Source organism: Diabrotica virgifera, chromosome 7, assembly GCF_917563875.1.
Source record: "Diabrotica virgifera virgifera chromosome 7, PGI_DIABVI_V3a".
NCBI lineage: Eukaryota > Metazoa > Arthropoda > Insecta > Coleoptera > Chrysomelidae > Diabrotica > Diabrotica virgifera.
This window is the reverse complement of record NC_065449.1, coordinates 46,124,798-46,401,219: the sequence shown is the minus strand read 5'-3', so window position 1 is coordinate 46,401,219 and position 276,422 is coordinate 46,124,798. Positions and strand designations below refer to the sequence as shown.

General features: G+C 32.8%; 2 protein-coding genes and 1 long non-coding RNA gene across 8 annotated transcripts; all 3 read left to right on the top strand.

The window, feature by feature from the left end:
* The first annotated feature begins 10,124 nt into the window (after positions 1-10,124).
* LOC126887999 (uncharacterized) lies at positions 10,125-80,391 on the top strand. The gene is made up of 9 exons (XM_050655986.1): positions 10,125-10,429; positions 30,023-30,097; positions 33,852-35,159; positions 50,232-50,625; positions 50,821-50,931; positions 52,508-52,942; positions 54,233-54,782; positions 59,407-59,518; positions 74,306-80,391. Exons 1-9 carry the CDS (start codon positions 10,276-10,278, stop codon positions 74,350-74,352), a joined length of 3,186 nt encoding a protein of 1,061 aa, XP_050511943.1. The 5' UTR covers positions 10,125-10,275; the 3' UTR covers positions 74,353-80,391.
* Positions 80,392-125,885: 45,494 nt separating this feature from the next.
* LOC126888004 (uncharacterized) lies at positions 125,886-126,844 on the top strand. The gene is made up of 2 exons (XR_007699339.1): positions 125,886-125,941; positions 126,672-126,844. It is a non-coding gene; the product is annotated as an uncharacterized LOC126888004 (long non-coding RNA).
* Positions 126,845-127,201: 357 nt separating this feature from the next.
* On the top strand, positions 127,202-276,131 carry LOC114337623 (fanconi-associated nuclease 1). 6 transcript variants are annotated; one of them, XM_028288117.2, is made up of 10 exons: positions 127,204-127,655; positions 165,774-165,848; positions 166,570-166,722; positions 178,954-179,913; positions 202,851-203,244; positions 216,369-216,479; positions 227,909-228,343; positions 253,572-254,157; positions 260,970-261,078; positions 265,108-276,131. In XM_028288117.2, the coding sequence occupies exons 1-10, from the start codon at positions 127,505-127,507 to the stop codon at positions 265,149-265,151; spliced, it is 3,018 nt and encodes a 1,005-aa protein (XP_028143918.1). In that variant the 5' UTR covers positions 127,204-127,504; the 3' UTR covers positions 265,152-276,131. The 6 variants fall into 6 exon arrangements, with proteins under 6 accessions (XP_028143919.1, XP_028143918.1, XP_028143920.1 ...); XM_028288119.2 differs by lacking the exon at positions 127,204-127,655 and adding an exon at positions 127,929-128,066; XM_050655987.1 differs by lacking the exon at positions 127,204-127,655 and adding an exon at positions 128,090-128,139.
* The last annotated feature ends 291 nt before the right edge of the window (positions 276,132-276,422 follow it).

Genomic DNA, 276,422 nt, shown 5'->3' with positions numbered 1-276,422 from the left:
GGCCCCAAATTTTTATTCCAGATTTGGATTCTTTATTTAAAAATAAGCAACTTTTATTCGAAACATTTTTTCGAATTATGGATATATGGTGCTATAATCTAAAAAAACGATTGTTGGGAATGGAAAATTAAATTAAAAATGGAAAGACCCCACTAAAATGGAAAACTTTACTTAATTTTTTTTTTTTTTTGGTTTTAGGACCTACTCTTCATAAGGTCCCCAAAGCGCTCGAGTGACTGCACATTTAGCATTCTTTGCTCCAATCTACAAGGGCTTTTCCCGCTCTTCATTGTTATTCTTCTTCTTCAGGTGCCGTCCTCGTTCCGAAGTTTGGCTATCATCAAGGCTATGCGTATTTTTGATACCGTAGATCTAAATAATTGGCAGCTGCTGCACTTGTACCAATCTCTTAAATTCTTCAACCATGAATGTTTTCTTCTGCCAATGGATCTTTTACCTATTATTTTTCCCTGAATAATTAATTGTAGTAGCTGGTACTTTTGTCCCCTCATTATATGTCCCAAGTATTGCAGTTTGCGCTTTTTAATAGTAAGCGCAAGTTCTTTTTCTTTCTGCATCCTTCGCAACACTTCCATGTTTGTCACTCTCTCTGTCCACGATATTCTCAGTATCCTGCGGTACATCCACATCTCGAATGCTTCTATTTTCCTTGTATCGATCTTTTTCAGTGTCCAAGCTTCCATTCCATAGAAAAGAACTGACAGCACGTAACATCTCATCAGGCGAATTTTAAGATTTAAACTTAGCTCTCTTCCGCATAAAACTGTTTTCATTTTGGTAAAAGTAGCTCTAGCTTTTGCTATTCTGGTCTTGATTTCTTCAGAGTTGTCGTTGTTTTCATTAATCACAGTTCCCAGGTAATTATATTTTCTAACACGCTCAATTCTTTGATCATGTACGGTTATGTCAGAAAAATTTTGTGGAGATTTCGACACCATCATTATTTTTGTTTTTTTGATGTTAAGTGATAAACCGAACTTTTCGCTGCACTCTACTATTCTGTTTATCAGTGTTTGGAGATCTTCCGGGGTTTCTGCTATTAATACTGTGTCATCAGCGTATCTCAAATTGTTTATTAAAGTGCCATTTATTTTAACTCCTATATCTTGGTCAGCAAGGGCTCTGTTTATAATATCTTCTGAATATAAGTTAAACAAGGTTGGTGAAAGTATGCATCCCTGCCTTACGCCTTTTTTGATCTCGAGTTCCTCGGTTGTTTCCCGTTCTACTCTTATATTCGCCTTCTGGTTATAGTAAATATTGAAAATAATTCTGAGGTCCCTTTTATCCAAGTTTTTCTCTACCAACAGTCTCATCAGGTGTTCGTGGCGAACTTTATCGAACGCCTTGTTGTAGTCAATAAAGCACATATATATATCCTGGTTAACATCCAGGCATCTTTGGCACATGATATTAAGTGCAAATAGTGCTTCCCTTGTTCCAAGCCCGTTTCGAAACCCGAACTGAGTATCACTGATGTCAGCGTCTAGTTTTTTGTGAATTCTTGTATGTATCACTTTAAGAAATACTTTTAGTGTGTGTCCCATTAAGCTTATTGTGCGATGGTCGGTGCACAGTTTTGCGTTTGTTTTCTTTGGAATAGTCACAAAAGTTGACAGAAGCCATTCCTTAGGTATTTCTCCCGTTTTATAAATGCAGTTAAAGAGGTCAACCAAAACATTTACTGTTTCATCTTCCACAAGCTTAAGAAGTTCCGATGGAAGTCCATCTGGACCCGGTGATCATTGTTATTAATGTGTGTACTATTAATTCTTCTTTCTTTTTTTTTTCTAATGACATCCTTAAAAACTACTTTTATTTTCAGTCTCCCTCTATTTAAAGTAGATTTTAGTTTTAATTTTGGATTACTTCATAAATTTAAATTATTAAAACAAAAGCCTAACATACTTATTTAACATTTATTTGAATAATTAAGTTATGAGCATTCGAAATCGATAAAATGAATAAAGCTATAATTTCAGTTCAGTGTCAAATTATATATAAATAAAAGCCATTATGTTGATAACCGTGAAATATATAACTTTAAAGCATATTCACGCGAAAAGGAACACGATCGAATCCGAACGACAAAATTGCGTGTAGAGATCTATGAAAACCAGAAAAGATAAAGATAAATACGGTAGCTATAGAGCTTCGATTACCCAAACTAATGGTAATAGCAATAATTTCGTTAAAATAAAGGAAAATTTGAATAATTATGTCTAGGTACCTATATTAATGAATATGCCTATTAAGTAGGGGAGAGTTGGACAAAACCGGGTACCCCTTAATTATTCTAACTGTCTGCTGCTATCTATTAGACAATGTTAAAATTAGTGTCCCTTTACCACCAACAGTCGTGTGTATTTATTTCTACCTCATTTGAGTAATCTGTGCCGGAGCAGTAAGACCTCGCCTGATTTTTGATGCAGGAAACTCGATTTTTAAGGTAAGCTGATAGCTGTTTTCTCCTCTAATGAATAACTAATGGCCATTTCAAAATTTAATACATGTAACCTAGTATATTACCTTTAATTTGGCCAAAAATGTTGAATATTATATCATAATTAAAAAATTTAAATAACATTTAATGTCTTGTTTACGAGTTTGACAAAACCGGGTAGTCCGAAAATCGACAAAACCGGGTACCCGATTTTATCAGACCTCTTGTTACTTCCAGTTTCTGCAGTGATTTTTTTGCTTTTAGTTAACTACAACGTGTGGCTTCTTCTGTTGAAGAAGCTAGTAAGAAAGCTAGTAGGAAAAATTTAAAAAAATCTCCAGTCGTAAAAAAATTAAAACTAAATGAACTGGACAAAAAAAAAAGAAAAAACGTGGTAAAAAGGGCTGCACCAAAAACAAAATTTTGGAGAGTTTGGAGGAAGAAGATAATAATGGCGATGCATGTCTATATTACAATTAACTATTTTCAAATTATAATGCGAAGGAAGGCTGGATAAAATGTGTGTCTTGCACCAAATGGGCTTATGACGCCTGCAGTGCCTATGATGATGTAAATGAAGTTTTTATTTGTGACTTCTGTTCATATATTTTCGATTTTTGTTCACATACTTTTAATAAATATTTTATTTTCGGCAAATTAGTATTTTTACATGGTAATTAAGTTACTACCCGGTTTTATCATACCGGTTGGACAAAACCGGGTATTTTGCAATATTTTCATAAAAATAGAAAAAATTAAAAATCTAAGAATATGTTTACGAATTGGCATTGGCATATCAAACTTAAGTCATTTGAGAATATTTCAATCTGCAGCAAACATTTGCTACTCTCACATAGCAAAAGATACAGACGGTTTTTGGAGTGGTACCCGGTTTTGTCCAACTCTCCCCTATTTCAGTATTTGTATGATCTTCAAACACTGTTATATTTGCGTCTTCACCAGAAGAACTGGAAGAAATTATGAATAGGCTAGGAACGGTGAGTACGGAATATGGTTTGAAAATAAATATACAGAAATCCAAAGTAATGATCATTGATAGAATCAGAAACAACCAACCGGAGATAAGAAACTTGGCAGGTTAAGAAATGGTCAAACAATTTAATTACTTAGGCTCCGTTATTGGAGGCGCATCATAATGGCCAGATTGGCAACAGCCAAACTCACAAAAATATGGAAGAATACTGACATTACAAAAAACACAAAATTACGCCTTGTTCGAGCGTTAATATTTCCTATCGCCACCTACGCTTCAGAGACTTGGACCATCAAGAAAGCAGATTCAAAACGTATAATGGCCAGTGGCGGCTCGTGGCTTTAGGGACAGGGTCGGCAAGGTTTTGTCTCCTCAGATAGGTATGCCATCTAATTAAAAGGCTTCAATTTCATAGAAGATTTTTGGTTTTTGTTATAGAATAGAATAGAAATATGCTTTATTGCCACTGAAAATTTTTACAATTTTATGGACAAAGCTTACATACAGTCAAAAGAAAAACATAATATAAATAACAAATAACAACTACAATTTACTAAAATTAGATAAATCGTCAACAATGTACAGTATAAGATATAAAAGCCAAGACAAAAACAATTTATTGCAAAACATATATAAATTGCAAATTGAACATACAACAAATAAAATAAAATAGGTACAACATAAGGAACTGACAAGTTTATACTACTGCGCATGGAACCCAATTTTCTTAGTTATTCATTAAGAAATTCTTCTATTGAATAATATGGTCTTTTGGATAGATAGGCTTTTGTCATTTTTCGGAACTTAGGAAAAGATGTTGCAGATTTAAGTTGTAACGGAAGATGATTGTACAGTTTCTTTGCGGAATATAATATAGATTTCTTTACTAACTCAGTGGATGGAATCGGTAAATAAATATCAAAGATTGAATTTCTGGTGGAGTAAAGATGATTGGGCCTTGATGGAAAGACATGAAGGTGTTTACGAATTAAACAAACCGTTTCTAGAATATATAAAGATGGAAGTGTTAAAATTTCGTGATCTCTGAAGTAACTTCTGCAATGTGTAGATCTTCTGAGGCCAAACAAATATCTTATTGCTCTTTTTTGCAATCTAAAAATGACATCAAATTGAGCAGCTGTACTAGAACCCCAAAAAGGAAGACCATATCGAAGATGAGACTCGAACAACGAAAAATATGTTATTTTAGAAGATGCTAAATTGAGTTCCCTTGAGACAGATCGTATTGCATAGCAAGCTGAGGCGAGTTTCTTACTTAACGAATCGATATGAAGGGACCATTTGAGGTTGCTGTCTAAAAAAATACCAAGAAATTTTACAGACTCAACGGTACTGATCTGGCTGTTATGAAGTGGCAAAGGTTGAAGAGCTCCTTTATAGGATAATGCTACTGTTTTATTTACGTTAAAAGAGAGTAAATTAGAGTCAGACCAGGTCTTTATCGTCAGTAGATCCGAAGTTATAGTTTCATGAAGAGATGCAATAGTTGAGTTGCTCCAAGTGATACTGGTATCATCAGCAAAAAGAAAAATTTTCCCATTGATTTTTAAATTAGTAATGTCATTTATAAAGATAAGGAACAGTATAGGACCCAATACTGAACCTTGTGGTACTCCACAGACGATGTTTTTGAGACTAGAGTCAGTATCATTTGCTCTAACTAGTTGTTTCCGATTATTCAAGTAGGATTGGAACCAATTCAAAGAAATACCTCGAATTCCATAGAAATTTAGTTTTGTAATCAAGATGTCGTGATTTACACAATCAAAAGCTTTGGCATAGTCGCAGAAAACAGTGGCAGTATAAAGATTATTGTTTAGTGCTTGGTAAACCTCATGTAGTACAGAAAACATGGCATCAGTGGTACATTTATTTGTTAAAAAGCCGAACTGATTTTGTGATAAAATGTTGTTATCAACGATAAAGGACATAAGTCGAGTTTTAATGAGTCTCTCAATAATTTTGGAGAGTACCGGTAGTAAGGCAATAGGTCTATAGTTGCAGGCATCAGATTTTTCGCCACCCTTATGAAGAGGAATAATAATGGCTGTCTTTAGGCACTCTGGAAATTTACCTTTTTCGAAGGAATCATTAATTAGTGAGAGGAGGATTTCCAACACATTTTCTGTGAGATTAGAGAAAATTTTTATAGATAGTCCATCAGTACTACAGGATGATTTGCTTTTGATACAATTGATTGTTTGGATAAGTTCAGAGTTATCGACTGGTCGTAAAAAGAATGAATTCGAGACCTGTCTTGAATTAGGAAGATAGGAAATAGGATCTTGTTGCGGCAAAATTGTTGATGTTATATTTTTACTCACATTAACGAAGTATTCGTTTAGACTTTCAGGATTTGGAAGGGAAAATGATTGAGCTGTGTGAGTTTTATTTCGAAGATCGTTTATTATAGACCAAGTCTCTTTTGCAACACTTTTAGAGCTTCCCAGACGATTTTGATAATAGGCTTTTTTAGCTGACCTGACAAGTTTTAGATATGTTGTCCTGTACTTCATGATATATTCAGTGACAGCAACATTGGTAGTAAATTTCTTGATGTATAGTAGTGAACGCATATTCTTAGCTGATATGCGAATACCTTTCGTAACCCAAGGTTTCCGATGTTTTGACTTAATAGGAATTAAAGGAAATGCCTTATTGAAGATGTGGAGAAGCTTATCTAGAAAAACACTGAAATTATAGTCCACGTCTATAGAAGGAAATTGCCACTCAGAAGTTAAGCATAAATTTTGGAATTTACGAAAATTCCGGGCGGAAAAAATCCTACCTAAACGTCGGGTTTTTGAGGAGGGTTTGCTGAAGATGTTAAACTTCGTATACACTGCTTCATGATCAGATAGTCCCGCATTAATAACTGTAGAGCAGACATCAAGGGGTGAGAAATCTGAGACAATATAATCGATTATGGTAGATGTAGTTTTTGTAATCCTTGTAGGAGAATGAACGTGCATTGAGAGACCATACGATTCAAATATGTTTGCCAGGGACACTTGGGTAGCACTAGCAGTAGCATAATTAATGTTAAAATCACCGCATAGAATTTTTCTGCTTTTATGAGGCAGGTCATCTAACAAATTTAGCAGGTTCTGAAAAAATAGTTCCACGGTAGAATCAGGTGATCTATAAATGCAAATAATGTAAAGATTAAGATTTTTATTATAAACTAACGAAAACTCAAAGAAGGATTCACTTAACAAAAAGTCATATTTTGTTACCAGAGAAAAATCATTATTTCTAGAGAGAATCAGGGTGCCTCCATGAGCCGAACTTGGACGATCATACCTGGCAATTGTGGTATATTTTTCTACAAAAAAAGGCTCGTTAACTTCAAGCCAGTGCTCTGTAACCGCAACTATCGGAGGAAATCCTAATTCCTCCAGAAACAAAAATAATTCATCAGTTTTATTTCTTATAGAACGAATATTAATCAGAACCATGCCAAAGTTGTCATCACTAAAATAATTTGAGGTTTCTCAATGTTTTTTTTTTATTTTTTTTTATTTTTTTTTTGTTTTTTTTTTATTTTTTTTATTTTATTTTTTTGTTTTTTTTTTGGTTTTTCCTATAAATTTAGAACCTAAACCTGTTTATAAATTAACTCTAGTCTATGTTGTTTCGAAGTAGCAAAATGGGTTATAACGTCATTGTAAAATTTATTACTGTTTTGGAGAGGTTTTAAAAGTTTTTTTCTATTGACATTTGAGACAAGTTTGACATTCTCTCTTGTTTCATGGTGTTTCGACAATACGTTTTGACTCTTTTGAGACAAGAGGAATCCCGTTCATTTGAGGCAGAAATTGCCCACATTTGAGCACAATAATTTATTAATTTCGGGAACAGTTTGTTATACCTAATGAATTGCAGTATATAAAATTAAACATATTTTGTAACTTATTCCACCTTCCGAAAATATTTAGATCAGCATATAAAACTGTTAATCAATTTTCTTATTTTATTTGATTAAAGAATGATGGATAATTTTTAATGAACTTGTCTAATAGATATTTGGAAAGTTCTTTGGAAATAATAATTGAGTTATCCTTCCACTCAAAAAGGTCTGAAACATTGTTTAAATAATCAAAATGTCAAAAAATGAAGAAAAACTTCGATTTTTTTCTTCGTTTTTTGATTTTAACTTTCAAAGTATTCACTTATGAGAAAAGTTACACTGACATAAAAGTTGCGTAATTAAATTTCCTATAATATAGGATTAGCTAAAGATTTTAAAAAGTGTCATCCTTGTTGTAAAACAGCAATAATTGCGAAAAAAACATAATAAATAAGTATTCGCATTTTACGTTTTTCAACCATTTATGCTACACTTACGGCCTTCATATTTTAACCAGAAAACGTTTATGATATAATAAAACAATACACTGTAAATTTCATTAAGATCGATTCAATACATTTTGTAAAATAAATTTTGCAATTTTAGCTTTTGCAAAAAAAATTAATTTTTTCAAAATGTTGCAGTACTGACTATAAAGCAGATAGCAAGTTAAATTTTTTTTACATATAGGAGAAAGGTACAGTATTCTTCTATACGTAAAAATAAATTCAACTTGCTGTCTGCTTTATTTTCAGTTCTGCAACATTTTGAAAAAATGAATTTTTTGCGAAAGCTGGATTGCAAAATCTATTGAACCGATCTTAATGAAATTCAGAGTATTGTTTTACTTATTGTTATTGTTTTACGGCTTACCGAAGCGGGCCTTGAATTTACTCAATCGCAATCGGGTGTATGGCTAGGATCATTAATTTGAAAAGTCTCTTACGCACAGCGCACAGGGATCACTTAACGTATCGGATCGATCGAATTCTTTTAAAAAACAATGAATAAAATTTAGTCTGTATTATCTCACAGATATTTTTTTTATTTCACAGGAACGAATATCATCAACTCTGAGTAACTTATATATTTAAAAAAATCTATAATGTGTCCATAAATGTGTGGGTCAGCACTGCCGACCCTGCCGACCCTGACCACCCGCCACTGATAATGGCATTTGAAATGTTGGTCTACCGGAGAATGTTGCGCATACCATGGACCGCACATCGCACAAATAATTCAATATTAGCCGAACTTAATATAGAAACTAGGCTCAGCACAACTATCAATCAAAATATACTGAGATATTTTGGACATAACTAGAAGAAGAGAAGGCATGGAACGAATGATAGTTGAAGGCAACGTAGAGGGCAGAAGATCCAGAGGAAGATCTCCGTTACGATGGTCGGACCAAATAAAGGACATGACTGGTTACTCATTCTCCGAAGTTTTCCTTGGAGAGAGTGTTGCTTGCAACACGCGCAGGAGAGAGAGAATTGGACAGAAATAGTCAAACTACTTGCATGACGCCACTACATCCTTACGAAGGAGAAAATCTAGAGGAGGAGGATGATCTTTAATAGCCAAGATAGGTGAAATGTGTTAAGGCCGCGTCTCACCATCAAATAATTTGATCAAACAGTTTGAGCAAACTGCGGAAGTACGTCAAAGTGACGTCACAATTGCAGTTTTTTTGAAATTCTAAAAATCTGTGCTCTCACTATCAGTCTAGTTTGATCAAATTTTTTGTATTGTTGTTGTCTAACTTGTTTGTACTTTATTTAAAATTAAAATTTTTCATTAATATCCACAATGAACACTCAGGATGTGACGTCACTAACTGTCACTTTGTGTCACTAACTGTCAAGTTTGATCAAATTATTTGATGGTGGGACGCGGTCTTTATAAAGACACGTATCCATTACGTTGGTGCTCCGTGTAACTGCTCCACATGAATACGTTGGTGCTCCCGGAGCTGCCCTTACCCTCGGCGATCCAATCAGCCGTATAATAAGTAGAGGAGCGCATACCGTATCTATTGGAGCAGCTACACGGAGCACCAACATAATAGATACGTGCCTTCAGAGTGATGCTGTGAGATGCAAAGTGGCCTAACCCACAACCCATTAATTTTACCAAAACGCTTTTATTACATTAAAGTTATCCATTATTTAAGTAGGTATTTTCAAATGCATAGTGGCTCAAGCTCTTGTTGCTTGAGCCACTCTGCACTCCTTTATATTAGAAATAGTTCAACGTGGCGGCGTGGCGGAAACTGTACAACACAATAATACCTCTAAATTTTCAAATATATTTTGCTAAATTTGTACCTATTTTTGCTTAAAATATCAATAAAAATATGATATCTTGTACAGTTATTTTGATATCCGCAATCCTTAATTCCAATGAATGTCTTATAATAAAAGTTAGATTTGAAATAAATTAAAACTGGCCAGTTTTTCTTGATTTGCCGAAATTTTAATTTTTGGACAAGTGTTGTTTTTCAAATAAACGCTTCAATTATAATAATAATCATAATTGCATTTTTTAAGTCTGTTATATATACAGACTTAATAAACCCGGGGTTTAATCGGGACCAGTGATGTGGGAGGGATCTCTCCCATATCACTGATCGGGACAGAAAGTACAGACCCCAAATCAAAGGTGCTGCATACGGCTGGCTGCATATCCGTGCAGCACAAACAGACAAATCAGATTGAATGACAGTGACAGAAAGAAGAGAAGGGGAGAATGCAAATTTTTGACGTTGACATTGACATTCTAATCTAATATTTTCCCGCCGCTGTTGATAAGGTTATATTTATTTTTGATAACTATTTTCTATTTTCACAGTTTAGAGTTTGCAATTTGCATCTGTAATTCACAACATGCACTTTGCTAGGAAATTGGAGATAACATAGCAGATAAGATTTACATTATGAAAAAATGAGGAAGTTAAAAAGTGCTACTCCAGATAAACTTAAACAATCATGTATTGTTGATTATTATTCTAAGCAAAAAACATTGAATAACATGGGTGATGAATCTAAAAATCAACCCCTAGAAGTGCCAAAAAGGAAATCTCTTCAGAAAATTGACAGTAAGTAAATAATTCCAAACTTTATTATGTGCTTGTTTCATTTCATAAGTTAGAGCAAATATTTTGTATAGTTAATGGTACTGTAAGGATTTTATCTTGAATTATCTGTGAAGTGCTTGGATCGTGTTAAAGTGGTGAGTCAAATGAGTGTACCTGGAAACAATTATGGGAATACCCTATTGTTATAAAATTTGAAGTGGATTGTAATTAACTTACAATTCACCTTATAATACATATTTCAAGTTAAGTTAATGTGAGTGTTTGTAGACTGTAAATATCAAATTTAGTAGAGGATTAAAGACAAATCATGAGCTAACTTGAATTACTTTTCTATATTGTATTGTTTTGGTGTGATGCATAGGCGCCCATACACACGGGCAGGGGGGGGGGGGCCGTGGCCCCCCTAGCTTTTCGGGAAAGAAAAAAATTAAATTTATATTACATAAACGTATTTTTGTCAAAACAATATTGGATAATTTTGAGAGATAAATTGGAAACAACATATTTATTAATAAAAAAAATTCACATATTGGGTAGTTATTAATAGTTTAACAGAAAATATTTGTGTCTGCAACAGTGGTCTGTATGGAATGTGCATAATATACATTTCCCACAATCATGGTATGCTACAACATTGAAAGAGATTAGAGGCGTGGGAAACATATACACTGTAATTGACACCCAAAATTACAAATTAAATGAATCATTTATAATACTGCAAAAAAACCATATCAGCAAGAAATCCGATCTCTGATCGATAATCACTAATGAGCCATTTGTCTTTAACAACTGGTATAAAATAGTAATTATATTTTATATTTTGAAAAAATTCATACTGAAAAATAATTTTTAAAATTTATTGAGCATAGTCAAATTTTAGTTTGCAAAAGTATTTTTTTAGTACATAAGTAGATTATTTTTAAAGTGTTCATTATGATGAACAGAACAATTTTATTTAAATTAAAAACAGGCCATCTTTCATGATGAATGAGTGTTATATACAGGGTGTCCCAAAAGTAGCAGAAAGGCCGAATAATTTGCGAAATGAACATCGGATCGAAAAACTGAAAAATACATGTTCAATAATTTTCAAAAATCTATGCGATGACACTAAACAAGTCCACCACTTCAACCCCTGGGTGTGGAGCGGGGGGTAAATTTTAAAATCTTAAATGGAACCCCTAATTTTTGTTGCAGATTTGGATTTTCCTTGTAAAAATAAGCAAATTTTATTCGAGCCATTTTGGGAATTGTGGATAGATAGCGCTATAATCGGAAAAAACGGTATATCGTGATACCACAGCAAAATTATAGAAACGGTCTAATATCTCGAGAAATATACTTCCAAATAAAAACTAAAAAACACGTGTTTAATATTTTTCTAAAATCTATAGAATGACACCAAACAGGATTTTTCATTCCACACTCCGGAGGTGGGGTGAAAGTTAACTTTAAAATCTTAAATAGGAACCCCCGTTTTTTCTTGCAGATTGAGTTTCCTCCTAAAAAAATAAGTAACATTTATTCGAACTTTTTTAGAATTGTTGACTTGACGGATGGCGCTATTTTCGTAAAATGCGATTTATTTGCGTCATCTATCAACAATTCTAAAAATGTTTGGAATATGTGTGCCTTATTTTTCATAAGGATTCTATATCTGCAAAAATAAAGGGGGCTCCTTTTTAAGATTTTAAAGTAAAAACTTGGTTCGACACATACTCATGGTTAGTCTGCTCGCCAAAGTTGAAGGGAAGGCTTTGCAAGCATTGTATTCTTTTCAAATGGGTTTTAAAGAGAGGCCCAACTTTTGTGGTACCCATGACATTTCCATTTAAAAACTTGGTCTAGTGTTTAAATGTATGAATAATTCCTCACAACAGGGTTCAAACTAGGTTTTTTAGGTGGTTTAAACTACAGTAGACTCCCTCTATAACGAGAACTGAAATGGTGAATTAATTATCTCGTTATAAGCGGATCTCGTTATATCAAACAATAATAATAATGAAATTTTTTGATGCCTCTTACGTAGTTTATTATGTGTCGATGGTCAACCTGAACAGTGAACAATGAGACTTCGCCGCCATAGATTGTAAATTTCCTATAGTATTCAGTATCGGTCGATAAACAGGCAGATGTTTATTACAGGTGGCCGAGTTTATTATAGCACTGGCCTCGATAATAAGACAGACGTTGGGCATTTCTATGTACAGGTAGTTGGGGCATTTATTTATTTATGACCATTACAACGCTAAAAACAGGTAAAGACAAGTATTCTTCGATTTAAATTTTCCTCGTTATAACCAAATATGCCTCGTTATAGAGCGTTATAGTTCAATAGGGATTTCATGGGACACCTAATGTACCTCGTTATAAGCGAAACCTCGTTATATCCGTGTTCATTATAGAGAGAGTCTACTGTATATATTGTCATCCGAAATATACAAAATGTAATGTGCAACATCTTCACGTTTGGCCCCCCCCTAAAAATTTTTATATGGGCGCCCTTGGTGTGATGAAGTATTTTTAAGATATTCCCAAGTTAGTGGTTTTCATCTAATAGGCATTGAATTGGTTTCTACAATAATGGCTAACTCTGATACAAGGTGGCTATATGGTATGAAGAAACAAGGTGGCTATAAATACATACACAGTATTTTTTGCAATATCTTACACTTTTTGGTAATGGCCATCAAACTCGCAAACTTTTTTTTTCGAAATATCACATTTTAAAATTAATTAATCACATAAAATTTCAAATAATTTTCCAAAAATATTGTATCGCTGGTCCGGAATAAGAATGACGTAACTGCAAAAAGCCAACTTTTCAGGAGAGCAAAAAAACGATTTTTAAATATTTAAAATGGGTATTAACCCATCAAAGACTGGCGTTGCCATATGGCAATGCAAAACACTGTTTAAAATATTAATTCATACACGAAAAGTTGAGACTGAAAAACAGAGATTGTGCTACTAGTTATTATGTTAACGTTATTAGATTGTTTGTCTAATTTAGGGTGTCACTAAAACGAAAATTAATTTGTCAAATCAGTTGTTTGTGAGAGCTTTTGTGAAATTGTTACTTCAAGATGGACGCCAGATTTGCGTAAGTAAAATAATAATACTAAAAATTCGTATACGTGTTTGATATTAATCAAATATAAAGTCAAAATAACGTGTTTAAAATACTCAATATTGTGAGACCAATTCTTTTAGTTTTTATTTGTTACATTATATCCCAAATATGAGTGTTGCCATAAGGCAACGCTAGGACGTGCTATTACCGACTTTTATAATATACTGTTTTTTTTTAGAAACGGCTTAACACTTGAAGAGGCATTACAAATTACTTACGATGATGAGCCTACAGAGGGTGAGCTGGCAGCTGAAGACTCAGGCGAGGAAGATGGTAATGGACGGTGGTCGATAATTTGTCAAAAGATCAACTTCGCTCACAGGTCGAGGTTGTTGTTTCTAACAAGAATAACACAGAAGAAGAGCGACTGGGGAGCAAAGATGGTCCATTTGAGGAAATAGATTTTGAAAGTGTTGGGGATGAAGAATATTTAAAAGTTGATTTGACAAAAGTCATTTGAGTTCGTGGCGATATTGAAGCAACAAGCAAACCTTTTCCACAACCTACTTGGATTGTGGAAGGTGTAACCCAAAGGTGGGCTGATAACACCATAGTGACCGTTACATCAACCTCAAATGGGGTTTCACCTGTGAATGAAGTAAAACGCTATTCTTAGGTTGATAAAAAGAACATACACATAGGCAGACCTCAATTTATTGTGAAATATAATTCTGCAATGGAAGGCACTGATCTTATGAACCAAAACATATCCAGATATCGTATAGGAATCCGTAAAAAAACTTTGTTTTTTTGTTATAAAGTGCTTTTTTACTTGGCTAATTGACTGTTCAGCGCAAAACAGTTGGAATTTAAAAAGAAAAAAGGGGTACTATGACGCAGCTTTAGCTCAAGCGAGATATTATGAAAACATTTGTCATGGGTACAGAATCCGGCAAACCAAGGGGTCGCCAGAGTTTAAGTATTTCCAGTAGATCCATTAGCAGAGTTTCTGGTGACATGCGTTTTGACAATATAGGACATTTCTTAACAAACACCCCTGATAGAAAAAAAAAGAGATGTGCAGCTGAAAACTGCAAATCCATCATGTGCAAAATGTGTAATAAATGGAAAGTTGGAGTATGTATAAGTAGCAACGTTAATTTTCACACATGATTTAATTTAATATTCACTTTTTTAACTAACTAAAAACAATTCATGTTTTTTAGCATGTGCTTATTTTTTGATCCTACAGGAGACTAGCGTTGCCATATGGCAACATACTATTTTGAGAAAAATAGATAACAAACATAATTATTTCTTGTTGTTTTAAGCATTACTAATAATTTACTTAATAATTTGTTTAAAATTATTCTAATTTAAAAAAAAATTAAAACTCAGTCCTTGATGGGTTAAATAAGGAATAATCGTTTAGGAGCATCGATATGGCATTTATTCTTACAATGATGACTGTTATTTTTATTCCTGTTGGTGCTAATTTCATTATCTTAATTTAATCCCCCCAGAGAGAGAGAGAGAGAGACATACTTTATTGATACAATGTACCAAAAGGCCATCGACCGAAGTCTTTCAGCCAATTTACACAATTAATATACATTATTACAATATATCGCTACTTCAATACAAAAGGGCCACAAATCAAAATCACATTTTTTACAGAGGAGCTACTCAAAGTTTTGACATTTATTTTTGGTTCATTTTTCTTTTATTTTTTATCATTTATATGCAAGTAATATATTGATAGAAAGGTAAATTTAAACTGTATTTGATATTGTATTTAGATACAGCGTAAGTATTTTCCTGAAAGAGATATTAGCAGATATGGCCCTTTTGTATAAAAAATATTTCTTATGTCATGATAGGAATTTGAAATAAACGGACACATACCAAAAAAACAAACATTTTAATCAATGTTTTTGTCACTAATTAATGTAGATTTTGAGTAAAATTATTACAAAAAGTCTTATCAAAAAAAATATTACAATGTCAGTCTACAAAAATAACAAAAGTTAATTCCAAAACTACTACTAAAAGGTACAATTTATAACTTACTGTCTTAACACTAGCTGGATAATAAAAAAAGGTATCAATGCTTTACAGCTGTTTAGTGTCTCCAATAAAAACAGTTTTTAACAATTCAACAAAATTCAATGTATCAATTGTCAACGGTTCCTAGAGATATAATAAATAAATTAGATATAATAAATAAATCTGGATCTCGGAGGTAAACTTCATAGTTACTGTTCAGCAATGTATTCTATTCAGAGTGTCAAGGGTTATCAGATTATTCCAAACATGGTGTACACAAAACTTGCTACAACTGAATATTGATAAAACATCGTATATACATTTTAGATGTAAACGAAATATGCCAGTTGTGTCTATTCCTGAAATTGTAAATATTCCAAACATAAAATTTTTAGGTGTATTCTTGGACCAGTTTATGAGTTGGGATGTTCACGTTGAATATGTTAATAAGAAACTAAATTGTTCATTCTATGCTTTAGTACAGTTGAAGAGAACACTCAGTATTAAAACTCTCATTAATGTATATTATTCTTTGGTTTATTGTCACCTTACTTATAATGTTACGTTATGGGGTAATTCCACAAAATCAGACACAGTGTTTATTAAACAGAAGAGAATTATTAGACTTATCTTCAATATTCCTTTTGGGCATACTTGTAAGCAAGTTTTCATTAATAACAATATCTTACCGTTGCCTTCCATATATATCTTGAAATCCATATTGTATATTAAGCATAATTTACATTCATTCAAGAGAAATTCTGATTTACATGCATACTCAACTAGGAATGCCAATCAGTTTGTTACTGTTGGTCACAAACTATCCAAATTTGAGAAGTCCACAGATTATGTGGGGGTCAGGCTATATAATCATCTTCCAAATGAAGTTAGATCTTTGCATCCGGTGAAATTCAAAAGAGTTGTGAAAAGTATACTATGTAAACATGCATTCTACAGTGTAGAAGAATACTTAGCAACTAGATTGCTGTTATGAGTTCTGTCTAATATTAATAATTTTCATATTTATCAATGTACATTATGTTAAATCTAAAATTTAAGTGTATGTATAGGTATTTGATTATGTGTCTGTGACTATATTGTGTTGTATATCTGACGTGTATATCCATCTTTATGATGGCAGCTGTAAAGCTATACCAATAAAGTATTCTATTCTATTCTATTCTATTTTTACCAGATTTATTTATGACTATCGGATGTAATAAACCTTACTCAACAATAATAACCCATAGAGAGACAAAAACAGTGCCGAAATGAAGTTTTTATTATTAAATGTGTAAATCTAGACGAGGTAAAAAAATTTGACCAATGTTTATAATTTTTTTACTGAATGGGTGTTTGTAATGTAATCAAACAAAGTGTATTAATCAGTTTACTACATCATAAAATATACAGGGTAAATTTTTTCTTACAATTTAAGCAAAACTGTTATTGGTTGAAAAAAATTAAACTTTTAGTACCCCATAAATAGATCTAATGGGTTAATGGTCGCTCATGTCAGAGCGTGTACAAAATTGCCAATAAGGCACGCTCTCGTATTAGAGCGTGTACATTAAGGGGTTAATAAACTGTTGAGATAATACCTATCACAACATGACAATAGGTCGTCATAAAGATCGTCCTAACAAAGAGAGAGAGACTGTACTACTAAAGAGGTGCTGGTTCTAAATGTAATGTATGAGGTTATCTACCTGTACCTGTAATAAAGGGGGTGCGAGAGGGATTTTTAAACACTAAGGTTTAAAGGAGCTTTTACCATGAGTACTAACATTTTATTAAGAGGAAATATATACAAAATAGAGTAAGAAAACCTAGGAGAGAAAGAAAACAAAACATACATAAAACATAAATGCGTGGATGCAACACTAGCGTTGATCCAGAGAAAACAAAATACCTACTACAAAACTACAAAAAGTACTTACGAGCTACCAATGAGTCTTTCAGTCCATGTACGCACTATATTGTCTGTCCAAAGTCACTTGTTCCAGTTCCACTATCCAGTCTGGAGACGATGTGGCGATGGTGTGGTTGAAGGCAACAGAGTGTTGCGTCTTACTTGGGCTTGAGAAACAGGTGAGTGATGCTACCTGACACTTTAAAGGTGCAAGAGATAGAGAACTGTTGCGTCGCTCTTAACTCTGTTGTCCCTGGAGGACGTATAACAGATCGAGAGAGAAGTTTTCACGATTCACACTTTACTTTATCCTTGACGGATTCACTTTTTAGCGTCGAGTCTGGCAACGGTGTGTTGCCCAGATCTCGTACTGATACACTTGAGTGGGGCGACGAGATGTTGCCCTGAGCTAGATTGATTTCACACTGCCCTTTTCTTTAACGGGCGAGTTACCCTCTTGGTACTTGGAGGGTGAGGGAGGTACCGGGATAGAAAGTTATTTTAAGGCACATGTCTTTTAGGCGCACACATTAAAAACTAACACTAAACTTGTCCTTTGTACATATTGGCACTGTTGACAGTGTTGCAATCAAAAATGGAGCTAGGATTGAAAATATTTCAAAATATTTTCCATGTTCGAATAATTATTCGAACATAAACTACATAAGAGGCATCAAAACATTTCAATATTATTGTTGTCTGATATAACGAGATCTGCTTATAACGAGGGTCTTGGTCCGCCATTTCAGTTCTCGTTATGGAGAGAGTCTACTGTGAAAGTAAATAAAACATCGGCATTTTACTTTCTAATAATAACATTTGACTGTCATAGAAAAATGCAAAACAGTCGTGTCCCAATATATGGTCCTTTTTTATTTTAAATGATATACTAACTAAGAGAATATCATAAGCAAAATGAATGTATTCTGTAATACATCATTTTTGATTGAGAAAAAAAAAATATATTATGCGATTATTTTGTATAAAATGGCCTCATTACGCATCACTTTTGATTAAGAAATAATAATGTACTTACGTGAATCTTCTGTGCAAAACGGACGTATTTCGGAATGTGGCACTTTCGTTTATAAAAACGGTAAAAATGACTAGGGTTTTTTGAAATGTGGCTCTTTAGCACAAAGGAAACGTGCGTTCCTTCGACTGCCAGGACACAACTAACAAAGTGGCAGTTTTGTCCATATTTTTTCTTTCAAACACAAAAATGCAAAAAGGGCGCAAGTGTTATTTCGATATTAAAAAACGTAAAATACATGGGGATTTCAGTGGTATATAAAAATATGACTGCTTAAGGTTAGATTTTTTTAATAAAAGCGATTTTCGTATTTTTGAATTGTGGCCCTTTTGTACTGAAGTAGCGATATGTTTTTTGTTAATATTAATACAATACAATAATTTAAAAAAAAATAAAAATATTTGTATGTGGCGGTAATCACAATATCACTGACAATTAGTTACAATACAGATGATGACTTGAATAAAGTTGTTTATTGTCTTGATGTGTAGCCGATTTCTTCAAAAAGAGTTCTTCCTGGACATCTACGGGCACTGTCCTCTGGTATCTTCACAATGTGGGGCTCAATCAAATTTTTGTTACTGTCATTAATAAAGAGATAATTAAACAGCTTATTGAGTCTCTCATTAATAGGTTCAATTCCAGTTTCCTCGTACAGCATTCTGTTGGATGGATTGTGAAGTGGATTATCAGGATGACGCATTCTAGTAATTTGTCGAAGGCTAGTTGTTTCAGCCACTTTTATATTATTTTTGGCAGGGCCTTTAGAATTATAGAAAATTGCAGAACCATACTCCAGCATGGGCCTGCAAATCATTTTATAAATATTGGCTGCTGTTTCAATCGTAATTCCCTCATTCTTGTATGTTAAACTTCTGAAGTGTTTTGCTCTAGTTATAATTTTCCTTTTTATAACTGCTGTGTGGTGGTTGAACGTCAATTTGTTATCTATTTCTATTCCCAAATACTTAACAGTTTGGGAGGGTTTAATAATATTGTCGCATATGTTTATAGTTGGTGAGTGATCTTGGATTCTATGGTTAAATATTATTAGTTTTGTTTTAGAAGGATTTATTGTTAATCTCCATTTATTCATCCAAGATATTGTGTCATCCACCTGCCTCTGCAATAAGTCCATTGTCTTTATTAAATTTTTTCCATATGATATCACTGCAGTGTCATCAGCAAATTGTAGCAAATTAGTGTTGGTTAGTCTATTGTCGCATATGTCACTGCAATAGAGATTATACAATAGAGGGGAGAGTGGTGAACCTTGTGGAACTCCTTGTTGCACTGAAAATGAATGGGGATATGTTTCATTGATCTTAACTATACACCTGCGTCTTCTAAGAAATTCGTCAATAATCCATATTAGAGAAGGGGAGCATTTCATTCTGTGAAGTTTATATAACAATCCTCTATGCCAAACGGAGTCAAAAGCCTTCTTGATGTCCAAGAAAACTCCAGCGGCCTTTAGTCCTTGCAATCTTGCTGCCTGTATATTGGATGTTACTATTGAAAGAGGAAGGATTGTAGATGATTTTTCTCTAAATCCAAACTGGTGTGCTGGAATATGTTGGTTTAATTCATTATATAATCTTCCTTGGATAATTTTCTCAAAATTTTTTCCAATTACTGGGAGAAGGGTGATTGGACGGTAATTTTGGGGTAGTTGATGGTTAGTATAAGGTTTAGGGATAACTATTACAATGCCTGTCTTCCACTCATCAGGGAAGAAATGATTCATGATACAATAGTTATATATGCTCATTATCTCCTTATGAATATCTGGATCTAGTTGTCTAAGGATTTTACGATTGATGGAATCTTTGCCTGGAGCTGTATTTTTTCCTTTATATAGAGCCTCGTCGTATTCATCTTCTGTGATGTCCTGAAAAGCATTCAGATTACGACTATCTTCATAAAAACTTCCAAACCAACTATCCACCTCCTCTAAGGTATCTCTATCAAAATTGTCATCCTCATCAAATTTGTAGGTTTCTTCAAAGTATCTAGCAAAAGCACTACATTTTTCTTCATCTGTACTATATGTCTGGCCATCATATATCAGTTCTGAAATCTGTTGTCTAAACGATTTATATTTAGACAGTTTTTTTATTTCATTCCAGTATGTTTTTCCTTTCATGGAGTTTATACTTTTACATGCTAGGATCCATTTATGTTGTTTAAATTGTGATATAAGTTTGTGAATATCTTGGTTTAGTTCATTAAATTGTGATTTTAATGCATGTGTCTCATTTTTTTGGATCTGCCTGAGTAACTGTCTCTTCAATTTAATCAGAGACAAAATGAAGGGTGGAAGATTGTAATTAAAGGGTGATTTCTTCTGTTTGGGCGAATTTTCTATTATTAATTTAGACAACATAGTGTTGAAATTTTTAATGTAATTTGGGCAAATGTCATGCCTTATATTCAAAAATTCTTTCATTCTACTATTTACATTTTGTACATTACATTTTGCTATATTGGGAAGATTAATTTCATTAATGTGGTCAGGATCATGATGTAGATTAAAATCAAATTGCAATGCCAAGTGATCACTTCCCAGATCTGGAGTTACAAGTATATTTGTGATATTATTTATAATATTTTTAGAACAAAATAATATATCTGGAGTTGTGCTTGGGTTACCTGCCATTATAAACGTAGGAGGAGTAGGTATTTGACAAAAATTAGAACTTTGAAGAAAACCTCTGATTTGCTTCATACGTGAGGGGCTTGATTTTGGGTTAAAATCGCCAATTATTATTGAATAATCATAAACGGATGCCTTAATGAAGATAGTTTCTTCAATTAGTGAGGAATTGTGAATATAGACTACGAAAATATGTAATTTGGAGTCTTTAAAAGGAAATGAGACATGAATGCAGTTATTAAGAGGGTTTTTTATTCGTGGAGGATTTTCTTTCCCCATCTTCCATGTTTTTCTGGATTGTATAAGACTGCCTCCTCTGAAGTTTTGGTTTAATATATTTCCTTTTTGTTGGATTATAGACCAGTCACAATATGGGTTAATAAAATCTTTATTTTTGCTTTCCACACACATAAAACTATCGATATTGTTAGCTTGTAAATAGTTGTATATTAAATATTTCTTTGGTTGAAAACTATTGATATTTGAATAAAGAAACCTCACCTTATGAGCCATTATCCTGAAATATTGCAAGGCCTTCCTGTGGCATAGTTGGTGAGTCATTGGTTGGTTTTTCCAGATCGAACATGAGTATAAATAGTCGATTTCCGCTAAATACTGGGGTAGTATCAATATTATATAGATGTACAAATCTCTTTTTTAGCTTAATTATGATTTCTTGACGATCTTTATTTTTAGGATTATTTAGTTTGTTAGTATATGTTTCAATAATATGATCATGATATGTCATTGGTGAATGTATTCTGCTCGTACCAGTAATTTCTGATGGCATTTCGGAGGATTTTTTGTTCATAGACTTAATTCGCGCATTAGGAATTCCTTCGATAGGTTTAGTTGGTCTGTTAGGACATTTAGGTGACCATGCTTGGTGGTCTTCGGCGTTGCACGACAAACACTTTTCTGGAAGAGGAGAGGTGCACATTTGTGTTGAATGTTTTCCTTGGCATTTCCTACAGCTTATTGATGTGGTGCAGTTCTCTGTAGTGTGGGTATATAGTAAGCATTTAGAACATGGGATAGGAGAAGGTTCGGGTGGTTGACTGGGATAAACAGGATAGTGGTAGTTCTTAAAGAACACTCCCTCGCTTAATAGTTTTTGAAATGATGAGTAATCTCCCGTAATTATTCTAATCAGAGGTGTCAGTTTTCCGGTTTTTCTTGATGTAATTCTTTTGCAGTATCTGTGTGTTATTCCGATATTGGTAAGGTGGTCTTTTATATGTGTATCCTCAATATCCAATTCTACTGATGATATAACACAGGCGAAAGTTGTGTTTTGTGATTTATGTGGTGTTGATGGATTTTGGTCAGAATTTGTTTCTTTGTATTCTTTGACCACACTTGACTGGACTAATGATTTCAGCTTTGTTTTTTAAATGTGTTTATTATCCTGATTACTTTTTAAAATAAAACCACTTCTAGTTTTTATTATAACATCGGAAGAGTTTGGATCTCCAACACTCCAATAATTAGCCAACTGTAACCTTGATAATTCTTGATGAGTTGTTAAAAAAAAAATTGTTTATAGTTTTTATTACTGATGGTTTTCATTTGAAGTGAATAGTTTTGTGTGTTGTTGTAAGTTACCTTTTTTTGATGACTTGGAGTGTTGATATCTTTTTGTGAGTTTTGCTGAGTTTGTTGTGTTATGTTTTCAGAAGATTGTGGTCCAATTATTATATCTTGCACTTGCTGTTGAGATAGTTGTGGTTGTGTGATTCTTTTTTTTTTTGCTGGATTATCCAAATGTTTTTTCCTTTTCCTTTTCACTTTTGTCCACTGTCCGGTATCATCCATTTCCATTTCTTCCTCTTCTTCTGTTTCGCTGCTCTCGGAAGCCATGATTCTTAACTATTTTTTTGTATAAATCAACTAGTTAACAACCTGCTCACTAATTGCTTTGTAATGAATGTAATCCCCCCATTTTCAATCCAATCCATAATTGCGGCATTCTTAATCTGAAAATGTTTCTGTACAAAAAAAAACTATTTTTGAATATTATTTAGTATGCCATTTATTCTTACAGCAATGGCTTTTATTTTCATCCCTATTGGTCCGAATTTCATTATCTTAATTTAGTCCCCCATTTTTAACCCTATTTACAGTTGTGTTATTATTCATCTGAAACAAGGTCTAAAATGGTGCTTATTTCAATAACGACGCAACTACCTTGTAGTGACTCAGCACATAGTTGCAGTTCTATTGCTTTTATATTATCTGTATACAGTAGTTAATTACGCAATAAATAGGAATTGACAAAATTTGCAGTCAAATCATTCTTATTCCAGCCAAGCGATATTATGTTGTGAAGAAAAATTCTGAGATTTAGTATTTACGTCAGAACTTTCAAAATTCAGTCTGAATTTGACTACATATTTTTACTTTGTCTTGTTTCCACATATTTTATATTAAAATGATGTTTTCTGTTGACAAATAAAGTAGTGTTCCTTATTTGAATATTGTTTAAAAGTGCTCAGCTAGAAATTCAATATTTTACATATGTACTTTAAAAATACTTTTCTTTTCATTCATTTATCTCCTAAAGGTGCCGGTGGGGGATGGCGTCTATGCGCAGTATTATAGTCATTGTACGAGAGAGAAAGTATTCGAAATAATGAAATAACAAATTTTATATTACAGTAAAACCTCGATATACCTACGGTGACCATATGTACTTATTTAAGTAGGACAGTACTTATTTTTAAATATTGTCCTAATGTACTTTAAAACCTTTCTAAGGACACGCGAATGTACTTATTTTTTCTAAAAAATGAACATTTTTATCTTTTACTACTTTTAAACAAATTTCTTTGTATACTGTTCAGGTATTGCAGCTTTTGGGTCTTGATAGTTTCCAATATTTCCATTCTTTTGTTGACTCTTCTCCTGACTTCGTTGTTTGTTACAGGCTCGGTCCATGCTATCTTGAGGTACCTTCACCCATAGTTCAAATGCTTCCAAATTTTTAGTAGTCGACGCGTTAATTAACCATGCTTCTATCCCGTAAACTAGAGTCGAGAAAATATAACACCTTGCCAGCCTAACTCTTAAGTCTTAATTATTTCAGTTCTCTTGCACAAACTACCTTTCTCATTTTATTGAAGTTGGTTCTTGCTTTCTCTATTCGAACTTTGATTTCTTTGGAGTAATCGCTTGTGTGATTAATTATTGTGCCAAGATAGTTATAGTTTTCAACTTGTTCTAAAGTTTTACCTTTAATTGTCAGGCTTTAATCATTATTTTGGGTTTTGATAGCCTCATAAATTTAGTTTTCTTGATGTTTACTGATAATCCATATTGTTCTCCATACTCAACTATCTTGTTCATTAGCTTTTGGAGGTCTTGGAGGTTGCCCGCTATTATGATAGTGTCGTCCGCATATCTAATGTTGTTAATTGGCGTTCCATTTAGGTACCTTTATTCCTGCTGTTTCTCCCTCAAGAACTTTTTTCATAATTTCTTCAGAGTATGCATTTAATAGTAGTAGTGACAATACACACCCCTGTCGCACTCCTCTTTTAATTTCGAACTCTTCTAATGTGTGTTCGTTAATGCGTATGTGTGCCTGCTGTTTATAATATAGATTTGTTATAATTCAAAGGTCATTGTCTTTGAGGACGTCCATTAGCTCTTTGTGGCGGACTTTATCGAAAGCCTTGTTGTAGTCTATGAAACGGACGTACATATCCTGGTTCACATCCAAGCATCTCTGGATTAGTAGTATAAATCCAAAGTGGGCTTCTTCAATATCCATATCAAGTGTTTGGTAAATGCGTTTATGAATGATCTTTAAAAACATTTTAAGTGTGTGAGACATCAGGATTATGGTGCGGTGGTCGCACACAAAACTTCACTGCGCAAGTGAAACATTTTTACAAAAAATATGTAACCTACCTAGAAAACTAGAGTACAAATTTTCATGAATTTAAACTATTCAAAAGCATATATGTAAAGCGGGCTCTACATTCTCGGCTAAGTTACTTCGCCAAAGTTGACCGAAGTTCGAAGTACCCTCTCTACACACTCGTTCTAGATCGCGAGGAAGTGCGATACCGACAAAGATCCCTTTGACCGGACCAACAGAGAATGGAAGTAGAACGAAGTGAGGCAAAGTTACACAAGGTGGCCGTCTACACTCTCGTACTTGTTGAACCTCGATCGACTTCGGCGAGAGTGTGGAGCTCGCATAAGAAGTGAAATAACATGGAACGATGTTTGTTATTCTCTCGAAGCTTTTAAATTGTAAGGCAACCATGTTAAACGAAGATCAACTCTTTGACGAACTGGGAATTTCGAAAGACGTGGCTACAAGTGAAAAAATTGCTGAATGGAACAGAGGAGAAAAAAATAGTCAGGATCGATGGCTTAAAGTTTTTAAGTGTGTAGATCAATTCAAACTGAAAAACTTGCAAATATTATGCGAATTTATTTTTTGTCTTCCGGGTACTAGTGCGGCTATCGAGAATTTATTTTCTGTAATAAATAATTATTATTGGACGTCGGAAAAGTCACAAATGTCCATATCCACTCTCAAGGCAGCGATGCTAGTGTACGCAAATTTTGATGAGACTTGTATGAAATGTTTCATTTACTTCAGTCGAAGCCGGACCTTCTTATATTAATTTTAAGTTCAGAAAAATATGAATGATGCAAAAAACCGGAAGAAGATGAGGCTATTCCAAGGTCCCTCATCTAAAAACTCTTAATTACAGGCTTGTAATTTTTTCAAAGTTAATGTAATGTGTTATGTTTAGTTTAATGGATATAATTTTTTATGTCTAGTTACATAGTTTATTTATTTTTAATGCCAAAAAGTTATACTTGTCCAATGATAAGATACATTTTGCGTTTTTAATACATTTTTGTTTTTTTGTACTTATTTTTCTTTAAAAAGATATGGTCACGGTAGATATACCGGACTAATTGGGGGACGGGATGGCTGTTAAAGCCAAAAGTCCATTATATAAAAATAGGTTTCAAATCAATCAATTTTTTTTGAAAATATGTATCTACTTTATTTATATACAGTGTACATATCTGTAATTTAAAACAAAGGAATCAAGATTGGTTTGCTACTTTTTTACTGTTCTACTTTACCTATAATATAAGAAAGAAGAATGAGCATATAGAAAACCAACTGAAAGAACTAGAGATGTGTTGATGTATAACACATAAATGCAAACGCGAAAATTCTACAAGAAGATTAACCAGACCAGAAAGCAATTCAAACCTAGACTATCAATAGTTAGAAACAGAACAGGAGAAATCATTGGTGATCAGGACGAGATACTAGAAACATTTGAGTTACTTGAGATTAAAGGTTCTCCATTTCGATATTCTTCGAAAATAACCATCCTTTAAAGAGCAATAACTCAGTCGTTATTGGGTTTACATAGGTCTTTCAGACGCAAATCTCTTTGTTTTTTTATTAGCTACAATTTTGTTTTCCAATGATTTTTTCTATAAAATTAATTTTTTTTTAAGTTATTCATTAAAAACGGTTATAAAACATGAGTTTTTTCAATGAAAAATGCATAGTTTCAATCGCAAATAACTTGAAAAGTATCAGTTTTGCAAAAAAAATTTATGGAACAAAATTTACTCAGAGTCGATCATTCTAATCGATTTCCATAGTTATTTTGATTAAAAAAATTTCATCCCCTAGATGGGGTTGTTTTCACCCCCAGGGCAAAAGCGCATTTCGGCATAGGGTAGATTTTGACAAAGGTTATAGTTACTACCTAAATCCAAATTTTCAAGGAAATCAAAATTGGTTCTCAAAATTCCACAGTTTTACAGCTTTTTACCGCTGATGAGTGGTCTAAAATAAATTTTTGAGAATATCTGTGATGAACCATGCCATATTAGAGATATAATATGAAACGAGCAGATGATGCATTATATCTTTAATAACTTATGGTTTACGAGATTTGCCAACAATAGGGAACTTGCTTAAAATTTTAAATTCGAAAAAAATGTTATAAATCACAACAGAACATAATTTAAAACATGTATCAAAGATAACAAAGTTTTGTTTGTTTTCGTTTGGCCCCTAAAGACGATTAAAAATTCAAATTATACCAGCCAGCCCAAAACGCGTCGTGACGTCATCGGGCTATATGTTTACATTTTGAACCAACAAAGTAAACAAAATTGTATATAATTTTAAATTAGACATTATAAACGTCAGTAGAAAATGCAGTTATGTGACGTTACAAGTGTTTTTGATCGTTTGAACTATTCATGGAAAATTTGTACTTTTACAAAATGGTTTTATTTTCCTTCCAAGGAAAGAAGTAAACCTTCTTTCCTTTCCTTCAATAACTATATCAAACTCCAATCTCAAAAAACTGGTATATATTATTACAATGATATACGATAAATGTCAGAATATAAATATTTTTCCTTAATTCCGCGACGACGAGCTGGCCAAATATCCAAGTAGGTGCAGGCCAATAAACTAAAGAAGAAGCAGAAGAATATACCTAAATATAACCATAACCGGAACCATATAGTTAAACTATGTGACGTCACGGGTCGTTTGAACTATTTTAAAATACAGAAGACTTTAAATTTGTACTTCTAAGTTATTATGAGTTTTTGAAGCGTGAAATTTTAGAAATCTCATTTTTATACAAAACTGAACATTATTATGTAATAAAAAAAATGTGCAAGTTCCCTACTATTGGGACTGTGCAAGTTCGGCAAAGCGACACCTGGTTTCTACGCTCAGCAACATTATTTGCACTTTTAATTACATTGGCCAATTATATTAGTCCTGGTTACTGAATAATTGTTAAGGCCGTAGTCAGAAAAAAATAATAAAAAATAAGATTCACGTTATGTTATCAAAACGTAAACAATTGTATGTAGTAAATAAAATTAGTTATTAAAATGCAGTACTGCAAGCAAAATACAATTAATTAAATTTACCTTTATATAAAAATTGCATATCATATCAATATTGTGGAGCAATATATAATTTTTCTTCTTCAGTGACAGTAGGTATGAAATATACGTCAATTTGACAATTTCAATTGACAATATGAATTATTTAAGAAAGTTGCAATATTTCTCCGCTATTCTCGCACGATCGTTTCTCATATCCTCTCCAAGTACTTGCACACCGCGAATAGCAACAGGACGTTATTGGATTAGAGACCAAGAGAAGAGTCGGTCGGCCGCCTACAAGATGCACTGTCGACTTAAGAAGGCTAAATAAAAACTGGATGAGAGTGGCGCAGAATGGACAGGGTTGGAGACAAGAGGAGGTGGCCTATGTTCATCAGTGGACTTTTGAGGCTGGCTGATGATTCTTCTTCTTCTTAAAGTTCCGCTCCTATCGGAGATTGGAAATCATTCTGGCAATTATAATTTTGTTGGTTACGCGCCGGAATAGTTCAATTGAGCTGCATCCAAACCATTCACGGAGATTGCGTAGCTACGAGATTTTACGTCTTCCTACGCTTCTTCTGCCTTTGATTTTGCCCTGCATTATATTCCTTAATAGTTCGTATTTTTCACCTCTCATGATGTGCCGCCAAGTATTCCAACTTCCTGATTTTTATGGAATTTAAAACTTCGCATGGTTTTCCTAGTTGTTCGAGCACTTGTGTGTTTGTTTTACGATCTGTCCATGATATTTTCAGAATACGTCTATAACACCACATTTCGAATCCTCTCAGGTTTTTAATGTTGGATTGTTTTAGTGTCCATGCCTCAACCCCATACACAAGGGTGGAGAAAATATAACAACGAAGCATTCTTATCCAGAGCGTTATATTCATATTGCGATTACAGAAAAGTTTCCTCATTCTGTTAAAAATGGATCGTGCAATTTCAATGCGGCATCTTATTTCTTTTGTCTGATCAGTATCTTCTGTGATCCATGCTCCAAGGTATTTGTACGAAGAAATTTGCTAAATTTCTGTATTATCCAGTACTAGTCTAACTCTGATGTTTTGTGCTTTTGTAAATACCATGAACTTGGTTTTCTTCAAATTTATTTTTAGTCTATAATCGTTGCAATGTATATTTAGTTGTTGAGCAAGGTGTTGCAATTCTTCCAGTGTTCCCGCTAGAAGTACGGTATCGTCAGCATATCTTATATTATTAAGTGGCTCACCGTTTATTATTAGGCCCTCGTTGACTTCGGCCAACGCTAATTCTGAGATGGCTTTACCATATAAATTAAATAACAATGGTGATAAAATACACCCTTGGCGCACCCCACGGTGAATCTGGATATCCTCAGTCAGTTCATTTTCAAAGATGATAGCAGCAGTCAATCCAAGCGATCCATTGATGTTAGCAGAAAGCAGTGCCGAGATCCTTTCCTTGCTGATTTTTCTTTAAGAATTCATTTTTCCATATTTTTTTGCATTCAATTTTTTTACATTTGTTCAGATTTTTTGTCTGTTGTATTCGAAGTCCATTAAATAGAGGTGCGTTCTATCGAGGTTTTACTGTATTTGTTATTACATTATTTCGAATACTTTTTTTCTCATCTACCGACTATAATACTGCACATAGGCGCCATCTCCCACCGGCACCTTTAGAATATTTGCACTGTACAAACAAATTCTTTATCAATAGGGCTTTTCATCAATTGTCATTTGTTTCCAGCATCTGTCATATGTCGCATAATCCGTGTATAATATTAATATACACGGATTATGCAACAATGCAATGACAGAAGCTCGAAACAAATGACTGTGAATGAAAAGCCCTATTATTAATTTTATAATTTTGATGGATGAAGTTCTGAAAGCCGTTTTTCATAGCCCTCTGCTTTTTGTTATTGAATTAGAAAACAGTGTTATTGAAATACTAATTATTATATTATTTTTTAAAAGGACCAAAAAGTTTACCGTCACCAACAATTAAACCAAAAAGACTACCCTTTGATCTTCCAGTTCATACATGGCCAGGTGAGTTAATGACAATTCAAAATATTTTTAATTTGGAAAACTGCAGCTAACATATTAAGCCGGCCACTCACTGTATTGCGGTGTCGTTCAACAAGATCGAACAATGACGTTTTGTGAAGAGTTTGGTAAATTGTAGTGATGTTGATTATAGTTACTTTCGAGTATTCGTTACAAATCGTTACTTTTGTATAAAGTAATCATTTACAGTATTCGTTACTTTGATTACTATGATTACTTTTGATACTTTTGTATTTGAGTGCCGGTAATCAAATCGAGAATCGTATTTCTCAGTAGGTAGGTATTTTGTATAAAGTAATCATTAACAGTATTCGTTACTTTGATTACTAATATTACTTTTGTATTTGAGTACCGGTAATCATATCTAGAATCGTATTTCTCAGTAGGTAGCTATTTTGTATAGGTGTTCCGATATAACAACGACATTCCCCAATCTGTTTAAGGGATAAAAATGATTTGATTACCATGATTACTTTTGTTACTTTTCTATTTGAGTACCGGTAATCATATCGAGAATCATATTTCTCAGTAGGTAGGTATTTTGTATAGGTATTCCGATATAATAACAACCTTCACGAAGTACGAAGTAATCAGAGTAACCAAAGTAATCAAAATAGATACAATAGTCGTTACTCGATCTGTTACGATTGGTACAAAGTAATCAAAGTAGATATAACAGCCGTTACTCGCTCTGATACGATTGGTACGAAGTAACGAAGTAATCAGAGTAATAAGGTAGTTACAATAGCCGTTACTCGCTCTAATACGATTGGTATGAAGTAACGAAGTAATCAAAGTAGATACAATAGTCGTTACTAGCTCTGATACGATTTGTACGAAGTAACGAAGTAATCAAAGTAACGATTTGCTTCTTTGTATACTAATCGTTACTTTCGGTATTCGTAAGTAACGAGTACTTTGTAACGAATAGTTACTTTTTCAACATCACTATGGTTTGTTTTTTAACCAAGAGGAGTGATTCAAATTTACCGGCTGTATTGCTTGTTTGTAATTGGTCCAACCGCAGGCAAGTTTACCCACTGTTATAAAATTTTGACACTAATGACATTTATCAAATTTTGACACTAGTGACATTTCATATGGTAATTAAGTTATATCGGGGATTTTTGTGTTTTCTGCGTTATTCCTTTAATCTTTAGATCGTTAGTCTGCTTTTATATAAAAAGCAGTTGTTTTTGGCGACGTATTAATTTAATATAATATTTATGGATTACCGTTGAGGGCCGACTAGATCAACCAAAAGAGAAGATGTATTTGGTTATTATTCTAGTGACTTTCTTGGGTGTGAATTTGTCCTTTTAGTTTACTCGTCCTGGTTAAAATATAAACATTAGTAAATTGTAGGCCTTAGCTTTTGTTGCCCCGAACCTGAAGAAATACTTGTTTTGAAAAAGTGTTTCGAACGTTAAAGTTCAACATCTGATGTTCATCAGTCTATATATCCCGAAACGCAACGCTATATTAATTTGTTATGTTTTTTAACTTTGAAACTATTTGACCTAAGCTTTTACGTCTTATGCAATGTTTTCGCATAATTTTTAACCTTGTGGGATCGGTACTCATCTGAGGGAACGCAGATGTTTGGATTCAATAACCGTCTCTTTGTAAAGACAGTGAAGTCGGCTTTACTAATCAACAAGACATTTACTCCACACACTCACTATACATTACTCCTATGAGCTAGTTATAAACTATCTTATCACAAACAATCTACATATAATGTAATTATGCGACTAAAGGTTCCAAACCAAGACCAAAAAACAAAAACAAAAAAAAAACACGCCTAATGTGTAGATTAAAAATTTAAGAGGCAACAGTAGCGATCAACAGGTAGCAACAAACGCGGGCCAAGATTGCGGCTGTAATTTTGAATATTTTGTCGAGATATTTGGCACACATATTCGTAATATAATAAAGAATGGCGGCACAGAGCCCAATTTGAGAAATATGTTAGTATGTGGAAATTACTCTATAACTAAATAAAATATTGCAAAAAGGAGCCTGTATTGCAATTAAGAAGAACAAAAAAAGAAACTTTCTTCAAATAAACTTTTTTATCCCATGCCTAGATTTTGTGTCATATTGGACCTAGTAAAAATTTTTTATCTCTAACAAGAAATGTAACATATTATAACTAAATAACTGATTAGTCAACATCGAGAAAGTATCACTGTCATTTTGACAAACCTGCGTCAGATTTCCGTTCCGTTATCTGCACTCGATACGATTCGTATCGAGTGTTCGTAATCCCTATTCAAATAATAGAACAGAAATCTGTCATAATTTTATCAAAATGGCAGTGACACTTTCTCTATGTTGACTAATCAGTTAGAGATAAAAAAATTTTACTAGATCCAATATAACACAAAATCTAGGCATGGGATAAAACAGTTTATTTGAAGAAAGTTTATTTTTTTGTTCTTCTTAAGGAGGGGGTATGGTTTGAAATATTTAAATTTTTTATTATTTCAAATAAAAGTGCATAGGTACTTTCAAGAATAATCTCTGAAAATTTCAGGTTGATCGGAGTAAAATTACCCGAGATACAGAGTGTTGAATATCCCTACCTTCGACCCGCTTTGCCGCGGCTTCGCGCCAGCACGCTTGAGCGTAGTGAGAAACGTTAAACAACTGTTCGCCTTCTCTTTTGTAGATTACTCCGCAATTTAAAAAACATATTCCAATGTTCATCACTTTACGATTTGGCAGACAAATAAGAAGATGAAGATGCAGTTGTCAAAACTTTAAACGCATTTTTCTCAAAACTGCTTTTTCAAATGCGGTGGACATTGTAACTGAAAAACTACTTGACCGATCTACCCGAAATTTTGCATAGATTTTCTTTAGACATTTCGTGAGGTAACAACGTCGAGATATTTTTCGTTTTGTGCTTATTTTTTTCAACAATATTAAATCTGTTGATTTTCACAAAATTTTTATCAAAAATTTCGTATTTTTGACTTCTGAGTGATACCAAAAATTCAAAAATCATTTAAAATAAAAAAAAACTCGACGATGTTACCTCGTGAAACTCATAAGCTAATTAAATCTTTTTGAATTTTTTGTTCCGTATGATCCAGTGATGAGTTCTGATGTCCACCGCAAAATCCATTTTTTTTGAGCTGCCTGTCAAAATTTGTCACCAATGGCTTATTTTTGAATATTTTGCATTGAGTTCTTTCTCAAATATTCTTTGAATTGTACTTAATATGTTTATTTAATTTAAAAATAAAATAATTCCACTATAGCTTTGAAAAAAGATTCACAAAAATGTGCTTGATATGTTGATTTCAAACCATACCCCCCCCCCTAATGGCAGTACAGGCTCGTTTTTTTTAATATTGTATTTAATTACAGAGTAATTTCTACGTACTAATATATTTCTTAAATTGGGCTCTGTACCGCCATTCTTTATTATATTACGAATATGTGTGCCAAATATCTTGACAAAACATTCAAAATTACAGCCGCAATCTTGGACCGCGTTTGTTGCTACCTGTTGATCGCTACTGTTACCTCTTAAATCAATTTATGTAATGTTTACAATAAACCCTTTATTATTGACGTTTTGACTTTAGATCAGAAGCAGTTTCTAAAAATTTTCATATTGAAGACAATAAAATGAAAAACTTAGATACTACATACAAACAATTTTTTAACAAAAATAATATATTAATTCAACGATATACGAATTAAAATTTGATTATATTTTTAGGAACAGAATCAACTTCCTCTGATCAGATTAACAAAGATTGTGCAAGCCATACAAATGGTACAACGTCTTATCCAACCGCCAACTCTTGTAAGAGTATAACTAAGGGAAGTCCCGCAAGCAAGAGATGTCCCGAAGACCAAAACAGACCTGCAGCAACGTCCCAACCGCCACGTAAAAAGAAAAGAGCGGTGGCCAAAACTGCAAATATCAGAAATGCTACTACGAGTAATCAGAATGATGAGAACCAAAATGAACCAACCCCATCAACGTCACGTACAGAAAGTATAGTAAGTCATACGAACGGTACAATGTCTCATCCAACCACAAACTCTTCTAAGAGTAAGGAAAGTCCCTCAAGCAAAAGTATTTCTGAAGATCAAAACAGAACTGAAGCAACATCCCAACCACTAACTAAAAAGAAAAAAGTGGCCAGGACAACAAATGTCAGAAATACTACCATGAGTAATCAGAATGGCGAGAACCAAAATGAACCAACGCCATCAACGTCACGCACAGAAAGTATAGTAAGTCATACGAACGGTACAATGTCTCATCCAACCGCAAACTCTTCTAAGAGTAAGGAAAGTCCCTCAAGCAAAAGTTTTTCTGAAGATCAAAACAGAACTGAAGCAACGTCCCAACCACTAACTAAAAAGAAAAAAGTGGCCGGTACAACAAATGTCAGAAATACTACCATGAGTAATCAGAATGGCGAGAACCAAAATGAACCAACGCCATCAACGTCACGTACAGAAAGTATAGTAAGTCATACGAACGGTACAATGTCTCATCCAACCGCAAACTCTTCTAAGAGCAAGGAAAGTCCCTCAAGCAAAAGTATTTCTGAAGATCAAAACAGAACTGAAGCAACATCCCAACCACTACCTAAAAAGAAAAAAGTGGCCGGTACAACAAATGTCAGAAATACTACCACGACTAATCAGAATGGCGAGAACCAAAATGAAGCAAGGCCATCATCACCACGCAAAAAGAGTGTAGTAAGCGCTAGTCCAAAAAAGGACGAAAACAAAATGAATGACAATTTTTTAAACATAATGAACGATGTATTTACAACAGTCTTACAAAACCGAAATCTTGTTCACGTTATTGACGAAAAAGCATTTGAGCTATCGGTTCTTTTACAATCTGCGAAAAAAGAATATCAGTTTATTTGTTACAAATTATATACCAGAGTGAACACATGGCGCAATATTTTCCGATTCTGTAAGGATTATATGCCCAATTTGACAGATCAAAACGTAATTCAGATTTTCAATTTTTTAAAGGAAAATAATTTTGTTGATACAGGTAAGTTCGAATATTTCATTTTATTTTATTTATCAACGGGCAAGCCCAAATACAATTAATGTTAAACTATAAATTCATAATACTGACTATATATACGGTTACAATACAAAAAGTTAATCTGTATTATTATACAATGCAATACAAAAGTTATCTATATCTATTACTCGAGCCAAGAGTACACAAAACCTGACGTAAGAATGAGCCAAAGGTTGCAAATAAATCTATGTTGTCATATTGATTGGCTAGTCTAGCAGTTCTTGTAATAAAGTTGTTAAAGCCATAGTTAGTGCGATGTATAGGGTAATGGAAACTAGCTATAGATCTGGTAGGTCTATATGGAACATGTATATAAATTTTATTGAGCAAAGAAGAAGCAGCAGCTCTACCATGCAAAATATTGTAAAAAGTAATAAAATCTCTCTTCTTATGACGTATAGAAATGGGTGGCATATTTAATGTAGCAAGTAAATATGCATCATTGTAGTTGTCCAAGATGTTTAATTTGAAAGCAATCTGTTTAAGAAATTTATGCTCAACACGACACAAGGTCTCAATATGCACACCATAAAAAGGTGACCATGCACAGTACGCATACTCAAGATGGGGGCGGACAAGAGAGCAATAAAGCGTTTTTAAGGCAGTAATCCCAGTAAAATCCTGTGTACTTCTTCTGACAAAGCCAAGCATCTGAAATGCCTTGTTGACTACATTATTTAAGTGATCACAAAGTTGTAGAGATGCATCCAAAGTAACACCAAGATCCTTGATGAAAGGTACAGTATCTAGGCAATGCTGTCTAATCTTGTATTCAAAATTGATTGGGGATCTAGATCGAGAAAACGTAATTGCTTTGCATTTAGTTGGATTCAGACTCATCCCATTTCTTGTACACCAGTCGGTGTACACCAGTCATTTGTCTCATCAACAAATTGATTAACTCATATTGAATTTTATCACAGTCATTGAGAGATTTAATCAGACAGCTCAATTTTAAGTCATCGGCAAACAGCAAAAAAAGGGAAGAAGAAAAACTTTCGTGAATATCGTTTATAAAAATGTTAAACAGAAGAGGCCCAAGATGTGATCCTTGAGGAACCCCTGAAGGAACAAGAATTGATTTGGAAAGAAAATTACCAATTTTTTACTATCTGTCTACGATTAGACAAATAGCTGCTAAACCAAGAAATGAAGCCTTGGAGAAATCAGTGTAAATTGTATTAACTTGTTACCCCCTCTCAAGCGAGTCAAATAAAAAATCTACATAAGTTAATAGGTTAAGCTCAGTAGATCTATGGGGTCTAAACCAAATGGGGTGTTGATCGATAAGTTTAGGCTCGAGTAAAGGAGTTAAAAAGTCACAAACCAGACTCTTAAACACTTTGGGTATTACACCAAGGACGCTAATAGTACGATAATTACTAACAAGAGATTTATCCCGATTAAATATAGGCTTAAGTAAACTTTCTTTCCAGTAATCTGGAAAAACACCAGTTTGAAGGGAACAATTAAATATGTAATACAATGGCCTGGAAAGGTTAAAGCTGCATTTCTTTAAGAACAAAGGAGGTATACCGTCAGTGCCTGGGCCCTTATTGATATTGTAACAAAAACGAGCGTTCGGGTATTTATTTATGACTTTATTATTTATTTATACAAGTTTACTTTACAAACTTTAGCTTAAGACTAAACTGTATTTACAAATATGCCCGTATTTATACCCAGTTGTTATTCTGGAACAATCGACGCCCATCTCTAGCTATCAGCGTGTTCCGCCTACGGGTCGTATGTTCGAGAAGTTCCTCCTCCTTTCCGCCGAGGCCTAGATCATTCGATGACGTCATTCTCGAGGTGTTTACTGTTATACGGCGGTCGTCCAAGATTTCTCTTTTGTTACACTGCTCCCCTCTTAAGATCTGAGCGTCCCGATCAGCAACTCTAGATGAAGGCCCAGGATGGCGGAATCTACACGACTCTCCAGCTCTGCATACACCTTTCAAGAAGAAATAGCAGTCTACTGTCTTTGAAGGGTATGACATCTTCGGGTTCATGCAACACACAGTAATTCGTACGCCAGTTTCTCTGAAGATCACTTCAAGCATGCTTCTCACAATCTTCCAATCCAGACTTTCTACTGCATGGCCTATTTTTGGTATAGCCAAATCTTTGATGTCATAATTACACACGATTTTCTTCAAATTAGTTAGAGCACGCCATATGTTCTCGTAGCTTGGCGTGTCCGTATAAGACTTCCTGGTCACTATATACAGCAAAGATCGAGGACCATCTTCCAATCGCAATACTCTTCCAATTTTAGGTTGTTGATTCCTTAACTCGTCCAGGCGGCCGAAATTTCTATTGAATACGGACGAGATTCCTTTAGTCATCTCGAGGTCTTGGGCAACACAGTGGGCTAGAGAGACGTTTTCTGGAACACCAAATAGATCTTGCTGAACTTCTGTGGTCACGCCGAATCTAGCACTCTTTCTTTCTGCGTAATTTGATATAAATTCCTTAAAACTTGGCTGTGGTGCATCTTTCATCTCCTGCTGGAGGACTCGGGCTTCCTCTGTCTGATTTGAGCCAGCATATGGTGCGAGACGATTTAGGTGAATAACTTTTGGTTTACCGTTTGGCAACTTCTTAATTCTGTATATTACGTCATTTATTTTCTTCTTAACTTCATACGGACCTTCCCATTGTCTTTGTAGTTTAGGACACAAGCCGCGACGACGTTGAGGATTATAAAGCCAGACAAGATCACCTATTTCGAAGCTTTCAATCTTGCATCGAGAATCATATTGATCTTTCATTCTGTCACTGGCTATCTGGATGTGTTGTCGGGCAAGTTCATGAATGTTGTTCATTCGTAACTTCAGGCGGTCGACGTATTCTTCACCTGCAACATGTTCCTCGGAAGGTCCGCAACCAAACTCTAGGTCGCAGGGCAAACGAACTTCACGACCCAACATCAGGCAGGTTGGTGTTTGACCTGTAGTTTCATTTACGGCCGAGCGGTAGGCCATCAGGAATAAATGAATGTGTTGGTCCCAATCTCGCTGATTTTCAGATACAACTTTGGACAAGTGTTTACCCATCGTTCGGTTCATCCTCTCGACCATCCCATCTGATTGAGGATGCAGGGGTGTTGTTCTGGTCTTATTGACACCAATCAATTTACAAACGTTTTGGAAAAGAGCTGACTCAAAGTTTCGCCCTTGGTCGGAGTGGATCTCCAAGGGAACACCAAATCGGCTGAAGAATTCTTTAACAAGTACCTCTGCAACGGTAGCAGCTTCTTGATTTGGTAATGCATAGGCCTCGGTCCATTTCGTAAAATAATCCATGGCTACCAGGATGTATTTATTTCCAGCATCAGTTTCTGGAAATGGACCTGCAATGTCGATTGCTACTCTTTCCATAGGACTGCCAACATTGTACTGTCTCATGGGTGCTCTCTTTTTACCAACGGGACCATTACCGGATGCACACAGTTCACATTTCTGGCACCATCTTCTTACATCATCTTTACAGTTCACCCAATAGAACCGTTCTCGAACCTTTTGCAGAGTCTTCGTAATACCAAAGTGTCCACCTGATGTACCGTCATGCAACTGACGCAATACTTCTGACACTTTACTTTTAGGTACAATCAACTGAAGCTTAGATTCTGTACCATCATCGTTCTCAAAGGTTCTGTACAGAAGATCATCTTTTAGTATCAGGCAATTCCATTGGCTCCAGTAGGCCTTGACTTCCGGACTACATGCACTAATGTTTTGCCAACTAGGTCTCTCACCTCGACGCATCCAATCCAATACTCTTTTTATACATGGATCGTCTTCTTGGGCTTCTTGTAACTGTTGTGGCTGCCATTGCTCATTAACGACGGTAGTTCGTCTCACAGGGCAAAGCTGTTCATCTACTTTAAGCCGGTGATTACAACTTTCACTGCATGGCCGTATCGAGGAAGCATCTGTATTTGAACCAACTCTTCCAGCCCTCTTCATGCGTCTCTTCGGCATCGTGTCACGAATCACCCTCCGTACAATTTCCACCAAACGTTCATCTTTTCTCTTATCGCCTTTTTCCACGGTTATTACTCGATTGTTTCGTGAAGCTTGGCTAGCTGCTTCGTGTTCCAAGGCAATAGCAAGTGCTTCATCTAAAACTTTCGGTCTTGCTAGTCGTAAAGCTTTTTGTAGTTCACTATCTTTCAGCCCATTGACGAAGGTATCTACCGCAATTTCTTCTAAAATACTGTCTGGCGCCTCCGGATAAGCCAACCGCACCACACGAGCAACATCTGCTTCAAATTCTTGCAGATTCTCACTTGCCCGTTGACTTCTACTTCGCAGTTGTGCTTTGTATACTTGTTGTAGATGGGCATCTCCATAGCGTTTTTCTAGACGAGTGAACAATGTCTGGTAACAATTTTCTTGACCCTTAGGAATTGATCTTAATATATCTGCAGCATCACCTCGCAAAGCAGCAGTCAAGGAAACAGCCTTTTCCTGTTCGGTCCAATGATTGGCGGTCGCAATAGCTTCAAATTGTCTAAGATATATGGACCAAGAGGACTTTCCATCGAATGGTGGTAATTTGAATCTCATATTATGCGACGTTTCGTCTCTCGGTAGTTCATCTTTCACTACAGGATCTAACGCTGCTGCATTAACTGATGGTTGTACTTTTGTATCGGTTATCATGCTCTCTAGTTGTTTGATCTTTTCTTCTACGGTCTCTACACTTTTCTGCATCTTATCGAATGTTCTAGAAACTTCTTCAAATTTCTCGTCATTCTGTCTACAAACGTCTTTAATTACTTGAGAAACACTTTCAAATTTCTCGTCGCTTTTTCTAGAAGTTTCATCGATCTTTTGAGAAACACTTTCAAATTTCTCGTTGTTCTGTCTACTAACTTCTTCAAGTTTCTCGTTGCTTCTTCTAGAAGTTTCATCGATCGTTTCAGAAACAGTTTTTAATTTCGATAAGATTACTTGTTCTGCTGACTGGAAGTGGAACGTCTTTGGGTCTTCTCCGTTCTTCGTGAGGACATCCTCGAGTCGTGCTTGTAGGACTATCTTGAGCCCACTGCTGTCCAGATCCCGTTCCTCTAGCTGTTCACGGAGCTGTTTTACTGTAAATTCTTGTAGCAACATCTTTGGTGGACACACACGTACTTTCCAAAATGTCTTTTAAAAGTCTTTCCGAATACCGAACAATCAACTCACTTTAACTATTCCCGACGAATAAAGTCCAAAAGTCTTTTGAAGTCTTTCCGAATACCGAACAATTAACGCACTCCGGTTATTCCCGACGAATAAAGTTCAAAAGTCTTTTAAAGTCTCTCTGTAATTCACTTATTTATATCGCACTAACTTTACCGAACACCGACACCAACTGTAACAAAAACGAGCGTTCGGGTATTTATTTATGACTTTATTATTTATTTATACAAGTTTACTTTACAAACTTTAGCTTAAGACTAAACTGTATTTACAAATATGCCCGTATTTATACCCAGTTGTTATTCTGGAACAATCGACGCCCATCTCTAGCTATCAGCGTGTTCCGCCTACGGGTCGTATGTTCGAGAAGTTCCTCCTCCTTTCCGCCGAGGCCTAGATCATTCGATGACGTCATTCTCGAGGTGTTTACTGTTATACGGCGGTCGTCCAAGATTTCTCTTTTGTTACAATATCAAGAGAAGAGAGCTTGGTGTATATTTCTGATATTAAAATTGTATGATTAGTGACATGAGTATTGGATGAAGATAGTTCATGATATTAAGATTACTCTGAGAATAAACTGTGGAAAAATAATCAGCAAACAAATTTGCAATATCTTTGCCCGAGCTACAATATTTGTCGAGATATTTAAGTCCATTAGGAAGAGCACTATTTTTTCTTTTATTATTACCAAAAGACCAGAATTTCTTGATATTTGAAGATATAGCTGTTTCAGTAGACTGAACTTATTGTGAGTAGCATTCCCGAGTCAGATCCTTGCACAATTGTCTAACCCTAGAAAACTCCCAATAGTCATTCAAACAACCAGTTGACTTTTCAATCCAGATTTAGCCATACGGTTCACACTCCCTCTAAGGGGAAAATTGACTCATCCCAGATACTTACGGTATCAAAAGGATTGAACTCTGGTGGAACTCTTTCCATGTTATCGAGCCCTAGGTGACTTGGTATGCAGGTGTATCTCCCAAAAATTTTCGTACACTTCTGGCCGTCGCGAGTAGTACAGCTTTCTGCATAGTATTATAAAGATGTTCATTCAGACCCAGCTTTTTGATGCTTTCGAGGAGGGTCTTCGGAATGACTCCAGTAGTAGACATAATAATCGGTATTGTCTGGGTACTTTGCATTCTCCATTGTCTCCGTATTTGAATTTCCAGATCTCTGTACTTGGCGATCTTTTCAGTAAATTTACTACGTAGATTATTGTTGTTAGGTATCGCCACATCACTTAGTGTTGTTTGTCTCGTTAATTTATTAACTAGTACGAGATCTGGTCTATTATGTGCCACTGTTTGGCCTGTGAGCACAGTGCAGTCCCAGTATAGCTTGTAGTTGCCATCCTCAAGCATACTCTCAGGAACGTATTGATAATATGGGAGATGGTCTGTTTGGAGAAGTCCCAGTTTGATAGCTATCTCGTGATAAAGGATCTTTCCAACTGAGTCATGTCGTTCCTTGTATTCAGTTGCAGCAAATGCCTGGCAGCCCCGGTAATATGTTGGATGGTTTCTTGGGCTTGACATCGGGCGCGTTCACCAGATGCAAACGTTGGCAATCAGTTTGCGCTTTATGGTTCTGAACGACTTGCTAACGTCAAACATGTTTGGAAAGCAGTCGCCATTTTTGCAAACATAAGATATTTAAGTTGAACTTTGCAAACGTGTTGAAGATTGAAAAAATATGGCGGGAATTTAAATTGTATATATTGTAGAATATATTGATAAGGGTTTTATATATAAAATAAAGGCTACTGAAGACATTCTGATACGTTATTATCTATTAAATAAATTCTTTTTTCCTTTAATAAAAAAAAAATAAATTCAAAAACGTATTTATTGAGAAAATTTATTTTAGGTTACGTTCAAACCAAGCAACCATAATGTAAAATTTTAACCTAAACAACCAACCGTTCAGCTCGCTGTCAACAAGTTTAGAATCAAAGCGCAAACATTTGTGAACGTGTTTGCATCTGGTGAACGCAGTCATCCATATCAGCATCTGTCGTTTTGAACCTGAGGGTCTTTGACGATATATTTCAGGTAATTTCTGGTTGGTATAACCTGATCCTGAATGGCCAGTATTGATCCCTCCGTTTCAGGGAACATCCTTCCTGATGTCAACCAATAGTTCGACGCTGTGTTGTCGACATAGTCTTGGCTGACCTCATTGGGATGTCGCCTGTGTAGAGGTTTACCCATCCAGGTGCGCATTTTTTTGTCTTTAGTGAGGTGGTTTATGCGCATTTCTGGTTCCCTCAATTTGATCGGTGTTGTGTCATCTACTGCGCAGATAGCACGATGTAGAGTAGATGATTCAGCCTGCATCTGAAAATAAGTTCTTAAGTTAGCAATTTGTTTGTCTAATTGCTCACCTATATCCATAAGTCCTCTTCCTACTAAATTCCGTGGTAGTGTCGTTCTTTCCACTGCACTTTTGGGATGGTGTTTTTGTGCCTTTGTGAGGTGCGTTCTTACTTTTCGCTGAAGATTTTCTATGTCCGTTTTTGTCCACTTAACAATGCCAAATGAGTAGCTAAGCGTGGAACATGCGTAGGTGTTTAGTGCCTTAAACAAATTTCTACTGTTAAGGTGTGAGCGAAACAGTTGTTTTATCCTTCGTATAAACTCTGTAGTTATCTCTGTTTTCATTTGTTTGTGGCCAATTTTCCGCGCTTGCTTTACTCCAAGATATTTATACATATCGTTTTCACCCATGGCCTCGATGTTCTGGCCATTTTGCATATCGAATCCTCCGGGCTGTACTTTTCACAATGTCAATTAAGCACAAACATTTAATTTAATTTTTAGACCACAAGTAAATAAATTACTGATAGTCGGAGCCTAATGTAAAAAACTAAATTAGAATCATTAAACGTTGTCTGCTGTATTAAAATGTCCACTGTAAACTATGTAATTCAGTTAAAACCCTTGCATTCAACACCTTTAAAGCGTAATAAATACATAATACTAGTTTAGTTAAAAGATCAAGTGTTTTATTGTAAATGATTGACATTTTATCAATTCGTTTAAAATTATTCCATATTTCAATAGAGTTCAGAAAAACATTAGATACAAATCATTTTTCCACTAAGAGCATTAATTACATTTTAGGAATTAAACCATAGTTAGTTAAGTAAAAGTTATAATTAAGTAAATAAACAAGGGGTTCCATTAATAAAATTTCTACAATTACAGGTTCTTCTACGCAATGTTGCCAGGTCATTAAAATTTATCAAAATAAAAATTCACTCGTATGGAGAACAATGTAATTTTTTTTTGGAAACGGTTAAACTTTAGGAGAAAATGTTATAGGACTTTTTTGTTCTAAATTGTGTATTATATCCACACCTTAAAGGAACGCACTATTTTCGGGGACACCCTGTATATAGCAGTTAATAATAGGGAACTTGCATAAAATTTTAAATTCGAAAAATTTTTTATAAATCACACCAAACATAATTTAAAACATGTATCAAAGATAAAAAAGTTTTGTTTGTCTTTCGTTTGGCCCCTAAAGACGATTAAAATTTCAAATTATACTTTCTTCTTCTTTGAGTGCCTCTCCTATCGGAGATTGGATATCATTAGGGCGATTCTAATTTTATTTACTGCTGTTTTGAACAATTCGTTAGTGGTACAGCCAAACCACTCTCTCAAATTTCTCATCCAGGACATTCTTCTACGGCCTGGATTTCTTCGTCCTTGGATTTTTCCTTGCATTATATTTTGTAGGAATGTGTACTTTTGTCCCCTCATCAGGTGGCCTAAGTATTCAAGTTTTTTCTTTTTTATATTCAGTAGAACTTCTGGCTCGTTATTTATTCTGCGTATTACTTCTTCATTTGTAATTTTATCCACCCAACTTATTCTTAGTATACGGCGGTAGCACCACATCTCAAAGATTTCAAGATTTTTAATATTCCTCTGTTTAAGAGTCCATGACTCAACACCGTAGAGCAAAGTACTGAATACATAGCATTTTAACATTCTAGTTCGTAGATGAATACTAATATCACGATTACAAAATAATTTTTTCATTTTTATAAAAGTAGACCTGGCAATTTCAATACGTCTTTTTATCTCGTGATTTTGGTCACCTGTTTCATTGATAAGGGTTCCCAAGTATTTGTATTCGTTTACTTTTTCAAGTTGGGTACCGTTTATTGTGATACTAGTATCATTTATTGGATTCTTACTGAAGGTCATATATTTGGTTTTTTGACGTTCATCCTTATGCCGTAGTTATTACATATCTCATTCATACTTTCAACTAGATGTTGTAGTTCTTGCGCTGTTCTTGCCATTATCACAGTATCATCAGCATATCGAATGTTATTGATAACTTCTCCATTGACTATTATCCCTTCGTTTGCATATGAGAGAGCTTCTTGGCATATTTGTTCGCTGTAGATATTAAACAAGAGCGGTGACAATATACAACCCTGTCGTACCCCTCTACGTATTTCTATTTCGTCCAATGTTTGGTCTTCTATTTTTATATTAGCTCGCTAATTCCAGTACAGATTTAATATTATTTGTATGTCTCTGGTGTCAATGTTCTTACTCTCCAGGATTTCTTTGAGTTTACTGTGGCGAACTTTGTCAAAGGCCTTTTCAAAGTCTATAAAGCAGGCGTGTACCTCTTGGTTAACTTCTAGGCATCTCTGTGTTAGAACGTTCAAGGCAAAGAGAGCATCCCTTGTACCTAATCCTTTTCTGAATCCCATCTGTGTATCGTTAATATCGATGTCTAGTTTTTGATAGATTCGGTTGTGGATGACTCTAAGAAATATTTTAAGCAGGTGACTCATCAAAGAGATTGTTCGATGATCTGAACATCGCATTGCCTTATTTTTCTTCGGTATGGTGACAAACGTAGACAGCAACCATTCTTGCGGTATTATACCAGTACTGTATATTGTATTGAATATATGCAATATTATGGTTACGGATTTATCATTCAAAAGCTTCAGCAGTTCTGTAGGGATTTCATCAGGTCCGTTTGCTTTTCCATTTTTAGCGTTTCTTATTGCGTATTCTAGTTCTTCTTTCAATATGTCTGGCCCAGTTGCATTGATTATCTGAGTTAAGTTGTTTCTATCGTCTTCAAATAATTCATTCAGGTATTCTGTCCATCTTTTTATTTTATTCTCTAGATCTACAATAAGATTTCCATCTTTGTCTTTAAGTTTACCTATTTGGCATTTCTTTATGCTTCCTGTTATCTCTTTTACTTTTTTGTGCATATTGAACGCATCGTACTTTTTCTCATAGGTTTCCATTTCTTCACACTGTTCTTTAATCCACGCCTCTTTGGCTTCTTTTATTCTCTTTTTTATGTGTTTGTTTATTTCTTTGTATTTGTCTAGGTAATTCTTCATCTTTCTTCTTTGTTCCATCAAGTCTAGTATGTCCTGTGTCATCCACCCCTTGTTCTTTGTTGTCGTTTTTGTCAGATGTTTCTTTCCTGCTGTTTGTATAGATGTATTTATGTACTTTAATTTTTGGTTAACGTTATCTGTATCGTTAATTTATTGTTGCACTGAACTGAGGTTTTCATTTATTTCTTCTCCTGTTTCTTGTCGTATATTTTTGTTTCTAAGTTTATCTAAATCTAGTGTCTTTCTGTGTGGCCTGCTAATCTTTTTTGGTCTCGCTCTATCACAGTAACTACCGGCTTATGATCTGAGCCTATATCAGCTCCTGGGTACGTCTTAGTACATTTAACAGCATTACGATACCTTCTTGCTATCAGAATGTAGTCTATTTGATTTCTCACTATTTTTTCTTTGGTATGTTGTGGAGATGTCCATGTATATAATCGCCGAGGAGGTAATTTGAAAAGGGTGTTTGTTATTACGAAGTCTTCGCTCTGGCAAAATTAAATCAATCGATCTCCTCTGTCGTTTCTGTTTCCAAGTCCATAGTTTCCTACATGTTCTCCTACCTTACCTTGACCGACCTTGGCATTAAGATCGCCCATTATTATGTTAATGTGTTGCTTTTTTATTGCTTTCAGCATTTCTTCTAAGTCGTTGTAGAATTGTTCTATTTCATCGTCATCTTTATCTGCTGTTGGTGCATAGACTTGAATAAGATTTATTAAGTTATGTCTTTCTTTAATTTGTATTAATATTAAGCGTTCTGAGTAAGGAGTACAGGTAATCAGAGAATTTTTCCATTTTTTTGAAATGATGATTCCAACTCCGTACCGATGGGTGTTGTTGTCGATTCCGGAGTAATCAAATACGCCATCATTTCGTGTTGAACATTTCCCAGATCCTGGCCATTGTGTATCGCTGATTCCTAAAAATTATACCAGCCAGCCCAAAACGCGTCGTGACGTCACCCGGTTATATGTTTACATTCTGAATCAACAAAGTAAACAAAATTGTATATAATTTTAAATTAGACATTTATAGACGTCAGTAGAAAATACAGTTATGTGACGTTACAAGTGTTTTTGATCGTTAGAACTATTCATAAAAAATTTGTACTTTTACAAAATGGATTTATTTTCCATAGTAAACCTTCTTTCCTTTCCTTCAATAACTATATGAAACTCCAATCTCAACAAACTGGTATATATTATTACAATGACATACGATAAATGCCATTAGAATATAAATATTTTTCCTTTATTCCGCGACAACGAGCTGGCCAAATACCCAAGTAGGTGGAGGCCAATAAACTCAAGAAGAAGAAGAAGAATATACCTAAATATAACTATAAACGGAACCATATAGTTAAACTATGTGATGTCACGGGTCGTTTGAACTATTTTAAAATACAGAAGACTTTAAATTTGTACTTCTAAGTTATTATGAGTTTTTTAAGCGTGAAATTTTGGAAATCTCATTTTTATACAAAACTGAACATTATTATATAGCCTAATAAAATAAAAAAAAATCAAAATGTAAATTCGTATAGGTTGGAACAAATTTTATATCAAACTTTAGGTGAGTATAAAAGATATTTTCAAGAAAGTATCCAAATCATATAAGGGGATCATTGTTTAAATAATTAAATAGGGGTAATTTTTGCACAATATTTACTTTTTTAATTGCTGAGGTAATTTACATTTTAATGAAGGTCTCTAGGGTTTTTTTCTACAAAGCTAAAGGATATATCTTTCACCTAAGACATAATAAATTAAATTTGACCCCCTATTTATTTAAATAATTATAGATAAAATTTAAAAATCAAATTTACAAAAAAATATTTTTTGCGTTATAAACAAGCACTATTAAATTTATTTTATTTAATAGGAGAAGTTGTGCTATATTACCAGTAAAAAAAAATTGGTTAAAAAATATTTAATAATTTATGAGATATTTCATTTGTTTATCAATTGTTACTATATTTTCAATTGCAAAAACGCGGTTGTTACCAAAAGAATATAAACCTGCTTAAAATCTTATTACTTTTATTTTTATGTATGATTTTGATAAATGTATTGATAAAATCAAATTTCAATTTAACTCCCCTCTAAAATGACATTTGAAAATTGTTCTAATTTGTTTATAATTTGTCTTTTTAATAACGTCGCGGGGATTAAACATTTTGAAATGCTGTTCCGATAATCGGGTTCCTGGGAATTTTTTACTAATTAACAAAATTTTTTTGTCGTTTTTTCTTCTTCTTTTTTTTCCTTATAGTATAAGATATAGCTTTGCTTATAGAGGGGGTTTCATTAAGAATGTCCAATCTCTGAGTTGTCGATTCTAGACCTCAAAATATTAAGATTTAACCAAAATCACTTCAATAAAATATGGCTGCTTATTGAGCTACAGGGTGTTTTATTTAAAAATTTAAAAATTATTTTTGCTCAGTATTTTAAAACTATTCGACATATCCTTTTAATACTTGGTAGAAAGTGTAGGTACTAAACATCCTATGAAATTATATTAAATACAGGTTTGCGGCTATTACCAGAGGCGTACGACAGGCGGACAGGGGAAAGCAAATGGTTGACCCTTGCCAAATTCTACGTCACTGGTGAAATTGCCATTTTAGCACAATTTTTAAATTCGCCAATACTGTATATGTAAATAACATCCTCTTTACTCGTAACGATAAAGTCATTAGTTTTCGAGATATTTGAAGTTAAACATGTAACGGCACAGTTATTTAATTATTTTGATTAATATATTGTGCCGCTTAATTTTCAGTTTCAAATATCTCAAAAACTAATGATTTTATCGTTAAGACTGAAGAGTATATTATTCCTTCCTAACATTAGCTTTCGAGATATTTGAAATTAAAAATTAAGCGGCACAAAACCTTAATCAAAATAAAATAACTGTGCCGTTTAACTACAAATATCTCGAAAACTAATGACTTTATCGTTACTAGTGAAAAGTAAGTTATTTACATTGAGCATATGGGAGAATCTAAAAATTGCGCTAAAATGGCAATTTCGCCAGTGACGTAGAATTTGGGAAGGGTCAACCATTTGCTTTCCCCTGTCCGCCTGTCGTACGCCTGTCGTACGCCTCTGGTACTAGCCGGAAACCTGTATTTAAAATAATTTCATAGGGTGTATAGTACCTACGCTTTCTACGAAGTATGAAAAGGATATGTCGAATAGTTTTAAAATACTGAGCAAAAATAATTTTTAAATAAAACACCCTGTAACTCAATAAGGAGCCATATTTTATTGAAGTGATTTTGGTTAAATCTTAATATTTTGAGGTCTAGAATCGACAACCCAGAGATTGGACATTCTTAATGAAACCCCCCATATAAGCAAAACTATATCTTTTACTATAAGGAAAAAAAAAGAAGAAGAAAAAACGACAAAAAAAATTGTTAATTAGTGAAAAATTCCCAGGAACCGAATTATCGAAACAGCATTTCGAAACGTTTAATCCCCGTGACGTTATTAAGAAAACAAATTATAAACAAATTAGAACCATTTTCAAATGTCATTTTAGAGGGGAGTTAAATTGAAATTTGAATTTATCAATACATTTTTTGAAAATACACATAAAAATAAAAGTAACGAGGTTTTACACAGTTTCATATTCTTTTGGTAACAACCGCGTTTTTGCAATTGAAAATATAGTAACATTTGATAAACAAATGAAATATCTCATAAATTATTAAATATTTTTTAATAATTTTTTTTTGCCTAATACTGGTAATATAGCGCAAGTTCTTCTATTAAATAAAATAATTATAGTGCATATTTAAATCGCAAAAAATACTTTTTTGCAAATTTGATTTTTATATTTTATAATTAATTATTTAAATAAATTGGGGGTCAAATTTAATTTAGTTAGTCTTAAATGAAAGATTTTTCCTTCAGTTTTGTAGAAAAAAACCCTAAAGACCTTCATTAAAATGTAAATTACCTCAGCAGTTAAAAAAGTGAATATTGTGCAAGAATGACCCCTTTTTAATTATTTAAACAATGATCCCCTTATATGATTTGGATACTTTCTTGAAAATATCTTTTGTACCCTCCTAAACTTTGATATAAAATTTGTTCCAACCTGTACGAATTTACATTTTGATTTACATGTAGTGTAATCTTATTTTACTAGACTAATATTCAAGTTCCCTATTATGTCCCGTCCATCAAGCCTGATTTGATTCATTTTATGGTAACTTTAAGTGTTCACGTGCCTTCCAGTAATCAATAAAAGAATCATAATTTTTCTTGCACTTCCAAAAATCTTTCCTCATTCTTTCCTCAAGCAACTTCAACTCCAAAATTGGTTCCCAAGTATCTGTTCCCTTTTAAAAAACTAATAATGATAAAATTGTTAATAATAAATACATATTTGTAAAAATAAATTAAATACTCTTGCATTTTACAGATTATAAAAATGATAGTATGGAATCACTGCTGGGAACACTTCCTGCAAAAGATGTTAAGGATATTTGTCTACACCTCAAAATTAAAACCACCACTACCAAAGAAAACATGATAGAAACTTTATTACAAAGGTGTAGAAGGCAGCCTACCCTCTTCGGTATTAAGTCTACGCATGATCTTATCTTTGACGAAATAATCAAAAAGATGGGGATATATGCTCTAAGGATTAACGACTCGTTTAAGAAACATATTAATCACGTTTACCTATTAGCAACATTCACTAATAACAGATTTCAAAATATTGATGATTTCTTACGAAGGGATTTAAAATGTGATTTTCCATATTTCGTACCTGAAAACTATAAAGTTTTTAGTGATAGACAAGAATTTTTGAGGTAAGGACATTTCGTTGCTTTAATTTTAGGGTTGAGTCTACTGAAATGGCAATGGTCAATATTCTCAAACTCTCGTTTCAATACTTCGAAACACGTGTAGAACAATGATAGAGCTTGAATTGAAAAGAAATGCAATCATCTACTTTTATTCAAACCATTGATATATAAATTGTTGATTTTTTCTAAAAATTTTAGGTATGCCGAGGCATGTGAGCTCAGACAAACTTTAGAAACGACCAAAAATCATGAAACTTTACAAGAAATTGGCAAGAAAGTTCATGAGACTTTAAAGACTTTGAAACGAACGTAAGTAATTGATTATTTAATTTTAAAAACAAAGTATTATTTACAATCTCTCACTCTTGCACCTGTCTTCACACTAGTTGTGCTTACACTAGTTTATTTACACTTTGTCATCATCAGCATCATCCTTGGCTCGACAATCCTTCGTAGATCCTTGGTCTGCTCTAAGATTCGTCGCCATTCTGTTGGTTTCTGAAAATCTGCTACCATTTTCTTATTTGTAATATCCCTAAGTCGGTCTCAATTCCATCTAACCACATAATTCGTGGTCAACCTGCGCTTCTTCGTATCTAGGGTCGGTGGTTAGTTTTTTAGTAATTGTGTTGTTTGGCATTCATATTCTGTCTAGGCCATCTTAAGTGTCTGTGTTTAAATGAACTTTACAAATTGAAATTTATATTTATAAACATCCAAATCCAAGCGTTTTGTACTAAATTCACAATCAAGATGCAGTAGAAATAAACAAACCAAGACACGTTAAATCCTACTAGAAGCACTCCCGAATCGTAATTTACAATGTACCAATATACATTGTAAATCCCAAATCATGATTTCCAAAGTTTATACATTGTAAATTATGATCCGGGAGTGCTCCTAGTAGCATTTAACGTGTCTTGGTTTGTTTATTTCTATTGCATCTTGATTGTAAATTTAGTATAAGTATCTACTTTTACGATTCACAGCGAACAGCTGTTCAGTCATCGGTAGCCGGTAGGTAGGTATACCAACTTCTCGTGATTCTCTTTCTCGCTCCAACTTGTACTGATTCTACATAAGGTTCTCTTTTAGACAACTTAATATTTTCTTCCGCCCGATAACGTCTGGGAAATAACTCATCTCATAACGGTGGATGATCCATCACACCGAGTTTTCATTTTATAGTTATGGAGATAGTTATATTTTATAGTTATGTTAACTTTAACGCAAACGTTAAAAATAACTTCGATTATTTCATTCATAGGAGATTCTGACCAATAGAAAGCTACAGAAATCTGAATTAAATCGATAATTTTTGATAATCTCCCGTCGTTAAGTATATTACGTCAGATGCCCTTCGTTGCTACGAAAAAATACATTCAGTGATATTAATGACAATTAATGTTTTAAAAATTATAAAAGTGATGACTTTCAATCGTCAAATATTTATAAAAACTGTGTGTTTAATGGTACTTACATAAATAAATTACAATAAAATTTTGGTTTTGAACAGTTTTATTCATGAAATAATCGCAACAAATTGCACTCGACCTCTGAAATTAATATAGAATTTTTGCTCTCGTGACTTTTTGACATAATTTCACTCGCCTTCGGCTCGTGAAATTAAAACTGTCAAAGTGTCACTCGGGAAAAATTCAATAATTTCAGAGATCTTGTGCAATTACTACTGATAATTCATCACACGACTGAATATCATGACATTCACATACGTTATAACGATGTTCGGAAACCACTCAATACGTTTCGGCGCCGGGTACATACAAATTTGAGGCATGTGAATTTCAGTACTGTTTATTTTGCCGCATACCGTATTTCTGCTTAATTTACTTAAAACTTTTTTACATTTTTTTTTTGTTTTCAGTAATGACGAAATGTATTTCAACGCACCACATCTAAAACGTTTTACTGCCGAATCAGTATATTGTGGAATTTTAACCAGTATTTGTGAAACATTAAAAACAAAATACGCCGACAAGGTTCAAGAATTTTTAGAGTATCTGATCGAAAATTTTCCACGATCACACAGAATTGGTATCTGGTACATGCTTTTATGTGACATATTTACTTCCCGCAATTTGTCAATAGAAGCTGTGAATGTTATTATAACAGCACTCAGTACTAAAAAAGAATATATTTTGGAGTATCAGATTTATGAATTTGCACATAAGGCGCAACAACTAAAAAAACGCAAAATCATTGATCAGTATTCCCATGATCAACTTGTTGGATTATTACCGGATCCTATTCATTTAGAACAGTTTCCTCAATCTGTTGTAGATGCCAAAACAATTAGGGAGTAAGTATATTAATATAATAAATATTCAGTAAAAAATTATTATATGTATTTAGTTTTGTAAGTAGTCTCTCTTTATAATGATTCCCTATATACAGTTGAGTCCCCGAGTCTTTACCCGTGCGTCATCATTTAAAGCATACGCAATAAGTCGGAAATTTACTAAACGCAACAGTAAGTGACAGAAAGTGGGTATTATTCCGATTACGGGTTATAGTATAAAATTTGACGTTATTTAATAAATAGAATGTCAAATTTAAGTTTTGCTTTAAAATTATGGTGCATAATTACAGCTACATTTGAAGTAGCTTAATAAATTATTTTATTATCATTGAATAATAAATAAATAAACAATTTATAAAAAAAAATCCATAACATATTTTCTTTTTGTTATTTTATTCACTTTGGCGGAACATTAAACACAAGCATTCCTTAACTGTGTCAACAATGAGGTTATTTATACGTTGTCAAAATTTATCGTAAAATAACATAAACTTATTATAAAATTTCTAACTCCAATATAAAATTAGTTGTGAAAACAACTGTTTGTATACTATAAAAAACTTCAAAATGCAAAAATTCCACAAAATAACAGCAAAAAATTCGACAAACTAACAGCCACAAAAGTAAACAAACAAAAACGTTAGAAATTGTACTTAAAATATGTGAAAACGTCCCCAATCGTCTTTCTTTGTACCTATCTCTTTTTAATGCACTAGATCGTTCTAGTGCATTATCTAAAATTATTTTCAAATTTATTGTTTACATCTGGGACTTCTCCTTTCATTATTTTTATTACTGCCTACAGATTTTGAAATTGTCTCAAAAATTATTAAAATTAATTACTCAAAAGAAATACTGACTAGATAGAACCTGGCCTCAGGACCTATTTTAAAACTTTAAACATAAATAGAATAAGATGAGACATCATTGGAAGTCTCTTCTTCATGACCAAAAACATGGAAAAAAATTTACTTAATACTCTTTTAATGATGTAGATTGTAAATAAACATAATTACATAAAAAAAAAAAAAAAAAAGAAATACTATGGACCGGATGACAAAAAAATGATGATAAAATAGAGAGTACACGGAATAATGATACAAGACGTCATAGACAACATAAAATTACGTAAACACTTTACACACATGAAAAAACAAAAAAGACCTTAACAGAATATTCAAATACCAAGAATTTGTAATACTACTGAAACTTGTGGTAAATAAATGAAACATAAGCTGCCTTTAATAATTAATAAAAATAATATTTTTATTCATTAATGTAATGTTTTAGTAACCAGTCTGGAAGAAAACGGCACTATGAAGTACACCATTCAGACGGAAGTAAATCCTATAAAACCGTAGAACAAGTTGCACAAGATTATTATGTTGAAACATGTGGTTATACCGACGGCATGCATTGTGAAGGCACGATTATAATGAATTCGTTTACGCTTTTCTTCTGGGATATTATTTATAGCCAAAATCCGATCATCCCGGGCACTTTTTTATCTAAATATCAAGAAGTGCCCCTTGATATGTACACCACTGATTTCTACAAAAATCGCAAAGAACTAATTGACAAAAGATTGAAGGATATAGCTGAAGGTTGGACAGATGAGGAAACTATTCAAAACGTTACAGAGTACTGGCATAAATATTCACACATATCAGGCTTGTGTGGTCCAGTAGGTGAGACTGTAGATATCAAATTCCTTAAATCGATTGTGGATTGTATCGGAAGAAAGGTACTGTCTAAAATCTATGAAAGATTGGCCAAGGATATACGTCAGTACCGAAGCGGAATGCCTGATTTATTTTTATGGAATGTAGACGAAAAAAAGGTGTGTATATCTCATTAATAGCCCAATAAATGACCGTTTTGGAGTGTAATTTCCAGGGGCAACTCCGAATTGCATGAAAATTTGGATTTAGGTTCTATTTACCCTCCACTTCAAAGTTGAATTTGTGCCGTTGGTTGCTTTTACTTGGGGGGTGACATTTACCCCTTCTCGGGGGGTGAAAAACGCGTGTTTAAAATAAGGCCGGAAATGGATAAATTGACTTATTTTAAGCACCTTTTGTTCCATAAAGTTTTTTACGTAAGTCAATACTTTATTCTCGATTTAAAATGTTGATTTTTCGACAAAAAAATACGTTTTCAGACCGTTTTTCCCAAATAACGCAAAAAGTAAATATTTTATCGAAAACAATATTTTTAGCAAAAGTGTAGCCTATAAAAAAGCGAAAAAAATGGTGTACCAGTAAAGTGTACCTACAAATTGAGTAGAAGCAAAATTGTAGCTCATGAAAAATACGTTCTTATTCGTCTAATTCCAAATCGAATAATTCAACGCGAAATCACCGAAGAAAGAAGCGTTTTTCGGGAAACATTTTTAAAGTATCAAAAAAAATCTTATTATTTGTTTTTTACAAAAGTTTACAGCATCAAAAATAAACGAGTTACACTGAAAAAAAAAGTTGGCCCCTTTTTTTGGTAACAAAAATCGTGAAAACCTCCCTCTACTTAGCACCCTAAATGAAATTAATCGTTTGGCTTTACCATCTATTTTAACTGTATGTGTATTGTTTATATGATCTGTAAGTTTGATTGGTTTGAAGTGCTTATTTTTGAAAACATTTGGTTTTATAGTAAAAAAAAAATTCTAAAAATTTTTGAAAAATTTCATGTTTTCAACTTAAAAACTTAATAACTTAAAAAGTATTAGTGATAAGAAAAATATTAATGAGTAAAAAAATGTAGGTTTTGCTATTTAAATATGCTAGTTTCACTTTGTTTCTCCGTAAGACAAAAATTGGTTAAGATATGGCTGTTCAAAATTTGCATACAATCGTGATTACTGACCCATTCAAGCTTTTTCAATTATAACTCTTTCAAAAATAAACACTTTAAACCGGTGAGACTGACAGACCATATAAAAAATAGATAGGTAAGTAAATTGTTTGTAAAGCGGTAGCGATTAATTTCATTTGGGGAGCTAAACACGGCGAGATTTTCATGATTTTTTACAAAAAAAAAAAGAGGGCCAACTTTATTTTGAGCGTAACTTGCTTATTTTTAACGCTAAAACTTTTGTTACTAATTAAAACAAAGCTTTTTATAAAAACTTTAAAAAAGTTTAAATGGGTTTTTCCCGAAAAGTACTTAATTTTTAGGTGATTTCACCTTGAAATATTCGATTTGAAATTAGACGAATAAGAACGTATTTTTCAAGAGCTACAACTTTGTTTTTATTTGATTGATAGTCTTTACTGAAACACCATTTTTTTGGGTTTTTTATAAGCTACACCTTTACTAAGAATATTTTTTTGGATAAAATATTTACTTTTTGAGTTATTTGCGAAAAACCGTCTGAAAACGTAGTTTTTTTTGTCGAAAAATCAACATTTTCAATGGCAAATAACTCGAAAAGTATTGACTTACGTAAAAAACTCTATGGAACAAAAGTTGCTTAAAATCAGTCAATTTATCCATTTCCAGTGTTATCTTGAATGTATGTTTTTTCACCCCCGAGAAGGGGTGACTGTCACCCCCTAAGTAAAAGCAACCAACGGCACAATTTCAACTTTGAAGTGGAGGGTAAGTAGAACCTAAATCCAAATTTTCATGCAATTCGGAGTTGCCCCTGAAAATTACACGGTATCGCCTAATTTCCCGTTCATTTACTGGGCTATAAGTATTTATTACTTATAGACTAAGAGCCGCTATAGGTGAAATTTCTTAATCATTTTAGGCACGATGGGACCCTATAACTTAAATATTAGAACCTAAAAGAAAACGTTTGAACACTGTGCCGTCACTTTTCAGTGGCACATGCGTCGACAGTGGCGCATCAAACTTTCCACTATGGACGGGATAAATAAATTAAAAGTTACCCTCCCTTACTAACAGAATTAATTTTTTTGTGATTAACACATAGGATTCAGCGTAATTTTAACCCACCACCCCCTTGGCCCTGCCCCTACCATCAAAAGCTTATTTTTCGTTTTTATTTTTTTTTGTGGGATGCAATCAATTTTAAAATTTCAAAAAATTCACACACATAGCTGAGGCTTTTATAAAACATGCCTATTTTTTATAGACCCATAGGTAGAGTGTACATAACCTCAAAAAATTAAAAGATTTTTTTTTTTTCAAAAAAGCGTATAAGTTTTTTTGAGGAATAGCTGCACCTCTAACTTTTTTCTTAATCTTGTGTGTTTTATCAAACACTATATTTTTAATTTTTTTCAGATTTTTCCGTAAGGCTCCCCACCTTAAAAAATCCGAAAAACTGTTTTTTGGGGGATTTTCCCTATTTTGTAGACTTCATAATATATCAAATCAATTTTGTTTTTATAGGTTATATGTAACTTGAAGTAACTGAGTCCTTTAGAATATTTAAAAATCAGAAAATCACTTTCAAACCCCCCAAACCCCCCTAAAAAACAGTTTTTTGGATTTTTGAAGGTGACCAACGTTACAGAAAAATCTGAAAAAAATTAGAAATATAGTGTTTAATAAAATACACAAGACTAAGAAAAAATTAGATCTGCAGCTATCCCCAAAAAAAAGTTATATACTTTTTTCCAAAAAAAAATGTTTTTGAGGTTATGTACACTCAACCTACAGGTCTATAAAAAATAGACGTGTTTTATAAAAGCATTAACTATGATTGTGAATTTTTTGAAATTTTAAAATTGATTGCATCCCACCAAAAAAAAAATAAAATCGAAAAATAGAGTTTTTGATGGTGGGGGCAGGGAGAAGGGGGTGGTGGGTTAAAATTACGATGAATCTTATGTCTTAATCACATGAAACTTAAAAAAAATTAAAAAAATTAAATTCTGGTAATGAGGGAGGGTATCTTTTAATTTATGTATCCCGTCCATAGTGGAAAGTTTGATGCGCCACTGTAGACGCATGTGCCACTGAAAAGGCACATGCCTTTTGGCATGTGTGAGCAGACGGCAGAATGTGAGAGTTGTATTAAGTTGGAATGCCATATTTTATTACAGAGCACGTGAAGTAATTTTATTCGGGTTTCTTCTGTGCCTTCGAGCAATTGATAGCATCAATGGACCTGGTGCGTTATACTTACTTGAGTTTACTGATCGCCATTTTATTTATCTCGCGGCTCTCAATTTCTTTACATATATTGTGATTGTATTGTTATTAATCATTGGCCTTGAAATTTCGAAATTTCTAAACTAAATATACTTACAAATTGGACTAAAAATTTCATTAATCCATTTTCATTATGTCCACACTGTGTGCCTTTTTGCGTGCGCTTAAACGTATGCCTCAGCGCATACCTTGTCACCAAAGTGCATGCGAACTGCAAGTTCCACCGCAGTTGGATTTCTTTGCGCTTTATATCAATCGCCGATATAGATTGCTTTGACACTCTAAAAAGGTACATTAACGATGAATAGTTGTCACCAGTTGCCAGGAACCACAAAGTTATCGCCAATCTTACTTCAACAGGTATTGCTTTTCTAAAGTTGCTGTCACATTGGTCTATTAATGGCCTAACCTTGTACCGAAGATTGTCAAAGTTTTTTTTGATATCCTTGTAAAATTTTTAAACAACACATTGAGCGCGTTCACCAGATGCAAACGTTGGCAATCAGTTTGCGCTTTATGCTTCTGAACGACTTCCTAACGTCAAACATGTTTGGAAAGCGGTCGCCATTTTTGCAAACATAAAATATTTAAGTTGAACTTTGCAAACGTGTTGAATATTGAAAAAATATGGCGGGAATTTAAATTGTATATATTGTACAATATATTTATAAGGGTTTTATATATAAAATAACGGCTACTGAAGACATTCTGCTACGTTATTATCTATTAAATAAATTTTCTTTTTTCCTTTAATAAAAAAATAATTTTAAAAACTTATTTAGTGAGAAAATTTATTTTAGGTTACGTTCAAACCAAGCAAGCAAAATGTCAAATTTTAACCTAAACAACCAACCGTTCAGCTCGCTGTCAACAAGTTTAAAAATCAAAGCGCAAACATTTGTGAACGTGTTTGCATCTGGTGAACGCAGTCATTGTCGTTGCCTTCTTAATCCTTTAGAATACAAAAATTACGAGTTTTAAAATAACTCTTCATCTAAGTTTTTCGGTTCAATATTTTACGTTTTTTTTTACACCAAATATGCAGTACAAGTTCTCCCAGCAAATTAGCCTCACTTTCATCCATCGTGAATAGATAATAGACAAGAAGCACTATATGTGGACAGGAAAAAGGCATGTGTTGACGCATGTTGAATTGAATGTTGAAACGCATGTTGAAAGTGGAAGCACACTAGTGTGGACATAGCAATATTGTTCTCTAAACGCAAGAAATCGACATGCTTCTTTTTTACCAAGCTCCACTATAATTATAAGTCATAATTATTAATAGTTTGATTTACTTTTTTAAAGCAGTATTTTTATAATTTGAATATAATTTTCAGGCCAAATTTGTTGAGGTTAAAGGAGAAAATGACAGACTCTCTATAAAGCAGCAATTGTGGTTGAAGTATTTATTGGAAATCGAAGCAAATGCAGAAGTTTGTCATGTACACTGTAAGTACTCCATTATAGTAACAGCTTTAGTTTGTAAAAATTTTAGTTTTGGCAGAATAAAAAATAATATAGAATTTCGTAAAATATACCAAATTTTTTTGCAAGATTACTTGGTCATTCCAATGATTATTTGAAGTTTGCTACATTTGAATATGCTTTTTGTATTTTTACGGTAGCGAAAGTTTTACCCTTAACTTTTTTTCCAATAACATAAAGAATGTTCTTTTTTAAAATCATTAGTTTCTTAAAAAATCGATTCTTTTGTGAACGATTCTTTCACACAGGGCTTTTCTATTGTCTTCCATTTTGAACCTAAGCCCAATCTGTTGTAAAAATCTCCAGAAACTTACCCTGAAAATTTCGAATGTATTTCTCTCTTCTAATTTTTTTAACACAGTCTCTATAAAACATGTTATTTTTTTTCACGCATTTTATATACAATATCTCGAATTTCAAAGTTACAGCCCTCAGGAATATCTTTAGTCGTAGGGCTTCTGTTTTTGAAAACTGACTTGAGTTTTGTCTCACTAATACACAATGCATACACACACGTTTATGTACAGATTGAACTGTTCGCAAAGAGCCTTCATTGGCTTGTTTAGCAGTAAAATAAGCGTGCAAATTAAATATTACTTGAGTTATATTATCTAAAACGCGTCTGGTTATTTTCGCTGTTAATACACAAAATCTTTCTAATCACAAGTACTACTATGACAAACTTAGTAGGGTAACATTAATTTGCAACCGGTTTTGGATTATTTCTAAATAATGTATCAATTTCTCCAAATGGTCAAAAACCCAAGTACAGATGAGGGGTTAACTTCTAAGCACTGGCGAAGCGTCCATGTAACCACTGTTACCATTGGTAACAGTTAAAAATCTTGCAAATAAATATTTTATGACGATGAATAATTCCATTTACCAATATTTTTACCAATAGAAATATATTAAAACAGGTGTACATTTGGTAAAATTTGATATTCAACTTGTCACTGTGTATCGTACCCCAGATGGTGATTTAAATCAATTCTTCAATACAATGTCAAAAGTTTTCAAAAAGTTAAATACAAATAAACCTCTTATTATAACAGGGGATTTCAATGTGCACTTCAATGAAAGGGATATTGCAGCCCTGGATCTGTGCAATTTCTTTAGATCCTATAACCTCAAAAAATCAATAAAATTTAACACCCGTTATAATAGATGTCTTGATAACATATTTACAAATATTAATAGTACCATGTTGCAATCCGAAGCTGTTGATCTTTCACACACTTCAGACCACAAAGGCATATTGTTTAAATGTGAAGTGTCCCAAACTACTTCTAAATCTAGAATAAGCTACAGGCCCATTACAGAGATGGGACTGGCCTCTTTAAATAACAATCTTTGCTTACAAAATTTTGAATTTATTGATAATGAATGTATTGATGTGGACTCAAGGTTTAAAATGTTTATCGATATTTTAACGCAGGCAATAAATATGTCTTTTCCTGAAAAATCTAGGCTTGTTGAGCAAGGTAAACAATGTAAAAAAAATTCTTGGTTTAATGATGATTTGAAACTTATGAGGGAGAAACTACAATTTTTGACATCTTTAAATAAAAGTGACCCCGTTTTAGTGACAAAGAAAACACTCTCGGAATATAGGAAAAAATACAGACATGCTATACATAAGGCAAAGATTAAATCTAATGATGATTTTATATTAAACTCTAACAACCGTCAACAGGCTATGTGGTCCCTAATAAACTCAAGATGTAAGAATTTACCAATAAAAAATTCATCACTCAATGCAAATAGTTTTAATGATTTCTTCTGTGGTATTGCTGAAAATGTAATAAATACACTTAATCATACTGACCAATCATTCAATACATACCTTAGTTTTATACCACATGCTCCTTCATTCGCCTCTAATCATTGCTCCTTCAGATTTGAGCCAACAAATTTGGAGGAAGTTGTAAAAGCAATTGAAGAATTAAAAAATAGCCAGAGCAAGGACCCGGATGGAATGAACACAAAAATAATCAAGGCAATTAAACACAACATTAGCTTACCTTTAACTAAACTAATAAACTACTCAATTTCATCCTGCATTTTTCCTTCAGTGTTTAAAACTGCGAAAGTCATACCTCTCTTTAAACGTAAAGGTTCGGCTGATGATCATAATAACTTTCGTCCAATTTCTCTTTTGCCAATTCTTTCCAAAGTGTTTGAGAGAATCCTAAAGAAGCAGATCAATGACTATTTTGAATCTAATCGGCTTTTTGCAGTGCAGCAATTTGGATTTAGAAAAAACAAAACAACAACACTTGCTATCGATCATTTTACAGGCAGTATTTTGGAAGGATTTGAAAACTTTCTTGATACCCTTGCCTCGTTCCTTGATCTTACTAAAGCTTTTGATTCTGTCACTCATAGTATTCTTCTTAAAAAATTACATGCCTATAATTTTCATCCTATGTCTATTCAATTGATTGAGTCTTATCTATCAGATAGATTTCAATATGTGTTTTTTAACCAGCTTAAATCTGATAAAAAACCTTTGATGTATGGAGTGCCTCAAGGGTCAGTTCTAGGTCCAATATTATTTCTCATTTATATAAATGACTTGGGATTTTCACAAGAGGGCCCGGTAAGCACAGTCCTATTTGCTGATGATACTACATGCTATCAAAGTTACCACCCTTCCCAAATCAGTGATATTGATCTTGAGACCACAGAGAGCAATTTGTTCCAATGGTTTTTGGCAAATCGTCTCTCTCTCAATAACTCAAAATCACAAACAGTGAACTTTACCGTAAGACATAACACCATTACACATCCCATTTTAACAGATTGTTCACAGGAAGCTAAATTTCTTGGTGTTTATCTTGATCAGGGACTCACTTGGGAACGGCACATACTGAAACTTTCCCAAAAGCTCTCAAGCCAACTCTTTTTATTTAGAAACCTATCTAAGGTTACCTCCCTTCAAACCCTTCTTACATCATATCACAGCAACTTTCACTCACGACTAACTTACGCAATCCTTTCCTGGGGACACTCTTGCCATATAGATAAGGTGTTTGGTCAGCAGAGAAAGTGTATTCGCATAATAACAGGTCAGGGTTATCGGGACGATTGTAGGCAGTCTTTCAGAAACCTGAGGATTCTCACACTACCTTCTGTGTACATTATGCAGTGCCTGTTGTATGTTCATCAAAATGTAGATCTGTATAAAACACAACAGCATACTTATCAGACTAGAAATCATGATGCCCTTGTACCAGACTTCAGTCGACTTGAGAGGACCAGAAATGGAACCAGATACCTAGCATTGAAATTTTATAACTGTATACCAATATCTATTAAAAGTCTTGATTTTAACCAATTTAAGAGACAAATTAAAAATTATCTTCTGATGGGTGCTTTCTACTCATTTGAGGAGTACTTCAGATCTAAATTTTGTTTTGTCCTGTAATTTAATTAGTGTTTAGTTTTTAAATTTTAGTAATAGGTTTTTTACTGAAGTACTGTCAACTTTTAATGTAATTTTAGACAATTTTAATTATTGCTGACCTGTAAAAGTACATTTGTACATTATTACCAATAAATACTCTACTCTACTCTACTCTACTCTACTCTACTCTATTATATTATGTGTTAATAGTACCTAATTCAGTAAATGTCCATAGACACACGAAAATATTGGCGAGTTTATGTGACTCAGTTGCACTTTATTATACTCTGTTTATACTGTATGCCAGTCTCGTTTGTGGTTACAGCGGTTATATCCTCGCTGTCGTTCGGGACCGGCTAGTATCTGAAAATTTTGAAGGAGCGACGGCGTAAGCGCGCTGTGTATATTAGTAGCCCTGTTACCAGATTTAAATTTGGTTACAGTACCTATAAAAAGTGTGCGTGCAGTTAGCCATGGATGAGTGTCGCTGCGCAATCGATCAACTACTTGAAAAGTAATTCTTGTATAATTTTGAAGAAAAAATGAGATTATTGAAAATGAAAGACCTATTTTAAACAATTTAAAAAAGCAATCAAAGAAAGTAGTTCGATATTTTAAATTTAGTTGGTACAGTGAAAATCCTTGGTTATGTGGTTCAAGAAAAATAGACTTTATTGTTGGCCATGTCTTCTGGTTTCTACAGAAAAATGGGTGGACCAGGTTCACGATTTAAATAGTTTTAGAGTTGTAAAAATGACACATGAAATTTCTCCGTTACCTACATGTAAGATGTATACCCAATTTGATTCAGTTTGGCAAAACAAGAATCGAAAGTTAGCATTTCCTCTTCATTTTGAGGGCGACGACTCTGACAATCGAGGCGATTAAAGGGAATTGTTAACATTAATTTTGATTAAAAAGATCAAAAATTTTGCCAACATCTAGAAACATCAACTGTTTTTTCGAGAGTTTCAAGTGATATACAAAATGAAATTATTGAAGCTATATATATACATTTAGCCATATCTTCATTTTTTTTTAAATAAGATTTTTTGCATCTGGTTTTGGTAACACTTTGGAAAAAGTCACGCGTTGCCACTTATTCTAAGTAACAACTAATTTGGTGGTTGTAACAAATATTTTGTTAGTAAATATAAAATAAAAACATGTTTCAAAAATCTAAATCTTTTCATAGCCTTGTTAACATGGAACTCTCTTTTTAGGGTGCTCGGTAAAAAGAGTATAAGTCAAGAATGGTCAAAATATTATTTCTGTCGAAAAGACGATATCTTTACCTTGGTATCAATAGAACAAGTTAATATAATATTAAATAAACAAAATTATTTGGTCGTAGATAAAATTGGTAATATAGGCCTGGATCCAGCGTACCAAAAAAAGGTTTATTAATAGCAAGCTGAAAATTTGTTAATAGCTTGCTTAACAGTGTCTAGTCGGACAAACTTTGATGTACGGGAACACTGGAACAGAGGAAGTTTTAATTGTGGAACAGGTTACAGGTTTCGAACGTCAGACTACGAAAACGTCCCATGTATTGGAAGTCGGACAGAAATTCCAATTGATTTGTTACCCTTTCATTAAACTCTCATGCAAAAATCAGGCTGCTATTTACCACCAACATAATTCCTATCATTTGACATGTTCTTCGTGTCGGACTTATTAAAATGCCCAATATATTTGTCGGACAACTTGTCAGGATAACACGTTTAACAATTAAAATCACGTTTCACAATTAATGAATCACTTATTTGAGAAATCCCATAAGTCACAAATCTAAAACTTTCGGGAAACAAGAAAAAACTGTGTGAGGGAAACACGAAGAGTTCTACATGTTAAAAACTGAACTAATTCCATTTATACACTGTTTCTTGACATATCATCTCCAATATTTTTTGAAAAAAAGATTGAGAATAAGCTCTATATATGCTCAAACTTGATTGACTTATGGGATTTTTCAAATAAATTTTTCAGCGTCACCTGAAACTAAACTTTATAAGGAATTAAATGAAACAAAATACACACGGTACTGTAATTTATATTAAACAGTACAAAAAATATTATTACAATTCAAAAAATCAACCAAAAGTGTGATCATTCATCTTCTTCGCGCATATTTATTGGTCGTTGTGGGCCAGTTGAACAATTCATTATAATAATCCTGAATATTTTCTACATCTGGTATATAACTATGTAGTTTTTGTATATCAACAAACTTCTTATAATTAATTGGAATTTTTCCACTGGGATATGCCAATGTTTCAGTCAATATTAGTATATTTTTATTATTATTGGCTGAAGGTGTGATTGGCTAATCCGTTAATAAAAGAGCGTGCTACAACCAAGTTTGAGTTCTCGTAGGAGTGGTGAAAATGCATGAATTGGCTTTTAGTTGAACCTTCTGAGTCTTTGGAATATTTTTGCCACTGGATTCCGCGGAGAACATAGTTTTCTTGTAGTACTCTGGCCACCAATTTTTGTAATCAATTACGTCTTCAAAATTAACCAATACCACATTAAAGCGGTTATTTTTACATGAAGTTTTTATCAGCTGTCCATATTCCTCCATGGTGTATATACGGTCAACTTTTTTATTGCATTATCCATATCAACGACATGCGCGCTGCATAGGAGAAACGCCTTAAGTCATGGACTTATGGTGTTTCTCGAATACATCTCCAAATCACACCGCTGTAGATAGGTTACGAATGCACTGACTGAACGCATTTCTTTACAAAAATGTGTATTTACACTTTAAATGTCCATTTTTAGTGAAAAGTCGATTTTGGTAAAATCATGACTTATGGGGTTTCTCAAATAAGTGATTCAATTAAAGTTTGTCCGACTAGACACCGTTACTAGGTATGATCGTCCAAGCTCAGCTTACGGAGGCAATCTAATTCTATCTACGAGCAATGATTTTTCTTCGGTAACAAAATATGACTTTCTGCTAAGTGAAGCCTTCTTTGAGTTTTCGTTAATTTACAATAAGAATCTTAATCTTTATATTATTTTCATTTATAGATCACCTAACTCTTCCGTGGAACTATTTTTTCAGAACCTGCTAAATTTGTTAGATGACCTGCCTCATAAAAGTAGAAAAATTTTATGCGGGGACTTTAACATTGATTATGCTGCTGCTAGTGCTACACAAATATCCTTGGTCAACATATTTGAATCGTATGGTCTAACAATGCACGTTGATTCTCCTACAAGGATTACAAAAACTTCATCTACCATAATTGATTATACTGTCTCAGATTTTTGACCCCTTGATGTCCACTCTACAATTATTAATGCTGGACTATCTGATCATGAAGCAGTTTATACGAAGTTTAATATCTTGAGCAAACCCTCCTCGATATCCCGACGTTTAGGCAGGATTGTTTCCACCCGGAACTTTCGTAATTTCCAAAATTTATGCTTAACCTCTGAGTGGCGCTTTCCTGCTATGGACGTGGATAATTTCAGTGCTTTTTGGATAAGCTTGTCGGTATCTTCAATAAAGCATTTCCTTTAATTGCAATTAAGCCAAAACATCGCAAACCCTGGACTACTAAAGGTATCCGAATATCTTCCAAGGATATGCGTTCTCTTCTCTATATCAGGAAATTTACTACCAACGTCTCTATCACTGAATATATCACCAAGTACAGGGCAACCTATCTTAAACTTACAAAATCAGCTAAAAAAGACTACTACCATAACCGTTTGGGAAGCTCAGTAAGTGTTGCAAAAGAAACTTGGTCCATAATAAACGATCTTCGAAATAAAACCCACACTGCTAAAACAATTTCCGTTCCAGACCCTGAAAATCTAAATGAATACTTTGTTAATGTGAGTAAAAATATTACATCAACTATTTTGCCACAACAAGATCCCATTGCTTATCTCCCTAATTCAAGAAAGGTCTCGAATTCATTCTTTATAAAACCAGTCGATAAATCTGAGCTGATCCAAACAATCAATAGTATCAAAAGCAAATCCTCCTGTAGTACTGATGGTCTATCGATAAAAAATTTTTCTAATCTCCCAGAAAATGTGTTAGAAGTCCTCATCTCACTAATTAATGATTCCTTTGAGAAAGGTAAATTTCCAGAGTGACTGAAGACAGCCATCATTATTCCTCTTCATAAGGGTGGTGAAATATCTAATACCTGCAATTATAGACCTATTGCACTACTACCGGTACTCTCCAAAATTATTGAGAGACTCATAAAAGCCCGACTTATGTCCTTTCTAGTTGAAAACAACATTTTATCACAAAATCAGTTCGGCTTTTTAAATAATAAATGCACCACTGATGCCATCTTTTCTGTACTACATGAGGTTTATCAAGCACTGAACAATAATATTTTAATCATCACACTGCCACCGTTTTTTGTGACTACGCCAAAGCTTTTGATTGTGTAAATCATAACATTTTGATAAAAAAACTAAATTTCTACGGAATTCGAGGTATTTCTTTAGATTGGTTCCAATCTTACTTGGATGATGGGAAACAACTGGATAGAGCAAATGATACAGACTCTAGTCTCAAAAACATTGTATGTGGGGTACCTCAAGGTTCAGTATTGGGTCCTCTTCTTTTCCTTATCTTTATTAATGACATCACTAGTTTAAAAATCGATGGAAAAATCTTTCTTTTTGCTGATGATACCAGTATCACTTGGAGCAACTCAAATATTGCAACTCTTCATGCTACTATAACTTCTGATCTACTTACAATAAAAACCTGATCTGACTCTAATTTACTCTCGTTTAACGTAGATAAAACAGTAACGTGGATAAAACTTATTAAGTCTTATAAAGGAGTCCTTCAACCCTTACCTCTTAATAACAGCCAGATCAGTACCGTTGATTCTGTAAAATTTCTTGGTATTTTTTTAGACAGCAACCTTAAATGGTCCCACCATATCGATTTGTTAAGGAAGAAACTATCCTCAGCTTTCTATGCTATAAGATCTGTTTCGAATGACCTCAATTTAGCAGCTTCCAAAATAACATATTTTTCTTTGTTCGAGTCACATCTTCGTCATGGTCTTCCTTTTTGGGGTTCTGGTACAGCTGCCCAATTCGATGTTATTTTCATATTACAAAAAAGAGCAATTAGATATCTGTTTGGCCTCAGAAGAACAACACATTGCAGAAGTTACTTCAAAGATCACAGAATTTTAACCCTTCCATCTTTGTATATTTTAGAAACTGTTTGCTTAATTCGTAAACATCTACATGTCTTTCCACCAAGACCTAATCAGGACTACTTCACGAGAAATTCTACGTTTGACGTCTATATGCCGACCCCGTCCTCTGAGTTAGTAAAGAAATCTATAATATATTCCGCAAAAAATCTTTACAACCATCTCCCTCTACAACTTAAATCTGCAGCATCTTCCCCAAATTCCGTAAACTGACAAAAGCCTACCTATCTGAAAGACCATATTATTCAGTAGAATATTTTCTTAATCAATAACTAAGAAATTACAGTACCCTTTGCACAAGTAGTATTTTTATTATCATTTTTTTTGTCTATATTTGGGTGTCATATGTAGCAGCTTAAGTTTTAAATTTATTAATTACTAGGTAGACTATGCATTTGCAATTTACTTAAATTTTGCAATTGATTACTTCTGTTTAACTTCATTATTATTGTTATTATTGTAAATATATTGACGATTTATGTAATTTTAGTAAATTGGATTGTTATTGTTTTGTTTTCTTGACTTTTTATAAGCTTTGTCGATAAAATTGTACAATTTTTCATGACAATAAAGCATATTTTTATTCTATTCTAAGCTATTAACAAATTTGCAGCTTGCCATTAATAAACTTTTTTTGGTACGTGGGATCCAAGCCTGTAGATATGCCAATTAATTATCGTTTTTGGCTTCTCCTGAAAAGTTGACTAAATTGACTTATCCTTCTTTTACCGAGCATTGTAGCTTTAATGGGACAAAAAAGATAAAACTGTTAGGCAGACAAACATTTCCGCGTAAAATGTGCAATGCTAATGAATTATATCACAAGGATTCATTGTAAATAACTCCATATTAATACTTTTAAAAAATCTTATCAACACTTTAAAAAAAGATTATAAAAGGATTTTTTTAATTCAATTTAAGTTGTCGATTTTTGTTCGTTTGTTGCCATATTAACCAGGGCTGATCCGTGGAAAAACGTCTATATTTGGATGTGAGAGGTGGTATTCGGATTTTTGCCGATAAAGTTAGGTGGCACCTTCAATAATAATAATTGACTTATGCTCCTTCTCAAAAATATGCCCGGAACATTAATAAAAAAATTAAAATATTTAAAAATTTCTAAAAACAATGATTTTTTCTACTTTCTTTGCTTATAACTTTAAAACGATTCGCTTTGGAACAAAGTCGTAGAGAAATAAAATTAAGATAATTGAATTTTGTATGATACACGACTTGTTAAAAATGTCTTAAAGTATTACCCTTTCTGCAATTTAGCAATACATACAAAATAAGGGGGCAAAATAAGCCTGTTGTTATTCAATGTTTTTTAACCACTCAGGTGGCACATATAACCTTAATAATTGGCTTAGAAAATTCTTATAGCATACTTAAACAGTCTACCAAATTTCATTAAAATCGACCTAATAGATTTTGCATAATAAATTTGCAATCTAATTTTTTTTTTTAAGTTCAAATTTTTAAGAACTTTTTGAACAAAAAGTAGACCATTAAGAAGTTGGCTAATTTTTTTAAATATAAAAAGGCGCTCTACCTATCTAATACACTTTACAGAATTAAAATCAGATTATTTAAGTGGCCTCAGCAATGTTTTAAAATTATAAACAATTTTTTAGCTTAGAAACAAATAGCTTTGTTTAAAAATAAAAAAAAATAATTTTTCGCAATGCAAACAATCGAAACCGGTATATTTGACTTAAACTTTCGAATGCTGTTAGCAGAATTGCTTTTTTATTTTTTAATCCAAAGTTTTCGGTTTCAAAAATTGCAATTTTTCGTTTTTTTTTTAAGTTTAACCGCGTTTATCGCGAGAACTATGCACCCTAATAAAAAAACTTGTAAGAACATTTTTTGCTTAGAATTATCCAAGAAATACAAAAAAAAATCTTTTATTTTGCGAAAAATCGCTGTTATCTAATTCCTCGAGTTCTTTATTTATAACAATCTTATCGACATCCGGATCAACTGTTACCCAAAAAATTCGTGTTCTACGGGTCAAAATACATAAAAAAAACTTGGGTAAGTCCATCTAAATACAGCAGGCCGTTACATCCCCTCCTGGCGACAAGTTAATTCTGTAAGGTGTTTTAGATAGGTATTCTTTTTCTCATGATCATCTTTCAGTGCGTCACAGTTTTTCGATTTCTTTCTAACGTATTAAATTGTATATGACAGAAAAAAGGGCACGTCGCTGATTACTTTGGTAATTATTTCTAGTTCGGTGATTATTCTAGTTGTCGATAGATGGCGCCATAATAAAAAAATATTTTTTTTAATTAGATAATAATATTACAAATATAATCTGTATAATTTATAAGACTATACAAATCAAAGAAAATACCATTTTATAAATGCAAGAAACACATTTGATTTGTTTTTATTCCAAATTGAAAATAAAATGTGACAACTGTCAGATTTAACTAAAATGTCATGTTAGAATAAATGTCATAAATGTGTATTATCACGGACTTACCCTTTTTCCTATTATTTGTTACGCACTGAAAAATGATCATGAAACGGACAATAATCTTGTTCTCATGATCATTTTTCAGTGCTAATTACTGTATTGGGTGTGTCGAGACTTATTTCATGTAATTATTGACGAATCTGACAGATGTCACAATCGTACTTAGCCATAGGTGAAAAGCTTGTGGAATTAAACTAATTAGTAATTTAGTAGATTTGATTTTTACACAATATGTTAACATGTAGGTATTTTTTATAAAGGGGAATAAAATTAAAAAGTAAACAATATTGTTAATTAAATTTATAAATATGGAAACATTAAAAAATGACACAAAACTGTCCATAAACTGTGTTTTTATCTTCTTCTCTAGGTGCTGTCTCCGCTTCAAAAGTTAGCAATCATCAGAGAGATCTTTATTTCTGAAACAGCGGCTCTAAATAATTCATTGTTATTACATCCAAACCAGTTCCTAAGGTTCTTCAGCTATGAGTTACATCTCCTTACTATGGATCTTTTTCTTGCATAATGACCTGGAGTATTAAATATACATCTCTCATCACATGTCCCATATATCTCAGTTTTCTTCTTATTTGTTAGTTCTCGTTCCTTATGCGTAAGTCTCATTACCTCCACGTTGGCTATTCTATCTACTCATGAGATATTTAGCACTCTTCGGTACAAATCGAATGTCTCTACTCTCCTCACGCCAATGACTAACTTTTAACGAACTAAATTCTAAATCAAAACACAAAATAATGCACAAAGACGTTGTAAAACACAAGTGAAGTCGAATTCGAAATTTCAAAATGACAGGTACACTTCGCGTCATATAAAACTGGTACACTTTTTTTTCCCAATGTAAACCTGTCTTCAGACTGACAATTATTGTTCGTGAATCACTTCGTTGTTGCCATCACAGATAACGGAATTGCAATAAACCTAAATACAAAAAAATAACGTTTAAAATCTATATTTCGAATTGTAATACATATATTTAAATTACACACTTGTTCACTGTAAAAGTTATTCATTTTGTATTAATTTCAAATTTAATTTTTAATTTTTCCAGTGTGTTTTATTTATTCTACACAACTTAATGCAGTTTTGTCCCACAATTTACGAGAAACCAATCACACCTCTCGATTTGACATTAAACATAATAATTTAAAGTCATGTCAAGATTGATTATCTATCATTATTATTGAATTGAAATATTTTCATAAATTATAATAAAACACGAATCAATGTATGGATACTTAATTGAGATGACGGAAAATTACAATTGTTTTAGTTTTTAATATATTAAAAAATGCGGTCTGTCGCACAGCCCCGTTTTTACCTAGTTTGATATAATATTTTCGTTGAACTGGCAACGTTGCCTAGAAATTAGAATGACACTTGTGACAAGATCAACTTACACAACTTGAAAAACACGATTTTCGGTTATAAGAGTTGTACCAGTTTTTTTTGACGCGAAGTGTACACAAAATACTGACCTGAATAATAACCGTCACTTGACTCTTTGACACTTCTAAAAAATGGCCAAAATGGACGAAGTTTTTGTCAAATGTTCGTAATACGTGTATTTGATTGGCTAGAAAAAACGCGCATTCTAAATATCAACGAATCAAAGGTAGGTTAGGAATGGACATCTTATGTATATAACCATTGTAATGCTGCATTATTTTTGTGTTTAATCACGGAGCTACCGCTTTTTCCGTCTCATCTAACTTAATGCATTAGAGAGAAATCGAAAAACTGTGACGTACTGAAAAATGATCATGAGAACAAGAATAGAGTGCCTGTTTATATGTAAAAAAATTAGCCAACTTTTAAAAGGTGTACTTATTGTTCAGAAAGTTTTTAAAAAATTTAAACCTTTTGTAAAAACATTTAGATTGCAAAATTGTTATGCAAAATCTATTAGGTCGATTTAAATGAAATTTGGTGGACGGTTTAAGTATGTTATAATAATTTTTTAAGCGAATTACGAAGGTTCTAAGTGCAACCAAAGTGGTTGAAAAACATTGAACAAAAATAGGCTTATTTTGCCCCCTTATTTTGTATTTATTGCTATTTTGCAGAAAGGGTAATAATTTAAGACATTTTTAACCAATCGTATATCATACAAAATTTAATTATCTTTATTTTATTTTTGTACGACTTTGTTCCAAAATAAATCGTTTTAGAGTTATAAGCAAAGAAAGTAGAAAAAATTCGATGTTTATCGAAATTTTTAAATATTTGCATTTTTTTATTAATATTCCGGGTATATTTTAGAAGGTGCATAAGTCAATTATAATTATTGAAGTTGTCACCTAACTTTATCTGCAAAAATCTGAATGCCACCTCTCACATCCACCTCAAAACAGATCCGTCCTGGTCTTTTCGCAAAATTAAATTCCGACAGAGGGCACTCAAAATTTCAAAGGTGGACGATAACTCTAGGAAAACAATTTATTTTGTCATTTGACCTCACAGTTCTAAAACGTTAAATCAAAATCATTTACACGAGTGTTTTGCCAAAGTAACCACTAAGTTTTGCCACTAATACATCTTATAGGTTAGAGACGACTCAAAATTATGTTTCATCTGTATGCATTCATTAAAATTTTAAGCTAACTACTGATTTGTTTTTACCTTTTTTTCATAAAAAATCTGGCCCCCTGATAATCACACAGCATTTTAAAAATTAATAATCTATCTTATAATTTCTAATTTTGTTTTTAATTTAGATAATAGGTACACCACAATTTATTTTAGACCAACAGATAACAATTTTTAATTAAATAAAAACTGGAAACTAAGTAGGTGAATTTATTTTAGAATAATTGTGTTCTGGAAATTATGAGGTGGTCAGAATCTTTTGCATAACAATGTACATTCTATGTACAGAATATATACTACATTTTATTTATTTATTTAATTTTGCAGTCGTTTAAATATTAGAAAATACTACGTTTAATACAAACGTTAAATTAACAAAATGTGTGATTTGGCATTGGTTAGTTTACGCCATTACGTAGAGTATAATAGGAATGAATACTGAGGAAAACTGCAGTAGTTTTTTTAAGTCGAAATCATCGTTTATTAAACATAAACTGACCGCAAATATGTACACAAATTAATGAAAAAGTCAATGTTTTCCTAGAGTTGATGCTTTTCAAATTCGCCACCAGGCATCGCCCACTTTGCAGTTCCTCGTCAATATAGAGATATGACAATGGCAGGTAGACGGGATTTGAGTTATACTCATAGATATAATAATACATAGATTAGGCAAGGTACGAAAAATAGCGTAACGCGGAGAAGTTCATCGGTGGTCTATCTATCTCTCTCTAGCATATGATCGCAGCTGCCGCTGTACTCTGTGTCTTTGTCGTTCCATTACTCCCACCTCTTGGTAGATACGCCCACACTCGTACGACAGACAAAGCTAGCTGGATATTGGCGGTACACCCCGATGCATTGAGCGCCATATACCTAGCCTGATCTATGGTTATACTAATCTTAAAAAAATACTTGTTCAATATAAAAACCTAACCCAACTTCATATAAGTAAACAATTCCACGGCCTCCTTAAAATTAAGTTTTATTCGTGACCATATTCCACATTAATGATATATATTATTTATTTTTAGCTAAAGGATCTAAGAGAAAAGTGACCAATAATACAGCCGACCAATAACAACAATAATTAAAGTAAGAAAAAAGAAGCATTTCGTGAGCATTTGGTCTTTGAAGGCAAAATAGTCCTAGTATTTAATGTTGCATGACATGTTTATTTTTTAACGATATGTACAAAATGGGTTTGAACATTAGAATCTTAAAGGTTTTGTATCATTCATGTGTAATATCGCAATATTTGCGATGGTATATCGCGATATTTGATAACATAATGATAGTGCTTCAACCCACAGGCTGTGACGTTAGCTATTTTTTATTAAGTATTCTAAATTTACATGTAAATATTACGTATAGTCGAACCGCGGAGAGAATATCCTAGCGTCATGCACATACATTATTTCCTCTTCTATCTCTTCCCTAAATTCTTAGTGTCACCCTTCTTCTTCTTAGCCTTCTATTGTCCACGTTTGGACAATGCCTCTCAAAACTGCCTCCATCGGTCTCTATCCTGAGCAACATATTTCCAATTTGTTTCAGCTACTCTTTTAATATCATCAACCCATCTCATCTGTGTTCCTCTCGGTCGTTTACTTTCGTAAGGTCTCCAGTGTTGTATTGTTGCATTCCAACGTTGATCTTTTTAACTAGCAGTGTGGCCTGCGAAGCTCCGTTTAAGATTGGCAACTTTTGTTATGTCATCGACTTTTGTTTTTGATCTTACCCAGTCGTTCCTCTTTTTATCTGACAGTCGTATACCTAACATTGCTCTTTCCATAGCTCTTTCTGTTGTGGCTACTTTATTCATATTTGCCTTGGTTAGGGTCCTGGTTTGACATCCATATGTCATGATAGAAAGGATGCACTGGTTGAATACTTTGCTCCTCATAGTCCAAGAGGCAGCGCTGAAAAATTTCTCTGAATTTACTAAAGCTAGATATTTCACAGTTGATTACTGTGATTGTGTGGAGATTGTATGCGATCGGTCAAGCGAAACGTAGAACAGGTTGTACTGACAGCTTGTCAAAGTTGGTTATCTGCGGAGGTAATTAAATCTATTTACTAAGGCTGAAAATCAGTACGCACATTCTAAATTGAATATAAAGAAAGGTTATTATAGTCGGTCAGCTGTATGACGGGACAGAGCCGGTCGGTCGGTCCCAATGAATGTAAAGGGTTATTCACTATATTTTGACCCCCTCTAAACTGCTTTATTTACAGAATTAGAAAAAATGTAAAATACAAAAGTTATTCGATTTTTTAATTATGATTTTTTGGCATATATAATATATCGTACTAGTGATGACGTAATCGACTATTTTTTTAAATGAGAATAGGGATCGTGTGCTAGTTCATTTGAAAGGTTATTCAATTCCCTATTCAGTAATATAAACATTAACATGATTGTTTATACAGGGTGTCCAAAAAATTTTTTTTAATTAAATTAATTGTTTAATAATTCAAAAAAAAAAATTTGGACACCCTGTATAAATAATGATCTTAATGTTTATATTACTGCATAGAGAATTGAATAAATACCCTTTCAAATGAGCTAGCACACGACCCCTATTCTCATTTAAAAAATAGTCGATTACGTCATCACGCCCAGATGGATGACGTCTTCTTCTTCTTCACGTGCCATCTCCGCAACGGAGGTTGGCAATCATCATGGCTATTCTGATCTTAGATGCTGCTGCTCTAAACAGTTCGGTTGATGTGCATCCGTACCATTCCCTCAAGTTACGCAACCACGAAATTCGTCTCCTTCCTACACTTCTCTTGCCCTGGATTTTCCCCTGTATAATCAACTGAAGTACGTTGTATCTCTCATTACGCATAACATGCCCCAGGTACTGCAGCTTTCGTGTCTTGATGGTTTCCAATATTTCCAGTCTTTTGTTGACTCTTCATGACTTCGTTGTTTGTTATATGATCGGTCCATGATATCTTCAGGATTCTTTTATACACCTACAGTTCAAATGCTTCCAACTTTTTAGTAGTCGATGCGTTAAGAGTCCATGCTTCTATCCCGTAAAGCAGAGTCGAAAAAATGTAACACCTTGCCAGCCTAACTCTCAAGTCTAATTTCAGTTCTCTTGTACAAAGTACCTTTCTCATTTTATTGAAGTTTGTTCTTGCTTTCTCTATTCGAACTTTGATTTCTTTGGAGTAATCGTTTGTGTGATTAATTATTGTGCCAAGATAGTTATAATTTTCTACTTGTTCTAAAGTTTTACCTTTAATTGTCAGGCTTTCATCATTATTTTGGGTTTTTGATATCCTCATAAATTTAGTTTTCTTGATGTTTATTGATAATCCATATTCTTCTCCATACTCAACTATCTTGTTCATTAGCTTTTGGAGGTCTTTAAGGTTGTCTGCTATTATGATAGTATCGTCCGCATATCTAATGTTGTTAATTGGCGTTCCATTTACCTTTAGTCCTGCTGTTTCTCCCTCAAGAGCTCTTTTCATAATTTCTTCAGAGTATGCATTGAATAGTAGTGGTGACAATACACACCCCTGTCGCACTCCTCTTTTAATTTCGAACTCTTCTGATGTGTGTTCGTTAATGCGTATGTGTGCTTGCTGTTTATAATATAGATTTGTTATAATTCGAAGGTCATTGTTCATCATTTGTTTTGCTTTGAGGACGTCCATTAGCTGTTTGTGGCGGACTTTATCGAAAGCCTTGTTGTAATCTATGAAACAGACGTACATATCCTGGTTCACGTCCAAGCATCTCTGGATTAGTACGTTGAATGCAAAGAGAGCTTCACGGGTACCTACGCCCCTACGGAATCCAAATTGCGTTTCTTCAATATCCATATCAAGTGTTTGGTAAATGCGTTTATGAATGATCTTTAAAAACATTTTAAGTGTGTGAGACATCAGGCTTATGGTGCGGTGGTCGGTGCATTCTCTAGCATTTTTCTTTTTTGGGAGACAAATAAATGTTGAGGTCAACCATTCATTGGGTATGTTACCCGACTGATAAATTTCATTAAATAGCTTTAAGAGGGCATCTATGTACTCATTTTCTATTATTTTAAGGATATCAATAGGCAGTTGATCTGGTCCCGGGCTTTTTCCGTTGCTGGTGTTTTTAGTGCATACAATATTTCTTCCTTTGTAATTTCTACACTTGTTTCCCTGTTTTCGAAAGATATGTCTTGTGGGTTTCCTCTTTCGTCGTCGAAAAGCTCTTCCATATATTTTTTCCATCGTTTTAGCTTTTCGTCAGTCGTTATAATAGTGTTTCCATTTTTGTCTAAAAGAGTTGTGTTGTGGTTTCTTTTTTGCAGCCCTGCCATTTCTTTAACCTTTTTATGCAGGTTCAATAGATCATATTTATTCTGAAGATCTTCTATTTCTTTACATTTTTCCTCATAGTAAGTTTGTTTTGTCTCTCTTATCTTTTTTCTGATTTCATTGTTAATTATTTTGTAATTGTGATTGTCTTTGTTCTTGGCTTGTCTTCGTTGGTCCATCATGCCGAGTATCTCGTCGGTCATCCAGTTGTCTCTCTTTCTTATCGGTTCTTTTAATATCTCTTTGCATGGAACAAGTAGGCAGTTTTTTAGTGTTTCCCATTGATGGTTTACCTCGTAGTTGTTAGTATCTAATTTATCCAAGTTTTCGTATATTTTCTGTTGAAGTTTGTTTTTTATATCAACTTCTTTCAGTTTGCTAACATCTATATTTGGAGTTCTTTAGGGTTTTCTAATACGTTTAAGCTTAAGCGTGACATTAGCGATTAGTGGGTTATGGTCTGATGTGACATCTGCTCCTGAATATGTTTTAACGGATTTGATGGTGTTACTATGTCTCTCTTTAATCAGTATATAATCGATTTGGTTTCTTACCACTTTTTCCGGTTTATCTGCTGGTGAGCGCCATGTATATAACCGTCTCAAAGGTAATTTAAAGAACGTGTTTGTGATTATTAGATTTTGTTCTTGGCAGAATTGTATTAGACGATCACCTCTATCGTTACGTTCCCCTAGTCCTTGATCTCCCATTATTGTTCCAGCACTTCCCTTGCCGACTTGGATGACGTCACTGGTACGATATATATGTCAAAAGATCATAATTAAAAAATCGAATACCTTTTGTATTTTACATTTTTTTCTAATTCTGTAAATAAAGCAGTTTACAAGGAGGTCAAGATATAGTGAATAGCCCTGTACATTCATTGGGGCCGACCGACCCGGCTCTGTCTCATCATACAGCTGACCGACTATAATTTTTATTTATATTCAATTTAGAATGTGTGTACTGATTTTCAGCCTTAGTAAATGGATTTAATTACCTCCACAGATAAGCAACTTTTGACAAGCTGTCAGTACCACCTGTTCTACGTTTCGCTTGACCGACCGCAGTATGTTTCTCTACACAGTCACGGTAATGAACTGTGAAAAAACTAGCTTTAGTAAATTCAGAGAGATTTTTCGGCGCTGCCTCTCCGTCTATCAAGTATTGGGATATTTTGCGGTTCTTAAGTATCCAACTAAGTTTACATAATCTTGCTCTCCTAGTAATTTCCGCACTTTGGTTCTCTTTGCAAGTTTCAGGATTTGGCCTAAATAGATTTATATTCCTCGACTTTTTCTATCCCACTGCCATTTATATATTTACGGCTGGGGTCGTCTGTGTTTGTCATCATTTTTGTTTTCCTCATTCATTTTTAGACCGACGCATTATGAGATGCCTGCGAGTTCCTCCATCATTATGATGTAAAATCGCCCTAACTAAGCTTTTAGTCCCGAAATATGCATGCATCTTTCGTAAAAAATCGTAAAAAATCTTTCGTCACCTCAATTTCCAGATACATGTTATTAATGTTAGCAAATATGTATCATTTGATAGATTTTTGAAAAATATTGAACACGTATTTTTCAGTTTTTCGATCTGATGTTCATTTCGCGAAATATTCGCTTTTGTTGTGAAAATTTGTGAATAACCTATTTGCTTACGTCCCGCACAAATCGTCAGATTTTTGAAATATACACTGTTCTTCGAGTACCTAACTTACCTTGTCTTAATCTGGCGCGCTCGAGTTTTTCTAAAAGTAGATTTTTCCCTGTCTTAAGAGTCCCTGTATTATGAGTCCATATATGGTAGGGGTACATTTACAGGGTACAAGGTTTCTGCCCATGTGATTTTCTGACGTACTCAAGCAACGCGCAAAATCCCCGCTTGGGCTCTCCTACCACTATAGTTTATTTTTTAACCAGGAGGAGTAAACTAAAAAGACAGATTCACACCCAAGAAAGTCACTAGAATAATAACCAAATACATTTTCTTTTTTGGTTGATCTAGTCGGCCCTCAACGGTAATCCATAAATATTATATTAAATTAATACGTCGCTAAAGAGTTCCAAAAACAACTGATTTTTATATAAAAGCAGACTAACAATCTAAAAATTAAAGGAATAACACAAAAAATACAAAAATCGCCGATATAACTTAATTTACCTATGAAATGTCACTAGTGTCAAAATTTGATAAATGTCATTAGTGTCAAAATTTTATAACAGTGGAGTAAACTTGCCTGCGGTTGGACCAATTACAAACAAGCAATACAGCGCGGTAAATTTGAATCAGTCCTCTTGGTTAAAAAACAAACCATAGTATTTCTCGCTAATATTCGGTCTGTTTCAACACAACGAAAAACCGTCACGTAACGATCACGTTACTGTAAAATAATACGTTCCATGGTTTATTTTGTTTAGTGCGCAGGAGCGTGATCGTTACATGATGGTTTCTCGTTGTGTTGGAACAAACCTAATTATAATACCATAAAAAGTTTTCGGTATCTTTATATAAACACAATAAAATTTAAACATTAATTTTTCAGATTAAAAAGAGTAGAATGAGCTTTTTAATTGTTTTATTTATTGCATCATTATTTTTAGTTTATTGCCTGTTTTACATATTTTCCTCTTATACTATTGTTTACTAGATGCTAACTATCAATGTATAATAAATATATCGTTTTATCATATATTTTATCTTTTTACCTATCAACATATTTATGTTTGTACTGAACATATTTTATAATTGTATTGTTATAATAAAATAAATAATACTTTATTCTTTATTCTATTGTAGTTTTATTTAAAATATAATTTGAGACCAAATCGAAATAATAAAACGACATTATTAAACAGTATCAATGATGTAATAATAAAGTACGCTTTTTATAAACTCCGTAGTTATCTCAGTTTTTATTTGCTTATATGTAGTCAATTTTCCGCGCCTGCTTTACTCCGAGATATTTGTACATATCGTTTTCATCCATGGCCCCGATGTTCTGGCCATTTTACTTATTGACTCCTCCGGGTTGTGCCTATCCTCTGACTATATTCAAAACACGGCACTCTAGACCAAACTGCATTCTAATATCATTAGAGAATGTTTCTACAGTTTTTAACGTCTGATCTAGGTGGTCTCGAGTGGAAGCCATTAATTTCAAATCCTCCTTATTATAATTAAGCTTCGCTACTACAGTATTGTTCAACGAAAAATTTGTTTTCGTTTATAAATTCGCAAAGTCTGTTAGTGCGTCGCTGCCCCTGCAATACTTGGAGCCGATCTACCGACGAATTCCTATGTGGTTTCGTCTCCTGAAGCCAAATCTGAAAACGGCATTTCGATATCTCAGCTCATCTTTGAGATACTCGAAGTCAACTTACATCTCGGGACAGCAATTTAGGGTCCCTTAGGAATTTTACAAAGCGAAATAATTCTACAATAGAGACACTGCTAAAAACGAATTAAACCTAATAAATTGTACGTAAAAATGCAAATGAAAATTTTATATTATTTCAAACTAGCGCGTGACATCAGCTATAAACGCTTGTGATGAGGACCCTAAATTGCTGTTCCGAGATTTGAGTTTTTGTTTCGTTTGACACAAATAAAGGTCAAGTTGGAATGTCAAATAGATTTTAATAATAAATAATCATTTCGTTGTGGATCGAAACAAGAGCCGTCTTATTTTAGTTAGTTCAGAGAGCGCCAAAAGTGCTTCTAACTAGTTTCGACTCTTCTTAGAGTTCCTTCAGAGAGCACATAATATTTGATTCTCTCTGAACCACTAAAATTATGGCCGTCGGCCACTGGCGGATCCAGGGGGGTGTCACGGGGTCATGACCCCCCCCCCCCCCATAATTGTAAACCCACGTATCCTAGGGTTGGTAAGACTAAGTGACCTTGCATAAAAGGAAGGTAATTAAATCACCCTCAAGACCCATGACCCCCCCCCCAAACAACATTTCTGGATCCGCCACTGCCGTCGGCCTCTACCCACAAACGAAAGATTATGATGATATGGACACAGTATATCGTATATCCGAACTGTGACGGGCATTTTTGTATTTTAGTCTGGGCAGATTATCGGAGAATAGGTCATTTTTGGGAAAAGTTTATTTACCAGCCATTTTATTGCTGGAATCGAATCTTATAATTATACAGTCCGTCTAATTTACTTACCGTTGCACGTCATTATTTACGTTAGAGATCTAAGTTGACATTGTTGCCCAATTACAAAAAATTCTTGAATTCATTTTAAATCAAATACATCACACAATTTTTGCGGAAGTGGATTATACAGCAAACCAAATTAATATTCAATGTAAATAAATAAAAACTTTAGAAATAGAAAACAAGAAATAAGTTATAATCTTACGTTAAAGTACATAATAAAAACAGTTAAATATAATGAAACAAATACTTATAGTAAAGCATATAAACAAATATGAAGTGTCATCACCGCAACTGTCAAATAAATGTTACCAATTTATGCCAAAATATCACCTTCGTTCGATTATAGTTACAGTGTATTCCGAACAAATGTGATTCATAAAAACGCTTTATAACCCATTTATACAAATTAAATGAAACATATTATTGTGAATTTCTTTAAGTTAACATTAATAGAAATCTTTAAATATTATTTCTACGCGTATATAATAAAATATGCCTAGTGGCTGTAACGCCAGTGTACTCGGCAAAGTGATTATAAAAAAGAACACACCTACCGCCTAAATATTTCGTGTTGGTATCATGTGACGTCTCGGGCTATGACGTGCAACGGTAAGTAAATTAGGTGGAGTATATATTATGTTAATAATATAGATATGCAAAGTCCGCAGATAATGTGCTGTTTTTTATAAACAAAATGGCGCCCCCAAATATTTTTTTAATTATTGCTCTATAACTCCGAAGATTTTAATTTGATACCAAAGATACTCAAATAAAAATTCACCTTAATTAAAATCTGCATAGACATGTTTTTCCCGATTTGCTTTGACGAAAGTTTTCCTCTGAAAATGTGGGTTTTCCCTACGAAATCTTTTTTTTTCAACTAAAATTTTACGTAATTAATTATTTATCAATAATTAAATAACTTGGTAACATGAAAGCCTTTTTGGTTCCAATATATTATATTATTTCCAGGAGCCGATGGAAATTGAACGAATAGTTTAGCAACAATTAAAATGTTAATTACCAATTTACAGTCGCAATAATAACCAAATAGTTATGATACATCAAAATAACTATGATTTTCGTATAAAAAGGCATTATATTTATCTAACGTACTTTACGGAATTTAAATTGGACTTTTTAAACGGTTTCAGGAATGTTTTAAAATTATAAACAATTTTTTGTCTTATAAACAAACAGAATATCTCGGCAACTATTAGACTAAATTAAATTACGAAAACGGTTTTGAAAAGAACGCGGTAGGATGCTTCCTTTAAAAGAAAAAAACGTTTAATTGTGATGAGTAGTTCCTGAGATAAAACCGCTCAAAGTTGACCGGCATGTGCGACGAAGTTTATAAACAGTAGTATGGTAATTTTTGAACCATCACCTTTTTATTTCGGTCCTCTTTCTCCACACAAATTTTCATATCTTTAAGAGACTCATAACATATAATAATAAAAGCGATCGGTATTGGGAGTGAAATACCGATCGGCTTCCCATGGAGCAATTTCCCTCATTCTTTTTTGTTCCCAAGTAACTCGAGTAGAGCCACCTAACTGACGCATTACTAAGTGCCAAAGATGCTTTTGTTTTGTTATAATAAATTTATTTATTTATAACAAAATAAAACTACATATTTTTTCCAGTTTTAGACTTTTTAGAAAAACTTACCACAAGTGTACCTTTTAACGTTTAAAATAGAAATTTTCTCATTTGAAAGCTGTATAATTATTTAAAAAATCTTTGTTTAAACAAATTAAAAATTTTTGTTATACAGGGTGTCTGCGTAACTTTGAACCATATGGAAAACTTTTTTATAATATCAATTTTACAAAAAAAGGCATTCTTTATAAAGTGCTCTGCATAGTCTAAAACCTAAGATGCAATCATCAGATATCAAATTTTGTCAACAGTATACGAGGTATGTCAAAAAATATGAATTTCGTTCAAGAGCAAACTACCTTTATATTTCAAAATATCAAAAAATTTTATTATGAAAAGTTATTTGTAATTAAAAACCATATTCAAATATGCAATAACAGCCTTCTACTTGAAAAAAAAAATTTCTGAAATTTTCCTAAATTACCGATTCTGAACATCAGAATTCTTTCTAAATTCATATTATTTCACACCTCGTATAAAATTAATAAACTTGGATAGCTGATGGTTGCATCTTGAGGTTTAGACCATGCACAGATTTTTATGAAGAATAACTTTTTTTTCCTAAAATTATTAATAAAAGAGTTATTACATGTCTAATAAATAAAAATGATGTTCGAAATCGGTGATTTAGGAAAATTTCAGAAATTTTTTTTTTCAAGTAGAAGGCTGTTATTGCATACTTAAATATGGTTTTTAATGACAAATAACTTTGCATAATAAAATTTTTTGATATTTTGAAATATAAAGGTAGTTTGCTCTTGAGCGAAATTCATATTTTTTTATATACCTCGTATACTGTTGACAAAATTTGATATCTGATGATTGCATCTTCGGTTTTAGACTATGCAGAGCACTTTATAAAGAATGACTTTTTTTCGTAAAATTGATATTAAAAATGTTTCCCGTATGGTTCCAAGTTACGCAGACACCCTGTAATAAATAAATTAATTTATTATAACAAAACAAAAGCAACTTTGACATTTAGTAATGCGTTAGTTAGGTGGCTCTACTCGAGTTACTTGGGAACAAAAAAAAATAAAAAAAAATGGCTCCATGGGAAGCCGAGAACAATTGTTTACCGTATACCAATTTTGAACTTTGAGATTCCATTTTCTCCAACTGAATTCTTGATTGGAATTTTGGTATTTTTCACTCGTAATACCGATGGTTTTTATGATTATAATAATATATCTTATCAGCCTCTTAAAGATATGAAAATTTGTGTGGAGAAAGAGGACCGAAATTAAAAGATGGTGGTTTGAAAATTACCATTCTATTGTTTATAACTTCGCCGCACATGCCGGTCAAATTCAACCGGTTGTATCTCAGGAGCCACTCATCGCAATTAAACGTTTTTTTCTTTTAAAGTAAGAATCCTGCCACGTTCTTTCCAATACCGGTTTTATAACTTAATTTAATTTATTAGTTGCCGAGATACTCTATTTGTTTATAAGCCAAAAAATTGTTTATAAATTTAAAATATTTCTGAGACCACTTAAATAGTCAAATTTAAGTTATGTAAAGTGCGTTAGAAAGGTATAGTGTCTTTTTATACAAAAATCATAGTTATTTTGATATCATAATTATTATGGTTATTATGACGATTGTGAATTGTTAATTAACAATTTAATACGGAACTTTCATAAAATTTTAAATTCGAAAAAAAAAATGTTATAAATCACAACAGACCATAATTTAAAACATGTATCAAAGAAAAAAAGTTTTGTTTGTCTTTCGTTTGGCTCCTAAAGACGATTAAAAATTCAAATTATACCAGCCAGCCCAAAACGGGTCGTGACGTCATCGACCTATATGTTTGGACGGGGTCGAGTTCGCTCCCAATGGTAAGAATTTTACCAGCGTTGTCACTTCTTTCAAATTTTCTCTTTTTGTTAGAAACAGGTACCTTCCTAGAAATATCTATGGGAAAGGAGGAAGACCTAACCCTTCGGTCCTAACTTAACTTTCGGGTATTAGAGTGTAGGGCGCAAACCGGCCGATTTCAGGTAAGAGCGCAAAACGGTCGAGCGCATACCGGCCGACACCGATAATTTGTGTTAAAATTGCCACATATGCCAATGTTGAACTAAAACAAACTCTAAAAGTATTTGTCTAAAAGTATAATTTTCCTATAAAAAGTCTATATCACTATGTAAATTTCCTAAGCAGTATAAATATTACACGATTTGGCAACAATGTCTAATGTTTCCGCGATTATATGAGAGCCTACCCGCATTCATGCGGGAGCCAATTCGTCCCCTTCTAGAATATACCTGAACGAAGCGGAGCGAACTCGACTTCACCCATATGTTTACATTCCGCAAAAACAAAGTAAGCACAATTGTATATATACCCCATCTAATTTACTTACCGTTGCACGTCATCCGCGTCATAGCCCGTGACGTCACATGATACCAACGCGAAATATTTAGGCGGTAGGTGTGTTCTTTTTTAGAATCACTTTGCCGAGTACATTGGCATTACAGCCACTAGACATATTTTATTATATACGCGTAGAAATAATATTTAAAGATTTCTATTAGTGTTAACTTAAAGAAATACACAATATGTTTCATTTAATTTGTATAAATGGATTATAAAGCACATCTGTTCGGATTGCACTGTAACTATAATCGAACGAAGGTGATATTTTGGCATAAGTTGGTAACATTTATTTGACAGTTGCGGTGATGACACTTCATATTTGTTTATATTCTTTACTATAAGTATTTGTTTCATTATATTTACTGTTTTTATTATGTACTTTAAAGTAAGATTATAACTTAATTCTTGTTTTCTATTTCTAAAGTTTTTATTTATTTACATTGAATATTAATTTGTTTTGCTCTATTGGGACCGTGCAAGTTCAGCAAAGCGACCCCTATTTCTACGCTCTGTACTTTTATTCGCACTTTTAATTATATTGGCCAATTATATTAGTCCTGGTTACTGGATAATTGTTAAGACCATAGTCCAAAAAAATAATAAGAAGAAAAAATAAGATTCAGGCTATGTTATGAAAACGTAAACAATTGTATGTAGTAAATAAAATTAGTTATTAAAATGGAGTACTGCAAGCAAAATATAATTAATTAAATTTACCTTTATATAATAATTGCATATTATATCAATATTGTGGAGCAATATATAATTTTTCTGCTTCAATGACAGAAGGTATGAAATATACGTCAATTTGACAATTTCAATTGACAATATGAATTATTTAAGATAGTTGCAATATTTCTCCGCGACTTGCGCACGGTCGTTTCTCGTTTCCCTTCCAAGTACTTGCACACCGCGAATAATCCACTTCCGCAAAAATTGTGTGATGTATTTAATTTAAAATGAATTCAAGAATTTTTTGTAACCGGCAACAATGTCAACTTAGATCTCTAACGTAGATAATGACGTGCAACGGTAAGTATATTAGATGAACTGTATGTAATTTTAAATTAGACATTATAAACGTCAGTAGAAAATACAGTTATGTGACGTAACAAGTGTTTTTGATCGTTTGAACTATTCATAGAAAACTTGTACTTTTACAAAATGGTTCTATGTTCCATAGTAAATCTTCTTTCATTTCCTTCAAAAACTGTATCAAACTCGAATCTCAACAAACTGGTATATATTATTACAATGATATACGATAAATGCCATACATTGCGAAACAAAAAGATATCGTTAAACATATAAATTAACATTACATTACATAGTTTCCCACCTTTAGACGTATCAGAGGAGTATGACAACTGTCACTGTGACAGTAGAATTTTATATTTATAAAATACTCATGTCACAGACATCTAAAGGTGGGAAACTATGTAAAGTAATGTTAATTTATACATTTATAACGATCATTTCCACCTCCACTAGTTTCATCTCTTTTAAACCGACGCGACGACTTTAAGGAAAAATCCCGAAACAGGTCGATCTTTATTTTTAAATTACGATATTTTGGCATATATTTCATATGAGTGACGTCATCCATATGGACGTGATGACGTAATCAAAGATTTTTTAATGAGACTAGGAGTCGTGAGATAGCTCATTTGAAAGGGTATTCAATTCTGTATTTAGTAATATAAATACAAACATAATTGTTTTTACACAGTGTCCATTTTTTTTTAAATTAAATAAATTTACAAAAAAGAAGAATACAATGTAATTTATTGAATTCAAAATACATTTTACTATTGGCAAAAAACAGAAAATAAATGTTTAGTTGACAAATGAGCATTGTTTTTCGATTACATTCAATGTTCAAACTAGCTCATCCAGCCAACCACCTGCCTCTTGGAAGTTTGAACATTTAATTTAAGCGAAAAGCAATGCTTTTTTGTCAAATAAACATTGTTTTTGTTTTGTGACAGCAGTAGAATGTATTTTAAATTAAATAAATTATATATACATTCTTCTTTTTTTGTCAATAAATTTAATTTAAAATGCCTCCCGATTCTGTAAACTGAGATCTCTTTTTAAATTATAATTTATTATTTTGATGATATTTTTTAAATATTGTTCTGAGTTCTGAAGCTGTTTGTATATTTTTTTAAAACCCATTTGTTTATTTAAACAATAATTAAACACAAGTTGTAATTCATTCTTATTGTATAATCAGTTTATTACATCGAAATATACAGTGCTAGTCAAAAGTCCGTACTCCCCCTCGTATCTTTTGAACGGTTATACTTATAATAGTGAAATTTGGAGGAACGAAATGAACGGACGTAGGCTTTTTAACTAGTCATGACAGGTGACGTAAAAGTGACAGATGACTTTACAGCGCCACTGTAACAGATAATTTTAAATGGTACCCTATATGGTAAGCGATACCTTGTTTGATAGGTATTGAAAATACCCATTCAGCTATAATAATTTTGTTTGAGTTTAAGTTCATTTGGATGAATAAATGAAATAATATAAAATTGTAGTTTCGAATTAATTAATAAAAATTCAAACCTCCGACTATGGTTACTTGTCAAAAAGGTTGACGTTGACGTAAAAACTACTAGAGAGCTGAAAAATGTTAACTTTTTGACAAAATAACCATGGGCGGACATTTGAATTTTTAATAATTAAATGCGAAACTACAAAGTTGAATTTATTTCATTTATTCACCAAAATCAAAATCAACTTAAACCCAAAAAAATTAGTATGACTGAATAGGTATTTTCAATACCTTTCAAATGAGGTATCACTTGCCATAAGGTCAAGGTCCCATTTAAAATTATCTGTCACAGTGGCGCTGTAAAGTCATATCCGTACCAGAATTTTTAGGTAGGGATAGATGTTACAACCCATTCCGCGATGTTGCCAAATTTTTAATCAGGATCGGAATCCTAAATGCGGCAGATTTAAAATCATATCATTGCACGTTCTAAAAATTATTCAATTTTTTTTCTATAATGTCCATATTTATTGAATAATCCATTGAATTACTATATACATCCAAACACTTGCCTTTTTAATATTTTCTTCCTAAAAGTGAATCAAATGTATTTTTTCCAACTCGATAATTAATTACATTAGAAATAGAGGTATAAAATATAAGTACACATACAGAGAGGGTCTAATTATGGAATAAATTCATTTTCTCTAAAATGGACGACTTTAGAGAAAAATCCCGAAATAGGTCGATTTTTATTTTCAAATTACAATTTTTTGCCATATATTTCATACTAGTGACGTCATCCATCTGAGCGTGGTGACATAATCGATGATTTTTTTAAATGGGAATAGGGGTCGTGTGGCACCTCATTTGAAAGGTTGTTCAATTCTCTATACAGTTTGTTATATAAACATGAATATCAATATTTATACAGGGTGGCCAAAATAATAATTTTTGAATTAAATTAATTGACGAACAAAGAAGAATGTATGCAATTTATTTAACTCAAAATAAATTCTATCGCCGTCAGAAAATAGAAAAATATGTTTATTTGGCAAATAAACATTGCTTTTCGCTTAAATTAAATGTTCAAACTGCCAAGAGGTATGTGAGAGGCTGTTTGTGATTTAATTTAAGCGAAAAGAAATGTTTATTTGTGAAATAAACATTTTTTTTCTATTTACTGACAGCCATACAATGTATTTTGGCTTAAATAAATTACATACATTCACATTCTTCTTTTTGCGTCAATTAATTTAATTCAAAAATTATTTTTTGTTAAGTATATACCAGGAATAAGCTAAATTATTGAATTTACTGAAGTTAAGATGTTTGATAACCTTATAATTTTTTTTGTGTTAAGCTTGTCATGCACGAGGAGCTATACTATAATATATCTCATATCACTCACTACAGTAATGAGTGAGGCTGCATACACGGAACTATAATGTATATTATGGTTCCGTTTATGAAGGCTCACTCATTACTAGAGTGAGCGATATGAGATATAATATATATCTATTATGGTATACCTCCTGGTCAGTAACAAGCTTTATGGGGAAATAGAAGGATCATTAATATACATGTATCATTTTTTAATTTTTTATTTAATTGTAGTTTGTATGATTTAATTTTTAAATTTAATAAATCAATGAATTTTGTGTCTCTCTTCTGCTCTTTCATTTTCTCTGGCACGCTTGTGTTGTACCCTTTCCTCCTCTTTTTCTATCTGAAGCAATTGAGCTATGTTGAGTAATTAGCGTTGTTCTTTCTTGTAATACATTCTCTAGTTTATTATTGGTAGCGCACTTCTGGAACTAGCTTTTTTTCTTTTAAGAACGCAGGATTCCATCTTCTAGCTAGATGTTTGTCATATCTGTAACTAATTTTTTTTATTTAGAAAAGTAAAAGGTATCTATTAACAAATCAATGCCTCAGAAGCCAATCGGTGTAAGTTAATAAGTGCTTAAAATAAGATACTAAGATGTTTCTGACAATAGTTGCTGACAAATACAGTCGGAAAAATGAAAGAATACCCATGAACGATCGCATCAATCAGTCAATCACATATTTTGTATTTGCTGTTTTTTTTTTTCATAAATAACAAGCGAGAGAGATAGATTATTAGTAATCTGAATAATATGTGATTGATGTGATCGTTCATGGGTTTTTTTTTTATTTTTTCCGACTGTAAACTGTCTTAACATATACATAACATGGGTAACATATTCATAAATACAAACAAGGAAATAATATTTCTACAGGGTGATTGATTAGTGTGAGGAAGCTCAGTAGATCTGTTATAGTAAAAATTACAAAAAAAAGTTATTGACAAAAATTGTAGGCACCTTTAAACTCCACATTTTAAAATTAGTTACAATCTTACAGGGTGTTCCATAAGATGGTGGCAGACCAAACTTATGTTTTTTTAAATGGAACACCCTGTATTTTATTTTGAATTTGAAATCTGCTTCACTTCCACATCACAACAATGTAAATTTTTATTATGTTATATCGGGTATTTAAAAAGTTATAACCAATATTACCTGAAAATCGTATCAAGTTTAACTCCCTGTATAATTAAAAAGGAGTACAGAAACATTGATCTATTGCAACCATAGTTTTTTAATAATTGTTAAAAATTATAAAACATATTCGTTTTTATAATATTCGTTAAATCAAATACAGGGTAAGTCAAAATGCAAGTACATTATTTTCTTGGTAATTTTAAATAGAACACCCTGTATTTTATATCACTATCGAAAAGTTCTAATATCGTACTTCAAATTTTATGAAGTACTCTCTATACCTAAAGTTATCAGTTTTCTAAATATTTTTATTTTTCCATCAAAGTATTAATTTGGTAGATATTTTAACGTTTACCAATAATTATTGTGAGTTGGCCATGATTTATTTATAGGAAACTGACAGTTTGACATTAATTAGTAATTTTAACTTATCTTACTTAAGTAAGGTGTTCAAAATGACCTCCCAAAACATCTATGCATACTTGAAAGCGGCCATTGAAAGAGTTGCTTATTACTAAGCATTTGTAAGTAAATATTTTGATATGCACTTCGGATTCTATTTTTCATATCATCCCTTGTTGTTGGAGGTATTTTATATACTTCGTTCTTAACGTAACCCCAAAAAAATTATTTTATTGAAATCTGGTTACCTCGAGGGCCACCTTACCGGTCCATCCCTTCCGATCCATCTTTCACCAAACTGATCATTAAGTTCACCACGTACTAATTCGTTGTGGTGCGCAGGAGCACCGTCATGTAGAAACCATATTTGTTCACGTATAACGTATATTAAGTGGAACCTCCTCTAATAATATCGGTAACTGGTTTACGATAAAATCTAAATAAATCTCACCATTTAAGTTATCTTCAAAAAAATATGGTCCTATTACATGGTTACCGACGATACCTCCCCACACATACCCTCCCCTCCCCCAATAGTAGTGAAAGTTATGTCAATTAACAGAACCGTCTCGATGAAATGTAGCTTCATCACCCAATGGGTCATAATCAAAAAAATCTCTCTGCTCATTAATTTTTTTTAAGTCCCATTCACAAAATACTATTCGTTTCTGAAAATCATCATTATTTAATTCTTGGTGCTTTTGAATATAAGGGTGCAACTTGTTTTTAGATAGAATGTTTTGAACAGAGTAGTAACTAAGTTCTTGTTCATTGGAAATACTCCTTATACTTGTGTGTGGGTTTTCTGTAACTGCCATCAACACACTCATTTCGTTTTCCTCTGTCACACTAGTTTTTGTTCGTTTATGTTTTTCATAATTCACTGAACCAGTGCGGTTAAATCGATCTTTCAATTTTTCAAATGTATCTTGTCTAGGTTGCCGCCTATCTGGAAACCGTTCTTGATAAATGCTAGCTGATAGTAATGAATTTTTATTGCATTCCCCCAAAATCCAGATCATATCTACCATTTCATCAGTAATAAAATTCATTATTGCTAATTTAAATTGAATTAATTACTGAATTACTAAATAATAATTGTTGCTTATTTACGGTGTATCCCAATACTGAATTAATAAACAATAATATCAAACTGTCAGTTTCTGACAAATCAATCATGGCCAACTCACAATAATAATTATTGGTAAACGTTAAAATATCTACCAAATTAATACTTTGATGGAAAAATAAAAATATCTAGAAAACTGATAACTTTTAGGTATAGGGAGTACTTCATAAAATTTGAAGTACGATATTAGTACTTTTCGATAGTAATATAAAATACAGGGTGTTCTATTTAAAATTACCAAGAAAATAATGTACTTGCATTTTGACTTACCCTGTATTTGATTTACCGAATATTATGAAAACGAATATGTTTTATAATTTTTAACAATTATTAGAAAACTATGGTTGCAATAGATCAATGTTCCTGTACTCCTTTTTAATTATACAGGGAGTTACACTTGATACGATTTTCAGGTAATATTGGTTATAACTTTTTAAATACCCGGTATAACATAATAAAACTTTACATTGTTGTGATGTGGAAGTGAAGCAGATTTCAAATTTAAAATAAAATACAGGATGTTCCATTTAAAAAAACATAAGTTTGGTCTGCCACCATCTTATGGAACACCCTCTAAGATTGTAACTAATTTTAAAATGTGGAGTTTAAAGCTGCCTACAATTTTTGTCAATAACTTTTTTTTGTAATTTTCACTATAACAGATCTACTGAGCTTCCTCACACTAATCAATCACCCTGTATATATAATAATAAGTGTTATATCCCATAAGTCATTTTTAGGGAGAATGTGACTTACACCGTTTGACTTCTGAGGCATCCAAATATTAAAATTAGGTTTTATTCCTGTTATTGGGATTCTTTAATTTACCATGTAAATTATCCAGTCTTTAAAAATATTGTGTTTTTATATACATAGTTGGTTTTTAGCCCTAGTTTACTATTCAATATACCAGGTGGATGAATTATAAATCTGGAGAGTTTTGACAATGATTGATATCCATCTAGCCTAATTTTTCAGGAGAGAATTTGGAAAGTTTGAATCATGTTTTGCCAACTGAAAAACGAAAATTAATCAACATAAGAAATCAAGTAATTAAGTTCTGCACTACCTAATACAGTAGAACCTTGATTATCCGTCCTCCTCGGGACCGAAGGTGTATTGAAAGGCAGGGATAATCCGAACATCTTATGTATAATACATATGTACAGTCACTGGCCATATTATTATGACCACCTATGAATTTTTACAAAAATCAACTATTCCACTAAGTACGTTATGTTTAAAATATGATTTTTAAATTTAATTTTGTTATGCAATGTTAATGTAATTCATTAACCATAGTATCCTACTCTATTTATAGCAGTTGTTATGTAATGTTATATGTAGTTATGTCAGTTCATATTTTATTAGTTGTCAAAATATATTTATCGAAATGTTCTACTTATTCAATCTGCAGATATAACAAATTGGCGACGAGGTAAATCATTGAATAACCAGATTTTTAAACTACATATCAAACATGGATCCAGATCAATTTAAACAATTTATGATGGTAAAAAAGATTCACGATATTTTTGTCGATTGGATATGTTCAAAGCATATCTTCATCTAGCAGTAGACGAAGAGAGCAGTATTATCCAAACTATATCAACACATCGAGGAACATATCGAATGCATCGACTGTCTTTTGGAATTAAAACTGCTCCTTCAGAGTTCAATCGAATTATTGATCAAATTCTATCCGGTCTATCAAAAACTCACTCATACTTTGATGATATAATTGTTCATGGATCCAGTAAACAAGAATGTCGACAAAATCTTGACGCATGCCTTCAACGACTAAAAATGTTCAATCTACACCTTAATCGCAAAAAGTGTGCTTTTTTCGAAACCAGTACAGAATATTTTTGTCATCTTATCAAGCACAACGAAATATTAAAGTCTCCAAAAAAGATTCAAGCTATTCTCGACATGCCACATCCCACAGATGTGGATGGAGTTCGAAGGTTTCTTGGTATGGTAATGTATTATACGCGATTCATTCCTAATGCTTCAACTAAAACGTACCCTCTACGGAAATTTTTACAGAAAAGAGCAAAATTTATTTGGAATAATTCATGTGAAACAGCTTTCAACAAATTAAAAGAGGAAATTGCGAGTGATCAAGTTCTAATTCCATATGACCCAAGTTTGCCCGTAGTATTAGCTTGTGATGCAAGTCCAACCGGTGTTGCAGGGGTACTATCTCATGTTATTGATGGAATCGAAAGGCCTATCGCATTTGCTTCAAGATCTCTTACCAAATGTGAACAAAATTATAGTCAGTTAGACAGAGAAGCACTTGCAATTATGTTTTCAGTAAATCACTTCTTCATGTATCTTTTTGGGCGTAAGTTTAAACTCATCACTGATAACAGCCCTCTAACGAGAATTTTTCATCAAAATTCAAAATTACCTTCAATGACTTCTGCTAGACTACTTCGATATGCATCATTTTTATCAGGATTTGATTACGAAGTCGAATACAGAAAATCTTCTGATCACGTTAACGTCGACTGTTTTTCTAGAGCTTCTATCAATCAACCTTCATCTTCTTTAGAAAAAATTCTCAACGAAGAAATTAAATCTATCTGTCATGAGTCAATAAAAGAAATTTCAACATACGATCTAACCTATCAAAATATCAAAGATGCCACAGACGAAGATCCTATTTTATCAAGAATTAAATCTGATTTAAAATCACAAAATCAAAATGAACATGATTTTATTTTAGAAGACGAGATCCTTTTTAAAGGTCAGAGAATTGTTATTCCAACTCAACTCCAACGACTGGTCCTATCGGAACTCCACAGAACTCACATAGGTATTACAAAGATGAAACAACTTGCAAGAAAGTATTGCTATTGGAAAAACATTGACAAAGACATTGAAATTATGGTCAAGTCATGTCAACCTTGCGCTGAAATTCGAAAATCACCTTCAAAAGCTCCAGTGCACCACTGGGATACTCCAACAGAAAATTGGGACCGCATCCATATTGATTATGCGGCTCCATTCCAAGGTTTTTATTTTTTTGTTGTGGTTGAAGCTAAATCACGCTGGGCTGAAATCAAAATTCTTAGGGATGCGCCAACATCAGAAAAAACCATCGATCTTCTGTTAGAGATATGTTCTACTCACGGATATCCTCAAGTTATGGTGTCAGACAACGCTACAATTTTTGTAAGTGATCAATTTAAAATTTTTTCAAAAACTCATGGTATTTTTCAAAAGTTTATTGCTCCTGGTCATCCTGCTACAAACGGCTTAGCTGAACGAAACGTTCAAACCCTAAAAATGAGACTAAAAGCTATGTCTACTGATCGTTTACCCATGAGTAAAAAAGTACAAGAAATTCTTTTAAAATATAGAGCGACACCACTTTCCTGTGGAAAATCACCAGCTGAAATGTACTTGAACAGATGTTTAAGAATCAAACTCGACGCACTACGTCCACCAAAACTTAGAAGATTAGAAAATCAACCCAATGGTGCAAGACAATTAAATGTGGGGGAGAGGGTACAAGTACGGTATTACCAAGGTAACCAGGAACTTTGGAAATTTGGCACAATTGTTAAAAAGTATGGATTGTTACATTACGAAGTCCAACTTGATTATGGCTATTGTTTAAAACGTCACATTGACCAAATTCGTAAAACCATGGTACCTAAAAACAATGTAACCTTTGTAAACGAACCAGAAGTAATTCATTATCAGCCACAGTATCAAGAACTCCCCCTGCATCTTCTGCCATCTATCCAACCTTCAGTCCATTTACATCCAAATCCAATCAACGAAAATGTAGATCCAATGATAGAACCTGATCATCCTGATAATGAACTGGTACCCATTAATGAACCTGCTGCGGTACCCATTAATGAACCTGCTGTTGAAGAACGTAATGATCTTCCACAGTTAAGAAGATCTGAACGGATCGACTTTTCAAGTCAAGATTTTAGATTTAGGTTTTTAATTCTTTTCTATTTTTTTAAGTTCAAAATAGCGTGAGAGATTATAGTATCCTGTTATATGTAGTTATGTCAGTTCATATTTTATTAGTTGTCAAAATATATTTATAGGTTGTAACATCTATCCTTACCCACGGTTCTTAGACATTACTACGGTTGCCTAAATCGACTAACCAATGAACATTAAGGGTGAGATTACGTCACGAGAGTTTACTGTCATTTGAATCGTAATATGATTTTTTTCGAATCCTGAGAAAACAAGTATTTTAGAAAAATTTAAACGCAGGATGCCAGATTACATTATTACCGAGGGCGGAAAGCCCCTTACAATAAACAAGCAGATTTTGAATGAAATATTTGAAATTAAATATCACACTTCTCTTTTATTTTCAGCCCTGTAACTTATTAAAATAAACATTATAGAAGTTTTCAGGGACTTTCAGCCCTCGGTAATAATGTAGTCTTTCATTCTGAGTTTAAATTTTTCAAAAATATTTATTAGTTTTCTCAGGATTCGAAAAAAAAATGAATACAATTAAAACACATTGAGAATTTTGACATGCGTCAAAGTTTTGCATTATACCGTAATTTGGGGTAACTTGAGACGATGGGGTTACTTGAGACAATTTGGAGACACTATTATTTTTCGTCGATTTGGCATCCCGGTTAATATTGTTAGTGTTGTTTTGATAGCAAAAGGTAGCAAACGTGTGGTTGTTGACCGTTAGTAATTAAATTCTTTTGTCTTATCTAAGGTAAGTTGATAATTTTTTAATAAACGTCAACTTTTAAACTGCCAAATTTCATATAGTACATAACTTATATAATAATTATATGACTAATATCCGAAAACAAGCAATTGTTGTAGAAAACGTAACCTCTAATATTAATATTGGTGTGCCGTAAATTTCATTGCGGCGTTGCGAATATTAATTTAAATTATTAATATTAATTCTCAGCCTGACCTTGGTTGGTCAACTTGAGACAACTGTCTCAAGTTACCCCACCACAAATTAGATACTGTAAAAACTAGTTTCTAACCTACCTACTTACCTACTTACCTATCTACTTACCATTTTTTCATTATTGTTTCAGGCTTAGGTATGGTTCGAACCCAAAAAATGGGATCTAGAAAATACCGAAATTTCTCGGAGGAGCAACTTCATAAAGCAGTGGAAGCTGTTAGGACCGGGATTTCTTTGAGGAAAGCCGAAGAAAAATTTGGAATACCATGATGTTCTATAAATAGAGCAATAAATGGAAAGAACACAGGAAAGGTCGGTAGACCATTTGTTTTAAATGAAGTTGACCAAAATGCTTTAGTAATGTGTCTATGTTCAGCTGGGGATTGGGCTTTCCTCTCACACTATACGATATTAGACTCATTGTCAAAGACGGGACATTTCTCCCTCCATATGTAACATACAAAGCTGAGAATCTTTATAATACCTGGACCTAACATGGCCCTAAGGGCACAGTTTATAATAGAAGTAAGAGTGGGTGGTTCACTTTGGAGATATTCGAAGATTGGTTTCGAAAAATGGCCTTGCCTTATTTCTCGAAGCAAGATAAAGAAGAGAAAAAAGTAATGATTGGGGATAGTTTGGCGAGCCATATATCCCCATATATAATAGAGGAATGTAAAAAAAACAACATAATCTTCATCCTACTTCCCCCAAATAGCACTGGAATTACTCAGCCGTTAGATGTCGCATTTTTCCGCCCACTTAAAATTAAGTGGCGTGAAACTTTAGATTCTTGGAAAAAAAAAATCGTGGAACTGTGCCAAATGATACATTTCCTCGTTTATTAAAAAAATGTCTGGAGGCAATGGGAGAGAAAAATCTTTCACAAAACGTAATAAGTGGATTTAAAGGAGCAGGATTAATTCCACTAAATCGAGGAGAGGTCTTGAAGAGGCTTCCAAGTAAACAGGCCGTAGAGGATGGCAAAGAAAGTGAGAATACCGTTGCCTGGGTAACTACATTTCAAGAATATTTAGAAGAATGTAGAAGGAAAGAGACAGATGGTTTAAGAAAATAAAAGAAAAAGAAATTGAATGTTCCTGCTGGTAGAGGAATCTGTGAAGAGGATATAGTAATTTTGGAAGACAAACCAAAGCCAGAAAAAAATAAAAGAAGCCAATTAATGGAAAAAAATAAAGAAAAACCATCATCCAGTAAGAATAGGCAAAAGACAAGTAAAGTAAGTATGTCTAGTGAAAGTGACGAAGACAGTTGCAATGAGGTTGTATTTGACGACAGTTCAGATGATGACTGGGATTCATTTCAAGCAAAACAGATTGACAATATTGAAGACAGTGGCGGCTCGTCAGAGGAGGCAAGGGAGGCTTAGCCTCCCCATAAATTTTTTACACACGCTACACTGTTTTGTTTATCTTAAATCGCGAAAAACAACAAGCACTCTCACTATTATACAACGTGTAAATCACATATTATCACTAAATATCCATACGCACGGAGCATTAGCATTAGAATGCATGATTGCGTCTCAGTTTTTTTATTATTATTGTAGGCAGGACCCTGGGTTATCCCGAGATGCACGAACGGAGCCGAGAAGCCGGCCAGCCTCCGTTGCTAATGCTCCGCGCAGCGCAGCAGGCGTTTAAGGAGACCCTGTCTCCTAACAGTGGCATCTACGGTGCCATCACACGCTGCCCGGAGATTTACCAACAGAGGCTAACTAGCTTCTCGGCTCCGTTGCCCTTGCGTGCATCTTGGGACAACGAATTTTAGGGTCCTGACTAAAAATAATGAAAAAACTAAAAGTGCTAATTTTGTTATGAAATTTGGTATTTGGGGTTAGAATAATATTTGGAACAACTTGTTCAAATAAATTTTTCCGATATTTGTAACGCAAAGCAAAATATCGGTAATTTATCATGTTTTTGGATTCGCAGTAGGCCGCGTTTAGAATTAAAAAAATTCAGTTGAGTATCTTAAAAAATGTGAACCTGCAACCTGTATGGACTGCAAAACTTCAAATCTGTGTTTATTTTTATGTATATGCATATCTACTTACAAAGATGGAATTGTTAACAAATAAACGTCACAAACTTTGGTATTAAACTTTTATAATTAGACTAATTATTTTTAAAATGATATGATATTATGAAATTATGAATTTTGATGATATTATGAAATGTAAATAAAAAATGGTCAAAAAATGGGGTCTTACATTACATTTTTGGCGCATTTTTTTGCTAGTGCAAATTTGTCTAGATATTTTAGAGTTAGGTATAGTCTCCCCTATTGTAAAAATCACGAGCCGCCACTGATTGAAGACAATATTACTGAAGAGACTAATGACCAGGATAATATTTACTCTCATCAAGAAAAACATCCTCTGCAGCCAATAACGGCAATAATTAAACACGTTGTATGCTTTGTCATAGTTAGCTACGACTCAAATTTTTATCCTGGGGTAATTGAAAAGATTGACAGTAAAGGCGCAATAATAAGTGCAATGACAAAGGCTTCACGGGAAAACTGGAAATGGCCCAAACCTAAGGATGAACTGTATTATTGCTGGCAGGACATTGTAGGTGGTATTAAACCGCCTAAAGCCCTAAATAATAGAGGTATTTTTCCAGTATCCGAACTAAAATTGCTGTAATTAATTGTTTTTAAATAAAAGTTTTGAGTTCTCTGTCTTTTTTATTAACCCAAAAAAATATTCTGAATGTCTCAATTTAACATAACACTTTATAATTATATTTTCGGTGTCCCAAGTTACTCTATCAAGGCGTAATTTGAGTCACTTGTTGAATTTATACGGCTGTCTCAAGTTACCCCATTCTAGTGTGTAACTTGAGACAGACATAAAAAAATTGAAAAAACTACTTACGACAAAATAAACAGAAATATTCTATAAACATATCATAGTTACCTATGCGACTAATGTTTTCAAATAGTTTTTGAACATTAATTTTTCCTCGGTATGTAATAAACTTCAGGTTTAAGTTAAAAAGTGTTTCAAGTTACCCCAAATTACGGTACCTCAATGTAAAATTCTGAACTGTTGAATTCCAGCTTCCTTAATAATTATTTTACATCAAAAGACATTAGAAACTATTTGAAGGGGATTGAAATCTGTATTGGAAATAACTGTTAAAATTGGTTTACGTAATTAAACATATTCCAAAATTTTGTAAAAATGTAATACATTTTAGTTTTCAGCCCAAACTTAGGCCACACACAATGCAATAATGTTCACATTTTTGAACTGTCAATATTTTTATTTTATCATCTATTGTTTAAAAACAATACAGTTGATAAGATACCCTCAGTTGCGGAGAAAGGATTAATAATAAAGATTTTTTTATTCAGTCAATGGTGTGAGCACTGTCAGTTAAATAGTAACGTGTGGCGTGTGGCCTTACTTTTAAACGCATACCTATTGTGGCAAATGTATATTTTTCAAAATTTTTGAATGCATTTAAATCATAGAACAATTTTAACTTTTGATTTTAATACAGATTTTAATTCTCTACAAGTATTCTCTCATGACTTTTGATGTAGAATAATTAGGGAAACAGGAATTCAACAATTCAGAATTTTACATTGAGTTTCCAATGGTCCTTTTTACGATTCACCACCCGGTATATGATAAAATGTGTACTATTTGTCTTATTATTTCATAATAACACAAATAATACACATATAAGTATTTTTACTACAAAAACGTTATTACGTAGGTCAAAATTTTTGACGTAAGAGAATTGTCAAAACATTAGAATGTGACTTTTCATTATTGCTATGTTTATTATAAACACGGCAATAATTAAAAGTCACATTCTAATGTTTTGACAGTTCTCTTACGTCAAAAATTTTGACCTACGTAATAACGTTTTTGTAGTAAAAATACTATATATACACAATAACACACATTGAATGATCGAAAATAATTTAAAAATATGGGAATGTAAACTCTTGTGACGTAAAGTCAAAAATATAAGTCTCCCCACCACCGTCGGACAAGACAACCGTAATAAAGTCTAATAACCGTGATCCGCACCGACCCGACCGCATGATTTGAGTTTCCACTAGACTTGTGTTATGGACAAGAATCTACAGGTCGAGCAAGTCTCGTAAATTTCACGATTGCGAGCCACGCTTCACGCAACCATGTTTGGGTACTTGTGTTTCGAGTTGCGTGGTCGTGCGGAGTTATATTTACCAAATTTAAATCCGTTCCAACCCAACATGCTGTCAAAATTAAATCAATATGTCAATATGGCTACTGGGTGTAAAAGATAAATCTTATTCTATCTGTTCTTAATGAGTTTTAGATAATTTTAGTTGTATTTCTTTGTAATTTTGTGTTGTACAAAGATTAATTTAACATTTTCTCTGGAAGTATTAATTTAGAAAGATAATTATGCTTCATTGGTGTTGTGTTTTGAAGTGTGAAATGCAAAGTAATTGTGATAAAGTCAAGATAAAGTTCACTTTTAAACTGAACTAAATAAGGTATCTGAGAGACAACAATGGTTAAATGCAATACAATGTACAGGTTTTACTAGCGAAATGAAAATTTTCCTGTCCTGTCTGCTGTAATCATTTTATATCTGGTAAGTTACAATTACAACAGTAACGATTTTTGAAGATGTTAACATTTTAATCTTATAGGAAAACCAGCCGACTTAATCGATAATAACAATCTCCAGATTGGGTTCCTTCAATAAATATGGGCTATAAACACAATGAAATAAGTTCCCCAAAATCTAAAATGGAGTGGTATCAAAGGAGAATTAAAGGAAAAAATATTCATATTGAAATTATTTATAAGGCACTGGACTGTCTTAAATTCTACAATAATACTAGGTGGGTAAATGATTTTAGACATTTTTCATTAAGAGTAGATTAAGATTAAGTAGATTTTCATTCAGTAGATTCAAGACTTGTTTACACAGGTAGAGTAATGATGCAAGTACTTGATAGAGTAGAGTAACTCTACCTGTAAAAATGCTCAGCACAGTAGAATAGCTGGTAGAGTGTATAGTTGGAGTTAAAGTAGAGTGACTAGCAACCTATGGCAAAGTAACTACTCTATGACCATCACTACTGCCAAAATGTCTACTCGGCTGCACACTCTACCCATGGAACACGCTCAATTATGGCAGAATAGAGTAGGTAGGAGAGTACATGGGGGCGCTGTCATTCTGGCTGGAATTGTGTTTTGTGTAAATAGTGAAAATGAAGTTCACCGAAGATGAAACTTTAAAACTTGTAGAGCTATAATACGGCGAATACCAGTGTTTATGAAATTTAGGTAGTGTATACTACAGAAATAAAAGTTTGCAGCAAGCTGCGGAGGATGAAATCGTCGAAAGAATGGCAAAGGGGGCTTTGGAGTAAACGAGCTTAAGCAAAAAATTAAGAATTTAAGGTGCACTTATAATCAAGAGTGTTTAAAAATACAAAAATCGGTTTCACTATACTAGCATCAGTACTATACTTGTACTCTCCTCATGTGAATGGTATCAAGCCATTTTTGGTAGAGTACTACCGCTACTCTACTCTCCTCAAAACTCTACCCATGTAAACAAGTCTTTAGAAACAGTGGAAAATGAGGTAGCTAGTAGAGTAGTAGTAGAGTAAAATATACTGGTTTAGCAAATTACAATGTTTTAAGGTAATACAGTAGCGATAAACAGGTAGCCAAAACGTGTTCCAAGATTGTCACTGTAATTTTGAATATTTTTTCGAGGCATTTGGCACACGTATTCGTAAAATAATAAAGAATGGCGGTACAGAGCCCAATTTGAAAAATATATTAATATGTGGAAATTACTCTGTAATTATACAATATTTAAAAAACGAGCCTGTACCGCCATTAAGAAGAACAAAAAAATACACTTTCTTCAAATAAACTTTTTTATCCGATGCCTAGATTTTGTGTAATTTTGGAACTACTAATGAAATAAAAAATTTTAGTAGTTCCAAAATAACACAAAATCGGATAAAAAAGTTGTATTTGAAGAAAGTGTATTTTTTTGTTCTTCTTAATGGCGGTACAAGCTCGTTTTTTTTATATTGTATTTAATTACAGAGTAATTTCCATATAATGATATATTTTTCAAATTGGGCTCTGTACCGCCATTCTTTATTATATTACGAATATGTGTGCCAAATATCTTGAAAAATATTCAAAATTACAGCCGCAATCTTGGAACACATTTTCGCTACCTGTTGATCGATACTGTTTCCTCTTAAGATAGTTTTAATAGTTATTTATGATATAAGTATTAAAAGTACAATTTTAAGATGCGCATGTGAAAGTTAACTTGAAAAAATAATTTTATTAATGTTTTGACTTCCACATCAGATGTCATTGTCAAAATACAAAATATTTATTATTATTAGGTTTGTTCTAGCAAACAGTCAAACTAGTCAAAAACCATCAGCAAACAGTTGGTCAGTAAAAGAACATAATACAGTCACCAGTGCGATCCCCTCTACTCGCGCTGGTCCACTATTCGCTGATGGTTTCAAACTGATGCTAGAACAAACCTATTATTATTATGCATATCATTATCTGTAAATAATATTTCTTCTGATTGTTAATTGTAAAGGATAGAAAAATTACCATTTATTTCATTTTTTTTAGAATCAGCTGAGAGAAGTGGTCTACAAAAAACCAGGAAGGAAACGGAATATGTGGCTACGAAAGGCAAAAGAAAGGTTTACAAAGCAAATGTGACACATTTTTTTGAAATATTTAGGAATAGAGAGTTATTTGCCACCGGCAAATAAAGGATCCTTTATTACAGGATACTTTAATAAAGGACAAATACAGCACGGGTCTAAAAGAGTGGTATTGCAAACGCAGTTAAAGAATCTTTTATTTTGACAAATGACATGAAATATTTTTGTAAATATAAAAATAACCTATAAAATTCCATTTGTCGATATAAATTAAAATAAGATAATTGAAGAGTAAAACGTTAAATTTAATTATTTTGTCATTTAAAGATGTTTAGAGAACAACATAATATATCCCATAATACTCATCGTTCAATAATATGGAAGTGCAATAAATTGGAAATACTATTTTAGGAGTTTTTAAATACTTTTGCATTATGGGTATATGTAATGGGGAATTTCTGGAGAATATATTATTAGGGAATAGTGGATATCCATTCCTCAACTACAACTACCGAATGACACCATTCCAGAATTTTCAGACAGAAGTTGTGTTTTTATAATCCATCACAAATCCCTTCAAGAATTGTTATTGAAAGAACATTTGGTATTGTGAAGAGATTTCCCATTTTACCATATGTAATGAGATGCAGCTTGTTCAGTTTTACATATTGCAGTAGTACATAATAGAGAAAACGTTGAAATACTGGCAAATGAGTGTGCTGTTGATATTGATATAGAAGCTGTGGCAGTACATTTTCAACCAGGAGCTAATCTAATGCGACTAAATTGTGTGTGTGTTTGTTTAAAATTATTGTTCGACATTTAAAGCTAGCGCTTAAACTAATTTTATTTTTATTGGACTGCAGTTTGTTAATAAATTTATAAATAAATATAAATATTAAATTAGTGACTGATTTTAAGTATTTTATGATCATTAGCAGGTTTTAAATAATAAATTTATAAATATATACATACATGCTATTGGCATTTGATCTTTTATCCATTTGGCCCTCTCTTTCTTTTCACCTCTGGATAACTAGTTATCAGGAAGTTTATCTGACAGATTAGATACTAATAGATATCTGACAGAGAAAAACTTCCCGTTAACTAGTTATCCGGAGCTGAAAAGACAGAAGGATACTGTTATATAAACTTCCCAATAATTAGTTATCTGAAAATGAAAAGACCTCTAATCTGTCAGATAAACTTCCCGATATACAAAAAGATAATAGAAGAATTAAGCTTTATGCTGGTTTTTATGAATTTTTTTGGCAATGTTTAAATAAACAAATACTGATGGCATGAAATGGATCACGAACAAGGAGGAATGAAGAAGGAATTGGAGATTGTGTTTACCATTAAACGCATAAAACTGCAGTATCTGGGACACATATGATAAATCAGCACCGTTACTCCCTGCTGCAGTACATATTGCAAGGTACAGTCAAAGGTAAGCGAAGACCTGGTAGAGGGAGAATATCAATGGAACTGTTTCGAATCGCAGCTAGCAAGGTTACGATTGCTATATGATTTCCAACATTCGAAACAGATAAGAACCAAAAGAAGAAGATGGCATGAAAATGAAAGTGTATTAATACTTTTGATTAAAAACTTTATAGATTCTTATCTATAAAAGATTAAATTTTCAAAAATAAATACTTGAACCTTTGTTTTATTTTGTTAACCTGTTGTTATATATCTGTTGAATAGAACTCTATTTTGAATCTAGAATTTTAACAAATCCTAACTTTCATTAAAATTTATTGATCTTATATCTTCAATCTCTTATATCTTCAATAAATATTTATTTCTATAGAAAAATGTAAAATATATTGAGTTTATAATAAATGAGTTACTGATATTTTAAGTCTGATCATTGTAATTAGTAACAATTTAAAATTATTTAGGTAATATTCCTTTTTACAACTTCTTGTAATAACTCAAGCTTCAATAAAATGTTCTTTTCTATATTCGTTTGGGTCAAAAGATCAATAATCTATATCTCAGAATATTACTTAGAGTTGTTTTTAATAAATAAAACCCAACATACAACTTTAATGATGAAAGTTTAATCAAACATCAATCCCACAATACATAAATTATCAATCCAAAGAATCACAAGATAAATTCAAAATACAAGTGAAGTTAGACCTTTCTTCACATTTTTGACACGTTATGTCAAAATAAAGGAACTTTTATTAAAATAAAGGTGTCCTCTAATTTTTCTTAAATACAGGCGGCCTGTATTTTATTAAAAGACAAAAATAAAAGACGCAATACTGCGCATGCTTATATGTCAAAATAAAGGATCTTTTATTACAGGTCGACTTAAAAGACGTTGGCAATAGAGAGTTATTGCCACCGGGAAATAAAGGATCCTTTATTACAGGATACTTTAATAAAGGACAAATACAGGACGGGTCTAAAAGAGTGGTATTGCAAACGCAGTTAAAGAATCTTTTATTTTGACAAATGACATGATATATTTTTGTAAATATAAAAATAACCTATAAAATTCCATTTGTCGATATAAATTAAAATAAGATAATTGAAGAGTAAAACGTTAAATTTAATTATTTTGTCATTTAAAGATGTTTAGAGAACAACATAATATATCCCATAATACTCATCGTTCAATAATATGGAAGTGCAATAAATTGGAAATACTATTTTAGGAGTTTTTAAATACTTTTGCATTATGGGTAGGTATATGTAATGGGGAATTTCTGGAGAATATATTATTAGGGAATAGTGGATATCCATTCCTCAACTACAACTACCGAATGACACCATTCCAGAATTTTCAGACAGAAGTTGTGTTTTTATAATCCATCACAAATCCCTTCAAGAATTGTTATTGAAAGAACATTTGGTATTGTGAAGAGATTTCCCATTTTACCATATGTAATGAGATGCAAGTTACCTTTTATTCAAAGAATAATATCAGCTTGTTCAGTTTTACATATTGCAGTAGTACATAATGGAGAAAACGTTGAAATACTGGCAAATGAGTGTGCTGTTGATATTGGTATAGAAGCTGTGGCAGTACATTTTCAACCAGGAGCTAATCTAATGCGACTAAATTGTGTGTGTGTTTGTTTAAAATTATTGTTCGACATTTAAAGCTAGCGCTTAAACTAATTTTATTTTTATTGGACTGCAGTTTGTTAATAAATTTATAAATAAATATAAATATTATATTGGTGACTGATTATAAGTATTTTATGATCACTAGCAGGTTTTAAATAATAAATTTATAAATATATACATACATGCTATTGGCGTTTGATCTTTTATCCATTATGGCCCTCTCTTTCTTTCTTTTTACCTCTGGATAACTAGTTATCAGGAAGTTTATCTGACAGATTAGATACTAATAGATATCTGACAGAGAAAAACTTCCCGTTAACTAGTTATCCGGAGCTGAAAAGACAGATACTAAGGATACTGTTATATAAACTTCCCAATACATAATTAGTTATCTGAAAATGAAAAGACCTCTAATCTGTCAGATAAACTTCCCGATATACAAAAAGATAATAGAAGAATTAAGCTTTATGCTGGTTTTTATTAATTTTTTTGGCAATGTTTAAATAAACAAATACTGATGGCATGAAATGGATCACGAACAAGGAGGAATGAAGAAGGAATTGGAGATTGTGTTTACCATTAAACGCATAAAACTGCAGTATCTGGGACATATATGATAAATCAGCACCGTTACTCCCTGCTGCAGTACATATTGCAAGGTACAGTCAAGGGTAAGCGAAGACCTGGTAGAGGGAGAATATCAATGGAACTATTTCGAATCGCAGCTAGCAAGATTACGATTGCTATATGATTTCCAACATTCGAAACGGATAAGAACCAAAAGAAGAAGATGGCATGAAAATGAAAGTGTATTAATACTTTTGATTAAAAACTTTATAGATTCTAATCTATAAAAGATTAAATTTTCAAAAATAAATACTTGAACCTTTGTTTTATTTTGTTAACCTGTTGTTATATATCTCTTGAATAGAACTCTATTTTGAATCTAGAATTTTAACAAATCCTAACTTTCATTAAAATGTATTGATCTTATATCTTCAATCTCTTATATCTTCAATAAATATTTATTTCTATAGAAAAATGTAAAATATATTGAGTTTAATAAATGAGTTACTGATATTTTAAGTCTTATCATTGTAATTAGTAACAATTTAAAATTATTTACATAATATTCCTTTTTACAACTTCTTGTAATAACTCAAGCTTCAATAAAATGTTCTTTTCTATATTCGTTTGGGTCAAAACATCAATAATCTATATCTCAGAATATTACTTAGAGTTGTTTTTAATAAATAAAACCCAACATACAACTTTAATGATGAAAGTTTAATCAAATATCAATCCCACAATACATAAATTATCAATCCAAAGAAGCGACAAGATAAATTCAAAATACAAGTAAAGTTACACCTTTCTTCACATTTTTGACACGTTATGTCAAAATAAAGGAACTTTTATTAAAATAAAGGTGTCCTCTAATTTTCCTTAAATACAGGCGGCCTGTATTTTATTAAAAGACAAAAATAAAAGACGCAATACTGCGCATGCTTATATGTCAAAATAAAGGATCTTTTATTACAGGTCGACTTAAAAGACGTTGGCAATAACTCTCTAATAACTCTCTAAATCAGTAAATTGCATTAAAAAAATGTATGAAAAGATTTTGTTCAATAAAAATGTTTATATTTATCAAGGATGTATTATTTGGTATGGCCACATATCGTCAGTGATGTAATAATACATCCTATCTGTTTTTTCATGAGTTTTGTAAGAGAGACTAAAAACGTGTCTTAGGGTCACCTCCTGTTTTCATATGATATTTTTTGACTTGTTTTGTAGTAAATTAAACTATCTATGAACTACAAAACAAGTCAAAACTTACATATGAACACAGGAGGTGACCTTAAAACATGTTTTTCCATCTCTCATACAAAACTCATGAAAAAACAGATAGGAGGTATTGTCACATCAGCAAGGATGTACAGTGATAAGTGCCCTAATAACCGGCAAAATATGGGCAACATATTTAGTTGTGAGATAAAAAGAAATGAAACTAGTCGAGCTGGGAAATTTAGCGAAATTAACCTTTAAATTTACGTTATATTGATCCCACCTTTACACATATCGGAGGAGTATGTCAACTAAAACTGTCACTGTGACAGTGGTAGTTTCCAAACTCGTCTGATACGTCTGAAGGTGGTACACAATCAATACAATCTAAATGTATAAGTTAATATCGCTAAATTTCCCAGCTCAACTAGTTTCATGTCTTTTTTATCTCACTACTTAATACATCTTTTGTGCTATTTTGCCGGTTATTAGAGCGCTTATCACTGTATTTCTGGTATATCCAGGGAATGTCTACAAAATATATTTTGAATGTCCAGAGAACATTCGTGGACATTCATGGAATGTTCCAATAAGACATTCAGGTAATGTTTAAAATGCTGACACAGGATTTTCCTGGGATGTTCAGGGAACATGTTTTCGGGGATATTCCAGGAATTTTTCAATGTCTGTGTACCTTCTATGGACCTATATGGAATATTTTGGTGTTATTACCGCCGCACTCCACTTGCGATTTGTAATCAGGAAGATTGAACACATTGTTTCAAATACAAGTCAATCCATTTGTGACTAAATAATCATGGATTGACTTCTATTTGAAAGAATGTGTTCAATCTTCACAACTACAAATCGCAAGTGGAGTCCGGCGCTTAGGGCTACTTCCTCTTCGGTATTATGTATTATACTACAGAAATCAGGAACTTTCCTTCTAAATATATGTATGCATCTTGGCCATCAAACATATTCTTCCAAACATTTTTTTAAGGGGTTACATAGGTCTTGTGGGTAAAAAAAGTGACTTTTTAAAAAAATTATATCTCGAAAACTAAAATTTATTTTTATTTATAATTGGAACATGTAAAAGTATAGTACTTAAGGTAGTCTCAAAAAAAGTTTCAGCCAAAAATATTCATTTTTGTAGAGTTTAAGTTTTTTTGCGTTGGCAGCATAACTAAGTCCAGTCTCATCTGAAATCAAAAAGTTTCTTGTAGTTTATACCTCTGGCTAGAATATGAACGAAGGAATTAAAAAAAATTAAATTTGAAGATTTTACATAAGTTTAAACACATTTTTGACCCCAATTTTTCTCATTTTTAAAGTAGTTTTTTTTATAAAACAAAAATGACCTCATCTAATAAAAAATCCTTTGTTCATTCACTAGCCAGAGGTATAAACTACAAGAAACTTTGATTTCAGATGAGACTGGACTTGTTATGCTGCTCACTGCAAAAAAGGGCTGTTGTCGAAAAATTGCAGTCAACTCTACAAAAATGAATATTTTTGGCTGAAATTTTTTTGAGAGTACTATACTTTTACATGTTTCAATTATAAATAAAAATAATTTTTAGTTTCCAAGATATAATTTTTTTAAAAAGTCACTTTTTTTACCTGCAAGACAACAACTTAACAAATTGTTGATTTCAAATTGTAACAATTGTTTTGCAAAGTATGCTGCCTTCTTGTATTTTCTGTGTTATCTTCATCATACAATTACTTCATCTAAAAACTTTCTGCGATATATTCGCAACAACAAAAACAAACAAAACAAAAAAAAATAAAACAAAAGTTTAACCACCTTCACACCACAGAATCAAGCAATCAAGTTACACAAATTTTCAAACACCTCACCCGACACAGCGTCTCAAGTACGATTGCGCGAATTGATAAATATAACTCCGCACGACCACGCAACTCGAAACACAAGTACGCAAACACGGTTGCGTGAAACGTGGCTCGCAATCGTGAAATTTACAAGACTTGCTCGACCTGTAGATTCTTGTGTGTTATGGACGGATTTTACGGGCTGTGATTGGTCGTATTCAAATCAAGGACATTTAGGAATCTCTCTCGTTTGTTGCAGTTTTAAGGTTATAATACTTATACATATTTACATTTTAAATTTATAAAGTTATAGTTCTTCTTCTACAATAAATATTATAATACAAATGAATATATTAATTTATAAATGTAAAGTTAATATTTTTCAGAGTATTTACGTACTTTGTATGCTGTTTTTTATTAAGTACTTATAGTTTTCTCCGATCTACATTCAGCAAAAATTATATAACTAGGGGGTAGTAATGTTATAAGAAAATTAAATAGTATAATTTATACTTATAAAAGAGATAATATTATATTTATTTGTGTCTTAAAAATGTATGATTAACTTTCAGACTTATTTGATCTGATGTACTAAATTGGCTTGGAGACTGTAACAAAGTATTAACATATAAAAGTTTAAGGGTTGTAAGAACTTCAGAAGGAAATTTTAATACGAGAGTGGCCATTCCCCTGCCTAAACTGCAATACATATTTAATTTAATTAAATGAATTGCCATAAAATAGTCATATTCTTGTTCTCATGATCATTTTTCAGTGCGTCATTAATTATGACGTCATATACTGTATTGGCTGTGTCGAGACTTATTTCATGTAATTATTGACGAATCTGACAGATGCCACAATCGTACTTAGCCATAGGTGAAAAGCTTGTGGAATTAGTAATTTAGTAGATTTGATTTTTACACAATATGTTAACATGTAGGAATTTTTTATAAAGGGGAATAGAATTAAAAAGTAAACAATATTGTTAATTAAATTTATAAATATGGAAACATTAAAAAATGACACAAAACTATCCATAAACTGTGAATTATCTTCTTCTCTAGGTGCTGTCTACGCTTCAAAAGTTAGAAATCATCAGAGAGATCTTTATTTTTGAAACAGCGGCTCTAAATAATTCATTGTTATTACATCCAAACCAGTTCCTAAGGTTCTTCAGCCATGAGTTACGTCTCCTTACTATGGATCTTTTTCTTGCATAATGACCTGGAGTATTAGATATACATCTCTCATCACGTGTCCCATATATCTCAGTTTTCTTCTTATTTGTTAGTTCTCGTTCCTTATGCGTAAGTCTCATTACCTCCACGTTGGCTGTTCTATCTACTCATGAGATATTTAGCACTCTTCGGTACATCTCGAATGTCTCTAGTCTCCTCACGTCAATGACTAACTTTTAACGAACTAAATTCTAAACCAAAACACAAAATAATGCACAAAGACGTTGTGAAACACAAGTGAAGTCGAATTCGAAATTTCAAAATGACAGGTACACAAAATACTGACCTGAATAATAACCGTCACTTGACTCTTTGACACTTCTAAAAAATGGCAAAAATGGACGAAGTTTTCGTCAAATGTTCGTAACACGTGTATTTGATTGGCTAGAAAAAACGCGCATTCTAAATATCAACGAATCAAACGTAGGTTAGGAATAGACATCTTATGTATATAACCATTGTAATGCTGCATTATTTTTGTGTTTAATCACGGAGCTACCGCTTTTTCCGTCTCATCTAACTTAATGCATTAGAGAGAAATCGAAAAACTGTGACGCACTGAAAAATGATCATGAGAACAAGAATACTAACTTTTATGATGGAATTAATGGTAGGTATAGAGAAAAAAAAACAAATAGAACGTTTTTTAAATTGTTTATTAGTGAGCTGTTCTTTAGATCATACATAAGGTCGATCATAGACTATGCCACCATCTTATATGCATCTGCTAGCACCAATTTATTAAAGAAAATAAATGTAACGATCAATTGCTGAATTCAATTGATTGTTTGTCTAGGTGCCATGAGATCCACTCCTGTTGAAGCGATATTTGGAGAAGCCATTGAATTACCACCACAGTTTAGAAGAACCTATCTGAGTGACAAATTCTTAATAAAAATTCTTCTTTCTCGAAACTCCTTATGCCCCTCAGGGGTGTCAGAGGTCTTTTCATCCTCTATCCATCTCTTCCATTTCTTGCGGTCCTTTGCTAACTCTTTTATTTGTTTATATGTTTTTCCTGCCCAATTTCTATAATCTGACCGATCCACCTTTTTCTTGGCCTCCCTTTCCTTCTTTTACCATACCTTTTTGATTCCATCACCTGCTTTGGTAGTCTTCCCTGGTTCATTCGGTTAATGTGTCCATACCAATTTAATTTTTTTTTTGGATCTTCGTTATTATCGATTGCTGTTTTAGCCTTTGTCTAATATCCTCATTTCTTATTCTGTCCAATTTTGTTTTTCCTGCTATTTTTCTCAACTGCTTCATCTCCGCTGCGCTTATTGTACTGTCTATTTTTGCATTGTTTACCCATGTTTCACTTGCATAATTTTAAAGTTGATACGTATATTGCATTGTATACCTTTAGTTTTATTTCTTTCTCTATTTCTTCCTTTCCAAATATTGTTTTATTAGTGCATAGTAGATCTTATTTGCTTTTTTCGCCCTGTATGAGATTTCTTTGTCTACCTTTCCATCCTCTGATATTATTACTCCCAGGTATTCAAACGTCGAGATTGTTTCCATTAGTTCATTTTTGCGACTAAATAACGTTTGGTTTATTTCTTCCCTTTTCTTTTGGGTTACTATCATGGTCTTCGTTTTCTTTACATTTACCTCCATTTTCAAATTTTCTATTTCTTCCACCCATATATTCATTAATTTTTGCATTTTTTCTTTATCGTCTGCTATTATTTCTAGGTCATCTGCATATAGTAATCCTTCCATTTTCACTGGTACTAAATTCCTATACCCTATTGTTGACTGTTTGCCTTGACCTTCTTTTAGCACTCTTCATTACTCGATCCATTACTAATATGAATGAAACTGTCCCCTTGTTTTATTCCTCTTCTTAGGTTTATTATTGGCGATCAGTTTCCGTTTATTTGTACTTTAGCCAGTACATTTCTATATACTTTTATATGTACTTTTTGCCAGGCTTATTATCTTTTGTGGGCTTTCCAGGTCTTCCATTACTGACCATATTATTTCTCTATTTATACAATCAAAAGGAGCTTTAATATCTATAATCGTAATATATAAGTGTTGTCTTTACAACACAAAAATTCCTACCCAACAATAGATATTAACTGCTCAAATCAACTTAATCTTTCACTAAAAAAAAATAATTGTTGGAAATAATGGGAGTGTATACTAAACTCATAAAATTTTATGGAATTTATTTCTATAAAATATTTTTATTTGTACAATAAATACTTCTCTCATCTGTTATCAATACATTATAAAGGTGTAAATAAATAATTATTGATTGGTGTATGGTGTATGTTATGTTATTTATGCCTGTTTACTGTTAATAATAATATTGGCTATGAGTAGTTATGTTTGATTGTGTAGTCTTTTCCAGTTACGTCTAGCAACCTAACTTCTCAAAAAAAAAATACCAACGTCACTAGACAGTAGTTGTGTCTCAGATTAGCAAATAGACTTTACCTTTTCATACTTGATTGTTTCACTGTAATTCTTAAGAATGCCTGACAGTTAACATGTTTAGATGACGGATTTTTTGTCTTTGATGAAGGCAAATTAGCCTGAGTATTGCGATGACATCCATAGTCTTTCTGTAATAAAAAAAATCTATTTAATATCTTACAATATATGAATATATGTTTTGAACTTTAAATCAAAATGAACACAAAATTTGTTGCTTAGCAAAATATTTAAAAATTCTCTCCAATGTTAATTATTCATCCCTACAAAATATAAAACCCATAAAGTTAGAAAGTGAATATATTAACATCAATATTTACCTTGAAAACAAGCTTCATAGAATCATTTGGATAAGTTCTTAGAACTCTAAAATTTATTAACATTTTCATATTCTTTTTGACAATTTTGAGCATCTTCTTGTGTTGTTATATTTAGCTCAAATCACTGCATTAAATGCGCCATCCCTTCCATTTATTTCGGAAAAATTAGCCACCTTATACTCAAATGAGTCTGGGAGAAAGCTTTAAAAATTTACAAAATATAGGAAGCAAGCAGAAAGTAATTTGTTTTTTTGTTTTTATAAATATTACTATGGTATCTGTAAACGTTCCATAACTTTTGCTGGAAATAATATGGCTGTTTAAAAATGAATACAATAAACAAGTATAAACGTATAAAATAGTCTCAAAATCCAAGATTAATAACTAAAATATCAATATTTTTCTTTTGTATAACATAAACACACTGCATAAACAAAAACAAATGAGAAAACAGCAGGGTTACGTATTTCTTTTAAATGTCATCAACAAGATTTGAATACGACCAATCACAGCCCGTAAAATCCGTCCATAACACAAGTCTAGTGGAAACTCAAATCATGCGACCCGACCTACTAGGGTAAACATGGTCGTCAAGTTGTTGGGAAATTTTGGCAAAAATTCTAGGGAATTAAAAAAAAAATCGTCTGGCAACCCGCAAATCTCTTTGTTTTCCCGACTTGGATCTATAGACCGAGCGCGTCTCGTAAATTGCATGGCTTCGCGCAATCGTACTCGAGACACTAGGGAGTTTTTGTTGCTACGTAACGTACGCATCTCCGTATACGTAAAGCAACTAACGTATGTACTGTGACTAACGTGTCGTAGAGAATGAATGTTAAAATAGGTAGTTTTTGTAACTGCCTTAACGTAACGTAAAGCAAATCGTAAAGTCATTTTAAATTCCGTTGACATTCAAAAAAATAAAACAATGTTCACACAATATACAATTAATATACAAATGTAAAAAAAGATAAATGAATAATGAAATTGTATGGTTTTAATTGCTTCTATTTAAATATAAAAATATTATTTTTCCTTAGGTTAAAATTTTTTTATTTTTGTTTATACCTACTTTTTAGTTGTAAATTATTGTATACCTACATCAGAATTATTCCAGTAGGTATAATGTAAATAGTGTGGTAATATTTATTTGAAAATTTTACTGAAACTAGGTCATTTGTTTATCTAGTTATTAATTGTGGTGATCACTGTATTTCTTAAATTAATACAAGATTTGTTTGTTTTGCTTTATTAATAGACAACTTAAAAACAATAAAATTTTAAATCTATTATGAAGTTCCAATTTCCAATTACAAACAGAATAATTTTACTCAAATAGACTAAACCAATAAATATAACCTTAAAATGTTTATAAACGGATAGTACGCTGATGAAATGTTCATTTGGTAGGTAATCGGGCAAGATCCTCGTGTGCATTCGGTGACTTTCGGCTCGATAGGGATGCGTATGAACCTAACGTACCAGCCCGTAACCTTAGGTAATACGTATCGCGATACGGGAGTTCAACCATTAATGCGCAAGCGTATGTGTCAAAAAGATGCGTTACGTTTACGTATTTGTGTGCACAAAAACTCGTGCACAAAATACGTAAACGTAACGCATCTTTTTGACATATACGCTTGCGCATTAATGGTTGAACTCCCGTATCGCGATACGTATTACCTAAGGTTACGGGCTGGTACGTTAGGTTCATACGCATCCCTATCGAGCCGAAAGTCACCGAATACACACGAGGATCTTGCCCGATTACCTACCAAATGAACATTTCATCAGCGTACTACTCGTTTCTAAACATTTTAAGGTTATATTGGTTATTGGTTAGTCTATTTGAGTAAAATTATTCTGTGTTTGTAATTGGAAATTGGAACTTCATAATAGATTTAAAATTTTATTGTTTTTAAGTTGTCTATATAATAAAGCAAAACAAACAAATCTTGCATTAATTTAAGAAATACAGTGATCACCACAATTAATAACTAGATAAACAAATGACCTAGTTTCAGTAAAATTTTCAAATAAATATTACCACACTATTTACATATTATACCTACTGGAATTCTGATGTAGGTATACAATAATTTACAACTAAAAAGTAGGTATAAACAAAAATAAAAAAATTTTAACCTAAGGAAAAATAATATTTTTATATTTAAATAGAAGCAATTAAAACCATACAATTTCATCATTCATTTATCTTTTTTTACATTTGTATATTAATTGTATATTGTGTGAACATTGTTTTATTTTTTTTAATGTCAACGGAATTTAAAAATGACTTTACGATTTGCTTTACGTTACGTTAAGGCAGTTACAAAAACTACCTATTTTAACATTCATCCTCTACGACACGTTAGTTGCTTTACGTATACGGAGATGCGTACGTTACGTAGCAACAAAAACTCCCTACTGTGAGGTGTTTGAAAATTTGAGTAACTTGATTCTGTGGTGTAAATTTCTAAAACTTTTAAGTGTGGTTTTTGACCGTTGTAAGAAATTATTTATTTAGTGTTGTGTTTATAATTTAAACTTTTGTTTTATTTTCAAAGTGTTATATTAATTAATTAATTCAAAGTGATTTTATATAAATAAAGTTAAAGTGGACTTTAAATTTAAAGTTTTCTTTAACGGTAACAATTGCATTTTTTAAGGTAACACACACTTTAACTTTATTATGAAATCGAGCGTTTTAGTCAAAATTCTAAATGCTCAGTAAATAATAACAACAATTAGGTACTTGCATTGAAAACAACATATTTTTTGTAATTAAAAAAAACAATTAAACATATTTGCAACATATAGATAACAAAACAACATGCTTTGTTAGGTCCACTTTACATCAACAATAAATTGGACAAGAAATTGACCAAGTTATTCAAGGCCAAATTTGACGTGTAAAAGCACACTTTGACATCTAAGTTTGTTCGTTATAAACTTCACGTGAAGAAATTGACGAAAAAGAAAATTGTTCTATTTTTTCATTTATTTGGCGTGAATTCAGTGTCACCAACCTGTGTCCATTTGGCGGGAAGTGGAAGTAGAGCTGTAGAGCTTTTTGTTTATTATTATTTGTTGAGGTTGAGTCTTTCATGTTCATGACAACCTAAAAATTTTGATTGGAAAATGCATATAAGATAAGGGGGTGGGAAAATGGAAATTAGTGGCTTTTTTGCAGTTCTGTCTGTTAGTTTTGCTCTGGCTGGGTCTCTTTTGTTTAAACAATTATGTAAGTATTATAAAAACGTTTTCAATTTTCTGTATTCTTTAGGAAACGAATTATTTATGCATATTATTACCTGTAAATAGTAGTACCTATTTCCTATTTCTTTTGATTTTTAATTGTAAAGAATAGAAAAATTACCATTCATTTTAATTTTTTAGAATCAGCTGAAAGTGGTGTACAAAAAAACCAGGAAGGAAACGTATTATAGCCTTGTTGTGGCTATGAAAGGCAAAAGAAAGATACCTATAAAAAGTGTATTGACTAGTTGGAAGAAACTCCACATTGTCGATGCATAATAAGATATTACTTTATAAACAAATATCAAGACCTAGGAATGGAACCTGGATAATATAGTCATCAAGAAGATAGCAGGAGGTCATGAGCAACAACAACTTCATAAGTATGAGAATATTGAGGAAATCCAGCTCCTCGATATCTACTACTGGACAAACTAGAAGATTGAAGAGGACAAAGCCTTTTGAACTAGTTTGAGTGATAGGTGATAGTGAAAAGCAGAGCGTAGTGCTTGTGTGCCTGTGTATGTTAGAATAGTGCACGATCTTGTTAGATTAGATAAGAGACGCTATAGGGTAAGCTCTTCATTTTAAGGAACAGTAGTAATTTAGGTTAAATTAAAATTGCTCATTGGCCAGTTATGACCAGATTGTAATTCTCTGATGTTTGGCAAAAAGGGCTGAAGTCAGAATTGCACATCAATAATGTTTTGATGATTTCTGGACCATAAAAAAAGTGTTGCAGACTTAAACTGTATGTACCAATAAAAAGAGCCTATTTTTCTGGTCCAGAAATCATCAAAACATTATCGATGTGCAATTCTGACTTAAGTCCTTTTTCCCAAACATCAGAGAATTGCAATGTACAATTCAATACAAATGAATCATCATTGTAGTGATGATTATGGAAAAAAAAAATATATATATATATATATTTGTACAAATATTTTCGACCGTACTGTGTTAAATAGTGATTTTTTGAATAACGGCAATTCGGTCAGATGAAATAAAACTCTATTTGTTCTAGGTCTCAATATTTCGTCACTATTTGGTGACTTCTTCAGGAGAAAACTGTAAATTTATTAAGATTAGATATGGACAAAAATCAAAACATTTCATTACTTACAACTATAAGAGTGATAATTTAAATTCGTTTAACATATTATATTGAACATTGACTTGAGAAATGACTGATGTTATTTTGACATATATTTCGGAGTTATGGTAACTGCAATATATCTTATGTTAATAGAATATTGTCTAATATTGAAAAAAAAATTATTTTTTATTTTTAGTGAATACGTCAAAGTAAACAAGAAAAATTATTTGCGAAATTTTAAGGTGGAAAGGTAATAGTAGACAAATGAAAAAGGACTTGAAGTATTTTAAATTGACTATAAAATGTAATCGATGGTACGTAATGAGTTAGTGTAAGACTGGTATTCAGAACTTGAATAAAAATAAGGTAGATTCATTGTTAGTAGATTAATTGAGTAATTTGTTTGTATTTTTTAAATTTTGGGAAAGAATGTTATGAATTACTTAGAATATTACAGTAGATATTACTCAAATGGTTAGTGTCAGTCTTATAATTAATTGATTCTGGAGTTTTGTTAATAATCACCACTTAAATACAGGACATAAATTTGATTTTAATAATGTAAAAATTTTGGAACAAGTTGACAACTATAAAAAACGACTCTTCCTTGAGATGGTACATATTAACAAAACTCCAGAATCAATTAATTATAAGACTGACACTAACCATTTGAGTAATATCTACTGTAATATTCTAAGTAATTCATAACATTCTTTCCCAAAATTTAAAAAATACAAACAAATTACTCAATTAATCTACTAACAATGAATCTACCTTATTTTTATTCAAGTTCTGAATACCAGTCTTACACTAACTCATTACGTACCATCGATTACATTTTATAGTCAATTTAAAATACTTCAAGTCCTTTTTCATTTGTCTACTATTACCTTTCCACCTTAAAATTTCGCAAATAATTTTTCTTGTTTACTTTGACGTATTCACTAAAAATAAAAAATAATTTTTTTTTCAATATTAGACAATATTCTATTAACATAAGATATATTGCAGTTACCATAACTCCGAAATATATGTCAAAATAACATCAGTCATTTCTCAAGTCAATGTTCAATATAATATGTTAAACGAATTTAAATTATCACTCTTATAGTTGTAAGTAATGAAATGTTTTGATTTTTGTCCATATCTAATCTTAATAAATTTACAGTTTTCTCCTGAAGAAGTCACCAAATAGTGACGAAATATTGAGACCTAGAACAAATAGAGTTTTATTTCATCTGACCGAATTGCCGTTATTCAAAAAATCACTATATATATATATATATATATATATATAGAAATATATATATTTTGTGCAATAAAAACTTTTATATTTATCAAGGATGTATTATTTGGTATGGCCACATATACTTCTGGTATATCGTCGGTGATGTGACAATACCTCCTATCTGCTTTTTCATGAATTTTGTAGGAGACGAAAAACCATTTTTAGGGTCATCTGTTTTCACATGTAAATTTTGACATGTTTTGTAGTAAATAGATAATTGAATTTACTACAAAACATGTCAAAAAATATCATATGAAAACAGGAGGTGACTGTAAAAAAAGTTTTTAGTCTCTCTTACAAAATGGTTAACAGTTAATAGAGAGACAGATAATCGAGGTTCCACTGTATAGTGAAATTTGGACACCCGACACCCCATACAAATTTTATGGGGGTTTTGTTCGTTTAAACCCCCCCCCCCCCAAACTTTTGTGTAAGTTACAATTGAATTATTATTGTGGTACTATTAAACACAATGTTTTTAAAACTTTTTTGCCTCTTAGTACTTTTTTGAAGTCAGTTTTTATCGTGATATTTTGAATATTTGTCAAATCCACCACATATTTGTATATGGTTAAGTACGATTGTAGAGACTAATAATATGAAAATTTATTTATGATTTACATTTTTAGGTATATTTTGAACCATTTTAAAAAGAAGCCATATCTTGATAAAAAGAGCTTTATCGAAAAAATAGAAAGAGGTAAAAAAATTTTAAAAACACAGTGTTTAACTAATGGTACCGCAGAAATAATTTAATTGGAACGTACCCAAAAGTTTGGGGGGGTTAAAGGGAACAAAACCCCCATAAAATTTTTATGGGGTGCACAAATTTCACTATAATTTTTCTTTAAGATGTTACTGCAATAATATTGCTTCATGTCCATTTTCAATAAAAAATCTTTAATAGTTTTCGATATATTCGAAAAAATCGAATTTTCATTTTGTATCTTCAAAGGGCTGTAACTTTTTTTGTGTGCATATTTGTACTAAGGTAAGTTAGGTTCATTCAAATTATTTTTGGTCCCAGAATATGTGATTTAATTTACGACCAATCTTTTCGGGACACCCTGTATAATAAATGGGATTAGCTGGCTTAAAAATTCATAATCTACGTTCTGTAGAAAATATACAGTTTTTGGTTTCTTTTTAACTAGATCTTAATATCTAACCAAGCATTTTAAGACCTTTTTATTATTTTTTCGATGATATATTCATGTTTTTAGTTTGTTCAAAATATTCTAGATGATTGTACACTATAATAGATAGCCAACTAAATAAACACAAAAATTTTATTTTTGTTACAGCCTGTATATAAGTTTACCTATATATACAGTGCATTACGCACCACCTTAAAAATTGGGCATTTTTGATGTCTCGAATTTCCTAAACCTGTTGTCCCATCTAAGTGATTTTTTTATAATAATATAGCCTGAGGCTATAGGTTACTGCCTTATGCTTGTCATGCACGGGGAGCTATACTGTAATATATATTATATCACGTCGCTCTCTATAGTAATGAGTGAGCCTGCACATACGGAACCATTAGTTCCCTGTCTGCAGGCTCACTCATTACTATAGAGAGCGATATGATATAATATACATATATTACAGTATAGCTACCAGTGCATGACAAGCTTAAGGATGTAACCTATAGCCTAGGCTATATTATAAAAAAATCACTCAGATGAGACAACAGGTTTAGAAAATTCGAGACATCAAAAATGCCCTATTTTTAAGGTGGTGCGTTAATTTCTTGGAGAAGTGTATTGTAATTTAATGTAAATAATGTAATATCCAATAATTGTAATTTAATATAAGATGTAATATAAGTTCCTTAAAAATATATTTTTTATTTCCCACCATACATTCTCCACAGGTCTAAATATCGATGCTAGACGTCCACCGGAGGTCCTCTCAGGACGTTAGATGGACGTTTGGCAGCAAGACATTGGACCAAACTGGGACATCCTATGAAGGTCCAATTGACATTCACTGAACGTCCCCTCGGACGTTAGGTGGACGTCCATTGGACGTTTGGCAACGTGGCATTTGGACCAAAATAGGACGTCCTGTTAAGGTCCAATTTACGTCCCCTAGCACGTCCGATTAAGGTCCAATGTACGTCCCTTCGGACCTTAAGTGGACGTCCAACAGACATTCGGTAGCGCGACATTTGGACCAAAATAGGACGTTCCTTGGACGAAAACGGACCTCCCTAAAGTCTGTGAAGGACATCCTTGTGCTATTAGGGATGTAGGTATATAGTATCTTTATTCTATTATATTCTACTCTATTTCAAACCTATTCTATATAAGTATCTACACATTACACCTATTATCATCATCATCATTCTCTTTGCCTTATCCCTATGCAGTGTCGGCTTCCCTAATTGCATTTCTCCACACAATTCTATCTTGAGTCATATCAATGTTAATCCCCTTTACCAACATGTCCTGCCTTATCGTCTTCTTTGGTCTTCCTCTCCTACTCCTTCCAGGAATCTGCACTTCAGCTATTCTTCGTATTGGGTGATTAACGTCTCGATGTTGAACATGACCAAACCATCTTAACCTATGCTCTCTCATTTTGGCATCAATTGGTGCCACACCTAGACTTCCCCTAATATACTCATATCTAATTTTATCCTTCTTTGTCACTCCACTCATCCATCTAAGCATTCTCATTTCCACCACATGCATTCGTTGTTCCGCTTTCTTTTTCACTGTCCAACATTCAGTTCCGCGCATCATAGCCGGTCTTGTGGCTGTTTTATAGAATTTTCCCTTCAGCTTCATTGGAATTTTTCTGTCACAACACACCACTCGCTTCTTTCCACTTCATCCATCCAGCCCTAATTCTACTGCATGCATCTCCATCTATTTCTCCATTACTCTGTAATACCGATCCTAGGTACTTAAAACTATTGCTTTTCACAATCATTTCACCTATTATATTATATTTTACTTTATTCTATACTATATATCTATTCTAATCTATCTATATATTTCATTTAATCTGTTACATTCTACTCTATTCTGTTTTAAATCAAATACTTTATTAGTAAGTATCTACATATATATTACATCTATTCTATTATATTCTACTCTATTCTATTTCAGTTTATTTTATACTATATATCTATTCTAATCTATCTCTCTATTTTATTTATTTTATTAATCTGTTCTATTCTATTCTGTTTCAAATCAAACACTTTACTCAAACAAAGAAACAAACGACATTCAAAAGCTTCTAATAAAAAAATCATTGCATTGGTACTACTGAAAATATTGACATTTTTACAACATTTATTCCAAGTTCCTTCAATTTTTTTGAGGACAAGAAAATTTTGCTTTCAAGAAATTCACGAATTTATTGGCGTCAAGTTAATAACGAACAAACTTGGATGTCAAATTGTGCTTTGAGAACATGTCAAATTTGGCCTTGAATAACTTGGTCAATTTATTGTTGATGTAAAGTGCACTTTACGTATTTTAAAAAACTCTCCATCTCCATCATGCATGCTCCGCATGAGAAAAGAAAATATAAAACTAATTTCATCCTTATCGTGTCTCAGATGGCATAGCTACTTTTGCTATAACTACCCAACGCTTTGCTACACTCCACCTACCTACATACAATTTGTATTTACATACTAAAGGCCCCGTCTCACCATCAAATAATTGACAGTTATTTGATCAAACTTGACTAGTGACACAAACTATACATACTAACTGTCACTTTGTGTCACTAACTGTCAAGTTTGATCAAATTAACTGTCAATTATTTGATGGTGAGACGGGGCCTTGATATACATTAAATTGTATATTTTGCTTTGCATTTTCATATGAAAAAACCGCGGTATTTATTTATTTATTTATCTTGAACTTTTTTTGAACAAGGTGCAATACTTCGGTAATATTATTACATATTAATAAAACAAAGTATATTAAAATACAATATTAAAAACTTTAATAATATTAGCAATATTTAAAAACTTTAATATATTATATTATTATAATATACATATTATGAATCAGTAGAAACGATTATGTATTTTTACATACAAAAGCGATATTACGTAGGTCAAAATTTTTGACGTAAGAGAACTGTCAAAACATTAGAATGTGACTTTTAATTATTGCCATGTTTAATAAACATGGCAATAATGAAAAGTCACTATCTAATGTTTTGACAGTTCTCTTACGTCAAAAATTTTGATCTACGTAATATCGCTTTTGTAGTAAAAATACTATATATTATATATTTAATATTGGTAAATTATAACTCCACTCGACCGAGCACGACCATAGAAAAAAGTGTTGTGTGATTTGGTAGAATGCGATCTTACCCTTCAAAAAATATGTCACGTATTTCAGCACCCTGGAAAATTGGAAGGATACTACAAATCTGGCCTCCACATAAGTGGTCTGTAGCTTCAACATGATAGGTGTGAAATTTTAAACGTTCTTGCTGTTGATTGGATAGGAAGGGTAGCGTTATCTAGCCTCCACGCTAGGTACACCATAGCCTCCATACGGTACTTCCAATATTTAATATTATTTTATTCAAGTGGACAATAAAGGTAAAACACAAACAACTTTTGTTTCTTAATTATTTATTTATACAATAATGTGACATTTTACATAGAAATATGAGTATTTAATTTCGATTAAATATATGTTTACTTGTTGAATTTATCGGCTGCACACAACAGCTGATCGGCCATTAGACCCAACAACAAAACGCGAAATAAAATGTGTATTTTAAAACTGTTGGATAAACAGTACCTACAATCAGAAAAACTTACCTTTAAAAAGGTACTCGATTATGAAATAACAAAAATATCAAAAAACACGACTGAATATCAGCTTTTTATGGTGACAAACTAAACACAAACACCAAACCAACACATCACATAACCGACCATATAAAATAAGTGAACGACAACGAACGAACGAACACGAACACAGATTCACAGATAGCCCAAGATTTGTCAAAAGTCATGTTCCACCAATCACAATGCCGACATCAGCGCCTCTGACTAAACGGAAGGAAAATAAATACGATTACATCACAAACCATACATACTCATAGACGTTTCACGTAAATTGTCGAGGTCAAGACCACAAACCATACATACTCATAGACGTTTCACGTAAATTGTCAAGGTCAAGACAGCAAATTAGTTACCATTCCAATCCAGAGATGTCGCTGTCAGTCAATTATCTTGTCATATTTAACAACTGACAGTTGACAATTAAATTTATTTGTTATTTTACAGTTTGTGGCTTAATTATTTTATTATAGTGGTGTTACGTTTTTAATTAGATTTAATCACAATTTTAATAAGTGTATTAACCTCCTCTCCATTTTTATGAGTAGAATTTTTAGTTTACATTGATCATCCCGTGTTGTGTTTCTCCACATAAACCACTCTAACAATATAATAGATCCTGAAACAGTTTATTCCAATAGACAAGTGTGTGTCATCAACATTTCGGACCTATATATTTTTGGAAGTTTGTAAAAGATTATAAGGTAATATTTATCTAAACAATCATCCTATGTACAAGATTCTTTCAAAAATTTTCATTCAACTCGGTACACATCAGTGCTTTCACGTGACACATAGCAGTAGTGTTTAGCATTTTGAAAACAAATTGGAATATTTGAAGTTTTCAGTAAAATATGGAATAAAACATTGAATTGTCTTTCTGTTGTTTTAATTTCCTGCCAAATTTCATCAAAAATCCCGCAAAATTTATAATTTGAAATTCTCACGTAACTAAAATTTGTCAATTTAATTCCCATTCCAATCAAGAGATGGCGTTAATTCGATCCGAAAGATTAACATGGTCGTGAAACGTCTATAAGTATGTATGGTTTGTGGTCAAGACAGCAAATTAGTTACCATTCCAATCCAGAGATGTCGCTGTCAGTCAATTCTCTTGTCATATTTAACAACTGACAGTTGACAATTAAATTAATTTGTTATTTACTTTTTATTTTACAGTTTGTGGCTTAATTATTTTATTATAGTGGTGTTACGTTTTTAATTAGATTTAATCACAATTTTAATAAGTGTATTAACCTCCTCTCCATTTTTATGAGTAGAATTTTTAGTTTAGATTGATCATCCCGTGTTGTGTTTCTCCACATAAACCACTCTAACAATATAATAGATCCTGAAACAGTTTATTCCAATAGACAAGTGTGTCATCAACATTACGGACCTACATATTTTTGGAAGTTTGTAAAAGATTATAAGGTAATATTTATCTAAACAATCATCCTATGTACAAGATTCTTTCAAAAATTTTCATTCAACTCGATACACATCAGTGCTTTCACGTGACACATAGCAGTAGTGTTTAGCATTTTGAAAACAAATTGGAATATTTGAAGTTTTCAGTAAAATATGGAATAAAACATTGAATTGTCTTTCTGTTGTTTTAATTTCCTGCGAAATTTCATCAAAAATCCCGCAAAATTTATAATTTGAAATTCTCACGTAACTAAAATTTGTCAATTTAGTTCCCATTCCAATCAAGAGATGGCGTTAATTCGATCCAAAAGGGTGCGTTCGGACGACCACAGCGGCTGGACAGCTGAGCCAGCAGTAGCTGTCAGACGTCACCGCTGGAAGCCAGCCGCTGAGAGATTTACTAAGCTTTCCCTATCACGGCTGGATGCAACCACTCAGCCGATTTCTGCTGGCAGCCAGCCGCTATGGTCGTCCGAACGCACCCATTAACATGGTCGTGAAACGTCTATAAGTATGTATGGTTTGTGGATTACATGTTTTTTATTAGAGTTAGCGGGGCATGAGCACGACCACACAACTCAAAACACAAGTACGCAAATGGCAAATACGGTTGCGTGAAGCGTGGCTCGAAGCCGTGCAATTTACGAGACTCGCTCAGTCTGTAGATCGTTGTGTTTTCCCGCCACAGGTGCTCAGGTGCACCGCTTGGTAGTTTGGTTTGGTTTTGGTTTGCATTTGCATCATTGCATCTATCTATGATGAGTCATAGTCAATAACATTCAATTAATAGGAAATTAGAGATAACTTAGCAGATAAGATTTATACATTATGAGAAAATGCGCAAATCAAATAAAGTTACTCCAGATAAACTTAAACAATCACGTATTGTTGATTATTATTCTAAGCAAAAACCATTGAATAACATGGGTGATGAATCTGCAAATCAACCCCCAGAAGTGACAAAAAGGAAATCTCGGAAAAATCACAGTAAGTAAAGAATTTCAAACTTTATTATTTAGTTGCTACATTTCATAACAATAATTACAGCTAAATATTTTATACAATTAGTGGTAGTGTTAAGAATTTACTTTTCTATGCTCACAATAATTTTTCTCTTGAATTATCTCTGAACACTCTGAAGTCCTTAGATCCTGTTAAAGCAATGAGTCATGCTGTAATACCTGGAAACAGTTATGGGAATCCCATATATTACTCTGAGAAGTGAGATTTGAAGTGTATTGTAATTTACTTACAATTCACCTTATACAATACATATTATTTCAATTTAAGTTAATGTGAGTGATTAATAAAAGACAAATAATATGTTAACTTGAACTACTTTTCTATACTCTACTCTACTGTTTTGGTGTGATCTCATATTTTCAAGATATTCCCAAGGTAAGTGGTTTTTATCTAATAGTCATTGAATTGGTTTCTACAATAATGGCTAACTCCAATAAGGTGAAGTGCGGTAAGTTCAGACTGGTTTTTGTCAAGTTTGACTGTACCTAATCATTTTTTTTATTTGAATATTCAACCTTATGGGGACCAAAGGACCCCATATGGGTTTTTTTGGCATTATTACTAATCCTAAATATAAAGTCACATGTTTTAAGAGAATCTAGAGAGTTAAGAAATTTTTCTAAGTCAAAAGAAACCTGCAACCCCATCATGTTTTTTGTCCTTTTCCACAATTTTGCTTTTGTATATATGTCGGGTTTCTCAAACGACCAATTCAATTATAAGTATTTCAAATATTTAACATTTTCTTTATATCAGCATGGATGGAGTAATATTAATACTCTATAATTCGCATTGCCCAAAACACCAATTTATATTGGAATACCTATTCTTTATGGATACTACCTATTCATCGTCATCAGTGGTGCTACAGCCCTATGAAATAGCCTCAACCTTCCCAGTCTATTATGCCAGTCAGTCCTATCCATCGCCAACCATTGCCAGTTTGCTGTGCCTATTTTTCTCCCGTCCTCATCTACACCATCCTTCCATCTGAGTTTTGGCCTACCCCTATTTCTACTTCCCACAGGTTTGTGACAAGGATTCTTCTTGGAAGGTTGTTCTGCTGTGATCTTGCTAGATGTCCTGCCCATCTTAGTCTTCCTATTCTTATAAGAGATACTACGTCTTTACCACCAAATATATGTTTATATCTGTGGTATATATACCTCGTAGTTCTCCAAACACACAGATGCCACCGAATATCCCTCTCAGGATCATTCGTTCAAATATAAGCAGAAGGTTTTTATCTGCCTTGGAAATGCCTGATACTACCTATTCATGTTTTTACATAGATAAATGGAATATTATTATCTCTTTCTTCTTGGTAGTAGGAATTTATACATCTAGATACAACCTTTTCTTGACATATACATATTATTAATTTAAAGCCATAACAGCTAATATTAAGAACACTACGTTATTTGTTACTAGAAAATATAATTGACTCTATGAGATGCAAAGTGACCTAACCCACAATTTTACCAAAACGCTTTTAGTACATTAAAAGTTATCCTTTATTTAAAGGGATGACACCTATTCAAATAAGGATTCATTGTTTTCGAATCCTGAGAAAACTAATAAGTATTTTTGAAAAATTTAAATGCAGAATGAAATATTACGTTATTAGCGAGGGCCGAAAGTACCTGAGAACTTCTATAATGTTTATTTTAATAAGTTACAGGGGTGAAAAACTAAGAAAATTTAGTGTGATTTTTCATTTCAAATATGTCATTCAAAATAAACTTTTTATTTATTCTAAGGGACTTTCGGCCCTCGGTAATAATTTGGTCTTTCATTCTGCGTTTAAATTTTTCAAAAATATTTATTGGTTTTTTCAGGATTCGAAAAAAATGAACACAATGTCCGTGATAATATTTTCCAAATCTCACTTTGTCTTACAACGCACTCAGTCGAATAGAATATTGTCAGCATATTGTCAGTCAGATAGTGACAATCAGTGACAATTTTAAATATTTGACATGGCATCGGGAATATTTTAAGTTGTTGATTAAATAATATTGATATATTATAGTGTATTTGATAAAAAATTGATTTAAGACGTGAAGTTAATAAAAAGTTATTTATTGTGTATTATTTGTGGAAGATCCAAGCAGAGAATACATCAGGATAATAATATTATTATAATATATTATATTCTGTCATCCAAGTATTTTGTTGTTAAAGATGTTCAAAATTGTAAGCGTTCCATAGTAACAATATATTATTAAAAAATCACTTTAACACTTTTCCTCTTTTCTCGATTGAGTATTAGTTTTTGTTCTACATATAAATTATTGCAATCACTGAATACATAGTTAGTGAAAAAATTATTACGTTATAAAGATTAATTAGGTAATTATCTTAGGTTTGAGGTTTGTTTACAATAAAAATTATGATAACCGAATGAATGGTATATTTTCGTCTATTCTACACAAAATCTGAATGCTAACTAAATAGAAAACTGAAAATAGCGTCTTTGTATCTTTCCTAGGTAGGTAAATACATCTGTTTTCGACGGGGCATTGGGCCACCTAAATATCGGTTCCCGGAAATGCCATATGCCCTCTGGGTCCTTACCGACGCATTCTTTACATAGACGGAGTAGAAGGGGTCGATTTGTTACAGTCTCCCCCCCTGGCACCGATCTCGTTAGAGGAGAGGCCAGCAGAAGATGTAGTTTTCTTCCTGGGACGTCCTCGTCTTCGTTTTGGCACTAGAGGCGTTGGAGCTTCCTTCACGATTATCGGAGGTAACCGTTCCGATATCACTGCGGCTTTTCCCAGATCAACTTCCACGACGTTCACTTGTTGATACTCCGATCGCAAGTCATATAAAGGATCCAAACCACTAGTTACGGTGTCTTCCCCCAAGGGTCTATCCAACTCGGTCCCAAGCACTTCTCTCTTGGCAGGTGACATGCGGTAAAATGGTATTGCATTTGGTGCACTATTTCCCGTAGTAGCATAGCTGGCAGGCTCTCCCCCCATTCTGAAGGTATTCTTCCATCTTCTTATGTTGAGTCGAGCTCGTTCATAATCTAGAACTATGTCTACGGAACAGTGGCGGCTCGTGGCTGTAAGGACAGGGTCAGCAAGGTTTTGTCTCCTCAGATAGGTATGCCATCTAATTAAAAGGCTTCAATTTCATAGAAGATTTTTGGTTTTTGTTTTTTTATTTTTTTTTATTTTTTTCTTGTTTTTTTTTTTGTAAACCTGTTTATAAATTAACTCTAGTCTACGTTGTTTCGAAGTAGCAAAATGGGTTATAACGTCATTGTAAAATTTATTATTGTTTTGGAGAGGTTTTAAAAGTTTTTTTCTATTGATATTTGAGACAAGTTTGATATTCTCTCTTGTTTCATGGTGTTTCGACAAAACGTTTTGACTCTTTTGAGACAAGAGAAATCCCGTTCATTTGAGGCAGAATTTGTCCACATTTGAGCACAATAATTTATTAAATTCGGGAACAGTTTGTTATACCTAATGAATTGCAGTATATAAAATTAAACATATTTTGTAACATATATCTCACCTTCCGAAAATGTATATAATATTATATATACGTGAAATGAGAACATAAAATATTCTCTTGGTAGCCCGGCGAATAGCAAAATCAAGCTTTATAACAATAAAGCTATGAAAGGCGATGTAACGGAATCCTTTTTCCGACAATACATCATGCAAACACCGTTTGGGCTAACCAATTCGTCTCTTACTGGAGAATACAGTAAAATGAAATGGATAGTTGCATTTTAGTTGGATTCGAACCTCACCGGAGCCCGACTAGTTTCGAGTCATGTCAACTCGTCATTAGGGGACACTAGGTGAGTGTTCGAATTCGAGTAAAATGCAATTATTATTTGGTGGATTTATAGAAGAAACCCACCAGAGTATGCTTAGCACATAGAGGTCGCGCTAAGCATACTCTGGTGGGGTTCTCTATAAATCCACCAAATAATAATTGCATTTTACTTGAATTCGAACACTCACCTAGTGTCCCCTGATGACGAGTTGACATGACTCGAAACTAGTCGGGCTCCGGTGAGGTTCGAATCCAACTAAAATGCAATTATCCATTTCATTTTGTTATATATACGTATATAATATGTATATAAATTTATATAATATCTTACTTGCTATGTCGTAAGGACAACTTATATTTATGTGATAATATAAAAATATGCTTATCCGTAATTAATTTGCAATTCCCTATTTGCACAGATAAAGTCAGATTCTTGATTTCCTTAATTTCTAGGGTTAAATGTTTGTTCCATTGGAGGAATAATATTATCGTTATTATTAGAAACTTCATTGTCACTTAGAACACTTGTAACAAAACGTTGTGGTTTAAGCATTCGTAAATGATAAATTTTATCATCCGATTTTATTTTATTATCTTGTATTAATTCTGGATTACTAACTTTTTTATAAGGTTGGGATGCCTTCTGATTTCGTGAATCGTTATATTTTTGTCTGTAAACAGGTTTATTCAAATCGATTTTTAATTCTTGAGTTTTATTTATATTTGCTTTATTTAAATTGTTTGTTTGTTTTGTTATTAATTTTCTTCTAATTTTCTTCTTCTTGAAAAACATAATAATATTTTAATTGGCGATAACTTGGTGAGTGTGTTCCATGTTAATGTTCAATGTTTAGCAAATAAAATAGAAATGATTGATTTATTTTTGTTGGAATTTAACTTTGACGTTGTCTGCTTCTCAGAGCACTGGCAGAGTGGAGCAAATCTCAAATACATAAATATTGATAGCAGTTATACAGATAGCAATATTTACTTGCTAGCAGTTTCTGTAGGAAGAATAAAAAGAATGGTGGTACTCTAATCTATGTTAAAAACACTTTAAAATTTGAAGCTATAAACTGCGATAGTTTTAATATTGAACAAACATCTGAATTTTGTGGAATTTTTCTTCAAGATATTAACACTGTTGTATTGGTAGTGTATAGATCTAGTAAATGTAACGATTTTAAGTCTTTTTTCAAAAATTTTGAAAATCTATTGGATCAAATTATGAGGCCAAATTTGAATGTAGTGATTTTGGGAGATCTTAATATTAATTTTAAAGGAAAAACGCCAAACATTAGTGAATTGACTTCTATAACATCATCTTTTGGTATAAAACAAACAATTTATGACTATACTCGAGTTACTGCTACATCTGCCACTTGTATAGACAATATTATGACAAATTTTGAAGAAAATCAGTTTGAGACAAATGTCCTTGAACCTTGTTTTTCAGACCATCGTGGACAGTATATTAAGTTAAGCAAATCATCAAATAAATTAAAATCAAGTGTTTGCACTAGAGCCTTTACACAGGAAGGTATTTTAAAAATGAGAAACTTTTTATCAGAGTTGGACTGGAACATTTTTGATAGTGATTTTGATGTAGATTGCTTAGCAACGTTTTTAATAGATAATTATAATTATGCAGTATCTCATTATTTTCCACTAAAAACATTGGTTATTAAAAATAAAAAATGTCCTGTAAATTGGTTTAATGACAACTTAAAAAATATGAGAAATTATCTGCACTCTTATAAAATACGTGCTGATTCTACTAAAAATCCAATACATTACAACGAATATAAAAAATACAAAAATCATTATAATTCTGAGTTGAAAAACGCAAAAAAGATGGCTTATGAGAAATTAATATTAACATCAAAGAATAGATCCAAGACGTGTTGGAAGATAATTAACTATGAGCGTAACAAAACAAATAGTTCACATAATATAACAACCAATTTATCTTGTGACACTTTCAACAACTTTTTTGTTGAAATTGCTGAGAACATTATAAAAACCCTTCCTAATACATCAGACGACATAATCTTGAACTATCAAAACTTCCCAGCTCCATCGAGTTCATTCTTTCTATCTCCAACTACTCAACAAGAAGTATGGGAGGTTATAAATTCACTAAAAAATTCAAATTGTTTGGATACAAATGAGCTAAACGCTTCTTTTATAAAAAATACTTGTGAAATAATTACTGATCCTTTAACACATCTCATTAATAACATTTTTTCAATCGGGATATTTCCAACTGGATTTAAATACTCCCAAAATTGTTCCTGTATTTAAGAAGGGCGATCGTGATCTTGTAGACAATTATAGACCAATTTCTATCGTTTCCATATTCAGTAAAATAATAGAAAAAATTCTGAAGCAACGCATAATATCGTACTTTGAAACCAATAACTTTCTTACCAGTTCACAATATGGGTTTAGAAAGGATCGTTCCACAACTCATGCACTCTTAGATGTGATGAGTGGCATAGTGGATGGCCTGGAGAAGCATAACCAAACTGCTGTAACGTTGTGTGATCTTTCAAAGGCCTTCGACTGTGTTTCTCATGAAATTTTACTAAAAAAACTGCACTTTTACGACATCAGAGGTACTCCTCTAGAACTAATTAAATCTTATCTAAGTGATAGATACCAAGCAGTCAGATACGGAAATTGTCTCTCTGAATTTAAGCATGTTAAGCATGGAGTTCCACAAGGTTCTGTTTTGGGCCCTCTATTATTTATTATATATGTTAATGACTTGCCCAATTTTATGGCTCCATGTAAAACAGTACTATTTGCAGATGACACTACTTTTATTTTTTCTGACAGAAATCGTTCTCTTTTAGAAACTAATTCTAGGAACATAAATTCAAATGCTCAATCATGGTTCGCAGCAAATAAACTTAGACTAAATGACACCAAAACTCAAAATTTATTTATTTCAACTAATCCATTCGATGCTCATGTGGAAAAAAATACTGTAAAATTGCTGGGCATGACAATTGACAACACACTGACTTGGTATAACCATATTGACCATCTCAAAGGCAAACTTTCCAGTACTTTATTTTTACTTAGACAACTAAAACTTGTTACAAGTGTTGATACCTTAAGAATAATTTATTTTTCTCTCTTCCATTCGTTTTTAAGCTATGGCGTTATTTTGTGGGGAAACTCTTGCAATGCACTAACAATATTTAAATTGCAAAAAAAAAGCAATTAGAATAATTGCAAAAGTTGGTTACTTGGAATCTTGCAAACCATTATTTATTAAATATAAAATAATGCCCTTGCCAACACTATGGCTATACAATGTTCTCGTGGAAACACACAAAACTGCAGATACTTTAGTTAAACAGTCTGACTTGCATAATTACAGCACAAGAGGTGCAAATAATATCAGAACAGTCAAATATCGTTTGAGTAAATCACAAAAAAACTCAATTGATTTTAACATATATAATGTCCTACCTATAGATTTTAAAAACCTTACAATCAATAAATTTAAAGTCATTCTGGAAAAATATCTACTGAGATTTGCTTTTTACTCTGTTAGTGAATATTTCGATCATTTTAAAGCAGTATCATGGACATGAATATTACTCACTATGTTTTCCGATGTCATATTTTGTAAATGTGCGTGAATGTATTTCTATATGTTATATTTTATATATTGATGTGATCTTGATTATTGATATGAGATAATATTCTTATATGTCACTTAATTTAATCAATGTATTAATACTAATCTAATTAATTAACCAGATCACATATCAATATGTTTTCAATCTCAGGGCGAATTATAAATTAATTACTTACTTTCGTGGCTTCTAAATATTTCTTAATGGTTCCTAATCGGGATAGAAAAGAAAAGAGTAAAAAAAATACACATATGGGTTACAATTATAATCAAAATATTTTTTATTTTATTTAAAAGGCAATCAATGCTTAATATTTGCTATTTCTTATTATTCTTAAACATAACATTTACAAATGGGAATCTTATTTCCTTTTGGTTTTCAATTGAAAGTTTTTATTAACATTTAACTATTAGGAGTTATTAGGAACAACTCTATTTAAGTTTGATGAAGCTTTTCTGATATTATTGATTATGTTATTCAATTTTTTATGTGGAATTTAATACGAAAAACCCATACATTCATGTCCAAACAAATGAGACTGACCTTTTCCTGGTGAACTGAAAATGTCCTCACACAAGACCCGTTTCCTGCTATCCTTGGCTGCGATCAAACCTCGTCCTGGCTTCCAGTAATGTTCTCCTTTGAAAAACTAGCTCGTATAGCTCTCGTTCCTGCGTCTGTCGTGATGCTGTGTTCTACCTTTCTCGAAACTGCTATCAGCTACCGGGACACTCTTGGCTCAAGGAGGTTCTTTTACTCTCGACCTGGCCTACTTCTCGTTCCACGATAGATACTCCACACTCACGGAACTACATCGGCTTTCTCACTCTCCGTACACTACCGTCTACTACTCGACTTCACTTCTCGACAGCTCAAAACATTCTCCTCTCACTTTCTCATCCATTCCCCTACTTTCTAAATATCCCTTCCAGATTCACAAATCAATCTTCCACCACCAACTCTCATTCGTAATATTCCTCAAAACCAATTTTTAATCTTTCTAAATATGCTTAATGGATTTCAAAAGAAAATATTTAATTCCCATTCTAAAATACTTTCTAACTATTTACAAATTTTAATGACCTATTCTCTCTTTCAAATGAGTCTTATTTAGCATAGGCTAATGATCGAAACCTTCCGCGAAAAACGATAATGAACTATCATCTATTTCACTGAGTTTTATTTAGCATAGGCTAATGATCGACCTTCCGAGAAGAACGATAATGGTACGCGTCATTCACTTTGTTTATCTAAGCACATTGTTCCGAGTTTCGTACGCTTATTCTAATCACTTCTTAAAATTAAATATAACAATTTGTTGTATACAGGTTGTTCTAAATTTATATGCCCGAGGTTGAGAAAATTAAAATATCTTATATTAAAGTGAATTTTGTTTATAATTATCAAATTTTAATTTTTATATCAAATAGAAATATAACAAATCCCCGCCTTGTATTCGATAAAATTTATCTGCATTTTTAAATAAATTTTCTTGAGGCAAAACCAACTCCCTGTATATTTCCTTACTTTAATCTACGTCTTATACCCCTTCTTCTTGTATTACTCTAATTAGTCCCACCTGTAGAGTAATTGTTTCCTTATTTTCAGTGTCCTCATCCTGTGTTAGAGTGTCGGCTATTATGTTGTCTTTCCCTTTTTCCCATATTAATCTTCTGTCTTTTTCCTCAGATTTTTCACATACTTTTATCGTGTATTCTGCATCCTCGTTTTCATATGCCTCCTCTTCAAATACCACTGTTTCAATCATATTCTTTTCACTTTCATTTTTTAGCTTTATTTCTTCTTCTCCTGAGCCCGTCTCTTCTTTTGAGGAATCCCAGATTTCCTTTGTTTCTGATACTCTCAAATTTTCTTCTTCTGGGCTCAACTCTTCTTTTGAGGAGCCACAGGTTTCATTTTCTTTTATCTTTTTCTGACCTTTTCTCCTTTTTCTTCTTTGTCCTTGCTTCGCTGCCAAATTCATTTCCACTGTTTGTTCTTTACCTGATTCGTCCGTATTTTGTTTCTCATGTTCCTTGTCCTGTTCTTTTTCTTTTTCTTCTGTTAGTTTCATCGTATTATTTTTAAAATCTATCACTACATGTTTTTCTGCCAATTCGTCCACTCCTACTATCATGTCATGTGACATGTTTGGCATTATTACACATTGTAGTGCATACATATTCTTGCCCAGTCGTACCATTACTCGTATGCCTTCATTTATAGTTGCCAATGTCCGTTTGTTTGCGCCCACTAAATTTACCCTAGGTATTTTATAAATTAAATTTGTTAAGTTAACTTCTTCTATTAGTTTTCTGTTGACCAATGTTATTTCAGATCCAGTGTCTATCATAATTTTAATTGGTTTCTCGTTGATAAATCCATCCACAAATTTTAAATTAATTCCATTTTTCTTTTCGTTGTTTCCTGCCAATTTAATAAACTCCTTGGGGTGACAAAAGATTCCTGTTTGCTTTTTGGTTTTTAGTGAGCGCCGTCGTGAAAAGACGCCGGTTGCTCATCGTTGTTTATATTTTCGTCATAATGTCTCTCTCCGTCATATTCATCTGTCTGGGTATTATTTACTTCTCTTCTATTTTCTCTTGGTCTGTCGGATCTGTTTCGGTTTTCTCGATATACCTGTTCATTTTGTCTACCATTATTTCTGTTTTCTTGATTTGAGCGTGTGGTGTTTCTATTCTGGTATTCTCGATTTCTGTCCTCATTCCATTGCCTATTTCTTTGTTCATAATTTCCTCTTCCGTTGTCTCTATTTTCGTTTTTCCTTCTGGGATTAAAATCTCGTCTTGTATAGTCCCTCCTATTTTGATTTCTATCTCTGTAATCTTGTGTTTCTCGGGGCCTGTAATCTTCTCGCGACCTTCTTGATTTTGTTTCTCTTACACGTAATTCTCTTATTTGTAGGAATTGGCATAAACTATCTATGTCTTTGTAGTTTTGCAATGTGATATGGTCTTCCAGCGTTTCTTCGAAATGTCTTGCAATCAGTTCGACTAATTGTTCCGATGAGTAATTATATTGTAAATGTTTTGCGTTATAGTAAATTTGTAATGCATATGTCCTTTCTGATATACCCATCCTATCATTGTATTTCCCATTTTGCAATTCCTTGTTAATTTCCAATTGTTGGACTTTTCCCCAGAAATAATTCAAAAATTTTTGTTCAAATTGTTGCCAACTGTCAAATTCTTCTTCTTTGCAATCGAACCATAGGCTTGCTTCATTTTTGAGATGGTTTCTGATAGTTTCTTTTGCTGTTTCGAAATTTCCGATGTGCTGTATTTTCTTTTTCAGGCTATTTATGAACGGCACTGGGTGTAATCTTCTTACATCCCCGCCAAACCTTATCTTCACGTCATCTGTGCTATGTATAACCATTTCTCTTCTTTCTCCGACATTTTGTTGCGTCCGGTTTTCGGTGACTTGTTTTTCTATTTCTGTGATTCTTTTTTCCACTTCTTCTCTGTCTACTTGAATAGCATTTTCCAACTTATTTTCCAAATTTTCTAGTTCCTTTTTCTGGCCATTCGTTAACTCCTTTATTTTTAGTTCAGAGAAATAAGGAAAAAAAATATCGTGTTGGTGACACATCCCCCTCCAGGCTGAAACCAAATTTTTCGAGTAATATGGTCATCTATAATAATAACCTATATGTTTCCTGCAGCCGATTTTGATGATATACATAATTATAAACAAATGAAGATCAAAAAACGGTAAATTTTCGCTTTTTTCGTCTCTTACTAAAAAATTGGGCATTTTAAACAAATTTGAGAGTAATAAACTCATAAACCGTATAAAAAACTTCAATATGGCGTTCGCTGAATATGTCTATCCTTATTGGTTACTTAGAAAATTGCCAAATAAATCATAAATTTTGAGTTTCTATAAATATTCATAACTTATGTAAAAATTAACTTAGAACCTTCTTATTACATGGAATGCTGAGACTTATGGTGCTTAAATTACACCCTAAATTCCAAAGCAATTGGTCAAATAGTTTAAAAGTTATTTAATTTGTTTATCCAAAATTAGTTTTTTTTGCAACATTGTAAGTCAGAAAATGATGAAGTTACAGTAATATTTTGGATAGTTTATGAAAGAAGAAAATTTACAGTATTAATTTAATTTAAAAAAAATGACAAAAAATAATTATAGATATTGCAAAATAATTTTGCAAAAACATGTGAATTAAAAAATTGGGGGGGCTAACTTTGTCCCTAAATGTCCTAGAACAGTTGTTTTTCTTTCTAAATGTGTATAAAAATTCAGTCTTTCTAAATATGAAAAAATAATTTTTCTACGGGTAACGGTTAAAAAGTTATTCTAATTGTTTATAAGTAAGCAAAAAATGGACATGTTTTTGCAAAATAATTTTACACTGTTTAAAATTATTTTTTGTCATTTATTTTTAATTAAGGTAATAGTATAAATGTTCTTCTTTCATAAACTGTCCGAAGTATTATTGTAACCTCATAATTTTCTGACTTATAGTGTTGCAAAAAAAATGAATTTGGGAAAAATAAATTAAATAACTTTTAAAATATTTGACCAATTGCTTTGAAATTTAAAATATAATTTAAGTACAAGAAGTCTCGGCATTCCGCGTAATAAGAAGATTCTAAGTTAATTTTTACCTAAGTTACGAATATTTATAAAAACTCAATATTTATGATTTATTTTGCAATTTTCTAAGCAACCAATAAGGTTGGACATATTCAGCGAATGCCATATTGAAGTTTTTTATACGATTTATGAGTTTCTTACTCTTAAATTTGTTTAAAGTGCTTAACTTTTTGGTAATAGACGAAAAAAGCGATAATTTGCCGTTTTTCGATCTTCATTTGTTTATAACTATGTATATCATCAAAATCGGCTGCAGGAAACATATAGGTTAATAATATAGATGTCCATACTACTCAAAAAATTTGGTTTCGGCCTGGAGGGGGATGTGTCACGAGAAAAACCGTATTTCTCTGGACTATTTATCTTGAATTTTCATTTCATACTTTTCTATGCGTTCCTCCATTTTCTTGTTGTTCTCTTCTATGGCTTGTTTTGTTTCCTTCTGATTTTCTTGCATTATTCTTTTTGTTTCATCCATTTTTTGATCCAATTTTTGTTCTGTTTCATCCATTTTTCGTTGTGTTTCCTCCATTTTTTGATCCACTTTATCCATTTTCTTTGATGTTTCTTCCTGATTTTTCTCCATTGTTTGTTTTGTTTCTCTTTGATTGTCATCCAGTTTTTGTTGTGTTTCATCCATTTTCTGTTCCATTCTTTGTGACTGGAGTTGCATCATTTGTAATAATTTATCTATTCCTGATAATTCTTGCTGTTCTGATGCCATGATTGTCGTGTCTAAAATATCTTCTTGGTCTGAATGTTCTTTTTGTTTTTTGTTATCCTTGCTTTGGCTTCTTGTCACAGACATTTGTTTTCAAGAAGTATTATCCCCGCCAAATATGAAATTTTACTAGTATGTTACCAATACGACTTTTTTTTTTACCCAAATATTATAAATTGTCAATAAATATATCAAATGTAAATATCGTAAAAATAAAATATTAAATCAGTTATGTAAAATTTGTACCTAAAGAGATCTAAAATTTTATGTTATCAAATGTAAGTATCTCACTTTTTACCACAGGCATATAAATTTTCAAATACCGGCTTTACTCTTTCTATCCTTCAAATTTGCCACTAGAAATACTTTACAATGCTTTCCACGTTGGACGACAGTTGATGTGATCTTGATTATTGATATGAGATAATATTCTTATATGTCACTTAATTTAATCAATGTATTAATACTAATCTAATTAATTAACCAGATCACATATCAATATGTTTTCAATCTCAGGGCGAATTATAAATTAATTACTTACTTTCGTGGCTTCTAAATATTTCTTAATGGTTCCTAATCGGGATAGAAAAGAAAAGAGTAAAAAAAATACACATATGGGTTACAATTATAATCAAAATATTTTTTATTTTATTTAAAAGGCAATCAATGCTTAATATTTGCTATTTCTTATTATTCTTAAACATAACATTTACAAATGGGAATCTTATTTCCTTTTGGTTTTCAATTGAAAGTTTTTATTAACATTTAACTATTAGGAGTTATTAGGAACAACTCTATTTAAGTTTGATGAAGCTTTTCTGATATTATTGATTATGTTATTCAATTTTTTATGTGGAATTTAATACGAAAAACCCATACATTCATGTCCAAACAAATGAGACTGACCTTTTCCTGGTGAACTGAAAATGTCCTCACACAAGACCCGTTTCCTGCTATCCTTGGCTGCGATCAAACCTCGTCCTGGCTTCCAGTAATGTTCTCCTTTGAAAAACTAGCTCGTATAGCTCTCGTTCCTGCGTCTGTCGTGATGCTGTGTTCTACCTTTCTCGAAACTGCTATCAGCTACCGGGACACTCTTGGCTCAAGGAGGTTCTTTTACTCTCGACCTGGCCTACTTCTCGTTCCACGATAGATACTCCACACTCACGGAACTACATCGGCTTTCTCACTCTCCGTACACTACCGTCTACTACTCGACTTCACTTCTCGACAGCTCAAAACATTCTCCTCTCACTTTCTCATCCATTCCCCTACTTTCTAAATATCCCTTCCAGATTCACAAATCAATCTTCCACCACCAACTCTCATTCGTAATATTCCTCAAAACCAATTTTTAATCTTTCTAAATATGCTTAATGGATTTCAAAAGAAAATATTTAATTCCCATTCTAAAATACTTTCTAACTATTTACAAATTTTAATGACCTATTCTCTCTTTCAAATGAGTCTTATTTAGCATAGGCTAATGATCGAAACCTTCCGCGAAAAACGATAATGAACTATCATCTATTTCACTGAGTTTTATTTAGCATAGGCTAATGATCGACCTTCCGAGAAGAACGATAATGGTACGCGTCATTCACTTTGTTTATCTAAGCACATTGTTCCGAGTTTCGTACGCTTATTCTAATCACTTCTTAAAATTAAATATAACAATTTGTTGTATACAGGTTGTTCTAAATTTATATGCCCGAGGTTGAGAAAATTAAAATATCTTATATTAAAGTGAATTTTGTTTATAATTATCAAATTTTAATTTTTATATCAAATAGAAATATAACAATATGTACACATTATCTCATGTATTTTATATATATCAAATTGACTTGCTACAATTCAAAAATTTTTTTTTGTAAACGTAGTCAATAAATTTTTGAATCTTTGAATCTTCTTATTAATTCTGATAATTGCTCTAAATTTTGTGAATGTTCATGAATATAGTTTGTCAGTTTCTCATTTTCATTTTGTTCAAATGGGTCTTTGTAATCTAGTTTTCCTCTTAATATTTGGAATGGAGTAAAATCAAGACTTGAATGAATGCTATTATTATAGGTTTTATATTAATATAGGTATTATAGGTTTAATATTCTCAATGCTTCGATAAGAGTTGAATGAAATCTTTCGATAGGACTATTACTGTTAGGATGGTAAGCAGTAGTATAATGTATTTCAATGTTATGTAATTTACAAAAATCTTGAAATACGTGGTTTTTAAATTCCGTACCATTGTCACATGTAATTTTTAATGGTAATCCGTAGTGACTAATAAAATGAATTAATTTATCTGTAATTTCAATTGCATTGTTTGAATTTATAGGTTATGCTTGTCCAAATTTCGAGAAACTATAGATAATTGTAATTAGAGTTTGATAACCAAATTTGAAAGTATCTATATATAAATGTTCCATTGGATTATTTCCAATTGGTGTTGGTTTTAATACTAATGAATATGGGTGTCTTTCATATTTTGATTTTTGACAACTGTCACATATATTAATGTAATTTATTACATCTTGATCCATTTTGGGCCAATAAAAATGTTTCTTTAAAGCAGCTAAGTTTTCATTTATCCCTCGATGAGTAGTTTTTGTTTCGTGATAAAATTGAATTTTTTCTTTCTGTTCGGTTTCTTCTGTTATATCTTTTAAAGGTATGTATATTTGAAATCACTATAGAAAATGAATTATTTTTGAATTTTTCTGTCATATAATTAATAAATGGTATTTTAAAATTTTCGTTCTTAAAATATAAACAAAATGTAACATTTGGTTTTATCGTTTCTTTTATAAGATTAATCCAATTTTTTTCTGTTGAGTTTGCTGATATATTCCAATAATGTCTATTTTTATCAAATATTTTTTCAAATGAATGTTTTACATTATTATTTGTACTGTTTCTAATTATTATTTGATTTTTATGTGTATTAATACTTTTTTCGGTAAAAGGAATATTTAAAATAGGATTTTCTGAATTAGAATGTACTGTTTGTTAATGTTTCTTTATAGACGGAGAGCTAGAGCCGAAAAATCATCGTCATAAGTAATATGGAGTTTTTCCTGTGAAATGTGTCCATTGTATATTGACAATTATGACCTCTTTCAGGCTGACACCTCAGTGGATACAGGAGGTAGCAATAAGGGATAAAAGGGGAAAGTTAGTGCAGTCATTAAAGGTTTTCACTTCCTATTTTGTTAAACCTCCATCGATTTGCATGAAAATTGGTTACTAGTTAGAGCATACCTCAAGAAACAAAACTGATTTGGTGCCACTTGCACTTTTACCCTGGTGGTGAATACCACACCTTCCCGCGGGTGAAAACTATTTTATTAAAAATAACCCCTGAAATCGATAGAGGGGCAAATTTTAAGTAAAATTTGTTAGATCATGTTATTAAAATAAATCAATACTTTTTGAGTTATTAAAGATCAAAGATTTGTCTATTTAAGAGCATATGCAGGGACCGCAGACGTTCGGAAACAATTAGCGTCTCTTTGCAAAGACAATGACGTCGACTTTGCAAAGTAACAAGACACTTACTCAACACACACACTACACATTACTCCCCTGACTTAGTAATAAGTTATACAATTACGTGGCTAAAGGTTCTAGTTCTAAACCAAAGCCAGAATCAGAGAAAAAAAAAGAGCATATGCGTGAAGTTACGGATGATAAAAAGAACATGTTAATTAATTGTATAAAAAATCATACAGAAGTAAAAAACTTCATTTGTACAATGGTATAAAAAGTTTATTAAAAAAAAAAATATAATAAATAAACTTTTTATACCATTGTACCGGGTGTCCCAATAAGAATGGCTCTCGGCCATATCTCAGGAACGGTTTATAGTAGAGCTTTGAAATAAAAAATTTTATAACAAAAGTTGCCTCAGGAAAAGCCTGGAAATTATTTTCATAATTGTGGGTCCACCGCTAGAGGGCGTAATTGAATATCAAAAATAAAAAAATCTAAATTTTACAAAATTTTCCTAATGAAGGGGCACTGGAAATCCGATTATTGTATTCTTCATCAAATTCTGCGCATATTTGATTTAACAAGTTTAACTCTACCTTTGCAAATAAGAGGTGGGGGTGAGTGGGAACCTTGTTATGAAAAAATGGCTGTAAGTCCGGTTCTGCTAAATCAAATTTTGAAAACTGGGTCTTGTTGAAGACAGATCTTTTTCTTCAATGTAAGCGTGATAATTTTGAACCATCCTAATAAGTAATAAGCCAGCTGGGAGGCGTTATTTAATTTTTTTCAGAAATCTAGTTTTCTTTGGAAAATATTAAATACAAGTATGCATTTTTAATCATACTTTATAAAATTAGATTAAATTAGCAATAGAATAGCGAAAACCGCATGTCGATACCTTTTGTCTATCTCAAGATATCTCGAGAAACGTGTAAATTTTATACATAACTGTTACTATCACCGGTAAACTAAGTTAATGAAAAGTAGTGTGCTGTGGAAAAAAACAAAATAACATTTTCCAGATGTCAACGTATAAAAATATAATTAATTAAAACAACAATATAAAGAGAAACAATACTATTAAAATTAAATATAACACAGAACAAAAAGAACTACTTAGTGACGACCTAAATATTCAAATTGTTGCCCATCATACACTACTCTAGAATAAATTATCCAGAGAATACTAAACGCCATTCAAAGCATATCGAGAGCAGAAATTGAGACTGCTGTTCAGTCTACTCTTGAAAGAGTAAATGTTTGCAACGAAAATGATAAGCAAAAATTTGAACGTTTATGTCATCACTAAATAGTTGTTTTTATTTCTTTGTAATAGGGCTTTTCAACGCTTCTCATTTGTTTCGAGCCTCTGTCATATGCCGTATAATCCGTGTATAATATTAATACACGAGATATGAACGAGGCTCGAAACAAATGAGAAGCGTTGAAAAGACCTAATATACGTTGACAGCTGGAAAATGTTTCTTTGTTGTTTCCATAGCACACTACTTTTAATGAATTATTTCGTTTACCGGTGACAGTAACAGTTATGTTTTTAAATTTACACGTTTTGTAAGATATCTCGAGATAGAAAAAAGGTATTAACATGCGGTTTTCGCTATTCTGTTGCTAATTTTGTCTAATTTTGTAATATGGTATTAAAAATGCATGTTTGTATTTAATATTTTCCAAGGAACACTAGATTTCTGAAAAAAATTAAATAACGCCTTCTAGCTGGCATATTACTCAGTGAGTTGGTTCGAAATCATAACTTTTACATTGACGAAAAAGATCTGTCTTCAACAAGACCAAGTTTGCAAAATTTGATTAAGCAGAACCGGACTCACAGCCAGTTTTTCATAACAAGGTTCCCACTCACCCCCACCTCTTATTTCCAATGGTAGACCTAAACTTGTCAAATCAAATATGCGTAGAATTTTATGAAGAATACGACGATCGGATTTCCAGTGCCCCTTCATTAGGAAAATTTTGTAAAATTTAGATTTTTTAATTTTTGATATTCAATTACGCCCTCTAGCGGTGGTCCCACAATTATGAAAATAATTTCCAGGCTTTTCCTGAGGCAACTTTTGTTATAAAATTTTTTATTTCAAAGCTCTACTATAAACGGTTCCTGAGATATGGCCGAGAGCCATTCTTATTGGGACACCCGGTACAAATGAAGTTTTTTACTTCTGTATGATTTTTTAATTATGGTATACAGCCAGCTACTGGGTATTTTCCCATTGATTTTGTTTTAATTAATTGTATGTTAGTAAAATATTATTTTTTATATTATTTCGATATTTAATTGACTTTTTTTTCATTATAAACTGAATATGTCCAGAAACTGGGGGTGTCCAATAATGGGTACATTTGACATATTCGAATACACTTTTGCTAAATTTATAATATCGAAATAATATAAAAATAATATTTTAGTAACATACAATTAATTAATATGTTCTTTTAACTCAAAAAGTATTGATTTATTTTAATAACATGATATAACAAATTTTACTTATAATTTGTCCCTCTATCGATTTGTGGGGTTATTTTTAATAAAATCGTTTTCACCCTCGAGAAGGGGTTGTATCCACCCCCAGGGTAAAAGTGCAAGATGGCACCAAATTATTTTTATTTCCTGAGGTATGTTCTAACTAGTCACAAATTTTCGTGCAAATCGATGGAGGTTTAACAAAATAGGAGGTGAAAACCTTTAAAGACTACACTAACTTTCCCCTTTCATCCCTTATTGCTACTTCCTGTATCCACTGAGGTGTCAGCCTGAAAGGGGTCATAATTATCAATATACAATAGACACATTTCACATGCCAAACTCCATATTACTTATGACGATGATTTTTCGGCTCTAGCTCTTAGACTATTAGACGGTTTAGATATTACATTTGTGTGACTTATTTCATTAGCTGGATTTATTAATAGTAGATTATACATTATACCACGAGTCAATAATGATGGCTATTATTCCCGAGGAATATTTACGAACCGAGCCGCGTTAGCGGCGAGGGAGTAACATTCCGAGGGAATGAGAGCCATTATTGCGAGTAGTATACTCTACTTTATCTACGACAAATTAATTAATTTAAGATTTTTAATGAACAACTTTATTTGTTAAAAACATTAAAATTAGTAGTAGTACAATTAATATGTATATTTACCTAATGTAAAAGATAAATTTCATCACGAGCTTTGTCAATAAATTTCCTAATTTGCTCTGGGGTTAGAGTGGAAGACTTTTTTGCTTGAAATCCTTCCGATTTTCTCTTTAGAAACGCTCTTAGTTTGCCGTATTTTTCCAGATCAACGTCATGGTTTATTCTCAACATAGATTTAATCATTGAATAGAATGACCATAATGAAGACGGTGTATATTTTGCACTTATTTCAGCGAAATAGGCCAGCAGAACATTTTCGGAAAATGATTTCGCGTTGTTTCGAACACGCCATTCGTTGAAGGTTACGTACGTTTTATTATAAATGGATTTCGATGTTTCAGGTATTAAGGTAGATGCTGTTGCTGTAGCTAGTTCTACAATTTCTGGTGGTGTACAATTAAAAGATTCTTCATTTTCGTCCATCTCAACACAAACTGTCAAATATACTATTCGTTTGACAGTGACACTTTTTGAGGTTGATTATTTTGTTTCCGTGGTGAATTTTGTGATTGTTGTGCCAGAGGGATTAATAGCTATTAATCCCGCATTATTAATCCCTAAGGGATTATTATATGGCATTATATTGCAAACACCACAAGTATAATACATATATTATTAGTCCTGTCGCCAGGGGGGTACAACGGCCTCGTTAATTCAGATGGACTTACCCAAGTTTTTTTTATGTATTTTGACGCGTAGAACACGAATTTTTTGGGTAACAGTTGATCCGGATGTCGATAAGATTGTTATAGACCAAGAACTTGAGGAATCAAATAACAGCGATTTTTGGCAAAACAAAACAATATTTTGTATTTTTTAGGTCATTTTAAGCAAAAAATATTTCTACAAGTTTTTTAGTAGGATGCACAGTTTTCGAGATAAACGCGGTTGAACTTTCAAAAAATCGAAAAACTGCAATTTTTAAACCCGAATAACTTTTGATTAAAAAATAAAATAGCAATTCTGCTTAGCGCCTTTGAAAGTTCAAGTCAAATTATGTCGGTTTTGATTATTTGCATTGCTAAAAATTTATTGTGTTATTGTTAAACAAAGCTACAAACAACTAGTGCGTGAGTGATGTTTCTATGATTTCTCATTTAAAATCGAACGAGTAGGTAGAATAGGTACTAGTGCAATCAAGACTATTTCTATGTTACATGCGTTAAAACGCATGTAAAAGCACGGGAAACCCTACGTGTTTATAGCTTTGTTAAACAATAAAAAAATAAATTTTTACTAATGCAAATAATCAAAACCGATATAATTTGACTTAAACTTTCAAATGCGGTAAGCAGACTTGCCATTTTATTTTTTAATCAAAAGTTATTCGGGTTCAAAAATTGCAATTTTTCGATTTTTTTAAAGTTCAACCGCGTTTATCTCGAAAACTGTGCATCCTACGAAAAAACTTGTAGAAATATTTTTTACTTAAAATGGCCCAAAAAATACAAAATATTGTTTTGTTTTGCCAAAAATCGCTGTTATTTGATTCCTCAAGTTCTTGGTCTATAACAATCTTATCGACATCCGGATCAACTGTTACCCAAAAAATTCGTGTTCTTCGGGTCAAAATACATAAAAAAAACTTGAGTAAGTCCATCTGAATTAACGAGGCCGTTGTACCCCCCCTGGCGACAGGACTATATGTATCAGTCGTAGATAAAATATTTTGTAGTACTTTTATTTCTGGTTTATCTTTATTTTCTTCTTGAGTATTTGAGGTAATATTTGATCTAATAATTCTTGATTTATTATAGGTAATTCACTTTGAGAATATAATATATCTTTGTATTCATTATCTAACATTTCGTTTTCATCAAATTGCGCTATTATTGATAATCTATCATCGTTTTCTTCTATCGGATTAATTTCTACTCGAGATAATGCATCTGCGTTACTATTTAATTTACCTTTTTTAAATATTATTTTATAATCAAACTCTTCTAATTTTAGTCTCCATCTTACAAGTTTAGAATTAGGTTCTTTTAAGGAAAATAGCCATTGTAATGGTTTATGATCTGATATTATATTGAATTTTTGTCCAAATAAATAAGGTCTGAAATATTTGACTGCATAAATAATAGCTAATAACTCTTTTTCAATTGTACTATAATGAGTTTCAGATTGATTTAGTGTTCTTGAAGCATACGCAATTGGTAAATCGTGTCCGATGGGTCCTTGTGATAAAACTGCACCAATAGCATAATTTGAACCATCTGTTGTTACGTTAAAAGGCTTTGAAAAATCTGGATATTGTAATATTGGATCATTCATTAGTATATTTTTACATATTTCAAATGTTTGAATAAATTCTGCCGTATGTTTTACTTGATTTCCCTTTTTTAAACAAACTGTTAAAGGTTTCGTTAATTTTGCAAAGTTTTTTATAAATTTTCTATAGTATCTGATTAATCCTAAAAATGATTTTATTTGTTTCTGTGTTTTAGGTATAGGGAACTTTCGTATTGCCAATATTTTCTTTGGACTTGGTTTAATTTCATCAGGTGTTATTCCGTGGCCTAAAAATTCTACACATTTACATAAAAATTCTGATTTGTCCAATTGTAATTTTAATTCTGCTTCTTCTAATCTTTGAAATACAAGTTGTAAATTATTTATATGTTCTTGTAACGATGTTGAATAAATTATTATATCATCCATGTATACGAGACAAATTTTTCCAATTAAATCATTAAGAATTGAATCCATAACTCTTTAAATGTTGAGGGAGATCCTTTTAATCCAAAAGGCATTCTTAAAAATTCGTATTTGCCATGTTCTACCATAAATGCTGTTTTTTCAGTTGAATTTGGTTCCATTTCTATTTGGTGAAAACCTGATGCAAGATCTAATGTAGTAAAATAATTTGATCTTCCTAATCTGTCTAATATATCATTAATATTAGGAATTGGATATTTATCATCTATTGTTTTCTCATTTAATTTTCTGTGTAATCAACAACTAGTCTCCATTTTTGTTTTCCACTGGCATCGTAATTTTTTTGCGACAATCCAAATCGGCGAGCTAGTAACATTTGGTTTATTTGATTTTTCACTTCATGCTTCTTCTTTATGTACATATGGATGTCTATAAGATTTCGTGTGTATTGGGATTTCATCTGTAGTCTTTATTTCATGTTTTATTTTATGTGTAAATGTTAATGGTTTATCCTTTTTATAAAAAATATTTTTAAATTGTTTAATTAATTTTAACAAAGCATGTTTCTCTTCTTGGTTTAGATGGTTTAGTCTTAATTGAGAAATATCAACTGTATTTTCAATTTCATCTTTCTTCTTAATTTTTGGCATGATATCTTCAATATTAAAACATTCGAATAAGTTTTCTGAATATTCTTGTTTGAATTTATCTAAAAAGTCCTTTTTTATGATAAATATTTTAGATTTGTCTGAATTATTTCTAAATTCCATATTTACTAATCCATTTCTTACATTTAATATACTTGCTGGAATATAAATCGAATCGTCTTCATTATTTAAGTCGGGAATTAATATTTGTCCATATGGTAATGACGTTTTTATTTGTTTAATCATTGATGTATGAGGAGCTATTTCAACTTTTTGATAATTAAAGTCTGTTCTATAATTCAATGGTATTCTTATAAAATCATTGTACAAACATTAGGGAACTTGCACTAAAATTTTTTTTTGCATAAAATTGTTAATTTATGTTTTAAAATGTTATATTCAAAATATTACGTCTTAACAATGAATAGTGTATCTACAACATCTAATCAAAGTTCCGCGCCTAAAATTTCCGTTTTAAACAACTTCAAAAGCGAGACCTGTGGTCTGACGTCACAGGCCACTCGTATCGTTTGTCCGTTCGGGGTGGGCCATTGCATTTAATGCAGTTTGCCCATAGATAAATAATATAGTTGAAATATCTTGTTTTACTCTGTGGCAAAAATGATTTTTTCTGTGACAGGCAAATATTAACATTTTATCTTTGTTGACATATGTATCAAAAAGTTCTATTTTATGAAAGTTCTTTCTTTGTTCGTTTCTTGTGTTGAAGAACAAAGAAGAAACAAGTAACTTAAAAATAAACAAAACTTTTAGTAATAAAAGTAAGAGTAACTAAAAAGTATTGGTGCTACTATAGTATGCGGTCTACAGTCTAGTTTCTACTATAGCTTGCGGTCTACCGAGGGATGCGGTGTAAGTATAAGCTGAGATGATAAAGATATTAACTTGTAAAATTACAATAATGATTCATCTTATTTATGCGTATTATTAACTTTGTAAAGAAGGATTTTGTTGCTGCTAATCACCATAATCTTTTCTCAGAAGGCTTTGAACACAATAATGAAAGGCTCCAGTAGGTACTAATAAACATTACAATAAAATATAATCTTTATTATAATGCAAATTACACCGTAATCTTTTCCAGGATATACGAAATCCTTCGATTAGGCCGATGCCACATTATGCGTTTTGACCGGATGCGTTTCCGCCGCATCCGGTGAAAACGCATAGTGTGACAGATCGGTCCGGTTGCGTTGGAAACGGATGCGTTTTGAGTCATCGGTACGCGCTTACAAACTGCACCAGACTAAACGCATAGTGTGACAGGTCGGTCCGGTTGCGTTGGAAACGGATGCGTTTTCACCGCATCCGGTCAAAACGCATAATGTGGCATCGGCCTTAGAGGTAGGTAGATCAAACCCACGGGGTAAACCGTATAAGTACTATAATATAATGGTACCAAATTATTGTTATAAACGGTTTAAACATGCTTATTAATAACTCTTACTTATTTGCCTTGACACCTCGCATTTCTCCAATAGAATAGCTTTTACTACTTTTTATAAAAGTTGCCACGATGAAGACATCAACGGTAGGTAAGTTAGTCAGATTGACCTTTTGAAAAACCCTCGTCCGTCATATTATGCGTTTTAAACTCTTTACAAGGTAGCACTCAACTTTATCAATTTCAGTTTAAAACTAAGCTGATTGGGGAACTACTTATTACAATATATAAGATGAACATAAATAATACCTAGGAATTTTTCATTAAAGACGATTAAAATGTAATATATCCGTGATACCTACCTTAATCGCGTTGTTTCCGCCGGTTCACCGTGGCCGGTGGCGTCGAACCAATAGAAGGACGTTCAAGAGCCTCCTAAGATATTTGAATTTTATAGCATTTTCAAAACGTCGCAATTAGCGTACGGGTTAAAAATATTTGTTTTTTTCGCATGCAAGCGTTTTAAGATCATGTTACCTTATGTTTTTTAATATCATTTTAATATTTAAAAATTTTTGCAAGTTCCCTTTTGTTCCTTAAATCTACATTTAAATTCAAATTTCTAAAGTCGCGAACTCCCAATAATCCATCATAAAAGTCATGAAAAACGAAAAGTACAAAATCAAACCAATCATATATTTGAAATTCTTCTAACAATGGTATTTTTGCACTACTATCTGCAGTTTTTGTTCCTGTACAAGTCATAATTGGTGTATTTTTCTTTGTTATTTTGTCTGGAAAATTAGTTTCAGCAATAATTGGGCGTAATATAGACATATGACATCCTGTATTAATAAACGTAGCGGAGGGTACTGAAGGGTAATGAATTTTGCAATTCATTATTAATTTCAATTATTTTGGTATGGTGGTTTGGGTTGTAAATCGACTTTTGCAAAAATTTTCTTCTGACGAAGTGGGATTATCTATTTGTTCATTGTAATATTATTGTTCGTTGTCATATTGTTTTAATTCATTGTTTTGTGTATTGTACATTTCTTCTGCTATAAAATTTGCAGGTCCTGTTTGTTGAAAATAGTTATTTCTGTAGTTTTGTCTTGGATATGTATATCTAGTATTTGTAGTCATTGGTTGGGGAGGTCCTGTTGGTTTATTCGAATTTCTTGGAGAAAATATGTTTTTATTAGGTCGATTATTTTGTTGATTATAATATGTTTTAGGAGGAAGTTGTCTTTGTTGAATATTTATTGGTTCTCTAGGAAATGTTTGTTGATTTTGAACATTATGTGTTTTATAATTTGAACTTTGATAATTTTGTCTGGTATCATATTTTTGATATACATATTTATTGTATCTTGAGTAATATTGTTTCTGAGGAAAGTAATTAGAGTAATTATTATTTTGACGATTTTGATTAAAATTTCTTTGTTGTTGTTGGGGAACAAATTGGCTTTGATTTTGATTAAAGTTTGTATTTTTATTGTCTTTGTAAAGAGAATTTAATCGTTGTTCTCTGTAATAATATCGATTTATAGTTTCACATGCATCATTCATGTTTCTGGGATTTTGTATATCTAATAATGCTCTTAAATTGTCATTAACATTGCCCATTAATACATCTAGAGCATTTCCTTCAGTTTGTTCTATAAGATTCAATTTTCTTTCTTGTGTGAGATTAGGATCTGATATTATTTTTACATCTAATCGAGATTTTGAAGATTTCAATCTGTTAATAAAGTCTAATATGTTTTCTCTTTGATAAATTCTTAAAGTTAAAAATTCTCTTGTTAATGTTTGTCTATCAATACGATGTCCAAATTGTTCTCTCAAAGCATTTCTGATTTGTGGCCTAAGATCTGGCCTACATAGAATATATTATGTTTGGGCATCTTTCGTGATTTTAGAACGTAAAGCATTAAATACGAACTCATTTAGATTATTATCTGCAGAAACGAACATATTGTAAAATTTATCGCAACTATTTAAAAAGCATTCTAACTGAGATGTATCTCCTTCGAATATAGGTAAAAATTCAGAGTATACTTTAGCTGTGTTAGCAGCAACTTGAATGTTTTCAAGCGACATTTTTCCCTGGATAATAATAATTCTTTTTAATTTGAATCACTTTCTAACGTCAAATATCAAAAATATTAAAAATAATAATTTTTTTTAATAATTTTGTATAAAATACTTGTCAAATATAAATGAATATAAGGTTTTCTACCACTAAACTTTTAATTGTGTGAATTGTCAAAACTTATCTTTCTTTAAAATTTTATTTATTTTTTCTTTTTATAAAATAATCAAAAAGGAAATAAAAAAACGAAACTCTTGCGTTTTCGTAGTTTTCCAGGGTTTTTTCTAGTAATCCAAGTGATTCACATTAACTTACTGGAAACTAGCGTCATTTACTAAGACGCTTTCACTGAAGAAACTGTTTTTTATATTGTTTTCTTCAATATTTTTACTGACTGCGCCAAATAAATAAATTGTTTCGACGTGTTCTGTTTGTAATAACTTTATTATTAACCTAATCTACTTTACAATATTGTAAATACTTAATGTAGATTGAACACTAAAGCCGAATGTTTAAAGTTTACAAGTTGCGTGATCGAACATTCAAAATACTTAACGCCCGGTTTCCGAAAGGATGATCATCTCAAAAATTATGTAATCGACGATTAACAATAGATTAAATGCGTCAGAAACGTCAACCAAACTAGTTTTAACAACAGTCGATCACCTGACAAAAGATTAATCGTTAGTTAAGAGCCGATCATGAGTGTTTTGAGTCTCCGAAAGGTCGACTAACTAGTTTCGCTTGTCAAACGGCGGTAAAAATGGACTGTTACCTAATCTGCGACTATCCGTCGATTAACGGGCTGTTAAGAGTTTTTTTTAGTTTTTTAATTACTGTAATTAACAAATACCGGGAAAAAATTGTCAAATAACACATATAGAAATGATATAAATCATATTATTCAATAAAAATAAGATTTTTTTATGGAAGAAATAATTTAAAATATTTATTTAACTTGCAGAACATGGATATCTCGGCCATTTTTATATTTGATTATATAATTTATATTTTTTTTCTTTTAAAAATGTAAGATAACAATGATGCTAGACTCATAGAGCTATTTTTGAGAGGCCAGAGTTCTAAAAAGCAGAACATAATGATTATAGCGATGTAAATAAGAGGGAAAACGTGTGAGAAATTATAGCAGCTAACTTTGAAGACAATAAAACAGCCGGTAAATAAATTAAAAATAAATATAAAAAGTAAATATATAGACCAAAAATAAAAATACGATTATAAAATATTATAGATCATAAATAAACTGTTTTATATCTCCAACTCTCGTCACATTACCTAGCCTCATTTTTAAAATGCTCTCGTTCAATTCTTGCTCCAAACAAAAGTGACAGTACGTAAGAAAGAATGCACCTTTAGAATCTAAAGATACAAGTTTGGATTTAGAGGTTAATATAATTGAAATTTTGAAGGATAACAGCCAATTGTGACAGTATCGCTACCAAATCGTATGTCAGATCATCGATTACATGATCTATGATCATGCAATTTTACAATAATTGGCGTCTGAGAAACCCATCACAGGTTAACAGTTGATCAAATCTGACAGCCGATTAGATGATCGGAGATTTGAATAACGTTTCGGAAACCGGCTGTATTTCGGAAACCGACTCATTACCTGTCCAGATATGGGTATTTATATCCATTGATAGGAAATGTCTTTCTGTTCTAGACTGTGGAAATGTTCTTTTACGACGCGAAGAATGCGTCGTTGCACAATATGTAGTAAACAGGAAAGTTCCGATTGAAGTGGCTACTTAACTAGCGTCTTTGTATCTTTCCTAGGTAAGTAAATACATCTGTTTTCGACGGGACATTGGGCCACCTAAATATCGGTTCCCGGAAATGCCATATGCCCTCTGGGTCCTTACCGACGCATTCTTTACATAGACGGCGTAGAAGGGGTCGATTTGTTACAACGTTTATTAACTGAATTAATAATTTGCTGTTATACAAATAACAGTTATCCAAGAACATTCAAAAGCCATCTCTTTAAGTTAATGATGACATTTTCAAGTAGAATGACATACTAGTAATGTTTACATATTCATACCAGTGTGAATTTTACTACACGTAATTTGCCGTGTAAAGGCAGAAAAAGTAGGGATAGCCGTAAAATATTTGCGAATTATGTACCGATGGCCTTAAATAATTTAAGTAAAAAAATATAATATGTATCAGAATCCTAATCTACATTCACACTCAAGATGCAGTAGAAGGGGCACTCCTGAATCATGATTTAAAATATATATACATTGTAAATGATATGATGACTTACAAATTTTATACATTGTAAATCATGATTCAGGAGTGCTTCTTGTAACAGTTAACGTGTCTCGGTTTGTTTAGGTACTTTTACTGCATCTTGATTGTGAATGTAGAATATATTGTTCTGCAAAAAATTACATTATAACCTCTAACATAAACAATGTAACTGCAGTTTGAAAATATCTGAATTTCAAAACCGTTTTTCTCATTTGTTTCATTTTGGGCTTATGGGAATTCAGAAATAGGGAACTTGCAAAAAATTTTAAATATTAAAATGATATTAAAAAACAAAAGGTAACATGATCTTAAAACGCTTGCATGCGAAAAAAACAAATATTTTTAACCCGTACGCTAATTACGACGCTTTGAAAATGCTATAAAATTCAAATATCTTAGGAGGCTCTTGAACGTCCTTCTATTGGTCCGACGTCATGGGCCACGGTCAACCGGGCTTAGCAGTCTGAAACAACGCGATTAGGGTAGGTATCACGGGTATATTACATTTTAATCGTCTTTAATGGAAAATTCCTAGGTATTATTTATGTTCATCTTATATATAATAAGTAGTTCTCCAATAAGCTTAGTTTTAAACTGAAATTGATAAAGTTGAGTGCTACTTTGTAAAGAGTTTAAAACGCATAATATGACGGACGAGGGTAAGTCTGACAACTTACCTACCGTTGATGTCTTCATGCTGGCAACTTTTATAAAAAGTAGTGAAAGCTATTCTGTTGGAAAAATGCGAGGTGTCAAGGCAAATAAGTAAGAGTTTGTTGTTTGTTTGGGTTTATATGACTGCGGACACTAAATCCATTCGCCATAAGTAAGAGTTATTAATAAGCATGTTTAAACCGTTTATAACAATAGTTTGGTACCATTATATTATAGTATACGATTTACCCCGTGGGTTTGATCTACCTACCTCTGAAGGATTTCATATATCCTGGAAAAGATTACGGTGTAATTTGCATTATAATAAAGATTATATTTTATTGTAATGTTTATTAGTACCCACTGGAGCTTTTCATTATTGTGTTCAAAGCCTTCTGAGAAAAGATTATGGTGATTAGCAGACGTACCGATAGAACGTGTACATAGCCAACAAAATCCTTCTTTACAAAGTTAATAATACGCATAAATAAGAAGAATCATTATTGTAATTTTATAAGTTAATATTTTTATCATCTCAGCTTATACTTACACCGCATCCCTCGGTAGACCGCAAGCTATAGTACTTTTTTAGTTACTCTTACTTTTATTACTAAAAGTTTTGTTTATTTTTAAGTTACTTGTTTCTTCTTTGTTCTTCAACACAAGAAACGACAAAAGTAATTTCATAAAAAAGAACTTTTGATACATGTCAACAGAGATAAAATGTTAATATTTTGCCTGTCACAGAAAAAATCATTTTTGCCACAGAGTAAAACAAGATATTTCAACTATATTATTTATCTATGGGCAAACTGCATTAAATGCAATAGCCCACCGAACGGGCAAACGATACGAGTGGCCTATGACGTCAGACCCCAGCTCTCGCTTTTGAAGTTGTTTGGAACGGAAATTTTAGGCGCGGAACTTTGATCCGATGTTGTACGTACACTATTCATTGTTAAGACGTAATATTTTGAATATAACATTTTAAAACATAAATTAACAATTTTATGCAAAAAAATTTTTTAGTGCAAGTTCCCTATTCAGAAAGATAGTCTTGTAAGCCAAAAGCGCTCAGCTAGGAATGATAGTATATTATTCAACGAGCATGTAGCCATGCCAGAGTGAGTAATAGCCATTACATGCGAGTAGAACACTATACTTTTTCTATTATTTATTTATTAAGCCCAACAGGCCTTGAAGGCCTAGGGCTGAAAGATTTAATTTTTCTTTACAATAATTACTATTACATATCTATATAATGCTATATCCTATACTACTATATTATACTATATACAATATTACATTTGTTTATATAAAACACTTATCCTTATTGTCTTTCCATACATTTCTTCACCACTTCCTTCCATTGTTTTCTGTCCAAAGCTTTTTCTTTCCTGTTTACAATATTACATTATATACGCTGCCCTTCCATCTCCTTCTTGGTATACCTATTGTTCTTTTGTATTGGTTTACGTGATAGAACCATTTTTGGCATTCTTTCCGTTCCTATTCTTTCAATGTGTCCTAAGTATCGGATTCTCTGTGCTTTGATTGACGTCATTATTTTTGGTTCATTAGGTATATAGTTCTTCAAGTTCCTTATTATTTCTTCTTCTCCATTGACCATCTATTTTCACGCCTCCATATATTTTTCTTTGTATTTTCCTCTCCCATCTTTCTAAAAGGTCTATTTCTGATTTTTTAAGCACCCATGTTTCACATGCATCTGTAGCTGTAGGTCTGATAACTGTTTTGTAGATTCTTATTTTTGTTTTTCGTGAGACATATTTTATTTGGATTTCATTAATGGTCGCAATGCTCCATACTTTTTATTTCCTTTTGCTATTCTTGCTTTTATCTCCCCTTCCCCATGTCCCTTTTCATCTACTTTTACCCCCAGGTAAGTAAATTCTGAAACTCTTTTAAACGCGCATGAATTTTCTCCTTCTATCTCCAATGTGAAATTGTCTTCTTTATCTGTTTCTCCCATTATCATATATTTTGATTTCCTTATTTATGAGAAGACCAAAAACTTTTGCTTGTTTTATTGTATTGCTCATTAATTTTTTTAGCTGTTTCTTACTTGTCAATAATAATGTTAGATCATCTGCGAATTTTGAGTAACTATATGTTATAATAGTGTATTTAACACATCATAACTTTATAAAATAAACACAATATAAGTTATAAATTCCAATATACACAGCAAAATTTGCATTTAATGCGCTAATGTCACTGTCACGGATTCAACGTCAAAAGTCATAGTAAACAAGGTATAAACGTAAAAAATATACTGACCCATTGTTACAGTTTTTCTTTTATTTATTTATTTATTGCTAATTTACAATCTACTTCAATACAGTAATAAGTAAATATGATGTATGTTCTTGGCTTGTGGCAGGTGTCGTCCATTGACGACTCTCTGGAATTTACCTAGCAGCTAGGTCTTCTGGCCAAAGTCTTTTTAGTCGTCTATGGGGGTCAGTGGAGGTCAGGACTATCAGTGGGGGGTTGAATAGTTCGTCTATGAGATGGTTTGGATGGTCTGCGCTGCGATTCATGTATCTTCTGGAGTGGTCAGCAATCACATCATTGATGAAGGGGATGTTGAGGTCTGCATGAAGGGTTTGGTTTGACACGTACCATGGGGCTTTAGCTAACATACGAATAGTTTTTGACTGGAATGTCTGTAGTATTTTGGTGTTGGATGGTTTGCTACAGCCGCACAGCTCAATTCCATATGTCCACACTGGTTTGAGTATTGTTTTATAGATGGTCAGTTTGTTTTCTAATGAAAGCTGCGATCTTCTGTTGATTAGCCAGTTCATATTTTTAACTTTTAGGTCGAGGTGTCGTCGTTTGGCTGCAATATGTGATTTCCAAGTAAGTTTTTCGTCTAGATGAAGGCCCAGGTACTTTACTTCTGTTTTTATTGGTATAGGTGAATTATTTAGATGTAGTTGTAGACATCTAATTCTTCGATTTGTGAAATTTACTTGACAAGACTTGTTTGTGTTGACGTTTATTTTCCAGCATCTAAGCCAGTCTTCTAGTTCATTGAGATGATTTTGCAATTTGTTAAATGCTAATATTTCGTTGATGTCTGATGCTAGTATACCAGTGTCATCCGCAAATGTTGCCATTAGTGTATTTTCGCTAATAGGAATATCAGCAGTGAAGATTTGGTAAAGGAATGGGCCAAGAACACTGCCTTGAGGTACTCCGGATTTTATTTGGTGATAGTTGGATAGAGTACCTTCGTATTTAACTTGGAAGTATCTGTCGGACAGGTATGATTTAAGGAGGAGATAGATTTGGTCAGTTAGCTGAGTTTTTATTTTGAAGAGAAGACCCTCGTGCCACACTCTATCAAATGCTTGCTGTATATCGAGGAACGCTGATAGACAGATTTGTTTCCCTTCTAGGCTCTCTTTTATTTTGTTGACTAGTCTATGGCACTGTTGTATGGTTGAGTGATTTGAGCGAAAACCAAACTGATGATCTGGGATCAGGTTTTCTATAGGTATTATTGTTTCTATTCTGTTAAGGATTAACCTTTCGAAGACTTTTGATAAAGTCGGAAGGAGACTTATTGGTCTGTACGAACTGGCTTCAGTTAGAGGTTTACCAGGTTTAGGTATCGTTATAATTTGTGCATACTTCCACTGCACTGGAAAATAGCATAGTCTCATGAGGCTGTTAAAAATAATGGTTATTAAGACGACACCTTTTCTTGGGGGATTTTTTAAGATTTCGACAGTTATAAGGTCAAATCCTGGAGCTTTATGAGGACTTCGTTTGGTGAGAAGTATTTTAGTGGTAATGATAGTTGACAGGGTGCATTGAGGAAGTCTTTAATTTTCTCGTCGTTAATATCGTTGGCCTGTGGGGTGGAGAAGACGATTGATAGATGTTCCGCGAATCTGTTGGATTTTTCTATATCGGATCGAGCCCAGGTTCCATCATTTTTCCTAATTGGTGATTTCATTACTACCGGTTTTTTGAATTTCTTTGTGGCTTTTCAAAGAGAGTTGTCATCAAGAGAAAGGTTTGTGACATATCTCTCGAAGGATTCGTTTTTGGCTGTTTGGATAGCGGAATGAAGTCTGTGTGTGAGCCTGTTTAGATTTGTTTTATCTATCGCGTTTCTTGTTCTTTGCCATTTGCGACGGGCTCTTCTTCTCTCTTCTACTAGTGTTCTAATGTGGAGAGGTATACTATACCTTTGATCAATGGTTTTTTCCTTTACAGGAGTAGCTTTCCAAGCGGCCTGTTGTATTTGTTCCGTTAGATATTTTACAGCCTCCTCAATATCGTTTTTGTGTTTGAGTCGAATGTCAAGAGATATTTTTTCATTGATTTCTTCTTTGAATTGAACCCAATTCGTGTTACTGGAACATAGCCTTGGTGCAAGAGTTTTCCAAATTATATTGGTACTTAAGGTAATCAAGATGGGACTGTGGTCCGATTGTAGATCAAAACTGGGGGTGATGTCGCTGTGTATTTCAGGTATTCCCTTAGTTATAGCGAAGTCTAACAGATCAGGAATTTTGTTGTTATCAGTGGGCCAGTATGTGGGGGTACCAGTGGTTAGGTATTTCAGGTTATTATCTTGTATGATCTTTAATAGATTTCTGCCTTTTGGAGATATCAGTCTTGCTCCCCAGGTTGTATGTTTTGCATTCCAGTCCCCTGCCACTAAGAAATGTGAGCTAAGTTGTTCAAAAAACTCTCTGTATTCCTCCAGATTGATGGTGTGGCGTGGTGGGCTGTAGATAGAAGCTATTGTTAATGGACTGGTGAGCGCATGTACTTTTATAATAGTACTCTGAATTTTGTTGGTGATATATGGAGCAAGTTCGTAGTGTTTTATAGCTGTACGAATTATTACAACTGAACCAGCATGGGCTGTTCCATCTGGATGGTTTGCGTAATAGACAGAGTAGTGCGGAATTTTTATAAAAGACCTCTCAGTTGTGTGACTCTCAGATATAAGTAGGATGTCTATTTTGTTTAATTTTAGAAATAGTATAATTTCTTGCACATGGTTTGTTAAGGCCGCGTCTCACCATCAAATAATTTGATCAAACAGTTTGAGCAAACTTGACGTACTTGAGGAAGTACGTCAAAGTGACGTCACAATTGCAGTTTTTTTGAAATTCTAAAAATCTGTGCTCTCACTATCAGTCTAGTTTGATCAAATTTTTTGTATTGAGTTGTCTAACTTGTTTGTACTTTATTTAAAATTAAAATTTTTCATTATTATCCACAATGAACACTCAGGATGTGACGTCACTAACTGTTACTTTCAGTTTGCTCAAACCAGTTTGATCAAATTATTTGATGGTGGGACGCGGTCTTTAGACCATTTTCGTTCCACTCTGCTATCCTAAGTGAGTTAGCCATTACGACGTTCTATTAATCACTGTTGTAAGCATGCCTAGTATCATGCTGTTTTGGTTTATCAATTGTGCAAACATATTTTTAAATTCGTTGAGGAATTCTGTAAGTTTATTTGAAAGGTCTGAATTATTGTTGTTGTCTTGTGAAGAAGTATTATTTGCTGCAACTTGAGCATATGTTACATGTGATTGATGTATGTGGTGAGCATTAATGTTATTGTTATTTAGGCTAGCAACTCTAGGTATAGGAATGCTGCTTGTTATATTATTGTTTTTCGAATTTACCAAGTCTTTATATATAGCACATCCTTTATAGTTTGCTGGATGATTGCCATTACATAAGGCACATGTTGCTGGTGTGTCGCGTGCTTTTTTGCAGGTTTTTGTGTCATGTGATCCACCGCACTTAACACAGGCGAATGGCCTCAGGCAGTAACCTTTCGAGTGCCCGTATTTTTGACACCTTGTGCATTGCACTATTGTATTTTTTTATTCTAGGTGGTTCTACTGTTATTATGCTGTTGCGTAGGACTTGCAGGTTAAATATGTTTTTGTTGTTTTCATTTGGTTCTATATCGACAAAGAATAAAGGCAATGGTTCTTTGCTAACTCTATGTCTAACGTTAATTATATTGCGAACTTTAAAACCCTTATTATTTAATTCATGCGAGATATCTCCTGTGGGTATTGAATGGTGTAAGTCTCTTATGGCAACTCTATAGGCCCTCTCTTGTTTCGGTTGGTAAGTGTGATGTACAATGTTTTCTTTTCTAAGGTGCTGTATGAGTTTCCTGTAGGTGTCTGAGTTTGTAGGGTTAATTTTTACTGTATTATTTGAAATGGTTTTGGTGTAATAGGTTTCTGCTGCAGTTGCAGTTGAAAGGTTTGCTATCATAGCACTATAGTCAGTAACTCCATAAATATAGATTGGTGGCGGTGCCGGATCTTTTTTGGTGATATTTGTGTTTTGTGTATTTGATAAATTATCTGTTTGTTCATCTATATTTTCTTTTGAGAGGGAATCAAATCTGCTTTGTGTTTGGATTTGGTTGGAAATTTCTGAAGTTGTTTGTCTTTTTATCCTTTTTCTCTTATTGGCAACTTCTTGCCAAGGATGTTTATTTTGGTTTTCTGTTTCGTTAAGTTCTATGTCGCTATCGCTATCTGTGTAGTTATTGGTGTTTTGTGATGAGAGTGAGCATTGAGGGTTTGTGGATACTGTTGTGTATTGTGACTGAATAGGGTTTTGAGTGTTTTGAATATTTTGTGCAGTTGTTTGACGAGGAAATTGTGCTTGGTTTGGTATAGCTATTTGGGTGGAATAGGAATTTGATTTAGGCATGACATTTGATTTGTTATCTGGTTAGATGGTGTTTGATTAAAATACATAAATGGTACTTGCGGCTTTACTGCTGTTTGGTTAGACTGGTTCTGGTTATTTATTGTTGGGACATCCTGTATAGTATCCATTTGTTGATAAATTGTCTGACCATTATTATCAAATCCTAATAAATTCCCCGAAGGGAACATATTTCTTTTGGTTGTTTCACTAATCACTTAGTTTTTGTTACTTTTCACTTTAACAATTTTTTGATGCTGATAAGGTAATTACTAGTTAATTAGGTAGTTTTACGATAAGGAAAACAAATTCTCTAGCGCTTTGAATGACGGTACATGTTCGCGCTTCGAGAATCAGATTGCTACATTGTTACAGTTAAAAATCTTTTAAAAATTTTTCGGAGTTAATTATTAATATAAATTACAATAATTATTGTATTAAATAAACAAGTTTAATAGTAGGGGAGAAAAGTATGCTAAATTTACAGTTATTCGAGCGCTTTGAGAACCTATTGGATTGTGAAGATTAGGTCCTTAAACCAAAAAAAGTTAAGTAAAGTTTTCCATTTAAGTGGGGACTTTTATCCATAATTCGAAAAAATGTCTCGAATAAAAGTTACTAATTTTTACGTAAGGAATCCAAAGCTGCAATAAAAAATGGGGGCTCCTATTTAATATTTTAAAGTAACCCCATACCCCACCTCCGTGGGGGGTCGTGTTTGGTGTCATTCGATAGATTTTTCAAAAATATTGAATACATGTATTTTGCAGTTTTTCGATCTGATGTTTATTTCACGAAATATCGCGGGGTTCCTATTTGAAATTTTAAATTTACCCACCGCACTCCGCTCCGTGAGGTGCCGTGTTTGGTATCATTCGATAGAATTTTAAAAAAGATTGAAAACGTATTTTTTAATTTTTCGATCTGACGTTTATTTCTCGAAATATTCGTTTTTTTTTTTGTAAAACTTTGTGACTCACCCATTTCCTTACGCCCCGCTCGAACCGTCAGATTTTGGAAATATACACTGTTCTACATGTACTTACCTTACCTTATCTTAATCTGACGATTTCGAGTTTTTCTAAGGATAGATGTTTTTCCGACTCCCCTTAACGAACTCCCCTGTGTTAAGATCCAATATATGGTAGGGATACCCCGTTTGGGCGCCTCTCCTCTACCATAAGCAATTTTATTTGCAGTTTATATACGACTAATATATTAAAAGTGACATGCACCACTTGAACCTAACTTCAGCCCAGGAGTAATGAACTATTATGGAGAATTCTCACGACGAGGTCGAGGCGCGTGTTGAAGCGAGATTCAAGTGGGTCCTAATTTAAACGTCGGCAAAGAGAGATATAATATATATAATAGTGGAAAAGAAAGAGAACGCAGATACCCTACAAGATGGTAAAATTAGTAATATTTACACTTTGTGATAAAATTTCCCGAATATGTCCCGAAGAATACAGGCAACCAAAAAGTTGACCGCTCTCAGTGGTGGAGATAAAAATATTAGTTGATTTTTTTAATTCTCACAATGATAAAAATTAGAACAAAACGTAGTTTGACCATAAAATTACCACGCCACTGATCATACCCTCGGCTGACGAGACATCCACACTATCTGCAGGCTAATAAATTTTAGCATTTGGTGTTATTTTAAGGGTCATAAATACCAAATTTTGACAGAAATTTCTCTATCTCTTCTTACGTTTAATATTTTTCACGTTGGGTTGAATTCCGTCTTCAGTTTTTATCTTTTTCTGTTACATTTTTTTATTTCACTCATAATGTCGCAACACGCTCTGTCAGTTTTCCTCTTTACTCACGGGTAAAGTAGTGGGCGTTATTATCTATTCAAAAATAGTGAATAATGAGCATGTTATTAAACGGTCATAGAAAAAAATGTTTTACACACTTTAAAATACTTTTCTTTTCAATTCATTCATTTATCCTAAGTGTGTACAAATCTTTTTCAATGATTAACTTTATAATTTTGATGAATGGGTTTCTGAAACCCGTTGTTAATAGTCCTCGGCTTTTGTTATTGAAATAGAAAACAGTGTTGTTGAAATATGTACTAATTAGATTATCTTTTACAAGGACCAAAAAGCGTAACGTCAGCCGCGATTGAATCAAGAGAGCTACCCTTTCCTCTTCCACTGAATGAATGTTCAGGTGAGTAAATGACAATTCAAAATATTTTGTTTTCACCCAATTTTGAAAAAATGTGAAAACGTTGAATTATCCACGTCCGTCTGTCCGTCCGTAAACTCAACTCCTTCGTCATTATACCAGGTAGAATGACAAATGACTTGTAGAATGAAAGCTTATAATCCAAGGATTGTACTAAAGGTAAAAAATTTGACCTAGGACTTACGGTTTTAGAAATGCGACCGGCAGTACTGTTTATACGTCACTGAAATAGTACAAGTGATATATTATTAGACGCGCCTTAGCAAGGCGAGAACAAATATATACTTCCGGTTTCATTACTGCCTGTCCGTCCGTCCGCGAATATAACTCATCCGTTATTAATACAGATAGAATGACAAATGAGGTGTCGAATGAAAGCATATAACCCAATGATGGCATTAAAGATGAGAAATATAACATTGGACTTCCGGTTTTATAGTTGCAACCGGAAGTACATACTGTTTTAAAGTCACAGGAATAGTATAAGCGATATATTATTCGATGTGCCTCAGCAAGATAAGAACAAAAATATACTTTTGGTTTTTATATCATTTCCGGTTAAAAAGTTCTAACGGGATGTGCCATATTATATTGCAGTGCATATTATTATAGAGTGCCATTCAAATCTCTTGTGTAGAGCACTCTTCTCATTTTGTTAAAATTTGCTCTAGACTAGTATTTATAAGTAACTTTATTGTTCTAGGCATGTCTACTGAGGAGCTTCAAGATATATTGGAGGGAAATGGAGATTTGCTGGTGCCTGTATATATTTCGCCTTCTGAAGATGTACGTACTAATGAAGAAGAGCTTGCCAATTATGTATGTAAGGACGACGTAATTTTGCCAGATGTCGCAGGTATGGTAAAGAAGGGCTGCATTTTCCTTGTGATGGGGTTAGCTAATAAGAAACTTGCATAAAATTTTAAATTCGAAAAATATGTTATAAATCACAACAGAGCATAATTTAAAACATGTATCAAAGATAAAAAAGTTGTTTTTGTGTTCCGTTTGGCCCCTAAAGACGATTCTAAATTCAAATTAAACCAGCTTAGCCCAAACCGCGTCGTGACGTCATATGGTTAATGTTTACATTCTGCACCAACAAAGTAAACAAAATTGTATATAATTTTAAATTAAACATTATAAACGTCAGTAGAAAATACAGTTATGTGACGTCACAACTGTTTTTGATCGTTTGAACTATTCATAGAAAACGTGTACTTTTACAAAATGGTTTTATTTTCCATAGTAAACCTTCTTTCCTTTCCTTCAAAAACCGTATCAAACTCCAAGCTCAACAAACTGGTATATATTATTACAATGACGTATGATAAATGTCATTAGAATATAAATATTTTTCCCTTATTCCGCAACGATGAGCTGGCCAAATACCCAAGTAGGTGGAGGCCAAGAAACTAAAGGAGAAAAAGAATATACCTAAATATAACCATCAACATAGCCATATAGTAAAACTCGGTGCCGCCTAGTAATGTCTAAGAACCGTGGGTGCCGCCCAAAATCCCGACAGCCAAAATCCCGACACGCCAGAATACCGACACGCCAGAATCCCGACAGGCCAAAATCCCGACATGCAACAATCCTCGCATAAGTAAAACTTCCAACTTTTGTTATAATACTTTTAATACAAAATACTTTTGTTTAGTAACAAAAAATAAAAAAACAGGTGGCCATAAACAAGAAACAAGAAATAAATGTAATTATATGTTAAAAAGAAACTTATCAAACCTGTCGGGATTTTGGCCGTCGGGATTGTGGCTGTCGGGATTTTGGGGTAGACCCAGTAAAACTATGTGACGTTACGGGTCGTCTGAACTATTTTAAATCACAGAAGATTTTAAATTTGTATTTCTAAGTTATTATGAGTTTTTGAAGCGTGAAATTTTGGAATTCTCATTTTTGAATAAAACAAGTTCCTTATTCGGAACACCATATTTCCCATCGATATTTTATTGTTTCTATAAGTAAATTGATTAATATTGGCTATGGTCTGTTTTTAAACCAGGAGGAGTAATTCAAATTTACCGCGCCGTAATGCTTGTCTGTACCTCAGCCAAGTTTACTCCACTGTTATGAAATTTTGACACTTTTGGCTTTTCATAGGTTAATTAAGTTATACCTATCAGCGATTTTTTGCATTTTCCACGTTATTCCACTTATAAACAGTTGTTTTTAGAACTCATTAGTGACATATTAGTACTTACTTAATCCAGAACTCGTCTACCTTTCGGTGTGAGTTATTACGGAGTTAGGTTCTCCGTCGTTTTCTTTCTCATTTCCTTCTATCCATGGCCAATGCTTTTGTTTCCTCCCATTTTATTCCTCTTTTGTCGGCCGCTTCCCTCACTTCTGTCCACGTCTTTCTTGGCCTTCCTCTCTTATTTCTTCTCATATCTCTCGCTTCATATATCTGTCTTATTATTTTTTCTTCTCCTCTTCTCAATACATGTCCGATCCATCTAAGTTGTCCTTGTTCGATTGTTGTTGTAACTGGGTGTATTTTCAGATTTTCTCTAAAGGTTTGATTTCTAATTTTATCTTCCTTGTTTTTTCCCTCTATTGTTCTCAAAAATCTCATTTCTGTGCTTATTATTCTATTCTTTTTCTTTTTTGGTTAATGCCCAAGATTCACAGGCATAGGTTAGAGTGGGTGGAATCTTTTTTACTATTTCCGTTTTATATTCTTAGGTTTTTCTTTCTTTTTTAAAAAGTTACTCTTAATAATATTGTACAGCTTACCAGTCTTTGCAATTCTTTCATTTATCTCATCTTCTCATTTTCCATCCATATTAGTATAATATAATATTTATGAATTACCGTCGACGGCCGATATGATCAACCAAAAAAGAACATGTATTTGGTGATTTTTCTAGTGACTTTCTTGGGTGTGAATCTGTCTTTTTAGTTTACTCCTCCTGGTTTAAAAACAAAGCGTAGTACTCAGTTGACGAGGAATTGCTTGTATTCTATTAGAAGTGGCACTCTCTAAAGCAACCTAAATTTATACTGAATCCAAAATCTATTCGTGTATTTATTGAGTAAATATGTTTTGTATACTTTCACTTTCGTACAGTGCGCTGGAATAAGTGTAGCCCCCCCCCCCCATATTAATTCTTTTATTTTTAGCACATGATCAAAACGCTCGGACAGGTCGGTTTTTAAAATAATCGGCGATCCCTCTTCAGGTAACAGTCATAACTTTGATTTTTTTAAATGGGAAAGTATATCATGTGACACCTCATTTAAAATTCTGATTATAAAAATATATAATACTGCTTGCGCAAACTTTCGGTCCAATGCTTTTTAAATGTATTCATTTTTTTAATCCTGTGAAAACTAATGAGAATCTTTGAAAAATTTAAACGCAAAATGAAAGATTACATTATTACCGAGCCCCGAAAATTCTTAAAAACTTCTATATGTATTGATTATTTTAATACGTTACAGGAGTAAAAACGAAGAGAAAATTTAGTATGATTTTTAATTTCAAATATATCATTCAAAATAAACTTTTTGTTTATTCTAAGGGACTTTCGGCCCTCGGTAATAATGTAATTTTTTCATTCTGCGTTTAAATTTTTCAAAAATACTCATTAGTTTTCTTAAGATTAGAAAAAATGAATGTATTTAAAAAGCGTTTGATCGAAATTTTGGCCAGTATTATGTATACATTTTTGTAATCAGTATTTCAAAAGCTTTTAAATAAGGTGTCACATGATGTACTTTTCCATTTAAAAAAATCAAAGTTATGACTGTAACCGGAAGAGGGATCGCGTAAAGTTCGAAACATTGATGCTATAATATAAAACAGTTATTTTAAAAATCGACCTGTCCGAGCGGTTTGCTCATGTGCTAAAAATAAATGAGTTAATATGGGGGGGGGGGAACACTTATTCCAGTGCACATGTGTGTCAAGTTTACATAATAAATGATATAATATACCAAACTGCAAGCTTTGCAATAGTGCATGCGTGTGTTTGTTTACAAGGCCTTCAAGTTCTACTTACGACATTCTGCGTGTGCTTGAATGTTTATCGAGTTATTTATAAATATTAAAATTGACTAATTTTAGGACTTTTGGAATTATCTGAAATATTGTTAAGATATTGTTTACCATCCGTTCTTGAAGAAAAATTTTACTGTGTAATTACTGTGCCTTTCTCTCTCCCTATCGGAAATGGGGAAATTTTTCATCATGAACTAATCTGCTAATAACTAAAAAATTATGCGTTTTATCAAAACAACTCTAATAATTATAATTAACAAAAATGTACCGTTTGAAAAAATAAACAGAATGTTTTTTTTTATTTTCTTTAAGACTAATAGTAACTGAGCCATACTTTATTATAGGTTAGCTCTTCCTCGCAAATTGCTAAAATTTTGAGTTTCAAAGTCAAAAGACGGTTAAACTATCCATTTTTCGGGGATACCTTATAGAAACTGATTTAAAGTACATATTTAAAAAGATCTATTTTATCTAAAGTTGACTTATCGAAAATTGTCCCTATTATAGGCGTATGGTAGGCTTTTGATATCACCAATTCTAGGTATTACACAAAAAACTAAACATCAACCTTTTTCTCCCAGCTTCTTGATGAAGCAACATTTTTCAGAAATTCTTATGTCCATCTTCCCCAGCAAACTAATCGCAAGTTTGTCATCATAGAGCTATAGAAGTCCAACGTAGAACTATCAGTAACTCTTTGGTTGTTTTTGTGTCAACTAAACATCAACCCTTTTTCTCACATTTTTCAGAACTTTTTATGTCCATCTTCCCCAGTAAACTAATTGCACGCTTGTCTTCATAGAACTATGGAGGTCCAGCATAGAACTATCAGTAACTCTTTTGTTGTTTTTGTGTTTGTTAGTGTGTTAGTAACTGCATATAGCGTTATTGTCTTATGTTATTCGTGGAAAGAGTCATAGACACAAGAGTCTTATATTTCCAAGTAAACGATAAAATGTTTGTTTTGTATTTTATGGCGTTAATGAATCGAAGTTACATCATTATTCTTATGTTATTCGTGGTATAAGTCATAGATGAAAGATTCTTATGCATCCAAACAAACGTTAACATATCTTGCCTTTATTTTGTTTATAATGACGTATTGCGGTGTTGTATCTGTGTTATACGATATAGACCAGTAAGGATCTGTGAAAAAACGTCTATTTTTGGATGTGAAAGGTGGCATTCGGATTTTTGCAGATAAAGTTAGGTGACACCTTCAGTAATAATAATTGACTTATGCTCCTTCTCAAATATGCCCGGAACATTAATAAAAAAATTAAAATATTTAAACATTTCGAAAAACGTCGATTTTTTTCTGCTTTCTTTCCTTATAACTTTAAAACGATTCGTTTTGGAACAAAGTCGTAGAGAAATAAAATAAAGATAATTGAATTTTGTATGATATACGACTGGTCAAAAATGTCTTAACGTATTACTTTCTCTGCAATATAGCAATAAATACAAAATAAGGGGGCAAAATACGCCTGTTGTTATTCAATGTTTTTAACCACCTTAGTGGCACTTAGAACCTTATTAATTCGCTTAGGAAATTCTTTGTAACATACTTAAACCGCGTACCAAATTTCATTAAAATCGACCTAATAGATTTTGCATAATAAATTTGCAATCTAAATGTTTTTAAAAAAGTTCAAATTTTTTAAAATCTTTCTGAACAAAAAGTAGACCATTTAGAAGTTGTCTAATTTTTTTTACATATAAAGAGGTGCTCTACCTATCTAATACACTTTACAGAATTAAAATCGGATTATTTAAGAGGCTTCAGCAATGTTTTAAACTTATAAACAATTTTTTGGCTTATAAACAAATAGCTTTGTTTAATAATAAAAAAATTAATTTTTAGCAATGCAAATAATTAAAACCGGTATAATTTGACTTAAACTTTCAAATGCTGTCAGCCGAATTGCTGTTTTATTTTTTAATCAAAATTTATTCGCGTTCAAAAATTGTAATTTTTCGAATTTTTGAAAGTTTCACTGCGTTTATCTCGAAAATTATGCATTCTACGAAAAAACTTGTAAGAACATTTTTTGCTTAGAATTACCCATGAAATACAAAAAAATGTTTTATTTTGCGAAAAATCGATGTTATGTAATTCCTCAAGTTCTTTTATTATAACAATCTTATCGACATCCGGATCATTTGTTACCCAAAAAAATCGTGTTCTACGGGTCAAAAAATACATACAAATCTTGGGTAAGTCCATCTAAATAAAGTAGCCCGTAGCACCCCCTCCTGGCCACAGGACTAATTTGTTTATAAGCCAAAAAATTGTTTATAACTTTAAAACATTGCTGAGGCTGCTTAAACAATCCGATTTCAATTCTGTAAAGTGCATTAGATAGGTGGAGTGCTTCTTTATAGGTAAAAAAATTGACAAATCTTTGTATGTTCTAGTTTTTGTTGTGCAACGTTTTAAAAAATTTAAATTTTTTAAAAAAAGTTTAGATTGCAAAATTATTATTCAAAATCTAGTAAGTCAATTTTAATGAAATTTGGTGTACGGTTTTAACACATTACAAAAATTTTCTAAGCGAATTAGAAAGGTTCCAAGTGTAAACTAAGTGATGGAAAATCATTGAATAAGGACAGGCTTGTTTTGCCCCCTTATTTTATATTTATTGCTATTTTGCAGCAAGGGTGATAAATTAAAACATTTTTAACCAATCGCATCTGATAGAAAATTGAATTATCTTTGTTTTATTCCTATACGACTTTGTTCCAAAATGAATCGTTTTAAAGTTATAAGCAAAAAAAGTAGAAAAAAAAACGAAATTTTTTGAAATTTTTAAATATTTTATTTTTTTTATTAATGTTCCGGGCATATTTCTGTGCTCTGTGCGTAGAGTGAGTTAAGTCCAAAAATAGTCGAAATGAGGTAATGCACTATCTGTATGTTAGAATTTGATATCTACATGGTGTATAATTTGTAAAGTCCAATTCCATTCCTAAACTGAGATATACATTTTACACAAATGAAAAACAGTCAATACTAACTGTGTAATGCGTGTTAAGTCCTGAACTTGGACATATCACACTTTACACTAAACATTATTGAAGAAATAGGAAGACACAGTGTGTTAAGTCCCACAGTTTTGAGACTTAACATACTGTACCTGTACACTAATAAGTTATTGCGTTGACTCTTTGTACGCTGCGCGCTGTTAAAGCTGATTTGGCTATTTTACTAATCAGTGGCATATTGATCAGGTCCTTTCAAACGAGCTTGTACTTTAATGAACAACATAACGATTTTAAGATTTTAGTTGGAGTTTTCTTCTGTGATTATTTTGTTGGTCTAGTTGAAGGAATTTAGTTAAAAGTTTAACCTTCTGTGATTATTTGTTGGTTATTTCAAGGAATTTAGTTAAAAGTTTAACCATGTCATCCAGAGCACAACGCATATTGGACATGTTAAAAAACGATGAACTTGAGTCTGAAGAAAGTCATAAGCATTGGTAAGTTTTATTTAAATTTTTAATAGTGCTGTAGATTTTGGGCCGTGCTACCAATGATCTATTAAACTTTTAATTGCAAAAACATGTATTACATACTTTCGATGGTAAGAATGAGCCGTTTCACTTTTAGACAAAGAAATATAAAGCTCCCTTTGTTATTTTTTTGATAGATCGTTCATAATACGGTTGTTTTTCTTAACACTAACATACTGTAGTGAGCTATAGTTAATAGTTATTTATAATCATTCTCTTTTCCTTATCCCTATGCAGGGTGGGCTTTCCTAATTGCATTTCTCCACACAATTCTATCTTGGGTCATATCAATGTTAATACCCTTTACCAACATGTCCTGCCTTATCGTCTCCCCCCCCCCCCCAAGTCTTCTTTGGTCTTCCTCTCCTACTCCTTCCAAGAATCCTAAGAATCTGCACTTCAGCTATTCTTTGTATTGGGTGATTAACCTCTCGACATTGAACATGACCAAACCATCTTAAACTATGCTCTTTCATTTTGGCATCAATTGGTGCAACACCTAGACTTCCCCTAATATACATTTCTAATTTTGTCCTTTTTTGTCACACCTCTCATCCATCTAAGATTTCTCATTTCCGCCACATGAGTTCGTTGTTCCTTTTTCTTTTTCACTGCCAACATTCAATTCTGTACCTACATCATAGCCGGTCTTATGACTGTTTTATAGAATTTTCCCTTCAGCTTCTTTGGAACTTTCTGTCACACAACACACCACTTGCTTTCTTCCACTTCATCCATCCAGCCATAATTCTACTGCATGCATCTTCATATATTTCTCTCAAATACTCCAACAAAAGTTGACAATTCAACCAAAACTGTGACATTTGACATGCAGCAATGCCTTCCCACTCCACTCGTCCATAGTTCTGTAGCCTTCTTAAACGCCAACTTTGGACTTTCAATCTAACAGTCTACGACTGCAGTGATGGCACAACTTACTGCTACCTTTGGCATGAAGGTATAGCTGGCAGAGGTGCAAATGAAGTTGGCTCATGTGTATACAGATTTATTTCTGAAGCTTTAAAGCCCGTTGTGAAAAGTTTGACCATGTACTCAAACCATGTACTCTACTGGTGGTCAAAATAAGAATACGCATGTAGCTGCTATGTGTATGGTAGCCCTGCAAAATTCTTCTAACTTTGAAGAGATTAATCATAAATTTTTAGTGCCTGGTCACACGCACATGGAGTGTGATACATCCCACGCCCTTATTGAAAAAAATAAAACAGCTTTTGATGGAAACATTCACCATCCTCATGATTGGGCCCAACTTATACAAAGTACTGGTAAGAAACATCCTTTGAATCAAGATAGCTTCTTTGACTTTGCTAAGCTGCTAAAAACCGACCTTCAGCAGGGAAAAGATGATGTTGTTGGAATCAATTTTAGCAGGAGAGATGTACAGTGGCTGAAGTTTGTCAAAAACGAGCCTGGAATAATTTACTATAAGAATTCCTTAGACTGTAATCAACCATTTCAATGCATTAGTTTCAAAAGAAGAGGCAAAGAAAACATTAGCAAAATGGACCCTAGTTTAAGTTACCCAGGAAAAAATCCTATACCTAAGAAGAAAAAAAAATGACCTCCTCGACCTGCTTCCATACATTTCACCAGTATATCACCAATTCTGTAAAGACTTAATTACCTCAAATGAAGCAGAGGATACCTACCCTGATGACATTCCTGATGAAGAAAATGAAGAGATAGTACAACCAGTTGACAAAAAAAAGAAGGTAAATGTGAAACCCACGAAAAAAATGACAGTTTCCCAAGAAAATAAACCAACGAAACAAACTGGCAGGAAGAAGAGAAAAAATGTAAATACTAAATAATAAAAAAAATATTATTTTGTTTTCCTTTATATTAGTTTTTCTTTATTTTTGGTATTATTTTACTTACTTAGTATTGTTGAATACCCAGTAAAAATAAGCAACGGCAAATCTAGGGGATTTTTGTTATTGTATGATGTAGTTGGAAACAATGTTATATAAGTGTCAGATGTCAACTGTAAGTAAAAATAAGTGTCAAAAGAAAAATAAATGTTGATTTTGATGTTTAAGTTATTTGTAGAATTATTGAGCTTTCTTTTAAAATAAAACTGACTAGAAGTACTTCGGTGTTTAATTAACATCCACGCAATTCTGCAAAACATCAAGTATTATTACTTACTTGGTTTATGATGAATAAACAGAAGTTTTTATCTTGCGTTTTTGTATTTTTCTATTTTTATTAAAACCTGTTACTTTGGTCTTAAGAATCCCCATTATTATTATTAAATAAATATTACTTTTTATGCTTTTCGTAATAGTTTGTGTTTTACGTTAAGCGTGTTAAGTTCATGATATTTGTGCAAATTGTGTTCAAGTCCATGTAAGAAAAAGTTTATTATTTTTTTTATAATACCTATATGGTTTATTTATATTAATTATTGACTATTCTATTGAGAGAAATAACTATTTAATTGATCAAAATTATTTAGAAAACTTTTTAGGGATAGGTTATTGTAAAAACTCCAAAAGTATAACTCGAACAGACGATTGCAAACTTTAAATGCGTTTATCTCAAAACAGTGTTTTAGGACTTAACTCTCTTTACGCACAGAGCACAGATTTGAGAAGGAGCATAAATCAATTATTATTAACGAAGTTATCACCTAACTTTATCCGCAAAAATCTGAATGCCACCTCTCACATCCACCTAAAAACAGATCCTTACTGGTCTAATAACACATCCATACTTTGATCTGAGTAGCATCGTTAGCGTGAGCCTAAGTCTCTGAACACTCTGACACCTTTGTGTCTTATTGACAACACTGATGTGTTGTAGTCTCCGAATGGTGGTATCCGTTTCTGTCTTGAATGACTATATAGATAGTTTAATTTCATTTTGACTAATGTAGTGAATTAAGCCAATTTCTGGTGGGTTGGATCTTGTCAGGATCGCTTTTGGACATCGTTCCATTTTTCTCGTAGTTTCTGTTCCGATTTCGAACTGTGTTTAGCACCAAGTTGAAAACGTGGGGAGGTCTGTGTAACGCTGCCGGCGAAGACACGATTTTAGCCTTTGTTTTATAATATAATAAGATACAAATAATATACACGAGAATGAATCTTTTTTATTTTGCGTTCCCATAAAACCGTTGGTACACTTCGCGTCAAAAAAAACTGGTACACTTTTTTTTCCCAATGTAAACCTGTGTTCAGACTGGACACAATGGCTCGTGAATCACGGCGTTGTTGCCAGCACAGATAATGGAATTGCACTAAATCTAAATACAAAAATAACGTTCAAAAATCATGGTGGTGAATCGTAAAACGGGCCATAGGTAACTCAATGTAAAATTCTAAACTGTTAAATTCCTGCTTCCGTAATTATTTTATATTAAAAGTCATAAGAAGCTGTCTGTAGAGGATTAAAATCTGTATTAAAAACAAAAGCTAAAATTGTTCTAGGATTTAAACACATTCCAACATTTTGAAAAATACCTACATTTGCCACAGTAGGCATGTGTGTAAAAGTTAGGCCCACGTTATTATTTACCTTATTGTTCGCACACTATTGACTGAATAAAACATCTTTATTATTATTACTTTCTCCTCAACTGAGGCTATCTTATCAATTTTATTATTTTTTAAAACAAGAAATGATAAAATAAAAATTTTGACAGTTCAAATTGTCAATATTTATAATAACTTCACTGTGACGGAACGCAACCGATACACATTATGGTAATGTGTATGGCCTAACTTTGGCGTATTTCTGTGAAAAAATCTTATTATATTTCTCATGATTCGAAAAAAAATGAATACATTTAATAAAACACATTGAACATTTTGACAGGCGACATTTTCCACCTATGTACAGTGGAACCTCGATAACTCGGATTAATCGGGACCGCGGTCGATCCGGGTTATCGAAAATCCGGGTTAGCCGGAGAATATAATAAAAATTAATAAAATACGCTATACTTACAGATAAACTCCGTTATAATTGAAACAACATGAAATATATATGCACAGTACACATCTAAATTACTAAAATCACGCAAAGACAAACCTAAGCAAACGGAAGCGAACAATACAAGACTGTACTCCACACAATACAGTCACAATCGGAACGATATTATGTTATTTAAGAACAGTGGAGACTAAGACCATTGTTTATAAAATAATTTTTTAAATAGTCTTTTAGTCTTTTTTAAACCGTGCTAAGACAGATTGAAATGAATAAAGAGATACTACAGGTGCCTGTTGTTTCCCATAATCCGAGACAATGAACGTCACTTTCCTGCCGTGTACCATGAGGCATTTTTACTATCCTATAGTTCAAATTACACAAATACACATCTCTCAAATATTATATTACATACATTTTTATTGTGGAAATGTTTGTCTGATGAAAATCGGTCCGGGTTAGCCGGACTTCCGGGTTATCGGGGGCCGACTTATCGGGGTTCCACTGTACTTAATATTTCAGCAGTTTCGAATTTTATTGTAATACATAATATTTAAGTTTCACAATTGTTTAAAAGTTATTCATTTTGTATTAATTTCAAATTTTATTTTTCCAGTGTGTTTTATTTATTAATATCCCACAACTTTACGAGAAACCCTTCACATTTCTCGATTTTAAATTAAACATAATAATTTAATGTCATGTCTAGAGTTATTATTATCTCATTCATGTCATATATATCTGTCATAAATTGTAATAGAACACGAATTAATTTATGGGTACTTAATTGAGATGATGGAACATTACAAAATTAATAAGAGGAAGAGGATTTAGGATGCATGTTTAAATAAATGTGACTGACTAATCGAGAATGCTCGATGTTGTTTTAATTTTTATTAAACCTACTAAAAACTTGCGGTCTGCCGCACAGCCCTGCTTTTATCTGGTTTGATATAATATTTTAGTTGAACTGGCAACGTTGCCTAGAAATAAGAATGACATATGTGACAAGATCAATTTACACAACTAGAAAAACACGATTTTCGGTTATAAGACTTGTACCAGTTTTTTTGACGCGAAGTGTACGGAACATTAAAGCTCACAAATTCCCATAAGTATGATGCCATCATTTGCATCACAAGAGCCGCATTTATGCCTTACCTAAACCGGGTCTCTCAAAATAACAAACGGATAGGCTCTGTGTGAGAGCATGTTTCTGAGTTTCACAGGGAATATGCAGCGTCGACATACTTCGAGCTGAGAGTTTGTTGCGGGCCTGTATTGGTCAAAAATTATGGTACGACGCTACCTAGCGGGGGTTGCCAGAGAGTGTGGTGTTGTGAAAATCTGGAGAGAGACATTCCTGGTTAGGCAGTCAGAGAGTAATGATGTTTTGCTAAGCATACCTTGATAAACGACTTTTTTTCAAAAATTTTATTGTTTTTTTTTCCTTAAAGGTAGCTTTTACTGTACCTTTCATAAAACGTGGTCCAAGATTGATAATCTCTGCAAATTGAAAGAAATACAAGCTGGGCGGTTAATTTTGCTGGTTTGTGTATTCAACGATATATGACTAAAACTTTTATTATATTTTTAGAAACAACATCAACTTCCTATAGTCATCTTAACAAAGATTGTGCAGGTCATACAAACGGTACATCTTATCCAACCGCTAACTCTTCTAAGAGTAGATCTAAGGGAAGTCCCTCAAGCAAAAGATGTTCTGAAAACCAAAACAAACCTGTAGCAATGTCCCAACCACCACCTAAAAAGAAAAAAGCAGCGGACACTACAGCAAATATCAGAAATACTACCACGAGTAATCCGAATGATTGGAACCAAAACGAATCAACGCCATCAACATCTACCATGAGCAATCAGAATGACGAGAACCAAAATGAACCAACACCATCAACATCTACCATGAGCAATCAGAATGATGAGAACGAAAATGAACCAACACCTATCATAAGTAATCAGAATGACGAGAACCAAAAGGAACCAACACCATCAACACCCACCACTAGTAATCAGAATGACGAGAACCAAATTGGATCAACTCCATCAACATCTACCATGAGTAATCAGAATGACGGGAATCAAAATGAATCAACGCCATCAACATCTACCATGAGCAATCAGACGCCGTCAACATCACGTACAAAAAGTATAGTAAGTCATGCAAACGGTACAACGTCTCATCCAACAACAAACTCTAAAAAGAAAAGTAGAATAGTAAGAGCTAGTCCAAAAAAGGACGAAAATAAAATGAACGATGACTTTTTAACCATGATGAACGATATATTTACAACGGTGTTCCCGACACAACAGGAAGACCAGAATCTTGTTCAGGTCATTGACGACAAAGCAAAACAGCGGTGGGATATTTTAAAAGATGCGAAAAAAGAATATCAGTTTATTTGTTACAAATTATATACCAGAATACCCACATGGCGCAGTATTTTCACATTACGTAAGGATCATATGCCCAATCTGTCAGATAAAAATGCTATTGAAGTTTTCAATTTTTTAGAGGAAAAACAGTTTGTTGATACAGGTGAGTACGAATATTTCTATTATTATTATTAATTTGTGATATTGATTCTGGATCTCATCATCATCACGTAGCGTCCACGTAGATCCAACCCTGGTAGTCCAAGAACCGAAGCTTTTCACCTCGCAATTTTTACAGAATGGATCGATTTGCTTGAAAATTTGAGAATAAGTATTGGATAGTCTAAGAATCAAAATCTATATGATCCGACAGGCGCTTTTACTGTGGGGGTGGTTGCCACCCCATGTCGGGTGGAAATTTTTTATTATATTTTGACCGCAAAAGTTGATAAAAACACTCATTCTAAGCAAAAAATACTCTATACATCTTTTTGATAAAATTAACAGTTTTCGATTTATTCGCTATCAAAAATGTTAGTTTTATATCGAAAAAATCAATGTTTTTCGATATACTCATTTACGATTCACTCAATTTTTGCCGTAGAAAATTTTTTTTCAAACCAAGTTCTTGGGAATTAAATAACCTACAATTTCATATCTAAACCATTTTTCGTATCTCTGATGTTTATCTTTCTATTCTGAAGAAAATGGCATTTTTTACCAAACTACAAAAAGTCGTTGTTCGCTTTTAACTCCAGTTTTTTTTAAACTAATCATTCTACGCCAGTCAAACTTCTAAAATCTATTAACAATACATAGATAAAGAAGAATAAATAAGGCCAATGACTAAAAACACCGCTAACTTACATTATTATGCTTCCAATTGGATTTCTCCTTTTTTTTTTCAATAAAATATATTGATTTTTAAACAACTTTTTTATTTTTTATCTTAGAAAGTTTGGTAAAAAAGAATTTTGTAGATTTTTACAAGATCTATAAGCCTATTAATATTAAATCTTTTTAAAATCCTCAGTCCCAAAAAGATGTGACTTTGAAAGGGTTGGTAAAGGTGGTTTTTGCATGATATTACAAGTTCAAATTGTCAATACAGTCGGAAAAATGAAAGAATACCCATGCGTCATCGATGATATGCATACGAATCAAATCAAAAATTTCTAGTCAAAACAACATCTAAACTGAGTTATTACTGTAAAAAACGGACGTGACTACTACCCCACCGTAAGATTTTTTCGCTACTGTGTCAAAACATTTTTGTAATGTTATTCTTTTTCTGATAATACCTATATATTTATTGGTAATAAATGTTACTTTTACTACCGTAATTAATTATTTAATATAGATTAATAATACAAAAATAATGAGTAAGCAAATATAGTATTATGAATTTCTCCATGTTAAAGTTGCCGGACGTAAATAGTAACAGGAATTTAAAAAATGTCGTTTATATCAGCTGCATTAATAGTCCGTTCTTTAACGGTAAAATATTGCAAAACCTCTAAATTTTAAAGAACCGCTTGGATTGACATGAAATTTGGCATACATATAGCTAACAAGTCAAAGAAAAAAAGTGATATTGTGCCGATATGTGCTTTTGCCCTGGGGGTGGTTTTCACCCCGTCTTGGGGGTGAAAAATATTCGTCCAAAGAAAGTCAGGAAATGGGTAACTGGCTAATTTTAAGTAACTTTTGTTCTATAGAGTTTTTTCACGAAGTCAAACTTTTCGAGTTATTTGGCAATGAATATGTTCATTTTTTCCACAAAATAACCACGCTTTTAGACGGTTTTTCGCAAATAACTCAAATAGTAAGTATTTTGTCGAAAAATCATTCTTAGCAAAAATATCGCCTATAAAAAATTTAAAAAAATGGTGTATATATCACGTCTCTACACCTAGCAGAAGCAGAGTTATAACTAATGAAAAATAGGTTCATATTCGTCAAATTCCAAATGGAATACTTTAACGTGAAATAACCAAAAATGAAGCACATTTCGGGAAAAACTCATTACAATTTATTTAAAGTGTTTAAAAATTTTTGTTTTATGAAAAAAAATTCTAGCATCAAAATTAAACAAGTTACGCTCAAAATAAAGTTAGTCCCTTTTGGTTTTGGTAAAAAAATTGAGAAAATCACCACCTAATTAGTATCTTAAATGAACTTAATCGTTACGACTTCACAAGTTTCTTGACTCGTGTACATATTGTTTATATGATCTGTAAGTTTCATCGGTTCAAAGTCCTTATTATTGAAAGGGCTGTAGTTAAAAGGGGTTGAACGAGTCACTGATCACGAATGTATGCAAATTTAGAAACACCAAATCTCAATCAATTTTTGTCTAACAGAAAAACAAAAAAATACATGATATTCAGAAAAGCAAATCTGACATTTTTGTTTTTTGAGATTTTTGGTATCTCTAACAATTTTTAAGTTATTTTGAAAAAAAGCATATTTTTCAAAATTAAAATTTTTAAAAATTTTACTTTGAAACCAAATTTTTTCAAAAATAAGCACTTTAAATCGATAAAACTTACAGACCATATAAACACAAAGCGGTAACGATTAATAGCATTTAAGTTGCTAATTGGGGGGTTGTCTTCCCGATTTTTTTTTGCAAAAACAAAAGGGGCCAACTTTATTTTGTGCGTAACTTGCTTAAATTTAATGCTAGAAACTTTTTGTAAAAACAGAAATAAAGTTTTTTTTAAATACTTTAAAAAAGTTATAATGGGTTCTTCCCAAAAAGTCCTTAATTTTGTGGATATTTCACGTCGAAATATTCTATTTGAAATTTGGTGAATATGAATCTATTTTTCATTTAGTCCAGAAAGCCACTGCGCATCCGCTAGGAAAAATATTCTAATTCGGATTTTTTGCACAATCTTACTCAAAAAGGACCCCTTATAACAAATTTGCATGTTGCCAGGACCAAAAGTTGGTCAAAAATTTTTTAAACGTTTTTTTTTTGTTTTTTTCCTAAAACAAATTTTTGTACATGGGACAAATTTTTTTTAGATTTTTTGGATCATTCCAAACAGAAAAGGTCTTTAGTGACATTTTTCTAAAGTTGATAGTTTTTGACATATAAGCGATTAAAAATTGAAAAATTGCGAAATCGGCCATTTTTAACCCTCAAAAACTATGTCAAAACTGAAAATTTGAATGTTGCCAAGGTAGGTAGATATTCTTTAAACATCGATTGATGAAATCCCGAAGAGGTTTTTGCAATACAATATCAAAAACCCCTTTGTTTTTTAATTGCCAATCAAGCATGCGCGACACTATTTTCCACCGTTGCATGTGTATGCAATATGGAGCAAATGAAAGCAATAAATTCGTTATTTCGTAAACCGGCGACTTTAACTAAAAATCCCGAAACAGGTCGATTTTTATTTGTAAGTTATGATATTGTGACATATATGGTATACTAGTGACGTCATCCATCTGGGCGTGATGACGTAATCGATGATTTTTTTTTAATGAGAATAGGGGTCGAGTGCTAGCCCATTTGAAAGGTTCTTCAATTCTCTATTCAGTAATATAAACATTTACATAATTATTTATACAGGGTGTCCAATAATTTAATTTTTTTGTCAATTTGCCAAATGATTTAATTTTATAAAAATTTTTAGGACACCCTGTATAAATAATTATGTACACGTTTATATTACTGAATAGAGAATTGAAGAACCTTTCAAATGAGCCAGCACACGACCCGTATTCTCATTTAAAAAAATCATCGATTACGTCATCACGCCCAGATGGATGACGTCACTAGTATACTATATATGCCACAATATCATAACTTAAAAATAAAAACCGACCTGTTTTGGGATTTTTCCTTAAAGTCACCGGTTTACGAAATAACGAATTTATTCCTTTCATTTGCACCATACTGTATACACATGCAACGGTGGAAAACAGTGTCGCGCACGCTTGATTGGCAATTAAAAAACAAAGGGGTTTTTGATATTGTATTGCAAAAACTCTTCAGGATTTCATCAATCGATGTTTAAAGAATATCTACCTACCTTGGCAACATTCAAATTTTCAGTTTTCCACATAGTGTTTGAGGGTTAAAAATGGCCGATTTCGCAATGTATAAATTTTTAATCGCTTATATGTCAAAAACTATCAACAGAAAAGTCACTAAAGACCTTTTCTGTTTGGAATGATCCAAAAAACCTAAAAAAAATTTGTTCCATGCAAAAAAAAATAATTTTAGGAAAAAAACAAAAAAAAAAACGTTTAAAAAATTTTTGACCAACTTTTGGTCCTGGCAACATGCAAATTTGTTAAAAGGGGTCCTTTTTGAGTAAGATTGTGCAAAAAATCCGAATTAGAATATTTTTCCTAGCGGATGCGCAGTGGCTTTCTGGACTAATTGGCCATAACTCTGGTTCTACGAGATCCAGAGACCTAACGTGTACACCATCTTTTTTACTTTTTTATAGGCTATATTTTTGCTAAGGAAGTTTTTTTCGACAAAATACTTACTTTTTGAGTTATTTGCGAAAAACCGTCTAAAAATGTGGTTATTTTGCTGAAAAATGAACATATTCACTCGCAAATAACTCGAAAAGTGTTGACTTGGCGAAAAAGCTCTATAGAACAAAAGTTACTTAAAATTAGTCAATTTACCCATTTCCTGACTTATTTTGGACATATATTTTTTCACCCTCAAGAGGGGGTGAAAGTCACCCTCAGGGCAAAAGCACATATCGGCACAATATCACTTTTTTTCTTTGACATGTAAGCTATACGTATGCCAAATTTCATGTGAATCCAAGCGGTTCTTTAAAATTTAGAGCAAAAACCGTGAAAGAATGGACTATAAGTGACTTAAATGAAAATAAAAACTTAATGAATTCAGATCATTTGGTATCCAGATCATTTTCCAGATATTATCTGCAAATAAATGTACTGTAGCGTGATTAGTGTAATTACTTCTAATTACAATAAAACTAGCGGTTCGTAATTTATATACGACTTTATTTTTTATTTATACAAGTTTACTTTACAAACTTTAGCTTAAGACTAACTCTATTTACAAATATGTCCTATTTATATATGCGATACAGATATTCCAGAAATATCTATATATCTCCAGCTATGTCCATGTGACTCGACCGCTTGCACGTCATCGGCGCTGCATCGGCGTATCTCGAAACATCGATACTGTTCAGTCTGTGCGGAGACGGGAGCTGGTATACGAGGGTAGGTCAATAATTATTTTGTTACACTGCTCCCCTCTTAAGATCTGAGCGTCCCGATCAGCAACTCTAGATGGCCCAGGATGGCGGAATCTACAGGATTCTCCAGCTCTGCATACACCCCTAGAAAAGAAGTAACAGTCTACTGTCTTTGAAGGGTATGACATCTTCGGGTTCATGCAACACACAGTAATCCGTACGCCAGTTTCTCTGAAGATCACTTCCAGCATGCTTCTCACAATCTTCCAATCCAGATTTTCTACTGCATGGCCAATTTTTGGTAAAGCCAAATCTTTGATGTCATAATTACAGACCATTTTCTTCAAATTAGTTAGAGCACGCCATATGTTCTCGTAGCTTGGCGTGTCCGTATAAGACTTCCTGGTCACTATATACAGCAAAGATCGAGGACCATCTTCCAATCGCAATACTCTTCCAATTTTAGGTTGTTGATTCCTTAACTCGTCCAGGCGGCCGAACTTTCTATTGAATACGGACGAGATTCCTTTAGTCATCTCGAGGTCTTGGGCAACACAGTGGGCCAGAGAGACGTTTTCTGGAACACCAAACAGATCTTGCTGAACTTCTGTGGTCACGCCGAATCTAGCACTCTTTCTCGCTGCGTAATTTGACATAAATTGATTAAAACTTGGCTGTGCGACATCTTTCATCTCCTGTTGGAGGACTCGTGCTTCTTCTGTTTCATTTGAGCCAGCATATGGTGCAAGACGATTTATGTGAATAACTTTTGGTTTACCGTTTGGCAACTTCTTAATTCTATATATTACGTCATTTATTTTCTTCTTAACTTCATATGGACCTTCCCATTGTCTTTGCAGTTTAGGACATAAGCCTCGACGACGTTGCGGATTATAAAGCCAGACAAGATCACCTACTTCGAAGCTTTCATTCTTGCATCGAGAATCATATTGATCATATTGATCGTATTGATCTTTCATTCTGTCACTGGCTATCTGGATGTGTTGTCGGGCAAGTTCATGAATGTTGTTCATTCGTAATTTCAGGCGGTCAACGTAGTCTTCGCCTGCAACATGTTCCTCGGAAGGTCCGCAACCAAACTCTAGGTCGCAGGGCAACCGAACTTCACGACCCAACATCAGGCAGGTTGGTGTTTGACCTGTAGTTTCATTTACGGCCGAGCGGTAGGCCATCAGGAATAAATGAATGTGTTGGTCCCAATCTCGCTGATGTTCAGATACAACTTTGGACAAGTGTTTACCCATCGTTCGGTTCATCCTCTCGACCATCCCATCTGATTGAGGATGCAGGGGTGTTGTTCTGGTCTTATTGACACCAATCAATTTACAAACGTTTTGGAAAAGAGCTGACTCAAAGTTTCGCCCTTGGTCGGAGTGGATCTCCAAGGGAACACCAAATCGGCTGAAGAATTCTTTAACAAGTACCTCTGCAACGGTAGCAGCTTCTTGATTTGGTAATGCATAGGCCTCGGTCCATTTCGTAAAATAATCCATGGCTACCAGGATGTATTTATTTCCAGCATCAGTTTCTGGAAATGGACCTGCAATGTCGATTGCTACTCTTTCCATAGGACTGCCAACATTGTACTGTCTCATGGGTGCTCTCTTTTTACCAACTGGACCATTACCGGATGCACACAGTTCACATTTCTGGCACCATCTTCTTACATCATCTTTACAGTTCACCCAATAGAACCGTTCTCGAACCTTTTGCAGAGTCTTCGTAATACCAAAGTGTCCACCTGATGTACCGTCATGCAACTGACGCAATACTTCTGACACTTTACTTTTAGGTACAATCAACTGAAGCTTAGATTCTGTACCATCATCGTTCTCAAAGGTTCTGTACAGAAGATCATCTTTTAGTATCAGGCAATTCCATTGGCTCCAGTAGGCCTTGACTTCCGGACTACATGCACTAATGTTTTGCCAACTAGGTCTCTCACCTCGACGCATCCAATCCAATACTCTTTTTATACATGGATCGTCTTCTTGGGCTTCTTGTAACTGTTGTGGCTGCCATTGCTCATTAACGACGGTAGTTCGTCTCACAGGGCAAAGCTGTTCATCTACTTTAAGCCGGTGATTACAACTTTCACTGCATGGCCGTATCGAGGAAGCATCTGTATTTGAACCAACTCTTCCAGCCCTCTTCATGCGTCTCTTCGGCATCGTGTCACGAATCACCCTCCGTACCATTTCCACCAAACGTTCATCTTTTCTCTTATCGCCTTTTTCCACGGTTATTACTCGATTGTTTCGTGAAGCTTGGCTAGCTGCTTCGTGTTCCAAGGCAATAGCAAGTGCTTCATCTAAAACTTTCGGTCTTGCTAGTCGTAAAGCTTTCTGTAGTTCATTATCTTTCAGCCCATTGACGAAGGTATCTACTGCAATTTCTTCTAAAACGCTGTCTGGCACCTCTGGATAAGCCAACCGCACCACACGAGCCACATCTGCTTCAAATTCTTGCAGATTCTCACTTGCTCGTTGACTTCTACTTCGCAGTTGTGCTTTGTATACTTGTTGTAGATGGGCATCTCCATAGCGTTTTTCTAGACGAGTGAACAAGGTCTGGTAACAATTTTCTTGACCCTTGGGAATTGACCTTAATATATCTGCAGCATCACCTCGTAAAGCAGCAGTCAAGGAAACAGCCTTTTCTTGTTCGGTCCAATGATTGGCGGTCGCAATAGCTTCAAACTGTCTAAGATATATGGACCAAGAGGACTTTCCATCAAATGGTGGTAATTTGAATCTCATATTATGCGACGTTTCGTCTCTCGGTAGTTCATCTTTCACTAAAGGATCTAACGTTGCTGCATTAACTGATGGTTGTACTTTTGTATCGGTTATCCTGCTCTCTAGCTGTTTGATCTTTTCTTCTACGGTCTCTACACTTTTCTGCATCTTATCGAATGTTCTAGAAACTTCTTCAAATTTCTCATTGTTCTGTTTACAAACTTCTTCTAGTTTTTCGTTGTTTTGCCTACAGACCTCTTTAATTATTTGAGAAGTCTCATCGAATCTTTTAGCAACATTTTCGAATTTCTCGTCGCTTTTTCTACTAACTTCTTCAAGTTTCTCGTCGCTTCTTCTAGAAGTTTCATCGATCGTTTCAGAAACAGTTTTTAATTTCGATAAGATTACTTGTTCTGCTGACTGGAAGTGGAACGTCTTTGGGTCTTCTCCGTTCTTCGTGAGGACATCCTCGAGTCGTGCTTGTAGGACTATCTTGAGCCCACTGCTGTCCAGATCCCGTTCCTCGAGCTGTTCACGGAGCTGTTTTACTGTAAGTTCTTGTAGCAACATCTTTGGTCGGCACACACGTACTTTCCAAAATGTCTTTTAACAGTCTTTCCGAATACCGAACAATCAACGCACTTTAACTATTCCCGACGAATAAAGTCCAAAAGTATTTTAAAGTCTTTCCGAATACCGAACAATTAACGCACTCCGGTTATTCCCGACGAATAAAGTTCAAAAGTCTTTTAAAGTCTCTCTGTAATTCACTTATTTATATCGCACTAAGTTAACCGAACACCGACACCAACTGTAGCGTGATTAGTGTAATTACTTCTAATTACAATAAAACTAGCGGTTCGTAATTTATGTACGACTTTATTTTTTATTTATACAAGTTTACTTTACAAACTTTAGCTTAAGACTAACTCTATTTACAAATATGTCCTATTTATATATGCGATACAGATATTCCAGAAATATCTATATATCTCCAGCTATGTCCATGTGACTCGACCGCTTGCACGTCATCGGCGCTGCATCGGCGTATCTCGAAACATCGATAGTGTTCTGTCTGTGCGGAGACGGGAGCTGGTATACGAGGGTAGGTCAATAATTATTTTGTTACAGTACATTCGTAAAAATATACTAATCTGTAATTTTATACATAGTCCTGTCGCCAGGGGGTGTACAACGGCCTTCTTAATTCAGATGGACTTACCCAAGTTTTTTTTATGTATTTTGACCCGTAGAACACGAATTTTTTGGGTAACAGTTGGTCCGGATGTCGATAAGATTGTTATAAACAAAGAAGTTGAGGAATTACATAACAGCGATTTCTCGCAAAACAAAACATTTTTTTGTATTTTTTGGGTCATTCTAACCAAAAAATGTTCCTACAAGTTTTTTCGTAGGATGCATAGTTTTCGAGATAAACGCGGTTGAACTTTCAAAAAATCGAAAAATTGCAATTTTTGAACCCGAATATCGTTTGAATAAAAAATAAAATAGCAATTCTGCTTACCGCCTTTAAAAGTTTAAGTCAAATTATATGTTTTGAGTATTTGCATTGCTAAAAATTTATTTTTTGATTGTTAAAAAATGCTATAAACACATAGTGTTTCCCGTGCCTAATACATGCGTTTTAATGCATGCTACTTAGAAATAGCCCCGCTTGCACTTTTACCTCCTCTACGTACTCGTTCGATTTTAAATGAGAAATCATTGAAACATCACTCAAGCACTAGGTGTTTATAGCTTTGTTTTAACAATAAAATAATACATTTTTAGCAATACAAATAATTAAAACCGATATAATTTGACTTGAACTTTCAAATGCGGTAAGCAGAATTGCTATTTTATTTTTTAATCAAAAGTTTTTCGGGTTCAAAAATTCCAATTTTTCGATTTTTTGAAAGTTCAACCGCGTTTCTCTCGAAAACTATGCATCTTACGAAAAAATTTGTAGGAACATTTTTTGGTTAGAATGGCCCAAAAAGTACAAAAAAATGTTTTGTTTTGCGAGAAATCGCTGTTATGTGATTCCTCAACTTCTTGGTTTATAACAATCTTATCGACATCCGGATCAACTGTTACCCAAAAAATTCGTGTTCTACAGGTCAAAATACATAAAAAAAACTTGGGTAAGTCCATCTGAATACAGGAGGCCGTTGTACCCCCCCTGGCGACAGGACTAACACTATGATTGAAAAATCAGAGTAATATGTACCTACACGTTTGGCGAACTCATAGACAGAAGTTAACCATATTGACAGATGATTACTTACAAATTTTATTGTCTTATTTTAATTAAATAAATACTTACCAAACCAAAAATACAATATAATATCAAAATAGCTTTTAAAAGAACTGAGTTTATTCAAGTAAATACGTCTGAGTATTAAAATTTATAAACTCTACTGAACCTAACCCAGTTTCACTGTCAAAGTGATAGAAATTGAATCTGTCAGATTATAGTTGACCAGCACGATTACTCGAATAGTAGTTTATACAATCATTATCTCTACTGATGTTGAATGTTTTTCTAAGAATGACATTAGAAGTACAGAAATAGTCAAGTGTGAGTTTAAATTTTTTACTAAATTAATATAACTACGTTGAACAATTGTATCGCCGTCTCACCCTGTCAATTATAAATATGTAACTGCGTATGTCTTGGATAACGCTTTTGCTTAGTAGACAACACTTAATAATCTATCTCTCTCGTTTATTATTTATAGTAAAAGGCAGCAAATCCAAAATATGTGCTTGATATGATCGTTCATGGGTATTCTTTCATTTTTCCGACTGTAGCTCACTCAATTTTGGCCGTAGAAAAAATTTTTGCAAACCAGATTCTTGGGAATTAAATAAGCTACAATTTCATATTTAAAAATGTTTTCGTATCTTTGATGCTAATCTTTCTATTCTGAAGAAAAGGCATTTTTTCCAAACTACAAAAATTCGTTATTCGCTTTTAACTTCCATTTTTTTAAACGCCGATTATTCTAAGCCGGTCAAACTTCTAGAACCTATTAATAATACATAAATAAAGAAGACCAAATAAGGTCAGTGACTAATTTTAATTAGAGTAGTGATTAGGGGGGCGCTTCCGATCACTTTTTAGATGAAAAAAATTGGGACTGACATTCTTTTCATTATAAATCACTTAATTTTTAAACTAGAGACTTTTTTTGATTTCTGGAGATAGATATTTTTAAATACTTTAAATTAGTTTAAACAAGTTATCCTCGAAAAATGCATAGTTTTCCCGTCTTTTGACTTTGAAACTGCAATATTTAGCATTTGACGAAGGAGAGCTAACATATAATAAAGTATAGCTCGATTACTATTAATTGGTTATAAAGAACATTAAAAAAAAGGTTGTGTTATTTTTTCAAAAAAGGTACATTTTATTAAGTAAATTTGTTTTGATAAAACGAAAACTTTTGGAGTTATTAGCAGAAAACTTATTAAAAACATTGATTTTTTCTATATAAAACTAACACTTTCGATAGCGAATAAATCGAAAACTATTAATGTTATCAAAAAAAAAATGTATAGAACGTTTTTTGCTTAGAATGAATGTTTTTGCCAACTTTTGCGGTCAAAATATAATAAAAAATTTCCACCCTCGAGATGGGGTGGCAACCACCCCCATGGTAAAAGCGCCTTTCGGCATCATTTTAGATTTTGATCCTTGGACTATCCACTACTTATTCTCAAATTTTCAAGCAAATCGATCCATTCTGTAAAAATTGCGAGGTTTTGTCCTATTTTAAGCATCATTACTTGGACTATGGGTGGATCCTGGCTGACTGTACAACTTTTTTCCAATTTGTTCGGTCTTCCATCAGCCTAGGTTAGGATCAAATGGAATGTTCATTTTCCGGAGATCTACTTGGATGTTATCTCTCCATCGCATTCTGGGACGTCCAAGTGGTCTTTTGCCTGTAGGGATCTCCTCCCATACTAGTTTTACAAGTCTTTCGTTATGAAGTCTGTGCACGTGGCCTGCCCATCTTAGTCGCTGTGATTTAATTTCTTGGACAATATCGGTGTCGTCGTAGAGTGCTTCGATATTGGTTCTGATCCTATACTGGTTTGTGTTAATGTCGTGGTGAGGTCCGAAAATGTTTCTAATTATTCTTCGTTCAAAACGTCGTGAGCTTTTCTTCGTTTGCTTTGGTCATGGTCCACGTTTCGCATCCGTCCATACTGTAACCCAATGGGTACCCTATGGGTATTGAGATTTTGAAAAGGAAGAACTGACAAAATAGGGGAAAAGCTGGAAGAGAAGAGGGTTAAGATACTAATGAAGAGTGGCTTAGCTCAGAAGGAAAAATTAAAAGGGCAGAGAGACACTAAATCTCAAGTGAGTATTCGGGCTAGCTTCAATACACTGAATATTGGCTTTAGAGATATAAAAGAAAAGATTTGATAATGCAATGATAGTAACTAGGAAGAAAAAGGAGACCTGTTAATACAAACACTTAATACAACTAGGTAAGACCACTGGAGATAAATCGAGATAAAAGGGACGATAAAGAGAGAAGAAAATGGGCGCCAACTCGGACAGCTCAATTTCCTGGGCCCAGTATTTGAAAGCTCCCTCTACTTTACTGTAGCGAAAAAGAAAAAAAATCTAAAAAAAAAAATAACGAACGACAGGAACTAAATAACACTTGATACAATGACCAAAATACAAAAAGACCCAATATTTAACTTGTATTGCTATAACATATATACTGTTTAGTAGAAACTGAAATAAAAAATCAAAATAGCAACAATAAATATATTTATCAACAATTAATGAACATAATACTTTATATCCAAAAATAAAAATGTATACCATTTTTATTCATTCAGTTGCGGTGCGAAACCAAAACTGTCTTAATTTTTACTCAGATCAGAGAGTGCAGCCAGCACTCTTATCGACGATTTCACCTCTTGTTAGAGGTTCATCAGAGACTGCATAGGCTGCATTTCTCTGGCCCAGGTAAAAATCTTGACATATCCATCTCCCACCGCAACTGACGAGATGGTAGTAGGTGCCTAGCGGCATCTGCTAAATAAAAGACTAAGTTTTTCAACCTAATAAAAATATTTGTAAATTAAATATTTTTAAAAGATTTTTAATTAAAAAACTTTATTGGCCCATTTCCTGGTGACAACCTCCAAGGCTTCTACAATATGCAAGCCAAATGGATGCTGCAGTGAAGACTAAAGGGAAGGAATTCTACACTATGCAATTCACAACCCCCGTCTGCAGCGTGGTAAAGTTCCAACGGAAAATGGACCTAGTTACTCTATAGGAGTAATACTAATATAAAAATAAAAATGTATACCATTTTTATTCATTCAGTTGCGGTGCGAAACCAAAACTGTCTTAATTTTTGTCTTAAAAAAAAATTAAGACAGTTTTGGTTTCGCACCGCAACTGAATGAATAAAAATGGTATACATTTTTATTTTTATATTAGTATTACTCCTATAGAGTAACTAGGTCCATTTTCCGTTGGAACTTTACCACGCTGCAGACGGGGGTTGTGAATTGCATAGTGTAGAATTCCTTCCCTTTAGTCTTCACTGCAGCATCCATTTGGCTTGCATATTGTAGAAGCCTTGGAGGTTGTCACCAGGAAATGGGCCAATAAAGTTTTTCAATTAAAAATCTTTTAAAAATATTTAATTTACAAATATTTTTATTAGGTTGAAAAACTTTATATCCATATATATAACATCTAAACAGGGCACAAAATATCCATGATATTTATATAAATATCAAAATATCGGATATATATGATATATATCCGATATATATCCAAAATGTGATATTTATATGATATTTATGATATTTTGGAAAACATTTCAATAGAAAAACTAAATTGACCAAAATAAGACTCTAAATGTAGAATGTAACAGTATAAAAGATATATTTTTATTAAAATAAAAAATACAAAAATATAAACGTACGTATGGTAGTATGTTACATAAACAGAAAACAAAATGATACGAGTTTCCAAGTAACTACTAAATTAACTAAAAATATTGAAAACACTAACTTAAACATATAGGTATTTCTATTTTTCCAAAATAGCTCAAAATTCTAAACATTTAAAAAACAAAATCAAAATTTAGAAAATTAATTAAGAGCACACAGTAGCGATCAACAGGTAGCAACAAACGCGGTTCAAGATTGCGAAAGTTCTGCGAACTTTCAAAAGTGAGGCAACAGTGCGTCGGTAATTCGACACTGACAGTGACGTTTATACTATCAAAAACAATAATTTTTATACACATAGGCGCGAAATGTTGCTAAGTCAGTGACGTTCGATTTCTTGTTATAAAAAAATCGATTTTTAGTAGTTCCAATGTGACACAAAATCTAGGCACGGGATAAAAAAGTTTATTTGAAGAAAGTGTATTTTTTTGTCTTTCTTAATGGCGGTACAGGCTCCCTTTTTCAATATTTTATTTAGTTATAGAGTAATTTCCACATACTAACATATTTCTGAAATTGGGCTCTGTACCGCCATTCTTTATTATATTACGAATATGTGTGCCAAATATCTCGACAAAATATTCAAAATTAGAGCCGCAATCTTGGAACGCGTTTTTGCTACCTGTTGATCGCTACTGTTTGCTCTTAAGATGATAGTTCAACATCGGAAGTGTCTGAATCAAAACCAGTAAAGCCCAAAAGACTTAATTCTGCCTCTTCATTTTCCCTTCTTTCAGTTTCTTATTCAGGCCAAATCCATTCCAATTTGTCATGTTTTTGGTGTGAAAAACTGTTTAAATTTTTAAACATGAATTTTAGCAGCCTTTTCGGTTCCTAAATTATTTCGTAATTTGGAATGCACAAGTCCAAAGATTGAAAATTTCAATGCCTGCCGTTGAGGCTATTGCTGTAAGTAATTGGTTAATCTGTTCGGGAAATATGTTTTTATCAGGCCAAGCGAATTCAGCGATTGTAACAGACTTCCACCATAATAATGGAGATGTTTTTTTGAAATTTGGACCATACATGAAAGACGGAAAAGGTTTAGACTTCGAAGTTAGGGCCCTTACAAACTGAACAAAATCTGTGTTAATTGAATTTAAATATTCATAAAGCTGTTCTCTTTGTTCGGCAGTAGGTCTTTCTCATAAAAAGCGATGGTCCAGTAGGTTTGCCAAAAAATTAGGCGATACATGGCCCTGTAGGAGGCGAAAAATAAGGCCCTGGACGGGCTAGATACAACTTGGAGAATTCCTGTTAGAAGGCAAGTCAACGCAGTTGCGACGTTGCCGCTTTTTAATCTTCTTGTGTAATTAGTACGAAATAAAATACTGATATATATCACGATATATATAATATAAATATCATGATATATATCACGATATATATCGTGATATGTATCAGTGGATATATATCCTCGCACCCTGCATCTAAATAACAGTAGTAGTGGGTGGTATAACGGTGAGAGAGGACCTAAGAGCCACTACAAATAAAATAACCACTACTACTGGCCAAGGAAAAGGTATGTATTAGTAAACAATCAAAGTCCGTGTGAATAGCTGAAGTCTTAACCTAAGGTTAGTAATATAATAAAGAAACCAATTGGACTGACAAGTGTCCAAAGCACTAAAATACCAGTCTATGTGCAAGTATTACACTCAACACAGACACTGAGAGAATTAAATCGTTATAAAAAAAACAGAGTCAGGTCATAGACTCTACTTAAATCATTGATGGATTCTACCGTTACTTGATTTCATTTTATCTCACAATAAAACACTGAAAACTTTTGTTTTCTATACTTCCACAAAATTTATTATTTACAACTATGTGACTACAGCTGTTTCGGCAGAGTGCCTTTCTCAAGTGATATAATTTACAATGTGTTTGCCTTTTTAAGTCTCTAACTGAAGAGGTTGAGGAGTGGGGAGTGGGATTAAATCAAATAATGCTCACTCAAATAGAATTTAAAACCTCTCTATCTATATATATTTAATTATTATTATTACCCCTTTTTTTTGTAATTTTAGAACTGATGTATTTACTTATTATTTATACCATTATTTAGTTTATATTAACACATGCATATTTTTTTACATCCTACTATTATTAATAAAAAACAAACCCCCCCTTTATTCAAAACTCTATACTTAATTGACTTGATTGTATGCATACAAGGTACAACAGTAAATGTAATCAAAGGTGAATAGTACTATGATGCAAATAATATAGATAAAATTAGCTTAGCTTTTACAATCACTGATCCAAATCAAGTCCAGTAGGATGGGTGAAGTCCTCGTGGCTCCTATAAAGTCCAATGTAAAGCTATTACTGTGTGGAAGAGCTCCTGTATCAAGTAGAGGTAGTAGATAGTGGTATGTTTCTGTATGTTAACAAAAAAAATCTGGTTCTGGATATAGGGACGAACTCTACAAAACAAGATAACATTCAATAAAACACCAAAAGTCTCAATCAAATTACAACAGTACACATTTTAACATCGGATCAACCCCGTATTTTTTTTACCAAACAAATAAACATCATCCAGGCACCCTGTCAGCTTGTGACAGACGCTGTCAATTTGTTGCAGCTGCGCGTTGGCTCGAATATTCACGAAGGTACTAATTCTTTTTATGTTAATTATAAAAACAGACAAAAACTCCTATCTCTATCACAAAAAACATGGTTAAAGAAGGTCAAATGATATGAAGGCATATTACTGAGATTTTTACCGTGTTTCTTCACAAAATAAAATAAGGACAATATCAGAGAACCGTTTTATCTAAAATAAATGATCTATTATAGGCTTACCTGAAACTAACATGCAAACTTCAAAGCTACCGCCATAATAGCATTGCTCATTTCTTCATATACAAGTTATTGGATATTTACTTGCTTTGTCAATTTGTTACTCCGAAGATTTATTGAAACTCTGTTTTTAAAATAGTTGATTTTATGTAATTTATTCGATGGTATTCATTTGTTCCAGAAATTCGTCCCTCTGAAGATTTTACGGTTGCATGTTACCGTTGAGCGAGCTTAGACCTGACTAAATCATCGTCAATCATCGATCCTCATCGGAAATTCGATTTACCTTCGACAGTGGACAAGTTGCGCCGTCGCCGGATGAATGTCGTTCTACGCTGATCGCAAGCGTCACACAAGGGGTTTATTGAGGGGTATTTGAATGGAATTTTAGTTGAATTTATTTAATTAATAGCGTAACCGCTACAATACATGCATGTACGTACTTATACATTGTGTCAATTTGAAAAGGTGCCACCATCTATAATTTGGTCCCTAGAAAAAATAATCTAAAAATATGCAAAAACACGTAAAATTTATTTGTGAGGGTGACATGGACATTTTGAAGACCAGTTTTCAACTAAATTACATCAATCCTCAAGCGGGGGCAGACACACAACCTCCAAAATCTTTAATGGAAAGGGGGGTCGAGTGATATCTCATTGTAAAGATCATTCAACCACCTTTATATTTATTTTCAGTACTTTTGGAAAAACTCAACAATCAGCTGAGCGGTATTTTTGTCGACGACTTGGCAAACGAAATAAGGCTAATGATATTGGATTATTTACTTGGAACGTACGTACGCTTTATAGCGCAGGAAAGCTAAGATGTCTGTTAAAAACGCTAAATGAATACTCAGCAGACATCATAGTACTACAAGAAATTAGGTGGACAGGTAGTGGCAGCCTGGAGAAAAAGGGACTACGCTCTATACTACAACGGACATGAAAGCAAACGTGTAAAATCAATAGCTTTCGACCCAATAAGCACAAGAATATGTAGATTGCGAATAAGGGGGGACAGGTTCTGTAACTACAGTATTATCCATGTATGTTAGTACAGGTCTGACGATGGATTTATAGATTTTGATCTTTGAACTTCTCGTAAGATTTTTTGATTTTATAAGCTTATCCAGTGCGAATAGACAGCGATTCGCTGATTGTATTCTGTCTTTTATTTCTTCAGTAACATCGTTGTCAGCTGTGACGGCCCCCAGATACTTAAAACGTTGTACTCTTTCGAAATTGAAGGTGTTGACCGTCACATTTTGTCCTATCCTGTTTCTTCGTGTCGTTCTATTTATACACATATATTTCGTCTTCTGTTCATTAATGTTCAGCCCTACTTCACTTGTTGCTCCTTCCACCTTGTTGTCATCTGTGTATGCTAGTAATAGCTTGGGACCTTAAACCGAGAGCAGTTCTGTTTTTATTTCGACCGACCTCATGGCTTTCTCTAATACAAGGTTAAAAAGTAGTGGAGATAACGCATCACCCTGTTTGGGCAAACAGGGTGATTCTGGATCTAGTCAGTCTCAATTATTTCCCGGTTCTCCACTATTTATCCATGCAATCTTCATGCCTCCTGATATATTACTTATTTTAGGTTTGTTCCAACGCAACGAGAAACCGTCCATGTAACGATCACCGTCCTGTGCAATGCCATGGAACGCACGATATACAGACACGGAACGCATGGAACGTATTGACCATTCCAGGTCACGTGACTTTGACAGCGTCGCTGAGGGGCAAAAATTGTGTTTTCGGTGTTCTTTTTGCTATTTTCTCGTTTTATTATAAGAAATCTGTGGTTTTAGCTACAAAAATTTCAAATATTAGATATAGGACACTCTCATAGGGGATGCAAAAACCCGGTATAATCAGAAAATCAGTTTTCTTGACTCATATCGTCGTTCTGTTTACAGTGCACTGTGATTATAGTGATTTAAAACATCTCGGTCTTTAACTGCGGCTGGTATTATAAAAAAAACTCACTTTATCTCTTACTTTTACTTGAACACTTTACAACTGAACAAAACGCTGGTATTTTAATCATATTCTTAAATTAAACAATGGTTTTCTACACTTAACCTACTTTGTTTACAAGATCTTTGCCCTCCAGTCGCTGTCAAATGACGTCACCCTGGAATGGTCTATTATTTTATACTAACGTGATCGTTACATGACGGTTCTTCGTTGTGTTGGAACAAACCTTTTAATATATACAGTGCGTTAATTTTGGCATTACAGTATTTACACCTCAGTATTATAATGGGTGTTTTTTACTGGTATAGAAATATGTTGGCAACACTTTTTAACTGGTGACCATTTTGACAACTGTCAAGTGATTTATGTTTAGTTTGGTTTGGCATTTCAGAATAAATATACTGACCAGGGCCCGGATTACGTACACTCGATACGCATCGTATCCGCCATGTTTTACCATAGCGCCTTATGGGAAAACATGGCGGATACGATTCGTATCGAGTGTTCGTAATCCCTATGCTGGTTCTGTTCGAAATACGTATTCCGCACTACGTCCATTTTATTGTCAACATAATCGTCCATTACGTTTACTCTAAATGATAATAAGCATCCACAGAGATGTCGTACAGAAGTTGTTGTTGCTGTAGAGTGTAGAGCGTAGTATATAGTCTAATATATAAGGTCGATTTGCACCGATCTGTTTAATGGATAAAAATGATTGGATATGTAATTTAGCATGTTAACAATTACAAAAAACAAGGGTTGCCCGATCTAATCTTGTTGTAACTATAATTAATTAATAATTAAAAAATGACATTTTTATTATAAATTTTAAAAAAATCGACCTGGGCAGATATTATTTTAGATTTTTTAGGTCATTCTAAACAAAAAAGGTATTTTGTAATTTTTCTCTAAAGTTGATCGTTTTGACAATTTAAAACTGAAACAAGAACGAAAGATGACGATTTTGAAGGCTCAAAAACATAAGTATAAAATATCATTTTTGAAATTACGAAGTACCTAAATTCAAGTTCAAACCTTATTCTATCAGTTCTTGATAAGTCTTTTGGACTTATTTCATTTTGAAACATTGTTTTTTAGTTAATAATGCCCGTCTCCCCATAAGAAACCTTCCTCATTAACAATTCAAAAAATATGTTTTAGAATAAAACATGACAAATTCTTATCGAGACCTGATAGAAAATGATTCGAACTTGAATTTATGTACTTTATGATTACAAAAATGATATTTTTTACTTATATTTTTGAGCCTTGAAAATTGTCATCTTTCGTTCTTTTTTCAGTTTTAAATTGTTTATAACTCAAAGATCAATTTTAGAGAAAAAATACAAAAGATCTTTTTTGTTTAGAATGAACCAAAAAATCTGAAATAATATCTACCCGGTTCGAAAATTTTATTTTAAAATTCATAAAAAAACTGTAATTCCTTAATTATTAACTAATTATAGTTAGAACAAGATTAGATCGTGCAACTCTTGTTTTTTTGTAACTGCTAACATTCTAAATTACATATACATATCCAATAATTTTTATCCATTAAACAGATCGGTGCAAATCGACCTTATATCGGATCCTCTACTAATAGAAAAATATCTGCCATCGTGCACAACAGTTAGATATGTGTACATCCACAACGTTTTCGATCTAGATCAGATCATCTTCAGTGCCTAGAACGAAGTATTTCCACGTTAGAATGAATGCAAAAGGTTAAAATTATGACTAGTTAAAGAAAAATGTGGATAATACTTACGTTCTGCTTAGTAAATGAAACTAGCAACCTTATAAAATAGGTGACATCGAGAAATATGATTTACATGTTGATAAACTGATGTTAGTAGCGACTCTAAGTCGATGTTAAAAGATAAATTTGTTAAGAGTGCTGAAAGGGCAACATGTGAACAAAAAACAAAAAACTACTCGATAAGAACGTGTGGCTCTTGCCAGTTCAATGGACAATGGACCAACAAGAGTATTCGCAAAATTAAATTCCAACAGAGGGCGCTCAAAAATTTCAAAGATGGACGACAACTCTAGGAAAACAATTAATTTTGTAATTTGAATTCACAGTTCTAAAACGTTAAATTAAAATCATTTACAAGGAGTGTTTTGCCAAAGTAACCACTAAGTTTTGCAACTAAGACATCTTACAAGTTAAAGACGATTCAAAATTATGTTTAATCTCTATGCATTCATTAAAATTTGATGCTAACTACTGATTTGTTTTTACCTTTATTTCATAAAAAAATCTGGCCTCCCGATAATCACACAGCGTTCTAAAAATTGCTAATCTATCTTAGGATTTCTAATTTTGTTTTTAATTTAATTAATAGGTGCACTACACTTTATTTTACACCAACAGATAACAATTTTTAATTAAATAAAAACTGGAAACTAAGTAGGTGAATTTATTTTATAATAATTGTGTTCTGGAAATTACGAGGTGGTCGGGATATTTTGCATAACAATGTACATTATATGTACAGAATATATACTACATTTTATTTATTTATTTATTTAATTTTGCAGTCGCTTAAACATTAAAAAATACTACCTTTAATACAAACGTTAAATTAACAAAATGTGTGATTTGGCATTGGTTAATTTAGGTCATTACGTAGATTTTATAATAGGAATGAATACTGAAGAACACTGCAATAGTTTTTTAAGTCGAAATTATTGTTAATTACAACATAAACTGACCGCAAATATGTACACAAATTAATGGCAAACAAAGTCAATGTTTTCCTTGAGTTGATGCTTTTCAAATACGCCACCAGGCGTCGCCCACTTTGCGGTTCCTCGCCAATAGGAGATGACAATCTATTTATCAGACAGAAGTGACATGACAAGACAGGTAGTCAATTTTTGGTTATGAATTTAAAAATAGTGTAGTTTATGAATTTAAATTATTAGTTCAGTTGGATGGATGTTAATAACTGTATTAAAGTGGAATTTAAATTATAATAAATTAGATTGTAAAAGTCTAAAAGGCAACTCTCTTTTACAGAAAGAACTGTTATTATTATGTTAATAAAAATGTTATTCATAGTAAAGTCAATGACGTCATTGATGACAGTTTAAAAAAGAAGACGAAAGTTTAATTTAGTTTGAAATAAAAAGAAAAATGAAAAATGCTTAAATGTAAACAACTTATAGACGGAAAAAATGTAAGATACATAGTGATGTTGTAAAAGATGAAAAGAGTAATGTTGGTTGCCTAATATTGAGGTTTTAATGGTCAACAACAAAAAAGAGAAAATTTATAAATTTAGCTGATTATTTGAATTAGTGAACTAATAATTTGAAATCTATAGATGGTACTGGAGTGAACAGACTGAAATGGGTGAAATACATGATTAAGCACCGGGCACAATTTGACCCACATGAGTTGGGACACGTCCTGAGGTTCAGCTACCTCATATCTTGAACGGTCGATGGCATGGCAACTGATGGTAACGGAAATTCTTGAACTATGTCAGAACTAAACTGTCAGTGCAACCGGAAGTTTATTCTTCTTCTTTTTGTAGTGCCTATCCGTTTCGGATGTTGGCGACCATCATAGCAATCTGTACTTTGCACACTGCTGCTCTAAAAAGATTTGTGGTTGTTGTGTTGTGTGGAAGTTTATTAAGTTAATATAATATTGAATATATTAAGAAGAGAAGACATAAAACGAATGATAATTGAATATAATGTAGCGGGCAAAAGGTCCAGAGAAAAATCTTCAGTACGATGGTCGGACCAGATAAAAAACATGACTGGTTACTCATTCTCCGAAGCAAAACAACACGCACAGGAGAGAGATAATTGGACAAAAATAGTCAAATTACATGACGCCACTTCGTCTTTACGAATAAGAAAATATAGGGGAGAAGGAGCTCTATAATAGTCTCATTCTGGCTCTCGTTTCAGACAGGACATTCGTTAGTCTCTGTAGATATTCTTTCGATCTAGCCAGTATCACAATGTCGTCTGCGTATCTTAGGTTATTTATCACAATTCCATTGATGTTGGCACTATCTGAGCGTTCTTTTAGATATTTTTTAATAATATGTTCCGGATAGGCATTTAAGAGAAGCTGAGACAGGACGCATCCCTAACCTACTACAGTACATATTGCGGTTCTGTCGTGTTTCTGTCGTATGCCTTCCGGTAATCAACAAAACAAGCATAATTTTTTTGCACTTCCAAAAATCTTTCTAACAGCTTTAATTCCAATTCCCTAGTGTCTGTTCCCTTTCGAAAACTAATAATGATAAAATTATTAATGATAAATAGTTACAAAAATAAATGAAACACTCTTGAACTTTACAGATTATAATAAAGATCGTATGGAAGAACTGCTGGGACAACTGCCTGCAAAAGATGTTAAGAATATTTGTTTACACCTCAAAATTAAACCCAGCACTCCAAAAAAAAACATAGACATTTTATTAGATAGGTGTAGAAGGCAGCCTACCCTCTCCGGTGGTATTAAGTCTACGCGTGAGATTATCTTTGACCAAATAGAAGCAAAGCTGGGGAAATATGCTCTAAAGATTAACGACTCGTTTAAAAAAGATATTAATCGCATTTACCTGTTAGCAACATTCACTAATAACAGATTTCAAAATATTGAAAATTTCCTAGGAAGGGATTTAAAATGCGATTTTCCCTCTTTTGTAGTTGAAAAGTATAAAGTTTTCAGGGATGTACAAGAATTTTTGAGGTAAGTACATAATAAAATTAATTAATTGCGTTAATTTTAGGTTTGAGCCTACTGAAATGGCAACGATCGATATCCTCAAACTCTTGTTTGAATACTTCGAAACACGTGTAGAACAATGATGACACTTTTCTCTACGTAAAAAGCGCAAAAGATAGTGTTTTTCGAGAGAAACTGTACATCTATTGTCGGAATAAAGGGTTCCTCCTAACTTCTCGTTGCTTCATATAGAGGTCTGTACTAAGCATACTTAGGCTTGGTATGTTACTATAACGGCTATTTGAGAGCTTTTCATTACAGTTCTTGTTCCTATGGCTAGAGCTCCACAAGCGACACATTGACGCTAGCAGTAGCAGTAAAATTACGGCGGCAGCACAGCAGTAAAATCATGGCTCCATGAGAGCGACAGTTTACAGCGCACATATCGCCGCGTCTTGGTCTTAGGCTGGTCGTCCATTGGAAGCGTAGTCGCGCGACTCGTAGGTAGCGCGTATACGTCCGTGTATGTGCGATTATGCGACTGAACGACTGGTATCATCCACTACAGGCGACTGTATACTACTTAGTTCGCGACTGTCAAACTGGCTGTCATCATCAAAAGAAAGTGTATTTTTGTGAAAAGCGTGTAAAATATACATAGAAATCATAGTTTGAAGGGAATAATTTATTACGCAAATATGTATGTTATTTATTAACAACTTTAAAAAGGTTTGTACCTTTGTACCATGGCATCTCTTTTAACGGGAATCGACTCTTCCATAAATATATTGTTGGCGATTCAAATTTACACGAAATATTTACTATACTTTATCAGTATTTAATTACATTTTTTCGCCAAATTGAAAAAAAAACATTAAGTAATTTGTTAATAAAAATAATTTAAACATTTATGTAACTTTATATTTATTTGGTTTAGATGTAAGACGTTTATTATTGTAAAAATTTCAAATAAAAATTCTTTCGAAAGTTTGTTAATTCTAAAACTATAAGAAGTATTCACTTCTGTCGGCACTCTGCAAGTGCCACGCTCTATTTTTTTATTTTTCGTTTACATTGTAATTATACAGGGTGTCCCGAAAAGAATGGTCATAAATTATACCACAGATTCTGGGGTCAAAAATATGTTGATTGAACCTCACTTACCTATATACAATAGTGCACACAAAAAAAGTTACAGCCCTTTGAAGTTACAAAATGAAAATCGATTTTTTTTCATATATCGAAAACCCTTCGAGATTTTTCATTGAAAATGGACGTGTGGCATTCTTATGGCAGCAACATCTTAAAAAAAAAATAAAGTGAAATTTGTGCACCCCTTAAAAATTTTAAGGGGGTTTTGTTCCTTTAAACCCCCCCAAACTTTTGTGTACCTTCCAATTATATTATTATTGTGACACCATTAGTTAAACAAAATGTTTTTGAAACTTTTTTGCCTCTTATTACTTTTTTGATAAGCCAGTGTTTATCGAGCTATTTTGAATATTTGTCGAATCCACCACATATTTGTATATGGATGGTCAAGTACGATTATAGAGACCTGTTAATCTGAAAATGTATTTATAATTTACATTTTTAGGTATATTTTGAAAAAGAAGTCATATCTCGATAAAAGGTGATTTGTCAAAAAAAGAGTAAGAGGCAAAAAAGTTTTAAAAACACTGTTTTTAACTAATGGTATCACAATAATAGTGTAATTGGAACGTACACAAATATTTGGGGGGTTTAAAGGGACAAAACCCCCATAAAATTTTTATGTAAATATATTAAAAAAGAAGCCGAATCTCGATAAAAACTTGCTTATTGAAAAAATACTAAGAGGCAAAAAAGTTTTAAAACGTTGTGTTTAACTAATAATACCACAATAATGAATTAATTGGAACGTATACAAAAGTATGGGGGGGTTTAAGGGAACAAAACCCCCATAAAATTTTTATGGGGTGGACAAACTTCACTATAATTTTGTTTTAAGATGTTACTGCCATAAGAATGATACATATCAATTTTCAATAAAAAATCTCTAATAGTTTTCGATATATTGAAAAAAATCGATTTTCATTTTGTAACTTCAAAGGGCTGTAACTTTTTTTATGAGCACATTTGTACTAAGGTAAGTTAGGTTCAATCGAACTATTTTTGACCGTAGAATGTGTGATATAATTTATGACCATTCTTTTCGGGACACCCTGTATATTATAAAATAATAATATTAAAAAACTCTACTAATCACTAGCACCTACTTCTTCTGCAACTTTCGACCACAATTTCCTTTGAACATCACGTGAATGATATCGTTTGTCTTTCATGTTCCTCAACGGAGACTTTTCATAAACGGCACTAATCAGTTTTTCGTTATCAATTTCCAATATTTCCCTATCGAAAATTAATCATCATCATCACTGGCTCGGCAACCCTTTCTGGGTCTTGGCCTGTTCCAGGATTCTTCTCCATTCTGATCTGTTTCGTGCTTTTTTTCTCCAGTTTTTTATTTTTAAGGTTATTATATAATTTTCTATTTGTTCTAAATATCTCAGCTTCGGTCTTCCTCTTGTTCTTTTTCCTACTGGCATCTGTTTGAATATTTTGTTTGGTATTTCTCCTTCTTCCATTCTTTCTACATGTCCAATCCAACGCAGCCGCCCTATTTTAATGAATGTTATGATATCCGGATCCTGGTATATTTTGTATAGTTCAAAGTTGTACCTTCTTCGCCAAATTCCGTTTTCTTTTGTGCCCTTATATATGTGTCGCAAGATTTTTCTTTCAAAGGTGGCTAGCAATGTTTCCTCTCTTTTAGTGAGTGTCCAGGTTTCTGAGCCATATGTGAGCACCGGTCTTATTAAGGTCTTGTATATTTGGCATTTTGTTTTTCTTGCGACGTTATCTGATCTTAGTTGCCGAATTAAGCCATGGTAACTTTTATTGGCAATAAATATTCGCCTCTTCACTTCCTCCGCAAGGTTATTATCAGACGTGACTAGGGATCCCAAGTATGTAAAGTTTTTTACCCCCTCAATGTTGTATTCTCCTATTGTTATATTTTGTGGCTGCCTTATTTCTGCGTTTTTACTTACCTGCATATATTTTGTTTTGTTCTGATTCATTTTAAGGCCACTATTTTGTGCAGCTCATTCTATTTGATTGAATGCCTCTATCATTTCTCTTCTTGATCTTGCGATTATGTCAACATCATCTGCAAATGCTAGTATATTTGCACGCTTTTATTAATGATTGTCCATTGAAAATTAATACAATATCAAAAATACCTGCACAGATATTTATTGCAAACCAGTGTAGCATCAACATGCCATTACCAGCGACTAATCCCATTCTAGGGGATCGGTCGTTAGCCGCTTGTGGTCGGCCGAGCCCGGTCGCTCAAAGTCGTTTGCAGTGGACGTTGTTTAGTTACATTTTATTTGTTAGGATTAGTCGCTTGTATACGGGCGTATACGCGCTACCTTCGAGTCGCGCGACTACGCTTCCAATGGACGACTGGCCTTATTCGAGGTGTGCAAGTACTTGGAGGGGATACGAGAAACGGTCGTGCGCGAATAGCGGAGAAATATTGCAACTTTTTTAAATAATTCATATTGTCAATTGAAATTGTCAAATTGACGTATATTTCATATCTACTTCATTGAAGAAGAAAAATTATATATTGCTCGACAATATTGATATGATATGCAATTATTAGATAAAGGTAAATTTAATTAATTGTATTTTGCTTGCAGTACTGCATTTTAATAAATTTTATTTACTACATACAATTGTTTACCTTTTAATAACATAACCTGAATCTGACTTTTCCTTCTTATTATTTTTTTGGACTATGGCCTTGATAATTATCCAGTAACCAGGACTAATATAATTGGCCAATATAATTAAAAGTGCGAAAAATGTTGCTGAGCGTAGAAACCAGGTGTCGCTTTGCCGAACTTGCACGGTCCCAATAGTGGCTCCAAGAGCTTCAGTATGACGTTGCTACGATCAGTTGTATCTTCTTGTCCTTGTATATAGCAGATACAGTATAGTAATACCGAGTTATCTGCAACCGTGAGGAGACGAGACGACAGACGTTCGTTTATGCGGTGCAAGTGACCTTGAGGGTTTTTGTTAACTCTGTTATACTGTAAATAAATAAAGTAAAATAAATTCATACCGATAATAGAGTATGGATAATCTATCATTTCAACAAAAACTGGTTTTAATATTGGAATTGCGTCGTCGACGTAGGCTTAAAAAGCAACGAAAATGGTGGATCTTTCCTGTTCTATTACATAGAAAGACAGAAACAATTTGTTTTTTTACACAACAAACTAAAAGAATATCCTGATAAGGTTTTTTAATATTACAGGATGTCAGTCTTCTTTCAATTTTTTATTATGTGAAGTAGAAGATGTCATCAAAAAACAGGACACATCAGTGCGTTATACGCTCTGAGCTTCGCTGGTATCTCTAACTAGCGGATTACTAATAGTCCGTTCTTTAACGGTAAAATATTGCAAAACCTAAATTTTAAAGAACCGCTTGGATTGACATGAAATTTGGCATACACATAGCTAACAAGTCAAAGAAAAAAGTGATATTGTGCCGATATGTGCTTTTGCCCTGGGGGTGGTTTTCACCCCCCTTTTGGGGGTGAAAAAATATTCGTCCAAAGTAAGTCAGGAAATGGATAAACTGACTAATTTTAAGTAACTTTTGTTTTATAGAGTTTTTTCACTTTTCGAGTTATTTGCCAGTGAATATGTTCATTTTTTCAACAAAATAACCACGCTTTTAGACGGTTTTTCGCAAATAAATCAAATAGTAAGTATTTTGTTGAAAAAACATTCTTAGCAAAAATATAGCCTGTAAAAAATTTAAAAAAATGGTGTATATATCACGTCTCTATACCTAGTAGAAGCAGAGTTATAGCTAATGAAAAATAGGTTCAGATTCGTCAAATTCCAAATGGAATACTGTAACGTGAAATAACCAAAAATGAAGCACATTTCGGGGAAAACTCCTTACAACTTATTTAAAGTGTTTAAAAAAAGCTTCATTTTTGTTTTATAAAAAAAAAATCTAGCATCAAAAGTAAACAAGTTACGCTCAAAATAAAGTGAGTCCTTTTTTGTTTTGGTAAAAAAATCGAGAAAATCGCCCTCTAATTAGTATCTTAAATGGACTTAATCGTTATGACTTCACAAGTTTCTCGACTCGTGTATGTATTGTTTATATGATCTGTAAGTTTAATCGGTTCAAAGTCCTTATTATTGAAAGGGCTGTAGTTAAAAGGGGTTGAACGAGTCACTGATCACGAATGTATGCAAATTTAGAAACACCAAATCTTAATCAATTTTTGTCTAACAGAAAAACAAAAAAACACATGATATTCAGAAAAGCAATGCTGACTTTTTTGTTTTTCGAGATTTTTGGTATCTCTAACAATTTTTAAGTTATTTTGAAAAAAGCATATTTTTCAAAATAAAAATTTTTAAAAATTTTACTTTGAAACCAAATTTTTTCAAAAATAAGCACTTTGAATCGATGAAACTTACAGATCATATAAACACAACATAAGTAAAATAATTTGTGGAGCGGTAACGATTAATTTCATTTATGTTGCTAATTAGGGGGTGGTCTTCCCGATTTTTTTTGCCAAAACAAAAGGGACCAACTTTATATTGAGTGTAACTTGCTTAAATTTAATGCTAGAAACTTTTTGTAAAAACAGAAATAAAGCTTTTTTTAAACACTTTAAAAAAGTCATAATGGATTTTCCCCAAAATGTGCTTAATTTTTTGGATATTTCACGTCGAAATATTCTATTTGAAATTTGGTGAATATGAATCTATTTTTCATTGGCTATAACTCTGGTTCTAAGAGATCCAAAGACCTAACGCGTACACCATTTTTTTTACTTTTTTATAGGCTATATTTTTGCTAAGAATGTTTTTTTCGACAAAATACTTACTTTTTGAGTTATTTGCGAAAAACGGTCTAAAAATGTGGTTATTTTGTTGAAAAATGAACATATTCACTCACAAATAACTCGAAAAGTGTTGACTTGGCGAAAAAGCTCTATAGAACGAAAGTTACTTAAAATTAGTCAGTTTACCCATTTCCGGACTTATTTTGGACATATATTTTTTCACCCCCAGAAGGGGGTGAAAGTCAGCCCCAGGGCAAAAGCACACATCGGCACAATATCACTTTTTTTCTTTGACATGTAAGCTATAAGTATGCCAAATTTCATGTCAATCCAAGCGGTTCTTTAAAATTTAGAGCAAAACCCGTGAAATAATGTACTATAATGCAACTTTCGCCGGAAATTTTTAAATTTATTATTTATTTTTTATCGCGTAATATTTGCAACGTAAAAAAGTAATTAAATTGTAATTGATTTTTTTAAGATTTCCTAATCATTTTGACGTTCTATTGATGAAATATTAGTTTCTTACTTCGGATACTTTCACAATTATTGTGTAGATGGCGCTTAGATTAATAGATTAATTTATAATTACATATTACGAAATATTAAAAAAACAATTCAGTATTTAAAACGTAAGTATATTTAAGGTAAAAATATATATCACAGCTTTGACCAGCTAATATTTTTTCCTATTAATGTTTTTAATTTCAATGTTTTAAATTAATTACTTTGACATTTATGTCAAATTTTCAGAAAAAGTTCACTGACTTGTCACTACTGGCGCTCACGAACTTTTAAAAATATCCCCTCTACATACGAGCTCATACCGTATTCGCGATGTGCAAGTACTTGGAAGGGAATTGAGAAACGATCGTGAGCGAATAGCGGATAAATATTGCAACTTTCTTAAATAATTCATATTGTCAATTGAAATTGTCAAATTGACGTACATTTCATATCTACTGTCATTGAAGAAGAAAAATTATATGTTGCTCCACAATATTGATATGATATGCAATTATTTATATAAAGGTAAATTTAATTAATTGTATTTTGCTTGCAGTACTGCATTTTAATAACTAATTTTACTTACTACATACACTTGTTTACGTTTTAATAACATAACCTGAATCTTATTTTTTCTTATTATTTTTTTGGACTATGGCCTTGACAATTTTATAAGCCTGATGGAAGGTGTAATAAATAAAACAAATACAATACTGTATTAAATAATTATTGGATGATTAACAAGTATCTTAGTTCACATTTTACATGCCGGTAACGCTAACCTAACAACCTTGAACCTGACTCCTGTCATCGTCACTTCGCTGTCATGTCATCTTGTTACCAACATGAACAATATGAATGTCACTTAACTCTGTATCATACATCCTCTTTTCTTTTTCTTTATAGGTTGAGCTTACAAGGTTTTTTAATTTGTCTCCCTGACCTTGTAGAGTAAGTATTAGTAGGATTTGACATTTCAGGTGTATGATTGTCAGGGATTAATATTTCTCTTGATTGAGGGTCCCTACTTTCAATACCCTCATTGTCTGGCAATTCATGACCCACACTAACATCACCACCCAAATGATGGTGGTTACTCTTGATTTGATCATCTCCAAGTTCTACGGAGTATAAAAAAGAGAAAACTTGAATACTTAGGCCACCTGATGAGAGGACAAAAGTACACATTCCTACAAAATATAATGCAAGGAAAAATCCAAGGACGAAGAAATCCAGGCCGTAGAAGAATGTCCTGGATGAGAAATTTGAGAGAGTGGTTTGGCTGTACCACTAACGAATTGTTCAAAACAGCAGTAAATAAAATTAGAATCGCCCTAATGATATCCAATCTCCGATAGGAGAGGCACTCAAAGAAAAAGAGAAGGTCTACAACATGTTTATTTGCTGATGATCTTATGTGACATCTGTTCCTTCTGATAGAGTTTCCAGTGTCATCTTCCAGGATGTATGATCTAGGTGATTCATGTTGATTCAAGATTTTTGCAGACTTCCAGATGTTATTACGGTGATCAAGGACTGTTACATCCATGTCTCTGTCCAACGGCTTCAATATTGTTGCATTTTTATTAAAAGTTGTCTCATTTAATTCTTTTTTATCTTTCATTTTCATTTCAACATTTTCACACAAACATGGATGTAACAATTCAACTGAAATTGGAACCTTTGTCTTACATCTCCTACTACTAAGAAGTTGTGATGGGGAGTATCCCATGCCTTTTAATGGGTAATTTCTATAATTTATTAATGCTGACTGAAGCTCTGCATGCTTTCTTTCATCTATGGTTTTCCTTAACATGTTTTTTGCAATTGAGACTGCTTTTTCTGCTAATCCATTTGAACGTGGATAGTTAGGACTACGAAAGATCAAGGTAAAGTTCCAATTTCTGCTAAACTTTCTAAATTTTTCACTATTATAAGGTATGTTGTCAGTTACAAGAAAATCAGGTGATCCAAATCGTGCAAGAACTGTCTTAATTTCATCAATTACTGCCTCAGCACTTTTATCTTTAATGGGTAATACCTCTAACCAGTTAGAATATGCGTCAAATAACTACGTAACTTTTTCCTGCATATGTGAAAATATCAGACCCTACCCTTTCCCATGGCCTTTTAGGTAGTGGATATGACAATAGGGTTTGTTTTGGGTTTTTTCTAGGAAAATATCAGACCCTACCCTTTCCCATGGCCTTTTAGGTAGTGGATATGACAATAGGGTTTGTTTTGGGTTTTTTCTAGCAAATTTTTCGCAACTCTTACATGCCCTTATATATGATTCAATATCCATAGCCATACCAGGCCAATAATAAATTTGGCGTGCATGCGCTTTTGTTTTTTCTATGCCTAAATGTCCCTCATGAAGTAATCCTAGAACTTCCTTTCGTAATGAAAAAGGGACAACTAATTTATTGTCAAGAAAATGAAGATCATTAGTTATAAATAGATTCTCTTTTATTTTGGCGAAGTGTATGACATTCTCTGGAATTTTATATTTTTGCTCTGGCCAGCCACTGATGATAAAGTCAAAAGCAACTTGCAGTTGGGGGTCTGCTATTGTCTCTTGTCGAAACTGATTTTTTCTTCCTCAGATAACGGTAAATCATTGACAATTGAATGAACCGCAAACTCTATCTCTATCAACAGATCTTTTATTGTTTTTTAGAAATGCCCTTGACAGTGTGTCAGATATGTACATGGTTTTTCCTGGTTTGTATGACACAACTAAATCATAATCTAATAATTTTAACCTCATTCTCAGGATTCTTGGGGAAATCGACTGTAAATCTTTTTTAAAAATCGATTTCAGTGGTTTGTGATCACTATGAACTTTTACACAAGCTCCATAGACAAAGTAGTGAAACCTCTTTACTGCAAATAAAATAGCCAGGGTTTCCTTTTCTATTTGAGCATACTGCTGCTCAGTTTTTGTAAGGCTTCTAGATGCAAAGGCCACAGGTCTACCTTCTTGCAACAAGCATGCCCCCAGTCCGTCTTTTGATGCATCTGTTTCAATTTCTATTGGTTTCTTTGGGTCAAATACTGCCAAGATTGGTGAGTTAGTCAACAGATGCTTTAGTTGATCCAGTGAATCCTGATGCTCACTTGACCACTGCCAATCTACATCCAATCTTCTCAAGTTTCTTAAGGGGGGGGGGTATGGTTTGAAATATTTAATTTTTTTATTATTTCAAATAAAAGTGCATACTTCCAAGAATACTCTCTGAAAATTTCAAAATAATCGGAGTAAAATTACCAGAGATACAGGGTGTTGAATATCCCTACCTTCGACTCGCGTTGCCGCGGCTTCGCGCCAGCACGCTTGAGCGTAGTGAGAAACGTTAAACAACTGTTCGCCTTCTCTTTTGTAGATTACTCCTCGATTTAAAAAACATATTCCAATGTGCATCACTTTACGATCTGGCAGACAAATAAGAAGATGAAGATGCAGTTGTCAAAACTTTAAACGCATTTTTCTCAAAACTGCTTTTTCAAATGCGGTGGACATTGTAACTGAAAAACTACTGGGCCGATCTATCTGATATTTTGCACATATTTTCTTTAGGCATTTCATGAGGTAACAACGTCGAGATATTTTTCTTTTTTTGCTTATTTTTTGTTCAACAATAATAAGTCTGTTGATTTTCACAAAATTTTTACCAAAAATTTCATTTTTTTTATTTCTGAGTGATACCAAAAATTCAAAAGTCATTAAAAATAAAAAAACTCGACGTTGTGACCTCGTGAAACTCATAAGCTTATTAAATCTTTTTGAATTTTTTGTTTCGTATGATCGAGTGACGAGTTCTGATGTCCACCGCAAAATCCATTCTTTTGTGAGCTGCCTGTCAAAATTTGTCACCAATGGCTTATTTTCCAATATTTTGGATTGGATTTTTTTCTAAGCATTCTTTGAATTGTACTTAATATGTTTATTTAATTTAAAAATAAAATATTTGTACCATAGCTTCGAAAAAAATTCACAAAAATGTTCTTGATATGTTGATTTCAAACCATACCCCCTCCTTAACGTGGCAGATATTTTTGATAGGCTTGGCACGAACTTGGCTACATATTTTACCATTCCTAAAAATCTTGCAACATCTTGTTTGCACTCTGGTGTGGGCGTGTCTAATATTGCTTTGATATATTTATCACTTGTTTTCACTCCATCCTTTGAAAATATCTGACCCATGTACTTAACACTGGTTTGTTTGAACTGTACTTTCGACTTATTGAACTTTATGTTGTATTTGGTAGCACAGTCAAGAACCCTTTTTAAGTTCCTGTCATGTTCTGCTTCTGAGGCACCAGTGACTATTAAATCATCAAAGTAAAGGCCTACGCCTTCAAGATCTCCAAATATTTCAAAATTCTTTTTTTGGAATACTTCTGGGGCTGAGCAGATACCGAAAGACAGTCTATTAAATTGGTACCTACCAAATGGTGTACCAAAGGTCATTAAATCTGCACTTTCATCATCCGCTCCACTTGCCAATATCCATCCTTCATTTCTTAAAGCGGTGAAGAATTGTCCCCTACCAAGTAAAGTTACAATTTCATCAACAGAAGGAATTTGAAAGTGTTCTCTCTTGATGGTCCCATTAAGTTCTTTTGGATCAAGACATAATCGTAAGTCACCATTTGGCTTTTCCACAATGACAAGTGGGTGAACCCACTCTGTTGGTTTATCTACCTTTGTTATGACTCCTTGTGCCTCAAGATCACACAGTTTATTTTTTAAACGTTTTCGTAAAGCATGTGGAACCCGTCTTATGGTGCTTATTCGAGGTTTGGTATCTTCCCTCAAGGTTATATGGTGTTTTGTTGGAAATTTTCCTAGACCTTCAAACACATGTGAATATTTTGTTACTAGATCATTTAAACTGTTAAATTTAGAACTTACTAATGAATCTATTCGTTTGACTAAATTTAATTCTAGACATTCCTTAAACCCTAGCAAAGGAACCTGATTTTTTGTATATACAACTACAAAAGATATATCTTTTTTATCATTTTTAATAACACAAGATAATGTAACTTTCCCTACTGTTTTAATTTTGAAATTTGAATCCCCATATGATATTAATGATATATTAGATTTACGGATATGTGCTCTTGGGGCTATTTCTTTGAGAATACATAAAGGCCAAGTGCTTACCTCAGCTCCAGTATCTAATTTAAATGACACAGGCTTATCATTAACATAAATATCAGCTGACCACATATCTTTTCCAAGTTTGTGTTTACATTTAGAGTTTACTGACCTGACAAAATATTGATGTTCACTTCCATCACTTTCACTTCCCGAACTGTCCACATCACTTACACTGGCTTCTGTTAATTGATGCACTTTCTTCTGCTGCTCTTTCATTCCCTTTCTTGGACTTTCTGGTTTCCTTGTCACACTGCTCCCACTAGGTTTATTGTCTTCTCTGCAAACTTTTGCAAAATGGTTATGGCCCATGTTAGCACATGTTTTACTCCAAGCTGGGCATCGATCATCTCTCAAATGATTGTATCCACATCTGGTACACACACGAACATGTCTTGGCTCTCTTCGTTGAACTGCATTTATTAATGACTCATTTTGTAACATTTTAGACTGGTCTTTACTTATTTCTATCGCTCGACATATGTCAACTGCTTTCATTAGCGTTAACTCCGACTCTCTAAGCAGTTTTTCTTGTGTTGCTTTGTTGTGTATGCCCATTACTATTCTATCTCTGATCATCTGGTCTTGTTGTTCATATTCTGTTGTTTTAATGGCTTTCCGTAGTTCTGTAACAAATGAGTCAAAGGGTTGCCCTTCTTGTTGGCTAATACTGTTAAACTTAAATCTTTCAAAAATGACATTTTCCTTTGGTGAACAATACTCTTCAAACTTCTTTTTAACACAAGTTACTGTTCTGTCTTCATCTTCGGCAAATGTGAAGGTGTTGTACAGCTCTAATGCCTCGCCACCCACCAGAAAACTGCCAGCTTTTTACTTTCTGGTTTGGAGGTTAGGTCCGTAGCATCATAAATAGATCAAACTGGACGTTTTGAGTCGCCCGGAGTCTAAAAAGCAAATAAAAAAATCATGTCGGAAGTATGTACGTATGTCGCCACCGCCCAGCAAAAACTACGGGACCAATTTCAATGAAATTCGGTATGAGTAAGTTTAAAAGAATTTTGTCGCGAAACTAAGCTTTTAAAATAAATCTCTCAAAGGGTGGCCGAAATAGGGAGGTTATTTAGGGCCCATTTTTGCAAATTTTTACAGAAACGAATGAGACTTAATGCAAAGTTAGCTCATCGAGAGGTGAATATAAATACGGAATTTGCATTTCCAAATTCAAAATGGCGGCCAATATGGCAATATGCATTGCATAAATACAAATGTAGTGCTCGAGTTTGAAAATAGATAATAAAATATCTAACAATAGCACGGGAAATATACGTAAGCGTGAGCCACGTTCGTTATTCACTAGTAATGTCAACCTGCCTTTATCGCTGTTTTCATTTATCACGCTTCATTTTACTTTTACTGGCAGCGTTCATCTGTCGCTCGTGGAGCCCTAGCCTAAGGATAGGTGAATACTTCGAAACACGTATAGAACAATGGAAGGGCTTAAATTGAAAAGAAATTAATACAATCTAATCTACTTTCATTCAAACCATTGTTGATTTTTTCTAAAAATTTTAGGTATGCCGAGGCATGTGAGCTCAGACAAACTTTAGAAACTACTAAAAATCATGAAACTATACAAGAAATTGGCATGAACGTTAAAGATAAATTAAAGGCTTTGGAACGTACGTAAGTAAATGATTATTTAATTTTTTTTTTTAAACGAAATAGGTATGTAAATATTACAATCTCTCAGACTCACACCTGTTTCACACTAGTTGTGCTCTATCAATATAAAATCGTCATGTACTCAATGGGAACTCATTTCTTTTTACTGGTTTACTGCTCACCACACAATTTATCCAAGCATCATATTATGCTTTGATTGCTTTGTCAAATTCGATGAATACCAACTGAACATTATTTGTTTTTTCATTCGTTAATTTTTCCATTGGTTGTTTACAACGAAAATAAATTGTATTTACAGTCGATATCGAAAATTATTGCGATGTAGATTATACAACAAAACAAATTAATATTCAATGTAAATAAATAAAAACTTTAGAAATAGAAAACAACAATTAAGTTTTAATCTTACGTTAAAGTAAATAATAAAAACAATAAATACAATAAAACAAATACTTATAGTAAAGGATAAAAACAAATCTGAAGTGTCAATATCGTAACTGTCAAATAAATGTTACCAATTTATACCAAAATGTCACCTTCGTTCGATTACAGTTACAGTGTGTTTCGAACAAAATGTGCTTAATAAAAACGCTTTATAATCCATTTATACAAATTAAATGAAACATATTAGTTAACATTAATAGAAATCTTCAAATATTATTTCTACACGTATATAATAAAATATGTCTAGTGGCTGTAATTCCAGTTTACTCGGCAAAATGATTCAAAAATACAACACACCTACCGCCTAAATATTTCTTGTTGGTATCATGTGACGTCGCTGGCTATGACGCGGATGACGTGCAACGGTAAGTATATTAGACGGAGTATATTGCTGATTTGCACTGCATAATTTCATGTATTTTATATCAGTTGCCTTTCACCTCTCTCAATGTGATGACCTTATTATAACCTAGTAACCCACGTACCACGTGGGAGTCATATGCCATAGGGCCTTATCCATAGGAATTATAACCATCCTTTGGATTCCATAATTGATTTAATGATGTTAGGTATTTAGTAATGTAGTTACGTGGCTAAAGGTTCTGAACCAAGGCCAGAATCAAAACAAAAAAAAAGGTATTTAGTAAACTTTTAAAGGGTTTTTACCTTTGTATTTTAGGTGGCTCAGCATGTTAGGCTTGTAACACTAATGATGCTCTTTTTAGAGATCGAAAACGTTTTTTTGTGATATTTGTAGCCCTTTTAAGGGTTTTTAAATAAATATACCTTTTACCAAGAAACATTTTTCATTAAATTTACTTATTTTATATCACCATCATAAACTAAGTCAATGTAGTTTAACACTAGAAAGTCAAAGGGGCCGAGCTCCTCCGACTTACGGAGCCTGATAGAGCTCATACGAGCTCTATCAGGCCCGAACACAAAATTTTTTAACCTAAGGCACATTATATACAAACTATTTTTGAAATAAGTTGATACCGAGTAGGGTGAAATACCAAACCAAAAAGTAAGCAATACTTGATCACTTGGTGACAAAACAGTATTTTGATGGTATACTGAATTCGCTCTGCTGAGATTCACTTTGACACATTCGGAATAGGAAACATACAACACAAAAATTCCTACCTCACATTATTAACTGCTCAAATCAACCTAATCTTTCATTAAAAAAAAAAAGAAGAATTATTAGAAATAGTGGGAGTGTGTACTAATCTCATCAAATTTTGTGAAGTTTATTTCTAAAAAATATTTTTAATTTGTACAATAAATAATTTTCGCATTTGGTTTCAATACATTATAATGGTGTAAATAAATAATTAATGATTGGCATAAGATTTATGTTATTTATGTCTGTTTACTATTAATAATATTGGCTAAGAGCAGGTATGTTCGGCTGTGTAGTAATTTCTAGTCACGCCTAGCAACTGAACTTCCCAAAAAAGAAATTACAGTTGTGTTTCAGAAAAGCGAATATACTTTAAAGCTATTTTAAAAACATTATAATTTGCTAAACCAGTATAATTTTTAGTTTTGGCATCATCATTTTCTATACTTTCACAAGATAAAGCCAGTTTCTTAAGCTGATATTTAAAATCCTATGTTAATGTTAATCACATAGACTGTATTTGTTAATTTGTCCATTGTAATATCTGTTTAACAGTTTTGACTATTTGGCAAAATCTTGTCTTCTACTGATATCTACCACTAACTATCCACTGTTTCTAAATCTACTAAAGTAACAGTAACCTATCATTAAGGTGATACAGTAGCGATCAACAGGTAGCCAAAACGCGTTTCAAGATTGCGGCTGTAATTTTGAATATTTTTTCAAAATATTTGGCACACGTATTTGTAATATAATAAAGAATGGCGGTACAGAGCCCAATTTGAAAAATATATTAATATGTGGAAATTACTCTGTAATTAAATACAATATTAAAAAAAACGAGCCTGTACCGCCATTAGGAAGAACAAAAAAATACACTTTCTTCAAATAAACTTTTTTATCAGATGCCTAGATTTTGTGTCATTTTGGAACTACTAATGAAATAAAAAAATTTAGTAGTTCCAAAATGACACAAAATCTAGGCATCGGATAAAAAAGTTTATTTGAAGAAAGTGTATTTTTTTGTTCTTGTTAATGGCGATACAGGCTCGTTTTTTAATATTGTATTTAATTACAGAGTAATTTCCACATATTAATATATTTTTCAAATTGGGCTCTGTACCGCCATTCTTTATTATATTACTAATACGTGTGCCAAATATCTCGAAAAAATATTCAAAATTACAGTTTCCTCTTAATGAAAAATGTGTAAAATCATAGACCTACCTAGTATTTGTAGAATATAAGAGAGTCCAGTGCCTTATAAATCATTTCAATAGGAATAAAAAAAAAGCAGCTTTTCTTGTATTTCTTTTCTTTTAATTCTCCTTTGATACCGCTCCATTTTAGATTTTGGGGAACTCATTTCATTGTGTTTATACCCCATATTTATTGAAGGAACCCAATCTGGATTGTTATTATCAGTTAAGTCGGCTGTTGATTACCAGAAAGCGTTCGATAGAATAAAACATGACGAACTGAAGAAAATATTAAATTCAATTGGTCTAGACAGCAGAGATCGCCGTATAATAAACAATATCTATTACGAACAAACTGCAGCTGTTAGAGTAGGGGATCAGTTAACAGACGACATAAAGATAAAAGAGGTGTGCGACAGGGATGTATATTGTCCCCATTATTGTTCAATACATATTCAGAGCACATTATGAACCTAGCGCTAACGGACATAGACGAGGGAATACTTATAAACGGAGAACGATTGAACAACATAAGATACGCTGATGATACTGTCATTTTTGCAGACAGTCTTGAAGGTCTGCAGACACTTGTCTCCAGTGTGGCAGAAGTAAGTAGCAGGTTTGGGCTTGATTTTAACATCAAAAAAACCAAATACATGGTTATAAGCAAAAATAGGATACCACCTGGTCAATTACTAGTTAACCAACAACCTATAACACAAATCACCAACTTTTGTTATTTGGGTGCAAACTTAAATGAACAGTGGGACCAATCAACGGAAATTAAGATAAGGATCGAGAAGGCAAGATCAGCTTTCGTCAAAATGAAGAAAATCTTTAACAGCCACGATATAAAATTGGAAATAAAGGTTCGTTTACTAAAATGCTACGTGTTCTCCGTTCTTTTATATGGCGTGGAGTCATGGACCTTAACTGAAGCATCACTGAAGAGGAAGCATTTGAGATGTGGTGCTATAGACGCATGTTGAGGATTTCCTGGATATACAGAGTTACCAACGAAGAAGTTCTACATAGAATGGGTAAAGAGCGCGAACTAGTCGTAACCATAAAACGTCGCAAACTGGAATACCTGGGCCATATAATGCGCAATGAACAACGATATGACCTACTTCGGACCATACTTCAAGGTAAAGTGCATGGGAAAAGAGGTCCAGGACGAAGAAGGATATCCTGGCTGCATAACCTGCGAAAATGGTTTAACTTAACCACTACCGGACTTTTCAGGGCAGCAGTCAACAAAGTCAGAATAGCCATGTTAGTGTCCAACATCCGTAACGGATAGGCACCATAAGTTTTCGGTTTTCCTATAAGATTAGAATGTTAACATCTTCAAAAATCGTTAATGTTGTAACTTACCAGATATAAAATGATTACAGAAGACAGGAGAATTTTCATTTCGCTAGTAAAACCTTTACATTTTATTGCATTTAACCATTGTTGTTGTCTCTCAGATGATAACTTATTTCTTAGTTCAGTTTTGTGCTTAGAATGTAGCACTGATGGTAAGTGGTAAAAGTTAACTTTATCACGATTACTTTGCATTTCACACTTCAAAACACAACACCAATGAGGCATATTATCTTTCTAAATTAATACTTCCAGAGAAAATGTTAAATTAATCTTTGTACAACACAAAATTACAAAGAAACACAACTAAAATGATCTAAAATACATTAAGAACCTGATAGAATAACATTTATGTGTGCCTCCCGGTAGCCATATTGATTTAATTTTGACAGCATGTGGAAACGGCCTATTGTCAGCATATTGTCAGTGACAATCAGTGACAGTTTTAAATATTTGACATGGCATCGGGAATATTTTGAGTTGTTGATTAAATAAATTGATATATAGTGTATTTGATAAATAATTGATTTAAGACGTGAACTTAATAAAAAGTTATTTATTGTGTATTATTTGTGGAAGATCCAAGCAGAGAATACATCAGGATAATAATATTCTGTGATCCAACTATTTTGTTGTTAAAGATGTTCAAAATTGGAAGCGTTCCATAGTAACAATATATTATTAAAAAATCACTTTTCCCCTTTTCTCGATTGAGTATTAGTTTTTGTTTTACTTATAAATTATTACAATCACTGAATACATAGTTGGTGAAAAAATTATCACATTTATTAACTGAATTAATAATTTGCAATTATACAAATAGCAGTTATCCAAGAACATTCAAAAGCCAGTTAATGATGACATTTTCAAGTAGAATGACATTCTAGTAATGTTTACATATCCATACCAGTGTGAATTTTACTACACGTAATTTGTCGTGTAAAGACAGAAAAGGTAGGGAAAGCCGTAAAATATTTGCGAGTTATGTACCCATGGCCTTAATGTTACAAAGGTTGCTTGGCTTATTTTTTAAGATACAAAACATGATTTAAAAGAGGGTATATCTTTATTAGTTATAAGTATTTTAAAAAAATAAATTGTTAATAACAAATTCCTGTCCAAAAATTCGGATTATCATTAGCCCAATAAATGACCGATTTGGAGTGTAATTTTCAGGGGCAACTCCGAATTGCATGAAAATTTGGATTTAGGTTCTACTTACCCTCCACTTCAAAGTTGAATTTGTGCCGTTGGTTGCTTTTACTTGGGGAGTGACAGTCACCCCTTCTGGGGGGTGAAAAAATATACGTTCAAGATAAGCCCGGAAGTGGATAAATTGACTGATTACAAGCAACTTTCGTGCTATAGAGTTTTTTATGTAAGTCAATACTTTTCGAGTTATTTGCGATTGAAAATGTTCAATTTTCGACAAAAAAAACTACGTTTTCACACGGTTTCTCGCAAATAACTCAAAAAGTAAATATTTTATCGAAAAAAATATTCTTAACAAAGGTATAGCTTATAAAAAAGCGAAAAAATGGCGTATCAGTATAGTCTATGCACCGAGTAAAAGCAAAATTGTAGCTTATAAAAAATACGTTCTTATTCATCTTATTCCAAATCGAATTTTTCAACGTGAATTCACCGAGAAATTAAGCAATTTTCGAGAAAAACTTATGAACATTTTTTAAGTATCTAAAAAAGATTTTTTTTTTATTTTTTACAAAAGTTACACTGAATAAAAAGTTTCCCCACCTTTTTTTTTCTGGTAAAAAAATCGTGAAAATCTCTATTTAGCACCCTAAATAAAATTATTCGCTACCAATTTACAATTTACTTTATGTATGTGTGTTGTTTATATTTATAATCTGTAAGTTTTGACCGGTTTAAAGTGCTTATTTTTGAAAAAAATTGGTTTCATATTTAAAAAAAAATGTATAAATTTTGGAAAAATTAAGTTTTTTCAAAACAACTTAAAAAGTATTAGCGATACGAAAAATCTCAAAGAATAAAAAAATGTAGGTTTTGCTGTTATAAATATGCTAGTTTCGTTCTATTTTTTCTGCAAGACAAAATTTCATTAAGATATGGCTGTTCAAAATTTGCATACACTCATAAACAGTGACTTGTTCAAGCCTTTTCAACCATAACCGTTTCAAAAATAGGCACTTTAAACCGGTGAAACTGACAGATCATATAAAAAATAGATAAGTAAGGTAAATTGTTTGTAAAGCGGTAACGATTCATCTCATTTGGGGAGATACACGGGGAAATTTTCATGATTTTTTTTTTACCAAAAAAAGGGGACAACTTTATTTTGAACGTAACTCGCTTATTTTTAATGTTAGAAACTTTTGTAAACAATTAAAATAAAGCTTTCTTTAAACACTTTAAAAAAGTTTAAATGGGTTTTTCCCGAAAAGTGCTTCATCTTTTGGTTATTTCACGATGAAATATTCGATTTGGAATTGGATAAATAAAAAAGTATTTGTCATGAGCTATAATTTTTTTTTCAGGATGCGTGTTGTCACCTGACTTATTTAACATTTATGGTGAACATGTCATGAGGATGGTTTTAGAAGGATGGGCCGGTGGAGTAACAGTAGCTGGTAGGAAAATCTCCAATTTAAGATTTGCTAATGACACTACACTTATAGCAGCAAATGAACAAGAATTGTTTGATCGTCTGCGAAGAGTTGAGTACGAAAGCAATAGAGTTGGTCTGAAAATGAATAAAGCTAAGGCAAAAATAATGGTGGTCGACATATTTGACACTATTCAACTGACTAACATATTACAGGAATACCAGATAGTAAACAACTTTGTCTATCTCGGGTCTAGTATAACTAACGATGGTAACTGTGAAGCAGAAGTTCGGAGACGTATTGGTATGGCAAAAAATGCGATGAGTCGCCTAACTAAAGTTTGGAAAGACAGATCTATCTCTCAAAATATCAAGATGAGACTGGTGAATGCCCTTGTATTCTCAATATTTCTATACGGAGCAGAGACTTGGACTCTTCGCGCATGCGAGCGCCAAAAAATTGATGCCTTTGAGATGTGGTGCTGGAGAAGAATGCTGCGCATACCTTGGACAGCTCATAGGACAAACGTTTCCATTCTAAACCAACTCAATATTAAAAAAAGGCTGTCGACAATATGTCTGCAACGAATTCTGCAATTATTTGGTCACGTGGCTCGCAGAGGTGACGACAGTTTGGAGAGATTAATTGTTTCTGGAAACGTTCCGGGGAGAAAATCAAGAGGACGATAACCAACTAGATGGTCTGACCAAATAAAACATTCAGCTGGAAAGTCATTCTGCGAAGCTCTTGGAAGGAATATTGGAAGAAATCACGATCCTCAGTAATGGGAAACGACAAGAGAGAGAGAGAGATATTTTTTTTTGTTGGATCTATAGACATTACTAATACAAAACTCTTTTCATTTTTTTCTAAGCTACATTTTTGCTAAAAATATTTTTTTCGATAAAATATTTACTTTTTGAGTTATTTGCGAAAAACCGTCTGAAAACGTAGTTGTTTTTGTCGAAAAATGAAACATTTTTTTCACCCACCAGAAGGGGTGACTGTCACCCCCCAAGTAAAAGGAACCAACGGTACAAATTCAACTTTGAAGTGGAGGGTAAGTAGAACCTAAATCCAAATTTTCATGCAATTCGGAGTTGCCCCTGAAAATTACACGGTATCGCCATACTTCCCGTTCATTTACTGGGCTACATGTTGAAGATTCGGATTCAGCGAGTCAAAATGCATAAAAATCAGATGTAAAATCTCATGGACCTCAATCTGCCATCTCAATAAATCGCTCATCTGGAAGAAAAGTGTCACAACTCAAAAAAACATTTTTCAGGAGAGACAAAAATACATAGATTTTTTTAAATCTTAATTCAGTTGTCAGTATTAAACGGTAACTGCTAAAATTTTTAAATTAAAAACGAAGAATATGGATAAGTGAATGTCTCTAATTGTGTATGAAGCAAAACTAAAAAAGGGTACTTAAGATAGGCAAAATGCCCTCACTCTCAGAATTCAATTTTTTTAATTTTTTTACGTTCTGTGCAATTAAAAAATGAGATAACGCGGATTTTTAGGTCGCCACCCCCCTTACCCCTCCCCCCAGAGCAAAAAACGTAGATTTTTAGATTTAATTTTTTTTAGTTGAGTTGCAATTGATTTAAAAATTTCAAAAAATTCACACGTGTAGCTGAGGCTTTTACAAAACATGTCCATTTTTTATGGACCCTTAGGTCGAGTGTACATAACCTCAAATTTTTTTTTAACTTTTTTAAAACCTACAACTTTTTTTTGGAGGGGGCTGCAGGTCCAATTTTTTTTGAGTTTTGTGTATTTTATCAAAAGCTATCTCCCTGATTTTTTTCAGATTTTTCCGTCAGGTGCGCCATCTTGAAAAATCCGAAAAACTGTTTTTTTAGGGGGTTTTTTGGGATTTTCTCCATTTTATAACTGCAACATAGATCAACTCAAGGTTTTGTTAATAGATTATGTATAATTTGAAATGAGTATATGAGCTGAGTATATTAGGATATTCAAAAATTGGGCGAAACACTTTTAAACCCCCCAAAAACCATGTTTGTTTAAAGTTTTGTAAGGATTTTTGAGGGTCTAATTATTTTTTTTGAGGTCGATACAGCCTGAATATTTTTTTTTATTTTTTTACGTTCTATATGATTTTAAAAAATTAGGACTCAACGCAATTTTAGCGCACTTCCCCTATTCCCCCTCCCCCACAGCCAAAAATTTCAATTTTTCGATTTTATTTTTTTTTAAGTTGTTTTGCAATTAATTTATAAATGTTGTTCTGAAGCTATTTCTTTGTGGCATTTTTGTAATTAACTATTCTAAATGATTCTAAATGATATCTAAGCCACAATTTAACTAAAAAATGATTTTATTTTCCATCTGTAATGCGATAGAAAGAATTCGATAATCTGTGACGCACTGAAAAAATGGTTTGGGACGATCTATATAAATAAGTCAGATTAAATAAATTATTAGAAGATTTTTTTACCAAGCAACATTTTTGTTTAATTTATTAATATTTTGTATTTTGACAACGATGTCCGTGGCGGACATCGAAACGTTAATAAAATAATTTTTTAGTTAAATTGTGGCTTATTTCGCATTTAAAATAGTAAGTAATTATTAAATTATAAAAAATTCACACGCACAGCTGAGGCTTTTAGAGAACATCTATTTTTATGGACCCGAAGGTCGAGTGTACATATTATAACCTCATTTTTTTGTTTTTTAATAGGTACGTATAACTTTTTTGGCGATGGCTGCTAATTTTTTTGTGTTTTCTGTATTTTATAAACTATCTACGTTTGGCTCATAATGCAAATAGTCCCCGCTGTATGCTTGTCCAGTTAGGTAAATTATTCCGATTAATTTTTTTGCACAAACTTACTCAAAAACAGGTCCTTATAACAAATCCACAAGGTGCCAAGCAATACCGCGGTAGAAAAATTTTTTAAACATTTTTTTAAACGAATTCAAAAAATCAATTTTTTCACTTCGGACAAATTTGTTTTAGATTCTCTGGATCAAACTGAGCAAAAAGGTATCTTGTGATTTTTCTATAAAATTGACTGTTGTCGAGTTACATGCAATTTTAAATTTGAAAAACGCGAAAATGGTCATTTTCAAGGCTTAATAACTCGATTAAAAATTATTATTATGAAAGTCATAAAGTGACCAACTCAAAAGTTTAAAGCCACCCCTGCAATAGCCTAAAGAAATTTTTGTCATTATTTTATTACTAACTATTATTTTTAATAATTCAAAATGAGCGCTAAGCATGTATTGAAGCGGCCGTCCGCGAGAGAGAGATGTACAATATTCATTGGATGTTTTAAAAAAATATCGATTGGAAGTCAAAAATACGTTTTAAAAAAAATAAAAAAGGAATTTTGAGGTTATATGTATTGTACACTCGACCTACACGGGTCTATAAAAAATAGATATGTTTTGTAGAAGCCTCATAAAAATTTTAAATTAATTGCAACTTTAAACAAAAAAAAAAAAAAAAAAAAAAATAGAAAAATTGACGTTTTTTGTGGGGACAGGGGGAGGGGGGTGGTGGGCTAAAAATGCGATTAGTCTTATTTTTTAATCCCATATAACGTAAAAAAATGAAAAAAAAAAATATTCAGGCTGTATCAATCTCAAAAAATATCATTAAGCCCGCAAAAACCCTTACATAACTTAAAAAAACATGGTTTTTGGGGGGTTTAAAGGTGTTATGCCCAATTTTCGATAATCCTTAAATACTCATTTATTTCAAATTATACATAATCTATTAACAAAATCTTGAATTGATCTATGTTGCAGTCTATAAAATGGAGAAAATCCCTAAAAACCCCCTAAAAAAACAGTTTCGGGATTTTTCAAGATGGCGCACCTGACGGAAAAATCTGAAAAAAATCAGGGAGATAGCTTTTGATAAAATACACAAAATGCAAGAAAAATTGGACCTGCAGCCCCCTCCAAAAAAAAAAAGTTATAGGTTTTAAGAGAGTTAAAAAAAAATTTTGAGGTTATGTACACTCGACCTAAGGGTCCATAAAAAAGGGCATGTTTTGTAAAAGCCTCAGCTACACGTGTGAATTTTTTGAAATTTTGAAATCAATTGCAACCCAACTAAAAAAAATTAAATCTAAAAATCTACGTTTTTGGCTGTGGGGGGAGGGGTAAGGGGGTGGCGAGCTAAAAATCCGCGTTATCTCATTTTTTAATTGCACAGAACGTAAAAAATTAAAAAAATTGAATTCTGAGAGTGAGGGCATTTTGCCTATCTTAACGGGGGGTACCCTTTATGATCTGATTTAACAGAGAAAAAAAATTGAAGTTTTGAGTTATGTCACTTTTCTTTTAAAATATTTTCACTTTTCTAAACATTAACGAAAAATACCCAGGTCACTTTTCGAAATACAACGGTTTCCATGATAAATAACGATACGTTCACTTCGAACGTCAGAACATAACCTCAAAAGTGTCATTGTTCCGGAATAAAAGTATTTATTTAACCGCCAAAGGAATAATGACACTACCGCCACCTTTCGAAATTGAAAGTAAACATCTATGTGACATATTTCCTGGTAAACGTAGAGTATTTGGAGTCAATTTAACAAGATAACTGGAATTATGCATTTTTTGAGTAGTCATTTTTCTTCCGGATGAGCGAAATATAGAAAATGTATTTTTGTTTAATTTACTTAAAAATTGTTTTCATTTATTTTTTATTTTTAGTAATGACGAAATGTATTTCAACGCACCCCATCTAAAACGTTTTACCGCCGAGTCAGTATATTGCGGAATTTTAACTAATATTTGTGAAATATTAAAAACAACATACGTCGAGGAGGTCCAAGCATTTTTAGAGTATCTGATAGAAAATTTTCCACGCTCACACAGAATTGGTACTTGGTATATGCTATTGTGTGACATATTTACTTCCCGAAATTTGTCAAGTGAAGCTGTGAATGTTATTATAACAGCACTCAGAACTAAAAAAGAATATATTTTGGAGTATCAGATTTATGAATTTGCACATAAGGCGCAAGCGCTAAAAAAATCTAAACAAATTGAACAGTATACCCATGATCAACTTGTTGAATTACTACCGGATCCTATCAATTCAGAATGCTTTCCCCAAGCTAGGATAGATGCCAAAATAATTAAGGAGTAAGTATATTAACATAATATATCTCAGTGACATTAGAAGTGTTATACCCAGAAGGAATCATTTCTTGGATTTGATTTTTTGGCAGCACAATGAAAATATTAAAGCATGCTATGATAACAATATCAATGTTTTATCTTTTATAGTTTTTGTAAAAATAAAGTTTTATCTTTAAATTTTTTGTGAAAACATCAATTTATGAAGACCGGTTGGTACAGAAATTTTTAGTTTTTATTCCTCAGTGTAATTGTATTCAGTGCAGGAACATGCCTCGAGTTCGAAGACACCAAAATTACCACCATTTTAGCGATTTTGGCAGGGGTAGAATTATTGCCTATAGAGATATGGGTTTGTCGTATCGCGAAATTGGCCGTCTTGTTAATTTTACGGCAATAACAGTTATGCGAGTGTCTCGTGTGTGGACAAACGAAGGTAGAGCAACACGAAGAAGACCAACTGGTCAACCGAGGCGTACCACAGGGCGTCAAGGTAGGTGCTTTAGACTCCTGACTCCTAGAATCGCTGACCAATGGTTTGAAGTAGAAGGTAGGCTTGTTACTATATACGTACGTATAAATGGTATACATTTTTATTTTACAGTCGTATTACTCCGTAGAGTAACCAGGTGCATTTTCCGTGGGAACTTTACCGAGCTGCAGACGGGGGATGTGAATTGCATAGTGTAGAATTCCTTCCCTTTGTCTTACTGCAGCATCCATTTGGCTTGCAAATTGTAGAAGCCTTGGAGGTGTCACCAGGGAAATGTACCAATAAGTTTTCAATTTAAAAATCTTTTAGTAATATTTTTAATATTTTCAATATTATTAATTTTGCTATTAGGATTGAAAACTAACTTCATCTTTCAATTGCCAGATGACGCTAGTCGCCTAATACCTTCACTTCGGTTGCAATGGGTGGGAAAAACTCTCGACGTTAGTCAATTGGGGTATGGAGAACAGTGCCTACGTTCTTTCCTATGAGGCTCCAATAAGAGCCGAAAATCGCGATTCAGAGGACAGGACTACGCTCCGTATTCTAATTGAAAAGTAAGATTGTTTTGCCTTCGCATTGCAACTGAATAAAAATGGTATACATTTTTATTTTATAGTCGTATTACTCCGTAGAGTAACCAGGTGCATTTTCCGTTGGAACTTTACCGAGCTGCAGACGGGGGATGTGAATTGCATAGTGTAGAATTCCTTCCCTTTGTCTTCACTGCAGCATCCATTTGACTTGCAAATTGTAGAAGCCTTGGAGGTGACCAGGGAAATGTACCAATAAGTTTTCAATTTAAAAATCTTTTAGTAATATTTTTAATATTTTCAATATTATTAATTTTGCTATTAGGATTGAAAACTAACTTCATCTTTCAATTGCCAGGTGACGCTAGTCACCTAATACCTTCACTTCGGTTGCAATGGGTGGGAAAAACTCTCGACGCTAGTCAATTGGGGTATGGAGAACAGTGCCTACGTTCTTTCCGATGAGGCTCCAATAAGAGCCGAAAATCGCGATTCAGAGGACAGGACTGCGCTCCGTATTCTAATTGAAAAGTAAGATTGTTTTGCCTTCGCATTGCAACTGAATAAAAATGGTATACATTTTTATTATATACGTACCCTATACCGTAGAATTCGAGCCTTTGGACTGGTTTCATTCCGCCCACGACGAGCGCTTCCTTTTGCTGCGGACCACTGTCATCAACGTTTGAATTGGTGCAGAGAACGGCAGCGCTGGCTGACAGAATGGCATAATGCAGCATTCAGCGATGAATCGCGATTTTGTTTAGGTGTGCATGATGGTCGTAAGATGATAAGACGTCGCCGTGGAGAGCGACGAGATATCGGGCCTGATATGGGGTTTGCTGTTGAAACGAAAAAACGATGGACTACCCCAGCTAATTGAAACAATATTCGATAATATTACCTCAACTAACCAAGATAGCCATCGTTACACCCTTAGCTTAGCTCAGTCACTCAGGTGTGTGTTCGTCTTGTCCTAACCTTAGAATGAACTCTGAAAATTGGAATGGAAGCAAACAAAACATAGTTTTTAACTAATCATGTTTATTGTTCATAAAGATATAATAAATAAAATGACTTAGTAAATTGCATTAACAAATGTATTCAAATTCTTGCCAAAAACTAACAATTCTGGATTATACTTATGGCTTTTGGTAGCTGATGGTATCTTCTTGATGTCGTCTGGTACTGCTGCTGGTTCTGCAACGGGCTCTGGGGTTGTAGGTGTTGTATTCCACCAGGCCTACGGATGTTGGTGGTCGTTGCAGTCTTGGTTATGTGGTTGCAGCCCTGATGACATGGTCCTCGTTGTTGTATCGCCGGCGATTTGAGGGTTGTTGAAACTCCCGGAGGGAGAAAAGTGGTTTCTTTCCAAAAAACTATAAAATAGAGACACATATCAATCATCAAGAAGAAAAACCAACGCGTGCCGTCTGCCGTTCTAATCGTCAGAAAGAGTAGCAGATGACAAGAATAAATCAAATGAAATTTAGATGAGAATAGTTAAAATTCTGATTACTAAACGTGCATACATGTAAATTAAAAGATAATTATATTTGAAACTAAAATATCAGAACACATGGTCTGACATTGGAAGTTAGGTTAGATAAAAAACAATATAAAAACTGTTAGATGGAGAAATATAATTACTGTAAGAAATTATTAAAAAAACTATTTGTAGCTCACCCCAAGAGGAAGATGATTTGTTGAAATAGAAATGATTTATTTTTCGAATTACATGCCTTTTTAAGGATTAATTTTTCCCTTCCAGTGTATGTCAGGGAGTAGGGGGTCAAGTCGATGAAGTGACACTGTCATTGAAAACGACGTTTAAAATGACAACCAAGTACTATGAAGTAGCGGCATGTTCCGTATTGAAAATACAGATATTTGGAGAGTATGAATATACGAGGTATGTTCAGTATGATGATTTAAATGAAAGAGATATATTAAATAGAAGATAATAAAAGAGGGTAATAAAAGAGAGCGCCAACCGATTTTTAAAGGGGAAAATGGGTAAACCAATTAGAAGAAGATAATTATTAATGAAATATTAAAGGAAATATGGTAAAATAATTATTTAAAAATAAAATATCAAAGATGTGACGTTTGTAACGTTACACTGTTGAGAGGCATATACACAGGAGAGTCGGAGTAATGGTTTGGGGGGTTATTGCCTATGGTAGCCGATCACCACTTTTGTTGATTCGAGGCTGTATGACAGATGCGCGTTATATTAATGACATCTTACAAACTACTTTACTGTCTTATCTAGACTAGACGGCCGTCGAAACGCCCTTTTTCAGGAAGACAACGCGCGTCCCCATGTTGCTCGTCGAACTATGGACTTTCTCCAAGAAGCTGGCGTTAATTTTTTGCCGTGGTTACCCCGTTCACTGGGTTTAAATCCTATCCAACATGTATAGGATATGATGGGGAGGAGACTGTCCACTTTGCACCATCCTCCACAGACTCTGGCACAGTTAATCCATGAAATTCAAGTTACTTGGAACGAGGTGCCACAAGCAGACATCGATCATCTCATTTTGTCACTGCCTAGACGTGTACAGGAGTGTATTCAGCTAGGGGGTCGCCAAACATATTATTAATTTTTTTTTATTAAATGTCAATAAAAAGTCTTGCCAATGTTATCGTTTCATTCTTGATGAAAATGTACCATGGTACCAAAAAACTAAGTTCCAGAAATGATTCATTCTGGATGTAACACTTCTAATGTCACTGAGTATATGTATATTTAGTAAAAAATCATATTTTATTTTACACAGCTCATCCTCGGAAGAATAGTGTCATATTTTCAAAATTAAAAAGTTGAGAAAACCCATCCCACAAAACTAAAAAATTGTTTTTTGTGAGATGTTGTATATTTGTTTGCTTCGAAACTCGTTGGGAACCACAACCAACTATTCAAGTACATATTAAAAAAAAAATAAAACAGTTTCTAATATTTATTAAAATCAAAAAAAACACCTCTTAAAGAAAAAACGTTACGACAGTATTTTCCCAAATTCATATTTACTTATATCAGTATGCAGCCCAATGTTACCCTTCTTATAAAGGTGCCTATCTTCTATAGGCGAGCGGGAGATACCCCTAAAATGACCAGGTACTGACCACGGAGAGGTGAATGGCTAATTTTAGACATACTGTATGTTTTTGACGGTGCTGAAAACGAAAATGAGATTTATTTTGAATTTCATGTGGGTGAACATTGCCAAAATCGCAATTTTACCCTAAAAATAAATAAAAATGAAATCATGTTTTTTTTGCGTTTACCTCGCTACAACTCTGTTTCATTTTAATATTTTTTTCTGAAATTTTTACAGTATATAGCTCTAACATTTCTGAAGACAACGGTACCTGCTCTAAGCTTTATAGGATTTCGAAACTAATATTATTTCTAAACAAAATTTAAAACCCACAGTATGGTGGAGATATGTAGATGATGTGTTTTCAATATGGCCTCATAGATCAGAATTGTTGGATACGTTCCTGAATATTATAAACGATCAAGAAGAGACAATAAAATTTACAATGGAAAAGGAATACAATAACAGCCTACCTTTCCTCGATGTTTTGATCTCAAAGAAGGATACTGGATATGAGACTCAAGTGTATAGAAAACCAACACACACCAACAGATATCTCAATTACAAATCAAATCACAACATCAACGTTAAAAAAGGAATCATTAAATCCTTATATGATAGAGCCAAAATTACTTGTTCTAACGAAAATTCCTTTTTAGCAGAAAAACAATTGTTAACATCTGTTTTATTAAAAAATGATTATCCTTTATCGTTTATAAATAAGGAATTGTCAAGATTGGATCGAATGGAACAGAACAACTTAGATCGGGATCCTACAACATTCACAAGAACTAATACGAGGAAAATATCAATACCATATATAAAAGGACTATCCGAGAAACTTAAAACAATAGGAAATAAATTCAACATTTCAACAACATTCAAAACAACAAACACATTGAGATCTATTCTATCTAAAACTAAACCTAACAATGATCAAGAAAGAACAAAGAATTGCATTTATAAAATACCTTGTGAATGCGAACAATTTTATTTAAGTGAGACATCAAGACCATTAGACGTTAGAATAAGTGAACATCAGTCTTAGAGAATTTGATAGATCTCAAATATGTCAACACGCATGGGATAATGAACATAGAGTTCAGTGGAGAGATTCAAGTATAGTCCTGAAAGAATCAGATAGTAAAAAGAGAAAAATCAAAGAAGCGGCTCTAATTATGCTAAATGAAACCAATTGTGTCGCAAATTCCTCGGTAGAATGCAGTAGGATGTAGTTACCCATACTGAAAGAGGAAGTCAATAGAAAGAAAATAACAAGATTAGTAAGTCAATAATATCGAGGTAGTACATATTTTATATTTTAATATTACTTATAATATCTAGTATTATTAATATTATTTATAATTTAAACATGTTACAAGTCAGAATTTGGTATTATTTTTTGAGAGTAAATTAAATATAAGACCAAATACTTACGTTGTGACGGATATTCTTGAGTTGGGGTTGATTTCATGTAATCGAATGAACTATCTTTCAGTAAGTCGTCCCAGGAACGCAACTCACAAATATTGGCAATATAATTTTAAAGTCTTCTACTTTAAAATGTATAATATATGTCTGAATTGCCAATATAAATGAGTCAGATTAAATAAATTATTAGAAGAATTTTTTACTTAGCAAACAACATTTTTGTTTATTTTAGTAATATTTTGTATTTTGACAACGGCACCCGATTTGGGCGTCGAAACGTTAATACAATTATTTTTTCATTTTAATTGTGGCTTATTTCCCATATAAATAATTAATCATAAAAATGCCAGAAGGAAATAGCTTCAGAACAACATTAAGCTTTAATTCTTATTCTGATAAAGGTTATGAATTTTTTAAAAGAAAAGGTGCGGATTTGTGCATTGCAAAGTTTAATCGCAAAAGTTGAGTGACGAAATTTCAAATTTAGACTTTTAATCACGTTTATGTTAAAATAGAGAGTACAAAGAAGTTTTCTGGAAAATTTTAGCAAAATGTTTTGTAGAAAAAAAAATAGTGCAATTTTTATTATCGACATTAGAAATCCCCAATATAACGGTTATTTTTCGAGATACTGACCATGGGTGGTGAGTGGCTAATTTTGGTCTTAGATTATGTTTTTGACGGTGCTGAAAACGAAAATGAAATTTATTTTAAATTTTAGGTGGGGGAATATTGTCAAAATCGCAATTTTACCATAAAAATAAAAAAAGTGAAATCACGTTTTTTTGCGTTTAACTCGCTACAACTCTGGTCGGTTTTAATATTTTTTTCTAAGGTTTGTACACTATATGTTGCTCACTTTTTTGAAGACAATGGTATCTGTTTTAAGATTTTAGTCTTATTCTAGTAACAGTTATAAATTTTTTAAAGGACAAGGTGCAGATTCGTGAATTGCAAAGTTTAATCGCAAAAGTTGAGAGGAAAAATTTAAAATTTATTTTATGAATCACGTTTATGTTAAAAAATATAGTACAAAGAAGTTTTCTGGAAAGTTTTAGTTACAAATGTTTAATAGAAAAAAAATGACGTTACTTTTAATATAGACCTTATACATCCCCAAAATAACACTTATTTTTCGAGATACTGGCCATGGGAGGTGAATGGCTAATTTTGGTCTTATTTTATGTTTTTGATGGTGCTGACAACGAAGAAGAGGTTTATTTTGAATTTTATGTAAGGGAACATTGTCAAAATCGCAATTTTAACCTAAAAATGAAAAAAAATGAAGTCACGAAGTTTTACCTTTAACTCACTACAACTCTGTTCCATTCTAATATTTTTTTTCTAAAATTTCTACAGCATGTATTTCTCACCTTTGTGAAGACTATGAAAGTAACTATAGTAACTACTAGTATTTTAGTCTTTTCTTTATAAAAGTTATGAATTTTTAAAAATAAAAGGTGCAGATTCGTGAATTGCAGAGCTAAATCGCAAAAATTAAGTGACAAAATTTAAAATTTATCTATTTGATTACATTTATGTTAAACCATAGAGTTCAAAGAAGTTTTATGGGGAGTTTTAGGTCTATTCTGCGTTCCGCAGTCACTTTGCAGTGTGGGCAGCATATCCCAATATAAAACTTATGGAACCTTGCAGCTCAGTGTTGCCGGTTTTAAGCAGACGAACTTAAAGTCCGTCTAAATAGAATATTTCAGAAGTCCAAAACATCTTGATTTGAAAATCTGTGGGTTTTATTATTTTTAAATAATTCATAGATAGGTACTATGAGAGATATTTATACGATATTAAAGATATATCATTTGAATATTAATTATAATTAGCCTGTGATTTATATTATATTTAATAGTTATTTATGATATAAGTGTTACAAGTACAATTTTAAGGCACGCATGTAAAAGTTCATGTGAATTCACATGAGTGCCTTAAAATGTACTTTTTAACACGTGTACTTTGTACGCACGTAAGAAGTTATACTTCTATTATATGATTTCAACGAAATAAATATACTTTCAACAGGTTATTTGTATTTAAAGATTAAACTAATTTTTACTTACTACTTTCCAAAAATTTTTTATTAAAACAATACTAAAAATAAAAAAAAAGTTAGATAACACACGGAGTCGAACCGGGGACCTCTAGATCTCCGGTCGAACGCACTACCACCGAGCTAAACTCCCTTTGCTTTGACAGCTTACAAGATTTCTTATACATACTGACAAATTTAATAGACCAAGTGAGGTTTAAAAATACTTTAAAAATTATTTCATATGAATATTAATATCTTTTAGCAACACTGTTCTTCATAAGAGTCTGTACTGAAAGGTGACCGTGGAACGCAGTATAGATGTGTTATAGAAAAAATATGGAGCAACTTTTAATTTTAAGCAAAACGTGGTTTAACTTTTTTTATTTTTAAGGCAAAATTGCGATTTTGACAATGTTCTCCCACCTAAAATTCAAAATAAACTTGATTTTCGTTTTTAGCACCATCAAAAACATAAAGTAAGACCAAAATTAGCCATTCACCACCAATGATCAGTATCTCGAAAAAATAGCGAAAACTTTCCAGAAAACTGCTTTGTACTCACGTTTTATTTTTGAATTTGATTTAAAATCTATATTTCAAATTTTGTCAGTAAAATTTTGCGATTAAACTTTGCAATTCACCAATCTGCACCTTTTACTTTAAAAGATTCATAACTTTTACTAGAATAAGACTAAAAGCTTAAAGCAGAAACCATTGTCTTCAAAAAAGTGAGCGATATATAGTGTACAAACTTTAGAAAAAAATATTAAAACGGACCAGAGTTGTAGCGTGCTAAACGCAAAAAACGTGATTTCATTTTTTTTTATTTATTTTTAGGATACAATTGCAATTTTGACCATATTCCCCCACATAAAATTTAAAATAAATTTCATTTTCGTTTTCATCACTGTCAAAAACATAATATAAGACCAAAATTAGCCATTCAACACCCATGGTCAGTATCTCGAAAAATAAGCGTTATATTGGGGATTTCTAATGTCGATATTAAAAGTTGCACTATTTTTTTTTTCTATAAAACATTTTGATCTATAACTTACCAGAAAACTTCTTTGAACTATCTGCATTAATATAAACGTGATTACGAAGCTAAATTTTAAACTTCGTCACACAACTTTTGCGATTAAACTTTGCAATGCACAAATCCGCACCTTTTTCTTTGAAAAATTCATAACCTTTATCAGGATAAGAATGAAAGCTTGAAACAGGCACCGTTGTCTTCAGAAATGTTAGAGCTATATACCGTAAAAATTTCAGAAAATGAAGCGAAGATAAAAATTAAACAGAGTTGTAGCGAGGTAAACGCAAAAAAACGTGATTTCATTTTTTTTTATTTTTAGGTTTTTTTTGGCCCTTGAGAGCTATGCCCATTTAGCCAGCAACATATCCTAAACTAAAAACTATCTATTATTTTTAGTTAACAATAAAAAACTGAAAACGTTTGTTTTCTATACTTCCACAAAATTTATTATATCTAAGTGACTACAGCTGTTTCGGCGGAGTGCCTTTCTCAAGTAATATAGTTTACAATGTGTTTGCCTTTTTAATCTTCAACTGAAGAGGTTGAGGAGTGGGGAGCTGTTTGTCTCGAGTTGGTCATTCAGAATTATATCTGTATTTTTCAGTTTATTAATTTCCATAGATTCTAAAAAAGATAGCTTAAGGCCTTTATTTTGAATATGTAGAATTTTAAACTCTTCATTGAAAGAATGATTATGATCTAGAAGGTGAAGTGCGTATGTAGAAGTGTCTGTTTTTCTATTGTTGAATGCCCTTTTGTGTTCTGCTATCCGTTTGTCAAAAGTTCTGCCAGTTTGACCGATGTACGTTTTCGGACAGTCACCACAAGTTAGTTTGTACACACCACTCTGTAGTTGCTTTCTCTTTCGGCTTTTATTGTTATACAAACTAACTTGTGGTGACTGTCCGAAAACGTACATCGGTCAAACTGGCAGAACTTTTGACAAACGGATAGCAGAACACAAAAGGGCATTCAACAATAGAAAAACAGACACTTCTACATACGCACTTCACCTTCTAGATCATAATCATTCTTTCAATGAAGAGTTTAAAATTCTACATATTCAAAATAAAGGCCTTAAGCTATCTTTTTTAGAATCTATGGAAATTAATAAACTGAAAAATACAGATATAATTCTGAATGACCAACTCGAGACAAACAGCTCCCCACTCCTCAACCTCTTCAGTTGAAGATTAAAAAGGCAAACACATTGTAAACTATATTACTTGAGAAAGGCACTCCGCCGAAACAGCTGTAGTCACTTAGATATAATAAATTTTGTGGAAGTATAGAAAACAAACGTTTTCAGTTTTTTATTGTTAGATACTTCCATCAAGTAACGGTCGAATCCATCAATTATTATTTTTAGGTTAAAATTGCGATTTTGACAATGTTCCCCAACATAAAATTTAAAATAAACCTCATTTTATGTTTATTATCAATAAAATTAGTCATTCACCCCTCCGTGATCAGTATCTCGAAAGCTAAGCGCTTTTTTGAGGGTGTCCCGCTCGTGTACTAGAGATGTTAGCGACCACATTGACCCATCTTTTTCTATTCACAGCAGCTCGAAATATATCAGTTGACGTTAGACCAGTACCCTTCTAAGATTGGCCAGCCAGGATATACATCTACATCCAGGGCCTCTCTTGCCCTCAATCTGGTCTTGTAGAATCAACTGTTAGAAGTCGGTGCATACTCCGCAATGGGATGCATAAGTCCCAGCGCTGTCGACCTAAGTGTAGTAGTCGCTGAGGAACCCCATGTGGTATAGGGATGGCGGTTTTTGACAAAATACCGGTTTTCGGTTATACCGGTTTTTTTTGCTTACGGTTTAACCTGGCGGTTATAACCGGCCAAAAAAACCAGTTTTTGGAAAAACCGGTTTTCGGTTTTTTTAATCCAATAGGTTACAAAGTTACATTTTACAATACACTTTAGTTTGCGATAATCCATTCGACTCGATATCAATACGATCAAAATTAGTACTATCGAAAGAACATGTATTACTTTTAACACGTTTGTATATTTGTAGAATAGGTACATTTTAACTCATTTATTACTTCCTGTATGAGTGTATCGTTTTGAAAACGTAGCGAAATTCTTGGTGATTTATATTCGTAATCAGTAATTCCATATTCATAGTCAGAGCATTATTTTTGGTAATCAAAAAAAGTCATTCACCCACTTTCAATGTCAAGAGTTAAGTTTGAAAAATAGATGAGGTTTGCGTCTAATTCAACCAGATCACTTCTTATGTAAATATTATGATTACAAATACCTTTTCAAGGAAATATTATAATAAAACTTAATAATTGTTTCTGGCTGATGTGAGATTGCACTTTCAGTTTGCTTCTGTATTTTATAAAATAAAATAAAATTTGAATTATAGTTTTGTTTGGAATAATTACTTGAGAATAATAATTATGATTGGGATCCGAAATAATACCTAACCTAATCCTAATCACCGTAAAAACCTAATAACCGGTTTTTGCTTTAAAAAGAAAAAACCGGTTATAACCAGGACAAAAAAAAACAACCGGTAAAACCGGTTTTTGCGAAGTAAAAAAACCGGTTTTAGGTTTAAACCGGTAGGTTTTTCCCATCCCTAATGTGGTACCGCATAACTTTTATAGAATATTATTTCGTATTTTAAGTTATGTATCCGTCTTTTTAAGATGTTCTTTAAAGCTCGGCGTTCTATTGAGTGTCACACCTAGATATTATGGGTATTTAGTATGAATGAGGAGTCTGTCTTCAAAGTGGATATGTTACAGTTCAAGTTGATTCTCAGTTAGAGTTGACTATTCCTAGTTCGAGTCAACTCCAACTAAAACGAGCAGTAAAAGTTGATTTGAAAAAATTTAATTCAACTTTTACTAGTTTGAGTTGATTATTCCTGGATCGTTTCAGTAAATGTTGAATATACGAGTATAATCTCATGTGCTTTTTAGATGACTGTGCGTCTCTTTGTTTTGATCGTTTCAACCACTTATCATGATTTGAACATATAGGCCAGGAAATGAAGCTGAAAAAATGGCAAAGCTTCGCCGTTTTTCGTCCAGCATCGATTTGTACAAAAAATTTGTGATTAGGCTCATTTACTACCCCTAATTGTAAAAAAATATAAAATAACAAAAGACTAAGTTTGCAATTTTATAGCACATAAAACAACACTAAAAATGTTGCTCTACATCCTTCTTCTTCTTAAAGTTCCCTCTCCTATCGGAGGTTGGATATCATAATGACTATGGTCATTTTGTTTGCTGCTGCTCTGAAAAGTTGTAATGAACTACAGTTAAGGGGGGGTATGGTTTGAAATATTTAATTTTTTTATTATTTCAAATAAAAGTGCGTACTTTCAAGAATACTCTCTGAAAATTTCAAAATAATCGGAGTAAAATTACAAGAGATACAGCGTGTTGAATATCCCTACCTTCGACTTGCTTTGCTGCGACTTCGCGCCAGCATGCTTGAGCGTAGTGAGAAACGTTAAACAACTGTTCGCCTTCTCTTTTGTAGATTACTCCTCGATTCAAAAAACATATTTCAATGTGCATCACTTTACGATTTGGCAGACAAATAAGAAGATGAAGATGCAGTTGTCAAAACTTTAAACGCATTTTTCTCAAAACTGCCTTTTCAAATTCGGTGGACATTGTAACTGAAAAACCACTTGGCCGATCTACCTGATATTTTGCAAATATTTTCTTTAGACATTTCATGAGGTAAAAACGTCGAGATGTTTTTCTTTTTTTGCTTATTTTTTGTTCAGCAATAATAAATCTGTTGATTTTCACAAAATTTTTACCAAAAATTTCATTTTTTTTGATTTCTGAGTGATACCAAAAATTCAAAAATCATTAAAAATAAAAAAACTCGACGTTGTGACCTCGTAAAACTCATAAGCTAATTAAATCTTTTTGAATTTTTTATTTCGTATGATCTAGTGACGAGTTCTGATGTCCACCGCAAAATCCATTTTTTTGTGAGCTGCCTGTCAAAATTTGTCACCAATGGCTTATTTTTCAATATTTTGGATTGAATTTTTTTCTAAATATTCTTTGAATTGTACTTAATATGTTTATTTAATTTAAAAATAAAATAATTGTACTATAGCTTCGAAAAAAATTCACAAAAATGTGCTTGATATGTTGTTGACTTTAAACTATACCCCCCTTAAACCATTCTCTAAGGAGCCAGGAGATGCGTCTTCTTCCTTTGATCCTTCCTTGCATAACATAACTCTACATCCTACCAGATTGAAAACAATGGGAACCTTCTCTTCAGGTTCCCATTGTTTTCAATCTGGTAGGATGTAGAGCAACATTTTTAGTGTTGTTTTATGTGCTATTAGATTGAAAACTTAGTCTTTTGCTAGCAGTTGCCGCTAGGGCATCCATGCCATTTCGTTCGTTGCAGTTCTTGACTGCACGCTGGGGTTTGTCCTGGTTGGGTCAGAGAGAGCAGCATATGTGCCTCCTGATGAGAGACTAATAAGTTTCGAAACCGGTAGAGGTGCTTGCTGCACTCTCTGATTGGACTAGAATATGATGCGGCTGTAGTTTCGTGTTGCAACGAAATTGAAAATGGTTATTCATTTTTGATATAAAATAACATTTTAAACTTTAATATGGTCAACATTTGGTTTTTATTAGTTAAATAATGATTCTTTTATGCTTTACGATATTTACGATATAATAGGTTTGTTCGTAGAACGATCAGCAACCGTTGCCAACCGTCAGACGCAAGCGCGTTCGTAGTCTACGAACTCGAACTGTTAACTGCGCAGCGCTAACTGTTAACTGCGCATGCGTCTGATGGTTGGCAACGGTTGCTGATCGATTGGATCGTACTACGAACAAACCTAATATAATATTTCAACTCTTAAAACCACCCTTGTTGGAGCTATAAATAAAAAATCTATGTACAGGTTAATTTTAGTTGTTAAAAAAGATACAATTTAGTACTCGTATCATTTTTTTTCGTATCTCGTAATATTTTCGGAGATATTTTGATGATCAATTTTAATTAGGAGAGTAGTTAGGGGGTTGTTTTCACTGATTTTTTCGTAGGAAAAAGTAGGTACCGACCTTATTTTGATCATAAGTCGCTCAATTTTTATGCTAGAAACTTTTTAAAGGTTGTATTGTATACTTAAAAAACATTTTGTACGTTTTTCTCGAAAAATACAAAGTTTTCCGTTATTTGGCTTTGAATATTTCAAATTATGCATTTGACGAAAAAAGCTACCCTTTAACATGCCGTACCTCAGTTTGTCTGGGTTGCAGAAAAACTATAAAAAAAAGATTTTGTTTGTGTTTCTAAAAGATACAATTTTTAAAGCTACAGTTTTTTTATTAAATGTATATTTTTTGAGTTATTTTCAAAAAACCCTCTAAAAAAGTCGATTTTTTTCGTTGAAAAATTGTTACTTTCAACCGCGAATACCTCGAAAAATATTAGTTTTACGAAGAAAACGTAAAGAACATTTTTTTCTTAGAATTACATTTTCCATCGAATTCCATGGTTAAAATGTAATGAAAAATTCCCGTCCCCGAGATGGGGGTTGCCACCCCTAAGGTTTTAGCGTACAGCGGCATGATGTAGAAAATGATCCCTGGCCTATTCCCTACCTACTGTGAAAATTTCAAGTAAATCCATGCTGGACGAAAAAATTTCGAGTCAAAATGCTTTATTTCCTGACCTAATATCCAGTAATAACATTTAATTTCTAGAATCGGTTATTTGTGTGAATCAACTCTTACTAAATGGCATTGGGAAGAGTATACTTTAACTAAAGTATTTTTCAGCTAACAAGACCGCTTTGCAATTAAATGCTGATAAGTTTATTACTAGCGGAGCAGATAAGCGGCGATATCTTTTACACTACCTTTATGAATAACATTTTACTGGTCTGTTGTTTCAATCAGCACTCCTCAACAAGTTATCGTTTATTGGTTTTAATATTTTATTGCAATAGTACGAGTACGGAATATTTGTTTAAACAGTGAATTTATTACATGATATTTTTTTTTAATTTCTTCTGACGTATCGTATAATGTAGGTTCACCCAATAATCAAAGTTATGCCTTTGCAAGAACATATTATTTGAAAAATAAGGAGTATATATGTGTCATAATAAATGTAATCTCCTTTATTCACACTTTAAAAATATTTGTTTAATATGTATGTATTTCTTAAAGGCACACAATCATTGAAAAATGATTCATGCTATTTAAGGCCGGCCGTTGTATGAAAGAGAGGTCCCCAAGTCGCAGTGCAACAGAGAGAAAAGATTCTTTCCCGAGAGATGCTGCCTCTATCGGAGAAATAACGCAATAGATATCTAAGCGAAGCCGCGGACTCCAGACTTTATAGTCAGCTGATAGTTTAGTTTCAGTACAGAGAGGTATGCAGGTGCGGTCTCGCTAAGATGACTCGAAATCGTTTTATATATGAGGTGCGAACTTTTCATTTTCTAGGAGGTTTAAGGACGGGGTCTCGCTGAAAATTTTACTCGGATAAATACTGTGCTCGTATCTCGTGGTAAAATCTAAACCAAAAGTATTGGAAAAATCTATTTCGCATATTGGTTCATCATAGTTTGTTACCTACTTCTCATGTCCCAATATTATAAAATTATACCAGGGAAGAACAATTATATCACTCAAATTTGTCTAATTGTCTAATTTAGAATGAAAATGTAATTAATGTTTAGAACATTTAATGAAAGCTTATAACCAAGGATGGTACTAAAGATGAGCAATTTGGTCCGTCGGTCTGCCTGACCGCGAATATAACTCCTCCGTCACTGTACCAGGTAGAATAGCGAATGAGGTGTCGAATGAAAGCCTATAATCCAAGGATGGTACTAAAGCTGATAAATTTGACCAAGGCTGTCTGTCCATCTGTCCGTCCGACCGCGAATGTAACTACTCCGTCATTATGCCAGGTAGAATGACAAATGAGGTGTCGAATGAATGGTTATAATCCAACGATGGTACTAAAGATAAGCAATTTGGTCCGTCGGTCTGCCTGACCGCGAATATAACTCCTCCGTCACTGTACCAGGTAGAATGACGAATAAGGTTTCGAATGAAAGCTTATAACCGAGGATGGTACTAAAGATGAAAAATTTGACCAAGGCTGTCGGTCCATTTGTCCGTCCGACCGCGAATGTAAGGTCTCCGTCATTATGCCAGGGAAAATGACAAATGAGGTTTTAAATGAACGATTATAATCCAACGATGGTACTAAAGTTGAGCAATTTGGTCCGTCGGTCTGCCTGACCGCGAAGATAACTCCTCCGTCACTGTACCAGGTAGAATGACCAATAAGGTGTCGAATGAAAGCTTATAACCAAGGATGGTACTAAAGATGAGAAATTTGACCAAGGCCGTCTGTCCATCTGTCCGTCCGACCGCAAATGTAACTTCTCTCCGTCATTATGCCAGGGAAAATGACAAATGAGGTTTCGAATGAACGATTATAATCTAACGATGGTACTAAAGATGAGCAATTTGGTCCGTCGGTCTGCCTGATCGCGAATATAACTCCTCCGTTACTGTACCAGGTAGAATGACAAATGAGGTGTCGAATGAAAGCTTATAATCCAAGGATGGTACTAAAGATGAGCAATTTGACCAAGGCTGTCTGTCCGTCGGTCCGTCCGACCGCGAATATAACTCTTCCGTCACTATACCAGGTTGAATGACAAATGAGGTGTCGAATGAAAGCTTATAATCCAAGGATGGTACTAAAGGTGAGAAATTTGATAAAGGACTTCCGGTTTTACAAATGGGACCGGAAATACTGTTTTAAAGTCACCGGAATAGTAAAAGTGATATATTATTCGACGAGCCTTCGCAAGGCGAGAACATATATATACTTCCGGTTTCATGAGTGTCTTTCCGTCTGTCCTCCTACATACAACTCCTCCGTATTAATACAGATATAATGACAAATAATGAGGTTTCGAATAAAAGATTATAACACAAGGATGGTATGTAATTTAACACAAGATGAGTAATTTAACATCGGACTTCAGTTTTAGAGTTGCAACCGCAAGTATCTGTTTTAAAGTGACTCAAAGTATGATATTAATGTAAATGAATATGATCCAAAATTAGTAAAATCGTATATGAATCGACGCAAAGTTACACGAAGAGTTAAAATATCGACTTCCAGTTCTACTTTCGATTACTTTGGATGAAAACCTAGGACTTACGAAGTCCAATTACTTGTTAACACATGCTCTTGTGAACATGAACGGAAAGAAATAACACGAGTAGCGTTCATCAGCAAATCATCAACGGCTGATAGCAAAACTCTACGAAATTATATCACTCAAATATCATATATACATATACGTTATAGTCTAAGATCCGAATATAGGTCGACCTGCACCCATCTGCTTTCCGGATGAGACATTTTTTTATTAAATTTCATACATAGACAAAAACGACTTGCATGGCTTGCCTATCAAATTCGTGTCATAGCTATCCTTAAGGTGGGGTGAGCTTAGAGTTTGAAATAAATATTTCAAGCATATTTTTTTGAATTTTTTTTGAACTTATAATGGAATTCTTAAAATCCCATGGACTGATCGGGTCACAAATGAGGAGGTCCTTACAGAAGAATGGGGAAAAACCGAGAAGTATTAACCACCATCAAATCTCAAAAGTTGGAATACTTTGGACACATTATGCGAAATTAATCCAGATATGCCCTCCTACAAGCCATTCTGCAAGGAAAAATATTTGGAAAGCGAGGTCCAGGAAGAAGAAGAACATCCTGGTTAAAGAACCTCAGAACCTGGTTCAACTCAGCATATGTGAAGCTTTCCTGCATTGCTGCAGATAAAATAAAGATTGCCATGCCATGGTGATCGCCAACATTCGTCACGGACAGGCACAGCAAGAAGAAGAGGATAGAATTATTTTATTTTTAAATTAAATAAGCATATTCACTATAATCGTTGATTGATATATTGGACGGCCTCTAATATCTCAATCAACGCTATAATTCAATGAATTTAAAAAAAAATAAGGAAAAATATTAAAAAATAAGCCAACGCTCAGTGAATCATGTGAAACGAAAAGATCAAAAATATTTTATTAGCTTTATGAGTATTATGAGTTTATCGAGCATAACTCTGTCGAGTTTTTTCAGTTATAACGATTTTTGACTTTTTGGTATTACTCAGAAGTCAAAACAACCAATTTTTTGCTCACGAATGGGTGAAAATCAACATATTTATTATAATAAAAAATACGCATAAACAAAAAAAAATTGTATGTGCAATTTCTTAGCACGTTAAAAATTCGGTTAAAATTCACATTCTTATTCCAGTCAAAACACAATAATTAACAAGTCGCTGATGTGGCATTTCGATCATCGACCGAGAAACACATTAAATTTTTATTACTGGTGTTGATAACGTGAACGGTATCAAATATCACATCGTGGGCAGCTGTATTGATTTTAAATAATAAAAAATGTGGCAGAGTCTCGAAGAGTTATAACGCCATTGATGATGATGATGAGCAAATACTTTTGAAATTACAAAAATGAATAGGTTTTTTTGTATTACAATCAAGATTATCGTTTTCAGGACAAGCAATTATCACCACAAATAGGATGTTTTGAACAGGGTTATTCAAAGCAGAGTGCTGCATGCACGATTTTTAAAAGAACTCACAATTGGAATTCGATATTTGGTAATCTAAATTACAATTCATGCTTAAATTTAATTGCTAATCACTATTTTCGTACCAAAAACCGGTTTAATGGCGATTGCTATAATAGCCCTATCTATACCTATAACCCATCTGCACACTAATGGAACGCAGATTCAGATAGAGCGCGTTAAACAGTCTTGCTACCTGGGAACTATTATAAATAATGAGCAGTAGAGCAAAAAAGTTGAAAATGGTGGAGGTATTTAGCATCAACGGTTCTCCTTTAAAATCAATATGACGGCTAACCCTTCAGCGGAATTCAGTCGCAATTTTAAATTTACACCACTATTGACCTCCCCTAAAGGTTAGAATTATAAAATTTGGGGCAGCTCGGAAACAAGATTCAATTCAATAATTATGCTCCCCCACCCCTTTTTAATATATTCCCGCTAACTCGGAAAATATCAACCGCACGAAAAAAATTGTCAAAAAGAAATAATTGTAGGAAATCATATTTGAAACAATTTTAAATATTCGTAAAAAAAAATGAAAGAGATCAAAATTCAAAATTATGTAAAAGTTAATTCTATCTACTAAGTTCTATTTTTGTATTATAGGTACCTACATTTTTGTCGTAAAACTCATAATTAACGAGACAATTCAATAGTTATGCTCTAACTCTAACCTCTAACTGTCACTATTTCCCCCCATAACTTGGAAAATATCGACATCATTAAATAGTTATTTTCCTAACTAGTGCGGAAAGTGATAATTTCACGCACGAGACTGTCGTTGACCCGAACGACGCGATAGCGGAGTTCGGGCAGGCATTCGAGTGCGAGGAACACACTTTCCGCACGAGTTAGGAATAATATTTATTCTAGGGCCGTACGTTTGGAAAAAGCCACAAAAAAATAGAGTTATATCAATTTTTATTTAGAAGTGAAAATACACAAATCAATTATTTGACAAGGTTGTCAAAAACAAACTTTCAATATTAGTTTATTGCATGTATTATAATATATTATAATGCCATATTACAAGGTATTTGACTTTCCCGCAAGTCGTGCGTGAAAGTGCAACTTTCGGAAAAGAAATGCGTGCGTGAATCTTGAGTACCATGGTTGGATTATAACCGTTCACTGTACACTCGTCACCTCATCTGTCATTCTGCCTGGCATAATGACGGAGTAGTTACATTCGCGGTCGGACGGACCGATGGACAGACAGCCTTGGTCTATTTTCTCATCTTTAGTACCATCCTTGGATTATAAGCTTTCATTTGACACCTCATTTGTCATTCTACCTGGTACAGTGACGGAGGAGTTATATTCGCGGTCAGGCACACCGACGGATCAAATTTCTCATCTTTAGTACCATCGTTGGATTATAACCATTCATTCGACACGTCATTAGTCATTCTACCTGGCATATTGACGGAGTAGTTACATTCGCGGTCGGACGGACCGATGGACAGACAGCCTTGGTCTAATTTCTCATCTTTAGTACCATCCTTGGATTATAAGCTTTCATTCGACACCTCATTTGTCATTCTACCTGGTACAGTGACGGGGGAGTTATATCCGCGGTCAAGCAGACCGACGGACCAAATTGCTCATCTTTAGTACCATTGTTAAATTATAATCGTTAATTCGACACCCCATTTGTCACTAATCCTGGCATAATGACGGAGTCGTTACATTCGCGGTCGGACGTACAGATGAACAGACAGCCTTGGTCAAATTTCTCATCTTTAGTACCATCCTTGGTTATAAGCTTTCACTGGACACCTTATTGGTCATTCTACCTGGTACAGTGACGGAGGAGTTATATTTGCGGTCAGGCAGACAGACGGACCAAATTCGTTGGGATATAACCGTTCATTCGACATCCCTTTTGTCAATCTACCTGGCATAATGACGGAGTAGTTACATTCGCGGTCGGACGGACCGATGGACAGACAGCCTTGGTCTAATTTCTCATCTTTAGTACCATCTTTGAATTATAAGCTTTCATTCGACACCTCATTTGTCATTCTACCTGGTACAGTGACGGGGGAGTTATATTCGCGGTCAAGCAGACAGACGGACCAAATTGCTCATCTTTAGTACCATCGTTGGGTTATAACCGTTCATTCGACACCCCATTTGTCAATATACCTGGCATATTGACGGAGTAGTTACATTCGCGGTCGGACGGACCGATGGACAGACAGCCTTGGTCAAATTTCTCAACCTTAGTACCATCCTTGGTTATAAGCTTTCATTCGACACCTTATTTGTCATTCTACCTGGTACAGTGACGGAAGACTTATATTCGCGGTCAGGCAGACCGACGGACCAAATTGCTCATCTTTAGTACCATCGTTGGAATATAACCGTTCATTCGACACCCCATTTGTCAATCTACCTGGCATAATGACGGAGTAGTTACATTCGCGGTCGGACGGACCGATGGACAGACAGCCTTGGTCTAATTTCTCATATTTAGTACCATCCTTGGATTATAAGCTTTCATTCGACACCTCATTTGTCATTCTACCTGGTACAGTGATGGAGGAGTTATATTCGTGGTCAAGCAGACCGACGGACCAAATTGCTCATCTGTAGTACCATTGTTGGATTATAACCGTTCATTCGACCCCTCATGTGTCATTCTACCTGGCATAATGACGGAGTAGTTATATGCGCGGTCGGACGTACCGACGGACAGACAGTCTAAATTTCTCATCTTTAGTACCATCCTTGGATTATAAGCATTCATTTGACAACTTTATTCGGCAAAAATATTTCTTGGGGATTTTTTGCGGGGATATTTTGTCAAAAAAAAATTGTGGGTATTATCTGTCCGGGATTTTTTGTGGGGATTATTTGTCCGGGGATTATTTGTGGGGATTATTTGTGAGGATTATTTGTGGGGATTTTTTGTCCTTGGATTTTTGTCCGGGGATAATTTGTGGGGATTTTTTGTCCGGGATTATTTGTCCGGGGATTATTTGTCCGGACCCCTAATAAACTCATATTTGTCAAGTACCGAAATTTCCTAAGGAAAGTTTCAAACGGGCCATTACGCTCCTGAATTTTTGATGTTTATTTAATTTTTTTCGTAGCGCCATCTTATACATAATTGCTACATTAACAGAGCTTAGATTCTTACAGATTCCTATACTTTTTGTGTATTATATGTACAAGATTTACGTTTCACATGCCAATTTCTATTAATTCCAGAAATTTATTTTAAAAGTACACCACGCAAAAAGTACTTTATTAATTCACATTTTTTTAACGTTACATCCTTCCGTTACATATAGGCTAGTGCTAAACGGACTTTTATCATGAAATTCATTTAAATACTTGAGTAATTTAGATATAAACGCTCTTATATTTATTGAGAAAAAAGCAAAACTTTCACATTTTTTTATAAACAATACACAACAGGTAGGGTAGCAAAAATATGGCTGTAATTAGCGAGATATATTGTTAGTAGGGTAAGCATTTTTCGGTATACATATATGCTCTAGATTATGAGTGGTGTACTTTATAAAGGTGATGGGATCGCCTATACTTGTAACATTACCAATGGCCGGCCTTAAAAATATATTTCTGTTAACGACACTGTTATCGACAAAGTAGATCAAATTTAAACTTGTCATCATATTACACTTCTGTGTTGTTTAATAGTTTAGCAACATACATAATCAGCAAAAATCTTATTTGAAACATGCGAACGGTTTTTGCAATCACAATCAATGCAGTGTTTATGCCTGTTATTATAGCATTGGCTGTTAAATAATTTGTGTTCGATTGTTTCGTTTGTTGTACAACCCTCGTCCTTTTTAGGGTGTAGTAGTTGTATGGTTGTATATAAATACATACCTATTTTTTTATAGTAGTGTAGTGAGGCGGTACTTTAACCTTCCGATGACCAACCTTTTTTTGTTACACGGATGACCAAGGGGGGAAAAATGACCCCAGGTCAAAAATGTCAAAAATGACAATTAACAAAAAAATGAAGTTTTTTTTTATTTATTTTTGCATGGACTTTATGTCATTCAGCCAGTCACAACATGAGTATTAGTGTCATGTGTAGTGTGTATGTTGAGTAAGTGTCTTGTTACTTTGCAAAGTCGACGTCATTAGCGTAAAACTACTTGAAATTACACATAATAGACGCTATTTTACTAAACATCAACTTCAGAATATATTTTTTATTCGTAAAATATAGGGAATTTTTTTATTTCAAAATATGAGGGTATCTAGAATGATATTAAAGTCAAATAAACAAATAATGAGTTAAAAATTGAAAATACTTTTGAATTTATTAAAGAAAAACATATGCTGGGGTCACAATTTCCCCCGCATGGTCATCCGAAGGTTAAAGTAAAATGAATAATTTGGAGAAACGTAGAGTGTTGTCTCCAGAAGAACGGCGTTTAGTTCTGAAAGTCGAAAGATATTTCAATTTGAAAAAAAAAATAATATGGGTCCATTGGCATCTGTTATGGCTGTTCAGAAACGCACATGCGATGCTTGCGGTATCTCAGAGAGGACATTCCGAAGAATTAATAACATGAGTGAGGATGAAATGAATAAAGTAAGCAAGAGAAATCGTCGACATCCAAAAACTTTAGATTTGCACCAGTCAATTAAACTTGAAATTAAAAATATTACATACAATATGTATAAAGCCAAAGAACATGTAACAATTAGTGCTGTGTTACAAAAAATTAAAGACAAGAAACTGTGTGATATTAGTTTAACAAGTTTGTGGAGAGTGCTGAAACATTTAATTTTTCGATATAAAAAAACAAATAATAGACAAGTATTGTGTGAACTCTCTAATGTTGTTTCAAAACAGTGGCATTTTTTAAGAAAATATATGAACAATAAACGTCTGATAGCCTGAGGCAAGTTGTATTTTTAGACGAAACTTGGATTTTCGCTAAAGGAAATATGTCAAAATCATCCTGGCAAGATGGCACCACGAAATTTTATTCTTCTAATCGTTCCGGTAATGGTAAACGCTACATTATACTTCATGCTGGAAATAATGAGGGTTTTATTCCGGACGCTAGTTTAATTTTTTCGTCCACAAAGAATACAGGTGATTACCATGGAAATATGGATGCAAATATTTTTGAAGAATGGTTTGAAGAAAATTTGTTGAAAAAATTGGAGCGACCATCCATAATAGTGTTGGATAATGCATCCTACCACTCCAGAGTAGAAGAGAGATTTCCTTCAAGCAGCTGGACAAAAGAAGAAATACAGTTGTGGTTGACATAAAAGAAAGTTTATCACAGTGACATATTTTTAAAAGTTGATTTACTTCAAAGGTGTGGAGAGCACAAAATTCAAAAGAAATTTGTTACTGACCAAATGGCTCTTAAATATGGCCATGAAGTTCTTCGATTTCCGCCCTACCATTGCCACTATAATGCAATTGAGTTAGTTTGGGGTATAGCCAAAAATCTTTATGATAAACATGCATCCAAAACAACAGATGACGCTAGCTTTCTTAGTTTATGGAAAGAATCGCTAGAACAAATAAACGCAGTACAATGGCAAAATTGTATTAGACATACGGAAGACATAATCGTTCAGTCTTTTCAAACCGAGCGAGTTATAGATGAGGTCCGGCCTCTAATTATTCGGATAGACAATTCAGATAGTAACGACTCTGATAGTGAAATATCAGACAGTAAATAGGACAAATCGTTTGCTAAAAAGAAGTGTTTCGGGAATTCAATTCGGACTTTGCGGTGTGTTTTGATAAACGATAAAGTACCTTCGGTCTAATTACTGGAGTGCATACTTTCAATAGCTTTGGTATTAATTACTGGACTACACGTGTTTAAACCTTTTGTTTTGTTGAAAACTCTGAAGTGATTTAGTGAAAATTTGTTTCAAGGTTATATTTAATACAGTGTCTGCAGAAACTAGTCTTGGATGTATTTTATTCAAATTTGGACATACCAGCAACTTGGCAAGTATTTTCCAATTTTACTGCATGCAAAATCATTCGTATAATTTTCACTCTACGCAAAATAGAGGCTTATAGAGACCTTGATGAACATTTGATGTCGACAAATAATTTCGAGTAATCGAAATATTCCGTCCCACTTCTTTTAGCACGCCCTGTATATACATATTATAATTATTTTATTTGCCTTTGATACAGCGAAATCCAATATTATTACTGAACATAAAATACAGGAAATTAAATATTTTTAATTTTCAAGCGATCGGAATTAAATATTAACGCCCCACTCTTTGAGGCCCACTGATCATATCTTAATTACATATCGGCCGTCATAGGGTAAAAGGACTTTAGTTAGAGTCTACTTTTACTAATAAATGTTGAATAAAAATCTTCATTTTATATTTATAATCAACTTTTATTAAAACCAGCCGTTTGAGTTGACTCGAACTAGGAATAGTCAACTCCAACTGGATAATCAACTTGAACTGTAACAGATATAAAGAAATAAAGGGTGCAAGAGGTTAGTTAATACTGGATACACTGTATGTACTCATCATTGTTTATTGTCGGTCTTGTTATCTTATACTATTTCCTCATTTCCCTTCGGGAAATGAGAAACTCTTCCGCAGGGAAAACTCTTCCGCAGGGAAAACTCTTTCCCTGCGGGATATACATAACGATCTACTAAACACAACCATTTATACAGCTTCTAATTTTTTCTGTTCTCGGTTATTTTACAAGTTTCTGCTACGTAAAGTAGGCTGCTTTTAATTAGCGTTTCATAGATATTCAATTTCATCATCCAGTTCATAAATAGTTCTTTTGAGGAATTCGTTTAAGTAATTTTTGCGAAAGTTTCAAAAAAGGTAGATAATAATAAAAATACATAATATGTTTATTCATTAATGTAATGTTTTAGTAACCCATGTGGAAGAAAACGGCATTATGAAGTAAACAATTCAGGCGAACGTAAATCCTATGAAACTGTAGAAGACGTTGCGAAAGGTTATTATATTATTGAAACAGGTGCCTATACTGACGGCAAAGATTTTACATTGATTATAATGAATTCGTTTACGCTTTTCTTCTGGGATATTATTTATAGCCAAAATCCTAACATCACGGGCACTTTTTTATCTAAATATCAAGAAGTACCCCTTGATATGTACACCACTGATTTCTACAAAAATCGCAAAGAACTAATCGACAAAAGATTGAAGAATATAGCTGAAGGTTGGACATATGAAGTAACTATTCAAAACGTTACAGAGCACTGGCAAAATTATTCACATATATCAGGATTGTGTGGTCCAATAGTTAAGACTATGGATATCAAATTTCTTAAATTGATTGTGGATTGTATCGGAAGAGAGATACTGTCTAAAATTTATGAAAGATTAGTTAAAGATATACATCAGTACCAAGATATAGATAAGTACCAAGATATAGATCAGATCCAAAGTGGAATGCCTGATTTATTTTTATGGAATGTAGACGAAAAAAAGGTATGTATATTTCATTTATTTATTACTAAGGTAACAGCACGATGTCTTTTTATGGCTGTGGATTGCAGTTAAACAATTGTAACAACCCTGTGACGTATATCACGTATCAACCCTATAACACGTATATCAAGTGCATACAGTCCATTACTGAAGTACCCAGTCATTACAGATTCAAGAGTATTTTTATCATGTATATTTATACCTTTATCGTCGAGTACTGTAACAAACCCTCTTTGTGCAGCAGTTTTCACAGAAAACAAATGAGCGCTTGCTTCAGGAACATAAAAAACATTCTTCAATTCAGCATCTTTCCATTTATTATTCAGACGCGTTTGAATTTTCACCGTTCCTTGTCCTTGGGCTAACATACATACACCCTTCTTACCAAGATTCAAGAGTATTTTTATCATGTATATTTATACCTTTATCGTCGAGTACTGTAACGAACCCTCTTTGTGCAGCAGCTTTCACAGAAAACAAATGAGCGCTTGCTTCAGGAACATAAAAAACATTCTTCAATTCAGCATCTTTCCATTTATTATTCAGACGCGTTTGAATTTTCACCGTTCCTTGTCCTTGGGCTAACATACATACACCCTTCTTACCAAGTGATATATTTTCGGGTTCAGCAAATTCTGTATAAGATGAGAAATATTGCTTATCTGTAGTGATATGATTTGTGGCTCCACTGTCACAATACCATTTTCCAGCTTCAACACAATTGTTAGATGAGGCACTTAAAACAACGGACAAAAAAACAGCATCATTACTTTTATTCTTGCATAAATTCTCAGCAGATTTTTTCAATGGACACTCTCTCGCCCAATGGCCTAATTTCTTGCATCTGTGACAAGAAAATTTTTCTTTTGCACGATGTACATTTTTCTTTGACTTTGTAGTAGTTGTACTTTGGCTCTGTTTGTATTTTTCTGTCGGGCTAGTGCGTGAAACAAACGCAAAAGATTCTGTGGTACTTTGGTCACGTAATTCAATGGCACACAATTTCTCAATCAATAAATTCAAAGTTTGATTCTTTGATGGTATCGTGTCCCACAAATCTTTGAAATTATCAAAGTCCTTACCCAAAGTTGATAAGATCCAAGGGGGGGGGGGGGTATAGTCGGAAATATTAAATTTTTTTTATTGTTTCAAATAAAACTGCATACTTTCAAGAATTTTCTCTGAAATTTTAGATTGATCGCAGTAAAATTACCATAAATACAGCGTGTTGAATATCCCTACCTTCGACTCACTTTGCCGCGGCTACACGCCAGCGCGCTTGAGCGTAGTGAGAAATGTTAAACAACTGTTCGCCTTCTCTTTTGTAGATTACTCCGCGATTCAAAAAACGTATTCCAATGTACATCACTTTACGATTTGGCAGATAAATAAGAAGTTGAAGATGCAGTTGTCCAAACTTTAAATGCATTTTTCTCAAAACTGACATTTTGCACAGATTTTCTTTAGACATTTCATGAGGTAACAACGTCGAGATATTTTTCGCTTTGTGCTTATTTGTTGTTCCACAATAATAAATCTGTTGATTTTCACAAAATTTTTACCAAAACTTTCGTATTGTTGACTTCTGAGTGATACCAAAAGTTCAAAAATCATTAAAAATAAAAAACTCGACGTTGTTCCCTCTTGAAACTGATAAGCTAATTAAATATTTTTAAATTTTTTGTTTCGTATGATCCAGTGACGAGTTCTGATGTCCACCGCAAAATCCATTTTTTTTTTAGCTGCCTGTCAAAATTTGTCACCAATGGTTTATTTTTCAATATTTTGGATTGCATTTTTTTTAAATATCCTTTGTTAAAAATAAAATAATTCTACCATAGCTTCGAAAAAAATGCGCTTGATATGTTGATTTCAAACCACACCCCCTACCGGTTTCACCAACAACAAATAAATCGGTGAACATGTAGTTATTGATCGAACAAAATTCATTAGTCGATTGTATTGCGTTTTAACAACTATTTTTGTGCCACAGGTAGTTATTCGCCGAATAAGTTCTATTGTAACGATTTGTCCAACTGTACTTACTCGTTTACGCAAGCGCATTGCATTTATTTATGGTTCGTACAGTATAAATACCGGTGCACGTCATCCGCGTCATAGCAAGTGACATCACATGATACCAACGCAAAATATTTCGTAGGTCCGTTCGTTTTTAGAGTCGGTTAGCCAAGTACACTGGAATTACAGTCACTATATAGACATATTATATTATATACGCGTAGAAATAATATGTGAAGACTTCTATTACTGTAAAAGAAATATACCATAACTTGCTTCATTTAATTTGTATAAATGGATTAGAAAGCTTTTTTTATGAAGCACATTTGTCCAGATTACACTTTAACTGCTATCGAACGAAGGTGATATTTTGGCATAAATTGGTAACATTTATTCGACTGCTGCGGTATTGACACTTCACTATTGACACTTTGTTTTTATTTTTTACTACGGGGTCGGCAAAAGCAGGCAACGCTCTCGAAAAATGGGCATAAGTCCGGCAAAGCTTTCTAAATAGATTAAAACGAAGCATGTTCATACTTAAGACAGTTGTGACGGTGTCATGATACGCGGCATGTGTGCGGGAGTATCTTGATGTTCATTTTGGAGAATGGATAGGATAGACAGACGAGGAATCGTTGAGGGGCCCGCACGGTCATATGACCTGACACTCTGTGATTTCTTTCTGTGAGGCCTTCATAAGAACCGCGTTTATGCAAGCGGACTACGCACCCTTCCCGACCTCCGAACTTCAATTGAAGAAGAATTTTAAAATCTTCGCGGACAGCTTGGCGTGCTTGGCCGGACCTGTTTTTCCGTTGCGAAACGTTGCAATAAATGCATTGATCAAAACTGTCATCAATTTGAACACTTATAGTAACCCTTTTTCGAATCCCTTTTTGTAATTTCTTTGGAAAAATTCATTTTGACGCTGCATTTTTTCTCTTTAACTCTAGAATACGGGTCATTCGTAAATTTTACGACGCTCATAATACATTGGGCATTTTTGTCCACTCTCGTTTATTTTAACGATTTCCCCAATTGAGTACCTTCCACATTAGTATTGAGCTTGATAATGTAGCAGACGGTTGTTATAATTTCCAATTCTAAGACCGTTTTTCGTCACTTGGTTCGTAAATTTTACGAAAGTCCCGTGTTTATGTCATATAATAAATCAGCTGGCTATTATTGTTTGTATTTTGATTTTGAGTGGTTTCGTAAAACAAATTAAGGTAAATTGTTTTTTCGTTCGCATTACATAATATATTATTTAATATTTGAGCTTTTCTTATTAGAATGTCAAATACAAAGATTACAGTCATAGTCATGGCGATAAACAGATACAACCCTGCAAGTTTACGTCGAAATATTCGCCCAGACATAGTTGAAATCCTCAATATAACTAAAGGAGATGATGCGAATATGACCCAGAAAAAGATGAGGAAGACTTGTTTCTACTGTCCAGGCAAAAAAGGCACATGATCACCAACTATTGCAAGGAGTGCCAGAAGCCAATTTGCGGAGAACACCGAGGAGATATTTGTACCCTATGTTCCTAAAAATACCCAAATTATGTTTGTTTCATAATTTTATGCTTTTATTTTTATTCTAAGAATCTTAATTGTTTTCTATACACTGAATAAAAAATTCAAAGTAAAAAATGTAGGCTTTTCCTATGGAGTAGTAAAATTTACGATAGTCCCGTATTTACGTTTGGCAAAAACGGTCCTGTATTCTAGGGTTAATGCAAAGTTGTTGCCTGACTTATGCCGGCCCCTGTATAAGTATTTGTTTTATTATATTTATTGTTTTTATTATTTACTTTAACGTAAGATTATTACTTAATTCTTGTTTTCTATTTATAATGTTTTTATTTAAGTACATTGAATAATTAATTTGTTTTATTGTATAATCAGACCTGGATCTCGCGTTCCAAGAAAGGTTTATTAAGAGCATGCTGAAAATTTGTTAATAGCTTAACGGTATCTAGTCGGAAAAACTTTGATGTACGGGAACACTGAAAGAGAAGAAGTTTTAATTAAGGAACAGGTTACAGGTTTCGAACGTCAGAACTTCCCAATAATTCATGTATTACATAATTCCTGTCATTTGACATGTTCTACGTGTCTGACTTATTAAAATGATCAAAATATTTGTCGGACAAAAGTTTTCACAATCATAAACTTGTCAGGATGACACGTTCCACGATTAAAATCACGTTTCACAATTAAAAATTCCCCTGTTCCAGTGTTCCTATACATCCAAGTTTGTCCGACTAGACACCGTTAAAGTACTAACAAATTTTCGGCCTGCTATTAATAAACTTTTTTTTGGTACGCGGCATCCAGGCCTAAATCCACTTCTGTAATTATATGTGATTTAAATTGAATTCAAGATTTATTTTGTAATTTAGCAACAATGTCATCTTAGATCTCTGACGTAGATAATGACGTGCAATGGTATTTATACTGTACCAAACATACCACTGTAATCATATGCATAACCTATCACCTAAAAGCGTGAAAGACCCAAAAGTTATTTAGAGGGGGAAAAGGAGAATTTGACTACTAATAGTCCAGGGCGCATCTGTTTTGAGATGGACGTTGAGAGGTGACTCAAATTTTTTTTCAGAAATTGCTTGAAAATAACTCAAATAATAATATTTGAGTTATCCTCCCACTCAAAATGGTCCGGAAGATTGTTTAAATAATCAAAATAGCAAAATATGAAGGAAAAATTCGATTTTTTTTTGGTTTTTTGATTTTAACTTTAAAACTTTCATTTTTGAGAAAAGTTGTACTGATATAAAAGTTGCGTATGTAAATTTCCTACAATACAGAATTGGTTACAAATTTAAAAAATAGTCACTTTTGTTGCCAAATAGCAATAATTGCGAAAAAAACCATACAAAAACAAGTATTAGCATATTACGTTTTTCAACCATTTACGCTACACTTAGGACCTTCATATTTTAACCAGAAAAACTTTATGATATAGTAAAACAACACTGTAAATTTCATTAAGATCGGTTTAATAGATATTGCAAAATAAATTTTGCAATCCAGCTTTCGCAAAAAAAAATCATTTTTTTAAAATGTCGCAGGACTTAAAATAAAGCAGATAGCAAGTTGAATTTTTTTTGCTTATAGAAGTGTACTTTACCTTTCATTTTCAATTTGCCAACTTAAAATCGATTAATTACCACGGCGTCAGGAAATTTTTTAAATAAACATTAATTTTTGGTGCTACGCGGTGGACAGCGGTGTTCGATTCACACAAGTTGATTTCCACCAAAATTTCTTCCAATCTTTATCTAATATATTATTTTTTTACTCTATATTTTGTTGTATTTTAATATTTTAATTCCACAAAAATCAAACTAATTTTATTATTGTTTGTGAAATATTGTTTAAACAATTGCAAATGTTTAAAAATAATAAACTTTTATTCTCTAAGTTAAAATATGTGAACAAAGAAAGTTTTTTCTTAAAAAAATGTTATTTCAAAAGATAGAGTATGTGTTTTTATTTTGCAATAAACAAATTTATTTATTTATATCGAAATGTAATAAAAATTAAAATGTATCAATCATTATCAAAGGTCATTGGAATGCCCAATCAGGGCAAACTATCCGCTGTCCTGCGCGTAGCACCAATAATTAATGTTTAGTTAAAAAATTTCTGACGCCGTGGAAGTTAATCGATTATAATTTTGCAAATTGCAAATGAGTACGCTTCTATACGCAAAAAAAATTTCAACTTGCTCTCTGCTTTATTTTCAGACCTGTAACATTTTGAAAAAATGAATTTTTTTGCGAAAGCTGGATTGCAAAATCTATTCAACCGATCTTAATGAAATTTACAGTATTGTTTTACTGTATCATAAAGTTTTTTTGGGTGAAATATGAATGTCTTAAGTGTAGCATAAATGGTTAAATAACGTAAAATGCAAATACTTGTTTCTGTATGGTTTTTTCGCAATTATTGCTATTTTGCAACAAGGGTGACTATTTTTTAAATTTTTAATCAATTCTATATTGCAGGAAATTTAATTACGCAACTTTTATGTCAGTACAACTTTTCTCGGAAACGAATACTTTTAAAGTTATAATAAAAAAACGAAGAAAAAAAATCGAATTTTTCCTTAATTTTTTGACATTTTAATTATTTAAACAATGTTCCGGACCTTTTTGAGAGGGAGGATAACTCAAATATTATTATTTGAGTTATTTTCAAGCAATTTCTGCAAAAAAATTTGAGTCACCTCTCAACGTCCAAATGTACTAATATTTTTACAGATGCGCCCTGGTCTATAAACACTAATTTAAATCTGAAACTTTCCTTATTAGAACCTTTCTCTGTTAACATCCTAAATCTCTGTCTTCCACAATTTACAAGGCATAAAGACGACCAATATAGAAAACGGAAAGGATTCTACAATAGGCAATCACATTCCATTTTCATTCGTGGAAGGCAGATATTTAGATGTTAACAGAGAAAGGTTCTAATGAGGAAAGTTTCAGATTTAAATTAGTGTCTATTATTATTTTTAATAATAGATTCTGTATCTGGGACTTTCCTTTTTTCTTTCATCGTAATTTTCATAAAATATATTCACTTACGAATTGAACAACAAAATTCTTTAATCAATCTCATTGTTCTCTAAACGCAAAAAATCGATATTGTCCATTTTTTACCAAACTCCACCATAATAATTATAAATCATAGGTAGTTAATATGTAGTTTAACAAACTTTTCAAAGCAGTACTTTTATAATTTGAATGTAATTTCCAGGCGAAATTCGTGGTGGTTAAAGAGGAAAATGACCTCTCTATAAAGCAGAAATTGTGGCTGAAGTACTTAAACTTAATCGGAGCAAATGCAGAAGTTTGTCACGTACTCTGTAAGTACTCATTATAGTAACAGCTTGGTTAGTTTCTAAAAATGTAGTGTGTAGGTTTTTGACAATACTTTTATTTTTTGATAAACAAATGCCAAGTACGTAACCTAAAATACACTTGAGAGCAAAAAATCGGCAAAAAGTCGGCAGTCTCAAGGGCTTACCGTCGCTACCAGGAGACCAGTAGCTACAGCAGTAATGTTTTGGAACCCAATCGATTCGGATGTACGGTAAAAATTGCTAACGACTATCGTGTTTCAAGTTTTTACGGTCGCCGTAGTTTGAGTATTGCAAAAACAAATACATACCTTTAAAATAAGTAAATTTTAGTGTATAAGTTATATTTTTAATAATAGTTTTAGTGTATAGTTTGAAAAAACAATAACAGTGGGTTGTGTTTATGTGCATTTTTGTTAAGTGATAAAGTGACAATAGAAAAAGCAAGTATCCCGCCAGATCGGGGTAAATCGAAAAGGAGTGAACAGGATGAGGAAATTATGGATGCGGAGATAAATGGAAAAAGAAATAAGGAAACCGAAGACGAAAACGAGAGACTAAAAAGAATAAAACTAATAGAAAATCCAAATAATGAGGCACCGGTAAGTATTGAAAAAAATGAAGAAAAAAATAAATATGCTGAGACAGACCAAGGACCTTATTTTGTATTTATACAAAACCTGGAGGGGAACATCGGGAGGCTACACAAGGTAGGGACTGCTCGTTTGATTATTAATTCAGCTCCAGAAATTAAAAATAACATCATTAGTATGAAAGTTGTAGGGAAAAATAAGGTTAAGGTAGAGTTAAACTCTTCAAAAAGTGCAAATATTTTAGTCAATTCATAAATTTTGAAAGAAAAAATACCAACTTTTTTAACCCAACGTAAAGGTGTTATTAAGGAGGTTGACCTTGAGTTATCTGAAAAATAACTAGCAAAAATTATTGAACCTCGATATGGAAACAATTTAGAAATTCTAAATGTAAAAAGAATGGTACGAAAGAATTGGTCCCAACTTCCACTATAGTTGTGACATTTAGAGGTAAAATCATTCCAAATCGGGTAATAATAGAAAAATTGATTTATAACGTTGAATTGTATGTTCCCAAAGCCAAATGTTTGAGATTGGGACACGTAATGGATCAATGTAGAGGAACTCTGGGATGCAGACACTGTGGAGAAAATCATGAAACGGATTTATGTGAAAAAACAAGTGAACCAATTTGTATTTTATGTGGAGCCGATCATTCAGCAACAGATCGTAAAAAATGCCCATAATTCGATACCCAAAAAAAATTAAAAATATTATGGTAACAGAAACCATACCATATATGAAGCAAAAGAGGAAATTGAAAAAAGTTATGCTAATGTAGTATTAGACCGAACTTCAAACGTAGGACATCGATTTACTTCTTACAAATCGCAACATAGATATAAAAATATCACATCTAATGCAGAATCGTCGGGATATTCCCAGCAACACAAATCAATTTTAGAAACTCCTAAAATAACATCTCACCCTGTATATGAAAAATATCGGAATATTCTACAATATAGTGAACGAAATTGTACACAATCTCAAAATAATATACACCAACAAAAGTCAAAAATAGAAGAGTTGTGCTCTATTATCTTAACCTCATTTAAAGAACTTTTAACAAATAAGAATTTACAATCCCCAGAGGATTCAATGTTAATAGATACATTAATAAAAGATTTAAACAAAACAATACATAGTTAAATTCAATATCCTTCAGTATAATATAAGGTCATTAATACACAATAAAGGTTTACTAGAAAAATGTTTGTTTGATAATAATACTCATTTGAATATTTTAAGTGAAACTTGGTTGAAGAAACATTGAAGCCAAACTTCAATGGGTATCATTTGTTTCGTTCAGATCGTGAGGACGGTTTCGGTGGCGTTGGTATTCTTCTAAAGAAAAATATTGCTTTTAATAATACAAAGATTTTTAAGAGTATTGAAAATTTAATGATTGTTTCTCTAAGTGTTAAAGTAAGTAACTCATTTACGCTAAATGTTTATTCGATATATGCTAAACCGAAATTAAATATATCTGAAAGAAATTGGACATTGTTTTTTGAAAGCTTGGAAAAACCTTTTATTTTGCCCGGGATTTGCCCAATGCTGCAGTGTCGAAACAGTGAGCTATGGAGGTAGTTCGTGTATATTTTTGAGGTACTTTATCTTAAGGAAAAACAGAGCTTGAGTTCGTGCCCGGTGGTGGTCGCGGAGGGGATTTGACAGCGGATCGTTACATTACAGATAGTCTCCAAGATAATGTTTCCTACACCGACTACATGGGTGACGGCATCATGCTAAAGCATGATAACGCTCGATGGCACACAGCGCGGATTACAAAAGATTACCTGGCCGACACCTATATAACAATAATGGACTGACCTTCATGAAATCTTCTTCTTCTTCTGGTAGCACTACAACCCGGGATGGGTCTTGGCTGACTGCACAACTCGCTTCCATCTCGAACGGTCGTCCGTGATAGTTAGGTCAGTGGGTAACCCCATTGTTCGTAGATCTGACCATATATTGTCTCTCCATCGCATTCGTGGGCGTCCTAAGGGCCTTCTTCCTGTGGATGCTTCCTCCCAGATCACTTTAATAAGGCGGTTATTAGAGATTCTATGGACATGGCCAGCCCATCTTAGACGCTGAGATTTAATTTCTTGGGCTAAGGATTCCCTTCATTAAATACGGATATGAATCCCATCGAGCACCTATAGGATAAGCTTAAACGCAGAGTTCGGGTCCGCAATCCAACACCAGTGACAGTGCCGGAGCTAAAAACTGCATTAGATGAATAGTGGGAAGCGATTTTTCAGGAATCAGTAAAGAACTTAATAAGGTCACATGAAAAGTGTAATACAACGCAGAGGAAGAAATACTCAGTATTAATTTTGACTTCTTAGATTTTTTATGTTAATTTACTTTTATATTCATTACGTAATGACTCATTTCAAATTATTTTTCTTGTATTTAGTTATTCTTTTCGTATTAATTAGTTAGGTAATAATTTTATAAATATTTGGGTCATTTCTATAAAAATTACTTCCTTTCACATTTTACTTGTAAATTTACCTTGTGTGTGGATAGACACTTACCAAACACCGTATTAACACTTATTTTACTTTTGAGTAGATGTTTTGCTTTCAAGTGTAGTGCAAGTAAAAATGGTTCATAATGTTTTTTAAGCCTTGATTATCTTTGTGCAGAAGAAACAAAAGTTTAGTGCTTTGACTTCGAGCTAGGAGTTTTCCATTTCTTTATTCTCGTCCAGTACTGTCCTTTTCCATTTTTTTGATCTGCCTTCTTGTCTAGAATCGATTCGAATGGAATTAAATCGAACCGAATCTAATCGAAAATTTCATTAATTTACATTTGAATCGGTCATTTCAGAAACAACATGAGTCAATTTTTGGCAATATTGACATTTCTTCATAAATCCGTTTGTTATACGTCAACTCACCATGCTAAGCAGAAATGACATAAGTCTCGACTTACTGCAATAAACTACAGCTTAATATAAATACCTATTCCATCCGAAAACCACATGAGTCAACGACTGATGTTTTTTCTGCGGATCTTGTTTCTTGATTATTGTTTGAATATATTATGCAGTGGTCTACCACTGATGCAATTAATGATGATTAATGCTTATACTTTGTTTGACAGACAATTTCAAATGACAAGAGTCACTTTTTTTGAAAACCATAATGTGACAACAAAAAACAATTTAAAAAAATATGTAATGCATAATGTACAGGATAGGGAAATATTATTGCAGCAATTAATTTTAAAGCAGTTTTCTAACAGCGCTTTAAAACAAAATGATTTACTCAAAACTATAATTTCTGACTCATATTGTTTCTGAAATGACCGATTCATTTATAGTAGTAATAAGGCGCTATAAAAAGTACTCACTTCTGTCGACACTCTCCAAGTGCCGCGCTCTTTCGCTCTATATTCTTTATTAATAATATATCTTTACTTTTAGGTACAAGATCTAAGAGAACAGCGACCGATAGCAACAATAACTAAAGTAAGAAAAAAGAAGCATTTGTTGAGCATTTGGCCTTTGAAGACAAAATAGTTATAGTATTTGATGTTACATGACATTTTTATTTTTTTAACGATGTACAAAATGGGTTTGAACACTAGAATTTGTTAAAGGTTGTAATATGCATGTGTCATGACTTGTTTAACATATCGCGATATTTGATAAACAAAATGATAGTGCTTCAACCCACAGGCTGTGATATTCGCTATTTTTTATTAAGTATTCTAAATTTACATTTAAATATTACGTATAGTCGAACCGCTGAGAGAATATTAATGGGACACGGACATACATGTCATTTTCTCCCTAAAGTCCATTGCACGTCATCAGTACGATTTTTACACAGTAGCAATAGGGCTTTTCATTCACAGTCATTTGTTTCGAGCTTCTGTCATGTGTCACATAATATTAATATATCTATCGTACGTTATTGGTATATACCAATGATACAAACCAAATATACGTGTGACGTAGATATATTAATATTATGTGACACATGACAGAAGCTCGAAACAAATGTCAATCGATGAAAAGCCCAATACAATTAAATTTTTAGTATCATCAACGAATAAATAAAGTGATGAGAGCGCTAATAACCGGCAAAATAACGCAAAAGATGGAATACATATTAAGTTGTTAGATAAAAAGAAATGAAACTAGTAGAGTTGGGAAATTTAGCGATAAAAACGTATAAATTTACATTCTATTTATTGTTTCCCACCTTTAAACGTATCAGAGGAGTATGTCAACTACAACTGTCACAGTGACAGTTGCCAAACTCGTCCGATACGTCTAAAGGTGGGGAACAATAAATATAATGTGAATTTATAGGTCTTTATCGCTGAACTTCCCACCTCTACTAGTGTAATTTCTTTTTATCTCACAACTTAATATGTTTTCCATCTTTTGCGATATTTTGCCGGTTATTAGCGCGCTCATCACTGTATAATATACTCTCCTAGAAGACGTTTTTAAATGGGAGACATTGTCACGGTTATTTGTCACTTCAAAATACTCCTGTAAAGGGAGACTGTACAAAGTGTTGGGGAAAAGTGGGAAAGGAGTACAAACGGAGCGATTTAACTTATCCAGCCTTAATAAAATTTCGATGCTATTGATTTCCAAATTGTTTTTTTTATATAAAATCTTTATTTTTCGTAATATTAAATGGTTAAATTTATAATTTTAAAACTTAAAAAGGTAGGCTATGAAAACTTCAATATTAAAAGTATTTTTTTCATTACATGTAAATAAAATTTTATAATTTTGATTTAAAAATGGGTTTGTTCCAACACGACGAAAAACTGTCTCTTAACATTTTGTTATACTTGGAATAACAATATTACTCTGGGCTAATTAGCAAAATTCATGGAAAAGTTATTTACCAGCAATTTTATTGCTGGTAATTATAAGATCCTATATATTAATAATATAGGTATGCAAAGTCCGTAGATAGTGTGCTACTTTTTTATAAACAAAATGGCGCCGACAAATCGTATTTTTTTCAATCATTGCTCTATAACTCCGAAGATTTTAACTTTACAACAAAAACACCCAAATAAAAATTCACCGCAATTAAATTTTGCATAGAGATCTGTTTTTCACGATTGGCTTCGACGAAAATTTTCCTCGGAAAATGTGGGTTTTCCTAACAAAAACTCTAATTTTCAAATAAAGTTTTAGGTAAGTAATTATTAATCAATAATTAAATAACTTAGTGACATCAAAGCTTTCTTGGTATAGATTGTAATTCCAGAAGCCGGTGAAAATTAAACGGATATTTTAGCAACAATTCAATTGTTAATTAACAATTTACGATCTCAATAATAACCAAAATAATAATGATACATTGATCAAAATTATAAAGATGAGATGCTTATTTAATATTTTATCGACAAAATATAAATTTTTTCTTTTTTTTTGCATAATCTTTAAATTTTGAAAAAAAAATAGTTATAATACGTTGGTCTAATTAGTAAAGTACAAAGAAAGGTTATATACCAGCAATTGTATTGCTGGAATCGAATTATAAGATCCTATATATTATTAATATAGGTATGCAAAGTCTGCAGATAGTGTGCTCCTTTTTTTATAAACAAAATGGCGCCGACAAATCGTATTTTTTTCAATTATTGCTCTATAACTCCGAAGATTTTAGCTTTACACCAAAAACACTCAAATAAAAATTCACCCCAATTTAATTCTACATAGTGGCAAGTTTTTCCCGATTTGCTCCGACGAAAATTTTCCTCGGAAAATGTGGGTTTTCCCAACAAAATCTCGAATTTTCAAATAAATTTTTTGGGCCAGTAATTATTTATCAATAATTATATAGCTTGGTGAAATAAAAGCCTTCTTGGTATAGATTATAAATTCAGAAGCCGGTGAAAATGAAACGAATATTTTAGCAACAATTCAATTGTTAATTAACAATTTACAGTCGCAATAACAACCAAAATAATCATGAGACATTCATCAAACTTAGAAAGATTATAAAGGTGTGATGCCTATTTAATATTTTGTCGACAAAATATAAATTTTTTCATTTTTTTGCATAATCTTTAAATGTTTAAAAAAAAATTGTTATAAACAAATTAACATTTCTCAGAAATTGTTTATTATATTCTAATTTTAAAAAATACTTTAAATTCGGTATTTCATATGTCTTGAAAATGAATGCTTTAAAAAAAATTTACAACCATTTGCAAAAAAGTTATGAAACAGCAAAGTAAATATACGATATCTCCGTTGTTTATAATTTGTTTTAATTGTTTCAAAGCTTAAATGTGAGTCTATGGTACAAACTAATTACTCACAAAGAATGTCAAAAATTAGTCCAATGGTTATATTTTAATCAAAGATTAAAAATACTTTTTTTTGTAATTTTTAGCGCAAAAGTAGGCCTAATACAGAGTCGGAGCTAAAATGTTCACTCGAAGCGACTGACACGCAGCATACATTATTTATTAAAAGTGTACGTTGCGCGGCCGGTCGTCGCTCCGAGTGAAAATTTTAGCTACAGTACTGTATTAGTCTACTTTCACGCGTGTAAATTACAAAAAAATATATTTATAATCTTTAATTAAAATATAACCATTAAACTGATAATCGATATTTTTTGTAAATAATTAGCTTGTAGTTTAAACTCACTTCTACGCTTTGAAAGAATTAAAAAAAATTATAAAAACCATAGTAATCGTATGTTTACTTTGCTGTTTCATAACTTTTTTGCAAATGGTTGCAAAAAAGTTTTAAAGCATTCATTTTCAAGATATTTGAAATACGCATTTTAGCTATTTTTTAAAATTATAATATAATAAAAACTTTCTGAGAAACGTTAATTTGTTTATAACTATTTTTTTTAAACATTTAAAGATTTTGCAAAAAAATTAAAAAATTATATTTTGTCGACAAAATGTTAAATAGGCATCTCATCTTTATAAGATTTGAAAGTTTGATCAGTGTATCATAATTATTTTGGTTATTATTGCGACCGTAAATTATTAATTAACAATTGAATTGTTGCTAAAATATTAGTTTAATTTTCACCAGCTTCTGGAACTATAATCTAAACCAAGAAGGCTTTAAGTCACCAAATTATTTAATTATTGGTAGATAATTACTTATCTAAAAATTTCTTGACAATTAAAGATTTTGTTGGGAAAACCCGCATTTTCAGAGGAAAATTTTCGTCGGAGCAGATCGGGAAAAACACGTCTCGATGCAAAATTTAATTGCAGTGAATTTTTATTTGGGTGTTTTTGTTGTAAAGTTAAAATCTTCGGAGTTATAGAGCAATAATTGAAAAAAACACGATTTTCGGGCGCCATTTTGTTTATAAAAAAAGTAGCACACTATCTGAGGACTTTGCATACCTATATTATTAATATATAGGATCTTATAATTCGATTCCAGCAATAAAATTGCTGGTAAATAACAGAAAAATGGCCTATTCTCCGATAATCAGCCCAGACTATATTGTTTATGCAAATATTAAACGATTTAGTTATGAAAAGTAAAAATATTAATATTTTATTTTCTACAAAAAAATATGGTAGGAGTAGAGAAGTAGGATTTGATCTGTAATTTTACAAATTGAGTTGTTATTTCGACTTTTATGTAAAATAATAATTGTGCGGTATATATATCTCGGTGGTTTAACTACGTATTTATTAATTTGTATACGCTAAATTTTCTTCTTTTTTATATCTAGATGTAGGTAGTGAGTGCCTACGGTAAAGCGAATTTTACCTACGTTTTTAGCACTTTTATTCTTCTTGTACACCTTCACGTACAACAATAGAACAATATATCGTCTCTACCATTTCCTACTATCGAATGTGAAAAGTGGTACTTTTAAAGTGGTACTTTTCAGGAGAGCAAGATAACTCTTGTTTATGAACTCCTAAATCAGCACCTTGATAGATGGGAAACTTTTTATAATTTTGAAGTTATACTTCTTTAGGCGCGATTGAGAGTAAAATTTTTCATAAATCTGCGCGCATGCGCACACAGACAGTATGACGTTTAGTTGCTAATCTTTCAAATTATGTATCAGCGCAAATAAGCCATTAAAATAATATATTAGTGTTTTTTAATAAATGTATTATTTATTATAATTTTTGGGTCTTTGAATTTGTCTTCCTTGGGCGTAAAATAATAAAATATCTATTTTTATATTTCACTTGTCACCGTTATGTGTAATTATGTATACCTATCCGAAACGTCAATAACACGTGCCTTGATAGCCTGGTTGGTAGGGCATTGGACCAGAGATCGAGAGATCGCGAGATAGCGGATTCAAATCCTGGACGATTCATATTTTTTTTAATTTTTGGCATTGTTAAAATTTTTGGTAATTATTGTTAATTTTTTGTATTGTAACTGTTAAGTTTATTTATTATTGTCGGTCTTGACGGTCCAGTTAGCTGGGGCTCAGTCGATCGACAAGTTTAGTGGATTTGCGATTTGCGGTCGCTGGTTCGAGCCTCAGCTAGGTCATGAAATTTATAAAAGGCCAACGCCGTAGTATAAAACTCAATAGAGTCTACGGCTTGGTCTGGAATAAACTGGCGTCTGATCGGCCTATGGAGGAGCGGTACGGGAAGGGATAAGGGCTTCCGGCTTGGTGATACTCCTCCATAGAGGCCTACCGAAGGGCGTTGACGCCTAAGAACGGTGTATACATACAAGTATATTTATTTCGTTGAAATTATATAATAGAAGTATAACTTTTTACGTGCGTACAAAGTACACACGCACATTCTTTTTATGTATGTAATGTTTAATTCTTTTTAGATTGAACAGCTTACCGTTTTTTTTCCAAAAAATCATATTCGCTACTTAACTTTTTGTGTTAATTAACGATTTGTATTAACACATTCATATTCGTAAACGAAAAGGAGGAAGAGTAAAATAATTTTAATGTTCTAACAAAAGTTTATTACAAATCGTTTAATTAAACATTGAAGTTATAGGATAAAATGGGAAAATTATATTTAAAGAAATTATTAAAGCTATTTTTTGAAAGTAGATACGTATTGCTAGAAAACTAGTGTAACTATACCCTGTTTTTAAACTGGGAGGAGTAAACTCAAAGGACAGATTCACACCCAATAATGTCACTAGAAAAATCACCAGATTCGTCTTTTTTTTTTGGTTGATCATGTCGACCTTCGACGGTAATCCGTAAATAGATATACTAATACGTCTATTTTGGCTTCTTTATATATTGTTGTGGTTTGCTCAAATGTATGTTTCTAATATTTATTTTAAAAGGAATTAATATGATATCTCAGGGATCTTTTACTAATTAAAACAAAACGTGGCTTCAAAGTATTTTTTTTTGCTAGTTGCCTTTAAGGAAAGGGATAGACAATAGGAAAATAACTTTTCACACAATTATGAACTTTCAAAGCAAATGTTGTATTTTAAAAACCAATCAAATATCAAAAGTAAAAAAATTGAATAAACATATACAATAATCAGAATAATAAAAATTTCAAACATTCATCAAATCATACATTCAAAATTATCAATACAAATTAATTAAACTTATATCCAAATCAAAGATTTCTTAATTTTAGTGATTCACGATAAATTTTCATTTATTTTAATTCTCTCCAACAAATCGAATAACTCTAATTTAAATAGGTGGTCGTGATTGATGGTCTCTGTTTACTAAAATGACGAAACTAACCTTTTGTCCCCAAAATTGATGACTTCACCTCTCTCTTCTTTGATTGTGTCTTGTCCACGTTGCTCGTACTTTTCAGTTTCTCCAAATACTCCTACTAACTCTGCTTATCTGCAAATCTTAACTACATGAATAAACCCCTTCTATCCAGACACAAGGATATCTCAACTAATCGACTTGGTCCAGTATAAAACTATACATCTGTTTATCACTTACAGCATGTCAGTTATTTCTTCTGTCTGCTACCACAGTTGGAACTCCTTCCACCAAACACAAATACAAATTTTTACAACATATACTTTTTTCAAGACTTAGCTAATTAGCAACGTCGTCTCAGCAGAAACTGTCGTGTTCTCGCGCGGTATTCAATTCACAATGCCGTCTCCTCTCCTGGCAAAACTCCATCCAAATCATTTAATCTCCCACTTCGTTTTTTTTTCGCCCAATCACGACCTATATCTATCCAAACAAATTTTACTGTCTTCTCAAAAAAACCAACTTTCTACTATCTAATAATCCGTAAGTCATTCTTACTAAACACATAATTGACCTTTTCAATTTCTACGGAAAAAAGGATAATTACCTATTCTCAAACGACCATTTACTAAACCTACTCTTTTGTATAATCTTTTCATTTGTTTCGTGGTATACCGTACAATAGAAAGTTCAACGTTAAATGTTTACAAATGTCTGTCTAACTGACTAAACGGTAGAAAAACCAATATATTGTTTTATTATTTTCGGGGAATGTCTTTAAACCGAATACGATTCACTAATTCCGAAAAACACTTTCTTATATCTAATGCTTAATATACAGGGTGTTGCGATTTCTGTCGATCGGTGATTTGATTTTTGTCTTAATATTTTCTGTTTTATTTTTAAAAATATGGAAACCTCAATAATGTATATTGGCTATTAGGTCTGTATATCTGTGGTCAATTCTGCAGTTAATCAAAGAACTTTTCACTACCCAATGTTCGACACTGTCGAAAGCCTTTTCGAAATCTGTGAACGCTAATTATACAGTGAGCACGTAAAGGTTGGAATAAATTCATTTTTTCATACATGGGCAATTTTCGAAATAAATCACGAAATAGGTCAATTTTTATTTTTAAATTACGACTTTTCGGCATATATATCATACTAGTGACGTCACCCACCTGGGCGTGATGACGTCATCGATGATTTTTTTTTAAATGAGAATAGGGGTCGTGTGATAGCTCATTTGAAAGGTAATTCAATTCTCTATTCAGTAATATAAACATTGACATACAAAGATGAATGTGTTTAATTTATTTAATGCAAAATACATTTTACTGCTATCGGAAAACAGGAAAAAATGTTTTATATTTGACAAATAATAGTATATTGTACAACAAGTGAGAAAAAATATATATTTCTCACGAGCGCAGAAGTTTGTTGGCACGAGGCGAGGGCCGCAAATCAAGCGAGGGAGAAATATGTCATTTTCTCATGTGTTGTACACTGTACAATTTCTATGGATGCGGTTTTGTCAAGACTTCAAAGTTAAATAATTTAGGTGCTTTTAGGTATATTATAATATTATATACATGTAGGTATTTAATATTCTTAAAATTTATTTACCTTATTTTTGAACAGTTTTGAAAGACAATTCCTGGTAGGTTTTGCTTTAACACATTTATTTGACAACGTTAATTGTGTTTTTATTGTGCATGTTACCATGGACACGGCGATCATAGTATGGAAGACCGTAGGAGAACCCGTGAGAAAAAATATTTCTCACTGCAATGGCCGACTTTTCTCACTGCGTGAAGAATTGTTCGTTTTGAATGTAAGTAAGTAGTGAGAGAAGTTGCTTATTGTATAGCATCCATAGAAAAATATTGTTTTTGCATAAATTCAATATTAAAGCAGCCACCTTCCTGTCTCTTGACAGTTTGAACATTTAATTTAACCGAAAAGCAATGATTATTTTTCAAATAAACATTCTTTTCTGTTTTCTGAGAGCAATAAAATGTATTTTGAATTGAGCAAGACATAAATTCTTCTTTTTATGTTAATAAATTGAATTCAAAAAAATTTTTGGACGCCCTTTATAAATAATTATGTTAATGTTTATATTACTGAATAGAGAATTGAATTACCTTTCAGCTGTCACACGACCCATATTCTCATTTAAAAAAATCATCGATGACGTCATCACGCCGAGATGGGTGACGTCACTAGTATGATATATTATATACTAAAAAGTCGTAATTTAAAAATAAAAATTGACCTATTTCGGGATTTTTTCCAAAATCGTCCATTCTCGAGAAAATGAATTTATTCTAACCTTTACGTCCTCACTGTATAGAGGAATGACGTGGTATTCATTTGTTCATTTTATAAGGATTTTCATACTTAATAAATGCTCACTTACGCTGAATTCCGTTCTAAAACCAGCTTGTTCTTTCGACTGGCATCAGTCGAATTTTGTCGTCAGTCTATTGGTTAAAATTTTTGTTACGAGTTGGAAATGGTAGGGACGATATAATAAATTTGACACATCAATTTTTCAGATTCAAAAAGGTATAATTTGCCTTTTAATTGTTTTATTGTATCATTATTTTTTGTTTACTGTCCCTTTTAAATATTTTTAACTTAAACTATTATTTACTATTTTAACTAACTATGAATGTGCAATATTATATCGTGTTATCACATATTTTATCTTTTTACGTATAAACATGTTTGTATTGAATATATATTTTATAATTATATTGTTATAAAAAAATAAATAATGCCTAAATTATGTGATTGTAGTTTTATTTAAAATATATGTAATTTGAGATCAAATCTAAATAATAAAATGACATTATTAAACAATATCAGGGGCGTAATAAGAAAATAAGGGAGGCAATACGTACATACACGGCGCGCCAAACCTCTGGTTTTCATTGGTTACGGCAAAATATAGGAGTACGGTCCTGGTAGGCAAATTGTGAGGTTGATTAACGTCTGTTCCGTGAATAATCCAATTTCCATTGGAATTACGAATAGATAAATCGCCAAGTTAACACAGTGTGTAAATAAAAGTACAAGTGCACTAGTGAGTGAAAATAAATCGTCCAAAGCATCGAAAAAGTAAGATCTCTCCATTATTTACTGTAAACAGGTATTTTAGATGCCAATAATTATTCGAACAATATAAATAAAATAAAACCACTGATAAGAAATTCAAGTTTTGATGGGTCAAACAGACTTGATTTATTTTCGCAGTGCAGAGTCGGACTTATAAAATAAATCTAAAATAGTGCGAGAATTAAAAATCAATAATTTTAATTTTTACGGTGATTACGAACTGGCTTAAAGTTAATTTCTAAATTAAGTTTATAGATTGTGTCTAATATAGGTTTATTTTTTTAAACTAACCTTATATTTTATATTGTATTCTATACAGATTTTTCTAATTGTAACATTTAGCGGGGCACTTTTAGAAAATGGAAAGAAAGGATAATGACACAGGAAGTGAAACCGATGACGAAACGAAACGCAAAAGAGAAAACTTGGATGATTGTTTTAATAGAAGTAAAATTACAAAACGGTCACCAAGCAAAGCAGGCAACGAAAAAAATGAAGACATGGAAAATGTTATGATTACGATGATGAGAGAGCTCATGAATAAAAATGATGAAATGCTTCAGGAAATAAAACAAATAAGAAAAGAACAACAACAAACCAATAAAGAGTTAATGGATGTAAAAGTAGAGAATCAAAAACTAAAAAAAGAAGTAAAATTGCTACATGAAAGAATGGAGCAACTGGAGAAATTTAGCAAAAAGAAAAGCTTGATCGTAACTGGGTTGAAAGTACAAACAAATGATGATAAGAAATTAAAAGAAGAAATGGAAAATTTCATAGCCCAAGAGTTGCAAACACAAATAAAACTAAGAAGTGCAACAAAAATAGGAGAAACAGTATGCGCAATAGAGACAGAAACTTTCACGGATAAAATGGAAATCCTAAACAAGAAAAGTAAACTAAAACAGCATAAAGACCGTATCTATATAAACAACGATTTGACATCGAAAGAAAAAGAAATACAAAAGGATTAAAAGGTTAATGTTTATATTACTGAATAGAGAATTGAATTACCTTTCAGCTGTCACACGACCCATATTCTCATTTAAAAAAATCATCGATGACGTCATCACGCCGAGATGGGTGACGTCACTAGTATGATATATTATATACTAAAAAGTCGTAATTTAAAAATAAAAATTGACCTATTTCGGGATTTTTTCCAAAATCGTCCATTCTCGAGAAAATGAATTTATTCTAACCTTTACGTCCTCACTGTATAGAGGAATGACGTGGTATTCATTTGTTCATTTTATAAGGATTTTCATACTTAATAAATGCTCACTTACGCTGAATTCCGTTCTAAAACCAGCTTGTTCTTTCGACTGGCATCAGTCGAATTTTGTCGTCAGTCTATTGGTTAAAATTTTTGTTACGAGTTGGAAATGGTAGGGACGATATAATAAATTTGACACATCAATTTTTCAGATTCAAAAAGGTATAATTTGCCTTTTAATTGTTTTATTGTATCATTATTTTTTGTTTACTGTCCCTTTTAAATATTTTTAACTTAAACTATTATTTACTATTTTAACTAACTATGAATGTGCAATATTATATCGTGTTATCACATATTTTATCTTTTTACGTATAAACATGTTTGTATTGAATATATATTTTATAATTATATTGTTATAAAAAAATAAATAATGCCTAAATTATGTGATTGTAGTTTTATTTAAAATATATGTAATTTGAGATCAAATCTAAATAATAAAATGACATTATTAAACAATATCAGGGGCGTAATAAGAAAATAAGGGAGGCAATACGTACATACACGGCGCGCCAAACCTCTGGTTTTCATTGGTTACGGCAAAATATAGGGTTTGCTTTAAAAATTTAATATTGATCTAAGTCGGGACATTCTGTACGTATATGAATTAGTGATGTTACCAGGGTCGGACTGGCTCATAAAAAAGGCGCCAACCCAAATTATAAAAAAGGCGCCAGC

What these genes read in the sequence shown, in the direction of transcription:
- LOC126887999 (XM_050655986.1), top strand. Translation starts at nt 10,276, where the DNA reads ATGAGGAAGTTAAAAAGTGCTACTCCAGATAAACTTAAACAATCATGT. An exon ending in TCCAGTTCATACATGGCCAG is followed by an intron (nt 30,098 to 33,851) that starts GTGAGTTAATGA and finishes TTATATTTTTAG; the next exon opens with GAACAGAATCAACTTCCTCT. An exon ending in TTAAAGACTTTGAAACGAAC is followed by an intron (nt 50,932 to 52,507) that starts GTAAGTAATTGA and finishes TTTTGTTTTCAG; the next exon opens with TAATGACGAAATGTATTTCA.
- LOC114337623 (XM_028288117.2), top strand. Translation starts at nt 127,505, where the DNA reads ATGCGCAAATCAAATAAAGTTACTCCAGATAAACTTAAACAATCACGT. An exon ending in GATGTACAAGAATTTTTGAG is followed by an intron (nt 203,245 to 216,368) that starts GTAAGTACATAA and finishes TAAAAATTTTAG; the next exon opens with GTATGCCGAGGCATGTGAGC. An exon ending in GGAATGTAGACGAAAAAAAG is followed by an intron (nt 254,158 to 260,969) that starts GTATGTATATTT and finishes TGTAATTTCCAG; the next exon opens with GCGAAATTCGTGGTGGTTAA.